Source organism: Staurois parvus, unplaced genomic scaffold (genome assembly GCF_062004578.1).
Source record: "Staurois parvus isolate SC_StPar_1 unplaced genomic scaffold, SC_StPar_1.0 ptg000362l, whole genome shotgun sequence".
In the NCBI taxonomy this organism is placed as follows: Eukaryota; Metazoa; Chordata; class Amphibia; order Anura; family Ranidae; genus Staurois; species Staurois parvus.
Genome location: NW_028318158.1, coordinates 10,028,087 through 10,316,444, shown reverse-complemented (window position 1 = coordinate 10,316,444; position 288,358 = coordinate 10,028,087). Strand labels below are relative to the sequence as shown.

General features: G+C 42.4%; 1 protein-coding gene and 1 long non-coding RNA gene across 2 annotated transcripts in view; both read left to right on the top strand.

The window, feature by feature from the left end:
* LOC149456432 (uncharacterized) overlaps positions 1-32,142 on the top strand; it is an 81,062-nt gene extending 48,920 nt beyond the window's left edge. The window contains exon 3 of the long non-coding RNA XR_016313889.1: positions 31,744-32,142. This is a non-coding gene — a long non-coding RNA (uncharacterized LOC149456432). The remainder of the gene's footprint in view (positions 1-31,743) is intronic.
* Positions 32,143-102,461: 70,319 nt separating this feature from the next.
* Positions 102,462-259,668, top strand: LOC149456431 (inositol-trisphosphate 3-kinase B-like). Its single transcript, XM_089685101.1, has 8 exons — positions 102,462-102,943; positions 122,181-123,507; positions 200,673-200,772; positions 203,319-203,532; positions 223,942-224,146; positions 236,034-236,135; positions 236,363-236,434; positions 252,434-259,668. Exons 2-8 carry the CDS (start codon positions 122,347-122,349, stop codon positions 252,647-252,649), a joined length of 2,070 nt encoding a protein of 689 aa, XP_089541227.1. The 5' UTR covers positions 102,462-102,943; positions 122,181-122,346; the 3' UTR covers positions 252,650-259,668.
* The last annotated feature ends 28,690 nt before the right edge of the window (positions 259,669-288,358 follow it).

Genomic DNA, 288,358 nt, shown 5'->3' with positions numbered 1-288,358 from the left:
TTGACCTGTTTACTGTTTGCACTAAGAGTGAAAGAAAATCCTAAATTTTGGGTTGTCACCAAAACTGAATCCTCATGCACACTTGATGTTTTTACAGCGGATGTTTTTGGCTTTTGACATTTTTTTTACAGCTAGTAAACTCCACAGCATGTTATCCTATGTGTCCATGCATAAACCCAGGACTAGTGGGTTTTCTAACACGGCAAAATGCGGTAACACGCCGCAAACCAGCGTTTTTGGACTTTTTTTGACCAAAAAGAAATATTTTGTTTGGTAAAACAAAATGCTAAAAAATGCAAACGCTGGAAAATGTCGCTAAACACCAATGCACAAACGCTAAAAAAAGCTGAAAAACTCACATTGTTAACGTGACTTTACAAATCTAATATTACCAGCATTCTCAAAATGTCTTATAGAGGGGAAATCTTCCAGTGGGGACATTAGTTCTGGTGGCTCGGTGACAGCCAGGGACTCCCTCACTTTGAAGGGATTTGCTTTAACTTCCTGTTTTGGCTATGGGACAAGGAGTGAGTGGAAATCTCCCCAATGGGACACAGATGGCAAAAAACATGACAAGGATTATAACCCTTACTTTATCCAAAATGGGAAAAAAATGTTTGCCTATAGTTTTACTTTAACCTCCTGTCACCCACAAGTGGTAATGATCATGAGCCAATGGGACTGGATCCTCATCATGTGACCACTGTGATAGCCAGTAACAGTAGTCACATGATCAGGCAGACCTACCGGCCTCCTGGTAATAGCCCAATTATAGAGATGCAGGGGGGGGGGGGGCTGTGAAGGAAGGAGTTAAATATAACGCTAACCATGAAAAGGAATACTGACAACGGATCCTGATTGTCATCATATGTCAACAATTCCATGGGTTTAACCAGTTCAATACCAGGCACTTTTACCCCCTTCCTGCCCAGGCCAATTTTCAGATTTCAGTGCTCTCACACTTTAAATGACAATTGCGCGGTCATGCAACACTGTACCCAAACTACATTTTTATAATTTTGTTCACACAACTAGAGTTTTCTTTTGGTGGTATTTAATCACTGCTGGGGTTTTTATTTTTTGCTAAATTAACAAAAAAAAACAAATTTTTTTTAAAAAACCCACAATTTTCTTTGTTTCTGTTATAAATGTTTGTAAATATATAATTGTTCTTCATAAATTTAGGCCGAGATGTATTCTGCTACATTTCTTTGGTGAAAATAACACAAATCAGTATTTATTATTTAGTTTGTAGGAAAGCTGTAGAGTTCACAAACTATGGGATATATCTGAAAATTGACCAATCACGAAGTACTGACGGCCAATCTAATTTCTTGAGGCCCAAAAATGTCAGAACAGTACATATATCCCCCAAATGACCCCTTTTTGCAAAGTAGACAGTCCAACGTATTTCATAAGAGGCATGGCGGGTTTTTTGAAGTTGTAATTTTTTTGTCATAATTTTTTGTAAAATTAAGAAATTAAAAAAATAAATTCACAATTTTTTTTTACATAATGTCACCAGTGCGGTACAGCACAGTGTCATCATATAACTGTTGTGGCGGTGATCAAGGACACTGACTGGTGACAATACGAAAAAAAAAAATACAATTTTTTTCAATTTTTTTTTATTCTTTTTTTTTTTTTTTTTTTATTACATTTTTTCTCTTTTTTTAATATTTTTTTCATATTTCACTATGACCATAGATAACATTGTACTACTTTGTGAAAGTGATCAGTGTTTTTTTTTTTTTTTACACAATTTGATTGATTATAGCAAAGAATTTCTTTGCTATAAGCAAGCATTTAACTGAATGATACCGATTCATTCAGGTTTTTTTTTTTGTGATTAGCTGTGATTGACCACGGCTAATCACATGACACAGATGGGCTGTGATTGGCCCAGCCTGTGCATGTGATAGCTGTGACCATTCACAGCTAGACACACTTGTATACAATAGATGGCATGAAAGGAAGCCATCCATTGTATACAATTGTCATGTGACCTGCTGTGATTGGTCACAGCAGGTCACATGGCACTGGCAACGGGGCCGGTACACAGATCTGTCATCGGCCATGTCCGAGGTACACGGCCGGGCATGTGCAATGCGCAATCCGGGAAGGATGCCATATGTGTTCGCCCGGCCGCCATCTGGCCATAGACCAGGCGGTAACTGGTTAATGTGGTAGTAAACCGCCACAAAAAACAAAATCTGGCTCCTGCAGGTTTAAGTCATAATGTACTAGTATGCATTGCATACTAGCACATCACTCCCGTGTAAGAGCCTTATCCTGGTACGGAGCTGTGAAGGCACGGGTATGCTGTCCTTTTAGAGCGCATACGACGGTGACATCACCGGTTGCGTGCTGTGTGAGTATCTCCTAAACAGTGCAAGTTTAGGAGATATTCACTGTACAAGATAAAAAGTGGACTTTACTTCCAATTGAAACTTTAGAAGAGTATCATGATATTAACTCTCTGGGCCAAAAGAAAGAGAATTTCTTTAACCACTTAGGGGGGGTATGCTAGTAGGGATGTGCCACTTTTTTTTTTCCTTGCTTTCCAAGGAAACAAAAATCAGCACATTCCTGCTGACAGGACAGAGCTCTGTATTTACATTGACAGAGCTCTGCCCTGTTTTCCTCCTCTCCAATCAACTGGTGCCAGCGGTCAATCATTGGCCAAAGCCCGCTGAACGGCTTGTGCTGTGATCAATCACAGCCCCCTACCTGGAAGTACTAGATTACATACTAGATACTGCTAGAGCTGCTCTGCCTCCATACTCCTACATGAGGTGGCAGGCAAACAGTTAAGATGAAACCATATAAGTCCTCTGGCACACAGAAGCCTAAAAACGCCATATTTAGACCTTTAGGTTTTTTTTTTTAAACGGATCTACTGTTAATGCAGCCCATTGTTTTAAAGGGTCTGTACACAAGGGCATGTAATTTTGGACTGCATATAAATCAGAAAAAAACCCTACAAAATTCTGCATTTGCTGGACAGTATTTTACACTTGTCCGACACATCCCAAGGAAAAAAAAAAAAAATGTTATGGGCATGTGTACATATGCGCAAAAACGTTCAAATATGTACATTTACTACTGTATACTGCCCTTTCTAGCGTTATAATGCAGAAAGTTTCTGCCAGGAATCTGATGTTCGTACATCAGTATCCTGTGCAAGTAGACATTTTCTTAATATTATGGTTGTTATTTGGAGTTTTATTTTTACTTATCTTCTCGACTATATATTGTCTTGTCACATATGTCCAACCTTGTGTATGATCAGCTGGGTAAAGTCCTGAGACTGGTGGTAATGTTCATACAAATAGTAGTAATTGTGTAACCTTTTACGATATATAAATAGAAAGAGTTCCATTCAAATGATCATTTGCCATGAAATGACTCTGTATACAGTGCTCAGTGTTCTTGCTTTTCTGGTTTCATTTTTTCCATTTTGACATATGTAGACTTTTATCCTATTGCCCAGCTTTGTGAGATGGGAAAAAGGGAAACACCACAGAACAAAGTATGCAGACAAAGGACATAATCCTGCCACCCTTCCAATAACCATAAAGGTTAATGAGAAAAAAATGACTGGTTTAAGTAAAAATGAATTTTTTACATCACTACTTTTCCTTTATTTTGGTTGGATAAGTTAAAATGGTTAAATAGCTATACAACAAGCCATAAAAAGGGACAACTGAAGAGTAAAGAGAAGCATTAGGATTTAGATCCAAAAGTAGGACAATCCCTCCTCATGAGGGCAGGGGTGTATTTGCCACGAGGCAAACAAGGCTTTTGCATTGGCTGGCATTTTTAAAGGGGGGCTCCGCCCCCCTGAAGAAGGGACTCAGGTGACAGATGATGGGGACCAGGTGAGGCACTGCCTGAGCTCCACCATGGGATCTGAGAGAGGCTGCAGGCTTCTGGAGGGTGTAGGTAGGAGCTGACTCTCGTTCCCACACAAGGGTGACACTGGAGATGGCTGCCTTCTTTCATTCCGGAGAGGAGCAGGTGAATGCTGGAAGAACATATTCCTCTATCTGTGGCTCAGAGGATGGCCGGCTGCTCTCTCCCCTCTTTTTTTTTTTTAATTATTTGGGGAGGGGGCCTGAGTTTTTTGTGCTAGGGCAGCACAAAAACAAAATACACCACTGCATGAAGGACAGGTGAGGGTCTGTTTTTTCTTAAAATTCAGCAGCTACAGCTTTGTAGATGCTGACTTTTTTTTTTAATTTTGACTGGACCTCTGCTTTAAGTGATTTCCAGCTTCCAGGGGTCAGGTATGGTATATCCATAGTTACTGTACATTGGACTAAGCTGACTAATGTAACTATGTATAAAAAATCCACACCTGGAATTCTTCTTTAATTATAATAAAGAGTGGCCAGATTGTACTGTTGTGCATTCAGATTCTAACATACATGACTGACTAAAGCTGGTCATAGACTGCTGAAATGTTGGCCGATTCTTGCTGGCTCAGCCGAAACTCAAGGAGTGTATGGCCCTGCCAGCAGCGCTCTTTAGTTGATCAAAGTGGTGCTTGCAGGGCCATACACAGCTTAAATTTTGGCTGAACCAACAGGAACGAAAGAAGTCTGTATGTGTATGCCCATTTTAAGGAAATGTTCCCAGGAATCTACAGAGATGAGCAAGCCAAAAACCTGTAGGAAGAAACTGCTATATGATTCATGCCAGCAGTATTGTCTATTCTTTTCTGTGGAGGAACATACACTATATTGCAAAAAGTTTTAGTCCATAGGGTTGGCCCACCCTTTGCAGCTATAACAGCTTCAACTCCTCCAGGAAGGCTGTCCACATGGTTTCGAAGTGTGTCTATGGGAATGTTTGACCATTCTTCCAGAAGGAACATGAAATTGTCCAAAATGTCTTGGTATGCTGACGCCTTAAGAGTTCCCTTCACTGGAACTAAGGGGCCAAGCCCAACCCCTGAAAAACAACCCCACACCATAATCCCCCCTCCACCAAACTTTACACTTGGCACAAAGCAGTCAGGCAAGTACCGTTCTCCTGGCAATTGCCAAACCCAGACATGTCCATCAGATTGCCAGACAAAGAAGCGTGATTCGTCACTCCAGAGAACACGTCTCCACTACTCTAGAGTCCAATGGTGGCGTGCTTTACACCACTGCATTCGATGCTTTGCATTGCACTTGGTGATGTAAGGTTTGGATGCAGCTGCTCGCCCATGGAAACTCATTCCATGAAGCTCTCTACGCACTGTTGTTGTGCTAATCTGAAGGCCACATGAAGTTTAGTGGTCTTTAGCTATGGACTCTACAGACAGTTGGCAATTTCTGTGCACTGTGCGCTTCAACATGAACTGACCCCACTCTGTCACTTTACGTGGCCTTCCACTTTGTGACTCAGTTGCTGTTGTTCCCAGTTGCTTCCACTTTGTTATAATACCACTAACAGTTGACCGTGGAATATTTAGTAGCAAGGAAATTTCACGGATGGACTTATTGCACAGGTGGCAACCTATCACAGTACCATGATTGAATTCACTGTTCTCCTGAGAGCGACCCATTCAAGTGGACTCACACGCTGATTGGGATGACCTGATTTATAGCAACTTCAATGTAGCTTGGTTACACAACATAAACAGAATTGGCACGTGCAGTCAGTTACTACTAGTATTAACTTTAAAAAAAGAAAGGAAACAACACTTATCACAGAGTCTCAGTTAGTGTTAGCAGGTCTGCTTTTCAGAAACTAACCCAATACCTTCAACCTGAGGTGGCTTTACAGCCCGAAGTGAGCAGCAAGAACTATCAAACAGGTAGACTAGCTCACTTTGGGCCCCCAAGACCTGATGGCAAAGAAGTAGCCTGAAATGAGGAAAAAGCTCTTTACCCCAAAACAACCAAAGACAGTGAAAAGTCTTTTACACGCGTGATGGGGCCCAGTTGGTGCACAGTGAGAAGAAATGTGAATTATGGTTCTCTGAGAAACAATGCAATAAAGGAAGGGAAGAACAGCTCTCCCTGGGAAACAGCAATTGACTGGTGTAATGTTCCTTTAAAGCACTAGTCACTAGTGAATCTAAAGCAACAAGTGGTTAAGCTGGAAGAAGTGATTGTTGGCACAGGGCAACTCCTCTCTGGACTGCAAGGCTATTGGCACAATAGGAAAAGGCCTCCTTAATAGAGTAAATTGATGATGGTGGTGACACAGCGGTGGTTCAGCCTGTGGACTGACTGTCCTGCTATCAGCACTGGTGATAAGGCTGTGTTAAGTGTGGACAAACGATACCGGCTGAAGGAACTAGGCTGCAACTTCTAATAATTATGTGCAATGTCCGCGTCTGTGTGCAGGAGAATAGCAAAGGTGAAGCAGGTGTCAGTGTTCCCTGTCCCTGGTAATGCTTGGGATTCTCTCACCTGAGGAATGGCATCTGTCAAATTCTGTGGTTTTACTCTTTCCTCTAATAAGGCCTTCACACACTCCCCGATCCTGCAGCGTTCCATCTGGTCACCTGCTGGCAGATTAGCTTTCTTTAAAATGCGGCAAGGTCAGCGATCAGCAGACTCTCCTTGCCTTCTTTCTCTCTCTCCTTCCACAGCCTGGTCCGATCCTCCTGCAGTCAGCTGAAGTGACACTTGGAAGTGATACAATGACACATGTATGCACCTAATGTAAAAAAAAATCTATTTGATGATGGGTCCACTTTAAGGTAACAAAATGAGCATTGGGAAGATATTTTGTAGACAGACACTGTCATCATATGGAACATTGGCAGTGATGTACTGAAGTGTTATCTGCTTGGCTGACATTTGGATGGCTCTATGTTATGTGACAGAAATGTATGTGGAATTTCATGCCATAAAGTAGTGTAGACAGGGTTTAATCTAAGGGGGATTCCAGGGGACTGCAGTTTACCTAGACTGACAACAACCCTAAGATGTCCATAGAATGGCAGATATTTCAATGAGATGATGGATGGGAATATATGGCCTGCCCTACCACTGCAACCCACTGCCATTCTTATATGGCAATGACCTCATCAAATTTGGTGATCTTTGACCATTCTCCATAGAAAGGAGAAGGAAAATCTCTCTGTGTGATAACAGACATCTACTGCTTGCGAAGCTCATTATTGCCCCCTCACACCTGTAAGTATGACACCACTGTGTCCTATAGTGATGTAGTGGCTGGTGAGTGAGTTGGTGGCCTTCTTCCCATTCCTCCCAGGACCCTTGACTGAGGCTGCATTCACACTATAGCATTTTGTGAATACGCGCAATATAATGAATCATGATTGTGGTGCCATCCATTGTAATTCATTGCCATGCAAAAATGCAGCAAACCATGTGACTTGAAGGTGGAAAACTGGAAGCTCAAAAAGGTTATTGAGCTACTTTGCCATGTTTGTTGCACATCAGGCAGTCTATTGAAATGAATCGGCTACCGTATGTGTGTGGTAATACAGTGCGCAAAAACATGTATATACACAGTGCATGTTCATGAAACACTATGTTGTGAATGCAGACTGAGAAGTCCGTCTTCAGGCCTGAATACTGTCAGATGGAACAGGGGCAGACATGTTAGGTGTAGGTCAGCGTAGGGTTCATTGTTAGGATCACTGGAAGAGTTAGAGATAAGTTGCAGTTCGTTTACTGTGCATCATTACCACTTACTTATTGATTGCTAGAGGTTACAGCACATCATTACAAATCACTGAAATACAATGTACAGAACTCCAAATCCTGTAGAAAGAACCACAGATGCAGCAAAAAGTCTGATTCCTAAGTTCTGGCGTAAAGTTGAGTCACCGAGGGAAGAGGATTGGATGAATAGAGTGGACCAGATTGCTAGACTGGAAAAACTTTATTATATACAGGAAGATAGGATGGTGACATATCATATGAAATGGGAGAAATGGGAGGAGTTCAAAGTTAAGGTAAAGGAAGGTACTGAGTAAGTAAGCATAAAGAAAAGAGAAAGAGAGGACAAGAAGAAAGGAGGGAAAAAGGGGAAGGGACAAGGAAAAAGAGAAAATATAGTAATTGGCCTTTCTTTCTTTCTTTCCTTTTCCAGGCCTCGGTATCCAGAGGATGTGAGATACAAGTAGATCAGATAGATGTCAGGGGTATATTGAAGCGGGGAGGGAGGTGGGAGGGTTAAAAGGAAGGGAGTCATGGGGAGAAAATGATATGAAATTAGTGTTTTATGAGATTTTGTAATGTTATATTTTACATTATGGAAATGTGTATTGTTTTACTTGAAAAATGAATAAATATTTAAATTAAAAAAAAAAGAACCACAGATGCAGATTGGATGAGCAGATTTTAGAATATTTGTTCATTTGCACTCTAAATTCATCTAAAGTAAATTTGTATAAACCACTTAAAGTGGAACTGCACTGCATCTGAGCACCACAAACCAAAAATGCAGCTTAATTCATTTTTAATATTCAAAGCAAGCTCGCCCACCCATCCATGTCTCCATGCTTTATTTTGCTGAGAAATCATTTTGAAAAGCCCTCCCCTGGCATTTCTGGCCATGGACATCTCAAGTAAGGGCAGATGATTCATGTATCATCTACTTCCTGGAATCCATCTGCCCTTAGTTTAGGCATAGGCAGAGCTGAGAGCCCTCCTTCCCCTCCTGAAAATTCCTGGGATGTATGACATCCTTTGCCTAGGCATGGAAACCAGGAAGCAATGGAAGAAATGTAAAAACAAGTTTAAAACAGTAAACATGATATACTTTCCTATCTATTTACTAATGCTAGCAGCATAAGGGTTAAAAACAGTCCATTTTGATTGAGAGAGTGAAGTTCCATTTTAAGCTTTGGAAGGTTTTACCCCCTTCAGGACCAGGGCATTTTTGTGCCATCCAGCATTGTGCTACTTTAACTGGCAATTGTGTGGTTACAGAAGTACATTTGTGAGGTCAGGCATTGATATTGGACAAGAAGACCTGGCTTGCAGTCTCTGCCCTAATTCATTCCAAAAGTGTTCTATGGAGTTGAGGCCAGGACTCTGTGCAGGCCAGTCAAGTTCCTCCATCCCAAACTCGCTCATCCATGTCTTTATGGACCTTGCTTTGTGCACTGGGGTATAGTCATGTTGAAACAGGAAGGGGCCATCCCCAAACTCTTCCAACAAAGTTGGGAGAATTAAATTGTCGAAAATGTCTAGGTATGCTGAGGACTTAGGAGTTCCTTCCACTGGAACTAGAAGGCCAAGCCAAACCCCTGAAAAAAACCCCGCACCATAATCCCCCCTCCACCAAACTTTACATTTGGCATAATGAAGTCAGGCAAGTACCATTCTCCTGGCAACCGCCAAACCTAGACATGTCCATTGGATTGCTAGACAGAGAAGCGTGATTGGTCACTCCAGAGAACACGTCTTTACACCACTGCATCCAACGCTTTGCATTGCACTTGGATGCAGCTGTTCAACTATGGAAACCCATTCCATGAAGCTCTCTATGTACTGCTGTTGTGCTAATCTAATGGACACATGAATTTTGGAGGTCTTTAGCTATGGACTCTGCAGACAGTTGGCGACTTCTGAGCACTGTGCGCTGCTTGCATTGACCCCGCTCTGTCATTTTACGTGGCCTACCACTTCATTGCTGAGTTTCTGTTGCACCCAGTTGCCTCCACTTTGTTATAATACCATTAACAGTTGACCGTGGAATATTTAGTAGCAAAGAAATTTCATGGATGGACTTATTGTACAGGTGGCAACCTATCACAGTACCACGCTTGGATTCACTGAGCTCCTGAGATGGCCCATTCTTTCACAAATGTTTGTAGAAGCAGTCTACATGCCTAGGTGCTTGATTTTATACACCTGTGGCCGTGGAAGTGTTTGGAACACCTGAATCCAATTATTTGGAGGGCTGTCCCAATATTTTTGACAATATAGTGTATATACATGATATGGCACATTGCACAGCCCGAGCGCAGTAAAATAGAGATTGGTTAAAACCCCTAGTTGGTATTTCTCACCATTTGTGTGCCATTGGGGAGATTTCACTTCACATCCTGTCTCAAAGACACAACAGGAAGTGAGAGGCAATCTCTGTAAAGTAAGAAAAATCACTATTGGATGATTTCCCCTCTATCCCTGTTCTGTTGACACCTGATAATTTGGGATTTTCCCTCAGTTTTTAATGCTGGTAATAATGGTTAATCAGAGAGATAGACAACCATAAAAACTTGAAAAAATATACTAACCTCTCCCTTGTTGCCTAGATCAATGGATCTCCAAAGTTTCTAAACAAAGGGCTGTCCTTCAAATTTTAGGGGAGCCAGATTGTGGGCAGTCGAAGTTGAAATGTCCTGGAATCAGTGGGAGTAAACAGTTGGGGGTTTATTTACTAAACCTGGTTGACTCAGAATCTTGGGCACCTGTGCATGGTAGCCAATCAGCTTCTAACTTTAGCATGTTCAGTTAAGCTTCAGCAATAAAACCTGGAAGCTGATTGGATTTTATGCAGAAGTGGACAAGATTCTGAGTCAACCAGGTTTAGTAAATAAACCCCTTGGTGTCAGTGGCAGCAATGATGTCTCATTGTTGGCGTCAGTGGGAGGAACAGTGCCCCATTGTTGGTGTCAGTGGGGGGACTAATGCCCCAGGGGCAAAATAAAGGCAAGCCAATACACAGATACAGCCTCAGGCCATAGTCTGGAGACCACTGGCCTAGATGCCAGGCCACATTTTGCAGTCCCAGTATATTTTGGTTAATAAAAATATGTTGGATACTAACATTTATAGATAAAGTTGATCCAGGGAATATCCAATTGCCTCTCGGGGGATCAAGAAGGAAATTTTTCTCTCACTGGAGCAAGTTGGGTCATGCTTTGCTGGGGTTTTTTTTGCCTTCCTCTGGATCTAGATGAGGGTATATGATTGTATGATTTTTTTTCCTTTTTATTGGTTGAACTGGATGGACTTGCGTGTTTTTCAACCAGACTAACTCTATAACTATATATGTATAAAAAATCTTATAAGCTGAAAAACTTGTAAAAATGTAAAAAAAAAAGAACTTTTTAATTAGTTTTTTTAAATAATGCAGCTGTATATTAAATAGATGGCCCATGCGGATGGACATTGCAGCAAGGAGGCAGCTGTGTTCATCTGCAGGGTGAAGGCCTTCATTTTCATCGAGCCTTTCATTATTATTATTATTTCAGGTACTTATATAGCGCCGTCAATTTACGCAGCGCCTTACATATATATTGTATGTTTATATCAGTCCCTAACCCTCAAGGGGTGTACAATCTAAGGTTTTCATAGAGTCTTCTGTCAGATCCAACATAATCAGGAAGCATTCTGTGGGGAAGCTATGTATTTTATATAGTTCCACTGCCACAAGCTGTATCCAGCAAAAATTAGATAACTTTTAGGGTCCGTTCACACTATATCCTTATCTGAATTGCACAGGAACGTGTTGCGCGTTCATGTGCGATTCATATGTGGATCTATACAGTGCAATTTCAAGCCCATTTGTTTGAATGGGCTGAAATCGCACCGCACCAAGCTAAAAGTAGTGCACACAAGACTTATTTTAGACTCATGGCAACCACATCACGTCGTACTTTGTACCATGGAGTTTGGTGCAGGCCTGTGCGGGCAAACCCAATGCGTTTGTGACCTACGTTCGAAGTGTCAACTGTAACTTACCCTTGCAGCAGTTTTCAAGGGCATTTCAACTTGAATGCGATGCAGGAAGCCGCACGGGATTGCAGCTCTCCCTAATCGCATTCTAGTGTGAATGAGCCCTCAAAGAATTTTTTTAGAGGTCCCTGTAAGATGATAGGAAACACCATGTGAAGCATCCAGGGAATGTCCCAGTTTGCTCCTATTAGTGATAGATAACAGATATTCTCTGACAGTTATCTAATCCTCTGTGTGTATCATGTCCTAGGACAAATCCCAAGGAGAATCTGCAGCAAGAATAGACTCTGTTAACAAAGACTGAGTTCTTTCAGCAGCCCCAGCCCTGTATATAATCTGTTATTTGGGATAATAAACCTTTCGGTGTGCATTTGCCCTGCCTCCACCCAGATAAGGAGACACCAACGGTCAGGTGGTCAGGTATTTAAAGTATAACTAAAACCTTTTTTTTTTTTTTTGGACGGAATGGATTAGAAGCCATGCCAGTTTTTATTGCTTCAGTGCCCTCTGTTTCCCACTGGAGATAATTACCTTCACTTCCTATCCTATAGACTCAACAGGAAGCGAGGAAAAATCTCTAAAGCATTTTTTTTAGAACATCAGAACAAGTGTCCCCATTGGAAGATTCTTCCTATATACTTGTTCCAGTGACAATTCGAAATGTAGGATTGTTCCTAACTTTTGGTCACCAGGGCAAATAGAAAGGGTGAATCTGACCATTGATGACACAGAGAGAACAAACTGACAATGGAAAATTGAATTAAAAAACTTACCATAATTTTCCTTTCCTGACGAACTCCACGGCAGCACAGCTGGATGAAGCCCCGCCCACCCCCTGCCTGATCAGGATGTAACTCAATAAATTTTTGACCCACCTCAGCCTAGGCGTTCCGTAACTCATACTACTAAGCTGGGTGGGATTTGTGCTGACATGGAGCTCGTCAGGAAAGGAAAATTACGGTAAATATTTGAATTCAATTTTCCGTTTTTCTGATGGCTCCATGTCAGCACAGCTGGGATTTAACTAGCTACACACGGGAGGGTTATGCAAAACCAATTTAATTTCGACTGGAAGCAGAGGCCAATATACCCCTGCCAAAATCAGCAGTAGTCAAAGCCGCAGGTTCTATACAATAATGAGTCATGAAGATATGAACAGAAGACCATGTAGCTGCTTTCCAGATTGTTTCCAGGAAACTCAGCCCACTGCTGCCCATGAGGTTGAAACCCCTCTAGTGGAATGCGCTTTGACCCCCTCAGGCACAGGCAACCCTCTCGTTCTGTAAGCTAAACAGATGGTCTTGAGCTATGTAGTGATTACTCTGCTAGAAGCTTTTGAGCCTTTCCGTGCACCGATAGGGATGGTGAAAAGATGATCTGACTTCATGAGCTGGGAAGTAGAATCCACATAGTCTCTCAATGAGTGCCCAAAATCCGATGGACTTGGGTCCTGGGAATTTTCCGAAACGAGCATCGGAAGTGTAATATCTTGTGTTATGTGAAACCTGGAGGCAACTTTGTGTACGAATCTTAGCATTGGTCTAAGCACGACCCTATCAAAGAATGAAAGAAAGGGTTCTTTAAACCCTAAGGCTGCTATTTCTGAAACTCTGCTGGCTGATGTTATCGTCACGAGAAACGCTGTTTTCAGAGTAAGATGCCATAGTGAAACAGGATGACTGAAGGTGTCTGATGAGAGGAAGTCCAACACCAGTGGCAAGTCCCATTTCACCATTTCAGGAAAATCAGAGGCTTGGGTGATCTTTGGCGGATAGCTGCCTTAAAGAACCGAACCACTAAAGAGTCTGATGCCCATAGAGTACCTGTAAAAGCCAAGAGGGCAGAAATCTGAGCCTTCAGAGTAATCACAGACAGACCCATATCCAGCCCCGCCTGGAAGAATTCCAATGAGTGGCAGATTCTCTGGGTATCTGGCGCAAAGCCATGCCTGTTTGCAAATTCCACAAACTTTCTTCATATCCTGCTATAGGCCGTGTTGGTGCTGCCCTTTTTGGCTCTCATCAAGGTATCTGTGACCTTAGTTGAGCATCCTAGATTGATCAGCCTTTGCCTTTCAAGGCCCAGGCCATCAGCCTGAGTTTCTCCAGAGCGGGGTGCCGAATGGGTCCCTGCATGAGCAGATCCGGTGTCACTGGCAGAGGGTATGGTTCTCTGATGTTCAATGAATGCAGTAGTGGGTACCAGGGTCTCTTTGGCCAATCTGGTATTACTGAGAGAACTGTCACCTCTCCTGGTGTATTCTGCGCATCAAGCTGAGATTCACTGGAATTGGAGGGAAGGCGTACAAAGTATTGAAATTCCATGCCATTGTCAAAGCCTCCACCCCCATAGCTTGTGGGTGACTGATCCTGGAGAAAAAACGAGGTAGTTTGGTATTCTCCACGGAGGCAAACAGGTCTTTCTCCGGCAGAAATGCCCATGCCACTAGACTCCAAAAAACTTGAGGTGAAAGGACCCACTCATTGTCCAAACTCATTCTGGATAGATAATCCACCTGGGTATTCAAGCAACTGGGCACATACAGTGGGGATCGAAAGTTTGGGCACCCCAGCTAAAAATTTGTATTAATGTGCATAGAGAAGCCAAGGAAAGATGGAAAAATCTCCAAAAGGCATCAAATTACAGATTAGACATTCTTATAATATGTCAACAAAAGTTAGATTTTATTTCCATCATTTACACTTTCAAAATAACAGAAAACAAAAAAATGGCGTCTGCAAAAGTTTGGGCACCCTGCAGAATTTATAGCATGCACTGCCCCCTTTGCCAAGCTGAGACCTGCCAGTGTCATGGATTGTTCTCAATCATTGTCTGGAAAGACCAGGTGATGTCAATCTCAAAGGTTTTAAATGCTCAGACTCATCTGACCTTGCCCCAACAATCAGCACTATGGGTTCTTCTAAGCAGTTGTCTAGAAAACTGAAACTGAAAATAGTTGACGCTCACAAAGCTGGAGAAGGCTATAAGAAGATAGCAAAGCGTTTTCAGATGTCAATATCCTCTGTTCGGAATGTAATTAAGAAATGGAAGTCATCAGGAACAGTGGAAGTTAAAGCAAGATCTGGAAGACCAAGAAAAATATCAGACAGAACATCTCGCAGGATTGTGAGAAAAACAATTCAAAACCCACCTTTGACTGCACGATCCCTCCAGAAAGATCTGGCAGACACTGGAGTTGTGGTACACTATTTCACTATAAAGAGATACTTGTACAAATATGGTCTTCATGGAAGAGTCATCAGAAGAAAACCTCTTCTATGTCCTCACCACAAAAATCATCGTTTGAACTTTGCAAATGAACATATAGACAAGCCTGATGCATTTTGGAAACAAGTTCTGTGGACCGATGAGGTTAAAATTGAACTTTTTGGCCAGAATGAGCAAGGGTACGTTTGGAGAAGAAGGGGCACAGAATTTAATGAAAAGAACCTCTGTCCAACTGTTAAGCATGGGGTTGGATCAATCATGCTTTGGGGTTGTGTTGCAGCCAGTGGCACAGGGAACATCTCACGAGTAGAAGGAAAAATGGATTCAATAAAATTTCAGCAAATTTTGGATGGTAACTTGATGCCATCTGTGAAAAAGCTGAAGTTAGGATGGCTTCTACAAATGGATAATGATCCTAAACACACCTCGAAATCCACAGGGGATTACATCAAGAGGCGTAAACTGAAGGTTTTGCCATGGCCTTCACAATCTCCTGACCTCAACATAATTGAAAATCTATGGATAGACCTTAAAAGAGCAGTGCGTGACAGACAGCCCAGAAATCTCAAAGAACTGGAAGACTTTTGTAAGGAAGAATGGGCAAAGATACCTCAAACAAGAATTGAAAGACTCTTGGCTGGCTACAAAAAGCGTTTACAAGCTGTGATACTTGCCAAAGGGGGCAGTACAAGATATTAACTCTGCAGAGTGCCCAAAACTTTTGCAGACGCCATTTTTTTGTTTTCTGTTATTTTGAAAGTGTAAATGATGGAAATAAAATCTAACTTTTGTTGACATATTATAAGAATGTCTAATCTGTAATTTGATGCCTTTTGGAGATTTTTCCATCTTTCCTTGGCTTCTTTATGCACATTAATACAAATTTTTAGCTGGGGTGCCCAAACTTTCGATCCCCACTGTACATTGCTGTTAGCAGTTGTAAGTTGGCTTGGGCCCATTCCATAATTGGAGTAACCTCCCTCACAGGAGGAGTATGCTGCGGGTGCCCCCCTGTCTGCGTATGTAGGCTACTGCCGTTGTATTGTCCAACTTCATCAGAATGGGTGCACCCTGAATGAGCCTTTTTGAAAGCTTGGAATGCTACCCTCAATTATAGAATGTTAGAAACCATATTGACAGCCCGGAATGACCACTGGCCCTGGGCCCAGTGAACTCCGCACAGGGATCCCCAGCCCGTTTCGCTGGCATCCGATTGGACCACCTGCCACTGTATCGCAAGTAAGGAATGGCATTGTAGGAGATTCTGCCGTCTCGACCACCATTCCAGACTCATTCTCATCTGGAAAGTGATTTGTATCTTCTGCCCAAGATCCTCCAATCTCCATTGTTCTAAGCCCCACCTGAAGGGGACATGAATTCCCCGAACTCTTAATACTTTCAGACTTGAAGGGGTATAGCTTTGCGAACCGATTCTTAAAAGGTATTCTCTTATCCGCTTGGTTCCACTCATCAGTAATTATGTCCTGAATTTCTTACATGAATGGGAAAATCAACCCCTCCTTTTTCATGTTTGTGAAAAACTTCCTCTGTTTCTTCTGCAGTTTTTCTCCAGGGTATTCCCAAAGCAGAGCCTGCCTAATCTCTTTCATGAAAAGCTGGACCAAGGCAAAATCAAACCATCATAACGGGCCGGAAACAGCGTATGATGCTAAAGGTTCCCGAGACTCTGGAATCACCTGACTAGCTGACGGCATCTGCGGAGACAAGGATCGCGGGGTGGACAGAACAGGGGTGGCTAAAGGCTGCGACTGCAATGCAAATGCCTTTAGCGTCTCCTCAAATGCCTGTTTCATTAGCGATACCATCTCCGCCTTATCAGGTTCTTGGTGTTTGGTTGCTTCTTAGAAGCAAGTATCACAAGCCATCTTGCGTGGCATGGCTCTTCTAGGGCATGCCCAGCATCCTCCTGGTCTGGGTTGGTCATGATACGAATGTCTGCCGTATTGTGATGGGGAGCACTGACCCCCAGAGGCTGAACGGGAACGCAAGGCCTTTATCCTTCTCGGTCCTACCTTGCAGATGACCGTCTCCTACTCCTTTCTGAGCTTCTTCTTTCTGATCATTGTGAAGGATCATGGCCAAGACCCAAGGAGCTAGGGCAGCACAGACAAAAAAAAGACAAAATTAGTAATTGCCTTGAAAAACAACAAAAAGAATATACGCATCTGGTGACGTCTCCCCTACCTTTTCTGAGAACGCTGGTATTTAGATGGGGTATGCATGTTATCACTGCTATAAAAAGACAAAACCAAGAGCATGAGGCAGAGCAATACAGCAGATAGAACCACAGGAGCACAGCCTTGCAGGTGCAATGCATACACTCTATAGCCGGCAGTACTTTACCATGGCCTGATGCCGCCCTGAGGACCACCAGCAGGGTTCCCTGGTTAAACTGCTGTTAGCAAAGGAGTACAGGGACCGCATCCAACCTTGAGAGCGATTCTGGACAGCCAGCAAGCCATTAGACCAGCTAGGAGGGGAGACACCACCTGTCCTGATTGCAGGAGGAAGAAAAAGGAATGGCTGAGGTGGGTCAAAAATTTATTGAGTTACATCCTGATCAGGTAGGGGGTGGGCAGGGCCTCCCCCAGCTGTGCTGGGCCTCCCCCAGCTGTGCTGACATGGAGCCATCAGGAAACAGGCTTTTCACCACTCTATAGAACACTAAAAGAAATGTTTCACACTTTATGGTGCCTCTTGAACTTAGTTTGGCCATTTCTGTTGTATGCTTATCAGACCTTTCAAAACATATGTGAATGTATGCTGGATACAATAAAACTCTTGCTATACAGTATGACAACCTTTTGTGGCCTAGAGAAGCTGTTCAGATCACTTAAACAGGAGACCAGTGGAAACATCATTTATTGGATATGAGCTGCCCAACAGCTTCCTCTAGTGACAGATTGTGGGTAAAGCATTATATTTATCCACTGATATATCTAAAGAATGTGTTGATACCTTTGGCAGTTAAAGTGAACCTAAACTCAAAAAGTGAAGATTTGCTTTGTTATAGGGAATATCTAGAAATGCTGAAGAGTCCAGGCGTGGGTTACATAGTTACACTGGTCCAGCTTGGACATACTAGGTTTTTGTGTATTTGTTTATTCATTTGGCCCTGACCACATTAGGATAGAATTTATATTAACAAAAAAAAATTTCTTTAAAAGAAATTGGTACTAATGTAGGCTGCCATTGCTGAACTCTTTGCATAGAATCCTAATTGATGGTTGTCATGCTGATCCATTGGCTTCCGTACTTTCTGAGACACAGAGCTGGAATAGGCAAGCTGATCCAGGATTCTGACTTCTTTTGGATATTCTAATTTCAATTCAGTGGCATCTGTATTTGTTTTACTACTGCTGAATTCTGAAAATCCTGTTTCCTTGACTGTCTCTTGCTTTAATACTCTGTGAGTGACTGACCAAACATCCATGTAGCAGAAATCAGGACTCCTGGACTGCATACTTTTTCAGGGTTAGTTAGATAGATTAAAGCCATGGGATCCACATGCCAGCCAGTCAATTAGTATGAAAGGAATATGGAGATTGCAATAGCCAAACTCTTTCTGGAAATGCTACTTGTCTGGCTGTCATGGTGCCAGTGTGACTTCAGTATCATGAATTGCTGAGCCCCAGAAAATATGAAGGACTTTTGACTTTTTTCAGCTTTCCTGGTTAGAATGACAGCCATGATTTGCTATATAAATACAGCAGCTGGCTGTAGTCAGCACTGTCAAAAACGGACCTTCTAGAACGTAATCCATGGGAGGCGTTACTACACAAGCCTGTAATAGCTCAATCTAAACACCAGCGGAAGAAGGTGGCTTTGTCTTCTGTTCGACACTGGCCAAGGCCTGATGCCAGCAATATCTCCATCTAATAGAAGTTAAACATCGACTCATGGGGACCATGGCCAAAAGAAGCTCGCCTTCATTTTGAATGACACACATGCTCAATAAGGTTTGGGTACCATGGGTCACCTATAATGAGAATTTGAACCTGGACCACTCATCGCTCTCAACCTGATAATGCTGCTATAGCTCTCCATTATGGATCTGTGTTTGTTTACTTCAGAATCCCCCTGCCTATTTCCCTCTTTCTCTTTCTTTTTTCCTTCCTATCAGTTTTTTATTTTTTTGATGGTTTTGTTTTGGCCCTTTATGAGCTCTTCACTTTTTGCTAGCTAAGTACACTAAGTAGTATTCCAGTGTTTCTCATCTTCCTCAATTTTTCTCCATCACTGAGCTAATGTGACCCCAGCACTGATGGAGAAGGACAGGGGAGGGTCATACTAGGATGCTGTGTGGACAGCTGACATCCTCCTTATCAACTGATGATGTCATTGGCTGTCAGGATGCCAGCGCCTAGAAGGTCATAATTGTGCACTATGAAAACCTGCAGCTTTGTGTAGTTAAAAGGCAGGCTTGATCCACCTGCTGGCTTGTATACAAGTTTATATGCAATTTTTAGACATTTTGCCAAGGCACCCCTGAAGAAACCTCAAGGCACCCTAGGGTGCCTGGGCACCCTGGTTGAGAAAGGCTGTTCTACACATTCATGTCCTGGTTGTGATGGTTGCATTGGCGGTAGTTGTTACATCGCCCGTTTACCTTTATACTGCCTTTGTAATTCTAGACTTATTGGCTCGTTTCTCTTCTCCCTTATTGTCTCATTGGCGCCTACTATTTTTTATGTCATTATCTTATGTCATCTGTAACTTTTTTGGAAAAAAAAATCAATAAACAAAAAAAAAGTGTTTGTAAACATTGTTGAGTAACATGAATAAAATGTACAACGTAACATTATCATTACCCTCCTCATCCTCTGCACCCACTCTGCCATAGAGACAGAGGGTACCTCTCTTATGTCCACCACTTGGTCACTCAGTAGTCTATCTAGGGGTCCATGGAACATAATCTGGGGACTGCAGAGAAGGATGAACTTACAAATGAGAAACCTGTTGTATTGTAAGTGTTACTATGTGAGAAACAAGGCGATTGTTTATCACGAAGAAGGGGAATATTCTGCAAAGCACGTAGGGTACAGATATTGTAGATTGTTAATATCAAATGTAAAGTACATATATCCCATATTTGAGGTTGGTGATATTAACTCATGTAAGTGAGATCTTTGTTGCTTTTGCAGTGTGTTTTGGATCATTGCCCATCTGTACTGTGAAGAGATGTCCAATCAACTTTGCTGCATTTGGCTGAATCTGGGCTGACAGTATATCTCTAAACACTGCAGAATTCATCCGGCTGCTTCTGTCTTCTGTCACATCATCAATAAACACCAATGACCCAGTGCCACTGGAAGCCATGCATGCCCATGCCATCACATTGCCTCCACCATGTTTTACAGATGACGTTGTGTTCTTTGATTCATGAGCTTTTCCAAGCCTTCTCCACACTTTTCTTCCCCTCATTCTGGTAGAGATTAATCTTAGTTTCATCCGTCCAAAGAATGCTTTTCCAGAACTGGTCTGGCTTTTTTAGATGTTTTTTGGCAAAGTATAATCTGGCTTTTCTATTCTTCAGGCTTATGAATGTTTTTTTTCCAACTGTTAAGCATGGGGTTGGATCAATCATGCTTTGGGGTTGTGTTGCAGCCAGTGGCACAGGGAACATCTCACGAGTAGAAGGAAAAATGGATTCAATAAAATTTCAGCAAATTTTGGATGGTAACTTGATGCCATCTGTGAAAAAGCTGAAGTTAAAGAGAGGATGGCTTCTACAAATGGATAATGATCCTAAACACACCTCGAAATCCACGGGGGATTACATCAAGAGGAGTAAACTGAAGGTTTTGCCATGGCCTTCACAATCTCCTGACTTCAACATAATTGAAAATCTATGGATAGACCTTAAAAGAGCAGTGCGTGACAGACAGCCCAGAAATCTCAAAGAACTGGAAGACGTAAGGAAGAATGGGCAAAGATACCTCAAACAAGAATTGAAAGACTCTTGGCTGGCTACAAAAAGCGTTTACAAGCTGTGATACTTGCCAAAGGGGGCAGTACAAGATATTAACTCTGCAGGGTGCCCAAACTTTTGCAGACGCCATTTTTTTGTTTTCTGTTATTTTGAAAGTGTAAATGATGGAAATAAAATCTAACTTTTGTTGACATATTATAAGAATGTCTAATCTGTAATTTGATGCCTTTTGGAGATTCTTCCATCTTTCCTTGGCTTCATTATGCACATTAATACAAATTTTTAGCTGGGGTGCCCAAACTTTCGATCCCCAGTGTATATGTATATAAAATTAAGTATGTAAGTATTACTTTATTATCACTGAATAAATAGGCCCTTAGCAGAAATGTTAATATTTCTGTGGTCTCTAATGGGTATATAGGTGTGAGAGCAGAATTGTTTAACAATTACAGATTTACTGCTGTCTGTACTTACTAATGTCTACTAATAAAAATGTTATTTTTGTAATAATCAATTCATTTTTTTTCACAGCACCTGTGCATTTCATTTATTTCCAGAGTAGGGACAATGCTTTTGTTCTAATCTAATATACAAGGACATACAGTAAACAAACCAATAATATTAAAATACATTGATAATCCACAAATGTTATCCCTTTCTCCCAATAAAAATGCATTTCATATTTCTTCCAGAAGGTGGCACCTTCCTGCCATACTGTCAAACAATAGATCTACCTTGTAAAGCTGATCTCCAGCTAAAAAAATAAAAATTGAACATGTACTGATGAAGTATACATTCAGCAGCAAAGGAAACACTTGTTTTTTGTTTTGTTTTTTATGCAGAAAGAATGTTTATTAGAAAACTCATTCCTGTATAAACATACATGAACAGCAGTAATAGACATATATGTACCATTCATACACCATCTTTTCATGGCAAACAATAGCATGAATACAACACAGAAAATGAGGAAAACAGAGTGTGGAGTGGATGCAAATTTATACATCATAGGACCATCAGCAGGATTAGTCGTAAAGCACCCCGAGTATCCCTCTGATGCATATCTGGTAGGGAAGTCTGAGAATAGGGAAGAACATTTGTTTAGTATCCTATTTACCCCCCTTAGACCCTGATAACAGCCTGAAACCTTTCCTCTCACTAGTCATGTGGCCACCCCTTCACCACCTTTATCATATATAATGCAAGACCATTGGTCCTGGATTGCATGTGAGGACTTCAAAGTCCTACCCACATTCCGAGACTGAAGGGAAAGCATAGAAGAGTGCTGGCCACAGCGGGAGTAAAAAATAAGGTAAGTACTGTATATCTCTTCCCTAGACTAAACAAGCATTAGGTCCTTACTATACTTGAAGGTTCTCAATAGAGAACAGCTAAGTACACAGATAAAATACATAAGAGAGATGTTTTCCCTTCCCAAGGAATTGCATTTCTGTTCATCCAGTCCTGAGATTTACAAAGCTCTGCCACACAGCAGGACAGGAGACCTGAAAATTCTCTGCTGCAGTTCAGTGACTCTTATAGGTCTTGTCCTTCCCTTCATCTGTGACTAGACAGTGAAAGGAGTTGCAACAGACTGATAAGCTCATCACCCTGTCACTTTGCTCTCTCCTCCTGTCAGCAGGGCTGCTGATAAGGGGGTACCCCTGGCTTTCCTGTAGGGGGCCTGGCCCCACCAGCTGCAGAGGGGGGACCTGGGCAGCTGACAAGACCATCTACAGGTACTAAATTCCATTGTTAGCCTCCTGTCATTCTATCACACAGTGGCTCAGTGTTGTTAATGTTAGTTGCGCTCCTGCTCTGCTCCACAGGTTTGACACTTTCAAGTTTCCTTCTGTTTATATTTGATTGCAACTTTGTTTCTCTCCTCTCCCCCTGACCAGGGGTGGACTGACAACTCATGGGGCCCCCAGGCAATAGGGGATCATGGGGCCCCTGTGTCCTTGCCCAAACTCAAAAAAGCCTATGAAAAAGGTACGAGGGGCATCTCATGGGGCCCCCTACTGACCCCCGGGCCCTCGGGCAGTGCCCGAGTTTCAAAATGGTCAGTCTGCCCCTGCCCCTGACTGATCCCTTTCTGTTCTCTGCTACAAACCTCTCTCCTTATACAACTTGACCCCCCCACTGTCATCACTTGTTCCCTCTGCAAATCTATATATCACCGCTCAACTCTTTTTATTTAACTATTTATTTACTGATCTAGTTAATATGTTTCATTTCCTATCACCTACAGCTCAGATCTAGCATTAATTTTAAGATTCCTAATTGAATGTCACCACTAGTCTGATTGCCTTCACAATTCCTGGTCAGTCCCATTCCCTTACCTATAATAACCTTTAGGGCCAGTTTACACTACATGCGTTTCAGTTGCTTTTTTTCTGCATCCAAAATGCACAAAAAGTAAGTTATATGGTTGTCAATGTCATAGTTCACACCAGTGCTTGCAGTTCCAGTGTGTTCCGGATGCAGAAAAAAAAGTAGAACAGGCTGCATTTTTCCTACGCAGAACTGTACTGGAACATGGTAAAGCACATTAAAAAAAAGCACAGGAACGCACCAAATTTGCACTGGAACGCACATATCCCTAATTAAATTGAAGAAAAAAAGAGGGGAGTAAATGAACTGGAATGTATAAAAAACACACTGGAACGTGTCAAAAACAGTACCATGAACACTTAAATGCACCTCCACACATCTAGTAAACACAGATGCATTCACAGCCATTAAAACGCATGGTACCACACTAATGTGTAGTTAGGTGCAACACACTTTTAAAATAATACAGTGAGGAACAGAAGTATTTGAACACCCTGCGATTTTGCAAGTTCTCCCACTTAGAAATCATGGAGGGGTCTGAAATTCACATTGTAGGTGCATTCCCACTCTAAGAGACAGAATTAAAAAAAAAAATTCAGGAAATCACATTGTATGATTTTTAAAGAATTTATTTGTCTTGCACTGCTGAACATAAGTATTTGAACACCTGAGAAAATCAGTGTTAATATTTGGTACAGAAGCCTTTGTTTGCAATTACAGAGGTCAAACGTTTCCTGTAGTTCTTGACCAGGTTTGCAAACACTGCAACAGGGATTTTGGCCCACTCCTCCGCACAGATCTCCTCTAGATCTGTCAGATTTTGGGGCTGTCGCTGAGCAACAAGGAGTTTCAGCTCCCTCCAAAGATGTTCTGTTGGATTTAGGTCTGGAGACTGGCTAGGCCACTCCAGAACTTTGATATGCTTCTTACGGAGCCACTCCTTGGTTATCCTGGCTGTGTGCTTCGGGTCGTTGTCATGTTGGAAGATCCAGCCACGACCCATCTTCAATGCTCTGACTGAGGGAAGGAGGTTGTTGCTCAAAATCTCACAATAAATGGCCCCATTCCTCCTCTCCTTAATACAGTGCAGTCGTCCTGTCCCCTACGCAGAAAAGCACCCCCAAAGCATGATGTTACCACCCCCATGCTTCACAGTAGGGATGGTGTTCTTGGGATGCAACTCATCCTTCTTTTTCCTCCAAACACGACGAGTGAAGTTTAGACCAAAAAGTTCTACTTTGGTCTCTTCTGACCACATGACTTTCTCCCATGCCTCCTCTGGATCATCCAGATGGTCATTGGCAAACTTCAGATGGGCCTGGACATGTGATGACTTGAGCAGGGGAACCTTTCGTGCAATGCATGATTTGAAACCATGACAGCGTAGTGTTCTACCGACAGTGACCTTTGAAACTGTGGTCCCAGCTCTCTTCATGTCATTGACCAGCTCCTCCCTTGTAGTTCTGGGCTGATTCCTCACCTTTCTTATCATCAGTGATACCCCACAAGGTGAGATCTTGCATGGAGCCCCAGTCCGAGGGAGACTGACAGTCGTCTTTAGCCTCTTCCATTTTCTAACAATTGCTCCAACAGTTGATCTATTTTCACCAAGCTGCTTGGCAATTGCCCCGTAGCCCTTTTTAGCCTTGTGGAGGTCCACAATTTTGTCTCTGGTGTCTTTTGACAGCTCTTTGGTCTTGCCCATGGTAGTAGTTGGTGTCTGACTGACTGTGGGGTGGACAGGTGTCTTTAAAGAGCTCAGACAGGTGCTACTAAGTTAGATTAATGAGTGGAGTAGAGATGGACTTTTTAAAGGCACAGTTACAGGTCTTTGAGAGCCAGAATTCTTGTTGTTTCTTAGGTGTTCAAATACTTATGTTCAGCAGTGCAAGACAAATAAATTCTTTAAAAATCATACAATGTGATTTCCTGAATTTTATTTTAAATTCTGTCTCTCAGAGTGGGAATGCACCTACAATGTGAATTGCAGACCCCTCCATGATTTCTAAGTGGGAGATCTTGCAAAATCGCAGGGTGTTCAAATACTTCTGTTCCTCACTGTATGCCTGCAGTATTTTTGCATGTACCCACATGTTAGGTAGCCCATTGAAATTAATGGGCTGAGGAAAAAAAATTGTCAAAAATTCTAAATGTCTCCTAGAGAAAGAGACACTGCAGCCCCAAAATATCAGTATTCTTTGACTTACGTGACACAGTCTTTACAATAAATTTCTTATACGTATTTACTTGATGGTAACTTCTCAAATCTGGCTTAGTGCCATCTGTTGCTATCACTTCAACCTCCCACCATTTAAAGGTCAAGCACTGTGAGGAGTGCAGCCTCAAATTGTGGACATTACTGTTATAAAAAATAGACAAGCTGACATTTGTACACATTTTATATACATTTGCGTTTGTTTATATGAGTGTTCCTCTAATAAAGCAATGCAAAGCTCAAGGCGGATGTGTGAATTACAGTAGCCTTTAGCAACCAGATTTCAATTTACTGAAGTCACACAAATAAAATATGATTTCTGGGTGGTTGCCATGGATTTCTGAACTTTGTATGCAGCCAGTAAATGGCATAAGCTGTTCTACTAACTTAGATCTCCTGTTCAATACATGGCCTAGATTGGACTAAAATAGACTACAATGACATTAGAACTGACCTAAACCGAAGGAAGGGGGGAGGAAGTTGTGATGACATCTCTCTACACAAGTGCAGGTTCGTTGATGACATCTCACTACACAAACATGTTATTTTTTTGTTTGATGTTTGAATTTAGCTTCAGTTTCCTTCTCCTTTTAAACATATCTCTTCAGAGGGCAAAACTTTGACGTCAGCTTCCCCTGCTGCTATCACTTCTGCTGCTGCTTCTAACATGGTATTTACAAAACATTTTTGTTCTCCCCAGAGATGCCTGGCAAAGACCTGAGTTAACAGCAAAAAAATAAAACTATAGAAAAATGTTATCAAGCTTAAAACAAAAAAACTGTACAGGAGAAAGCATTATTTTTTGCATTTTGAAAGCTCAATTTTAGCTTTATTTTACCCCGGAAATGACTAATTAGGAGGCATGGCCACAAAGCCCTGCACTCACAGTACAATGATGTCATTATGTCATGAATGCTTCCTGAATCATTGCATCCAAGAGAATGAACGTAGCCACCTTCCAACAGGAAATCAGATCACAGCAGAAAAAAAAGGAATTTGGAGGCTGAGAGCAAAAGAAGGTACTGTCCTGAGTAAAAAATACATACTTGAATAAAATTTGTTTTTTAAAACAGAGGTTAGTGTCACTTTAATAAAATGCAGGGAGTATCTGGATCAGAGATTAATTTTTTTCCCTCTTGATGCAAACTGGACTGTACTTTAGTTTTTTTTGCCTTCCTTTGGATCAAATGTGGGTTTTGAATCCTGAGGATGCAGTGAGTTTGATTTACTAGAACTGGAGACTGCCAAAATCTGATGCAGCTGTGCATGGAAGCCAGTCAGCTTCTAACTTCAGCTTGTTCATTTAAACTTTGTCAATAAAATCTGAAAGCTAATTGGTTTCTATGCAGAGCTGCACCAGATTTTAGAATCTCCAGTTTTAGTAAATCAATCCCAATGTGTTTCCGTTGTGTATGTTTGCTGTTTGTTTTAACTAGACAGACACGTGCCTTTTTTTCAACCAAACTATGTAAATATATAAAAATAACACAAGTTCCTAAATCCTTTCTCGTGTTTAAATGAAACTAAGCCCCCCCCCCAAAAAAAAATATAAAAAATCACTTGCATGAGCAGAAGAGTGAGGTGTGACATCATGCACTATATTGCCAAAAGTATTGGGCCAGCCCTCCAAAGCACTGGATTCAGGTGTTCCAATCCCCTCCATGGCCACAGGTGTTTAAAATCATCACCTAGGCATGCAGACTGCTTCTACAAACATTTGTGAAAGAATGGGTCGCTCTCAGGAGCTCAGTGGATTCAAGCGTGGTACTGTGATAGTTTTCCACCTGTGCAATAAGTCCATCCGTGACATTTCCTTGCTACTAAATATTCCACGGTCAACTGTTAGTGGTATTATAACAAAGTGGAAGCAACTGGGAACAACAGCAACTCAGCCACGAAGTGGTAGGCCACATAAAATGACAGAGCGGGGTCAGCGCATACTGAAGGGCACAGTGCACAGAAGTTTCCAACTGTCTGCAGAGTCAATAGCTAAAGACCTCTAAACTTTGTGTGGCATTCAGATTAGCACTACAACAGTGCGTAGAGAGCTTCATGGAATGGGTTTCCATGGCTGAGCAGCTGCATCCAAGGCTTACATCACCAAGTGCAATGCAAAGCGTTGGATGCCGTGGTGTAAAGCACAACACCACCAAACTCTAGAGCAGTGCAGACATGTTCTCTGGAGTGACAAATTATGCTTCTTTGTCTGGCAATCCGATGTCTGTGTTCAGCGGTTTCCAGAAGAACAGTACATGCCTGACTGCATTTTGCCAAGTGTAAAGTTTGGTGGAGGGGGGATTATGGTGTGGGGTTATTTTTCAGGGGTTGGGCTTGGCCCCTTAGTTCCAGTGAAGGGAACTCTTAAGGCATCAGCATACCAAGACATTCTGGACAATTTCATGCTCCCAACATTGTGGGAACAGTTTGGGGATGGCCCCTTTATGTTCCAACATGACTGCGTACCAGTGCACAAGGCAAGGTCCATGAAGACATGGCTGAGTGCGTTTAGAGTGGAGGAACTTGACTGGCCCAATAGAACACCTTTGGGATGAATTAGAATGGAGACTGCGAGCCAGGCCTTCTCGTCCGACATCAGTGCCTGACCTCACAAATGCGCTTCTGGAAGAATGGTCAAACATTCCCATAGACACACTCCTAAACCTTGTGGACAGCCTTCCCAGGAGAGTTGAAGCTGTTATAGCTGCAAAGGGTGGGCCAACTCAATATTGAACCCCACGGACTAGGACTGGGATGCCATTAAAATTCATGTGCGTGTAAAGGCAGGCGTCCCAATACTTTTGGCAATATAGTGTATGTCTGATCACGGTCTCCCAAGAAGGTTATATTAAAGTACAATACTGATCATAATTTACTAAAGCAAAAACATTCAGCATTATCATGCATTATTTCCTTTTTTCTTTTTTTTACAAATGATAGACGTGTTTGCAACTCTCACAAGGTTTTATTGCTGCATCAGCTCAATTTACTAAATAGACATCATGTTTAATAAGTATTAATTGCCACTGGGGAGATTACCCTTTATTTTCTGCCCTTTTGGCACAGCAAGAAAAGAGAGAAAATGTCTCTGACATAAAATAAATCACTTGTTAGATATTTGTTACCAATATGTTCCCGTTAGAAGATTTCTGTTCTATTCCTGTTCAAGAGACAACTGATAATTCAGGATTTCTCTCACATTCAGTCCCAAAGAATATGTTCATTAGGTTGAATGGGAGAGAGTGCATCTCCCTAAGAGTGACACAGTCAGCAATAAAAACCTAGCATATGTTTTATCACCACTCTAGCAAAAAAATAAAAAAACAGCAACAAAAAAAAAAGAGTTGACCAGATACATTTAACATATGGCTAACAATAATTTTGAGCTTTCCCTTATGACCAACTATAGACTTTCCTTTAATGCCTTAAACAACACACCATTAAAGAAGAACTGCAGGGAAAACAAATTACCTTTTAACTGATCTCATTAGATAAAGCCATGATTTATTTGCTTTAGACATGTAGAGCTACCCCAGAAGGAGGCGCTTGGTAATTTGGGTACTCTGTTCTGCTGCTCAACTCCAAGAACAACCTCAGCCCCTCTGACACACCTGGCTGAGTGAAAGATTTAAGCATAGATGTCCACACAGAAGGTAGGTGCAGACACAGTACACTAAGTGGTATAATCACTATGCCAAAGTGACTTAGAAAACGATTCTGTTTCACTAGACAGGAATAAATCAGAAAACTCAGTGAAACAGTCATATAAGCATTAACTCCAATGTGAATAATAATACTATAACTAGTCTAGAATGTACTCTAGGAGTATGGCGATATAATGCAATGTCCCCTGAAAGGATACGTTTTAACATATGCAATAGGTGAAGGTTTCAGTGTAGTAGCTGTAAACAAACAGTCTTTAGTCCTAACTCTTCAGCCAGCTAGCATTGGGGCCCATTCGTATAATTGGTGCACATAAGAATAGTCCCAGTCGATAATAAGGCTACTAGATGGCTGTATGGTCAGTTCTTAAAGGCCTCTGTCTCTCGAACAGTAAATAGTATATCCTCACAACAGCAGCAGCTCACCAGTCCCAGCGATATTGCAGCTCACCATAGGGTCACACACAGCGATTAGTCCACTCTATGCTCAACACGGCAAGTGACTCTGGCTGTTGGCACACATGGACTCAGCATTCCGAATCCTGCTCTGGCCACCATTATGCAGCAATGATGGTGCACAATAGACAGCAATGTGCACTCTCCAGACTCCCTCATGGTGGGAGGAAGCTGCGTTCTGTACAGCCTGAGAAAATGCAGCTCTTTCCTTTCTCCTGGCAATCGTCCTCTAGTAAATGCAGTTCAAAAGCTCTTGATTACACAAGTCTCACCTCAGGACTACAGTTCCCACAGTGCAGTGTTGCTTGACTCAGTCTGTTGAACTCTTCCTTCTCAGCAGCTCCCTCCTCTTGCTAATATAGCAGCTAACAAGTTCAGCATCGCAGAGTAGCAGCCACAGAGCGCAGCTGCAGCCAGTGATTCTCTCATTCTCCAACCTTAGCCAAGCACCTGGCTACAGACATTACAAAGTTGTATATTTTTAAAGCCATTTTATGTACATCATAATTTATTTTGGGGATGCTATTGCCATTTATCTGCCCTGTGATAACATGCATTTCCATTTCCATCTGCAAAGTCCTGTATTTATCTAACCAAAGGCCATAGCCATCCTTTTCACATTTTACACTGTAACACATTGCTGCTATATTATCATCTACCCCAAAAGAAAGGCTTTTATGGACCAGCATCCTTCTGTGAAGTCATATTCAAAATCTACACAATGTAAAATCATCTATAAGGGTGTCACACTGGTGGTCCTCCAGCTGTTGTGAAACTACAAGTCCCATCATGCCTCTACCTTTGGGAGTCATGCTTGTAACTGTCAATCTTGCAATGCTTCATAGGACTTTTAGTTTGGCAACAACTGGAGGACCACCAGTTTCACACCTGTGAGTATATTATTGTCCCTTTAGGGACATTTAACAACTAGAACAACTGTATTTCGCAAATGACAATAGCACAGTCACAAACTTGTCTACTATTGTCCTTAAAGAGATGGTGACGTTAGTGACCACAACATGTGCAAAGCACATATTTAAGAGCTGATTTGCCTGCCAAAGATTTTGTGTTTCTGCCTATGCAGTATTGAGATTTGCACAGCTGTGCCACACAGCACAGTCCATTCTGACAGGGAAAGGTACCCGATTGTTCTCCGCTGCAGTTTTACTTTCACTTTCAGGTCTCTGCCCCACCCAGTGACTGGACATTGAAGAGAAGCAGCAAAACTAATCTCCATGTCATTCTGCTATCTCCTTTTATCAGCACTTCTTGCAATGCATCACACCTCTCCATTCCCCACTGTGAACTCTGCTGTACAGTAAACTGCAAGGGGCTTTAGGTACTCACTCTACTGGCATTAATAAAATGTAATTATAAAGCTGCATTAATTTGTATCTTTTATATGTCAGCTTTAAAGTGGTTCTTAATGCATTCTCTGCATACAAAGAAACCTTCCAAAATCATCTCCCTCCTGCCCCCTTCCTAAATAATTACCTGGCTCTTTTTTAGCTCCAGCGCTATGCCTATCTGCAGCAGCACTGCACTCTCTCTTTCCTCACAGAGGCAGCATCTACAGTCATTGGCTCCTGCTGCTGTCAATCAAATCCTGTGGGGAGGGAACAGGGGGTGGGCCAATCCACACTATGTATGTCTATGGACACACACAGCCTGGCTCAGGACCAAATCGCATGTCTGTCCCCATACCAAGAAACTTGCTATGGGGGCATTCAAAGTAAATATGTCACCAGAACACCAAGGATTCTCCAACCAGGTCCAAAGCTTTATTTAGTGGTCACCAGCCTGATGAAGGGGCCCTGCGTGGTTCCCTAATGATGTGACCACTGAAAAAAGCTTTGGACCCATTAGGAGAATGCTAGGTGTGCTGATGACATATTTCCTACTTTGAATGTCTACGGTTTCCAGACAGTGGTTACTGCAGCACCCACTGACACATAACAACCATTTCCAGGAACAAGGAGCAGAGAGCGGCAGCGGGGGACCCCAGAAGAGGAGGTTTTGGGCCGCTCTGTGCAATACCATTACACAGAGCAGGTAAGTATAACATGTTTATTATTTTAAGAAAAAAAATGTGCGCCTTTACAACCACCATAAAGTATAGTACATATCTCTTGCAGTATTTTCCTGGACACCCCAGTAGTTGCAGTTACAAGCTTTCAAGCTTGAAAAAGATAAAATGACTTTCACCTGAATTTTTTTTTTTTCTGTACACAGGGCAGAAGCCAATTTGGATAAATCCTTTAACTAGGAATGGAAAAAAAGCAGCTACGTGGTGGAAACTAATTTGAATCGGCCCGGCCGCTTCACATGCCACATGTAAATCTACACTTCTGGATTTTGCATATGACATCCAGAGCTGCCGCAATGTCAATCTGCGTGCTTCCTGTGTTAAAAGGAACACTGTATCCATCTGTCCTGATATGGAAACATTTCGGAAGCACAATACATTTTTTTTACAGGTGATTCTAAAGGCAATGGAACGTGTTTCAGTAATAGCCAATTAAATTCAAGTTTGCTATTTTTCTAGAACAAGCTAGAAAATGAAAACTGGCATGTGATTGATAGTTATGAGCCATTGTTCACAAAGTTTCCCAAAGAATTATGGAATATAATAATTATATAAATCGTTTTGTAAAATATTATGCAAATAATGTAATACAATATACTACACTTGGCAACTTTCTGGCATTTTCATCCAGCTTTCAATCACAAGAATGACTGAAAAGATTAAAGCCAAACTCCGGGCTGGATGGAAAAAAACCCTTGCAACTGCTTCCCCTCCCCCAACCCCCTCATGCACTGCAAGGGTTAAATGTTTATTTGGTATAAGGGGTAGAGGCAGGCTCTAGCACTCTCCTCCTTTCCCACTGGTACTCTATGCTGTGGTTGATCCCTCTGTGTCATCAAGTACAATGCAGTGCTATTCACCCTGCATTGTATGTGAAGATGTGCGCTCATGGCCGGAAGTGCTTTAGAAAGGAGGCTTCAAGGGACTGGTCACACAGCTGGAGTGAGAAAGGGTAAATATTATTTCTTATTGCTTTACCCCTAGGAAAAAAAAAGAAATAAACTCTTGCAGTGTGGGGGGCCTCACTGCAGAGGTATTTTGTTTCTTGTGCCCAGAGCTGGGCTTTAAAGCAATCTACCACTGATAGATTATATTTTTTCATCTATATGGCAGGGATAGTGGGAGGTTGCTTTGATCATTTTTGAGTTTGAATGTTGGTGAAAAGTAGTTACGATTAGTAGAAAACTTAGTGGAAGGATTTTTTTTTATTACTATCAGCTTTAAAGGGCAGAATGGTAATACCCCTACTTTTTCTGTACCCTCTGCACCCTCCCTATATACTTACCTGGAACGTCTGCAGAAATAAATTCCTGAAATGCAGGAATGAGCCAATAAGCCAGGGTTCAGTTCCTGGAAGGATCAGTGAACACAGCGGACCGTGAACTTAGTGCTGAGCCCCATTGCGGCCTATAAGAAATAAATCTTTTCTGGCCATTTCAGGGGTAATATTTAAAGAATAAGTTCACAGTTCGTAAAATGTTACATGTTACACCCATATTCAGGGTGACGTTACTAAAGGACCCCCCCACAAACACACACACATAATCCCCCATTATTCAAAAGAAAAAACTATTTTTGTGCGGTGCTCCGCCCACCTGGCCTGGTCACTCATTCACAGTGTTCTGTGAACGGGAAAACTACAAGTGCCGACAGCCTTTGCGGCTGTAGTTCTCAATGAGCTATCCTAGTGCTACGGTGTTACTTTGTTTAGGGGGGAAAGTTTTCACTGGGGAAGATGTTTACTTGGTGGGCATACAGAGTTCAGTGATCAAGTTTATGCAATGCAGCAGTTAGGATTTTGTAGCGGGGGCATTTGGAGGAAAAGCCCTGTACTAGGGGGGAGGGTTTGCGGGAGGACATTTTTGGTTGTAAACTTGACTGTGAGATATGCACTCCTGAACCCTGGTACTCTGTGTGTGGCACACTTCTAAAACCTGCAATTTGTGCTTAGGGCACTCCTGAACTCTGCATTCTATGCTCAATGCACTCCTGAACCCTGCACCATGTGTGTATAGCACTTCCAAACCCTGGATCCTGTGTATAGAGGACTCCTGAACTCTGTGCGTAGAGCACTACTGAATATTGTACAGTGTGGATAGCACACTTCTCAGCCTTGCACTCTTTGCACAATGCACTCCTAAACCCTGCACTCTGTGCATAATGCAGTCCTGAAACCTGAACTATGTGTGTAGTGCACTCCTGAAACCTGCACTTTGTGCTTGGGGAACTCCTGAACCTGCATTTTGTGCTCAGGGCTCTCCTGAACCCAGCATTCTGTGCTCAATGCACTCCTGAACCCAGTACCATGTGTGTATAGAACTTTTAAACCCTGGATCCTGTGTGTAAAGCACTCCTGAACTCTGTGCATAGTGCACTACTGAATACTGTACAGTGTGCATAGCACACTTCTCAACCTTGCACTCTGTGTCTAGTGCACTCCTGAACCCTGCTCTCTGTGCATAATGCACTCCTGAAACTTCAACTATGTGTGTAGTGCACTCCTGAAACCTGCACTTTGTGTGTTACCCACTCCTCAACCCTGTACTCTGTGTGTTATGTACTCCTGAACCCTGCACTCTGTGTGTTATGCACTCTTGAATCCTGCACTCTGTGTCTTATGCACTCCTGAACCCTGCACTCTGTGTGTTATGCACTCCTGCACTACTGAATACTGTATGGTGTGCATAGCACACTTCTCAATCTTGCACTCTATGTCTAGTGCACTCCTGAACCCTGCACTGTGTGCATAATGCACTCCTGAAACTTCAACTATGTGTGTAGTGCACTGCTGAACCCTGCACTCTGTGTGTTATGCACTCCTGAACCCTGCACTCTGTGTTTTACCTATTCCTCAATCCTGCACTCTGTGTGTGGCACGCTTCTGAAACCTGCACTTTGTGCTTAGGACACTCCTGAACCCTGCATTCTGTTCTCAATGCACTCCTGAACCCTGCACCATGTGTGTATATCACTTTATAAATCCTGGATTCTGTGTTTAAAGCACTCCTGAACTCTGTTTGTAGTGCACTACTGAATACTGTATGGTGTGCATAGCACACTTCTCAATCTTGCACTTTATGTCTAGTGCACTCCTGAACCCTGCACTTTGTGCATAATGCACTCCTGAAACTTCAACTATGTGTGTAGTGCACTCCTGAAACCTGCACTTTGTGTGTTACCCACTCCTCAACCCTGTACTCTGTGTATTATGCACTCCTGAAACCTGCACTTTGTGTGTTACCCACTCCTCAACCCTGTAGTCTGTTGTTATGCACTCCTGAACCCTGCACTCTGTGTCTTATGCACTCCTGAACCCTGCACTCTGTGTGTTATGCACTCCTGAACCCTGCACTCTGTGTGTTATGCACTCCTGAACCCTGTACTCTGTGTCTTATGCACTCCTGAACCCTGCACTCTGTGTCTTATGCACTCCTGAACCCTGCACTCTGTGTCTTATGCACTCCTGAACCCTGCACTCTGTGTCTTATGCACTCCTGAACCCTGCACTTTGTGTCTTATGCACTCCTGAACCCTGTACTCTGTGTCTTATGCACTCCTGAACCCTGCACTTTGTGTCTTATGCACTCCTGAACCCTGCACTCTGTGTCTTATGCACTCCTGAACCCTGCACTCTGTGTCTTATGCACTCCTGAACCCTGCACTTTGTGTCTTATGCACTCCTGAACCCTGCACTCTGTGTCTTATGCACTCCTGAACCCTGCACTCTGTGTCTTATGCACTCCTGAACCCTGCACTCTGTGTCTTATGCACTCCTGAACCCTGCACTCTGTGTCTTATGCACTCCTGAACCCTGCACTCTGTGTCTTATGCACTCCTGAACCCTGTACTCTGTGTGTTATGCACTCCTGAACCCTGCACTCTGTGTCTTATGCACTCCTGAACCCTGCACTCTGTGTCTTATGCACTCCTGAGCCCTGCACTCTGTGTGTTATGCACTCCTGAACCCTGCACTCTGTGGTTTATGCAATTTCACCACACCCACCCTATGATGTAGCATGCGCAAACACATTACATTGCTACTCTTCCCCCACACAAATGGGGGGATTATGGTCGGTGGTGGGGGGCAGTTGGGGAGAGTGGTCAGTTCCTGCACCTATTCTCTGAAACAAAAAGCCCTGCAGCCCTGTCCTAAGGTCATTCTAGTGTATTGTCCTGTGTTGGCAGCCATGTATAATAATGTTACCTTAAGGTAGATGGCAGACAACATATTCCTCAATATTGAAAAAATATCTGTTCACATTCATGTGACTGTGAATGTTAGACTCACGATAGCCTTGCAAAACAACAAATACAATCTATGAGATATTACAGTGCTAAAACCACACATGACGTGGCTGGACTTGGGGTCTGAATGTACAGAACTAACTTTGCCGTGTAGTTATTTGCAGTTAGATGGAGAATTTTATCTTCATGATGCTCGTGATGTGTTTTGGGTGTGATAGACTCACTCTCCCCCACAGTTCAGGAAGTTTACGAGGTATCAGTGACTTTATTTGCGTGCAAGGAGAAATCAAAGGTGCATCTCAGGTCACATACACAGTCTAATTAAAATGATGTAAACCCTAACAATGAGTTTCTCTTATATTGGTATGTTAAATTTACCATTAAAAATGTTATGTTTTATCTGTTCAATAGGTGCAAAAAAAACCTGTGGAACTGCAAGAAATCTTGTGAGCTGATGACTTTTTGTGTTGTCTGCCTCTTCTGCATTTCTATCAGGTACATTCTTCCCAGTTATTTCTGAGGACTACAAAACACCTCCCTTTGTTATGGAGATGAGTAGGGGGGGGGGCATTCAGTAGTCCTGTACTAGGGAGATAATACTGCTCCTCTGTAGATACAATACAAAAAGTGAAAAAAAAAACAAATGCAGGTAGCAAATCTAAGGACTAGTAAGCTGCAATATTTTACATTTTAGTTTTTGGTTTTAGATATGTTTTAAACGGAAATTTGATGTCTCCATATTACATACAGCAAATCAGAAGGCATCATCAATAAACTACAGAAAAGTATCCTGTGACAAAGCAGCCCTGGGTCCAAGTTTGCAAAAGAATGGAATTATGAGAAAGAATGCACCAGAGGCAGCCAGTACAATTACAGCACCTTTATCATCTTATTGGATGTGCAGTATACAGTGCCTTGAAAAAGTATTCATACCCCTTGAAATTTTCCACATTTTGTCATGTTACAACTAAAAACTTAAATGTATTTTTTAGGATTTTATGTGATAGGCCAACACAAAGTGACAGATAATTGTGAAGTGGAAGGAAAATAATAAATGGTTTTCAAAATGTTTTACAAATAAATATCTGAAAAGTGTGGTGTGCATTTTTATTCAGCCCCCTTCACTCTGATACCCCTATCTAAAATCTAGTGGAACCAATTGCCTTCAGAAGTCACCTAATTAGTAAATAGAGTCTACCTGTGTGTAATTTAATCTCAGAATAAACACAGCTGTTCTGTGAAGCCCTCAAAGGTATGTTAGAGAACATTGGTGAACAAACAGTATCATGAAGGACAAGGAACACGCCAGACAGGTCAGGGATAAAGTTGTGGAGAAGTTTAAAGCAGGGTTAGGTTATTAAAAAAATCCCAAGCTTTGAACATGTCATGGAGCACTGTTCAATCCATCATCCAAAAATGGAAAGCGTATGGCACAACTGCAAACCTATCAAAACGTGGCTGTCCACCTAAACTGACAGGCGGAACAAGGAGATCATTAATCAGTGAAGTAGCCAAGAGGCCCATGGTAACTCTGGAGAAGCTGCAGAGATTCACAGCTCAGGTGGGAGAATCTGTCCACAGGACAACTATTAGTTGTGCACTCCCCAAATCTGACCTTTATGGAAGAGTGGCAAGAAGAAAGCCATTGTTGAAAGAAAGCCATAATAAATCCCATTTGCAGTTTGCAAGAAGCCATGTAGGGGACACAGCAAACATGAGGAAAAAGGTGCTCTGGTCAGATGAGACCAAAATTGAACTTTCTGGCCTAAAAGCAAAATGCTATGTGTGGTGGAAAACTAACAATGCACATCACCCTGAACACACCATCCCCACTGTGAAACATGGTGGTCGCATCATGTTGTAGGAATGCTTTTCTTCAGCAGGGACAGCGAAGCTGGTCAGAGTTGATGAGAAGATGGATGGAGCCAAATACAGGGCAATCTTAGAAGAAAACCTGTTAGAGTCTGCAAAAGACTTGAGACTGGGGGAGGGAGGTTCACCTTCCAGCAGGACAACGACCTGAAACATACAGCCAGAGCTACAATGGAATGGTTTAGATCAAAGCCTATTCATGTGTTAGAATGGCCCAGTCAAAGTCCAGACCTAAATCCAATTGAGAATCTGTGGTGAGACTTGAAAGAGTGTATATGCAGCGCACAAATAATACTCTAATATATTAGTGTTATAAGTAGATGTATACCATAAACATATATCATTGTGCGTAATAAACTGATATACTCCAATAAATACCAAACATACATACAAAAACGTGCAAATCCTTGTGTCATAAGTGACAAACGCATATGCCCAAACGTGTGTTGAAATTATCCAAAATTAAACATATGTCCATCAAAAAAATTTAGAACATATTAAGTTCCAAATACATCATAAATCACTCATACATCCACATGGTGAACTTGCTGTATGCTGTGTTTGAAATTCACCATACGCTATTAAACAAAAGTTTTTATAGTGAATTGTGCCTTTAATACTGCCGTGCTTCACGTGATATTTAAATCCAACCGAAGTGCAATAGTGTCCCTCTTCAGTGTCCATACTCCCCTGACACACTATTGTGCTCACCTTAACCACTTCAAGTCCAGACACTTTCACCCCCTTCCTGCCCAGGCCAATTTTCAGCTTTCAGCGCTATCACACTTTGAATGACAATTGCGCAGTCATGCAACACTGTACCCATATGAACTTTTTTAGTATTTGTTTGAGACAGATAAAGCTTTATTTTGGTGGTATTTATTCACCACTGGGATTTTTATTTTTTTTGCTATATAAATGAAAAAGTCCAAAAATTTTGAAAAAAAGTGTTTTTCTTATAAAATTTTGCAGATAAATAATATTTCATTATAAATCTTGGCCAAAATGTATTCAGTTATCTTTTTAGTAAAAAGAAATAACCTAAATTAGTTTATAATTAAAAGTTATAATTCTTTTAAAAATTTGTTTTACATTTTTATTTAATTTTTTTATATTATTATTTATGTTTTGTTTTTTGTTTTTTTACATACTGTCACCCTAGCAGTACAGTGTACTACTTGTGGGAAGTGATGAAGATTTTTTTTTTTTTTTACACTGATTGCTTTTACACCCATAAAGGCTGTAAAAGCAATAATTTCTCCTTCTCTCTGGCTGCTTTCTTGCAGCCATTGAGAAATACTGTGTGAGCTGTGTCACAACTTGTCACATGGTACAAGGCCGCTGTGAATAGCCTTGTACCATGTGACCTTTGTGATCATTCACAGATTTCACACGTAGTAAGCAATGATGTCAGAAGTGACATCTTGCTTACTACCAGGGGTGGACTGACAACTCATGGGGCTCCCGGGCAATAGGGGATCATGGGGCCCCTGTGTTCTTGCCCAAACTCAAAAAAGCCTATGAAAAAGGTACCAGGGGCATCTCATGGGGCCCCCTACTGACCCCGGGCCCTCGGGCAGTGCCCGAGTTTCCAAATGGTCAGTCCGCCCCTGCTTACTACTCTGCATGTGATCACTGATTGGCCAATCAGTGATCACATGATTGGGACCTCGCACAGAGGTCCCGTACGACGATCGATGTTCCACTGTGTTCGGAGGACACAGTGGGCACTGGATTGCGGTACTGTGCGCTCCCAGGGAGCGCGCACAAGCAGGGGGCGGGGAGGCCATTTATAAAGGGCCACCCTCCCCTGCACTGCCACCGTCCGGCCTTTTATATACAATGGCCGGACGGGAAGTGGTTAATGTCTTATAATAAACAAAATGGTGCAGCGCTATTTTGACACATACAAATAATTATAAAATCAATGGATACAGATCAGTAAACATAAACGCATATACAGTTATGAAACCTACAGGTGCGTAAGATCTGCCAGGATCTTTTTAGGTGGTAAAAGGTGCAGAAGAAAAACATGCAGTCCAATAGGACCCAAAAGCGTGACTTGAACCTGTCCCTCACTGGGACCAATCCCCAATATTCAAGTGTGATATGTGATATGTGCTCAGTGTAACATTTGCATTTGTTATAAATCAAATGTAAACATAAATGTCTATATTGAATCATCATACATGCTAATGGAATAGTAACACAATAATTTTCTCCTGATACGGGTGCTCCAGTGTTAATGCAAATGGTGAGTAAAATCCTAAATGGCCAGCATGCCCACTCACCTTCCTGCTACGACCCTAAAAGGGTCAAAACACTTTTCGGATCTCCGTGGATCCTGCACACAATCTCCAGGTAGGTTAGATATCACAGCCTTTTACTGGTCTTCCCTTCCAGCTCCTCTTCCATGTACAGGTGACCATAGGCTTACTAATACGTACAGACCATGTAGGAATCATATAAGGACAAAACAAAGATCCTCCATAGTGCAATATTGTATTTATTGGTAAAATGGAATAAAATCGCCAGGTAATCAACTCACATTTAAGTAGAAAATGTCAGGCACTTTACACCACTCCTGTGTCCTATTGGACCGCATGTTTTTCTTCTGCACCTTTTACCACCTAAAAAGATCCTGCAGATCTTACGCACCTGTAGGCTTTATAACTGTATATGCGTTTATGTTTACTGATCTGTATCCATTGATTTTATAATTATTTGTATGTGTCAAAATAGCGCAGCACCATTTTGTTTATTATATTGCATTGTCCTGATTTAGGTATAGGATTGGGTGTTGGCTGCTTATATCATTATTCCTTCACTCTCAGCAGCGCAGGAGGATCTCCACTTACTATTAGTGGTTAATGTCTGACCTGTATCCCAGGTCAAACTGCGCTTTCCCCTTTTGATTGGGTAGGTATGTAGATGTAACTGCTCTTCCACTGTCAGCTTACTAACTCCTCCAACTCCACTCCATACCAGGGGCGGACTGACCATTGGAGAACTTGGGCACTGCCCGAGGGCCCAGGGTTAGTAGGGGGCCCCATGAGATGTCCCTGGTACCTTTCATAGGCTTTTTTGGGTGTGGTTTGAGTGTGGGTGAGGACACAGGGGCCCCTTGATCCCCTATTGCCCGGGGGCCCCATGAGTTGTCAGTCCGCCCCTGCTCCATACATATGAAAAATATACTCCTCATAGTGTAGTATTGTAAATAAAACACCTTTATTAAAACACAAACATTTCCACTCACATTTGATAGTGTCCAACTGGGACATTGCAGGATAAACTCTTTGTGAACTTTAGCTTAAAAGTGTTACTAACCCCAGGACCCTGCATTCACTATATCTGGTCTCCTACAGTACACAGGACAGGAAAATGCTATTATTTTAGTAAATATAAACTGCTAAATACCTTTTCTCATCAGCAGTTAGAGCAGTCTTGTGACTTATATCAGTGCTCAGCAGAGCATCGGTTACAGCTTGTAGAAGTAGTTTTCTTTCTGCTCTAGGAGGATGCAGAACCCCTGACATCTATCTGGACAGTGCTGATTGGCCCTGTGCTGATCACATGCACTCTCCCAAGAGAAAAACAAACCTCTCTAGCAATACACACCAAACTGAGCAAGTGCAGAGTAAATCCACAAGATATGTCTTATCAGTAGATAAGAGGGGGACACTGGAAGAAGGGGAGGATCAGAGAAGACAGGATCAAACAGCATTTTCACACAATGCAGAAGATTAACCCCTTAGGTTCCACAGTGAGTATAACAAGCATGCTTTACTGCATATACAGACTGATTTTACTATTGTGGGTTTAGTAACACATTAAGCAACATTTTGCTAAAAATGTTCATACCTAGCGGAAGGACAGACAGCAATGAAACCTTGCCAGGGGTTCTAACCCTTCCACACACCATACAACAGTAAAAAAAATGGCTTTAGATACACTTTAATGAAAAGACAGGAGAGGAAAAGGATTTTCGGGGCACCTAGCTACAGCTCATTTGGAATACCCTGGGAAGAAGTCATTGTTGCTGCAGCAAAGGCGCTGTAGCCTACCCTATGGGGAGGTTGGGATCCTTGTACTCACTTAAATATATGTTTACACGGATAGACACGGATAGCCCAAACATTTCACGTTGTGAACAGGTTAACTTCACTCCCCCGGCCCTGGATCCTAACCGCAGTCTTCTTAAATGTAATTGTGTTCCAAGTAATTAAACGCACTGAAAATATTATAGCTTTGCTTAGCAACCATGATCTAATTCCAGACTGTATTTAGGGCTTGTAACTTTATCTTGTTAGATGTATTAATCATAAAAAAAAATCATTAAACCATAGCAACCAGCTTATGAAAAGATGTCGGCCCTGTAATCCAGGGATGGAGCTGCGGATCCCAAAATACATTTCTGGCCTCTTATCGGGTCAATTCATTTCTGGCTGCAACAGACAAAAAGATGAGTTTATATGATCACTGCAGAGAAAGTTTCCAATGTAGAGAATTCAAATGGGTTGCGTGAACAATATTTAAAAAATCCTGTTACAGGTAAGGACATACCGTCCACCTGACTATTTTTGCTAAGATTGGATGATGCCACTGTGTGTGTGTGTGTGGGGGGGGGCAATTTTAGACAATCCTGCACAAATCTCAGCAGAGAAAGCCATTGGACAGCTAAGAAACTTGATCTGATTGCTATAGTTTACCTTAACGCTGGCTAACAGGCTAAAAGAAAAAAACAAACAGATTCCCCTATCCACACATGTAAGGTGAATGAAGGAATCTTCCCCACTGTGCCATTGTATTCCGATGGTGGGAACTCCTCCGCTGTCAGAATACACGGATCAGTGGCTGCAGAAAAATTGGCTGCAAGCTGCTGATTGACAAGTTTTTCAACAGTTGTTAGATCGACTTCTGATGAGTGGGAACTTCTATAAATGGATCAGAATTGAATTTTTGAGTAGAACATAATTACCGCCTGGCAATGAAAATAAAATGTTGCCTGAGCCTTAGGTCGGCCATACATTATACAATTTTCTTTAGAAAATTGCTATAGATTTACCAAAAACCATATCATTGGAGGTCAAACCTAAACAACACTTTCAATTGTATCCAATTAAGCAAGTCCTTGCACTACATATTTGAAGGTAAATCTAAAGGAAATTGGGCAGAAATTAAACAGAAAATTGTATAGTGTATGGCCAGCCATAATCTGTCACAGCTTACACCAGGTGAATTGTGGGTGTTTCACATCATTAGAGACTGCAAGCCATCTGCTTTTTTCAATCAGACAATCCTATCAATGAGATATGTGTATCGGCAGGAAGCAAAGCAAACATGGCTGGCCCATTTACATAAATAAATACAAGCTATACATAGAAACATGAATTTGAAAATATTAACATATTTTGATAACATCATTTGCATTTAGCTGATGTTTTCATATCTAGACATAGCAATAGGCTAAAACTAGCTGTAATGTATAGATTTCTCTCATTCGGCCTCCAATAAAGAAATGTATTGGATTCCTCCATCCATTGTATACAGTGTAGATGGATGAATCTCCCCTGCTGGTCATTGTACTGTAACAGCTAGCAGAATACCTGCACAGTGATTGCATTTGACTGGATGCAGTCACTGTTTGGACAAAAATATTCCCTTGTTTTCCCTTGACTCCTTTGACAAAAGTTGAATAAAAAAATATCCACCTGTCGAGCCGAGTTGTGCCGATCTGGCCACCCACGGTTAATATTTCAGCTGATTTAGTAGGAATTAGCCAAAAATTCATGCAACTTTAACCCCCGGTTCACATACACGCGGCCGTGCAGGCCGCATTTTGCACGGGCATGAGAGCCCATTCATTTGAATGGATGCACGTGTCATGCAGGGAAGAAGTCCCTGCACTTCTTTTAAAAACGCAGCCTGCACGGGAACCTCGGTTCCCAGTACGGTTGCGTTTTCCAGTGCTGGCGGCGTGCCATTAGAACTAATGGAACCTGCCCGCGGGTCCGCATTTCTCTGTGTGGGTGGTGCGGCTGCACGGATTTTCGTGCGGATCCGCAGCGGCACCACCTGCACAGATGTGAACCTAGGGTTAGAGTTAACACTGTAACCAAAGATTTGTGTTTCACTCATCAGTGTTCTTTTTATTTTTTTTTTAACCTCCCTAGCAGTCTGATTATGTCCATTTATCTGTGCTCAAAGCGGTACATTTTTTTGCATGGAAATATGTATTTTATTAATTGTAGGCCTGTAATTTTTAGGAATAACTCACTGAAATCTGTCTGAACAAGAGTCTAGTAAACATCCCGGGTATGTTAAAATGTGAAACACGAAATCATAAATTTAAGAAATAATCATAAAAAATAATAATATAATAATAATAAATGTAATTCAATAATATAATCAAACCAAAAACACTGAAATTTGAAATATAGCGCCAAGTTCGCACATCACTGAGCAAAGTCGCAAAATCGTTTTCAGTGTCTGATGACGAATTTCTCCACAAATCATTATCACTCAATTCTGCAAGTAGTTCTAATTCACGATCGCTGTTCTCTAGCTGGTCTAAAACCGATTTTGACCTAAAGGGGCGCTTTTTGGACGCCATGGACATTTCTCAGTTTCCAGGTAGAAAGAACAGTAAAAATGCAGGCAGGGCGCAGGACAAAGCACTCGGGACAAAATGTATGTGAAATGGTTTGATACAGTAATGTTTTACTATGTGATTTTAGAGTATTTAGTGAATGTCACTTTTTGTCATTTTCCAATTTCTCGCCAGTTCCGTCCCCTGTACGTCCCGATGTCACAGGGGACGGAACCCAGAAGACAGATGCCGGCATCGGCCGGAGGACATTACAGGGGACACTGCGGGGGGAGACATCGCGGGAGCGCAGGACAAGGTAAGTGAAGAAGAGATCCCGGAGCAGCGCCGCATGGGAAGCCCGAGTGTAGCTCGAGGTTACCGCTTGTGGTACTGAAACTTTACCCCGAGCTACACTCGGGAATACCGCCAGGGAGGCTACTGTCTATCCATTGCTAGGTTCATATCCTTATATGTTAGCATTGCTGTGTGCAATTATTAATTATACAAGAAGGAAAAAGCTACAAGAAGATGCATATTCTATGGAGAATTGCAGGAAAGACAAATCTAGTATTAGATGACATACAGCCTGTTCATTCTGAGTATTTTTATTCGAATAAATTATAGGGTGTATAGATAAGCTAGAGGTGCCTTCATGTGGCAGTATGGTTTCATGTGTATTTGTAAGGTCTTTTGCACATTTGCACATTTTTGGGCAGAAAAAAGCCACTTTTAGAGGCAGTTTTCTTTTTTCTTTTTTTTTTACTCCTCTGAACACAGCTCTATTTCAGCCAATGGGGTTGAATAACTAAAACTGGAGAGTGCACAATCTTGCGCAGCTGTGCACAGAAACCAATCAGCTTCCAGGTTCTATTGCCAAAGCTTAAGGCTAGGTTCGCACCTATGAAGTATGCATTTGAACCATTTCTGCAGTGCTTTTTCGGTGCGATTTGCGTTTTGCTAAGTTTTAGATGCGTTTTGCGGTTTTCTTTTCTTGTTGCTAGGCAGATTAAAATGCAAAATGCAGCAAAAACACAACAAAAATGCACTACATGCTTTTCTGCAGCTTCTCCATTGAAGTCTATAGAACCAAAAAAAGCAACTTTTTGCATTTAAAAAAGTCCCTGACCCTTTCTAAAAAACGCACCAGATGAAAACATGGAGATGTGAACGTGTCCCATAGGAAATCATGTTAAACGGACTGCTGTGCGTTTTTGCAAAACGCTGCGGAAAACGCTTAGGTGTGAACCTATACTGCTTGAACAACCTGAAGTTAGTAGCTGATTGGCTACCATGCACTGCTGCACCAGATTCTGAGTGCTCTAGTTTTAGTAAATCTCCCCCAATGTGTCAAAGCACATTGTAGTGTTTAGATTCATATTTTAAAGCCGCATTCAGTGGCATAGAATACACCCCACAACTGTGTTCAAAGAGCAGCTTACTGGCACAATTCACACATACACAGGTAAATGCGCATAAATGCCTGTAAATGTGCGCATGTGCACATGAAAGCTATACATTCTAGTGACTAGAATAAATGTTAAATAAATAATATTCTAGCCAATAGGCTTTATGCTTATGGTGGGTTCGCCCATACAGTAGAAAATGCTTCATATTTTGGTGTCAGGGATGTCCCGGTGCTGCGTACAGCTGCCCATAGACATGAATGTCTGGCTGTATACTTCTATGTGTCACTACTTGGGTAAAGTTGCGCATACACACAGTTGTCATATCTGGAATGCACATTACCTGCGTTCAGGACATTATGTCTGTGAGCATGCGCTACTTTGCACAAGTAGTGGTGCAGAGCTGCATGGAGGCACCTTCACACATTTATGTCTATGGGTGGCTGTATGCAGAACCAGGACATTCCTAGGCACCAATATATGCAGTTCCTTTACACTGTATGGGTGGATGTGCCCATGTGCATGAAGCCATAGAATAGATTGTATGTTCATATGCTTCTAAACATCGTATGCCCATAAATGTGCATAAACACTCATAATTATGCACCAAAATCAGCATTTTTACACTGGATTTTTTTCCCAGCCCCTGACAGAAACATTCAGAGTGGATGGGAGTATTTTAATATGGTGCACATGCAGCCTTGTTGTATGCATCAAAAACAACCTAAGTCCTTATGCACACTTGATGTTTTTACAGCGGCTGTTTTTGGATTTTAACATTTTGTTCTACAGCTAGTAAACCCCCCAGCATATTATCCTATGTGTCCATGTACACATAGACTGTAATCAATGTTTTTTGGCTGGAAAAATGCTCTAATGCTGGAAAATGGTAAGAAATGCGGCAAATGCGGTAAAACGCCACAAGCTGGCGTTTCTGGACCTTTTTTACCCCCCAATTTTTGGGGATAAAAAAATGCTAAAAAACTCAGGAAAACGCCACTAAATGCTAATGCAAAAACGCTAAAAAAAGCTGAAAAATGTTTTTAATGGGACTTTACATAGCTAACATTACCAGCGTTATCAAAACGTCCCGTGTGCATGAGGACTTCATGTTAAAGTTGAAATTAACTTTGTGTGCTGAATACAAGCTGGATGGCGTGTTTGGGGATTTTTTTATTGTGTTGTGGCTTGCCCTGTCCATGTGTACCTTTCCTTTTGGTCATCTGAAATGTTGAATTTTTTTGCTTTCTGTAAATCTTATATTATCCTCATCTCTGATTATTTTTTTTATATGAGATGACTGGTACTTATGCAATTCTTTTCATATACTCAGTGTGAATTGCTCAGGTATGGCAGGTTTGTTTTAAATGTGACACTTACTATATGTGGTACTTTCTTCAATGATTCACTGAGGGAGGGCAATTGTATGGTAACTGCTCCCGCATTAGGCAAATGTTTTTCTATTGTGTAGAACTTCTGCAAAACAGGGATTATAGTCTTATTCCTATACAAACTCAGGCTTCTTGGCCACCATAAATATAGGGTATGAAAACCAGGGCTCTGTGAAGTATGAAATGGGGACATCAAGACCGTAAAGCAAGACTGGATATACAGTAATTGTTTTGGAATAATTGTGAAATATTGCTTGCTCTATTTGTACTGCAGACCACTGGTTGTGGATGCAGAAATGGCCGCATGGCCATAAAGGAAGGTTTGCATGGCTCTTCTAGTCTAATATGAGGAATAAAACATGTATTTTTGCAATCTGTAATGGAAGTGCGATATGTATATCAGTGAATATCCAATGTGTTTTAAGGGCTTCACTGGTTCCCCTTTATCAGGGATTATAAATATACAAAGAGGTAAAAAACTGGTCCAGAGCAAGTTATTTTGAAAATTAATTGTTGATACCCTGTAAATGTAGCTTCAGGTCACTGGTCTAAATTATTATTATTATACTGGTCTAAAGTTGCATCAGCGTCACATCAAATTAGTGCAGGAATCTTTATGTGTCCAAAGTCACATGTTAGGGTTAAGGGCTAGGGTTAGGGTTGAATGTTATGGTTAGGGCTAGGATAGGGTTAGCAGTAATTATTAGGGTTAGCAGTAATTATTAGGGTTAGGGTTAGCAGTAATTATTAGGGTTAGCAGTAATTATTAGGGTTAGGGTTAGCAGTAATCATTAGGGTTAGCAGTAATTATTAGGGTTAGCAGTAATTATTAGGGTTAGCAGTAATTATTAGGGTTAGCAGTAATTATTAGGGTTAGCAGTAATTATTAGGGTTAGCAGTAATCATTAGGGTTAGCAGTAATTATTAGGGTTAGCAGTAATCATTAGGGTTAGCAGTAATTATTAGGGTTAGCAGTAATTATTAGGGTTAGCAGTAATTATTAGGGTTAGGGTTAGCAGTAATCATTAAGGTTAGGGTTAGCAGTAATTATTAGGGTTAGCAGTAATCATTAGGGTTAGCAGTAATCATTAGGGTTAGCAGTAATCATTAGGGTTAGCAGTAATCATTAGGGTTAGCAGTAATTATTCGGGTTAGGGATAGCAGTAATCATTAAGGTTAGCAGTAACCCTAACAAATATCGATAACCCAAACTCTAACCCTAACATTTAGCCCAAGCCCTTAACCCTAATCCTATCATTTATTCCTAACCCTTAACCCTAACACCTAACCCTAGCCTTAACCCTAACCCTAACATGTGACTTTGGACACATAAAGGTTCCAGCACTACTTTGATGCTACTTGAGTGCCAGAGAGTGTAAAGTCGCATCAAAGTCGCACTACATGAACAGAACTGTCATACTTTCTTATTAGCCAAAAAAATGTGACTTTGGACAGACAGAGGTTCCTGCACTACTTTGATGCTACTTGAGTGGTAGAAAGTGCAAAGTCGCATCAAAGTCACACTACATGAATAGTACTGTCATATTTTCCTATTAGCCAAAACAAATACCCCAAAATGCATCCATTGAAGTTTATTACCTTGTAAAAAGCAATTTTCTACATAAAAAAATGCCCTGGCTCAAAACGAACAGATGTAAACTAGATCTATAGGAAACCATGTTAAATGGACAGTAGTGCATTTCTGCAAAACACAAAATGAACTAAAAAAACGCATCGGTGTGAATCAAGGCTTAATTGGGAACAGGAGTTTTGTTTTCAAGATGACCTGCTATTGTCGAGTTTTTTAATCCTTTGTATCCTTATAAACTTCCATCAAGAAGGACTGTTGAAGCCTGTTGAAGCACATTGCATACTTATTGAAAATATTGGGACTTAAAAAATGAACTAGACTTTTAACATTATTTGTGGCACTCCATCCAAGCCCATTGGTCTGCAGAGAACTGCTGCTGTTTTAAAACTGGAGGCATCTATACTGGAATTAAGCACTCCACCAACACTTTTTCAGCTCAACTGTACTTCACACTGGGTAGTGAGGGCTTTTTGGTTCCTTTTACCATTTTTAACATCAAATAACCTGAATGACTAAAGCATAATTTTTTTTAATTTCTGCAACACTTTTTGACTCCTACCTTAACCTTCTTCATGAGTTATGACTCTGTCTGAATGTCACCTGCCTGTCAAGAATCTCATACAACAAGTGCTTATTCCCATGCAGCAAGCAGGTGTTCATTCCCATTCCTGTGCAGCAACTGCAGGGTCATGAGCTTAGAAGCCTAACTAGATGTGAAAGTACAGGGTCTGCCTGTCCTCAGTGCTGGATTGTCTTCAGCTCTGGTTCCTGCTTACCTTGTTCCTGACCCAGCTATTCTTGACCTCTCTTGGGTCAGCACAGCTTGTAATGTCTGCTGCTCACTTGTTACTATCCTCGGCTTGGGCCACGATTCCGCCTCCTAACTTGGTACCTTGTTGCCAGCACATTCCTGACTTCTGCCTGTTCTTGGCCTTGAACTTGATCCTGACCCTGCACCTGTTTGACTGGCTGCTGCTGAACATAGCTTGTGACCAGACTCCATACTACCACTTGAAGGACTCCTGAGTTTCCAAGCTCCAGTTCAATACTCCAGCTTTCTGGCACCTGCACCCTTCCACTGCCCTAGCAGTCCCTGTCTCCACTATCTGTAGTGCTTGGATAGGAAGAGCGCAAGAGACCACTCTCTTCAATTTGGGCTCCACAAGATGCTTTATTTACCTTTACGCTGGTCAGCTGTCCCAAGGATGTCTGCCATCTGTTATATAGGCAGATCAAAACCTTCTTGTGGGAAGTCTCTGGGGAAGACCTAGCCCCAGGTGGCATACTTCATCCATGTCTACCTATGATGGCCTGCTCTAATCTACAACAGGATAATTCAGTTGACCAGAATCCACTCCAAACTTAAATATAATTGTTAAAAATAGCAAGAACTTTCCAATGACTTTAGAGAGAAGTTTAACCATTCAGAACAATATTCTTTGCATATGAGAACATTCAAACAGCTTCACATTGTTCTCTATTCAGCTGGTGGTTCCTTCTATAGCCATTGATTAGCCGTGTGGCCTAGCTGTAGGAGTTTGCCTTCAAAGTGCAGCCAGCAGGATCGAGAAGCACAGTTATCACTTTTGTCTCTGTCCTATTAAGTCTGAAATAGTTTCATCAGCTGTTATCTCCAGCCTAGCTGTGAATCGGGAGACAAAGGAGAGCAGAGGATACATTCTCATACAGAGGCAATTAGCCTATGTGAGAAGTACCTGACAAAGCGCCCTGCAGCCTGGAAGAATGTGGGACAGCAGGAATTAGCTTGTAAAATTTGATCTGACATTTAACGAATGCCTGACCTCAGAAGAAATGCATAAAACTTTATGAAATGATGAGAACTTTAAATAAAACTTAGGGAAAAGGAACATTTGACATTCCTATATGGATGGATTCAGGGACGGAACTAAAAGCAATAGAGGGTCTTTTATTATATCATACAAAAACTCTTCTATTTTAACTTTTTAACCACTACAGCCTGGCTACTTCTTGTGGATCAAAGCAAATGTTATATTTTTATGGACCTACCATTTGTCATCACTTTGGATACATTGGCAACATTTATATTGTTTTTAAAACAGGCTTCCTTTTGGAAACATTGGAAATATTGTTCACATTGTTCATCGCATGATAACATGTTTAGTGGTGTATTGTGGTGCCATTCATTTTAAGTGTCACCCCAGTGCACTTAGCAAATGCAACCCAATGCACCAGTGCATGTAAAAGTACACATTTAGTCTTAATTTCTTGTAGCGCATTGGCAGCCAATTCAAAATGATGTAAGGCAACCAGAAATTCTTTGGATCAACAAGTTAAAGGGAGATTATGTGTAAATGTTAGGGTCACAGATTAGGTTAGTGTCGGGATTACAGGGTGGGTTAGTGTACTGTAACGGTGGCCATAGATGGATCAAAATTCAACCCGTTCAGCAGGAACCGCAAGAATTTCGATCCATGTGTGGCCCCCTACAGTTGAACAGAAGTCGATCTACGGATCGACTTCTGTTCAACCAACCTATCATATAAAAGCCACTTGATCAGCGGCTGCAGAGTTGATTTGCATATTCTGACAACAGTGGAATCTTCCCATGTTAGAATGCAATAGCTCAGTGGGGAGGATTGATCTTGAATGTGTGGATGGGGGAGTCAGTTCAGTTTTTTTGTTCAACCAAAACAGACCCATGTATGGCCAACTTTGGGGTTACAGGAAGGTTTAGTGTTAAGATTACATGGAGAATTGCAGGTACTGTTAGTGTAGCCTTTCTCAGTCTTTTTAATATGGAGGAATTCATGAATTACCTTTCTGGTCTCAGGAAACCCCTGCTATTATTACGATATCTAAAGCTCACGGTACATTAGTGTGATATTCAAAAGGAAGAATGCTGCCCTTCTGGAAGACATGATCAAGACCATTAAACATCTGACATCAGTAGACTTAAGTGAGAACCCAGCTGCTTGTCTTACCCACCTGACAGAGAGACTCATCCGGAAGCACAAAGCCTGTCTTACAATTCATTTAGTAAATGCGGCAACAGCCTGTATTCCATCAATATGGAAGCAAACGTAATCATCAACTAGATCATTGTGGGCCACTAAACGTAACAACATTTATTGCATAGAGCAGGGGTGTCAAACTGGCAGCCCTCCAGCTGTTGCGAAACTACAAGTCCCATCATGCCTCTGCCTTTGGGAGTCATGCTTGTAACTGTCAATCTTGCAGTGCCTCATGGGACTTGTAGTTTGGCAACAGCTGGAGGGCCACCTGTTTGACGCCTGTGGCATAGAGGAACTGACAGCCATCTTGCACAACATTGAAGAGAGTTACAGAGAGAAATGGAGGCCCTGGAGGTACTTTGTCTACATGGACAGTTATCTACAGGTAATGTTCAATGCACAGTCTACTGACCCTTAGTCTATTGCAGAGTACCTGCCTGTCTACTATTTCATTCTGAGATGTAACCAAGGAGAGTCTCTATTTTTCCCTCTCTCTTACTCCTTTGTTTTTATTTATAACCCTATTATTATTTCTGTTTCCCTTCCCCATCTACCTAATTTTTTCTGGGGTCAAGGTAACTTCTCCAGGCCCTGGCCAAAGCAGCACTTCCTCACTCCTTTATCCCCTCCCCACAGCAATCTGATCCACACTGTACGTTGGTTTAAGACTTCTTACCTGGCCCAGGGGCAGACTGACCATTTGGAAACTCGGGCACTGCCCGAGGGACGGAGGTCAGTAGGGGCCCCATGAGATGCCCCTGGTACCTTTTTCATAGGCTTTTTTGAGTTTGTGCAAGGACACAGGGGCCCCATGATCCCCTATTGCCTGGGGGCCCCATGAGTTGTCAGTCCGCCCCTGACCTGGCCCCAGAAGATCACTGCTGTTGGAAGTTGAGTGAAAACAGTGCTCTCTCCAGGGGGCGTCTTACTCACACGGTTTTGATTATGTGGAGCCATGCTTAACCTTTTGCAATATATATGCCTCTGCATCTCTTTCTATGAGACTAACCAGTAGTAAAATGTTTCTGTTGGCTCTTGTTCATATGTCAGTTTGACCACAGTATGTGAAATGTGAAGGAGCGCTACATAGGACATGTTTAGTCCACTGATCAGTATCTACATGTCAGTATGTAATGTTTGTAAGACGTCCATGTTATAAATAAATAATTATTTTAACAAATTAAAAATTAAGAATGCTCCTTACATTTAGAATGAGTAGGAAGAATCCCCCTATACAGTTAGCTAAAATGATCTTTGGTATCAGTAGTTACTCATCTGAGAGGCAGGAGTTTCTCATTGACCTAGGAACCCCTAGCAACTCCTGGAACCCTGGTTGAGAAAGACTGCTGTAAGGGATTACATGGGGCAGACAATGTTAGATTTGCAGGGAGACCTACTGTTAGGGTAAGTGTTAGTGAGAGGGTTACAACATGGGTTAGTGTTAGGGTTATAGGGAGGGTTAATGTTTAAATTCCAGGTAGTGTTCATTTTTAAAGGTACAGGAAGGGTCAGTCTAAAGATTTGTGTTGGGCTTACTGGGATAGTCGGTGTGTAAGGGTTAGTGTTAGGGTTGATATTACAAGGATGTTTAATTTGATGGGGGTCTTGCTCTTTTTGCACTGAAAAAAACAGTGGTGATCTCCTGATGCTTCCTCAGAGCTTTGGAGCATTAAGAGAACACTGATCAGTAGATCACCTGAATGTGACACCCTTCTGATCTCCCTACATGGGCAATGTTAAAGCCAATGTAAAGATTTGCTGTTTACACATTACAAATAGGAACCCTCTTTAACATTTTGTTGTATAGTACTGTTTTTGAAAATAAAACTCAACCATCATCTGTGCATCTTTTTTGTATGTTTGAAGGTTTTGCATATAGACCTCAAGGGAATACAAATAAACATTCTGTCCTGCTCTAATATTTATTTTTCCAAGATGTAATACCTAAAAAGTTCTTCCACACTGCAGAAGTTGTTAGCGTAGACCGACAGAGCATGATTAAAATAACGGCACACAAAATGGCCATTTTGGGCATTTCTATTCACCGCTGAGCCGTTGACAAAAGATGTGGGTAACAGATCAATTTGTTGCCTCTCGTAAAGCATGGAATGCTGTGAACTCTTCGCATAAACAGCTGTACATGGATGTGGAAACAGGAAATTCTCTTGTTCTATGTGACTTCATGCCGAGCCGTGGCTCACGTAGTACCAGACTTTTTTTGTGAGCTATTTCTGGAGGTTTGTATTAAAATGATTTTTCAAACTGTGCTTGTGGAAGGGAAAAAAATAAATCATGCAGAGATATATTGTTGGATGTCAAGAGAGTACCTTCTGTTTAACTGCAGGATGTTCTAGTCTTTTGTATATATTTTTTAGATAATCACGTAAAATAGAACAGTTTGGTGTAAAGAAACTTTAAGTTTATCAGTTTCTTAAAAAAATATTTCTATGTATAATTTGTAATTAATGATGTACCCTCCTCATGTCGAATCCTAGATAAATTTAGTTTTTGGCTCCTTCTGCAATCATGATTGTTTGTTCTGGTTTGATCAGGATCTCATAGACTAGGGGTTTGATTGCTTCACTCTGCCTCTTGAAGAAATTTCCAGAGCTTAGGGTGGAAGATTCAGATCAGGCAGCCTGAATATTTATCGGGTTCCAGCCAATACCAGGAGAGGAGTGTTTAGCATGGAGCTGGAATGGAAATAAATAGTCTGAGAGTCTGAAGAGCAGGATTCCTTCTCCCCAGGAGGGTTCCAGAGGTGCAGGGCTGCTGCGGCCAATCAGTTCATACACCATGAAGCTGCTCTAGAAGGCCTCAGAAGCTCCAAGAGAAAATGAACTCTACTAAGAAATTGACCGCAGAAGCACACCACCAGGGATGTGGTCCTTAGAGGCACCATCTCACTCACTGTGTTGTGCCCGAAGGAATATGCAAGCTGGCAATTGTCCTGGGGACTTGTGAGTAGTGACCCTAAGTTGATCCATGCGACTGTGTGTTGGGGATCTGCACTGGATACCGATTACTGTGCTTGGCATAGACATCTAAAAGATTTGCCTCATGGCCTTCAGCTGCCCAATGTTCCACAAGTGCTAACAAAAGGCACTTATAGAAAGGAGATTTGCCTTATGGTCCCCAGCTGTGAGGCCCTAACCTGGTAAGGACTTAAGAACCCCTTAAGGACCCCTATTATTTTCCAAATAACTTTGTTTCATGGTCTTCAGTTGTGGGGGTTCTAGACTGTTCAACGATTGTGCTTGCTTAAAGAATCTCCCCCAACTGCTATGTGTTGCACATTCTGGAGTATCCCATGCCCTGCTCCCTATCCTGTCCCACATTCTGCCGGCAATAAATTACAAAAAAAGACAAACCCTAGACTGTTTATTGGAGCCTGTGTGAATGGACAGTTGCTTGGGTGGTTAGTGGCCTCTGTACTGTTTGTGAAAGAACCAATTAAAACCAGCGGCCCCTGCTAGTGTAGCTCTTTATATAAAAAACATGGTGGTGATCATATTTTCTTATTAAATAAAGAGACTCTCCTTCCTACTTTCTAGTGTTGCACAGTACTTGTACTCTACTGCTCCTTTTTACAATCGAAGTCTTTGAGTCAATCAGCTTATTAAAATAAATGCATGCCTTGTGTTGCTGTTATCTTATCTCAAGAAGGATTGTGTGTAGCTGGGGTCAGGAAACTCATACAGAGCTGGCAATGAGGTCCCCTCCTCCAAATGTAGGGCCCAGTAGGAAATCTCCTATGGTGCATATACGTAAGCAACATTTCCTAACCAATGTTCTGTGGAAACCTAGTGTTGTTCCAGAGGTTGCTAGGGGGTTCCTTCAGCAATTTCTGCCTCTCATATATGTAAGCACTGATCAATGATCTCTTTAGCTATCTGCATCTGGGGCCTTCTTTGCACTGACCACCAATATGAAAAGCATTCTACCTAATGACCACAACACTAATGTACCGTAAACTGTGGATATAGTAATTATTATCAAAGGTTCCCTAAGATCTGGCAGTTATTTCAAGGGTTCCTCCACACTAAAACATTGAAAAATGTTACACTAAAATATATGTGTAGCGCCCTCTAGTGTGCTACTAGTGTTCGTGTAGGTAAATTTATTGTTGCATGATTTATGGTAACTGTGTGTCTGTAATTAGGTCAGGCTACTGCCGCACCTGGTTCTGGAGGACCATGGAAGCCTCCAGAAGCCAATGGATGGTAGATGGAGACCTAAATCTGCATGTTTATGGGAGTCTAACCAATCCCAGGCTTGGAGGCCCTGGTAGTGTGGTGAGATCAGCCCATAAATAAGCCCATAAATATGGGACAGTCAGGATAGCATGGGAGTTGGGTGGAAGATGGAGTGCTGAGGAGGCTGTTGGTGAACTGGTAGGGGTTCCCTAGATCTAGGGGTCTGGCCTCCAGGCTGGGCTCAGACTGGCTCAGGAAGATCCATTCAGCTTTATGGTATGAACAGGTTCATTGCCTGGGAGCAGTGGGGACAAGGAGGACAAAGTGAGTACATCAGCATACCCAGGGATTCACAAGGGGAGAGACTGCCACATGTAGCAAGTTGTCAAAAGACAGCGTTGTGCTTAATCCTTTATCCTTGTCCTGGGAGATCTTCAGAGCAGCCAGGAGGGCTGGTAGTGTCTGCAGGCATGTGTAGCTTTTGCTACTCAGTCTTAGCTCTGTAAAGACTGACCGCATTCAAAGAGAAGAACAATCTAGGATCTGTTTCTGTAAATAGGAAGGAAGTTGTCCCCGTGCATTGATTCAGTCAAGTTGGGCATCCCATAATCCCTATTACCCTATCCAAGTTATATCCCCTAATAAAATAACAAAACCCAAGCTCATGGACCGTTCACTGACAGTGGATGCAAGTGTGGAAAATGCGTGTTGCCTGGCTGTGCAAAGCTTGAGTGGGGGGGGCTCCAGAAACACAGCGGCCCTTAAACACAATAATTAACCACTTTCGGGCCGCCCGCCCATAAAGTACTGCAGCTACAGGACCAGCAACATACCCATATGTCGCTGGTCTTTTGTCAACACGGGGGGGGGGGCGCCGCACACCCGAGTAGGCACTCAACCTACCCCTCCATGTCTGCTGTGTCCACCATGAGAATGTCCATGACCATGGACCCATGGACCATATCCATGAGAATCCCGGTAACCGGGACGTAGTGATCACATGATCACAATGATAACAAAGCTTTTAGGAATCAATCTGATTCCTTAAAGTTTTGCTTCTGTTGCTGGAGAGCTGTGATTGGTCCACAGCTTTCACATGACACATGGGGCCAATCACAGCACCCTGTACCATGTGACCAACTGGAGCCAAAAACAGATCACTATTACATTGAACTGTCATGAACTTAACACATTCATGACACTTCAAAGCAAGCTTTGTATTGCAGAGCAATGATCTTCATTGTTCATACAATGCAAAGTGTACAAAAAAAAAATCCCTGATCAACCCCCCCCCCACCCCAAGTAGTACAATGTTACTATGGTAACATTGCATTACTCTGATTAAAGTATTTTTTTTAATAGTAAAAAAAAGAAAAATAATGTTTAAAAAAATGTTTAAAAAAAAAATTGAGAGAAATTTTTTTTCCTTAACCAATTGCCACCCACCCGCCAACAATGTGCGGGCAAGTGGCGCCTCTGGGCAAAGCGGTGTATTCTTACATCACTTTCTATTTCCGTGTGTGTGTGCGCACATGTGTGTGCTCCCCCGCTGCCCCCTATGCCGTCCAGGGAAAGAAGAACGAACACGGCACCAAGTAAAAACACTACATTTTACAAGCACATGTTAGATTAGCACATTTAACTCTTTGATCGCCCCTGTTAACCCATTGATCCCCTCGTCACCCAGCTAGTGCAGTTAGTACAGTGTCAGTATATAGAATATTTCACTGATCACTGTATTACTGCCACTAGCAATATCACATAGTGTCAGAGTCAGTTAGCACCCCTCCCAGCCAGGGCCAGCTAGCGTTAGATTGCCCGCATACTATCGCACTCACGCTATGGGTTGCTCATCACCGCCCTTACTAGTATAGCATTTGTACAAATCAATATATTGATCACAAACAGAACTATCCTAGTGCCTCTTTTGTATTGTGTCCCCAAAAATGCAGTGTTAGCAGGATCGGCCCCCTTCACGGCCAGCACTAGCGTTTAGCCCTTCCACTGTTTTTCAAGGAAGATTTTTGTGAAATGATTGTGGGACAAGGCAATTGATATTCTATCAAATAGTTGGGCAATATATTGTGTTTTTGTGCATTAAAATTCTTAAAAGTGTATTTTTTCCAAACAATTTGCGTTTGAAAAATCGCTGCGCAAATACTGTATGACATAAACAATTCAACACCCACTGTTTTATTCTCTAGGGCCTCTGCTTTAAAAAATATAATGTTTGGTGTTTCAAAGTAATTTTGTAGCAAAATGTTGTTTTTCAAGTAAACAAAAAGTGTTACAAAAGGCTTGTTCTTCAAGTGGTTAGAAAAGTGAATGATGTGTGACATAAGCTTCTAATATTGGCCCTGAAATGTCAGGATAGTAGAAGCACCCCCAAATTACCCCTTTTTGAAAAGTAGACACTCCAAGGTATTTGCTAAGAGGCATGGTGAGTATTTTGCACATCTCATTTGTTGCCACAAGTTTTTGGAAAATGAAGAAAGAAAACGAAAATGTATTTTTTTCTTTTCTATTATTCTTTTTAAAACCCTGTGACAACAATTATATCTTCAAAATACTCACCATTCCTCTTATCATAATCCTTGGGGTGTCTACTTTCCAAACAGGGATCATTTGGGGGGGGGGGGTGTTTGTACTATCATGGCATTTTAGGTCCTCTGAAACGGTGATAGGTAGTGATATGAGGAAATATGCCCTTTGAAAGCTTGGTGGTCATTGGATTTTGGGGGCGTGTATGTGCCTAGGCTGCCAAAAAGTCTCTCACATGCGGTATCCCCATACTCAGGAGAAGTAGCACCTCAAGAAATGTGAAAGGCAGCCAGCAAGTAAAAGCTGCATAAATTCCAATTTATATACCATAGTTTGTAGATGCTATAACTTTTGCTACCGCTCTCAGGAGCTCAGTGAATTCAAGAGTGGTACGGTGATAGGTTGCCACCTGTGCAATAAGTCCATCTATGAAATGTTCTTGCTACTAAATGTTCCACGGTCAACTGTTAGTGGTATTATAACAAAGTGGAAGCAACTGGGAACAACAGCCACGAAAAATGACAGAGCAGGGTTAGCTCACGCTGAAGCGCAGTATGCAGAAGTCGCAGAGTGCAGAGTCAATAGACAAAGACCTCCAAACTTGGTGTGGCCTTCAGATTAGCACAACAACAGTGCATAGAGAGCTCCATGGAATGGGTTTCCATGGCCGAGCAGCTGCATCCAAGCCTTACATCACCAAGTGCAATGCAAAGTGTCAGATGCAGTGGTGTAAAGCACGCCGCCACCGGACTCTAGAACAGTGGAGACGTGTTCTCTGGAGTGACCAATCACACTTCTCTGTCTGACAATCTGGGACGTGTCTGGGTTTGGTGGTTGCCAGAAGAACGGTACTTGCCTGACTGCATTGTGCCAAGTGTAAAGTTTGGTGGAGGGGAGATTATGGTGTGGGGTTGTTGTTCAGGGATTGGACTTGACAAGAAGCACGCAGATAGGAGGAGAGAGCATGGTGACAGAGAGCTCAACACTGTGCTGCTTCTCCTTTCACTGTCCATTCAATGGCTGGGGAGGGTCCAGATGACTTGGGATCAGAGAAAGAGGGTTGAATGATGCTGGCCATCAGACTGAGGGCATCTAGTGGCAGAAAAAAAATTCTGCAGAGGAAATCTCTGGCATGAAGGTGAACATTGGCGCAAAAATTGTTTTTGGTATTTTATAATTTATTGGATGATTAATTTTTATTTTATTGTTTTTGGCTGGAATCCTTCTTCAATTTATTTTTTTTGGTTTGGCATCAGTTTCTTGTAGTGCTTGTACAGACTGTAGAAGCAACACAAGGAACCAATCTGGTGTGCTGCTTCTCCTTCACCATCCAGACATAGGATGGAGGTGGACAGGAAACCTGAAAGTGAAACTGCAGCAGAGAAATATCAGGTCCCCTCCTCTGCTAGGCATGGCAATTTACTGTGTAGATTTCAAGACTGGATGGACAGAAATACATACCCTTTGGCAGGTAACCAGTTCTCATAAATGTTTCTTGACTGCCAATATAAATTAAACAAACTAGGGTTTGTTAAACGTTCTTTTACACCCCAAAGTTGAATAATGTTTGTCAGTTTTACTATGAAAGATACTATTGTATGTTTGCAGAAGAGGAGAAGCATACGTTGTTCAGATATTTAGAATGAGTGCCGAGGGCTGGCATTAATGTATATAAGAAAAATACGGGCACTTCGGAAGGTTTACAGCATAGGAATAGGCTCATTTGTTAACAAGCCCACTTCAGTGTGTTTAACTTTCTATAAACACCACTATGGAGTACAGTGTAGAGATGGACTTACATGTCAACGACACAGCAAATAATCACTCTCCATAAGGACTTTATTCATGGGATGTAATCTCTTGGGATCTTAACCGCTTTCCCGCTGCCCTATAGCAGATATACTGCTACAGGGCGGCAGAGGTGTGCAAAATCACATATATATATATATATATATATATATATATATATATATATATATATATATATACACCTGATTTTGCATTTCTGGGTAGGGAGGATGTGCGCCCTACCTGCGCCACCATTCGCGGCCGCGGCTGTCAATCACTGGGTCCCAGCCAGTGATTACCCACCAGCGCCCGGTGATTACCAAGCATCTCTGATGGGGAGGAGGACTGTTTTGTTTACTAACAGTCCTCCTCCCTGTCAGCTTGGGCACTCTGCTCTGGATGGCTGTGCACAGCACAGCCATCCAAAGCAGTGTGATTACAGTGAAGCACCAACACACCATCCACCAGTAAAACATTTCCTGCACACAGTTAACCCTTTGATCACCCCTCATGTTAACCCCTCCCTACCCAGTGCCATTAGTACAGTATCAGTGCTTTTATTTAGTACTGATCACTGTATTGGTGTCACTGGGGATGTCAGTGACACCAAATCAGTTCCCCTCAGTGTCAGAATGTCTGTCGCAGTCCCGCAGTCCCGCTATAAGTCATTGATCACCGCTATTACTAGTAAAAAAAAAATTCCAGTATATATACCGCCATTTGTAAACGCTATTACTTTCACATAAACCAATTAATTTACACGTATTGGGATTTTTTTTCAGCAAAGACATGTAGCAGAATACATTTTGGACTAAATTTATGACAAAATTAAATTTTTTCTATTTTTTTTTACTGGACATGTTTAATAGCAAAAAGTCAAAAATATTGTTTTTTTTTCTCAAAATTGTCAGTCTTTTTTTTTTGTTTATAAAGAAAAAAATTAAAAATGCACAGATGATGAAATACCACCAAAATAAAGCTCAATTAGTGGGAAAAAAGGACGTAAATTTCATTTGGGTGCAGTGTTGCATGGCCATGCATTTGTCTGTTGAAGTAATGTAAAAAATGGCCTGGTCAGGAAGGGGGGTAAATCCTCAGGAGGGCAAATGGTTAAAGTGTATCTAACGACCAAACCTTTTTTTTAACTTTGAATGGAGTGGTGAGGGGTTAGAACATCTGTCAGGTTTTTATTGCTGATTGTGGCCCAAAGCCTGGAATAAATGTACTGTTGTACAGCAGTTAAAATCTGTTTACCTTTAATAAAAATTCCCATCATTCTTCATTCTATGGAAAGGAAACGGGTGCATCCTGGGAGCTCAGACACCATCCTAGGAATTGAGGAGAGGAAACCACCATTATACCTGTAGCACATGTTGTGGACCTAAACTTACATCCCCTACAGCCAACATCTCTGATGAGCATGGAATTATTGCCATCTGCAGCCTAGTTATTTCATTGTTTTTGTATGTTTCGTACATTGATTGTATGTATTTCTTATCTGCTTTTTTCCAATAGCTTCACCCACCCTATTTGTTAATAAGGCTTAGAGATTACATTCAGTCTGACCTTTTGCAGAATAGGAAGGTTTAGCTGCATGTCAAGCGTGCCCGTAGCGAAAAAAGAAAGAAAGAGAAAATAGCGTAGGGCAGACATGACTAGGTGAAGAGGGATAGGAAAGACAGGAAAGGGTTAAGTAAAAGGTGGGATGTAGTGGAACGTGTAGGTTACCTGATTGGCGATGGTGTATGAGGAGGGGTCTTCGACACCTTGGGGAGTGGTGGGGGAGTCGGACAATTCCAGTGGAGGACTGGCAGTGGTGGAGCAAGCTTCCCTCCCACCCTCCCTTGGGGTTTGTTTTGGTGTCTGGTCTGTTCTGGCTCTGGGGGTGGTTGTTGGTCTTTGGAGGCGGCATATACTTTTAATCTAAAGTGAATGGTTGGGACCCATCGGTGGTATGGTGAGCCCAGGTGCATTCCGGTTAACTGAGGTTTAATTGGAAGGTGGAGGTTCTGCAGTGCGGATGGTGTGTTTTGTCTCCAAGCCGGTGCGTTGCAGATGGAGGCCTAGTATTAATAATATGGTTAAGGTTCCGCAGGGGGATATCAGTTTTTGTTTGGTGCCTTCTAAGACCAACAACTTCTTGTGTATGTTTCTGTTTTCAGGAATGTACTTTGTGTTATTGAAGTTGAATTGTTAATAAAAGGCTGTGATGGCCATTTTACTCCAACTGTGTTTTTGGTCTTCCTTATTGACATGTATAAGGGGGGTATACCAAGGTGTAGGGGTCTTAACTAGCACCTCTCTTTTACACTAGTCAAGTTACAAACAGGGAAACGTGTAGCTAGGACAGAATAAATATATTGAGTTATTTTTCACTAAACGGTCTTGTGTCTATTTCCTGGTGCTAATTCACAGACAAGTTAAAGGTCACTATACTGGTGTTCTTATAAGAGCTCGTAGTAACTTTCATTCAACCAGGAGTGTCATAAGGGCTGAGATTGTTCTTGAAGTCCAGGTGCAGAACAGAGAACCTAAATTACCAAGAGGCTCCCTTGGGGGTAGCACTATAGTATCTAAACCCAAAACCAAAAATGTATTATATTCCAGATTACTAGTCTTTAGTGCGGTGGATGCATTTTTTCTTTTTTTTAATCTTTGTCAAAGTCCTTTTGCTTTATTTTACCTAGTGATCCTGCAAATAACACACTTCTTGCCCCTGGGTGGTTACGAACCTTCTCCACTGTATCTCTGGAAGAAGCCATGGTTGTCATCCTATGTGGCTCTTCTGGTTTAGACTCTGAATGTGTCCATGTCTCTTCATCTCCTTTACATTGGGCTGTTTACAGATAATAGCTAGGAAGGGACATATTCTTTGGTGCTGCTCACAGAACGTGACAAGGACACGGCATTTCTGATTAGACCAGTAAGTATTTTCTGCATTTGCTGACAATGTTCTTATCTTAACCCCTTCACGTTTACCATACGCAAATATGCTGCCCCACTGGGCTGGGCTTTTTTCCTGTGGGGCTGCTATTTTGCATACCTGTCTTTGTTCTGGGAGTGCGCCACATGGCGCGCTCCCACACACAGAGACTGGGGTCTCACTGACAGCCCAGGGTCCCATGGTATTAATCGGGACCCGGAACTCCTGATTCCGGGTCACTAGTTTGCTCTGATACCCTCTGATTGGCTATCACAGTGAGCAGTCACTGTGAAGCTCTCCCCCTGTGTGTTCGCTTTCTGAATGGAGGAGATACTTTGTATCTCTCTCTGTCCTTTGAGAGAAAGAAAAAGAATAAAATACTAATTAATTAAAAAAATAAATAATTAAAATAAATACTTAGATCAAGGTTTGATCTAGGTCAGTGCCAGGGTTAGTGTTTGGGTCAAGGTCAGGGTCAAAGGTCAGGGTCAAGGGTCAGGATTTTTAAAATTTTAAAATTAGTACCAGTGTCAGTTAGTGTCAGTGTATTTCAGGCAGGTTAGAAAAAAGCAAAATGTGGACTATTGTTTCTGAGCTGTACTATGGGTACAAACAACAACTAACATACACATACTATGTCATATCGCTGCAATTGTCAGGAGGAAGGAAATATATTTTAAGTAGTTCTTTGGTGGTAGGTTGTGGTAGTAGCAAAAAATATACAGCTAAATTTTTTTACTTCTTTTTGGGCCAGTTTTCCTTTGATAAGAATAAAAGAAAAGTCAGGAGATATCCATTACCATTCACCACCAAATGAAAGCCCAATTTGTTCTGAAAAAAAACCCAAAGTATAATCCACCTGGATGCTCAAACTAGTTGTGATGATATGTACGGTTTTTCTAACACGCGTCAAAGTTGCAAAATTGCGCTTAGACATTTAGATTTGTTTTACTTTTAGGCACGAAGGGGTTAAAAAACTAACAGAGCTCCCACATGTAAGGACTTTAAGCTACAATGGGGTCAGTTCACTAAAGGATTTTTTATGCAATATGAAGGTCATGTGACCCATTTTTCAAAAATATTGCATGAAATAATAAAAGAGTCAATTTATCAAAGTAAAATATTGAATGTGAGGTAAATACCGCACATTTTGTAAAAACGTGAGATAAATTCCACAAAAAAATGAGATAACTCATGAAAATCAGTTCACTAAAGAACACAACTATTCGTTATTTATCACCTGCCAGTAGACGGTCAGTATTTTAGCAATGTACAAAATAACAATCAGGGGAACTCTGCACTGGCCAGTAAGGCTTGGTTCACATCTGTGTGGGTGGTGCTGCTGCGGGATCCACACAAATTCCTGCAGCGGCACCACCCACACAGAGGAATGTGAGACCGGTGGATGGGTGCCATTAATTCTAATGACACTCTGCCCACACTGGAAATCACAACCGTACTGGGAACCTCCGTTCCTGTGCGAGCTGCGATTTCCGAAGAAGTACAGGGACTTTTTCCCTGCGTATCCCAGAGCTTGGGAGTCCATTCAAATGAATGGGCTCTGCACAAATCGCGACCCGCATGACCGCACATATGTGAACCAGGCCTCAATTACAAGTAAACAATGTACAGTCAGGTCCATAAATATTGGGACATCAACACAACTCTAACATTTTTGGCTCTATACACCACCACAATGGATTTGAAATGAAACGAAGATGTGCTTTAACTGCAGACTGTCAGCTTTAATTTGAGGGTATTTATATCCAAATCAGGTGAACGGTGTAGGAATTACAACAGTTTGCATATGTGCCTCCTACTTGTTAAGGGACCAAAAGTAACGGGACAGAATAATAATCATAAATCAAACTTTCACTTTTTAATACTTGGTTGCAAATCCTTTGCAGTCAATTACAGCCTGAAGTCTGGAACGCATAGACGTCACCAGACGCTGGGTTTCATCCCTGGTGATGCTCTGCCAGGCCTCTACTGCAATTGTCTTCAGTTCCTGCTTGTTCTTGGGGCATTTTCCCTTCTGTTTTGTCTTCAGCAAGTGAAATGCATGCTCAATCGGATTCAGGTCAGGTGATTGACTTGGCCATTGCATAACATTCCACTTCTTTCCCTTAAAAAACTCTTTGGTTGCTTTTCCAGTATGCTTTGGGTCATTGTCCATCTGCACTGTGAAGCGGCGTCCAATGAGTTCTGAAGCATTTGACTGAATATGAGCAGATAATATTGCCGGAAACACTCCAGAATTCATCCTGCTGCTTTTGTCAGCAGTCACATCATCAATAAATACAAGAGAACCAGTTCCATTGGCAGCCATACATGCCCACGCCATGACACTACCACCACCATGCTTCACTGATGAGGTGGTATGCTTAGGATCATGAGCAGTTCCTTTCCTTCTCCATACTCTTCTCTTCCCATCACTCTGGTACAAGTTGATCTTGGTCTCATCTGTCCATAGGATGTTGTTCCAGAACTGTGAAGGCTTTTTTAGATGTCGTTTGGCAAACTCTAATCTGGCCTTCCTGTTTTTGAGGCTCACCAATGGTTTACATCTTGTGGTGAACCCTCTGTATTCACTCTGGTGAAGTCTTCTCTTGATTATTGACTTTGACACATATACACCTACTTCCTGGAGAGTGTTCCTGATCTGACCAACTGTTGTGAAGGGTGTTTTCTTCACCAGGGAAAGAATTCTTCGGTCATCCACCACAGTTGTTTTCCGTGGTCTTCCGGGTCTCTTGGTGTTTCTGAGCTCATCGGTGCATTCCTTCTTTTTAAGAATGTTCCAAACAGTTGTTTTGGCCACGCCTAATGTTTTTGCTATCTCTCTGATGGGTTTGTTTTGTTTTTTCAGCCTAATGATGGCTTGCTTCACTGATAGTGACAGCTCTTTGGATCTCATCTTGAGAGTTGACAGCAACAGATTTCAAATGCAAATAGCACACTTGAAATGAACTCTGGATCTTTTATCTGCTCATTGTAATTGGGATAATGAGGGAATAACACACACCTGGCCATGGAACAGCTGAGAAGCCAATTGTCCCATTACTTTTGGTCCCTTAACAAGTGAGAGGCACATATGCAAACTGTTGTAATTCCTACACCGTTCACCTGATTTGGATGTAAATACCCTCAAATTAAAGCTGACAGTCTGCAGTTAAAGCACATCTTGCTCGTTTCATTTCAAATCCATTGTGGTGGTGTATAGAGTCAAAAATGTTAGAATTGTGTTGATGTCTCAATATTTATGGACCTGACTGTATATGTAATGCCCTGGAATGGAAATACATTGTAACATTTCACAAGAGGGAGATCGTTCTGTAAATGAAAGCACACTAGAATGTTATCACAGTTTCATATTATTTCTGTGTGAATTTATTTCTTCCTCTGGTGCAGTGTTAACATGTAAAGAAATGTGTGAAAAAACTCCAAAAATAACACTAAATTTAAGTGATAAATATTGCAAAACATAAATATATAACACGTTTGGTAAATACTGCATGAGTTATTTTAACTCAAAAATTCACACACTATCTCTTCATGAATTGACCCCAATATATTGCATTATGTCCTCGGGTTTACTTATCTTTTAACTTCTTAAAGCAAAGCTGAAACTAAACCTAAATGTTCTTGCAAAAGAAGATGAATACTCCCCTTTCCAGCAGGCAGTGTGTTGAATCTTTGCTGCCTTGCAGAGCTCCATGCAGATAATGAGTTCCCTGCTGGCACTATAGTTCCTCCCACCTACCCCTATGTCATTAAACAACACCAAAAAAATCCCCAAAAGGGATTTGTTCAACGTATGAAAATGTTGAAAAAAATGTTTATCAGAACATTCTTTTTTGCCTTCATTAAGTCAACTAATTTAGCTTAAAAACCTTTAAAATTGCATCCAGACCTGCAATTTGAATGGAATCCCAGATGTGTTAAACACTTTCATTACAATGTATAACCACATTAATAGTTACAATTTCATCCCTTTGAGAAGAATTTTCTATCCTGCTCCTTCATTTTTTCTCATCACTATAGTCAAAAAAGTGATGTTGATTTGATCACTCTAACCATTAGCAATTGAAAAAATGTTCCAAAAATGAACATTTTTACATGAAATGGGACTGGGGCACAAAAATGTGGACGGAAGAGGATGGGGTGGGACGGTTTCTTTGTGAAGATTGTGCCGCCTGCACAGTGAAGATTGTAGGATAAGGGAAGAAGGTGAGTATTCTACTAGTTCAGGGGTAGGCAACCTTAACCACTTTAAGTCCGGACACTTTTACCACCTTCCAGTCCAGGACAATTTTCAGCTTTCAGCGCTGTCACACTTTGAATGACAATTGCGCGGTCATGCAACTCTGTACCCATATGAATTTTTTAGCATTTTTTGGACAGATAAAACTTTATTTTGGTGGTATTTATTTAATTTTTTGCTATATAAATGAAAAAGTCCAAAACTTTTAATAAAAAGTGTTTTTCTTATAAAATTTTGCAAATAAATAATCTTTCTTCATAAATCTTGCCCAGAATGCATTCAGCTATCTATTTAGTAAAAAAATAACCCAAATTAGTTTATAACCAAAAATTATAATTTTTCAAAACATTTTTTACATTTTTATATTATTATTTATGTTTTTTTTAACATACTGTCACCCTAGCAGTACAGTGTCCTCATAGTGACACTGTACTACTTGTGGGGGGTGATAAAGATTTTTTTTTTTTTTTTTACACTGATTGCTTTTACACCCATAAAGGCTGTAAAGACAATCATTTCTACTTCTCTCTGACTGCATTTTTGCAGCCATTGATAAATACTCTGAGAGCTGTGATTGGTCACAGCTTGTCACATGGTACAACGCTGTTGTGAATAGCCTTGTACCATGTGATCTCTGTGATCATTCACAGATTTCACAAGTACTAAGCAATGATGTCAGGAAGTGACATCTTGTGTACTACTATTCATGTGATCACTGATTGGCCAATCAGTGATCACATGATCGGGACCTCACACAGAGGTCCCGAACAGCAATCGGTGTTCTGCTGTGTACGGAGGACACAGCGGGCACCGGATCGCGATGCTGCACGCTCCCGGGGAGCGCACACAGGCTAAAAAGGCGGGAGCTGTTTATGAACGGCAACCCGCTCCTGCACTATTCCCGTCCGGCCGTTTATATACATGGGCCGAATGGGAAGTGGTTAAAGAGGTGGAGATCTACCAGAACAACACGGAAGTCAAAGATCACCGGGCACAGTGTCAGCCAGTGTGCCCTCTTCACACCCTTTAGCTGCTGTACACATGCCTCAGCCGGTATTAAACCCCCTGTTGCTTTTGGTGGGTGCTACCACCTGCCAATTGCAAACCCATTCAAGTAAATGGGGCCACTCTGAAAGCGCACTGCAACTGCAAGCTTCTGCGGGGTCCAAAGGGTTCAAGCAGCTGGTGAGAAAGCAACAGAACCCTGCCTGCTTTAACCCCTTGTTTGCTGTACTGCACAAATTTTCAGGCCACTTACAGAGTGGCTTCATTCACTTGAATGGGTCATGCTTAGCAGGTGATACACCCACCAACTATGACAGGGTGTATAACTTATTCATAGATACAGTAAATAATTGTTGCCACCTTAGGACAGGAAGTATGTTATTGGCAGGATAGGAGAAAATATAAGGAAAAATAACCCAAAATACCCACATAAAGTATGGGTGCTAAGCTGAAATATATTTGTGCTCTTGGGTTATAATACCCTTTAAAGGCCATCTTCACTAACAGTGAATTAATACTTTGTACATTATTCTTCCGCAGAGTACAGTGCAGAGTGTACCCATAATGTACCAAGGACCCATAATGAAGGACGGATGATGATGAGTTTAATATAGATACCTCTGGAGCGTTCCAAAATTCTTTTCCCTGTAAAAGGAAATACTCAGTGATTTTGCACCTTGTATGCCAGAAGCAACAGGACCTGAACTCGCTGTCATTTCATTTCTCATGAGCCATAACATGTCCCTGCATATCCTTATGTTCCCATAAACCTTCCCAGCAAACTCCGCTACGGGGCAATGTCATTAGCGCCATGTACTCTGCACACGAATTCCTAATTTGGTTCCGCTAGAATTAAATTTGTCTTAATTTAGTTTTTCAGCTCAGCTGTGCTCATTAGGGTAATGTCTCCCCGGCCCGTGTGAAGGAATCATATCCAGCTTCACTAATTGAACCTGTATGATTTAATTACAGCTGAACTGCATGGCGGATGCTACATCGCCAATAGCGAGGGAAGGGGGAATGTATTACAGTCTTTTTACAAATGTATCTTTAAAAGATGTAATGTAATATAATGTATTGAAGTTTCCATTTTGGCAACCTTGTATTTAGGACAACGGGTTTAAAGAAGAACTTCAAGCATAGTTTGATGAAATAAATCATAAACTATCTTTACATTTGCCAATCTTTGTGGGGCTTCATCGGCTACGGCAGGGTTTTTATGAATGACATGGGTCCTGGTGTGTGTAGTGCAGCATGACGGAGAGGGAATAGTCATATCTGCTCTCTGTTATAAATGAGCCCCTTAAAGTGCTCCACTGAATAAAACATTCTTGACATATCACAGTATACAACTGTAATATCATATCACCTGATTTCCAATGCATGCAATAGAAAACTCTTGCATTTCAGTTGTGATGTTATGGAAAATATAAGTCCAGGGTTGGTGTTATGGGGATCAACGCCCCTCTGGTGTACAGGCAGGGCTAATCAATACGAATATTAGTTATCAAACCAAACTTAATCTTTCAAGCAAAAATTTACTTTTTTCTACAGAGCTCCACTCTGGATCATAACTTCAGGGACAGTGACCAACTTCTCCTGAGTACCATGAATGTCAGGAAATCGGGCCAGGCATCTGCTTCCAATTTACTTACAACTCCAGGACCTATGGAAGGGGGGAGTTGAAATTTTTTTTTTTGGTTGGCTGAATGCCCTGGAATTCCTCACACACACAAGTAATTGCTTTACAACACCAAATAGATCGATAGATAGATACTTGTACATAAATATGATGTAGATATAGAGATACATCTGATAGATGGATTAATATTATTTATACAATGTTCAAAAAAATTAAAGGAACAGTTTTTAATCAGAGTACAGCATCAAGTCAACTAAACTCCTAGGATATTGATCTGGTCAGTTAAGTAGCAGAGGGGGTTGTTAACCACCTGCCGACCGCAGATAGCCGAATGACGGGCTACACTGCGGCTGGCCAGTTCTGGGAGTGCGTCATATGACGTCCTCCCAGAACGCGCTCTCCTGCGTGCCCCCGGCGATCTCCGTGATTGCTGTGTCCTACAGACACAGCTGATCACGTGATGTGGTAAAAGGCCAATCACAGAGGCCTTTTACCACGTGATCAGCTGTGTCCAATGACACGCTGATCACCGGGAAATGCAATTGCTGGTTCTCGGCTGCACTTTCCTCACGCTGTCAAAGCGTGAGGAAAGTGCTACCGAGAACCGGCAGTTGTCAGAGCAGGGATCGGCACCGATCATCAAGGCACTGATGATCAGTGCCCTGATGATCGCTGCCCAGCAGTGCCACCTACCAGTTCCACCCACCTGTGCCCAGCAGTGCGCCCTTCTGTGCCCAGCAGTGCACCCTCCTGTGCCCAGCAGTGCACCCTCCTGTGCCACCCAGCAGTGCCACACACCTGTGCTCAGAAGTGCCACCTACCTGTGCCCAGCAGTTCCACCCACCAGTGCCACCCACCTGTGCCCACCAGTGTCACCCACCTGTGCCCATCAGTGCAGCCCAGTGGTTGTGCCAGTCAGTGCCCAGTGGTTGTGCCAGTCAGTGCCCAGCAGTGATGCCAGTCAGTGCCACCTATCAGTGCTGTCTATCAGTGCCACTTATCAATGCCACCTATCCGTGACACCTCATTAGTGCTGCCTATCAGTGCCGCCTATCCGTGCCACCTCATTAGTGCTGCCTATCAGTGCTGCCTATCAGTTCCCATCAGTCCTGCCTATTAGTGCCCATCAGTGCCGCCTATTAGTGCCCATCAGTGCTGCCTCATCAACGCACATCAGTGAAGTAGAAAAATTACCTGTTTGAAAATTTTTATAATAGAAACAAAGAAACTTTTTTTTTCACATTTTTTGCACTTTTTTTTGTTTATAGCGTAAAAAGTAAAGTGCCCAGCGGCGATTAAATACCACCAAAAGAAAGCTCTATTAGTGAGAAAAAAATGATGAAAACTTCATATGGGTACAATCTTGCATGACCGCACAATTGTCATTCAAAGTGCAACAGCGCTGAAAGCTGAAAATTGGCCTGGTAAAGAAGGGGGCATAAGTGCCCGGTAGGCAAGTGGTTAATCAGTTTCAGCTGCTTTGGTGTTAATGAAATTAACAACAGGTGCACTAGATGGGCAACAATGAGATGACCCCAAAAACAGAAATGGTTTTACAGGTGGAAGCCACTGATATTTCTTTCCCTACTCTTTTCTGACCGTTTTTCACTAGTTAGAAGGTCCTTAACCCATCAGCAAGATCAGTATCTGCTCCTTTGTGCAAAGAGGAATAGGATGAGCACTGCCAGAGCCCTACAAAATGGCCTCCAGCAGGCCACTGGTGTGAATGTCTCTGACCAAACAATCAGAAACAGACTTCAAGAGGGTGGTCTGAGGGCCTGACGTCCTCTGGTGGGCCCTGTGCTCACTGCCCGGCACCATAGAGCTTGATTGGCATTTGCCATTGAACACCAGAATTGGCAAGTCCACCACTGGCGCCCTGTGCTTTTCACAGATGAGAGCAGGTTCACCCTGAGCACATGTGACAAATGTGAAAGGGTCTGGAGAAGCCATGGAGAATATTATGCTGCCTGTAACATTGTTCAGCATGACCATTTTGGTGGTGGATCAATGATGGTCTGGGGAGGCATATCCATGGAGGGACGCACAGACCTCTACAGGCTAGACAATGGCACCCTGACTGCCATTAGGTATAGGGATGAAATCCTTGGACCCATTGTCAGACCCTACGCTAGTACAGTGGGTTCTGGGTTCCTCCTGGTGCATGACAATGCCAAAGCTGATGTTGCGAGACTATGCAGGCATTTACTGGAGGATGAAGGAATTGATACCATTGAATGGCCCCCACACTCACCTGACCTAAATTCAATAAAACACCTCTGGGATATCATGTTTCTGTCCATCCAATGCCGCCAGGTTGCACCTCAGAATGTCCAGGAGCTCAGTGATGCCCTGGTTCAGATCTGGGAGGAAATCCCCCAGGACACCATCCATTATCTCATTAGGAGCATACCCCGATGTTGTCAGGCATGCATACAAGCACGTGGGGGCCATACAAACTACTGAGTACCATTTTGAGTTGCTTCAATGAAATTTCAGCAAAATGGACTAGCCTGCTGCATCATTTTTTCACTTTGATTTTCAGGGTGTCTTTGAATTCAGTCCTCTGTAGGTTGATAATTTTAATTTCCATCAAACGATGGGGCATCCTTACGTTCCTAACACATTACCCAGTCCATATCAGTATAGATATCCAGCATGATATTTTTCCCCATTGAGATCTGATGTGTTTTCAAAGTGTTCCTTTAATTTTTTTGCAGTGTATATGCAGAGATAGACTGTAAATCTCTATGTAGCACTCACCTCCAAAAGGGGTCACTGGCAACAGACAGGCTCTCCCCAAGTACAACTTAGTACAGAGGCCACAGGACACCCAAGCATACTGACAATTAAAGCTCAGCCCAGGATGTGTCCTTTTAGGATTTATTGCTCAAGATATATAAGAGATGGGTTTGTGGGTAGGTACAGCATGGTGCCATGGAGTAATTACACAGAGTCTGGATGCAGAAACAAAAACTTGCATTAAAGAAAAGGCTTAACTTAACTGACAGCCCAGTGGGAGAGTGTCACTCCAAGAAACACTTACAGTTCCATGTGACTTGAGAATATCGCAGCTTCAGATGCACCGACAGCGTCTGTTTCAAAGGGCGGAATGTGACCTGGCCGGTCAGGTCCCAGCGGGGAGTCTTCCAAAGTAGGATAGCATGTCCCTGGCCTGTTCCTCCTTGTCAGGAAACTCTTCCTGCAGCTATCACTTTCCGTGGCAGATGGGTGCTCTTTCCCACTTCTTTCCACTTTGCAAAATGTGTGCCAAAACCTGGGGGCAGGGACTTAAAAAGACGCTGCTGACCCAAAATGGCCACCAGGGGTCACCTGAATGCAGCATAGCCAACTGCAACGCTGCCCCAGGGGACCAGGAAACCGTAGACTAACTAGGTTTCTCCTGACGTCCTCTTTGGCTGTGGTCAGGGGCGGACTGACCATTTGAAAACTCGGGCACTGCCCAAGGGCCTGGGATCAGTAGGGGGCCCCATGAGATGCCATTGGTACCTTTTTCATAGGCTTTTTTGAGTTTGGGCAAGGACACAGGGGCCCCATGATCCCCTATTGCCTGGGGGCCCATGAGTTGTCAGTCCACCCCTGGCTGTGGTACCACTCCTGTCAAGCGCCACCTACAGTGGAGAAAGGAGCCAGCACCTACCTACAAGTTTAGGATCACAGAATAATCCAACTGATCAGCAGCAATAACAAAAGAACAAGCTTCTCGCAAGGTAGCTGGGAATATCGAAATATCTAAGGCACCACAGCTGTTGACCACAGGGCAGTGGCTAGCAGCTGGTTCTCTCTCTCATCTGCACAATGGTTTGTCCCCAAGAAGATCCATACTCACAGTGTCCTAAGAGCTCTCTGACACCCAGCCTCCTCAGGTGGATCATCAAAAAGGGAAATTACAAAGTTCTCCTCCAGACCTGGGCTCTGAAACAGTGTTCTTTAGCAGGTATCCCCTTTTTAGCTGTTCTCCTTGGACCCTCAGCACAGCAAATGCTGAGGCCCAAATGGTGGTTTCTTGTTTTAGTGATCCTTCACTTAGGGGCAGCAGTCCCAAGAGTACTGGAACCCTCCTAGGAAAAGATAGAACCCCATGCTCAGGGCTCCTGCACATTTATCACCTCTTCTGCCACCTTCAGGATGCTCCCTTCCAGGGATTGGCCACGGCATGGTAAATATTTAGCTGATCATTTGAATCTCCCTTCCTATGCTCTGGAAGCTGCATCCAGAGGCAGGGTGTCAAGGTCCTACCTTTTCCCTGAGGTTATGTTACTCCATGTGCTGGTGTCCATCTTGGATTCTGCTGTGCATGATGGGAACCCTTTTATGCCTTCAGGTTTCTGTGGTCCATCCCCCAGAGGGGTGTGGCTGATGACATATAAGCCTGTGGGCCGCACATGCTCTTTGCACTTGTGTCTTGTGTCTTTGTGTTGCTATTACGCTGTTCTGACTCTTGTGACTCTCCTGGTATTCTGATTCGGCTTGTGACTTGACTATTCTTTGTATTCTCCTTTGATCTGACCCTCTGTTGCTGAACCCGGCTCGTGACTTGTGATTCTCGTCTGCTGTCCTGTACCGTTTTGTCCTGTTGTTGTTGACCCCGGCTTGTCTGACTACTCTTTTGTCTCTTCCACCAGTTACACGCCATTGGCGGCGGCCATTACCGCAGCTGAGGTGTCTCGGGGGCCGCGACCTGGTTCCTGGCTGCGTCAAGTCCATCCCCACCATCAGGGGCCCTGGTGAAGGGCAGCCTGGGACTTAGACTCCGCGCCCTGAGGGACTTCGGTCTGTGGGTGGTGGTTGTCGTCAGCCAGTGCGTTACATTGTTAGGCCTGCCTGTCCGTTCCTCAGCTCCTGCCCTGACATTGGGGAAGCAATCAAACTCTCAGCCTATGAATCCTGAGCAGACCAAACAATCGACCACAACTTCACTCCCTACAGTGGAGCCAGAAACTACATTTTCCTAACAGCCTAACTTGGAACAACCACTCCAGAGCAGTATTAAAACCAGAAGCAAACATTTATTATATTGCAGCTTACCAATTCTTAGATCTGCTGGCTACATTAGTTTCCTTTTTAGGTTTTCTATTTTCATCTGGCGATCCAGCCAGCAAATCAGTTGTTTTTCAAAAGCTCAAGCTCTCCAGCAGAATGTATCAGTTTACAGGGATGAAACAAATCACTTAACACTGGCAGAGCTGATTAAAATAATCAGCTTTTATTTATTCATGAAAAACCTGGAGCTGGAGTTTGGTTTCAATTTGTTATTGTATTTAAATCTGCTATTATTATATTATTATTACTATTATTATACAGGATTTATATAGCGCCAACAGTTTGCACAGCGCTTTACAATATAAGGGAGACAGTACAATTATAATACATTTCAGTACAGAAGGAATATGAGGGCCCTGTTCTTGGAGCTTACAATCTAAAGGAAGGGGGAGACATTTAACCCTCCCGTCCCCTCATACTGACAATGCTGCTCTGTGCACAGCATGTGTTCATTCATCCAAAGTGGTGTCTCACTAATACAGAAGGCGTTTTATTGGCCAGATCACCAGGTGAAAGCAAAAGTAAAAAGCCAACGAAAACCAGAGCCATAAAACTGATACATCCTCTACATCTAATGATTGGTAAGCTGCAATATATTACATTGAAGCGGAGTTCCACCTAAAAAAAAAATAAATAAAAGTCAACATCCACAAAAACTGTAGCTGCTGACTTTTAAAATACAGCCACTTACCTGTCCCTCGATCCAGCGGTGTCCTCACCACCGCTGGTTTCACTGGCCGTCTTCTCTCCCTGGCGCCGGGATCTTCAGTGTGGGCACCCGGCTGTGACAGCTTGCGGCTTCACAGCTGGGTGCCCACTGCACATGTGCGAGAAGCGCTGCACTTTGTGAATGGCCCCGTAGTCTTCTGAAACCTGTCACATGTCCCAGAAGACTACGGGGAGGGAGAGAGAACAACTTCCGCTTATGATTGCATAGGTGATCGCAGCGGACGTGGGAGCGGGTACCTGTCAAATTCGGGTACCCGCTCCCCCCCCCTACTTTCCAAAGGTGCCAATCCTTAATGGGGAGTGGGGGACAAAGACTTAAAGCGGAACTTCCCCTTTAGGGTGGAGCTCTGCTTTAAGAACGGGTTCACACTGATGTGGTGAGGAATTCACAGCGGTTTCTGTGCGACTTCCGCACTGCATCTTAATCACACCCCGTCCATGTGAACCACTGCGGGTGTGTATGTTACGTTAACAACACCCCGACATTGGTCCACAAAACGCAGTGTGATGTGTAGAATCAGATCGCATAGGTGTGAATACTCATACAATCCGATTCTAGTGCGGACCAAAAAATAAGGGTCCTGCATCTTTTTGGTGCGGTTGCGGTGCGATTTGAGCCATACAAAATGTATGACTCAAATCGCACTGCACAGAATTCACATGTGATTTGCACAGGGATGTGGTGCGGTTCCTGTGTGAATCACATGTGATATGCCGCACCGTAGAAGTGTGAACCTGGGCTGACTGTATGGTTTTGGTTTTAATACCACTTTACTATAGGGCAGCCAATAACTAAATTGACCGAACAGCCTACCTGGGAGGGCGCTACACCTGTTTATGTAAAGTAGTGTGTAAAATGTATGTGTGTTTATCTATGTGTCCTCTTTGTTTTGTTGTTATTTTTCCATTGCCGGCAGGGAACGCCAAGACTTTCCATGACAGTTATTTCTAACCAAACAAAACACAAGAAGTTGTGCACACAACAAGCTGTGTGTTTTTCCAGCCGCTGTTGTGCGGCACCCTCTGTCCATGTACAGCACACACTCCACAGGACAATGCCGGGCTGGCACTGCTGTCAGGCACAGAGAACAGATCGGGGCAGCTCAGTGTATACCAGAGTCACTCCGCTGTATGTGGAGAGCAGGCCTCGTGTTTAACACAGAAACAATAAAGAGGATAAAATGTGGACTATAATAGACCTTCACAAAAATAAACAAGCACATGTCAGTTCTCAAATACTTTCCGGTCATTAAAACTGCACTCTGGGCATATAAAAGACACAAATTAATGCCGCCTAAGATTTATTAATACTTCCATAAATGTATTTTTAAATGTAAGCAGTGCATGTAGCCTGTAACTGGCAGTGAGGGGAGAAACTGATCTCTTTGTCACTCTGCTCTCTTCTCCTGCCAGCATGCTCCTTGTATTGTAACACAACTGATTGGCTCCCTGTGCTTCATTTCCCGCCCCCTCTCTGAGCACTGCTATCAGGGCCACCAATAAGGGGGTAGTTCCGGACCTCCTGTAGGAGGCCTGGGCCCTTCGCTTTGACAGGAGGGCCCGACCAGCCCGCAGCTTATAGTCCATTAGTAGTATGGCTTTTTTTCTCAGCTGGAACCCCTTGCATTGCCGCTCACTACAGTCACTTAAAAACACAGAAGCGCGGCTTCAGTATTTTATAAGTGACAGCGTGGCACACTCAAAACCCTCCCTTCTCTCTGGATATACAACAGAGGAGGGGGCGGGGTGGAATAAGGAGGGGGTGGGGCGGAATGAGGAGGGGGCAGGATGGGACTGGACTGCTGTAGCCTCGCACCTACAGCATCAGACCTCCTCCTGTAAGTGACAGTGCATTGCTTGCTGTGGAGGAGAGGAGCGCTGCGTATTGACATGGAGATGAGGAAAGGTCTGGAAGAGGAGGAGAGGGGCACTCTGTACTGGGCAGGGAGGAGAGAATTGTGCCCTGGGGGAGGGGGGGGGGGCAGAAATTTGGGGGGAGAGCTCTGTGGGGGGGGGGGGGGGGGTTGTACACTGGCATGTGAGATGTCCACACCTGCACTCTGTACACAGAGCAGTCTTCAACCCTGCACTCTGAATGTACACACACCTTAACCCTGCACTCTGAATGTAGCACACGCCTTAACCCTGCACTCTGAATGTAGCACACGCCTTAACCCTGCACTCTGTACACAGCGCAGTCCTCAACCCTGCACTCTGAATGTACACACACCTTAACCCTGCACTCTGAATGTACACACACCTTAACCCTGCACTCTGAATGTACACACACCTTAACCCTGCACTCTGAATGTAACACACATCTTAACCCTGCACTCTGAATGTAACACACACCTTAACCCTGCACTCTGAATGTAACACACACCTTAACCCTGCACTCTGAATGTAACACACATCTTAACCCTGCAGTCTGTACCTAGTGCCCTCCTGAACCCTGCACTCTGAATGTAACCCACTGCTGAACTCTGCACTCTGTACACAGTGCAGTCCTCAACCCACTCCTGAATTCTGCACTGTGAACACACCGCACACCTGAACGCTGCACTATGTACATAGCACACTCCTGAACTCTGTACGTAGTGCACTCCTGAACTCTGTACGTAGTGCACTCCTGAACTCTGTACGTAGTGCACTCCTGAACTCTGCACTCTAAATGTAATGCAATGTAACACACTCCTGATCCCTGCACTCTGCATGTAGCACAATCCTGAACCCTGAACTATGTATGCAGCACACTCCTGGAACCTGCACTCTGTACACTGTGCACTCTTTGAACAGTGCTCTCCTGAACCCTGCATTCTGTACACTGCCCACTCTGTACATAGTGTACTCCTGGACCCTGGTCCCTGTATACTGCATACTCTATACGTAGCACAATCCTGTACCCTGCACTGTGTATGCAGCACACTCCTGAACCTTGCACTGTGTATGCAGCACACTCCTGAACCCTTAACTCTGTATACTGCGCACTCCTCAGTCCTGCAATCTGTTCGTAGCACACCATGGAATTTTGCACTTTGTGCATAGCACACTCCTGCAATCTGCACTCTGTTAACAGCGCACTGCTAAAACCTTGCACTCCAACTGTAACACACTTTTCAACTTTGCACTCTGTACATAGGGCACCGCTGAATTCTGCACTCTGTATGTCACGCACTCCTGAACTTTGCATTCTGTATGTAGCACACGTGAGGGTGTTGTTGATGATATTGATGGCGAGTGGTGCAATGGGGGCATGATAGAGTTTCTGCCCCTTTTTTCTGAGAAAAAAGCCCTGTAGCCTCATTTACACTTACAGTATATTTGTAACTGCTTTGCCTTCTACTGGATGCACTGGAAGACAAAGCTGCATTTTGTTTTGAGACGGGGAGGGACCAGGGGTGTGGTCATGGGCGGGGCCAGAGGGGGTCAAAGGGGGCCCCGTCAGGTAGTCTGTATGGGGCCCCGTGATTTTTAACAGTGTCCCTGACTGCTATACAGGTACTGCAAGGAACTGATTCTAAGTCAAAACTGCTTGTATAAAACAATACATTATTAAATTTCTTTTTTTTAATACAAGCAGTGTAAGGACCTGCATTTCCCTGTACAGCAGAACTCATAGAAGAGCCAATCAGTTTTGCTGCAATGTTGATAGGAGAAGAGAGCAGAGTGACAGAGGGGTGAGCTCATCAGTCTGCTACTTCACTTTTTTTTATCATTGAGTCACAGGCAAAGGGAGGGACAAGAAGACCAGTAATCATGGCCGTCAACAGTAGGGTATAGGCAATACTCCTGCACCAGACTCCATTGGGCCACCAGGGGGGCCTGGCAAGAGCTGCCTTAAGTTCTTTTCCCCAGTGTGCAGTGTGTCTCCTGTATATCTCCTCTCTAGTGCACCACAAAGAGCTTCTTGAGGCTGGCAGTTTTTGGGGACTCTCGCACATAGTAGTGGATTCTCCCAGAGCAGAGGTGGTTGGCAGGATGGGGGGTTTGGCCAACTTCTTCCTTCATTCACAGGTGGCTGCTATGACTGAGCCTGAGACTGAACTGCTGAAAATGGCAGGGTAGGGGGAGCAGAGATAGCAGCCCAGCAGATCTTGCAGTTTCAGCCATGTGGTAAGAGCTGCTGGGGAGAGGTTTTCCTCTGCAGAGTGACCCTCAATCTGTTCTGCTCTGAGCCCCTACCCTGGCTGCTACATTGCACACAAACAGTTGGGGAGCTGCTACTTGCTCAGTCACTACCTACTGCTCACTGACTGCCTCACCACTACATACTGCACACTGACTGCCCTATCACTGCATACTGCTCACTGACTGCCCTGCCACTACATACTGCTCACTGACTGCCTCACCACTACATTCTGCACACTGACTGCCCTATCACTGCATACTGCTCACTGTCTGCCCTGCCACTACATACTGCTCACTGACTGCCTCACCACTACATTCTGCACACTGACTGCCCTATCACTGCATACTGCTCACTGACTGCCCTGCCACTACATACTGCTCACTGACTGCCCTGCCCCTATATACTGTTCACTGCCTCTACATACTGCTCACTGACGTCCCTATCACTACACACTGCTTACTGACTGCTCTGCAAATATATACTCCAGTTTCCCACCAGAGTGCCTCTTTCCCCTTATTAGCCCAGGGGGTGCAGGTCTACTCACTCAGTTCTTCTTCTGTGCTGCAGCTGATGGGTCAGTGGCTGATACCAGGCCTTCTAGCTGGGCCGCTCCTTCCCTGCTGCACAGGTGGTCCTCGCTCTGGGGGCCAGTGAAGTCCCAATCTTTCCTCCTTCCCAGATCCTCCACCTGTAGGTGAACCCCTCTCCCATCTGGCCTCCCACCCAGGTTCCTACACTCCAGCCTCACTTCTTCATCTTCCACTTGAACTCTCCTCCAACTATCCTGCTGCTGAGGAGACTCAGTTACTTTTAAAGGTTGTCCTGACCCCTTGCCAAGACTCCTGTTGAGGATTGGCCAAGATCCTCTCAGAGTACAGTCCAGTCACTCCTCAGATCCACCCACTGCTTCTAGACTTTTCTCCAAAATTTTAGTGCAGGGGGAACTTCCAGAGGGCTGGTCTGCAGAGCCTCTCAGCTCTGACCCAATTTTGACCCCTGCTAGCTATCACAACCAGGCTGCTACTCATCCCTAGCTAACAACTGGAGTCTAGCTCCCCCTAACTAACTAGCATTTATAAAGTATCCATGGGAATGGGAGACTAGCACACATATTTAGTGTGTTCTCATAATGAGAAACAAGGATGTTTGGAATTCCTGCTGCACCATGTGTGTCTGCATCCAGTATGGCCGACTATCCGGCTTAAAGGTACACTCCATCAATGCTGAAAATAAGTGACTGAGATACATAGACCAGAGTCTGTGTGCTTGGTTCTTCAAGTACTCATTCAGTCATAATTTTGAGAACCAGTCTATCCCATTCTATAATCTGGGTTTCCAGTACTTGATGTATGAAAGGAATTCCAAAGCATTCCTACTGCACGTTCCTTGACACAAAAACCCTCCTGCATAAAATGTCTGTAAATCTGGACATGCAGGAGTGAATTTTGGCCTGTTCTTGATAAACAGATTGGATTTTTCTCAATGGGTGGCCCTGTAGCCCACTTCCAACCTGACATCCCTTGAATGAAGAAATTGAAAGAGCCAAGGAGAAAATGGTCAGCCAAACAGCTCCTGCATCCAATCAGATGCAGCAATTGTTTGGGTATTTTGAAAGCTGGTGGTGCTGGTTTTTTGAGAGTGCAATACCCGCAGTGGTAAATTCATCCATCTGCGCCGTGTGGTGTGAATGGAGGAATCTGTTAATCTGTTTTTTTCCATTCAGCCTCTTAGCAATTACAGAAAAGTACAGATTAATCTTATTTTAATTAACTAAATCTAAAATACATTTTCCTATATACGTCTGTACATGTAGCCGGGTGTTTGGCTGGGAATGGAGAGTGAGAGAAACACTGGCTGCAGCTGCTCTCTGTAACTTCTGCCCTGTGGTGCTGAACTGAATAACAGCTATATAAGCAGGAAGAGGGAGCTGCTGAGCAGGAACAGTTCAATAGTCTGAGTCAGGCAGCAATGCACTGTGGGAACTGTAGTCCAGAGTAGAGATACACTACTGTGATCAAGAGGAATTGCAGTGCATTTCCCAGAGAGAGATTGCTAGGAAGAAGGAAAAGAGCTGCATTTTCTCAGGCTTTACAGGACACAGCTTCCTCTTACCTTGAAGGAGTGCACATTACTGTCCAGCATGCACATTAATGCTGCATGTTGATGCAGGGATCTCTTCTGCTGACACATTGTAGTTTGACCGGGGGACTCCCCCTGCCAGAATACACTGATCAACGCTTGCAGCCATTGGCTGATTGAATGCTAGTTTTTCAGCATGCTCATTCAACAGAAGCCAGTCTTTAGACCGGCTTCTGTTAAACAAACAACTGTACACAGCCTGAAAGGCAGAAACTGGCCAATTTTTGGCCCATGTGTACATGGCTTTAGACTGATAGTGCTGTGCAATTTTTGGAGTTGTGCAGGCAATTATTTCAAGAGTATGGATAATATATCTGACTATAGGTAAAAATAAATATAATTTTGTTATGAACATATATAACTGAATTAAATCATTGTAATATATTTTCCCAGAGTTTAGAGTAGTTGTAAAGATAAAAAAAAAATCAAAAACTTCTCCCCCAGCCCGATCCCAATCCAGCTCTGTGCCCATCTGCACCAGCTCTTCTCCCTTTTCACTCTTCTCACAGGAGACACTACAGCACCGGGAACGATTGGCTCCTGAGGCTGTCAATCAAAGCCCATGAGGAGGGAGTAGGGGTGGGGCCAAGCTGCGTTGTGTGTGTTTACAGATGCACATAGCCCGGCTTGGGATCAAGCACATATGAGTTCCCCCATAGCAAGCGGCTTGCTATGAGGGCCACTCAGAGAAGAGGAGTAGCCAAAAGTGCCATTGGGGGATCCAAGAAGAAGGGTTGGGGGTGCTCTGTGCAAAACCATTACACAGAGTAGGTAATTATGACGTTTGTTATTTTAAAAAAGCCTTTGGCTGGACCAAAGACTTAAAAAAAAAAGTTATGTAAAACAGGCGGGTTTCATGGGGTTTCTACAGATTTTGCTACTCTCTGTCTCAGCCAGGGGCAGACTGACCATTTGGAAACTTGGGCACTGCTCGAGGGCCCGGGGTCAGTAGGGGGCCTCATGAGATGCCCCTGGTACCTTTTTCATAGGCTTTTTTTAGTTTGAGCAAGGACACAGGGGCCCCATGATCCCCTATTGCCCGGGGGCCCCATGAGTTGTCAGTCCGCCCCTGGTCTCAGCATAAAGCTACAAAATCAGAAAGTTCCGATTTGTACTTTTCTTCAAACTTTGAGATCTTTAGAACTGTGAAAAACTTCATCTTTGTCTTCCGTATATAATAATTACTTTCTTTCACAGGTTGTTAAATAGCAGAAATGAAGAGTAAGCAGAAAGCAGAGAGTAATTATCGGTACATAAAGGCTGTGATTACCTCAGAGGAAAACAAAGGTGTCTGAAAAAGAGATAGAAGAATTTTTCTAGTTTATTATAAGCTGGCGACATGTTACAACAGTGATCCCGGTCCTTGGCTGTGTCTGACATACTTGGCTTTGTAAGGAAATTGTTTCTATGTTCCTATTAATTATATAGTATCATCTCCCTCCATATGAAAAGCAAGCATTTTGCAGATATCTTGACAAAACAATAGCTTTAAAATGAACTATTCTCACAAATGAGAAGACCTTTTTAAGTTCATATTATAATGATTAATGATTTGGGGTTACGTTAATCATTTTTTAAGTGGAATAAATAAAAAGCCCAGCAAAAGCAGAAATAAAAAAACAGGTTTTGCTGTAATTCTTTCCTTTCTTCTAAAGTTTGGTACACATGGATCGAAAATCAACTGGTGCAGTAGGGACCAAGCTAATTACAATCTGCGTGTGACCCTTCCTGTTCGAAAGAAGCCAATCAGGACTATTGGAATGCTTTCATTTGATCAGCTGCTGCAGGCAATAGGCGGCAGCGTTGATCAGTGTATACTGACAATGGAGGAGTCCCCGATGTTATAATACAACAGCACACTGGGGAAGATTCCTGCATCCATCTCTATTGTAGGGAATCTGTATGGTTTTTTTCTTTCACTCTGCTGGCCAAACAAGAAATGAAGCATGTATGCCCAGCTTTAGGCTGTCACCTAAAGCAGGGCTTGAAATTTCCACTCGCCTGCTCACCAATGGCGAGTGGAAATTATGGTGGGAGCGAGTGTGTACCCCAGGGCCATCTTGCTGAGCAGGCTTGGAGCTCAGGCTGGATCTGTCATTGGCACTGGGAGCCGTCAGACTGCTCAATAGCTGAGCGGAGTGAAAGCAGAACAAGGAGTGTGCTGTGCTCTCTGCCACCCCCTAGAGTGCAGTACCCGCCTCTGTGAGTGAACAACGAAGTACTGCAACTTTTTATGGGGGTGTGTGTGTGCGTGTATGTGTGTGTTTGTGTGTGTCTGTGTATGCATGTACAATTGTACATGTGTCTGCGTGTATGTACATGTATGTGTGTGTGTGCATGTGTCTGTGTGCATGTACGTGTGTGTGTGTTTGTGTGTATGTACGTACATGTGTCTGTGTATGTATGTACAGTGGGGATTGAAAGTTTGGGCACCCCAGCTAAAAATTTGTATTAATGTGCATAAAGAAGCCAAGGAAAGATGGAAAAATCTCCAAAAGGCATCAAATCACAGATTAGACATTCTTATAATATGTCAACAAAAGTTAGATTTTATTTCCATCATTTACACTTTCAAAATAACAGAAAACAAAAAAAAGGCGTCTGCAAACGTTTGGGCACCCTGCAGAATTTATAGCATGCACTGCCCCCTTTGCCAAGCAGAGACCTGCCAGTGTCATGGATTGTTCTCAATCATCGTCTGGGAAGACCAGGTTATGTCACTCTCAAAGTTTTTAAATGCCCAGACTCATCTGACCTTGCCCCAACAATCAGCACCATGGGTTCTTCTAAGCAGTTGTCTAGAAAACTGAAACTGAAAATAGTTGATGCTCACAAAGCTGGAGAAGGCTATAAGAAGATAGCAAAGCATTTTCAGATGTCAATATCCTCTGTTCGGAATGTAATTAAGAAATGGCAGTCATCAGGAAGAGTGGAAGTTAAAGCAACATCTGGAAGACCAAGAAAAATATCAGACAGAATAGCTCGCAGGATTGTGAGAAAAACAATTCAAAACCCACGTCTGACTGCACGATCCCTCCAGAAAGATCTGGCAGACACTGGAGTTGTGGTACACTATTCCACTATAAAGAGATACTTGTACAAATATGGTCTTCATGGAAGAGTCATCAGAAGAAAACCTCTTCTATGTCCTCACCACAAAAATCATCGTTTGAACTTTGCAAATGAACATATAGACAAGCCTGATGCATTTTGGAAACAAGTTCTGTGGACCGATGAGGTTAAAATTGAACTTTTTGGCTGGAATGAGCAAAGGTACGTTTGGAGAAGAAGGGGCACAGAATTTAATGAAAAGAACCTCTGTCCAACTGTTAAGCATGGGGTTGGATCAATCATGCTTTGGGGTTGTGTTGCAGCCAGTGGCACAGGGAACATCTCACGAGTAGAAGGAAAAATGGATTCAATAAAATTTCAGCAAATTTTGGATGGTAACTTGATGTCATCTGTGAAAAAGCTGAAGTTAAAGAGAGGATGGCTTCTACAAATGGATAATGATCCTAAACACACCTCAAAATCCACGGGGGATTACATCAAGAGGCGTAAAGTGAAGGTTTTGCCATGGCCTTCACAATCTCCTGACCTCAACATAATTGAAAATCTATGGATAGACCTTAAAAGAGCAGTGCGTGACAGACAGCCCAGAAATCTCAAAGAACTGGAAGACTTTTGTAAGGAAGAATGGGCAAAGATACCTCAAACAAGAATTGAAAGACTCTTGGCTGGCTACAAAAAGCGTTTACAAGCTGTGATACTTGGCAAAGGGGGCAGTACAAGATATTAACTCTGCAGGGTGCCCAAACTTTTGCAGACGCCATTTTTTTGTTTTCTGTTATTTTGAAAGTGTAAATGATGGAAATAAAATCTAACTTTTGTTGACATATTATAAGAATGTCTAATCTGTAATTTGATGCCTTTTGGAGATTTTTCCATCTTTCCTTGGCTTCTTTATGCACATTAATACAAATTTTTAGCTGGGGTGTCCAAACTTTCGATCCCCACTGTACATGTATCTGTGTGTATGCATGTCTGTACGTGCCTGTGTGTGTATACATGTGTCTGTATGTGTGCGTGTGTGTACATGTGTCTCTGTGCGTGTGTGTACATGTTTCTATGTGTGTGTGTGAATGGACATGTCTGTGTGTGTGTACATGTGTCTCTGTGCGTGTGTGTACATGTTTCTGTTTGTGTGTGTGTGTATATGTATGTACATGTCTGTGTGTGTGTACAGGTGTCTCTGTTTGTGTGTGTTTGTTGGTGGCGAGTAACTCTAAGGCCTGGCTAGTAGCTTAGGACTTGAAATTTTAAGCCCTGACCTAAAGTAATCAATTCTAACAACTGCACTACAGTAGGTATTCTTCTTTTGCAAGGTTTACTAAATAAGAGCAGCTACCAAGACTCTGCATAAACAGTGCAACCATACAAATACAACTAAAAATTGGCAGCACTTAAAAAAATCAAAAGTGCATATCCAATCAAAACGTGCATAAATCTATATGGTAAATTATCTACATAAAGTGCAAAGTTAATAAACACCAAATTTCTATTGCAAAATAAATCCAATGTATCAATAAAGTGTACTCAGTGTTCCAATAAATGGCTTTGAATGCAATTTGTGTACATTCCAGTTTTTTAGATCTAATCTACATTTCTGGGCATAAAGTTCTCCAAGCAGTGCATATCAATGCCTATAAAGTGCTCCAACTCTTGTGGCTGTATACCAAAAGTGCTTCAGTGCTCCAGCCCCTGGGCCCAAATACTCACTGTGTGAATGTCCCCAATCTTCTGGGATGAATGACAGCCAGCAACATTTGAACCCCATCTTCTGAGAATGGGATGTCATGGAACTGCCCCTCTGGGAGGAAGCCATCACACTGAACTGGGCTCAGGGTATTACTGCACTAAATGGAGCTCACATGTGACTGAAGTGTCAATCATTGTAGAAGGGCTGTCTGCTCCTGAAGGAGAAGAGGAAGCATCTGTCTGTGACATTATTGGAGCAGCCATTAGACCCTTGGAAAAAAGTGTGGAGGTGGGGTCCTTGAGAAGGGTAGGGTGGGGTGGTGAGGGTGTGTGTTGAGGATGAGGCTGGAGTTCTACTTTGAGTTTGCAAGTTTTTAACCAGTTGTTTTATATCTGCTTTTCCACTATATATACAATAGTTTTACATTTGCAAATGAACATGTAATAAAAGACAAAGGCTTCCCAGAGTACACTGGGTTAGTTAAAGGGACAACACAGAAGAGGTAGCTTGTTTTGCAGCCCCTTTATGTTTGACTGAAACCTCATGCTGAGGGACTGAAGTTGCTCATCGAGTTTTGTATACAACAGGAGTCTTTCAGCTCACTTGATAAGTAATCATGACCAGGGCTTTTTTTCTCAAAGAATAAGTGCAGGAACTCCTCCTTCTGAATCACTTCTTGTCTCTGCCCCCCTACCCATCCCTGAGCATAGTCCCTTGTTTCCACCCCTTACCCACCTCCTAGTACCACACCTTATAGAGAATACAGAGCCAACTGTCATACTTTGTACGAACTATGTAATTTATATGAAATTTGTTCATGATAAAAAGAAAACAGTACAATAGATCCCCTGCAGGCAGCATCAATAGACCCCCCAAGCAACAAAATACCACCCCAGCAACAATAGACCCCCAGCAGCAACATCAGATCTCACAGCAGCAGCCAGCATCAATAGATTCTCCAGCAGCCAGCAACAATAGACTCATCATTCAACAGTAGATCCCTTCCAGCAACAATATATACCACACCAGCAACAATAGACCTCCCCAGCAACAATAGACCACCATGCAAAAACAGATCCCGTCCAGTGACAATAGATTCCCTAGCAGCCAGAATCAATAGACCTTCCAGCACATCCCAGCACCCCTTGTCATTACATACATTCAGTGCTTGGGGCACCGGAACTGCTAGTGCTAAGGCATTGGCCACACTGTCCACTGCAGGGAGTTGCGCAAGTTATGTTTAGCCAATGCTAGCCAGTGAGTTGCTTCTCCTGAAAAGTGATCCTCATCTTGGTCAGCAATTATGTGACCCATGAAACCCGTGGCATTGGATGGTTGAGGAATTTTCCTAAACACAGCGTAAAGATAATTATTTTCTGATCTTTCGCTACATTTTATTAAAGAGTAGCCTTAGTCTTTTTTAAAGTCAAACGTTCTAAAAACACCACTTGCCAGTGTCAACACTGGACAGTGATGGAAAGTTTGGGAAATGATGACCGGGTAGACAGTATATTGTGCACTAGTGTGTATTGTTAATTATCATAAAATATATTATTATTATTATACAGGATTTATATAGCGCCAACAGTTTGCTTAGCGCTTTACAATATAACAGGAGACAATACAGCAACAATACAGTTCAATACAAGAGGGTTAGAGGGCCCTGCTCCTTGGAGCTTACAATCTAGGAGGGAGGGGCTAGTGGTACAAAAGGTAATAACTGTGGGGGATGGACTGGTAGGAGGAGTAGAAGATTCCATTATTAGCTGAAGGCAGGATAGGCTTCCCTGAAGAGATAGGTTTTCAGAGATCGCCTAAAAGAGAGCAGAGTAGGCGATAGTCTGATAAATTGGGGTAGAGAGTTCCAGAGGATGGGGAAGCTCTGGAGAAGTCCTGGAGATGAATATGGGAGGAGGAGACAAGGGAGCTAGAGAGCAGGAGGTCGTGCGAGGAGCGGAGAGTATGGTTTAGGAGATATTTGGAAACAAGATTGGTGATGTCCTTAGGTAATACTGGTGCAAAGAGTTCCCTGTTGCCATATGCATTCAGTCTAGCTGAAAAGAGCTCAAACCAGGCCATATACATTTTGCTGCTTTTTTCTAGGTTCTTGCTGACGGCCCTGATGATGCACTGCCAGGTCCATCCTTCAGCTTCTGTATGTCCTTTGCAACATAATGGTGATATTCCAGGAGGCTGTTGGAGCAGGGACACATCTTTCTCACCTAGTCACTGGTGGCAAAGGGGTGTGCTAAAAGAAAAAAAAAATGTAAAAAAAGCTAAATAACAACACAAAAAATGTTGAATTTATACTATTGTGGTGAGGGGAGATTTGTAATAGTGAAGAGTCATTTTTTGTGTTAAGGTCTGTTTTAATAAGCTACTCCACTCAGGGTAGGTAAAGGTTAGGGGTGTTTTTTACATCCAGAATGTGGTTTGCTGATCCACTTTTTGCACTACAGGCAGTGCCAGATTTATAAGGGGGCAAAAGGAACAACTGCCCCAGGCCCCCTTGACAAAAAGGACCCCCTCAATGCAAAAATAATATAAGACAATATAAAAAAATTATATAAAATAATAAATAAAAAATAATAATATAAAATATATATGAATAAAAAAACTATTTTGGCAGCTCAAGTGAGCCACACAGTGCGTGTGCACACGTGACCTCGGAATGACATTGTGTCCTGCATTTTGAAAATGTGTGACTTTTATTGAGAATGTAAACCAACATCTTATATGAGGTCCCCCTGCAACCTGAAGTGCCCCGGGGCCCCCAAGGTCTAACTCTGGCCTTGATTACAGATATGGTCTGTGTGTCTGAATACAAAAGACTTGCAGTCTCTGCGGATGTGAAACATCCCCTATGTTCAACCATGTGATTTTTGCCTAGGCTTTTAGTGTGTGTGTGTGTTTTTGCATGACTAGAAAGAGGTACTTTTTATTTGACACATTGTAATATTGACGTGTCCCTGGAGATTTAAAAGAAGTTTTAATTTTAAAAAAAGGTATTTTTAGTTTAAGATAGTAACTGTGGGGGATGGACTGGTTGGAGGAGTAGAAGATTCCATTATTAGTTGAGGGTAGGATAGGCTTCCCTGAAGAGATAGGTTTTCAGAGATCGCCTAAAAGTGAGCAGAGTAGGCGATAGTCTGATAAATAGGGGTAGAGAGTTCCAGAGGATGGGAGAAGCTCTGGAAAAGTCCTGGAGATGAGCATGGGAGGAGGAGACAATGGAGCTAGAGAGCAGGAGGTCTTGCGAGGAGTGGATAGTACGGTTTGGGTGATATTTAGAGACAAGATCGGTGATATAATTTGGGGCAGAGTTATAAATGGCTTTATACGTTATTGTTAATGTTTTGAATTTTATCCGTTGGACAATGGGAAGCCAATGGAGGGATTGGCAGAGAGGGGTGGCAGATACAGAACGGTTAGTAAGGTGGATAAGTCTGGCAGCAGCATTCATGATAGACTGAAGAGGGGATAGGTTAAGAATGGGCGTATCTTGGAGATGTTGCAGAGGTGAAGTCTACAAGATTTGGACAGTGATTGGATTTGGGGATGAAAGGACAGATGGGAGTCTAGGATTACACCTAGTACCCTGGCATGAGGGGAGGGACTGATGATTGTGTTATTGATCTTGATGGAGAAGTCAGGGGAGGGGGCACGGGCTAGATTGTAAGCTCCAAGGAGCAGGGCCCTCCTTTCCCTCTTGTATTGAACTGTATTGTTGCTGTATTGTCTCCCGTTTTATTGTAAAGCGCTGAGCAAACTGTTGGCGCTATATAAATCCTGTATAATAATAATAATAATATAACCCCTCCATCTCCCACCTCCCACCCATTCCCGCCCATCCCCCATCATTATCTTATCTTTATCTGTATTCATTTCTCCATAACTTGTTATTCCGACCAATCTCTTTGTGATTTCTTAGGCTACCTCCTTTACTGTAATTAGTTCTGTATAAGATTCTGCAGTTTTAAACTGTAACCAAACACTCCATATTCTTTTAAATATTCCCATCTTATCCTCTTCTAAACTCCTCAGTTCTTCCATTCTGAAAATGCCTTCCACTCTATCTATCCAATCCACCACCCTCGGAACCTCTGCCACTAACCAAAAGTTTGGTATCAAACCCTTTGCTGCACTGATTAAATGGTACAATACTTTATTCCTATTTACTTCTGCCATGGGCTCAGAATAGTAGAATAAGCATTTCAGTGGGTCCCCTTGAATATCTACCCTACATATTTCCTTGATATAATACGCTATTTCCCTCCAATAAACCTGTATACTCGGGCAACTCCACCAGATGTGCTTCATATTGCCCTTTTCTCCACATCCTCTCCAGCACCATGGGGAGCTTTCCCCTTGCTGCTTATGGGTTATACTGGGTGTTAAATACCATCTCGCCAAGCATTTGTAGTTCATCTCTACTGTGTGCATGTTTATTACCTTGTGTGTTAGGTTAAAAATACCTTCCCTTTGCTGAGGGTTGATTTTTATTCCTAGTTCCATTTCCCATTTACTTAAATATCCAGGGGGCTCTACATCATCTAAGTCCACGAGGATTTTATATATCCTAGAGGTGATGTGTTTTGGGCTTAATTCAGCATTCATTCGTTTTTCAAACGGGTTAATTTTTCCTACATCCCTAAATGGTTGTGGTAAATTTGCAATGAACTCTGACAACTGGTTATACTTCCATTCATCTATTTTAACAAACAAATCCTTATTCTTTTTTAAATTCTGAAACGTGCATAATCTCCCCCCTTTTATAATACCTTTCAATTGTGCGTTTTTATTCTTTATCCATCTTCCACTTATTTTAACATTTCCTGGTGCAAAAAAATCTGTTCCCACTAGTGGTATCAATAGTGAATTAAATTCCCATTTTTCCTTATTGTGTAATCTGTCCCATGTATCCAACACTATCCTAGTCAATTTACTAATTTCTACATCTAATGTACGAAACCCGTGAGGTATCCAAATCATTTTATCTAATTGTGATTTACCTAATTCCCCTTCTATCTTTACCCAACTTTTCCCTTGTGAATTAAAAAACCAGTCTATCACCCGTGACAATATTACAGCTGTAGAATACTTCTTTATATTCGGTAACCCTAGTCCTCCATTTGCTTTTACTCTGCATAACACTTTATAACTACCGTATTTGCCGGCGTATAAGACGACTGGGCGTATAAGACGACCCCCCTACTTTTCCTGCTAAAATGTAGTGTTTGGGCTATACTCGCCGTATAAGACTACCCCTCTTCCAATGCACACCAGTGGGAGGAATAGTGCCCCATCATTGATGTCAGTGGGAGGAATAGTGCCCCATCATTGATGTCAGTGGGAGGAATAGTGCCCCATCATTGGTATCAGTGGGAGGAATAGTGCCCCATCATTGGTATTAGTGGCAGGAATAGTGCCCCATCATTGGCATTAGTGGCAGGAATAGTGCCCTATCATTAGTATCAGTGGAGGAATAGTGCTCCATCATTGGTGTCAGTGGGAGGAATAGCGCCCCATCATTGGTGTCAGTGGGAGGAATAGTGCCCCATCATTGGTATCAGTGGCAGGAATAGTGCCCCATCATTGGTATCAGTGGGAGGAATAGTGCCCCATCATTGGTATCAGTGGGGGGAATAGGTGCCCCATCATTGGTATCAGTGGCAGGAATGGTGCCCCATCATTGGTATCAGTGGCAGGAATAGTGTCATATCATTGGTGTCAGTGGGAGGAATAGTGCCCCATCATTGATGTCAGTGGGAGGAATGGTGTCCCATCATTGGTGTCAGTGAGGGGTGGAATAGTGCCCCATCATTGGTGTCAGTGGGGGGTGGAATAGTGCCCCATCGTTGGTGTCAGTGAGGGGTGGAATAGTGCCCCATCATTGGTGTCAGTGGGGGGTGGAATAGTGCCCCATCGTTGGTGTCAGTGGGGGGGGGAATAGTGCCCCATCATTGGTGTCAGTGACACCTATGATGGGGCACTATTCCTCCCACTGAGACTTGCTGACCCTGTTCTCGTATGGTGCTGCTGCAGCCAGCATATGTGGTTGCAGCAGCACCTCTACACAGAACACTTACCTGCTGCTCCGGCACTCAATTTTCGCGGGGCCGCTCGGCTCCGCCCCCTCACCGGTGATTGGCCGCCTGTGTGCCTTTCCTGAGCTACAGTTCTGGCGGCCAATCACCGGTGAGGAGGCGGAGCCGAGCAGCCGCACGAACATCCAGTGGCCGAACTGAAGGAGACGCCGCGCTTCCTGGACCGGATCGTCGTGGGACTGGATCCAGGTAAGAGACATCAGCCCCTGCAAACCCCTGTACTTAATGCCGCAGCCCCCCTAAACATGTGTACCGGCGTATAAGACGACCCCCGACTGTTGAGAAGATTTTCAAGGGTCAAAAAGTCGTCTTATACGCCGGCAAATACGGTACTCCTAGGCCTCTTATTTACCCATATGAACTTAGTAATCATATTTCTAATTATTACAAAGAAAGGTTCCGGTAAAGATATCGGGAACATCTGAAAGTTATACAGAATTTTTGGGAGTATCACCATCTTGACTAAATGAATTCTTCCAATCCACGAGGCCCCCCCTTTTACTAGTCTTTTCAGCTTGTCTTTTCTTTCATTTATCAGGGGAATATACAGTCAGGTCCATAAATATTGGGACATCGACACAATTCTAACATTTGTGGCTCTTTACACCACCACAATGGATTTGAAATGAAACAAACAAGATGTGCTTTAACTGAAGACTGTCAGCTTTAATTTGAGGGTATTTACATCCAAATTAGATGAACGGTGTAGGAATTACAACAGTTTGCATATGTGCCTCCCACTTTTTAAGGGACCAAAAGTAATGGGACAGAATAATAATCATAAATCAAACTTTCACTTTTTAATACTTGGTTGCAAATCCTTTGCAGTCAATTACAGTCTGAAGTATGGAACGCATAGACATCACCAGACGCTGGGTTTCATCCCTGGTGATGCTCTGCCAGGCCTCTACTGCAACTGTCTTCAGTTCCTGTTTGTTCTTGGGGCATTTTCCCTTCAGTTTTGTCTTCAGCAAGTGAAATGCATGCTCAATCGGATTCAGGTCAGGTGATTGACTTGGCCATTGCAGAACATTCCACTTCTTTCCCTTAAAAAACTCTTTGGTTGCTTTTGCAGTATGCTTTGGGTCATTGTCCATCTGCACTGTGAAGCGGCGTCCAATGAGTTGTGAAGCATTTAGCTGAATATGAGCAGATAATATTCCCGAAACACTTCAGAATTCATCCTGCTGCTTTTGTCAGCAGTCACATCATCAATAAATACAAGAGAAGCAGTTCCATTGGCAGCCATACATGCCCACGCCATGACACTACCACCACCATGCTTCACTGATGAGGTGGTATGCTTAGGATCATGAGCAGTTCCTTTCCTTCTCCATACTCTTCTCTTCCCATCACTCTGGTACAAGTTGATCTTGGTCTCATCTGTCCATAGGATGTTGTTCCAGAAGTGTGAAGGCTTTTTTACATGTCGTTTGGCAAACTCTAATCTGGCCTTCCTGTTTTTGAGGCTCACCAATGGTTTCCATCTTGTGGTGAACCCTCTGTATTCACTCTGGTGAAGTCTTCTCTTGATTGTTGACTTTGACACACATACACCTACCTCCTGGAGAGTGTTCTTGATCTGGCCAACTGTTGTGAAGGGTGTTTTCTTCACCAAGGAAAGAATTCTTCGATCATCCACCACAGTTGTTTTCCGTGGTCTTCCGGGTCTTTTGGTGTTGCTGAGCTCACCGGTGCGTTCAGTTGTTTTGGCCATGGCTATTGTTATTTCTATCTCTCGGATGGGTTTGTTTTGTTTTTTCAGCCTAATGATGGCTTGCTTCACTGATAGTGACAGCTCTTTGGATCTCATCTTGAGAGTTGACAGCAACAGATTCCAAATGCAAACAGCACACTTGAAATGAACTCTGGACCTTTTATCTGCTCATTGTAATTGGGATAATGAGGGAATAACACACACCTGGCCATGGAATAGCTGAGAAGCCAATTGTCCCATTACTTTTGGTCCCTTAAAAAGTGGGAGGCACATATGCAAACTGTTGTAATTCCTACACCGTTCACCTGATTTGGATGTAAATACCCTCAAATTAAAGCGGACAGTCTACAGTTAAAGCACATCTTGTTTGTTTCATTTCAAATCCATTGTGGTGGTGTATAGAGCCAAAAATGTTAGAATTGTGTCGATGTCCCAATATTTATGGACCTGACTGTAGTTCATTTGGTATATGCTTTTTACTAAAGTCATTAATTTTATTCCAAGATATCCTATTTCATTTTTCCTCCAGGAAAAAGGGAACACATTTTGTAATCTTTGCTTTTCTGTGACTGCAAGATTGATATTTAGGATTTCCAATTTTACTGGGTTTATCTTCAAGTTTGATACTCCTCCATATTGTTTTAGTTCTTTCATTAAGTTGGGCAAAGTTGTCCTAGGGTTAGCCACGTAGAACAGCATGTTGTCTGCATAAGCAGCGACTTTGTGTTTCCTTTCTCCTATTTTTAACCCTTTTGTGTCATTACTTTCCTGATCCTCTCCAACAGTGGTTCTAACGACAACACAAACAACATGGGGGAGAGGGGGCAACCTTGCCTAGTTCCTTTATTCATCCTGAAAAACTGAGATAAGGTTCCATTTACCTTTACTGCCTCTGATGGGTTCTTCTATAATCCTTTTATCCAATTCATCATTTTAGGTCCCAGCCCCAGTTTTTCAAGCGTGTCAAACATAAACGCCCAGTTGACCCTGTCAAATGCCTTTTCCGCATCGATTGACAATAAGATCGCAGATGTTTTTTCCTTTTTAGCTTTTTGTACCAACATCAAAGATCTCAGACCGTTGTCCCTCCCCTCTCTCCCTGGTATAAAACCCACCTGATCTAAATGCACCCATTCGGACATCAGATCCTTCAACCTTGCAGCCAGTACTTTTGCGTACAATTTGGTATCAACGTTTAGCAATTAAATCGGCCTATAGCTTGTGCACTGAGAACTATCCTTCCCCTCCTTCAAAATGAGGGTGATATAAGCCTTGAGGGATTCTTCCCTCATTTCTACTCCCTCTCCTGTCACATTCATATATTTACATATTTTGGGAACCAATATCTCTTTAAATTTTTTCAGGTATCTTACTGTATACCCATGTGGCCCAGGACTCTTACCCACTTTCGTATTTCTTAAAGCAACATTGATTTGTTTGGGGGTGATCGGGCTTTCGAGATTTTCTAGTTTTTCCTTTGCTATATTTGGGAGCTCCACCTCACTTAAATAGTCCTGTATTCTTTTCTCCTCCTCCTCCTCACTTCCCCCATACTTATCCTTTCTTACATTATAAAGTTCACTATAGTAATTATGAAACCTCTTAGCAATGTCAGATGTTTTAAACAAATTCTCTCCCTTCCCTAATTAACTAATTTTTTCAATACAATTCCTCGCCTGTTTATTCCTGAGTCGTCTCATTAAATATTTTCCTGGTTTATTTCCCCATTGATATCTTTCTTTAGCCATTCTATTAAATATCCTCCTTGAATCCTGTTCCATCAGTTCTTTCAACTCATCCCTTTTTTGTATTATCTTCTGATATTTATCCATCCCCTTTTCCTTTTTGTAAGTTTGCTCCAGTTTTTGCAGTTCTTTTATGGCCTGTTTTATTTTTTCCCCCCTTTCCTTCTTCTCTATGCCTATGGAAATCAATATTCCTCGGATGTAAGCTTTATGTCACTCCCACACTATTGCCTCTGACGTTCCCTCTGTCTCATTTATCTCAAAAAATTGTTCAATTTCCCTTTTTATCCTCTTTTCCACTTCAGGATCCTGTAAAAGCGAATCATTCAATTTCCAAGATAATGTTTTATCTTCTCCACTCCCCATTTGAAACCTCATCGTGACTGGGGCATGATCTGATAATAACAATCTTAGATCCTTTTACTATCTCCAACTGTCTATGCTCCACCATTATATAATCCAATCTTGAATATGTACCATGGGCATGTGAGAAGAAGGTGTAATATTTTTCCCTCGGATGGTTTATCCTCCACACATCAACCAACTGATATCTATATCAAAGATTTAAGACTCTTCTCTCCTTCTCTCCTCCCCCCAGATGACACATCCCATCTGGGATCCAAACACAGATTAAAATCCCCCGCCACGACCAGGTTCCCCTTTTTAAATTCCATGAGTTTCCTTAATGTCCCTTCCAAAAATCCCACTGGGTTTTTATTTGGGCAATATATGTTAGCGAGTGTATATTCCTTTCCTAATTATTTCCCCCTGATAAACAAGAATCGACCTTCCAAATATTCCATTCTATCCTCCAATTGGAAATCAACTTTTACTGAAAAACCAATTGCTACTCCTTTTGCCCCCTTTACAGGTGAATTTGCATATATCCATGTTTGGTAATGCTTCGAACATAATTTCACATTTATATTTCTAGTTAGGTGAGTCTCTTGGAAGAATATTATATCTATTAAGTATTTTTGGACCCCCCTCAATATCTTATGTCTTTTGCTGGGTGAGTTTAGCCCTCTCACAGTATAGGTCATAAACTTAATCTCATTCATACCCTCTATTCTTTTTTTGATCTGTTCCCTTTGATTCCTTTCCACTTGAATACAGATAATTACTACTAAACCCCTTCTCTACCCCATCTCCTTCCACCCCCATCCCCCCCAACCCCCACCTCCTCCCTCTCCTCTGGAAAATCCCGCAACCCTTTCCAAATCTGGTCCCAATCTCCAATATCCTGAAATCTGGCTATAACGTCTCTGGGTCTTTCTGCTGATATACCCTTTGGCCTTCTGACCTTATATACTCTGTCCATTTTTATACAATCTGTCTCCGATCTTCTCATAATTGGGTTGCAAATTCTTTTCATTTTCCCCAGCAAGTCTTCCTCTTGTCCTTTTTCTTACGGAATACCTCTAAACCTCAAAATAGTCCTTCTACTGCGGTTCTCCTGATCTTCCATTTTAAATAATACTTCTCTCATTTCTAATCGCCTCTCTTCTGTTTGCATTTCTAATCTCTCAATTTTTAGTGTGTGTTCCTCTACTCTTTTCTCCGACTTCTCCAAACGGGACAGTACATCACCCAGATCACCTCGGAGGTTCCCGATCTCCTTCTTGACAACCATCTCGAATTTCGTGAACATTTCTATCAAATCCTTTTTTGAAAGGGTATGTACTGAGGACCCTTCCTGTTCCACTTTTCTTTGTTCCCCTCTCCTCTTTTGGGCTTCCTTTATCTTGGACCTCCTCCATATTACTGAGTGACAGTCTTGATTGATCACCTCTCATGTTTATAAAGCACTCACCCTGGTTCTCTTGATTTTGCGATTCTGGATTTTATTCCCCTGTGCCGGCATATATTTTTTTATCGTAAGGGAGTTTGCACTTGCCTGGGGTGTTTTAGGGCCACCCCCTTTAGTTGGTTTACTTCTCATTTTCTTTAGAGGATTCCCGTTTAATGACTTATTTGTTATTTTGGACTGGGGTAGGCCTTCTATATATGTATATAATATAGGTCTACTATATAAGACTAACTTGGATCTTCTGTATAGAATTTGCGTAAATCTGCTATATACAGCTAATATGTGTCTGCTGTATAGTACTTGAATTACGTCAGCAATATATAACTTGATGCAGATCAGCTGTATACAATTTGATGTGCATCTACCAGGGGCAGACTGACAACTCATGGGGCCCCTGGGCAATAGGGGATCATGGGGCCCCTGTGTCCTTGCCCACACTCAAAAAAGCCTATAAAAAAGGTACCAGGGGAATTTCATGGGGCCCCCTACTGACCCCAGGCCCTCGGGCAGTGCCCGAGTGCTCGAATGGTCAGTCCGCCCCTGGCGTCTACTATTTGAAGTTTTGTGCAGATCTACTATGTAACACTAGATGGAATTCCACTGTATAGACCATGATGCAGGTCACTTGTTTGGACTTCCATATGAATCTGTTGTTTGGAGCTTAGTGCGGGTCTGCTGCGTTGTATTTAAAAAGAGCCGGCTATTTATGGCTTAGTACAGGTCTGCTGTATAAAATTTGGTGTGAGTCTGCTGTTTGGAGCTATGTGCGTGTCCGCTGTATAACGCTTGGCGTCAATCAGCTGTATAGAGCTTGTTACAGGTACGCTGTATATACTTTGGTATAGATCTACATTTAAAAGCTTGATGTGGGTCTGCTGTATGGTACTTGACAAGAATCAGCTGCAACTAAACATCAGTCACCAGACTTCCACCAACACCGTCAGACATTGGTAATACAGTTCTCAAACAAATGTACCCAGTGTGCTGGGAAATGTCTGAAGCAACCCTTAATCACCCTGCACCAGGAAATCTTTCCACACTTAGGGCACAGCACCTCATACTCATTCTAGCAGGCTGGCGCCCGTAGCCACCCAGCCATGCTGCTATGGCTCCTCCCCATTTCCCCCTCTCTAGTTTAAAGCAGATCTGATGTAATCAGCTCAATACTTGCATGTTACACTCCCCATCGTCTCCAGGCAATTTTCAGTGCTGCAATAGTTTGACTCACAATTACTTGGTCATGCAACCCTGCATCCAAATGAATTTTATATAATTGTAAATTATAGCACTGTTTTTTCTTTCGAAAAGAAAATAAATTGACATAAAAAACACCTTGTTATAAAACATATCAAATAAATATGTTACATTTCTTTGGAAAAATACAGCACATAAGTGCATATTATTTAGTCTGTGAAAGTTTTAAAGTCTTCAAACTGCAGTGTATATATTTGAAATTTGATCACCCTGACTGCTCATTGCATTTCTGGAGCCACTAAAATGCCGAGACGGTACAATCATCCCTAAATTACCCCTTTTAGGAGGATAGGAGGCATGGTGAGCAATATGGCAGATCTCATTTTTTGCCACAATTTTGGTAAGTTATTTTTTTTTCCTGCTTTTAACCAAATAATTTCTCATATACAACATGGGCATAATTACAATTACACCACAACACATTCTAAAACTCCTGAATATTGGGTTAGCCACATAGAGGGGCCAAAAATCCAAGGAGCATCTTCAGGTTTTCAAAGTACATAATTTCCACATCTGATTTCCTGACTACCTGTCAAAATTTCAGAGGCCCTAAAGTGCCAGGACAGTAGACACACGCAAAATAACCCTATTTTGGAAAGTAGATGCCCCAAACTATTTGTCTGATTCTTTTTGTAGGAAACTCTTCGTCCTCTGAATCAGGGATGGCCTGTAATGTACTACTAAGCTTCATACTCTGAATCTGAGTTCTCTCTGCTGCTCTCATGAGTCATGAATGTTAAATGCCTCTTCACTGATGTACATTTTTTGGACATTGGGGCAGCACATCAAAGCATGTGCACAAAAAGAAAATGCTGCTGTTTGCTTCAATCAGAAAACTGGTGATGGATGTGATCAGTAATACTGGCATGGCTGTGGTCAGAAAACTGGAAATGATGACTGACAGTAACCGCTCTGTGCTCAGAGCACTCCCGAGAACTGAGAGAACAGCAGTCTTTGATTGTTCAGTTCCTGGGCTTAGAGCCGGTATGGGGGCAGCATCAGATCCTTGCTGCAGCCATCTAGATGAGTATGTAGGTTTGTTATTTTTAATTCCTGCACTCCTCTTTTAAGTTTTGTAATGGTTGGGTGGATGTATGGTCTCAGACAACAAAACAATCAGGTGTGTCCCAAGGATGGGGGGGGGGGGGGCATTCTCCTCCAGAAAACCTAACCACATTTTTTTTTTCTTTAGCTGCCTGCCTCCAGGGGCACACAACTAGTTTTCCACTTCAGGAAGCATGTCATCACTAGCCAGTAGAGGGCATAACAGCAGCTGGGTATATTATAGGCCTGTCTTCCTCAACCATGGTTCCGCCAGGGGAGGTTTGGGGTTCCTCGAGAAAAGAGCAGTGGCAGATTGAACACTTAACACATGATGTCTGCATAGTTCTGGCACTAACATGACTTCAATAACAGGTGCGTGACCTATGAAGCCTATGACACTAGTGATCAGTTTAGCAGTGTGCAAGCGGCCCTTCTCCCACCGATCATGAATGTAAAGGGGTTCTTCTTTAACTGACCACCTTAAAAGTAGAAGGGGCCCGTTTAATTGGCCAGCAATATAAGGGAACATTAGACTATTGACTACCAATGTAAGGGGACCCTTTCCCCTCTGGCCATCAATGTAAGGGGTTGCTTCCCCACTAAACACCAATGTAAGGGGGAACATTTTCACTGACTACTAATTTGAAGGGGCTCTTTTATACTGACCACTAATGTAAGGGCGTCTTTCTCCAGTGACCACAAATGTAAGGAGTCCCTTCTTCCACTGACCGCCAATGTACGGGGGCAGTTTTCCACTGACCATTAATGCAGGAGGGGCACTTTTTAACTTGTTAGCCATATAAGGGAGCATTAGACCACTGACTACCAATGAAAGGGGGCACTTTTCTGAATAAACACAAATATAAGGGGCCCATCTCTAATTGGCCACTCATTTAAGTCCTTTTACACTAACCTCCAATATAATGGGGCCCTTCTTTCACTAGCCACAAATGTAAAGAAGCCCTTCTCCCACTGGCTACAATATAAGGAGGCCCTTTCTGGCTGAACCCCAATGTATGGGGGCACTTCTCTACTGTCCAGCAATGTAAGGAGGCCTTTCCACACTTATCACCAGTGTAAGAGGGCCCTTCCAAACTGTGTAAGGGGGCACTTTCACACTGACCACCATTATAAGGGGGCACTCCTCCACTGACCACCAATGTACGGCGACACTTCTCTGCTGACCACCATTGCAAGGAGCCATCATCCACTGACCACCAATGTAAGATGACACGTCTCCACTGATAACCAGCATAAAGGGGTCCTTTCACACTGACCACCAAAGTTAGGAAGCCCTTCTTCACTGACTATCAACATAAGGGGACACTTCTCCACTGACAACCAGTGTAAGGGGGTCCTTATCCCACTAATCACCAATGTAAAAACTCACTTTTTATTGACCAGCAATGTAAGGGGGCACTTTGTAACTGACCACAATTAAAGTGTTTCATGTAATGCGAGTGTCACCTCACATGCCATAAAAGATGAGAGACGGCCCACAGATAAGGTCTAAGTAAAAAATAAACAAAAAACATAAAACAAAAAACACAGAACACAACATGTGCTTATTATCACCCCCAAAGAGATGTGAAACAATATTGCAAACAATGCTTGTAATAAAAAAATAATAAAAAAGAATCTCCTCCTACTATTGGATAATTTCTGTCCAACTGAAGTATATATATATATCTATATATAGATATATATATTTGTGAAAAGCAAATATCTTCAGGCACGTAGCCCATGAAAACCTATACTGACTGGGGTCATCACCAAAGAAGCTTACAATCGAATGCGATTTAGCAACGCCCTTTCAATAATTTGCATCAGACGCATCTGTTGATGTCGCAGCTGTGTGACAATCAGCCATGCTTGGTCCCCATCCGTATGCTCGCCAGGCATCCCCAGGCAAGGAGGATTAAGCTTTTTCTCTTCTGATTCCAAATTGCGGAGCCTGCGTCCTGCCTCCTCCTGCTATTTAGTGATTGGACAGGAAATGAAGGCACAGCTCTCTCTCTTTTTCTCTCCCTCTCCCTCTCTGGCTCAGGCTCAGGCAGTGGAAAAAAGGCAGTTGTGTGAGCTGCAAGCACAGGGTGCAGCTTGCTGCCCTGACAATGGAAACTTTCTGAGTTCCCTCCTGACACAAACCCCAGTACAAGGAAGCCTGTTCGGCTGAGTTCAACCCCAGACAGACTTCACAACTTCCTTCCTGCATTCTTTGACATTGCACATTGAACAAACAAGGCACAGAAAAGAGCTGAGAGCCACACAGAGAGCGGGGGTCCGCAGAGCCAACGACCAGAGGACTGGGACTTTACTGGGGGGATCGCTGCCTGTGCTGGGCAGAAGTTTCAGCCAGAAGAAGAAGACCATGTAGAAGAGAACTGGCACCTATCTGCTGCCCAGGTAAGTGCTGTGCAAACCTGGCATTGTCTGCTTATCATACTTTCCAGGACATCATTCTAACCCCAGCCTGTTTTCCCATGCATACATCCCAATGTGGCAGACAATGGTACCAGCCTGGCATTGGGATCTCCCATCACGTAGCCACGCTCAGGACTGATTAAAATGTTATGTAACTTTACAGGCAGGAAGCAAGTCAGATGAAGAAAATGGATTCTGGAATACATAATAAAATCTTTTTTCATTGTGGATGCATTTCAAGGAAAATAGGTTTTTGCAAACTACCTTCCTTTGCAGGCTGAGCCACGATAAAGGGGCTTTTGTCACGCGTTCCCCCTCTGAAAGAGACATGGCATGCAAATTACAATTCTAGTTTCAAATATTACACTTTCATAGTGTAGAGAAATGCTACATTTATGGTGATGGGTCAAAGGTCTGTGCGTATTGGGAACAATTCTCAAAATAATTATTTGGCAAAAATGCAAAAAGTTAGTCCTATGACTGCTCTGCAAAAACAATTAACAAAACTGCGCTGTGTAGTGTTTGGTACATTTGAACAAGTTTTAAAATGAAAACTGGTATGTTTGTACCATATTTGGCATATTTAAAAAATGAGTGCCAAAAAATAAACCATGGAATCTCATTGGTTGTTGGCATCAAATCCAAACATGGTTCTGCCACGATTTTAATTGATCAGACCCTATGTAGGCTCAGGGTGACTACTTGTAGGTAGAATGAGAGTCAGACACATTCTTCAGCAAGTTGCTTGCGATCTTTTTAATGAGTCAGGCAAAGTTATGGTACATGCACACCAATTGCATTACAATGCATCGGCTGGTGTGCAGTGGAATGACAGCAGTGCCAATGCATTCATTGCAGTGCATCGCAGTGTTTCCTTTTTTTAAAATCAACTTTAATGAAATGTCACATAGTGTTGGCCGTCATGGAGTGGGTGGTGGTAAATTGCATAGCCCTGCACTGCACTGAAAAAAAGTACAGCATGCCATACTTTTTTCCAGCGCACGCCAGTGGTGTGAACCGGCCAGGTAGGAGACAATGCATTTTGCCTCCCTTGCAGTAAGAATGCAGTGGGAATGTGCTGGAATAGCCACCCAACAATGTCCTACAGCACCTGGTGTGCATGTACCCTAAAAACTTTGTTCTCTTCATTAATACAGTGAATGGAGCACATTTGGCTGTTGATCACATTCATTGTTACAAAATGTTTTGGAACAATAACTAATTTACCAAAAACAGCATCACCAAGCCAGGAAAGGAGGGAAAATCTCCTTCCACCTGGGACACAAACAGAATTAAACCTTGACAGATGTTCCTACACCTTCTTACTATACGTAAGGGCCCATTCACACTTGGGCATTCCTGTGCCTTGCTTTAATGTGTTGTGTCATGGGTCAATGTCAGTTGCATTAAGGCTGACATTTCATTTCAAATGGGCAGCCAATGCACCAGAATAGACAGAAAACATACAGCATTTTTTTTCCTACGCACGGCGTTACAACACGTGTTAGTGCATTACCTTGCATTGTGGTGTGCTGCATTGCCTCTCCATTGCTTTAGTGTGTTGGTCTGTCATTCAGAATGAATGGCACCTCAATGCTCTATTGCATGTAATGTGGGTTACGGCAAAGCGCCACAAAGCAAAAAGTGTTATTCACTCTCAAATGAAAGAAGACCGTGTTTACTATTACACCCTGTGTGTGTCACCTAATCTCAAGTATCCTTTACCTATTTTTAAAGAGACCCTGTCATGTTCTAAAATGCCTTCAGTATAGCATATTCCTGTAAAGAAGAAGATTAATACTGAAGTCAGCCATAGATGATGTGATTTTCTTACCTGCAACCACAGGTTGTGTCAGTGTTGATGGGGGATTCCCTCCCGTCGAGATTTTGCATTCTCCAGGCAATGATTATTGCTAGCAGCTATAGCCAATGGCAATAATCACATGAAAATCCAACAGACTGGTTGTACCCAATTGATCGATCAGTCAACTTGGGTACAATCACCCTCCCCAGATATGGTTCGAATCTCGTCTATGGCCGGCTTTACTTCTCCTGCTACCTGCGCTGCTCAACATCACTCTGTTGCAGAGAACCAATCCCGCAAAACCAGACGGGACACTTCCAGCAGTGTCGATCTCGGGGGTCTCCCACAACTCTCAATGCTCCCTCTGACCTCACATCTTTGTAGGATATAGTGGTCTTTTCCTGAAAGCATTTTAAACCATGACAGTGGGGTAGACTCACTAAAACTGGAGCACTCAGAATCTGGTGGAGCCGTGGATGGGAGCCAATCAGCTTCTAACTGCAGTTTGTTGAATTAAGCTTTGACAATAAAAAAATGGAAGTTGATTGGTTTCTATGCACAGCTGCACCAGATTTTGAACTCTCCCGTTTTAGTAAATCACCCCCAGTGTCTCTTTTTCAGCTAAAATATTTGCTGATGATATAGCATTGCTGAAGTTCTAAAGTTTTATGAAATGTACCCAATGAAGAGCAATAGAAGTATCCCTCCTTCCTTCTGGGGTACACCTACCATGCTGTAGTAGGGAAATGGTTAAGCCGTGGTTGTGGACGCCTGTGTATTTGTTTACTATTCTCCAGCTCAAGTGCTGTAGAGCAACACAACAGTGCGTAAGTTATGTGTCATGTTATAGTTAGTGCAATCACCTGAATGAAAAGCAGGGGAATTTATTGTTCAGGGGTGACAGAAGTGACAGCTAAATTACTCTGACATGTTGCTATGTTACGCAGATTGCACAACTGGGTGTAGAAGTTTGCTCATTGACAAGGAGAGGTCTGCCTAGCCCTAGTGGAAGGGAGAAAGCAAAGAAAATACAGGGCCTCTTTTAGAGCTCATTCACACAGGCAAAAAAAATATTGCATTTAGATGCGTACAGCAGATTGTTTTTTACGTATTTAAATGCAGCACTATAGTAACCAATCAGCACATACACACAGCTGCATCTACATACGAAAAGGTGCATGGCATTTAGCCATGCACAAAACAGTAGGACACTTCTGCAGACACATGTAGATCTGCAGATTTTACCTGCGTATTCGCATAAGTGCAGGTACTTTAGCTGCGTATATTATGCAGGATATTCTAGCTCTACCAGCAGGTACCTTTCTTTTATGGGCAGCACAGTGGCTAAATGGTTAGCACTTCCACCTGGCAGTACTAGGATTGTTGGTTCGAATCCCAACCATAGCACCCACCTGACTGGAGTTTGCATGTTCTCCCTGTGCCTGCATGGGTTTCCTCCAGGTACTCTGGTTTCCTCCCACATGCTGTTAGGTTAATTGGATCCTGTCTAAATTGTCCCTAGTATATGAATGTAGGTTAGGGACCTTAGATTGTACACCCCTTGAGGGTTGGGGACTGATGTGAATATACAATATATAATTGTAAAGCGCTGTGTAAACTGATGGCACTATATAAGTACCTTAAATAAATTATGTAGAACATTTGCATATGTCCAGGTGAATGAGCCCTTAATTGGCAGCAATAGCGCAGTGCTTACTGTCCCTCGTTGGTGAACTGAAGATTGCTTGCTCATGGACCCTGTGCAGTGACAAGGGTGGACTTATTGAATAGTCCGAGGGATGAAACTTTCCATGGGTGATTAGTAAACAGGTATTAAAAAAAAAGTAAATTGTTTATTGTACACAGTGATTTAGCAAACTAATTATCATTCAATAAAGCTGGCTATATACGTGTCAAATTCCAAGCAACCACAACTGTTTTCGATCTTTTTCCAGGAATCAAACATACAATCGAAAACAATCTACTGTCCACAAGTTTAATTGATCACCTGAATATGATGGATTAAACTGATTTACAAATTTAGCTTCAATACAGGGGATTAAAAAAAAAGATTAATCAAAGTCAGAAAACAAAAACAGCAATTCTGTCAAAATCAGTCAGATTTTTCCAGCAGGTTTAATGAAGACAATTTCAATCCCTTCTCTTTGCGATCGATCAAAGCCACTAATTTCAGCATTTGATTGTTGGGGATTTTAATTCCTGCTCCATCAAAAGTGGTTGGAATTGACTGAAAGTTGCCACGTTTATAGTCAGCTGTAGGGATTAAATGTACTAAATATGACATTATTTATTAGCTGACTGTAAACAATCAGCCCCTTTCAAACAGGAGTCATTAATTATCTTCAAAGAAATAACGGATTCAGTTTATATCAGTTTTTACATCAGTTTTGTTAAGTTCAGTTTATATCAGTTTATATCAGTTCAGTTTGCATCCGTGTACATCCATTTTTGCATCTGTTTTTTCTTAGCTGTTGCAGAGACCAATCAGAGGTGACAAAAGTATAAACACAAAATGTTTTTTGCTTAAAAACAGACATAATAGGAATGGATGTAAACATATAGCATCCATCCGTTTCATTTCAGTGGATCTGGACGTACCCATGTCTGTTTCAAAAATTGGACCTGAACGGACACGGATGTAAACATATGGTAAGTGGGTGATTATCCGTTCACATCCCTTGGTCCACGGAAATACATTGCTGTCTGTTTTGTATCCATCAACGGATGGATGAAAAACGGACAGATGGTCCGACTGTGTGTAAAGGGCTTAAGACCCCTTTCACAAGGGTGTTCCATATGTCCGTTTTTCATCCATCCATTGATGGATGAAGTACGGACGTTAATGCATCTCTATGGAAAAACAGATGTCAATGAATGAACAGCTATTTACATCCGCATCAATCAACATCTGTTTTTTCCAACGGATCAAAGCCCTATTTTTGTTCCGTTTAAAAAAGATGGAACGGACGGAAAACGGATTTAAATAGACATACATTTGCATTGGGAGTGGATGTAAATAACTGATGAAAAAACTGATAAAAAAGTGATCAAAGTTTTTCTTCGAAAAAAACGTGACTGAACTTATCAAAACAATGGAACACCAGTGTGAAAGGACCCTATTCCCCACAAGCAAAAAGAAACAAAATACCCAACATTACAATGATGCTAAAACATTGTCAATCTTCACTATGTGGTGGTACTTGTTGTGAAAAAGGGAAACGTAAAGACATCCAGAGAAGAAGGAGAAAAGGGAAGCTAGGAGAGCACTTATGGCAGACATTCTCAACCAGGTCTCAATGGAACCCTAGGGTTCCTCCAAGGGTTTCTAGGGGTTCCTTGAGCAATGAACAATGGTAGATTGATCTTTGACCTGATGGTGGCTGTAAAGGTTCTGGTGCCAACGCCACTTAGCAGAGCTATTATTATTGGACCAGTAGAGCTTCTCCTCTCTTAAGCCAGCAATAGATGGAGCGATTTTCTTTCCTGCAACCACGAACTGAGCCACTGTGTTCTCCCAGCAGGGGGGCAGGGGGGAGCCACCCCATCGAGAGAACACCGTGATTACTGCTAGTTGCTATAATAGTTCAACAGGCTGGTTGCACCCAAGTTGATTGACTGATCAACTTGGGTAAATTCAGCCTGCTCATACATGGTTCGATTCTCAGCCAGACCCTGCTGAACCAGCCAAGATTCGAACCATCTATGGCCGACTTTAGACTCCACTGACACGATTGATCATGTTAGCTCTCTTTAAGGTCGCACTGACCACCTTTGTAAGGACCATTCTTCCAGCTGCCCACCAATGCATTGGGCATTACCTTGGCCAACACTGTAATGGGCATTATTTTTGCTGATCACAAGTGTGAGGGAACCCTTCTATTATTAACCACCAATATGACTTGGCTGATGTAGTGATCCGCAGATATAATAATTTTAAGCAGGGCTTACCTGAGACCTGACTGGTGTTTCCTAAAAAGGCTAAGAAAGGCTGCCACATGGTGTAGAATTGGTCTGGTGCATACTGGGTAAAAAACAAACATTCAGTAGAAATAAGATAGTGTAACTTACATCTGGCGAGATTGTGAGTGACCATAGGATTATGGTATATAGAACCTTAAAATAGTACTTGATCAGGGGAAGCCTAGTCCTACATCCGCTCAGAGGACAAGATGGTAAGAATAACTTATTGCTGATGGAAAAAATATCAGACGTTTCCTGTACAGCAGAGGCACCCAGTGATGGATTCATTACATAATATTGGGAACAGCATAATATTAGGAAAGAAAAATAATAATAACTCCAAGCAGGTATTGCTGTGGTTGGGATTCTAACCAACGACCACAATGCTGCCAGGCAGATGTAGTATGGAGCACATCTGATGCTAGAAAGCTTTCACTTGAGATCTATTTAATAAAGGAGTTAAACATGTTCACTTTTTAGGGTGAATGTTATTAATAAAGTGCTAAATTTGTACGCTCAATCGTGTGTAAGGGAAATTCAGACTTTTAGCTTGCATGCCATTAGATGTTTGAAGTGAACACAACTTTACCTAAGATAAATATTCACCGTTAAAAGAGAACATTTCCCCCCTCATAGTAAATCAGACTCGGGAATGTGTGTTGTGTTAAGGCAGCCCATTCATTGTGGATTGGCTGGCAACCCACCACAGTGCAAATTGTCACAGCTATGCTCCGTTTTCTAACATGCAGCCTCCACAATGTGCAGACTGGTCAAACTGATTGTCACTGTAATGCACTATACTTCATTTTGTGTGTGTTACAATGTGGATTACAATAGTAATGAATTTAAACTAATCCAAAATAACGGAACAAAATTTGCAACCAAGATAACAAATTTTCCAAATTCAAAACAAATTTGAAAACAAAATCGAATTAAAAATGTGAACATATTACTGACTATTGCTGATTTCCTTCAACGAGACTGTGTATTATTAGTGTTCGAATATAGCCATCTTCCAAAATTCAAATAGAGGAGAATAAAACAGAATATAATAGAAAAGAATAGAATGAAATTGAAAAGAAAATAAAGGAATGGAATAGAAAATAAAATAAAGGAATGGAATTAAAAAGAAAGAACTAGAATATAAAACATAAGAATTGAATAGAAAAAAAATGGAATGAAATAGAATAGAATAAAATAGAAAGAATATAGCCCTCTTCACAGCTTTGAATAGAATAGAACCAGCTATTCTTCACAATGAATTTGGATTGATTCGATATTTTCGATCTGATTTTGATTTGAATACTTCCAAATCCGGTCAAAAATTAATAAACAGAATAAAGCAAAGCTAAACTAAATAAATTTCATTGCAAATCCAACTAAACTAAATTAGTAAATTAATGAATCGATCTGAAACTAAACTAAATTAATTTTTACATTCTGCACATGTCTAATCAGCAGGATAGCCAAGAAATTAGCATTTTCAGAAGTACAGGTAAGGCATGGCGACCTTCTTAGTACTTTCAGGTATTTATATATTGCCAACAATTTACTGCGCTCTTTATATATTGTATATTCATATCAGTCCCTGCCCGCAAGGAGCTCACAGTCTAAGGTCCCTATCACACATGTATACCTACAAGGTACACACATACTACTAGGGTCAGTTTAGATAGGAGCCAATTAACCTACCAGCATGTCATTGAAGAGTGAGAGGAAACCAGAGTACCCAGAGGAAACTCACACAAACACAGGGAGAGCATGCAAACTCCATGCAGATAGTGTCCTGGCCAGGATTCTAACCAAGGCAGAAATTTGTTTCAGAATTCATGAAATAAATAGTTGATTTTTCAATTATTTTACATCAATTTTAACTTTGGTGGACTGATCCTTTCAGCGGTGCAGGGGACAGAAGAATACAGCACAGTGAGAAAGGTCCTTTCTGCTCATTGGGCCCCATCTGCCTCGGGTGCCATCAGATCCACATTGACTGCTAAGACAAGAAAAATGTAATTGCCTGTCCAGACAGAACACAGGTTTTTTTAAAAGTGCTCCACAGCTTAGATCTGCACTCCAGGTGATCGGCTAAATATGCAGATTAAATACATACATAAGAGCTGTTTAACATGCCAAAAGAATTGTATATCTGTCTATCCAATCCTGAGATTTACAAAGCTCTGACACAGAGCTTACCCCTGTCTAGCAGGCAAGGAGACCTGATCTTCCTCTGCTGCAGTTTCATTTTCTGATCCCTTCCCTGCTCTAATCCTGTGAGTGACCAATGAAACAAGAAGGAGCACAAACAAGCTCATCTCCCTGTCACTCTGCTTTCTCCTCCTGTCAGCATGCTCCACGTGCTGCTTCTGCCTCCCCAAGTCTGAGCCTTGCTGTACAGAAACTGAAGGGGCTGACACCAAATTAAATTCAGGTGCTTATACTACTTGCATAAAATATTACAGGTAGTGATGTATGAGGGCCTATTAACACAATTCGTTTTGAATGGCACCCTAATGCACTAAGGCAAACACCGGCATTGGTGTGCGGACCATAACGATCAATGAACACCATTGTATGGTAGTGTGTTGTGGTGCATCGTATTATCAAAAAAAAAAAATTCAATATACTGCCTTAATAATATGCAGCACAATGCACCTGCAATAATGCACTACAACAAAGTAAATGGTCCCATAATGAATACAAAACTACATTAATTTGTAAAAAATATGTAAAAAACTTTGCGCGCTGCTACTAGAAAAGATGGGACTATTGGGACAGCAGCACACACCTGGCTATACCACTAGCAAAAATCAACAAACAGAAAATTGATGTTACGCTAATCACAATAATGCCACAGACATTCCAAAACAAATAATACGATGAGAAGACAATAGATAATACACCATAACATAATCAGTAATGGAAGGAATATGGGAGTGAAGGGAAAGGTGAAATAATAAAGGTCCAAAATGAGGACCAAAAGGTGTAACAGACAATAAATCGTGACGTTTTGCGTGCGTTTTGCCCATTTATTGTCTGTCCTCATTTTGGACCTTTATTATTTCACCTTTCCCTTCACTCCCATATTCCTTCCATTTACTGATTATGTTATGGTGTATTATATATTGTCTTCTCATCTTATTATTTGTTTTGGAATGTCTGTGGCATTATTGTGATTAGCGCAACATCAATTTTCTGTTTGTTACATTAATTTGTACTTTGTATACATAGTAACTCACAGAAAAGTCCAAGCTGCATATTTCTTGTGGATCAGTGGATTTTAAGCAGCGAGGCAAGGAAGAGAAGACCAGACCTGGAGCCTGAACCCACTTTTCTCGAATTGTCCCCTTTTATGAGAAAGAGAAGGATTATATGTTTGCAGCTGATTGGTAAATCCATGAAGGAACATTACCAAAGACAAATGTTCAATTTCAGGGATGACTGGCATCTACGGAGGGAAAGCAAACCTGTAAATATTGTGCTCTGGCACTGCCCGCTGTTACTCTGCTGTCCCGGGCACTGGCCTTGTGTTACATACAACCTTGGCTGCTTGGAAAAAAAGGGCAAAGTTTAGTGGTGTGGTGATATCTTGGGTTCCTCATAGTTACTGAATTAAAGCCAGATAGAAATACAAACTAAGTCAGGTATGTATTCAGTTAAAAATCCTTCAATGCATTCTTAAGAGCAGCTAGTGTAAGTACCTGAATTAGTCTTTATATAAGCACACCAAAGAAAGGGCCAGCACTAGATGGCAGGTAAAACATATATATATATATATATATATATATATATATATATATATATACACACACACACATCTACTTTTCAATCTGGCTTCAGCAGTCAAAATATTGCTGAAACCCATGAGTTTCGGGTTTCCCCGTCATATATATATATATATATATATATATATATATATATATATATATATGTAGCACTACCCCCTTAGGAGTTGCAAAGAGATTTCGGGTCTCCCTATAGTCCTGCACAGCCAGGTGACACACATTTCCATACAAACTTGCATCCAGAGTCAGAGATCAGTCCTTGAGCTTTGGGTTTGTTATTTTTATTTAGGGGATTTGAACTGGGATAGGGTTAGAGGTGTACAGGATGCCCAAGGGTACTGATGCACTGAGGACTTTTCCTGGAACTATTTACAAGCCTTCACTGCAACAGTCTCTGTTGGAGAGCTAGCCATCATCTTCTAATGTACCACCCCAGACCCTACATGAACTCCTCTTCCTTCACCCAGAAATCAGGAGGTATCCCTGAACAGGGGATCCGTTTCCTGTGGCTTTAAGAGATGGATAGTCCCAGGTAGGTGGTGAATGTGGTTTCCCACCAGAGTGCTCCTTCCCCTATCCACCAAGGCTGTGCAGGGGTACTCACTCAGATCCTCTACAGTACTGCTGATGGGTTAGTGGCTGCTACCAAGCCTTTTAGCTGGGCTGCTCTTTCCCTGCTGTGCAGGTGGTCCTCGCTCTGGGGCCAGTTAAGCTCTGAGCTTTTTTCCCTTTCCAGCTCCGCTTCCTCTCTCCATCTGGGCTCCCTCCCAAGCTCTTGCCTTCAGCCTCATCTTCCTCTCTGTCTTTCACCCCAAACTCTCCTCTCCTCCGCCTCTCCCTCCTCTGCTGAGGAGGCTCAAACACTTTTAAGGGTTGTCCTGGCCCCTTGCCAAGCCTCCTGTTGGGGATTGGCCATGATCCCTCAAAAGTACAAGCCAACCACTCCTCAGATCTTCCCACTGCCTCTAGACCTTCCTCCAAAGCTGTAGAGCAGGGGGAAATTCCAGAGGGGCTGGCCTGCAGAGCCTCTCAGCCCTGACCACAATTTGAGCTCCTGACTATTGCACTTAGGCTGCTACTCAGCCTTCCTCTCTAACAATCTGGACTATATATATATATATATATATATATATATACAGTTGTGTTCAAAATAATAGCAGTGTGTTGAAAAAAGTGAATAAAGCTCAAAATCCTTCTAATAGCTTTTATTTCCATACACACAAATGCATTGGGAACACTACACATTCTATTCCAAATCAAAACATGAAGAAAAATATATCAAATTTGTGTTGTTCCTCTAAAAAAATTGAAGAAAAGTGAATATTAGACTGTTCAAAAAAATAGCAGTGTTTGTATTCTTCTTTACAAACTCAAACATTCACTATATAAACTGAAAAATGTTTGAAGATTTTGCTTTCCTTTGAATCTCTTAATGAATATTTAGTTGTATAAGCACTGTTTCTGAGAACTGCTGTACATCTGTGTTGCATGGAGTCAACCAACTTCTGGCACCTGTGACCAGGCATTCCAGCCCAGGATGATTGGACTACATTCCACAGTTCTTCTCTATTTCTTGGTTTTGCCTCAGAAACTGCATTTTTGATGTCACCCCACAAGTTTTCTATTGGATTAAGATCCGGGGATTGGGCTGGCCACTCCATAACGTCAATCTTGTTGGTCTGGAACCAAGATGTTGCACGTTTCCTGGTGTGTTTTGGGTCGTTGTCTTGTTGGAACACCCATTTCAAGGGCATTTCCTCTTCAGCATAAGGCAGCATGACCTCTTCAAGTATTCTGATGTATTCAAACTGATCCATGATCCCTGGTATGCGATAAATAGGCCCAACACCGTAGTATGAGAAACATCCCCATATCATGATGCTTGCACCACCATGCTTCACTGTCTTCACAGTGTACTGTGGCTTGAATTCAGTGTTTGGGGGTCGTCTGACAAACTTTCTCCGGCCACTAGACCCAAAAAGAACAATCTTACTTTCATCAGTCCACAAAATGTTGCGCCATTTCTCTTTAGGCCAGTCAATGTGCTCTTTGGCAAATTGTAACCTCTTTAGCACATTTCTTTTTTTCAACAGTGGGACTTTGCGGGGGCTTCTTGCAGATAGCTTGGCTTCACATAGGCGTCTTCTAATTGTAACAGTACTCACAGGGAACTTTACACCTTCTTTGATCTTCCTGGAGCTGATTGTTGGCTGAGTCCTTGCCATTTTGGCTATTCTTCTATCCATTCGCATGGTAGTTTTTCGCTTTCTTCCACGTCTTCCAGGTTTTGGTTGCCATTTTAAAGCATTTGCAATCATTTTAGCTGAGCAGCCTATCATTTTCTGCACTTCTTTATATGTTTTCCCCTCTCCAATCAACTTTTTAATCAAGGTACGCTGTTCTGAACAATATCTGGAACGACCCATTTTCCTCAGAATTTCAGAGAGAAATGCACTGTAACCAGCATGTACAACATTTGCTGCCTTCCTTCCTTAAATAAGGGCAATAATTGCCACCTGTTTTTCAAAGAATGAATGACCTCACTAATAGAACTCCACACTGCTATTATTTTGAACATGCCCCTTTCAATGAGTGATTCAATTACACAGAATCAGCAGCATGCATGTCATGACAGTTGGGTCTGTTGGATTTCTATTACTCTACTACACCTGCTAGTAAATTATTTGCCATGTAGAAATATCATGTCTACCAAAAACAGTAATTGATCAGGTTAGTGATGTCTGACTGCTATTATTTTGAACACAACTGTATATATATATATATTTTATTTTTTTTTAGTTCATTATACTCAACCTAGCACCAGATATATTTAGAGTGTAAGTTCACCATTTCAGAAAAAAAATGAACTAACACCATACCACCTTCCCCTGGTCCCCGCTGCACGTAGCTCCGTGGGTGATAATGTTTTTGTCCTCGCAGCCTGGTGCAGCAGGGGTTTGAATACAACACTGTTCTTTTTCTTCTTTCCCTAAGGCCGCCAGGACAGACCAGAGCAGTTCTGATTGGTCAATGCAGTCACTTGCCAGCTCTGACCAATCTGAATCACTCTGATCCTGCATGAACAGTGAAACTGTATCGCCCATGGAGGTAAATGCAGCGGAGAATGGGAGTGAGGAGGATCTAGTTTACCTTTTTTTATTTTTCTGTAATGGTTTGTTCACAAGGGTTTGTGCAGCTGTAGGGATGTAAAACCAGGCAGCTGAGCCACGGTTTTGCCATCCCTCCGAACCACCTGCCTGAACACTAAACATACAGCCGCTCACATCTGTACACATACTGGGGCTTAAATGGTGTCCCTCACAGCCACAGCAAAATTTAAACAGCATGTTGCTTTTTGTGGGTGGTTCCAACTCCGAACACACCTAATGCAATTCTATAGGGCTGCACCACAACTAAGTGCAGTGCATGTATTTTGGGGTGGTAGTAGGTAGTTACAGGGTTAAATCAAGCATGTCAAACGTCTCTGAGACACAATCCAAGTGTGGATCGCTTTTCAGTGGAGCAGCAGTCATTTGTGAACAAGCCCAAAAGGTGAGGTAGCACTTTATTTTAGGTCAATGTACAGTTTGTATTTGTTACTTCTCACAGAGATCAGAGTCCTCCCCATCTGCCTTCATCTGCTTTGCTCTCCAGAAAAACAGCACCACCATTGTTCAAATATCATCTGGGGTCACCATCTATTGCCTGGGCCAAGATATCAGCTGACAGATGACAAAATCATCAAAATCATGGTGCCTGTGCAGTTCTTGTCGGTGTTCAAATGTGTCTGACACAGATCAGCCCCTGCTGCAGCCTCTCTGTATGTGACATCCTACAAAGTTACATTGATTCAGACTGATCACTGAGGGCGGGGAGACTGAGGAAATGCTTCCTTCTGCCTGCAGCAAACTGATGGCTGTATATGGTGACATGTCAGAAATGTATTCATGGAGATTTGTAAAAAGCTTCTGAAAAGTTCACTTTATTTTTCCTATATTTGTATACTTTAGTATTTGTGTTTAGCATCTTGCCCGGGGTTGAGCTGTAATCACTTGCCCTGTTGGGTGTTCTCTGGTCAGACTTCTTATCTAACATTTGCAGTCGTGTCCTCGCGGCTGAAAGTTTTCTATTTTAGTCAGCAGTCCATTGAAGGCTCCTCGTAGTATTTGAGGTTTGTGTTTATCAGTCCAATGCCAGCAGCAGGGGATTTCCCAGTGCTTCCCAGCTGTGGACGGCTCTCTGCAGCACAAACACAGATGCCACGCACAGAGGAATCACCTGTCACTGGAGCTGCGTCTGCATATCGCCAGGAGCTGGAGCCAAGTGGAAGGTTGGCACAGTGTAATGCCGCTACTGATCTGTCTTTTCAGTGCTTTTCTATATCAGCCAAATTGTTGTTTTTGTTATATTCTTTTAAAGATGAACTCCAGCCTTGCACAGTTGTACAGGCTCCTGTTTTGTATTGAAATTGATTTCCCTGCACATTGTGAGCTTCTCACAATGTGCATTAGAAGCTGCAGCAAGTCTGACATAACACCTCATTTCCAGCCTGGAGGATGTCCAGCATCATCTAGCCATTTTCTCCCCTGCCTGACTGTCCCTGGCCTTTCAGTAGTTTTGAAAATCTGCTGGGATACATCTCTGACATGTCACAATATACAGCAACAGTATCATTGCAGAAAAGCTCCACCTTTCATAATTTAAAAGCAGAACTCCAGTAAAAAAAATAATGATATAAAAATGTTATAGCCTGTTAAAAAACAGCTTTTGCTCCAATAGTCACCTTTAAACAAACCTCTCCCCTGCAATACTTCTTTTCTGCCACAAGATGCCCTCAGTCTGATGGTGAGCATTGTTAAATCACCTCCCAGACTGTTCTGGGCCCGCCCCAAGCCTGTGATTGGACAGGAAAAGGAGAAACCGCACAGTGAAAAATTAATGTCTGTGACTCTGCTCTCTCCCCCTATCAGCATGATTCTTGTTTTGTTTTGTCAACACATGAACTAACTGGCTCCTTCCCTTTTTCTTCCTGTCTTACTCCAGCTCTGCTGTACAGGAACTGTGAGAGGCTGAATCCAGCTTTAAATTCAGCTACTCACACTGCTTGCATTAAAATGATTTATTTAATGATGTATTAATGACAACAGAGCTGAATCTGCATTTTGCCATAACTGTACTGAGCTCCTGGACTTACTCGCAGAGATCGACATCTGTTATTAAAGGGAATCTGTCAAGGCTGAACTACTGTATGGGAGTTTCTGATGCTGATCTGGTTTTCTAAATGTATGTTCCTGGGCTGTGGTCCCGATCCGGGGTACACTGTAAGTGCCACTCCATGTATAAAAGTCCAGAATGATGTTTTGATTGTGATTGATAAGTGATTGTAAAGACATTTTCTTTAATTAACACACTGCAAGTTTATACCCCTGCTGGTGTTTTCCAATATTTATACTTACCTGTTCTGTAAAATGGTTTTGAAGAGTAGCCCCCAATCCTCCTCTTCTCTGGTTCCCCACCGGCGCTCCTAGCTCCTCCACTTCTTAGTGTGCCAGCATAGGAACCTGCTTCCTATGGTGACACATGTGCTGGCCCAATCCCAGTTCGCACTCTGTGTGTCCATTGACACACACAGTATGGCCCGGCCCCGCCCCTGCTCCAATGTCACTGGATTTGATTGACAGCAGCAGAAGCCAATGGCTTCCGCTGCTCTCACTGAGTCCAATGAGGAGAGAGAGCAGCTCCACTGGATTGAAATTGGGCTTTTGGAAACTTTTTTTATAGATAAACAGATATTAACCATTAGGGTTCATTCAGATGGCCACTGAAACCCATCTTTTGTACTGAGACGCTTTCTTCTGTGTCTGAATCCACCTCGCACACAGACAGCCTATAGAAGTGGACTGCATGGACACAGCCGCATGTCAAAATTTGACATGTGTGCAGGAGCAGGTGCACAGATTTGATTGCACACTGTCTGCATTTAGATCCATGCACTCACTCCTGCACGCATGTCTGTGCAGCCACTACATCTGCATCTACTTCTATAGGCAGCCTGCACACAGCTATGAAGTGGATGCAGGCACAGAAGACATCAGCTCAGCACGCAGGATGGGTCTTACCACCTGTCTGATTGAACCAATAACTGTTGTACAGCTTGGCTTTTCCTTGCTGATCCTAAACTATCATTCTGGACTTTTATATATGGAGTGGCACTTCTGTTCCTTATTGTGTAGTGATAAAAACCCGACAGGGGTACTGATCCTTTTACACATGAAAAAAACTTTGGAAGTTTTGGCCTCATGTACACATAAAATGTTTTTTTATAACTGAATGCATTCGGTTAAATCTGCCTGAAGAATAGCTTTAATTAGCCTGATCATTTTTCAGCCTGTCTGTGATCCCTGCAGTTTGGATGCTGGAGCGCCTCTCTGTGGAGTTTCGAATTCTAATAGATGCCTGTAACATTCCTTTCTACACTTGGTGCCATAAATACTGTTTTGCTTTTGCCTTTAAAGTGTTACTGAACCCACAACAGTAAAATCAGTCTGTATATGCAGTAAAGCATGCTTGCTATACTCACTGTGGAACCTAAGGGGTTAATCCTCAGCATTGTGTAAAAAAGACTGTTTGATCCTAACTTCTCTGATCTTCACCTTCTACTGTCCCCAATCCATCTGCTGATAGTACAGAGCTCTAGGGGTCACTCTGCACATGCTCAGTTTAGTGTGTATTGCTAGAGAGCCATTAACCCTACCCTTGCCCTTAACATTTTACTAAACCCACAACAGTAAATCAGTCTGTATATGCAGTAAAGAATGCTTGTTATACTCACTGTGGAACTTAAGAGGTTAATCCTCTGCATTGTGTGAAAAGACCCTTTCATCCTGTCTTCTCTGATCTTCACCTTCTTTTACTGTCCCCAATCCATCTGCTGATAGTACAGAGCTCTAGGGGGTCACTCTCCATATGCTCAGTTTAGTGTGTATTGCTAGAGAGCTATTAACCCTACCCTTGCCTTAACATTTTACTAAACCCACAACAGTGAAATCAGTCTGTATATGCAGTAAAGGACGCTTGTTATACTCACTGTGGAACCTAAGGGGTTAATTCTCTGCATTGTGTAAAAAGACTCATTGATCCTATCTTCTCTGATCTTCAGCTTCTTCTACTGTCCCCAATCCATCTGCTGATAGTACTGAGCTCTAGGGGTCACTCTGCACATGCACAGTTTAGTGTGTATTGCTAGAGAGGTTTTTTTTTCTTTGAGAGGGTGCATGTGATCAGCACAGGACCAATCAGCACTGTCCAGACAGAGGGTCAGGGGTCATGCAGCCTCATAGGACAGTCAGAGCAAAATAAAAACTCCTCCTATAAGTTTTAACCAGTGCTCTGCTGGATACTGATAGAAGTCACAAGATTGCTATATATTGCTGCTGAGAAAAGGTATTTAGCAGTTTATATTTACTGCAATAGTTAAATGTTCACGTTCCGTGTACTGTGGGAAACCAGATATAGTGAATGCAGGGTCCTGGGTTTAGTAACACTTTAAGTGAACTTTTTATTGTACATATTCAGAAAATGTATTTGTACGCACAAATGATATTTAACTTTTTATTTCTTCCATCACATTTATTCTGTTGCAGAGGGGGAAGTACAAAAGTTTGAGTTTCCTTTCTCACCCCTTACAAAACAGGAAGTAGACCAATGCCTGAAGTGGCATCGAAGGAGGTTTGTTTATAATGGTTTATAATGGTGAGATATTTAGGAAGAATAGCTAATCGGCAGTCCATACAAGTCAAACTAAAGGCCCCCTAGTCTTTAAAACTGCAGGCTTGAGAACTGTCACCATGATCCTTCCTTCAGGGAGTCACTACCCTGGAATAGGCATGCAGAAAGGGAGTTTGTACTTTCCATACGTCACTGGCTATTTACTTGATCCAGGTCCACAAAACCAGGATCAGAATCACAGTCCAAGAACAAGTCAGCGATGACAGGTCCATTTCTGCTGTCAGGTTCCCTGTAAAGGGCATTTATCATGATAAAAACACATGGGCTGCAATTGTTGCCTCCATCTGAAAATGCTAATTGCCTGGTGGGAGCTGGCTCTTTTTCACTTGTGTGCAGTCAGTGTAATCATAGTTAATTTCTGAACATTTGTTCATGGTCTTCAACAATTGAGTACTGACGTGATACTATTTTTATTTGCACTAACATACAATTTTGAGGACAAGCTTTCGGGGTATGTCCCCTTCTTCAAGGTCCAAGCACTGCTTGGACCTTGAAGAAGGGGACATACCCCGAAAGCTTGTCCTCAAAATTGTATGTTAGTGCAAATAAAAAAAGTATCATGTCAATACTCAATTGTTTCTGTCGCAAGTGCACTAATACGGCTACAATCACCTCAAGCATTCTTGGTCTTTAAAACAGAAAACATTAAATCCAGTAGATTAGCATGAGATCCCACCTAACTAGTATTTTCAGAAGGAGGCCGTCAATAGTAACCAATGGCAGGTTTACTTTACAAAAATGTGAAACAAGCTCATGTTGTTGTATAGCAAACTTGAGTAATGCAGAAAACAGTTTTTATTTTCTGAACTGGTCAGAGGTTTTGATTTCTTATGTTAAAAGTAGACCTGAACTGTGGAAGCTTTGCCCAACAAAATAGGCAGAGGGCATAATAACTTACCATGCCTTGTTCTGAATGGAGGAGGCCATCTTGGTAGAGGCAGGCCTTTACTTCCTCATGTCAGAGGTGCCCCTCCAAACTGGTGATCTGATAACTGGTGGAGTAATATTCAAGAAACAACAGGAGAGGTGGAGAAAGTACAGATCCACAGAATGGATGATGCAAAATCAGGGAGATCTTTGCATTATAGGCCCTTGGGTACCGCTTCCTGTACAGCAAAGAGAACATATTCAACATTCATAAAAATGACACATTGTGATCCTGCCATGAAGACCCTTGTTCAGGCACTTTCTGTTAAAGGGTGACAACAGTCTGTGCCCATCTTACAGTTGTGCTACCTGTGTTGTCATTCTGTCACATGAGCTCCTGGTAAAGATTATTACTGGCCATATCAACACACATTATGCAGGCATGGTCTATTCTTGTCCTCAAAAAAAAAACACCCTTAGAAATGCCAGGCAGCCATCACTGGGAGTGTATATAGACATGAAGTTACTGCAAAGAGGTTGCAGGGGAGCCACATCACATTGATGCAACAAAGGATAAGAAAGATGAAAAAAAGTCAATTGTTTATGAGTTAGGATAAATGTCACTGAGTTAGGGTTTATATCTACTTTAATTCTCCAGAACACAGCTAGGATAGAATAATTGTTCTCACCACTACAAATGTTTCAGAGAAGGTTACTACATGGAACAGAAAGCTTACATTCGTGGCATGCTTCTGCAAGTCTGTTCTCGTCCATCTGACATTGCATGTTGTTTACAGCACAGATATTAAACTCAAGGCAGGTCCATGCAAATGACAGGTCTCCCATCCAAGTGGATGACATCACATGAGCTCTTCTTGTCCTTGTCACTGCCAAATTGTAATGACCTCTCTCTTAGTCAAAGTAGATAGAACCCTGAGTGAGTACTCCGTCATTTACATGTGTCTCTTTCTCTCCCTCCCTCTTTTTTCATTTACAGATAATTTGTTTATGGAGGTCTGGGCTGGAGCCCAGCTCACTTCTCGTCTGCATACCTTCAAAAGCTATGTCGCTGTCCTGGAAGAGAAGAAGTCATTGGGATCACTGGTTGTGAGCTCCTGGTGCTCGGTGCCTCAGTCACCTCTAGCTCCTCTTATCACAGGACTATGGCTGTGTATTGCTATGCCTTGAATAGCTTGGTGATAATGAATAACAGCAATGTGAAGACGGGCAGTGTGACAAAGACGAGCCCAAGTTGCCAGAGACCTGTACTGCCTGTGCCAGACAGACGGAGCACTTGTTGTCCACTGTTGGTCAGTCCACCACTGCCACTCTACAGCCCAGGACCCTCTACTCCTGGAAACTCTCCTAGAAACAATGGTTCATCTTCTTCTTTTATTTTTCCTGAGCCAGGAGATCGGACTACATCAAGAAGCCGCAGTCCAAGTTGGAATGGCAGAGATGGACAGTCACCAAGATTGCCAAGAGTTGGAAGGTGCCCATCACCACTTCGAATTCAGGGTAGCCATGTTGGAGAAGCAGTTTCGGTGATAGATTCACGTTTGGGGATGTGGTTGGGGTCTGGACAGGGTAATGGCTCGGGGACTGCAAACACAGAATCCGAGGAGAAAAGGCGCATAGCGCGGATACAGCGTGAGCTTCAGAATGTTCAGGTGAATCAGGTGGTTGGACTTTTTGAAGCTCAAATTCAAGCACAAAATAGTCCAAATTCCCCAATACTTAGAAGCCCTCGACTGGGCAGCAGGTCACCTTCGCCTCTACTGCACACAAGGCGAGAAGAGACTGTGTTTACCTTTGGTCAGGACATGGGAAGAAAACCCTCTTGGCACAAAAAAGAAGGGCCACCATCATCTACAAGTCAGTCAGTGCTGTCAACAGCTCCAATGGTGGTTCCAACAACTTCTTCAATTGTGACCGCTGGTGAAAAGGACATTTGTAGAACTAACAATGTAACAAATACTTTACCACTATTCCACAGTTGCTCTTCAGTAGTTGCCCCCCCTAAGCTATTCAACACGTCTTCTTCTTTAGAGGACACCTGCAAGCCTAACTTACATGGTTTGACCTCTCCCATTCCTGCTGTCATAGTCACTGACCATGGGGAGGATGGTGATGGTAATGTGGACCTTAATAGCCCTGGCATCGACACCACAAATCTTCCCCGAAAACTGTCCTCTTCGTCTGCTTCTTCTACTGGATTTTCTTCCTCATGGGATGAATCTGAGGATGATGTCTCCAGCGATCCTGAAAGATCCCTAGAACAAAGCACTCCATTCCTTCAAACGATTGAGCAGAAGCCAAGAGTGGTAAGTGCACTAGAGATCTATTGTGTTATTTATTTGGCTTTATATCATACTTACTCCACCACGTTGTGGAAAAGTGACTTCATATATTCAAATCTGTTCCATATTATCTCTTCCCACTAATTACTACTGTGCTATTGTAATCGCAGAACATTACGTTTATTGATGTCCTGCTGTTGTGGACTGGAACACTGCACCTCATCATATAGTTACATAAGTAGCCAGGTAGAAAAAAAATGTCCTTCATATTAAACTTGTTAGAAGCCCCAACAGTTTTGCTCCAAAAACAACAGTTTTTGGTTCAAAACATAACCCGCTGGGCAACTGTGACCAATCTTACAAATTTGGTCTTTCCTAATTGTGCAAAGGCAAGCCAATCAAAATATTCTTATTCTAATCATTTACAACTGTATACCAGTAGTTTAAGAAAATCATGTTGTCCTTGATTTTAAAATATTTTAGAATTATTTAGAATATTTGTTACTGTACAGCGCTGAGCATACCCTATGGCGCTATATAAATACTGTATAATAATAATATATTTTGTGAGTTTGCTCAAAGTTTTATTCGTTAGTTTACACAGTAAAAGTTTTACAAACGTTTTACAAATTGTAAAGCAATCAATTCAATCTATTTACACATTCTCTATAGCTGTACATTTTGGGGCCCTTATGCCTATGTGCTAGTTATAACAAGAATTATTGCTTGTTCTTTTACATGTACCTATTCACATAACTGCACACTGATGCATGTTAATGTGCAGGAAAGTCTTTAAGGTGTAGTTGCAGGAAAACCCCATGTTATGAGCATTGCTGGAGTTTCCTGTAATACAAACTGGTCCTTGCTGCTCTCTCTCCTTGTGCAGGGTGACTGCTCTTGTCTCTGCCTCCTTTTAATTCTTGCTTTTTTTTGCTCTCTACATGTGCAGCACAATGATGATGTCACTGCCAGTTTTGCCAGGTTATATCTGGGTTTGCAAAGGAATTTCTTTACAAAGTATGTCATTTGGGTTACTTAGCAATATATTCATATGTCAGCAGTCAGTTTGAGTGGCAAGCCTGTAGTCTATGAGGGCCTGTTCACACCATCATGTTAGAAAGTAGACATCCTCAAAGTGCATAATGCATTTTTGGCATGAAGGCAAAACAAACCAGATGGTTGCACTCCTCAGATCTGATTAACAGCCAATATGCCTTTTAATTGGTGTGTTTTTCAAGTTACATGTACATATGCAAGAAAAAACATGTAAGATGCAAAAAAAAAAATGCATGTAAAACACGCCTTTTGCTGCGTTACATTTAAAAGCTGTGAAAACACATTGGGGGAACAGAGGCATTGTTTATTTGTTTTATTTGATTAGCGGGTACTCAGATCAGTAAGGTTATGAGTAAGTTATAAGCACAGAGTGAAACGCGTAAACCGTGCCTCTGTTCCCCCAATGGGATTTCACTGCTTTTAAATGTAACACAGAAAAAGGGATGTTTTTTGTTTGCATCTTACATGCTTTTCCTTGCATAAGAACATGTGACTTGAAAAACACACCAATTAAAATGAATATTGTGTTTTCAGTGTTTTCCATGCATTGCTATTGACTGTAATGGGATGCACATTTTTCATAAAAATTATAACACACTGATTTGAGTAGCATCCTAAATCATAATGGTGGCTAGTTTTCATGTGCTTTTAATGTGCTATGATCCTGCATTGTTGCGCACATAAAGTGCAATGGTGTGAATGGGCTGTTAGTCAGCCTGCCTGTCTTGCCCTCTACTCAGCTTGATTGACAGCAGCTACTAGCAGAAGACATGCCGTCACATTGGTATGGAGCGGTGGAGTTGTGTCCGGATCCAGACCATAAAACCACGCCCCCTGCACATGGAAAGAGCGATGTGAAGATTGCGCATGCGGCACATGGCAGCTGAATAAAACAACATTTTATAGTAAATATCAGCTTATATTCACACTTCTGGTAGCATTTGGCTCCTAGAAAGGTTTGAGGATTAGTATAGAGTGCTTGGTATTGCATGAGTTTACATAAGCTTTAACCCCGGACGGATACTCTGATCTGTTTAATTCCATGAAAACTTTATAAAAGTCATTTCTTAGTAGATGTAAAGTCTTAATTTTGGCAAGGACATTGTTTCTATTTTTTGCTTTTTTTTTTGAGCTTACGCAACTGTTCTCTGGGGTGAAGCAAACGCAGACGAAACAGAAAGTGTCCCAGGAATTCACGTCATACCATAACAAACTCACATCTGCAGTGTATTTACATATCCCAGCTTGGGGTGGAAGGGACAGTGTTAGAGGTGGCTGTGCAGGCGCGGCACTGGGTCATGTCAATGAGATAGTTAGCAGTCATCTCTATCCATTCCATGCATAACATCATCACGCTGTGAGCTGCACAGAGTCCTGAATGGCTGGCAACTCCTGGAATCCATATAAAGATCACAGCCTGTAAACATTATGGGATTAATACAACTCATAAAGAAAGCAGTGACACAGAACTGTCATTTAAAGGAAAAACACTTTAAACTGAGCACAAAATATCCTCCAAGTCTTTGCAAGTCTATCAAAGGAAAAAAATCTCCAACCTACTTCCCGACTCTGTCCTAAGTATTCTCTGGTGCCTATATTTACCTTTACTGTAAGTATGGGCACTTCTGCTCCCATGATATATTTTAAAGGGCAGCACAGTGGCTAAATGGTTAGCACTTCCGCCTGGCAGTACTGAGGTCGTTGGTTCATATCCCAACTACAGCACCACCTGCCTGGAGTTTGCATGTTCTCCCTGTGCCTGCGTGGGTTTCCTCCTGATACTCCGGTTTCCTCCCACACTCCAAAGACATGCTGGTAGGTTAATTGGATCCTGTCTAAATTGGCCCTAGTATGTGTATGTATGAATGTGAGTTAGGGACTTAGATTGTACACCCCTTGAGGGTTAGGGACTGATGTGAATGTATAATATATATATGTAAAGTGCTGCGTAAATTGACGGTGCTATATAAGTACCTGTACATAATAAAAAAATAAATAAAGAAGAACTCCATGATTTTTTTTTCTCCCATGCAGTGGGGCTGTGCCGGCACTACCTGAGTGAACTGCTCATTTTTGTCTGGCGGACGGGAAAGCCAGGATATACTCACCTAATCCGCCACTCCTCCCGATCCGTCCCTGCTCCTCCTGCCCACTCCCCAAGCAATCTTGCGGCCTTGTGCGGTAGAGTGTTCCTGATATCATCATGCCCATAGACCGGCTTTGGACATGAGGTCGGCAAGAACAGTCCACCACTGGATGTGGGGGAGCACCATTTTTTGGAGAATCAAAGGATTAGGTGAGTGTTCACCCCTAGACAAAACGAGCAGCTAACCCATGCAGTGGGGCACAGCCACACTGCAAAGGAAAAAAAAATTGCTCGGAGTTCTGCTTTAACCATGGCAGCTCTTGCACTTTTCTACAAAAAACTGGTCACCTACCCAGGTCTATAACTGGCTTTTTAAACAGTGAACATGAACTACTTGAAAAAGTAAAAAAGTAGGACCATCCAGTTCAACTTGCCAGCCTACCCCAGTCTAATAATGGCTATTGTCAGCAAGGAACATGGATAGGTATAACTTATCAACAAAGGGGGATAAGAAAAGCCAGTTCAATCTGCCAGCCAGTTAGCCAACTATCAAAAACCAAATTAACCTGTCTAAAAACATGCGTTTAAAAACAGGGGTTTAGTTAGCACTTTTATACCCACTATAGACCTGAACAATTTTTCACTATGGGCCTGTTTTTCAGTGATAGCGAAATTAACGAAGCAATACATATATTTTTCGAAAGCCAACTAGGCTTTCTTTTGCAATGCTTTCTTTTTTGCATTTTTCTATGCAACCTATAGACAAAAATACAAAATTAAAGAATTTTAAAACTGTTTTTTTTTTCTGTTAAATTGTGTTACTGTAAATATAAAGTATACATTTTATTCCATCATTTCTCCTATTTAAGGCTAGATTCACATCTATGCAGGTTGCAGTTGATGTGTTTTTCCAGCATGTTTTGAGTTTTTAAACATGCGTTTTTTCCGCAATTTTTTTTTTTTTGCTAATAGAACAGAATTATAGTTCTGTTCATGTAGCATGACTTTGATATGACTTTACACTCTCTGGCACTCAAGTAGCATCAAAGTTGCATCAAAGTAGTGCAGTTTATATGACCAAAGTCGCATGTTAGGGTTACAGTTAAGAGCTAAGGTTAAATGTTAGGGTAAAGGATAAGAGTTAGGTTTAGGGTTAGAGTTAGCGGTAATTGTTAGGGTGAACGTTGCAACCCTAACAATTACCTCTAACCCTAACGTTTAACCCTAAACCTAGTCATTAACCCTACCCTTGCCCTAAAAGTGTTACTAAACCTACAATGGTAAAATCAGTGTCTATATGCAGTAAAGCATGCTTGTTATACTCACTGTGGAACCTAAGGGGTTAATCCTCCGCATTGCATAAAAAGGATGTTTGATCCTGGCTTCTCTTATCCTCCCCTTCTTCTATTGTCCTCCACTCATCTCTTGATAGAACAGAGCCTTGGGGGCTAGCTGCATATGCTCAGTTTGGTGTGCATTGCTAGATTTTTTTTTTTCTCTTGGGAGAGTGCATGCGATCAGCACAGGGCCAATCAGCGCTGTCCAGACAGAGGGTCAGGGGTCCTGCAGCCTCATAGGACAATCAGGGGAGAATGAAAACTTCTACAAGCGTTAACTAGTGCTCTGTTGGAGACTGCTAGAAGTCACAAGACCGCTCTAACTGCTGATGAGAAAAGGTATTTAGCAGTTTATATTTACTAAAATAATTGCATTTCCATGTTCTATGTGCTGTGGAAGACCAGATATAGTGAATACAGGGTCCTGGCTTTAGTAATACTTTAACCCTGACCCAAGTTATTAACCCTAACATGTGACTTTGGTCACATAAAGGTTCCTGCACTACTTTGATGCAACTTTAATGCTACTTTGATGGTACTTGAGTGCTAGAGAGTTGCATCAAAGTCGCATCAAAGTTGCACTGCATGAACAGAACTGTCATACTTTTCTATTAGCAAAAAAAAAAAACAACACAAAATGCATCAAAAACTTGTACAAAACACAACATTTGCATTTTTGGTGCAGGTCCATTGAAGTAAATTACACGCAAAATGCAATTTGCTGTGGGGAAAAAAGTCCCTGACCCTTTCCAAAGAACGCACCAGCGCAAAACGCTCAGATGTGAACTAGATCCATAGGAAATCATGTTAAATAGACTGTGGTGCATTTCTGCAAACTGGAAAAAACACTGAAATCCACATTAGCCCTGGTTCACACTGGATTCGTTTTTGGAATTGTGCTACTTCACTTGAAGTAGTGCGATTTCAAAGCTGCTGGTCAGTATAATTTCATGTGTGGCTTGCCTGATATCTGTGCATGCACAGATGTCTATGCAAGTCGCACATGAAATCGCCAAAAATAGTGCAGGAACCTTTTTCAAAATCGGTGCCACACCCCAAAGCCGGAGTTCAGGGGCGGACTGACCATTTGGAAACTCAGGCACTGCCCGAGGGCCTGGAGTCAGTAGAGGGCCCCAAGAGATGCCCCTGGTACCTTTTTCATAGGCTTTTTTGAGTTTGGGCAAGGACACAGGGGCCCCATGATCCCCTATTGCCCGGGGGCCCCATGAGTTGTCAGTCCACCCTTGCCGGAGTTGCACCAATTTGAATGGTTCCATAGGCACAAACAGGGTGCGACTTGTTTGGAACTGTCAAATCACATTACAAATCGCACCAGTGTGAACCAAGGCTAACTGTAATCCCAGGGTAAAATAGTGCTAAAATTATGTTTTTGGTACCAAGCATGGCAAAGTTATTTGCAAAAGAAAAAAGTGTGTTTTTCAAAGTTTGCTCATTCAAAAATGTTAATCAAAATTTTGAATAAAAGGAAAAAAAGTTTAAATATTAAAGGTAAAAAAATAGAAATAAAAAAAATAAGTAGAAAAATATTAGCTGAGGGAGAAGGGTGAAGTAGTTTATTAGGGATGGGAATTAAAGCGGAGCTCCACCCAAAAGGGTGGTCTTTTGGGACACGTGAGAGGTCCCATTCAAGAAGCGCAGCGCTTCTCGCGCGTGCGAAGTGGGTACCCAGCTGTGAAGCCGAAGCTGCACAGCCGGGTGCCCACACTGAAGATGCCGGCCTCCTGGTGAAACGGGCTGCAGGGGACACACCACGGGACCGAGGCACAGGTAAGTGGCTGTTTTTTAAAAGTCAGCAGCTAGTTTTTGTAGCTGCTGACTTTTATTTTTTGACAGGGTGAGTGGAACTCCGCTTTAAATAGAAATACATTTATTTCAGCTCTGCTTTCTGCACAGGCTATGTAGAGCCCGGTGATGATGTCACTGCTACTTTTACAAAGAAATAACTGAGTTTGCAAAGGCATTTGGTGAACACAAAGTGAATCTGCATCCTTTGTACTTATTAAGGAATATATTTAAATGAAAGTTTTCATGCTTGGAGTTCAGCATTAAATATTCCTTATCCTATCCAAAGCTAAAAAAAAAAAAAGTTCTGGCTTTAGATACACTGAAGCTGGTTTTAAAATAGAATGAACAGAGATACAGATGTGTGTGGTCAGTACAACTCCAGGCATGGTGTTACTGAAAGGGTCTCAGAAAAATCTGATATCTTTGAGAGAAGAGAAAAAACCCCTACGTACCTAGATTGTACTTTTTTAGGAATTGGTATTTCCTTTCAAGGAGATGTGTGTGGAGGTGCTTGGCATTTGCATCCTTCTGTGTTCTGTGCCTTTTCCAATCTGCATGTAATCACACTAACCTGTTCTCACACAACGGAAAGTCTGAGAAGTGGCCATCCCTTTCTGAGGCACATCAGTCCCTGGATCCCATCAATGCTTTGTGTTTAGTATGGGAAGTACAATATGTTCAGTACATGTAGAGTACAAGATTCAGCTGGCCACTCCAATGCTCTTCGTTGTGATCACTTTCTTACAGGGAACTTTTTCATGGTTATCCTTTAAAGTGAACTTGTGCCCAGACTATGCACAATAAGGCTAGGTTCACATCTGTGCGGGTGGTGCCGCTGTGGATCTGCTCAAAAATCCGTGCAGCTGCACCAACCGCACAGAAGAATGCAGACCCGCAGGAGAACAGAATATTAGCAGCCTTTAGGCAGGTTGCCTACTGTCAGCTAGATATCTGGCTGCCCTAGTTGGGAGGGAAGAGGTAATGCATGTTCCCGTACTTTTCTGAGCTGCCTCTCTCCCTGTTCTGTTAATAAAAGGGGGGAGGGCTCTGCCCAGACAGAGTTTGCTGCATGGGAAGAGGACGCAAACAGACCTCCAAGATGCAATCTACAACTGCTTACAGAGAGCTGTTTCTGCCAGGGCGCTCTCCCTCTGGGACACCTTCTGCTGAACAATGCAACTACCCAGGGCCGGTGCTTCTACTAGGCAAACTAGGCAGCCACCTATGGCGCAATGCCACCTAGGGGCGCCTGGACACAGCACGGGCCAGCACTCTTCCTGTGGGGGACGCCGCCACGTCATGATTGATCCTTCAGCTGAGAGGAGGGGCGCAGAGGGGAGGAAGAAAGGACATATGATGATGGTGTCTGCGGCCAGTGTAGCAGCTGAGCTGCTGCTCCTTCCAGTGTTTCTCTCAGACTCAGTCTCTTACTGTAAGCCGGCTGGTGGCTGCTGATCACTGTTGAGTTCCTGCCCTTCTCTTCTCATTCATCAGCGAAGGCGGAGCTGTTCCTGCGGAGGAAGGTAATACTGGACTCTGATGTCTCAGGTGTGAGTGTGACCCAGCCGACCATTCATCACATGTGCAATGTGTCAGTGAGTTATGATATCATCGCGATCCCACAACCTGCTCTTCTAGTGCCTGCTGGGCCTGCTGATCTGTGTCAGTGTTGGTGGTAGTGTATTGTGTTGGATCTGTCACTGTGTGGGATTGCTCAGTTCAGGTGTTCTCTGTGTGTGTGGGGGCTGGGCTACCTGCTACCAGAAAATTTTATCTCCCCCCATTTCCTCGGCAATTCCAGCCTGAGAACTGTCAGAGTGTGGATCTATCATCCTCCACTCACTGCAACTGTCACCCTGCCACTGCCAGCCACAGATACAGTCCATCCATGATACTGATTTTGTCTTTATTATTGATGCTGGTGGCATCTTATGGAACTTATTTTTGCAAATTAAAAGATTTATGGCAGTTTCATGTTTTGTTGATTTAATATTTTCTGCTGTTTTAATTTTTTTTTTTTGCACAAGTACTGTAGCTGGTCTTACCTAGGACACAAATTAGCCCTGCAACCACCACCATGTAGGAGGACTGCTGGGACCTGTAGTCTGCCCTGAAGACACCAGCATTAAAGACTTTGTTATGTATGGACTCTTTCTATGCAGGTATGCTGGGGCAGCCAAAGTCGTAGGGTGTTAGAGAGGGAAAGACTGTTTGCCTGTTGTGCTGAAGTTTCCTAAGTAAAGCATTGAAACTTTGCCATGTCTGGTCCAAAGTTATTCAAAGAGATGTATGAAAGTATCAGGCACACTACATACACGTAGTCTGCAGTCTGTAGTAAAGCACATTTGGGTATGAAGAGTCAGCATGGTATAGGGTACAAGCAAGCAGATGGTTACCAGAGGTAACGGAAGTCAAGCAACCAGAACAACCTGTTTTGAAGAGTGTATCTCAGACAGGTGGGATATCCTCTAGCAGTGAAGGAGTTGTTGTCTGCACTCTCTAGTGGTTGGTCTCCCATAGTAACCTCAGAGGCTCTCAGCCTGGCCACTAGGTACAGGAAGAGGAAGAGTTAATAAAGTGCAAACAGGAAGTCTGCTCTAGGTGTATGGCGGGACCCCATTCTGTTGATGGGAGAGAGAAAACAGGGAGTTAAAGTGTTACTAAACCTATAACAGTAAAATCAGTCTGTATGTGCAGTAAAGCATGCTTGTTGAACTCACTGTGGAACCTAAGGGGTTAATCCTCTGCATTATGTAAACATGTTGCTTGATCCTGACTTCTCTGATCCTCCCCTTCATCTGCTGTCTCCAATCCATCTTCTGATAGCTCTAGGAGTCACTCTGCACATGCTCAGTTTAGTCTGTATGGCTAGAGACTTTTTTTTTCTTTGGGAGGGTGCATATGATCAGCACAGGGCCAATCAGCGCTGTCCAGACAAAGGGTCAGGGGTTATGCAGTCTCATAGGACAATCAGAGGAGAATGAAAACTCTTCCTACAAGCTTTGACCAATGCTCTGCTGGACACTGATAGAAGTCAGAAGACTGCTATATACTGCTGATGAGAAAAGATATTTAGCAGTTTATATTTACTACAATAATTGCACTTCCATTTTGTGTCTACTGTGGGAGACCAGATATAGTGAATGCAGGGTCCTGGGTTTAGTAACTGGAGTCCAGTGTATTTGGTCAAGTGTACATGGTGTATGGCCTTCGCTAAGCCGGAGGTCTGACTTTAAGTGGTTATAAAGCCTCAAGGTTCTATGTATGAAGGTAAAAATTTTTTTTGTGTAGCCCCCCCCAATACTTATATAAGCCCCTTCTCGATCCAGCGATGTGCACTGGAGTCTCAGCTATCCCGGGACTCTCTCTCCTCAATGGCTGAGAAAACAGTGGGAGCCATTGGCTCCCACTGCTCTCAGTCACAGCCAGGGAGCCAATGAGAAGAGAGAGGGGGTGGAGCCAAGCTGTTGCAGCGTGTGTGAATGGACACATGGAGCAGCAGCCTGGGAATGAGCCTGATTGGGTGCCCCCATAGCAAGCTGCTTGCTGTGGGGGCACCCTACAGGAGGGAGGGGCCAAGAGCACTGGCAGGGGACCAGAGAAAATAAGAATCCGGGCTGCTCTGTGCAAAATCATTACACAGAGCAGGTAAGTATAGGCATGTTTGTTTTTTTGCTTTAATTTAAGCCTTTAGTATAACTTTAAGGTTGAGTTGTCCCTGAAAGCAGTCCCAGCTTTGTCCCGGGTCAATGATGAGCATGGCACAGTAAAGGCACCTCATGTGCAGCCGAGTGACTTAGTCTACTGTGCTAGCATATCCTAGAAGATTCCACCCTCTTATGCTACCACAAGCCCTTCAGCGTAAACACACAGCAGGTGTTTCTGAGCTGTTACAAACTGACTTTGTTAGGATCCTTGAGAATGAATTACGTCACAGCACATGCAGCTATAGAGGTCAGTGACAGCTTGTTTTAAAGCCATTTTACCGCTTGTCAAGTATATATTTATATAGTTTATTGTTAATAATCTCGGCAAAGGTGGACTTTATAGTAGAACTATGGTCAAAACAAAAAACACATACATGCTTCAGTCAGTGCAAAACAGTAATTGAGCATGTGGTCTACCAGATTTCCCCTGATTAGATAGGTTCAATATTTGGTAATCCTCCTGTGAATTAGTTTAATTTCCCCTTCATTTTTGAGGGTTACAATGCTGTTTCTTCTGCAGCACAATCACTGCTGTGTTGTCACCTTTTGCTGCCTCTGCACCACTCAACCTACAGCAATGTGTGAGGATTTTGGGAGTAGGGGGCTATAAGATCTTTCACTAATGCTTTTCTTCCTCCTTTCTGTGTGCTGATCAGGTATTCTGACCTGGTTTCAGGTACTGCATGCATGCCTCAGGTCAGTGATGCAGAAAGTACTAAAGCCAAGATCAGCCAGGCAGCAAGCATTTTGAGATTGATGTCAGCGCTAGTGCTACCTTGATGGCAGGTTTTTTTTCTTCAGTTCATGAGCTTATGACTCCCTAAATCCCAGTTCCAGCTTGGGCAAAGAATAAGAAATCTCATGGGCCAGCAGGAGTTACAAAAAAACAGCTCTGGATGCTTTACTCACCCAATTTCCAGTGTTGTCCCATGTATTTACTGATCCAGTGCTAGTTCTCTTTTGGGTTGTGACATCCTGAATCAGTCGACCAATTTCCTGTGAGATCTGGGTGTCATGACTCCGCCTACCTACCTGGACTTACAGGAGAGTGCTGCATTTTTACATGTCATCACTTTCTGCAGCAATTAGGATCTGCTCACTGCCAGATGATGAAGAAGACCTGTGATGTCACAGGACCAAAGCTGGAAAACAAGTATTTACTGCACACAACTTTTTTTATTTATTTATGTTTTTTATTGATGTTTTTCTTGAGGAGGAGGAGCCAGGAGCAACTATAGTGGCATATCTTGTTGATGGGTGGTCACCGGTGGACCTGATCACGAGTCATTTTGGGTTGGATTCAATGCAGTATGGACTACTGACCAATTGTAGGTTGTTATTTCGTTCATTGACCCAATTATTGGGCTGAAAATAACCGTCACTTATGCTAGTGTGATAGCTTTGTGAATTAAGTTTATAGTCGGATTGCTGTCTGTAGCTTTCTGTCCTAGTTGCTGCAGTTGTCACAGGGACAGAAAGGTGCAGACAGCAACCAGATAATCAATTCTCAAAGCTATCACAACAGCATAAGTATCCTTAGGTTCCAAAGAGTGACAGTTATTTTCAGTTCAGTTCAATGAGATTTACAAATGACAGTCACATGGTGGCTAAAATATCCCTTTTCTCGTATAAAGTTTTTTTACTTACGTAGGAAAAGTCAAACCATAAACCTATTAGATTGTAAGCTCCCATGAACAAGGTCTTCCTAACCCTCTTGTATCATATTGTAACTGTACTGTCTTCTTTTAGATTGTAAAGCGCTGCGAAAATTGTTGGCACATTATAAATTCTGTATATTAATGACTTTAAAATGTTGCATCCACATTGCCCCACGTGTATTTTAGTGTAAATTGCAATGTAATACCTTTTTATTTCAAGTTTACCCGTGTGAACACAAAGCTTCAGCTCCTCTGTGTAAATGCGCAGCTTCTACTGCTGGTGGGCGGGAAGTGCTGACTGTGATTTAGCCCTGTTGTTGGCTGGAGATTTGTGGTCACTTGACTGTACAGAAAATTTAGAAAAAATGGTGGAATCAATGGGGTGGCAACTTTTTGTCCTCATGCACACAACATTTTTACAGCTGCTGCTTTGGATTTTGACATTTTTTCTACAGCCAGTAAACTGCCCAGCATGTTATCCTATGTGTCCATACACACATACACTGTAATCAACATTTTTTGGTAGAGGCATTTTTTGGCTGGAAAAAAAACCCCAGAACTAGTGGGTTTCTAGAGGAGTTTTTTTGATATAAAAACGCTGTAACGCTGGAAAACGCTGAACAACATGGAAAAACATGGTAAAACACTGCAAACCGGCGTTTTTGGACTTTATTTGAGCAAAAAAAATATTTTGGTAAAAAAACACTTAAAACCGCAAACGTTGAAAAATGCGGGAAAACACCGATAAACGTGGCAAAACGCAATGAAACGCTAATGCAAAAATGCTAAAAAAAAGCTGAAAAACTCACATTTTTAACGTGACTTTACACAGCTAATGTTACCAGCGTCCAGTGTGCATGAGGGCTTAGGAGTATTTTATGCTCTCAAAGTGGGTTTATTATTATTATACAGTATTTATATAGCGCCAAAGGGTATGCTCAGCGCTGTGTATAACTAAAAAACTCCTCTAGAAACCCACTAGTCCTCGGGATTTTTTATTGTGTCTTTTCTTCTACTTTAAGGCCATTGTCCTAACGCAACTAAAATATGTTTTAGATTTGGTCTCTGTTGGATAGATTTCCATCACCATACAAAAAAAAAAAAAAAACACACACTGAGACTCTAACCCGTGCCAGCTGTATAAAAACTAAATAAAAAGATCTGGCTGAAGTTGGGCTTGAAAGGGTTAACGTGGTGCACTGTGCGCTTTGTTAAGTCATACAGTGTAGTGCAAGCGCCGGGGTTTGGTGGGCAGGGCGTGGGCGAGGTAGACCTACAGTGGAGTGGAAACTTCACCTTGTGGTTAGCAGCTCTGCAGAATGTCATCATGCAATGTGCGAATATTAAAGGGGTGCTTGATGACACCCAATCACAGGAGACGGCTTACTGAACGCTGTGAACGGATCCACTGTTCAGCCGAATTCTCAGTCCAGTTCAGATGGACCTGCAAATCCTACTGAGGCTTGTCAGCCCCTGACCAATCAGAATAATTAGTTTCTACCAAATCACACTTATACAAAGCACAGCTGTGTTTTTAATTTTATGTAGCATTTTAAGTTATGTAAAAACACAGCAACCATTTGCAAAACATATTGTAACAATAACGCATCAGCAATACGAACAGAATTGTGCTTTGGTTGTTACTACATAGAATTTTTTTTAGTTTTTATAAAACACAAGAAACTTGTTTTTTTGTTTTAATTTCTTTAGCAAATGATACTTCATATATAAGGATTCATTCACACCTGTGCGTTGCCAGAACATGTACAAAATCATGCGCTTTCCTACAATGCGCAAAAGCGTGCTGTCCTTTTGCAGACATGCAGTGGTGCCATTAATTCTTTATGGCTGACAGTGTAATGTTAAAGCGGAGTTCCACACAAAAGAAGAAGTTCCGCTTTAATGCTTTGTCCCCCACTCCCCATTTAGGATTGGCACCTTTGGGGAGCGGGTACCTTGAATTTGACAGGTACCCACTCCAACTTCCGCTGCGATCGCCTAGGCGATCGGAAGCAGAATTTGTTCTCCCCCCTCCCTCCCCATGGTCTTCTGGGACATGTGACAGGTCCCAGAAGACTACGGCACCATTCACAAAGTGCAGCGCTTCTCGCGCATGCGCAGTGGGCACCCAGCTGTGAAGCCGCAAACTGTCACAGCCGGGTTCCCACACTGAAGATACCAGAGCCAGGGAGAGAAGACGGAAGGTGAAACCAGCGGTGGTGAGGACACCGCTGGACCAAGGGACAGGTAAGTGGCTGTATTTTAAAAGTCAGCAGCTACAGTTTTTGTAGCTGCAGATATTTTTTTTTCAGCTGGAACTCTGCTTTAAGTGCTGCGCTACCTAAAAAATATTTACTTAAAGTGTTACTATACCCATGGCAATAAAATCAGTCTGTATATGAAGTAAAGCATGCTTGTTATAATCACTGTGGAACCAAAGGGGTTAATCCACCGCATGTAAAAAAGATGTTTGATCCTGTCTTCTCTGATCTTCCCCTTCTTCTATTGTCCCCAGTCCATCTGCTGATAGAACAGAGCCTTGGGGGCAAGCTGCACATGCTCAGTTTGGTGTGTATTGCTAGAGGTTTTTCTTTCTTGAGAGAGCACATGTGATCAGCCCAGGGCCAAGCTGCACTGTCCAGAGGGTCAGGGGTTATGCAGCCTCATAGGACAGTGAGAGGAGAATGAAAACTCCTCCTACAAGATTAACCAGTTCTAGGCTGGACACTGATATACATCATATACTGCTGATGAGAAAAGGTATTTAGCAATTTATATCAACTAAACAAATTGCATTTCCATGTTCTGTGTACTGTGTGAGAACAGATATAGTGAATGCAGGGTCCTGGGTTTAGTAACACATTAAACCTTCTGCGATATATCAATCAATAAAAGTGTAATCATTGTGCAAATAATAACATAAATACTCACATATTCAGACAAACAAAGTTATTGTACGCAAAAATATTCCATGCCTATTTATAGTGATGCTTAATAATGTCAGTTCAATCCAATTCACTGCATTGCAGCACACGTTAACCTGCATTGTCATCTGTTGAAATGCATTTTAATGTTCTTTCAATGATTTCAATGGAGAACACATCAGGTGGAAAAATGCAGAGCTGTGAATTGGCCCTTAGTGATGAGATAAGCGTTTAATAATGACAAGATTTGCTCTGGGAACGATATCACCACTTTCTTCAGCTAAACCAGGAGTGATACGGGTGCAATGGGGCCACCTCTGCTGTGGTAGACGCAGGCTGTGAATCATGTGAGAGTGTGGGTGAGATCAGATCAAAGCAATGGAAATTAAAACTTTTTTGTGTGTCATTTAAATAAATGTTGCTGCATTTTCTGAGAGTCACAGAAAAGCTGCACATAGTAGAACTAGATTCTGTTCCAGAGGTCCTTACTCAATGTGACTGCACCCATAGTGAGCGTTGCCAATCATTGTAAGAGGAAAGGGACACAGCACATCAGTCCAGAGCTGCAGGTATGTATCCACACATTGCTGTAGTGCCCCAGTCCACCCCATTCCATTTTGTCACTAAGGTGGTGATCTGAGAACCTCTGTTGGTGAGGGAGGAGAGAAATTCCCAAGCCGCCCCATGCAGACCCCTCTTGTCTCCAACATACAGAAAGCTTCATGTATCAATAAGTCAGTACTGAGAATTTTCGTATAGCTACCAGTGAGATTTAAAGCTGAGAAACAGGTGGGCAGCACAGTGGCTAAGTGGTTAGCACTTCCACTTGGCAGCACTAGGGTCATTGGTTTAAATCCCAACCATAGCACTACCTGACTGGAGTTTGCATGTTCTCCCTGTGCCTGTGTGGGTTTCCTCTGGGTACTTCCAGTTTCCTCCCACACTCCAAAGACATGCTGGTAGGTTAATTGGCTCCTGTCTAAATTGGCCCTAGTATGTGTATGTATGAATGTGAGTTAGGGACCTTAGATTGTACATGGATGTGAATGTACAATATATACATAAAGCACTGCGTAAATTGACAGCGCTATATAAGTTCCTGAAATAAATAATAAAATAAAGAGATGTATAAATACAAGAGTCATGTGTATTCTTCCTTGAATCTTGGAGTGCTTTGTGTATGACTTCCAGTTCTGTGCTGTAATCCAGTGTGACACTTTTCCTCTGTGCAGGAGCTTCCTGTAATACAGACCTGACACTGCTGCTCTCTCTCCTAGTGTAGAGTGGCTGGTCTTGTCTCCTCCCCCTCCTGTTGATTCCTGCAAGCAGCCTGTAGTGGGTGGAGCTGCTCTGTCCCTCCCACAGTACAGTGCTTATGTTATTGCTACTTTTACATGGTAATAACTGAGTTTGCACAGTCATTTAGTACACAAGAAGTGGATTTAAATGCTTTGTGGCTATTGAGGAACACATTTAAATGAAATTGTTTGTGCTTTAGAGCTTAACTCCAGGCAAACAACTGAATGCACATATGTGAACTGACGTATAAGCCAATGTTAGTCATATACCTATGCCAGACTGCACAGTCAGGAGAGTGACATCTCTGGTTGATTTAAAGTGTTACTAAACCCACAACAGTAAAATCAGTCTGTATATACAGTAAAGCATGCTTGTTATACTCACTGTGCAACCTAAGGGGTTAATCCTCTGCATTGTGTAAAAAGGCTGTTTGATCCTGATTCCTCTGTTGCTTCCTTTGTTTAAGCGACCACCTCTTATCTCCTGATTAGACAGACTGAATTGTAGGCATTTTGCTCAGTTTGGTGTGTATGGCTAGGGAGAGTGCATGTGATCAGGACAGGGCCAATCAGTACTGCCCAGACAGAGGTCAGGGGTTCTGCATCCTCCTAGAGCCGAAAGAAAACTCCTCCTACAAGCTTTAACCAGTGATTGGCTGAACACTGATAGAAGTCACAAAACTGCTCTAACTGCTGATGAGAAAAGGTATTTAGCAGTTTATATTTACTAAAATAATTGCATTTCCATGTTGTGTGTACTGTGAGAGACCAGATATAGTGAATGCAGGGTCCGGGGTTTAGTAACACTTTAAGGAAAACTGTCACCTCCCTACCAGCAGCCTTCTTAGTGAACAATAAGGAAGCTGCAATATTGCAACTTAGCCCTGTTCACACAGAATACAGCTTTGATATCATGATACTTCAGCACGATTTTAAAGCCGCTGATTATTGCAACCTTGTGTGGCTTGCCAGCATCTGTGCGACTTCATGCACAGATGTTAATGCAATTTGCACATGAAATTGCAAAAAATAGTGCAGGAACCTTTTACAAAGTCGGTGTGACTTACAGTCGCATCAATTTAAATGGTTCTCTAGCTGCAAATAGTCATGCGACTTTGATCTGTCAAGTCACATGACAAGTCGCACCGGTGTGAACCGGGGCTTAAGGTGCTTGTAAACCCTCACCTTGTAAAGCAACACATTCAGTTTAAATTAGTAATGAAAGGTAGAACAGTTGTTTAGAGATATAAAAAAACAATATAAATACATTTTCTCCCCCCTGTTTTATAAGGGCTAACATACACGGGGCGTTTGGAAACTTCTTCTGAACGATGTTTATGTGCGTTTGTGTTTAGAAGCTTTTTTAAAAGATAACCTCAGGAGACCTTCCAAAATGCCCAGAATGCACTGAAAAATAGTAAAAAAATTAACTATTTCAGACATTTTGAGAGGAATAGAGAGCAGAAGCAGAGAGAGCAGAATGTGTTGAGATGACCTGTCTTTTCTGGTTGTATTCACTGTGGATCCCATCATGAGCATAATGCGGCACCTTCTACCATTTGTTCTTTCACGTGAAACCTGGAACTGACTGCGCTGGTGTACCGGGCCCATTTGAATACATGGAAAACGCTTTGCATGCATTTCTGATGATGAAAAAAGGCTCTGGACAGCATCTGGACATGGAACAGTAAAAAAGGCTTCTAAACACAAACGCTTATAAATGCGTTTACACGCGTTTATGAGCGTTTGTCGTTTGAAACGCCAGTAAAATCTACTCCTGAATGCAAGTTTGGTGCATTCAAAAAAACAACTGTAAACTCAACTGCCTGTAAACGACAGTGTACATGGACACATAGGAACACATAAGGGAGAGTTCAGGGGCTGCTGAACAAACCGCTGAACAGCTCCTGAACGTCAGCTTAGCAGCTGCAGTGTACATGAGCCCTTAGTGAGCACATACCCTCTGTTCTCAGCTGCATAATTGCTGGGGAGGAGAAACAGCAGTACACTAAACTTTGCAGTGAATGCCAGTGCTTGGGGGGGGAAGCGTGTCAGCACAAGTCTGATCATTGAAGGAGAGTAGGCTGAGTTCCCAGCACAGCTAGGGAACTGACCATGCTGAGCTGTCATTCCTTGTGTGGTCAGTTTTTAATAGGAACGCAGAGGGACTGACACCAGGGATTTCACACAAAGGAAGCAAGAGAAGCAGAGAACAGGATACGTTTTTATACAAGGACATGGTACACAGGCGCAGATCAGGAATATGAAATGTTGGGTTTACATATTCTTTAACTGGCAGCTCCACTCTCTCCCCCCCCCCCCCCTCTCTCTCTCTCTCTCTGTACATGTGCATGTAGCAGAAGCTGATTGGCTTCAGGCACTGCCATGCCATTAAAAATGGCCAGTATAAAGAGAGAATGACGTACTTGTGTTATCTGTATGAAAAAATGACTGCTGTGGACATTTGAATCTAAGAGATGAAACAGAAAGAGACGGGAAGTCACACAGCAAAGAATCAGGAAGCAAACCCACCCACTCCATACATGAGGAACACTCCGGCACCAGAAAACTCAGTTTAAAGCGGACACGGGGGGCAGTGAGGAGAGGCTGTATGGTGTTAGTTCACCTTCTCATTTTTTCTGAAAATGTGATAAAATTAATTTTTCTGCCAGCTTCTGGCAGAAAGATCCAACGTAGAAAGGAGCATGCACACCACACACCAAAAGCCCAGAGATTGTCTTTTCAAGTCTTCCAGTGTGTGCCTGCGCCAGATCCAACCGAAATTGATTTTGCTTGTCTGGTTCTGCTTTTTCATTCAGAAACCGATGGACTTCACAGAAGCACTTCACTTCATTTAAACAGTGAACTGCTGCCTGTGCAAGTTTGAGTGAGCAAAACTGAGAGTTGTTATTTCTCAGAAATCTCTGTAAAAATCGGGAGATTTCAGTATTTTTGCATTGCAGTCAATAGGGAAGGTGAAATGAAAGTGATTGTTGGCCATATGCAAGGGTGTAGTGGGTTTTAAACCACTTCAGAAGCCTCATTATTTTTTCCTCAAATTAAAAAAAATAAATAGTGTAAAAAAAAGTAAGTGCAAGTATACATATAATCCAATACACAAAGGGAAAAAACACAAAGAACATTAAGAGCACATTTACTTTTTTTTTTTGCAGTAAGATCACAAATGTTAGGTTACACGTTACATTGGCTGTAAACCCTTCCATATACCTAGTGAAGTGACTGGCCTCAGGTGATACACAGAGATTAAATAAATCCTCCTACATAAGTTATGTTGTACCTGTCCATCTGCAGTCTTCTTTCCTCTACATCCATTCAAGGTGCTGAGTGTTAAAGCTTGTCTGAGCTGTCAGGAAAAAAGGGGAGGGGGGGGAGAGCTGACAATATACACTGCAGAGCTTAGTTAGGAGAACTGTGAGAGATGATTGGACAGAAGAGACACCCCCCACCCTCCACAGAGCTCACAGGAACAGAGCTGAGGCTGTCAATCTGCTGGAGTTCCCTCCCCTGTCACCATTTTTCTCTTGGTGTCAGCAAATATTGTCAGTAGTGACACATTCTGATAGCAGATGAATGAGGCAGCAGGCATAAATGACACTTAGTGCTCTTAATTGAGTGCACAGTATAGAGGGATATGTTTTGTTCATATTTAACTTTAATGTGCCAAAAATTGGACATGATGATTCAAGGAGATTGGTAAAAGTTGGATCCTGGCTGGCTTATAAGTGTTACTTTAGTTATATGTTGCTCTATGCCTTAAAGAGTATGCTACTAACCATATTTCTGATATGTGTGTGTTGTACCATAGAAATTATTCTGTTTTCTTTGTATTGCTTCCTTTGTGTGAAATAACTGGTGATTCTTTCATTCCTGCTTTCCTTTTTCAAACTGACTACACTAAGCATGAGATCTCATCCCTCCCAGTGTGGTCGGTTTTCTGGCTTTGCTGGGAGAACAGCCTGCGTGTCCTCCAATGATCAGACTTGTGCTGACACAAGTCTGCTCCTCCCCCCCGGCACAGCGATTCACTGGGAAGATCAGTGTACTGCTGTTTCTCCAACCCCACCTCTCTAAGCCCCTTATGCAGCTGAAAACTTATGATTATGTGATCACTTATAATGAGATTTTTAACCTCTTGTATTTTAACCTCTTCACGCCAGCCGCACAGAAATGTGCGGCCTCCCGGCGTCTGGGCCTTGACGCCGAGTGGACACACATTTGTATGCAATTAAGAAAAACATATGTGCTGAGAGCGCGTGCCCTGCGCGCTCCCAGCACACATATCCGCTACTCACGGAAAGGTCCTGATCTCCTCTTTCGATCGGGACCTTTCCCGATCATGTGACGGCGAATCACGGCGGTCACATGACCCTAAAACCCCGCCCCGCCTCCCGGCTTCTGAAACCCTTAAAGGGCCAGGAGGTGCCGGCGCCAAGGGGTTAAAGTGGTAGCAAACCACAGGGAAAAAAAAAGTCCCCTGCAAGGTAATGTCATAATGTGCTAGTATGCATCGCTTACTAGGACATTGTGTGAAACATACCTTAAAACAAAGCTCTCCAGCGGTGCGCTGTCACTGCTTACAGGGCTTCTATCTTCACCCAGTCCTTCTTCCAGTTCACGGGCTCCAGCGGTCTGACAGGCCGGGCCTCAATGACTTCACTCCTGTGCATCCGCGGGGGAGTCCTGGGCCACAGCACCGTGTATGCCGTTTCTTCAGAGCACATGCACCGGCTTTAACCAGTTCCCTACTGTGCTATAGCCAAAAGACGGCTACAACGTCCATGGACGTCCTCCCAGAACCCAGAACCAATTAATTTACACGTATTGGGGTTTTTTTTTAGCAAAGGCATGTCGCAGAATGCATTTTGGCCGAAATTTATGATGAAATTTGATTTTTACATTTTTTTTACTGGACATGTTTTATAGCAAAAAGTCCAAAATATTGTTTTTTTCTCAAAATTGTCAGCTTTTTTTTTTTATAGCGCAAAAAATAAAAAACGTACAGGCGATCAAATACCACCGAAAGAAAGCTCTATTTGTGTGAAAAAAAGGACATAAATTTCATTTATGTACCGTATTGCATGACCGCACAATTGTCCATTAAACTAGCGCAGCGCTGTATAGCAAAAAAATGGCGTAAATTGCTGTATCTATACCATAGTTTGTAGACGCTATAACTTTCACACAAAGCAATCAATATACACTTATTGTTTTTCTTCAAAATTTTTGGTCTTTTTCTGTTTATAGCGTGAAAAATAAAAAGCGCACAGGTGATCAAATACCACCAAAAGAAAGCTCTATTTGTGTGAAAAAAAGGATGTAAATTTTGTTTGGGTGCAGCATTGCATGACCGCGCAATTATCAGTTGAATTAGTGCAGCGCCGAGTAGCAAAAAGAGGCCTGGTCATTAAGGGGGGTAAATCCTCTGGAGGTCAAGTGGTTAATATAAGATGACAACCAATAGACTTTCCTACGTATAGAAGAGACTGCTAGAGGGTGTAACTCCGGAATCTGCCAAAACCCAAGAGCTCATTTTTGGTTGGATGCCCCTTTAAATGATCTAATGCCTTTAACAAGATCTTATTCAGCATTACCTGCTCTAAAATCCGTTCACGCGACATAATAAAGAGATTAATGTATTTATATTTCCGCCGGTGAAGATTTTCCGTTCTGCAGCTATCAAGGGTTTAGTGGGAAGGGATCAGTTTTCTAGTATTGGAAATACAGGAACAGTGTCTCTTTTATAGAATAGCTCAGGCAGTTCCCTGAAATCCACAAATGAGGTCCTGTGTTTGCTTTTAGCCCTCAGGTAAATGGGTTCCCGAACCCCTTAATGACCAAGAGGCAAAGATCAGTGCCTTCATCTGGAGTGCAGTCCTGCACCCAGGGGTGGAAACATTTGCCCATATTAAAGTGGACCTGTCAACTATTTGAAAAATCTGAATGAATAAAATCCTGGCATGTCACGATGTATAGCTGTAATAACATACCTCCCAACTTTCTAAGGTGAGAAGAAGGGACATCTTCTAGTACAAAGTATATAGGCAAAAGACACACGGCCAAGGATTACCACCTTGCTTATACCTACTGTTGGCCCTTTAAGTGGATCTTAATGCCACAAAGTGGAGGCAAAGTTCTCGATCATGTGTCCACTGTGATAGGCTGTCACAGTGGTCACATGTTTGGCATCCTGTCCCAACAGCTCCCAAATGTAAATGGTGACCGAGAGCTTTTGGTGTCAGCTTGGTCAGTGTGCTGGAAGGGCACTCAGCCAACAATAGCGGCCCATATACATGGCAGCCAAGTATTAAAGTGATTGTAAACCTCTGACATGAAACATGAACAAAGCATATCTTTCTACAGTGTGTGCTTGTCTCAATGCAAAGTACTAAGGAGTTGATTTACTAAAGACAAATAGACTGTGCACTTTGCAGTTGCTCCAGATCTCAGTAAATGAGGTAAAGCTTCACTTTGGAAAAAATACCCAATCACGTGCTCATTTACTAAGCTCTGGAGCAACTGCACTTTTCAAAGTGCCCAGTCTATTTGCCTTTAGTAAATCATCCCCTAAGTCCCATTTCATTCTGCTGCCTCATTCCTCTGCTATAAGAATGAATCACCTTCTGACAAGCTTTCCTGACACCAAGAGAAAAATGGTGACAGGGACAGGCGCAAGCTGTGATTGACATTGAATGGATGTAGGGGAAAGACGGCTATAGATTAACAGGTACAACGTATGTAGGAGGATTTGTTTCATCTCTGTGTATCTCCTGAGGCCAGTCCCTTCACTGGGTATATGTAAGGGTTTACAACCACTTTAAGGCCCACCAGTGAAGGTGCCACATATATGCGTTACGCTGGCACAAACATGTTACTATGCAAAATGTGACTGGTTAAAACTACAAGTGCTTACTTTTACCAATCCTCATCCCTGAGCTCCAATACTGTGGGTTTGACTAGACTGAGATGATGTTCTCACTATGCTGCAGGCAAGATGAAGCATTTCCTCAGTCTCTTCTCCCTCAGTGATCAGAATGTACGTTGTGACACTGCAGCTCCTAGCATGGAAAATACGTGTTTTTGGCCACATCCTGTGGCCTGATCCCGGATCACTAACTAAAGACCTGCAGGATACAAAATCTTGTGCATTGTAAAAAAGATGGAAAGGCATTATGAACACAGCATATTTATATGTACTTCATAATTCTCTGCTGTCTAGCAATGGAGTGAGTGAGAAGTGGAGAATTGTTTTCAATAATGAGGTCATACTACAGCTCAGTCTCATTAATATGTGGCACATGCAAGGAAAAGTAAAGGCTGCTAATGTTGAGAGAGTGACACAGTGTGGCTTGTGGGTCCTGACAATGTAATGGGGGGAAGCCATTGTTTTGTGGCTTTGTACTGTTGTCGAGGGAGAGATGGAAATAGCATCAGTACCATGAAAATGGCAGGATCACCCAGTACTTTAGTGAGATTACAGAATGATCATAAAAAAGCGTATTTTTAGCGGTCGTACTTTGTGGTGACCTTTCAAAACTTAGTTTTAAGTTTTTGGCTGAGACACTTTAAAGCTGCACTATTGAGAAACTTGAAAATTCTTCCTTGCAGTGCTGCTGTGGCCTCAGGGCAATTATTAACTGTTTATCTACGGGGCATAGAAAAGTAGATTTACTAACAGCCACTACTAGACTGGTCCCCGCAGTGTTTTCTCCAATATACTCCAGCTCCTTGCATCATAAAGATCAATGCAGGGTTCATGATCCTGCATGGATGTGAGGCTGCTGAGGAACAGTCCACTACCGGAGCATGGTGGAACGCCATCTGCTGGGGTAGCAAATGAGCAGGTAAGTAATACTGCTTTTATTCTCCATTAGACCTAATCGAGCAGTTAAGTATTGCAGAGCGAATGCCGATTTTCAGGAGTTGGGTTTTAAATCTATTTTTCAGTTTGTTTGAAGTCATATCTCACCATGTCTATCTATCTATCTATCTATCTATCTATCTATCGATACAGTGCTTAGCATAAATGAGTACACCCCTTTTGAAAGGTAAGATTTTAATCAATATCTCAATGAACACAAGAACAATTTCAAACATTTTGACAAAAGCCAGTTTTATAGAATATATGTTTAGCTCATTACATGAAAGTAAAGTTAATAATATAACTTAGAATACAAAATCTTCAATTGTACTCAAATTAGTTGATGCAAAAATGAATACACCCAACAACAAAAACTACTACATCTAGTATTTTGTATGACCTCCATGATTTGGAAGGACAGCACCAAGTCTTCTAGGCATAGAATGAACAAGTAGGAGACATATTGCAACATCTATCTTTTTCTTTTCTTCAAGAACGACCTCTTTTAGATGCTGGATGGAGAGTGATGCTCAACTTGTATCTTCAGATCAGGAGACATACTTGGCCACTGAATCACTTTCACCCTGTTCTTCTTCAGAAATGCAACAGTGGCCTTAGATGTATGTTTTGGATCATTGTCATGTTGGAAAATTGCACGATGACCAAGGGCACGGAGTGATGGTAGCATCTTCTCTTTCAATATAGAGCAGTACATCTGTGAATTCATGATACCATCAATGAAATGCAGCTCCCCAACACCAGCAGAACTCATGCAGCCCCACAGAAGGACACTGCCATCACCATGTTTCACTGCATTTTTCTTTGTACTCCTCACCTTTGAGACATCATACAGTTTTGAAGCCATCAGTTCCAAAAACATTTTTCTTGGTCTCATCTCTCCAGAGTACAGAGTCCCAGTAGCCTTCTTTGGCAGCATGGGCCCTGGCAAATTTTAGGTGGGCTTTTTAGTGCGTGGGATTTAGGAGAGGCTTCCTTCGTGGACGACACCCATGCATGCCATTCCTCTGCAGAGTACACTGTATTGTGTCATGGGAAACCATCAACCCATTTTGGCTTTCTACTTCTTTAGCTAACTGTAGAGAGCATGCATGGTGATTTTCTTCAACCCTTCTCAGCAGAAGACGCTCCCTTCAAGGTGTTAACTTCCGTGGATGGCCTGGGCATCTCTATGAAATGGTTGCAGTTCCATCTTTGTTAAATGTTTGTGTTACTTTTGCTTCAGTATTCTGACTGATAAGTAAAGCTTTGTTGATCTTCTTGTAGCCTTCACCTTTCTTGTGTAAAGAAATTATTTTCTTTCTAAGGCCATGTGGCATTTCTCTTCCATGTGGTGCCATTACTATCATGAAATGGAAAGGGGTTTTCTTTGTTAAGTAACACCCTTTTATAATCAACTGTCTGCTGGACACCTGTTTAATGAATAATTAGTAATTACTCACCTGTAGTTGAATTATTGTTAATTATGATTTTGAGGTCTAAAATTTAGCTTAGCTCCTAAGACTTTCAATGAATTTGTTAGGAAAAATACTTTTTTGTATGTGCAAATTAAGAAATCTTCTTTGCAATCAATGGCCCGCATTTGTGGGAGTATTTTGTAGTATCCCATAGAAAATGCTGATTCTGAAAGGAAAGTAAAATTAACCCCAACTATTATACCTATATTATAAATATATTTTGGGAGATTCCTATGGTATACCCTTTACACTGTACTGCACAGTGGTGAAATGGCCCTAAAAGTGGCCAAGAAAGCATTTGAAATCCTGGCCCTGTAGAAATGTGATGCTCAAGCATATATAATGCTATATAATACTCATGTTTACAGAAATCACTGTGCATGGCTGACTTTTCTGCAATTTGTGCTTAAAATGGAAACTTTCTCTGCACAAGACACGCACACACATATGCGGTGACCTCACAGAATTTCCCACTCTGGTAATAATAAAATGGAAAGCAAAATTTCAGCTGAAACAGTCCCAAACCTTTAGAGGCGCCAGGATGGAGTGCGTCTGTGGAAACTTTGAACTGGTTGCTATGAGGAGGTTAACTCTTTCACCCGATTCAGTGACTTTGGAGCCCAATCCCTCTTTCCTTGTTTTCAGGTAGGTCTGCATATGGTTGGGTCCACCTCGCCCATGCACATGGGAGTACCTTTTCTCGTGCACGTGCACAGTCATTGATTAGAGTTTCTCTGTAAAACATGTTGTCCTATGTCACTACACACTTTAAGTTGCATTTAGGAGAGACACCACAGACCCCATGCCCTCTCCACCCATCCAGTGTAACTCCGTCACCTCATTCCCATTGACAGAAGGGGTCCTGCGCATACAGTAGGGTGGACCTCATGCGTGCACTCTTTAACTCCTTTTCTCTCCCGTACCATGTGGCCAGGTATCTAAGGTCTCAGTACCGCGTGTTTTGTCCCAGCTTCAGTTCAGGGGAACCGACCACAAGGGAGGGAGGCAAAACATCAACCCCCGCGCTATCAGGAGGACAACCTGTCATTTGCACCAGGTATTGCTGCTGACTGGCTGTTTTACCTTCCCAACAGTTCATGGTCACTCGTTGCAACTACATTCCTCCGTCCATCCTGAGTTAACCCTTTGTGATGTACTTCCACTTCTACCCCATGTGTGCTTTAACAGGCCCTGTTCTTCCACACAACAGGTAACATCATGCACCCCTTTGGAGTAACTTCAGACCAGGCTTTTGAACAGTTTCACAAACTTTACTGAACACTTCTTCAACACTTCCAGAATAAAATCCAGTCCCCCTAATTATAGCAGAGTTTCAGTCACAATGTGAAAAAATAAACATCAGAAACAGTCCCTTGATCCTGCAGCATTCTCCCCGCAGCCCATTTCACTGGCCATCCGGTGTTCCCGGCACTGGCATCTTCAGTGTGGGCACCCGGCTGTGACAGCTTGCGGCTTCACAGCTGGGTGCCCACTGCGCTGTGTTTTCTGTATGGTCCCATAGTCCTCTGGGACCTGACACGTGTCCCAGAAGACTACGGGGTGGGGGGGGTGGACAACTTCCAATTCTGATCACCTTGGCGATAGCAGTGGAAGTGGAAACGGGTACCTGTCAATTTTTGGGTAACCGCTCCCAAAAGATGCCAATCTTTATTGAGGAGTGGGGGACCAGTCTTTAAAGCAGAACGTCCCCTTTTGGGTGGAGCTCCACTTTAACTACACTGTGTTTGCTCAAGTGTACCTGTATAGGTGTCAGTCTATATAAGTTAGTGTCCATTGCTGGTAGTTCCTCAAACGGGTGTACACTGGTAACAAGGGCTACATCCTGGTGGTGCTGACCAGAAGCTGGTTCCTATGTGGTCCTCTGCGGAACTTCAGGCTCTCTCGGGTCCAGCCTTCCCTCTATTTATGAGTACCACAGGGAGGAGGGCAGGCCCAGCAAAAGTCCAGGAAACTGGCAGACCTAGCATTTAGCTTTTCCCCCACCTGGGCAGTACCCCTAGCTAACAGCAGACTATCTACAGGTACCTGCCTATGCACATAAATACCCATAAAAAATATTTGTATGTTCGAGCCTTTGCAGTCAGTTATTTATCACTCCAGTATGTACTACCAGGGTTATTTCACTTCCCACCTTGTAGACGCAACAAGAAGTCAGTGGAAATCTCTTCAAAGTAAGGGAAATCCCCTCTTAGACAGTTGTGCCCTTTGGGAGATTTCTTCTCTATCACTGCTCTGGTGACAACTCAAAATGTTGAATTTTCCCTCACCTTCTGTCCTAGTGACAATGGTCACAAGGACAAATACAAAGAACTTCCCAAATAGGGATACAGTCAGCAATAAAAAGCTACAAATGAGTAGAGGTCCATTGCTCTCAAGTGGATGGCTCCAGACAAGGGCTCATCCTTACCTTGAATTGGCTACATTCAGAGAGAAGCAACCAGCAGCACACTGTAAAGTCCAATCCTTTATTAAGCTCCCTGAGACATCCTCCACTGATGCATTTCACCCATCACTTGGCTTAACTTAGTATGAAATGCTCTACATTTTAAAAGGTATTGCTTTTTAAGCAAGCATTGAAATGTACAACATATTTTCTTTAAAAGTGTGCCCGAATACATACATACATTTCTATTCATTGCCACCATCTCCAGATCCCTAAGCTCAGCTTCCCTGAACTTCCTATCAAGGAGTATGTGCTCTGTATACCAAGTCACATTGGACAGCAGCTGTACATCTGTTAGCTATGAGGAAGTGAGAGCAGGGCAGTGGCTTGCCGTCCTAATGCTTCAGGGCTGAGTGTTTGTGTGCCTTCACAGTTTGTAGCCCAGACTGAGCACACAAAGGTGGCTCCAAAGGATCGTATAAGAAAAAGGGAGTCACCCTGAAAGGGAGGCCTTAGTTAGCGCTTAGTGGTACATCAAAATTCAGAGGATGGGATGATTGCAATCATTTAAAAAATGGCAATAAATGTAATTCATCACCTCAACAGTAGGAATTAATAAATACAGTTTATGCTTTAATAATGCTTTAATTGTTGAAATTAAGTCCAGTGTTGAGTGAAATGCGTCAGCAGAGGGGATTCCAGGTGGGGCTCTGTGCAGTTTGTCTTGGAATAAGAACGTCTTTCAAATGTCGGATTTTATGATGTACTGCCAGCTGTTTTTTTTTCAGGAATAACATTTGACTGAAATTCTAGCCCCTTTCCAAAAGCTTTACCTTTAGGCTCCTTTCACATGGTTCATGTCCATTCTGCTCAGCAGGGCATCTAGGAACAGATCTCCTGCTGATTCAGAGAAATACACAACGGATGTCAGTCTTGTGACCTTCACATCCATTGATTTTTTTGTTATGCATTTGGAAACTGAAGCTTCCCAGACCTATATTACTTCTGGTCCATTACTCTTAGGTCCAAAAGACTGAAAAGGGTGCAAACCTTTTCCATTTTTTTGGACCTGGAGGGAATGTAATTGGATATACATGGAAGCAAGTCTGTTTACATCGGACCACCCATAGACTAACATGAAACTTCTGAGCAGGTCCACTGAAAATCTGATACCTGATAGGACCGCGCGTGTGAAAGGGGCCTTAGATATACTTTATAGATTTAATTTTGAGGTCCAGGCACAAGGGTAAAATTGTTACAAGACCCTTTCAACCTCCAGGCTTTTAAAACATTTCATTATTAAAGTGGTGACTCAGAGAACCCAGTTTGATTTTTGTGTTAGGACTGAAATTTTTTTATTGCAATTTTATATTGTTTTATATTATTATTTTCATTCCCTAGTGTGTTGAACTTCCTCTAGGAAGTCCTTTACGTGACATTTCTCCATTGCTGGCTGCAGACAAGGAAGTTCTGCGTATCTTTTCCTGTTCACAGGATTTCGATTGTACTGTTTGGACCTCAGAGACAGAAGCTGGGTCCCACAGAGTTGCTTTGAGATGGCTTTGTATATCAAAAAGTTAATAAAAGGGAATTGGTTCTGCTTACAGTATTATAGATTCCCTGTTTAAATCACCAAATAATTATCCAGACGTTTCATTCAGAATGTTTTCTCACAAGTATCCTAATTATTGTAGAACAGAGAGCAATGAGATGCTAAAGATTTGTCATTTTCACCTTTTTTTTTTTCTTTCTGATTCACATTTCTGATGACAGCTAAGCGAACTGCTGATTGCTGACTTTACTCTAAACACGGCCTGAACAGCCTGTAATTATTTTCTCGAGGGTAATGCATTCACGCTAATGTTTCTGCATAGTCTGTATAGAAAGGAAAGATTGGACAACAAAAGAACACCTGGTCCATTTTATATTCTGTTTTTTTAGGGTCAGTGTTCAGCTGGAAGCTTTGTTTTAATGCAACAGTTTTCTGAATAGACAGCTAATAACAAGTAATGTTGCAGACGGTGCTATTTCTTGGAGATGTCTGGCAAAAGTTTGAATGACTTAGCTTCTTTTAGCAACAAGGAAAATCAGTTGCTGACCAGAGAGTGTTGCAGCTGTGCTAAAGTTACAAAGGCTTTTCACAATGGTTACAGATGGGACTACAACCTTATCACATGACTCTCCTGTAAGGGAAGACATCAGTACCTGGAAATTTTTGGCATCTAAATTTCGCTCCCAATTGACAATCTGTCAGCATTTGCTCCTGCTGTAGTTGCCAGCTGTCTGACATTCTCCAATCCTGTCACCTTTTTCTGGCACCAACGTGGCAGTATACATATAGGCAGGTGTAGTCTGTTTTCTCCACTGTAGGTGGCACTCATCTGGAGTGGCATTGCAGCTGGAGGGGAAGTCAAGAGAAACTTAGCTTCTCTATGGTTCCTTTGGTCCTCTGGAGCAAAGTTAGCTACGTCCGGTTGCTAAGCTGTATTCAGGTGACCCTGGTGGCCATCTTGGGTCATGCAGATTATTTTTAAGTCCCTGCCCCCAGGTTTTGGTGCGCATTTGCGAAGTGGCTAGTGTAGGGAAAGTGTGCCTGCCTGTCAGAGACAACACTAGTGGTAGGGAGAGCTTCCAGAGAAGAAGGGAAAGTTCAGGGCCTATGTCTGCACTTCCAGAAGCTCCCTCTTGGGTTGGACCAGCCAGGCCACATTCCACCTCCCTTGGCAAGCTTTGTCTTTGGTTCAGGCCTACTACCGCTGACTCTCCACTACACTGACTGTAAGTCCCCGGTTAGGTGAGCTCCCTGCCAGGCTGTTGTACTGTTTGCAAGTTCTTCAATACATCTGTTACTGCACTCCAGGCCTTAGTGTGGTCACTGCTGCTGCTGCACAATGCTACACCTACCCAACATACTGTAGATGTGGTGATTTATAAAGAAAAAGCAGTGAATACTGTATACATACAGTGCATGCCAGTAACTGAGAAAGTATAAACAATTATTTTATTAATCATTAATTGCAATAATTAAGTCAACAGTGTTAAATACAGGATTATAAGCCAAGCAGACTTTGCTGCATTGTATGGCGTTAAAATGCTGTCAGGCATTGGGAGCTGGAAGGGGATATGTTTAACCAACATACCAAGTGGTAGAGCGCACCACTGTTAAAACTACTTTAACATTTTATAAACTTTTACTGAACTACAGCTACAGTGAATAGGGTCTCGATGTCTTAAGAATAATCAAGAATAAGAAAAATTTCAGAGAAACTTGTGGCTGTTCCTCTTCCAGAGTGCAACATAGCTGTCAATGATGGTGGTGAGCACAGACACAGCATACCTACCACTGGTTCAGGGTAATCATACAGTAAACCCATGGAGTTAAAAAGGTATAAAGACTTACAGTACTTACATTTGTTGGTGCCTTCATGCCAGCTCTGGTCCCTTGTAAAATTCCCTGATACCTCAAAAACAGACCACTTAATAGCTTCCATGCTTGCTGCTATGGCCCACCACATCTCACCTCAAGAACACTATGGCTGGTCCAACTATGGCAGGTCTAACATGCCTATAGTCTTGAGGTGCTGTTGGGGAAAAGCATTGATCTTTAATTACATCCCAGAGGGCTTCATGCTCAGTCACTCTACAGGTGCACAAGTATTTTCTTTTAAAGGTTAATCTAGCCGTACACCAGTGGAATTTACTTGCAACATTTGTACAGAAATTCCAAAAAATCATTTATCAGAGCATTTCATCTTGCCATCATTGAGTCGAGTCATTTTGTTTTAAAACCCTTAAAAATATCGCCTAGACCCGCTATATTTTAATGGAATCCCAGATGTATTAAACCAGCTTCTTTGTTCCTAGAAGATGTGAATTACAATATGTACGAATTTTTCCAAACAAAAACTAAATTCACAGTTAAAATATTGTTTGAGAAATCGTACACATGCTCCTTTAAATTTTCTCATCACTACAATCAAAAACGATCATCGATTTGACCCAAATAACCATTAGAAAATTAATAAAACGTTCTGGAAACAATTTTCTACTGGAATTCTAATGGAAAATGGCCAGCTGAAGGAAGGATCTATAACTCTTTCTTCCCCAACAGGTTCACTTTAAGTCAGGATAGATACAGACATAAAATAATAAGTGTTTGGATTTCGTACATTGTGTAATTTATTTTTTTGCAGCCCTCCTGGCTTCCGAAAGTGAGACAAAATTGTTAGTGGGTTTTATTTAGAGATCTGAAGAGCTCTGCCATCAGAAAGTGTAGAATAAAAACTTTGTGTTTAGACTCGCTGTCTTCTTCAACTTATATAAAAGTTAGTTCCAGCTAATAAATTCAAGTGAACAACCTCTGCTCCAAGAGGCCAACATGTGCTTCACTTTGTAACTAGTTACTGTTGTCAAATTTTTATTTCATATACTATAGAATATATCTGGATATGTTGCAGTGTGTCATTGGATTCATATAACAGGATGAGATTTAGTGTGGATGTAGCTTGAATGGGAGCCTGAAGGTCCCAATGAGGTTACTATAATGTTGTCTATACACTAGTAGATTTTGGAAGAACCTTCGTACAAAAATGATTTGTACATTCAACGGCTGAACAGATGTTGTTTGAAAATACTTCAAGTTGCTTTTAACATTTGATTTTTGGAATATACTTTGAAATTAGATTATTGGAATGAAGGAATCTCCCAAACAATAACCACATTCACTGTTAGAAATTTGAAAATTCGAGAAAAACTTTCCATTCTGATTCTTTGAGTTTTCTCAGTACTGCAGTTTAAAAAATGTCAATTCGACCCCACTAACAATTAGTAAATGAAACAAACATTCTTAAAATAATTTTTTTCAAACAAAATCCAACTATTGTAAGCCATTCTTAGGCTTCATGTACACTGGCAGCTCCTAAACTTGAGCTTAGGAGCTTTTAGCATTTTTTTGACAAAGCTACTAAACTCAGCTCCATAAAAGCCTATGGGGTTGATTTACTAAAGGCAAATAGACTGTGCACCATACAAGGTGCAGTTGCAAGGAATATGCAGTCATGTGCAAGGAAAATTGAAAAAAAGCAGTTTTGCTTGCACATGATTGGATAATGGAAGTTAGCAGAGCTTCTGCTCATTTATTAAGCTCTGGAGCAACTGCACTTTGCAAAATGCACAGTCTATTTGCCTTTAGTAAATCAACCCCTATGTCTCCATGTGCGCATAAGCTTTTAACAGAGTTTAGAAGTTGCCACGTTTAAGTGAGGTTAAACCGGCATCTCCTGAACGTGGAAGAATCTCATTCAGGATAGGAATGTTTTGATGGCCAGCAGTGAGAAAATGCAAAACGCGGCAAAAACACTGGTACTGCATTCTGCAGTTAGGGTAGGCTAGTGTACATGAAGCCTAAAGTGGAATTTAAATGTATCTGAGAACAACAAACTCAAAATTATTATCTCATTCATTTTTAATATTCAAAGCAAACTCACCATCATCCATCCATGTCTCTATAATTTATTTTGTTGAGAAATCACATTGAAAAACACCCCCTAGCACAGGGGTATCCAACCCATGCCCACGGCTATGAATGTGACCCAAGACAAAGTCATAAACTCAATTAAAAATGTTGATTTTTAAAAAAATGTTTTGTAAAAATGTGTTTGCACTTAGTGAACATTTGCAGTCGAAGAAAAGTTTGACAGTGTCTCTTTAGTGGACTGTTATAAGTTTTATCTTCCCACTTTTCATAATCATGCCTTATTCATGTCATTGGTTTTCAGCAGCCACTATATTTGTGAACAATTATTTTCAAGGATGATTTACAGGAAGGGCAAAATTAGGATCAAAATATCTGATGAGTGTTAGTGTCAAATATCTCATTAGTTTTGTGTTGCCCTCTTTTACTTATATTAGTATAAATTATATTATATTATATTATTATAAAGAAATACTACAAAAAATGAAGTTTTATTACTCAGATAGGTACATTATCTATATCAGTGATCGTTAACTTGTGATCTGCCTGAATTTTTCTGTTCATCAGCTATCCTTATTGTTAATGTATTTTATGTTTGACCCAAGACAATTCCTCTTCTTCCAATGTGGCCCAGGAAAGTCAAAAGGTTGGACACTCCTGCCCTAGCTTTTATGGCCGTGGCCATCTTGAGTAAGGGCAGATGATTCATGCAGCACTTACTTTCAGGAATCCATCTGCCCCTATCTCAGGCATGAAGGCTGGAGGGTGGGCTTAGCTGAGAAGCCCCTCCGTCACTCCTCCAGATGAAGGAAAAAAAAACCTCCCTAGCATTTCTGACCATGACCATCTTGAGAAAGGGCAGATGATTCATGTAGAATTGAATTCCTAGAATTCTTCTGCCCATAGTTCAGGCATGCAGGCAGGAGGGTGTGCTTAGCTGAGAAAGCATCACCTCCCCTCCAGAAGACTCCTGGGATGCATGGCATCATTTGCCTAAGCAAGAAACCAGCAAGTACCTGAAGGAAGGTAAAACAAATAGTTTAAAACAAGTAAATATAATATACCTTCCTATGTATTTCCAAATGCTAGCAACATAAGGATTAAAAATAGTCAATGTTGATTGTGAGAATGAAGTTCCGCTTTACATATAGTTCATGTTGATTGAGAGTTTAGTTCTACATTAAGGGGCATCCCCTATAAGCCTAGTCCGTTTACATGTGTTCAGATGTGTGCTCAGCTTCAGGCTGCTCCATGTAAAGCTTTGATCTTTTATCTGTATGTATAAATGAAGCAATAACATATGTAAACTATGAAGGTTCAACATCTACTTAAATATTTTGATGATTATACTTAATGAAGGGTCAGATTCAACCTAAATTGATCTTTTGGTATTTGATTGGTAGTTTTAAATCTGCTGTTTTCATTATAATACATATTAGATCACTCATTCCTGTGTCCCAGCTGTGCGCATGTGTTGTCATCCTGTCTTATGGCTTCTAATGAAGACTACATGTGCCCGCTTCATCATGCAATGAACAGGCCTGGACCACTGATGACTAGCCTTCAGAAAACTTGCCTTGAGAAACGCCATTCAACCAATGCCGGGGTGCATGTAGACAAGAAGTGGCTGCAGACAGGTAGCAAAAAGATCAGCAGCACTAAGGCCCCTTTCAGACGGGGGGGGGGGACCCATCAGCAGATCTGCCTGCTCAGTGGGGGATCTCTCAGCTGATCCCCACTGAGCAGGCGGATGACAAGTCTGTGTCCACTCTGCTGCTGCAGAGCAGACACAAATACAGACCACTGTCTTCTATGCGGCGGTCGGATGGAAATGGACCGCTTGTCCATTTCCATCTGACTGCCATCCTATCCGATGTACCAGACGGATGTGGAACGGATCCCCATCTGTCTGTTTTTGGCGTACAGGATCGAATCGAATGCCGGTGGGTCCGCTGACACCTGCTGGTTCATAGAGACCTATGGATGGTCCATATCGGGTCTGCCTGAAAAACTGACAGGCGGGCCCCATCAGACCGTCAGTGTGAAAGGGGCCTAATACTAACAGCACTGATTTATTTTGCAATTTAAATGTTATCCAAGCAGGAATTACGTCTACTTTAACACAGTTCCAATACTTCCTGGGATGTATTAGCTATTATATGAAATATTGTCAATTGTACCGAGAAGGCATTTTAGCCATACGGATCTACGTAATAAGCTGTCATTGTTATTTTGTTCCCATCCCATAGTGTCTGTCCTTGTACAAGCACAGCAAGTGATGGAGATGAATCTATACATCCTCCTATACAGACACTGACATGGACAATGGAGTGTTTGTCATTTGCTGTCATTGCTAATGAATGAGCCTACTTCTTTCCTGTTGAATGTTCCCCCTGACAGCTCGACACTGAGCAGCCTCTGCCTGGGACAATACGAAGCCCTGTGACAGAGACAGCCCCTGGTAATTATTATCATTACTGGCTGCATGGTCAATATCAGCCGTCACACCTCACTCAGTGGGGAGGCGGCAGGCACTCAGGTTCATAACTAACTTGGTAAATCTAGGAAAGTCTAAAATCAAATAGTTACATCAAGGGATGTTGGTCGCCTTGATCAAGTTACCATACTGGTTCTACAAGTACAGTCAGGCTGACCTTCAAAGAACTGTGAAATATCTGTCTTTTTTAAAGCTGAATTAACCTTTTGTACCTATATATAGTAAACCAAAGTGACGGATGATGAATGTCTTGTCATCTCAATGGAAGAATGCTCTATTGCCGCTTATCCATCCTGTGCCCTAGTGCTAGTCTGCAACATAAGACCACTGTTGTCACTCTGGTCTCATTGCAGTGACATGCCCCCTGCTGAGTCAGACCAATAACTCTGCAATCAACAATGCTCATGCCTTCTGCTGATGGGAGAGCTCTATCTCTAATTCCTCAGGGGGCATGTCTGACCTCAGCAGAGAGACCACTGCTTCCACATAGACAGCAAGGACCCTCCTCTATAGCATACTAGCAGGATACAGGTTTTTCTACTCAGACTGTGGCTGCTTTCTAAGCTAAAGGAACTGTAAGGCAAGCCATACATTATGCAATTTTCATTCCTTCAATTACAGGTTGAAGAAAAGAAAATTGATTGATTCCCCCATCAACACTGACTGTGTTGATGGGGGAATCAAGCAATTTTCTTTTCTTAACCTCCCTGGCGGTATTCCCGAGTGTAGCTCAGGGTTAACTTTCAGCACCAAAAGCGGTAACCCCGAGCTACACTCGGGAATACCCTGCAGCGTTGCTCCGGGATCCCTTCTTCATTTACCTTGTCCTGCGCTCCCGCGATGTCCCCCCTGCAGCATCCCCGGCAATGTCCTCCGGCCGATGCCGGCATCCGTCTTCCGAGTTCCGTTCCCTGCGAGCGTCGGGACATACGGAGGACGGAACGGCGGGAGATTCAAAAATGTTAAAAAGAGACATTCACTAAATACACTAAAATCACACAGTAAAACATTACTGCATCAAACCATTTCACATACATTTTGTCACTAATGCTTTGTCCTGTGCCCTGCCTGCATTTTTACTGTTCTTTCTGCCTGGAAACTGAGAAACGTCCATGGCGTCCAAAAAGCGTCCCTTTAGGTCAAAAGCGGTTTTAGACCGGCTAGAGAACAGCGATAGTAAATCAGAACCACTTGCAGAATTGAGTGATAATGATTCGTGGGGAAATTCGTCATCAGACACTGAAAACAATTTTGCGACTTTGCTCAGTGATACGAACTTGGTGCTCTATTTCAAATTTCAGTGTTTTTGGTTTGACTATATTATTGAATTAAATTTATTATTATATTATTGTTTTTTCTGATTATTTATTATATTATAATTTATGATTTCGTGTTTGAAATGTTATCATACCCGGGAAGTTTACTAGACTCTTGTTCGGGCAGATTTCAGTGAGTTATTTCTAAACATTCCTAAAAAACAACATATTTTCATGCAAAAAAATTTACCGCTTTGAGCATGTAAATATTGACATAATCAGACCACAAGGGAGGTTAAATCCCTCTTGCAGTGCTATTTATGTTCTGCCCTTGGGGAGCACAGGGAGCCTTCCTTACTGGCAGAATACAATGGTCACTTTGGTGGCTATAGCCACCTACAGTGATCTGGCGGAAAAAACCTGACAGGCTGGTTGTAGTGAAGTCGATTGACTTAGTGAAGGATTGACTTCAGTACAACCAGTTTGCCCACAGATGTATTGAAATTCAGCCGGTGACTGCAGAACCAGCTGAATTTCGATTTGTCCATGGCCAACTTAAGACTTCGAACATCTTTTATTTTGATTAATCTTTTAATACTTTCCATCAACTATACTGAAAGTTACACCACTCCCCTTTCTTAACAGATATTTGACAAAAAGAATTGGTTTAAAACAGCGCATGACTTGCTTGGGTAGAGAACCCAATAACAGAACTGTAGCTATGAATGATTCTCCAGAAATCATTTTTAATCACAAAATTTTGCTTTACATGGTATTTTGTTGTAATTAGTCTTAACATTTTGCCATGTGGCTTGCTTAGGCAATATTGCTCATTTGTCCTAATTTATGACTTGCAGGTGTACCTCCGTTTATGAATTTAATTCATTCTGCGGGACTTTTCGTATTGTGAAAAATTTGTAAACCGAAACGCGGTTTCCCATAGAAATGCATTGAAAACCAATTAATCTTTTCCAGAGGTCAGAAAAAAGTTAAAAAAAGTCTTTTATCTGTTCAAAACTCTTTATAAAGTGCACTTTAAAGGCACATGATTTAAAAATTTCCAAATGCATTGAAAACCAATTAATCCATTCCAGAGGTCAGAAAAAAGTCAAAAAAAGTTTTATCTGTTCAAAACTCTTTATAAAGTGCACTTTAAAAGCATAAAGGGACATGATTAAAAAAAAAATTCGTAAATGCATTGAAAACCAATTAATCCCTGTTCATATTGTGAAAAAAAATTGTAAACCGAGGCATTATTTTCAATGGATTTTCATTCGGAAACTGAAAATTACGTTAACCGAGGCGTTCGTAAACTGAGGTAAGCCTGTATATTTGTTGGCGAACAAACTACTCTAGGAATTCTAGTTGAGGGGCTGTTTTTTTGGCCATTTTGTTTGGCAAATGAACAGGTCCAGAACAGGGACAGACTGACAACTCATGGGGCCCTCGGGCAATAGGGGATCATGGGGCCCCTGTGTCCTTGCCCAAACTCAAAAAAGCCTATGAAAAAGGTACCAGGGGCATCTCATGGGGCCCCCTACTGACCCCGGGTCCTCGGTCAGTGCCTGAGTTTCCAAATGGTCAGTCCGCCCCTGGTCCAGAATAGCTGAAATGAGTTCTCCTAATCGTCAGTAGGTATTGAAAGCCCATAAAAGCCACCTTCATTTTGCCCTCCAAAAGATTTATCCAAAATAACACATTTTGCCAAAATTCTGGCAAAGTGAAGACAGTTCCTACTGAACAGATAAGAATTGTTTCCAGTATGCATTTTGGGGTTGCACTTTCCATTGTGACTGGCATGTAAGTGTAAATTAATTTCTTGACCTGACCTTTGATGACATGTAAGAGTTTCCAGTTTTTATTTATTCATTTTTACTTTTCCAGTCCAGTACATTGGGCAACAATTGTATAAAAAGAGAACCAAACAATGACATTGGGTCTGGAGGGACCTCTGTAGTCCAGCTGAATATTTTTTAGCTGGATATTGGTCCTTGTTCACCAATACCTCCGAGTTCTGCATCCATTGAATCCAGCTGACAAGGAAGCTATTTTATTTTTGGAACTGGAAACCGCATTACACAATGTCTGCAAGCTCAAAGAATCTGAGCTGCGGGAGATGTTTACACACCGGCAGAAATATTTAACTTTTTCATCTTTAGTCCAGTGAATGCCAAAGGGTCGTATTTAAAGAAAAATATAAGACTTTCAGGTCAATGTTTATTTCAGTTTCATATATTTTTGTTTATATATATATATATATATATATATATAAAAATTATATATATATATACAGTATGTGTATATATATATATATGTGTGTGTATATACCTCTCTCGCTCTCTCTCTCTCCCTCTCTATATACAACACAACCCCTGCCTTCTCCCCCATGGAGAGAGCCTGACATTGACCAACAAAACCCCTGCCCCCTCACCCGAGAGAGCCTTCCACTAACATACAACCCCCCACCCCCCACCTTCACACTCACCTTCACAGCTCTGGACAAACCTGGGAACAAGAGTCAGGTTGTGCATATGCCAGCAGTCTGCAGGCTCTCTCGGATCCCACCTGGTCCCCGTGACGCATGTGCCCCTTCTTCCGTGGGGGCGGTGCTGCTCCCCTGAAAAATGCCGCCCTAGGCAAATGCCTTGTTTGCCTTGTGGTAAATATGCCCCGGGTTGTGTGAACAAAATGATAAAATTTTAGTTTGGGTACAGAGTTGCATGACTGCGTAATTGCCATTTAAAGTGTGAGAGCGCTGACAGCTGAACATGTGCCTGGGCAGGAAGGGGGTAAAAGTGCCTGGTATTGAAGTGATTAACAAGGAAGCAAATTTAAATCTTTCACAAGCAGATTTACAATAATGCACAGTTACAATAATGCATTATAATTGAATTTGATTGCATCTCCATTGTTGTGACTGTTGTTCATAATAAATACACCGTTGTAGCCTGGCTTGTTATATGCTCACTGTGGCAGGTCGGTCTTTTTTCATGCTTTGCTGCACTTACTACTGTCTTTTCCGGCTTGATGTACTAAGTCAGCGTACAGTGTCTGCTCTGTCTGTGCTTCATTAATGGCTTGTGTGTGCACACCGCTACGATGGAAAATTAAGGGTTCCATTTTCCTGTGTCAAGCTAGCGTTTCCCCTTGGGGTCAGAAACCACTTCCCCCTCCCCCCCTTCACCAAGCAGTACAACAAACAGAAAGTACACAGTGCGTGTTCCCCTCCGTAACATCACACCGTGCACTATTACTGCCAGAGCATTGTCAGTGGAAAATTCTCTTCTAAAAAAAAACATATTGTTGCACAAATTAGGTTAACATACAAATTGTGCTTACTAAAACTATTCACTGTTTTAGTTACTTACAGAAGTAGGGGTGCAAGCAAAGCCCAACTGAACTTCTCTTGTGTGAAGACAAAAGGTATTCAAAGACTTAGGCTAAGTTCACACTAGCTTTGTCAGCAGGCGTCAGACAGGCGTTTGGGAAGCGTTTTTAACGGTTATCAAACGCCTATGAAAATTCTGCACATGGCAGCACACAGTGCTGTTCACACTGAAACGTTAGTGTTGTGTCGCGTTGCATCCCAGCAAAACTGACACCTCATGTCGAGTCAGGAGGAGTTGAACCCTCCCATTCAAGTCTATGGTGCCACTCCTCAAATGCCTGGCAGGTGTTTGCAACGTGATTGCGAGGCGTTTGCGGAGTGTTAATACCATTTAACTTCATTCTGGGGCAGCACAGTGGCTAAGTGGTTAGCACTTCTGCCTGGCAGTACTAGGGTCATTTGTTCGAAATCCCAACCACGGCACCACCTGCCTGGAGTTTGCATGTTCTCCCTGTGTCTGCGTGGGTTTCCTCCGGTTGCTCTGGTTTCCTCCCACACTCCAGACATGCTTGTATGTTAATTGGCTCCTGTCTAAATTGTCCCTAGCACAGTGAGGAACAGAAGTATTTGAACACCCTGCAATTTTGCAAGTTCTTCCACTTAGAAATCATGGAGAGGTCTGAAATTCACATTGTAGGTACATTCCCACTCTGAGAGACAGAATTAAAAAAAAAAATTCAGGAAATCACATTGTATGATTCGTAAAGAATTTATTTGTCTTGCACTGCTGAACATAAGTATTTGAACACCTAAGAAACAGCAAGAATTCTGTCTCTCAAAGACTTGTTACTCTGCCTTTAAAAAGTCCATCTCTACTCCACTCATTAATCTAACTTAGTAGCACCTGTCTGAGCTCTTTAAAGACATCTGTCCACCCCACAGTCAGTCAGACGCCAACTACTACCATAGGCAAGACTAAAGAGCTGTCAAAAGACACCAGAGACAAAATTGTGGACCTCCACAAGGCTGGAAAGGGCTACGGGGCAATTGCCAAGCAGCTTGGTGAAAATAGATCAACTGTTGGAGCAATTGTTAGAAAATGGAAGAGGCTAAAGACGACTGTCAGTCTCCCTCGGACTGGGGCTCCATGCAAGATCTCACCTCGTGGGGTATCACTGATGATAAGAAAGGTGAGGAATCAGCCCAGAACTACAAGGGAGGAGCTGGTCAATGACATGAATAGAGCTGGGACCACAGTTTCAAAGATCACTGTAGAACACTACCCCGTCATGGTTTCAAATCATGCATTGCACGACAGGTTCCCCTGCTCAAGTCATCACATGCCCAGGCCCATCTGAAGTTTGCCAATGACCATCTGGATGATCCAGAGGAGGCATGGGAGAAAGTCATGTGGTCAGATGAGACCAAAGTAGAACTTTTTGGTCTAAACTTCACTCATCGTGTTTGGAGGAAAAAGAAGGATGAGTTGCATCCCAAGAACACCATCTCTACTGTGAAGCATGGGGGTGGTAACATCATGCTTTGGGGGTGCTTTTCTGCGAAGGGGACGGGACGACTGCACTGTATTAAGGAGAGGATGAATGGGGCCATTTATTGTGAGATTTTGAGCAACAACCTCCTTCCCTCAGTCAGAGCATTGAAGGTGGGTCGTGGCATGACAACAACCAGAAGCACACAGCCAGGATAACCAAGGAGTGGCTCCGTAAGAAGCATATCAAGGTTCTGGAGTGGCCTAGCCAGTCTCCAGACCTAAATCCAACAGAACATCTTTGGAGGGAGCTGAAACTCCGTGTTGCTCAGTGACAGCCCTGAAACCTGACAGATCTAGAGGAGATCTGTGTGGAGGAGTGGGCCAAAATCCCTGTTACAGTGTGTGCAAACCTGGTGAAGAACTACAGGAAACGTTTGACCTCTGTAATTGCAAACAAAGGCTTCTGTACCAAATGTTAACACTGATTTTCTCAGGTGTTCAAATACTTATGTTCAGCAGTGCAAGACAAATAAATTCTTTACAAATCATACAATGTGATTTCCTGAATTTTTTTTAAATTCTGTCTCTCAGAGTGGGAATGCACCTACAATGTGAATTTCAGACCCCTCCATGATTTCTAAGTGGGAAAACGTGCAAAATCGCAGGGTGTTCAAATACTTCTGTTCCTCACTGTATGTGTATGTATGAATGTAAGTTAGGGACCTTAGATTGTACGCCCCTTAGATTGAGGGTTAGGGACTGATGTGAATGTATAATATATATGTAAAGTGCTGCGTAAATTGATGGCGCTATATAAGTATCTGTAATAAATAAATAAATTATAGGCGTTTGTGATGCGGTTTTAACGCTTGTCAAATGCCTATCAAACGCCTCAAAACCGTGCATAGGGCGTTTGGGAAGCGTTTGAAGTAGCCACAGCCCGAGAACAGCTTGGTTCCTGCCAGCATGCTGTAGAAGAGGATCTTTGTCCCTGTGGGGAAGCAGTAGTCTCTCTGCAGAGGTTCAGTGGGCAGTGGTTGTGACATTTTAGACCCAATAGCCACTCAGGTAAGGTTACACTGGTAAAGCTAAACTCCAAAAAAAATTAAATAAAAGTCCTCCGTTGCACTGGGGACATGCTTGCAATGTAAGGTTCCATGTACATGGGGCGATTGGAAAACACTTCTGAACAATGGAAACTGACTGCTGGAAAACATAGGTTAAAAAAACGTCTGTTTAGACTCGTTTGCATACTGCGTTTATGAGCATTTGTGTTTAGAAGTGTTTTTTAAAGATAGCCTTCCAAAATGCCCAGAATGCACTGAAAAACAGTAAAAAATGAACTATTTCAGACATTTTGAGAGAAATAGAGACAGCAGAAGCAGAGAGAGCAGTATGTGTTGAGATTAGCTGTCTTTTTTTTTTCTTTTTTTTCTTTTTTTTTGTGGTGTTTGAATGTGTTCCAGCTCATTTCTGTGCAGAAATTATTGCAGCAGTGTCTAACATGTTTTCTTTCATGTGAAACCTCAAAGTATGGTGTACCAGGTCCATTTGAGTACCGGGAAAACACTTTGCATGCATTTTTCATGATGAAAAAAGGCTCTGGACAGCATCTGGAAATGGAAGAGTTAAAAACATTTTCCAAACACAAACGCATCTAAACGCTTCTAAGCGTTTAGCCGTGTTTACACGCATTTGCAAGTGTTTGGTGTTTGAAACGCTGATAAAATCTATTCCTGAACGCAAGTTTGGTGCGTTCAAAAAAACGACTGTGAACTCAACTGCCTGTAAATTACTGTAAACAACGTAGTGTACATAGACACATAGGAAAACATTAGGGTGAGTTCAGGGGCTGCTGTAAAAAAACGCAGAAAAGCTCCTAAACGTGAGTTTATCAGATGCAGTGTACATGGAGCCTGAGGGTTAAGTGCCATTTTATGTCTAGGGGGCCAAATAAAGCAGATTTACTTACCTGATCCACCGCTCCCACAGCTCCTCCATGCTGCTAGACCAGTCCCTGCAATCTCTCCTTTCCTGCGCTCCGGTGGGTGGATGCTCCTGACATCATCCAAACCATAGCCCTGCATTGGAAGTGAAGATGCAGAGGGACAGTCCACTGCTGGAGCGTAGGGGAGAATGGTGAAGTTTAGATTTTTTTTTTTGTAGCTACACTCTGGTAAAGAATTTGTTGACACTGTCATTTAAAAAGAAAAATTATAATTATATTGCTTGTAAAAGGTGAGCTATGTTCATCTTTAGGGCATTAAAGAGACCCTGTCACCAACCTAAAGCTGACGTTTAGCTTTAGCTTTTTTTTTTGGGGGGGGGGGTTCTATAGCTTTAGTGAGATAACTTGCCTGTAATGAATTATGTCCCATGTTGTGCAGGCTGCTGGATCCTGAAGAAATCTTCACTGCTGAGTTGGCCTGTCCTCTTCCCGTAGCTGAACTTCTGGTGCACGGGGGACGGGCTGCTAGCTTCAGGATCTGGGCTGAGCTGCTGTAAAAAAAAACTCCTGGCGTGGACCCGTCCCCTCCTCCCTTCTCCATTGATTGCTTTGATTGCTTTCACTGCCTGAAACATGATCTGTGAATGGGAGAGAGAATCCTGTGACTCGTCAGGCTCTCCCCCATTCACAGATTGTGTTACAGGCAGTGAAAGCAATCAAAGAACTGTTCTCAATGGAGGAGGAGGGAGCTGTTGCTCGTTGGGAGCTTTTTGCACAGCAGCTAGGACTGGAGTCTAAAGCTATTAATTCGCTGCACACTGGAAGTTCAGCCACAGGAAGAGGACAGGGCATCCCTGCAGTGAAGATTTCAACAGGATCCAGCTACCTACAGGTCACAGGACATACGTCATTACAGGTAAGTTGGCCAACTAAAGCTATAGAGCCAGAAAAGCTTGCACGCTATAGCCCACTAGAGCTAAACTTCGGCTTTTGGTTGGTGACAGTGTCTCTTTAATACCCCAAAGATCAACATAAAAATTCACAGCTGACCTTTTGCAAGCAAATAATTATAATTCTGCTTTTTAAATGAATATGTTAACATAACCTTTACCAGCGTGTAGCGTGTAGCTCCTATTATGCACTTAAAGGGCTTCATTTACAAAAAGAAAAAAAAAAGGCTCAGAAGCTCTGTTTATCAATGTAGATACCATCCGGGCCACTACCTTTCCCGTCAGTTGATGTAAAATAGGTTTAAATAACATTCATGGATGAATATGTGAAGGTTTCTGGGGATTATCGAGATATAAGATTTTTAACCAAAACATTCCGTATGGGGAAATGTTCCTGTCCATTGATCTGGAGGAAAAACACCTCCAGCCTTTTGGTTGCCTCCTTTGACCTCCAGCGGCTGCTCACACAGAGCAAAGGAACGCAACATCAGAGCTTCAAAAAAATGTCAGATATCTAACTTTCCATCCAGATGTGGGCAGGTTTACAGAAATAGCCGTGAAGTTTATTCCTAGCTCTTCAAAGTCACTTTTTCATTTCTTGGGTATGGCGGCAGAATACTCTATTCATCAGTTGTGTCATTTTTTTTGGTTGATGCGTAGAGTTTACATTAAAATTTCGCCATACCTAAGAATGAAAAAGTGACTTTGAACCGCTACAAAAAAATGTCACACCTCTCATAATGGAGGCTGAGAACGCCATCTGAAAATGCCAGTTGCCTGTCTTTCATGGTGACGCTTGGGTTGCTGGATTTTCTCATTGACCTGTAACAAAATTATGGACAAGAAATTGTGACATTTCTCCAGCTTACATTTTTTGAATTGGAAGCTTGTTCTGCATCTGTAGCTCAGAAGTACTGAAGCCAGGCGCAGCAAAGCAGGCAGCATTTTCAGAAGGAAACCGGCAATGGCAGCCTGAGTATTTCTCTGATGAGAGGTATGTTATAAAATGCACTTCAAGATATAAACTGTCGGTTTGTTTTCCTGAGTTGGCATTAAGGAGATTTCCCATCTTGGTCTGATCTGGAAAAACAACAGGAATTGAGGGGAAATCTCACCAAAGGAGGGGGGGAACCCTCTTTTAGTTTGGTGCTACTGGAACAGGTGTCTCCATTGGAAGACTTCCCCTTACCTCCTGTCCCTGTGACAACTGCAAAAGCTTGGATATTTTTACACATTACTTTACCTACGTGTTGAATTGCGTTGATCTGCCTTTCAGCGCAGTTGTAAAATGCAGGTCAACACATAGACACATAAAAAACTATTTTTTTAAAGTGTCCTTTTCACACTACAATGCTGTGTTGACCTGCATTGCGTTAAATTGCATACATGTTACATTTTTAATCTCCAAACCCGGAAAGGTTTCTTCACAGTACGAGCTGTGAAAATGTGGAATTATGATATTATTATTATTATACAGGATTTATATAGCACCAACAATTTGATGAGCACTTTACAGTAGAACAGGAGACAATACAGCAACAATACAGTTCAATACAAGAGGGAGAGGAGGGCCCTGCTCCTTGGAGTTTACAATCTAGGAATAGACTTCTTCAAGAGTTGGTTCTGGCCAGCTCAGTGGATTGCTTTAAAAAGGCCTGAATTGTTTTTTGGATACACAGAATATAACTGGATACTAACATTTATATTAATATTATTTATTACTATACAAGATTTATATAGCGCCAACAGTTTGCTCAGCACTTTACAATATAACAGGAGACAATACAGCAACAATATAGTTCAGTACAAGAGGGTTAGGAGGGCCCTGATCCTTGGAGCTTACAATCTAAGAGGGAGGGTCTAGTGGTACAAAAGGTAAGAACTGTGGGGGATGGACTGGGAAGAAGGAATGGATAGGCTTCCCTGAAGAGAGAGGTTTTCAGAGATCGCCTAAAAGTATATTATATATAGTATTTATAGGTAAAGTTGATCCAGGGAATATCCAATTGCTTCTCGGGGGATCAGGAAGGGATTTTTTCCCTGCTGGAGAAAATTGAATCATGCTTTGCTGGGTTTTTTTTCCTTCCTCTGGATCAACTGTGGGTGTAGGATTATAACTTTTTTTTTTGTTCATGGTTGAACTGGATGGACTTTTGTCTTTTTTCAGCCAGACTAACTATGTAACACAATGCAGATCAATGCAGCATTGTAGTGTGAACAGGACACATAAACAAGACTATTGTTTTTATGTGTCTGTGCATTGACCCGCATTTTACAGGTGTGCTAAAACACAGATCAACACAAGGTGCATACATAAATGGATGGAAATGTACATCCATTTTCACTGCATTTTAGTGCAACACAGTGTGAATTCAGCCTTAGGCCGAATTCACACTGACCTGCAGGGAAAATGGAAGTACATTTCCATTAATTGTATGCGCATTTTGTGGTCACCAGGATAAACAGAGAGGGTGAATCTTCCCAGCAGGGATACAGACAGCATTAAAGGCTTTAAAGTATTTCAAACCTTCCCATGCTGCACCCACAACTAAAATTAATTTTTTCTTTAGATATACTTTACTTTTGTTTTTCAGTATAGTTGTCATCATGTCTCACTGCATTTAGTTTCTAAAACAATCATCAATCATTTTTTCTTAAACATCGTTTTCTGTAAATCTGCAGCAATGTCTCTAATCTGGAAATCTTGTCAGTAACAGCAGAATAGCGACCAACAGAAAAGTACAAAATCAAAATGTGTTCAATAACATCCAACAGAGAAGTCCCAAGAAGTCTCAATAAATTCCCATATAAACTGATGATACCTTCATACTTCCCAACAACTTCCAATCTTTCCATGGGACTTTTCTGTTGCATGTTATTGAACACATTTTGATTTTGGACCTCCTGGGTGGAAGTATTATTGTGGTGGCCAAGAGTACATTGTTGCTACTGATAATTTGTCATTATTATTTATTTATTTATTTTAGGTACTTATATAGCACCGTCAATTTACACAGCACTTTACGTATATGTATATTGTACATTCACATCAGTCCCTAACCCTCAAGGGGTGTACAATCTAAGGTCCCTAACTCACATTCATACATACATATACTAGGGCCAATTTAGACAGGTTCCAATGAACCTACCTGCATGTCATAGGAGGGTGTGGTCTATTCACATAGTAACAGCAGGCTGACAACACTAAACATTGCTTCACAATTAGCCGCTGTTGTTGGCTTTCCATTTACCTGGCTTTAGATGTTTGTTGGACTGCCTGTTAGTTCTGTACATGCCTCCTGCAGACCAGATAGGCAGCTCAGCATGGCAGGCTGACAGCACTGCAAACCCACAACAAAAAAGATTGGGGGTATCGCTCCAGGGGACATACTTACTGTGATCCTCCATGACTAAGCCCTGTGGGCAAGGCGAAACGCGTCAACAGCATGGCCTGGACGGAGCTGAACTGAGGCTGTCTTTACTCTAGTGACTGCCGGGCTTTGTTCGTGTGCAGTACCCAGGGATTCCCTATCACAGGCTGACAATGCTGTTGGTCACTGCAAGGCAGCCCCTTAGTGTTGTTAGCCTGAAACAGGAAGTGTTGTCAGATTTCCTGGTTTGAAACTTTGCAACAGCTACACAAAAAATAATTTGCTTAAACTATCTGTAAGCATCAACATTATGGCAATGCTTACTTTTTTAGTAAAATTATAGGCAAAACTTTTTTTTTCTTTTCATATATTGTAAGGGAGGGTTGTAACTCATCAGTTATATTTTGCCATCTGTGTCCCATTGGGGAGCTGTACCCTCACTTTCTGTCCCATAACCAAAACAGGAAGTGAGAGGAAATCCTTTGTAAGGGAAACCCTTTGGACCTCCCAGGTCACAGAACTAGTGTCTTCATTGGAAATTTATATTTTTATTGCTGTTCTGGGGACAACCCAAAATTTAGGATTTTCTTTTACTTTCAATTATAATGGTAAACAGGACAAATAGAGGGGGCGAATTTCCCTAACAGGGGCAGAAGTGGCTAGAAAACCTGACCGATGTTCTAATCCCCCTCTACTCTGTCTAGCTCTAGCCTTTAGCTATACTTTAAGTATTCTGTGTGCCTAAAAAGCTTCAATTAAAAGTGACTGTAAAGTAAAAAGTTTTTTTTTTTAAATAACAAACTATTATTTATTTCAGGTACTTATATAATGACATCATTTTACATAGTGCTTTACATATATATATTGTACATTCACATCAGTCCCTAACCCTCAAGGGGTGTACAATCTAAGGTCTCTAACTTCCATTCATACATACACATACTAGGGCCAATTTAGACAGGATCCAATTAACTTACCAGCATGTCTTTGGAGTGTGGGAGGAAACTCATACAGGCACAGGGAGAACATGCAAACTCCAGGCAGGTGGTGCCGTGGCTGGGATTTGAACCAATGACCCTAGTATTGCCAAGCTGAAGTGTTAACCATTTAGCCACTGTGCTGCTCACTATGCTCTCTCTCTCTCTACGTACCTGCTCTGTGCAATGGAACTGCACATAGTGACCCCAAACCTCCTCTTCTCAGGTCCCCTGACCCACCCCCTGCTCCCTCGTCACTGGCTTTAATTGACAGCACTGGGAGCCAATGGTTCCCGATGCCCCAGCAAAGCCAGTGAGATGCAAAAGTGAGAGGGGAGAGAAAAGCTGAAGACGTGCGCAGAGCTAGATAGAATGAGGGCTCAGGGGGGCCATAGAAGGGACGATAGGGGCCAAAGTCGATGCAAGGAATGCATTAACGTAAAAAATGTTTAGGATTTAGAACCACTTTCAGTTCAGTACTATTTTTTTCTTTATATTCTTAGTTGTCACGTGACCTCCTGTGTCCTCTCTTCTCCCTAGCTTAGGGGCTTATGGGAGGATCCTCAAATTTATGGAAGCCAATGACACACATCCCAGGAGCACTTTAATTTTATGGAAACAGTCAGAACTGTCCTCAGGATGTTGAGAAATAAACAGTTGATATTTCTTGACACTACGGGTTTATTTACTAAAACTGGAGAGTGCAAAATCTGTTGCAGCTCTGCACAGAAACCAGTCAGCTTCCAGGTTTTATTGCCAAAGCTTACTTGATCAAGTTGAAGTTAGAAGCTGACTGGCTACCATGCACAACTGCATCAGATTCGGAGGGCTCTAGTTTTAGTAAATCTTCCCTTACCTGTCTACAGTGGGGTGGGGCCGAGCTTCATTTCACAGGAAAGTCTAGGAGGCATTTCACACACCTACAAATAATACATTTTGGGGGAATGCACGTTAACTTCTTAATACTGTCTCCCGGCAGCCCTTTAACCAATTCGGCTCCAGAGCAATTTTTTTTATTTTTCGCATACATATAAAAATCTTCATTTCTGGTAATAAAATTACATAAACCCCTCATTTTGCTTGAGGAGATTGTAGCCATATTAGTGCATTTGTGACAGAATCAATTGAGTACTGTCCGTGATACTTTTTTTATTTGCACTAACATACAATTTTGAGGACAAGCTTTCGGGGTATGTCCCCTTCTTCAAAGTCCAAACAGTACTCAACAGTACTCAACAGTACTGTTTGGACTTTGAAGAAGGGGACATACCCCAAAAGCTTGTCCTCAAAATTGTATGTTAGTGCAAATAAAAAAAGTATCTCGGACAGTACTCAATTGTTTCTATAAACCCCTCAGAATGCTATATATTTTCTGAAAGCAGAGGCCCTGTAGAATAAAAAGGTGATGGTTAAAATTTTTTATGTCACATGATATTTGCGCAACTGTTAAGTAAATGCACCTTTTTAGCAAAAAATATAATAATAAAATGCATTTTAGTATAAAATCACACAATAGAACACCCATTTTTAGCTACAATATAAAAGATTAGGTTGTAACGAGTAAATAGATAACAAACATTCCATGTCTTAAAATTGTGTGCCCCCGCGATATCGTCAAAACCTACAGTGCCCAATTATCACCATAGGTGATGCTTTGAAAGCCTTCACAGCTTATCGATTTAGAGTTAACTAGGATCTCTTGTGCTACCGTTATTGTTCTCATTCTGACGTTTGCGGCGATATGTCACACGTGTCGTACAACAACGGTTTACATGTGTTTGCACACCCTGGGCTTCCGTTTGTGCAGGTGTGCTGGTTCACGGCAATTTAAAAATTTTTTTTTTTAAATATTATTATAATTTTATTTTTTAAAACTTTTTTCTTTTGTTTTTTATTTATTTTTACTTGATTGCTATCACAAGGGGTTATTGAACCCTATGTGATAGCATTGGGCAGGTGACAAGTACTCTTTATGGAGACATTACGGGTCTAATAGACCCCAATGTCTCCCCCGCCCTTCACACCATCTAACTAAGCACAGTTCGGCTTGATTAGATGTGTCCTCTGGCTGTAATCTGAAACTTGAAGTGACGTCACTTCTGGCTTTAGTGTTGGCATGTGAGATTGAGGCATGGATTTGCCTCAGTCTTATAGCGCTCTCCCTCCCCTAGCTGGCGCTTGTGTTCCTGGGCTCAAGTAAGAGCAGGAGATCCTGAGAGCCACGGGAGGAAGGGGGGGGGGGGGTGCTGGCAGGAGTAGGTGGGCCCCATGCTGCCGGCTCTGTGAAAGTGATCAGCAGCCATAGAGCTGCCGCATCATTTTCATTTTCAAGCCAGGAGTCGGCTGAACAAAAAACACACAAGCTGATGGCTGCTACTGCTTGTGATGAAAGGTTTACTCTTTGGATGTACATGGTACTGCCAAAGAGCTGAGCTGGTTAAAGCAGAACTAGATGGTGAATACTTACCTGTCCAATGGTTTTGCTGGGGCTGGCATTTTCTTCTGAGTGTCGGTCTTCGGACCTCTTCATTGGCCAGTGGGGGGATGATGAGACCACACAGCGGTCACATGACTGGGAGCTTGTCCTGCTGGTTCCTGATTAGAAGCCTTGACTGAGCTCTCAGTAAACAACCTCAGGCTGCCCAGGGGCACATATGTGTAGTGGCAGGGCATTAAAGCCCACCTTTCTTGATGCTGCATAAATGTATCAGCCAGTGTCAGTTAGTGCCAGATTGACCTCCACACTATCACAGTCACACTATAAGTTGTTGATCACCGCCATTACTGGCATCTATAGTTGCGTAAATTTCAGTATATATACAATAGTTTGTGGGCACCAAAGTTTTCTTACAAACCAATTAATATATACTTAGTGGGGGGGGGTTTATTTAAAGACATGTAGCAGAATCCTTTTTGATGTTTTTGAAGAAATCTAATCTTATTGAATATGTTTTATAACAGAAAGTAAAAATATTCGGGTTTTTTTTTTAAATTTTTATATATAAAAAATAAAAACGCAGTGGTGATCCAGAAGAAAGCTCTATTTGTGTGAAAAAAATTATATCAATTTAATTTGGGTACAGTGTTGCATGAGTGAGCAATTACCAGTTAAAGTAGTGCAGTGCTGAATAGCAAAAATGCCCTGGTCATGAAGGGGGTAATTCCTTCCGGGGGTCAAGTGGTTAAGGAAAACCCCCATGAAAAACAAAGCTACCATTGTTGATTTATTCCTCTGAAAATTTTACCTGCTATCTTATCTCCACATTACTACAAGATCTTGTTGGTACAGGGCAAAATTGAATCAATATATGTATCCCTTGGTAATCCCTTGGGGGAATTTGTCCGTTTTCCTATGGTTAAAGCTGACCTTTCTTATATTTACCTAGAATGTGTATGCTTGTTACATGTGGATGACCAATACCTCTATTCATGGCTACGTTCCCATGACAGGAGATGTAGCATTGTCAACACTGCCGTGTTTCCACTTCACCTGGATGTGGGATAACGTGTGCGCAAACAAAAGTGCAGGAATGAATGGCAGTCATCTTTGCACTTCCACTGATTCCTGCTGAATCAGACAAAATTCGAGCCATGAGTGGCCCTGCAATTACCACTTGGCTTGACAAAGGTCAATTTAAAGAAAACATTTTTTGGTATGAGAATGCAGTGGACAGTGAAGGTGACTGCAACATTTGACCAATAAACCAAAGCATAAATAAAAGTTTTTTTTATGATATTGTTTAAAATTGAACTGGTGATACTGGGTCTAATGGTAAAGACTAAGCAGGGTGTGTTATCTGGCAATTGGAGGAAGGGGAGAAAACCTCCGTTAATAGAATATGGAATATAATTTATGTGGGAGGTGGAAGATCAATTGCGGCTAATAGTTTGGTTTGATATCATTGAGTGTATTGAAAACATTGCACTATGGCTTGCTGGTGGTCAGCAGGCAAAGTTTGAATGAAAGATTCCCAAATATCAAAAAAATTGTAGCCTAGCGTTTCCATACGTAGGGAGGTCTTCATCCATCCCATGCAGAAAACACAAGACAGTTTATATTCAAACAATGAGATTGTAAATATAAAAATCAACTGATCTGTGTGGAAAATTATCGGTTGAACAGTGACTGTAACCTATCAATGCAGTCATTGTTCAGCCGTACCACTGTAATTAAGCATACACAGGAGCCCCAGTTGCTGAATTCAGTAGTTGGCACTGGGTGGGGGAATACACTGATTTTCTCTTGAGCAATCAAGCTGCGTATGGCCATAAAACCTGTAAGGGAGACTTTGCAGAGAGCTGCTCCCCAGAAGTCTACATGGAAACCAACATCTGGGTCCACTGCAGGTCACAGTGGTTCCTCCTGCTGACCTCCATTTGACTGCAGGTAAAAGTAAGGATGTGGAGGTCAGTAGGAGTCACCATTGAGAACTGCAGATAACCATGGAAATGGTTGGTTTCCTAACAGAATTTGGGGAAACGTTCTCTGCAACAGAGCAGCGTTCAGCTGCACAGGTGGCAGGAAAGTATGTTGTATATTCAGTCTCTATCCGTTTGTTCCCGGTGGGGAGGTTCACCCTCTGTTTGATCTGGTGGTCCTTTTCAATGAGACAGCAAGTGATGGAAATCCAAAATTTTACAGTTGTCACCAGTATACAAGGTGAGGGTAAATCTTCCAGTGATGTTCCAGTGACAACAGCCTTATTCTCATTTTGGAGAGAATTACCCTTACTTCTAGTTGCATCTCTGAGGCAGGAGGTGAAGACAAATCCACCCCACAGCATGCTGACAAGGGTTTTAACCCTTTAACTAGACTGGACAATAATCATCTCAAGTCTATAGGTAGACAGAGTTCTTCACACTAGCAGGTGGGCTTTTATGTATTCTGCAGCACAGTCAAAACACATGTATCTGAGAACAACTATCGAGTGGGATATCCTTCCACCAGTGGGAAGGTATCCCCTTATTGTCTATGTGGCCTCTGACCTCGGAGTCAGAGACTGGAAATAGTTGGAGGAAGTGAACATTATTATTTCATCTTTCTTGTACTCGCTCCAGTAGACTGTTGACATGAAATCTGGACAGAGATTAAAATAAAGGAAATGTTGGCTTTATACTTTGTGCTGATCTGAGGTTATTATGTGTAGAAGAAAACTTTTTTTTCCATTTTTTGTATGTTTAATCTTCAATTATATGGTGTTGCTTTAAAGGTGAATTCTAAGTATATATAAAAGACTCAAATTATTGCAGTGCTGTAATCATTAATACATCATTTAATGTGTTTTTAAATGCAAGCAGTGAAAGGTTGGCCATAAATGTATAATTTTTTTCGATCAACCAGCGGGCTGATTGAAAAACTGAACAAATTCCTCCATCCGCACAAGCAAGGTGGATAGAAGAATCCTACCCGCTGTATTATTGTATTCTGACAGTGGAGACTCCTCCACTGTCAGAATACACTGATTGGCTGCAGCTAATGATCACATAAAAATTTCCCAACATGCCAGTTTGACAAAAGCTGTCAAACAGGAACAGCTATAGATAAGTCAAATTTTCCCATATACTTACCTGAGCCTGATCTTGATCTTGCACTGTGCTCAAGAACAGCAGCTCTCCTGCTCTCTCCTGCCTCACAGGGCAGATTGATAGCAGCCCTTGGATCCCGCTGCTGTCAGTCAAATTATGTGTCAAGGGAGTGGGGGGTGGGGCCTAGACATACTGTCTTTATCAATAGACACTGGCAGCATGGCTCAGAATCGAGCCTGCATGATTGCCCCCATAGCAAGCAGCTTTCTATGGGGGCACTTGTCAATGAGGAGGAGCCAGAAGTTCCTGCTGGGGACCCTGAAGTAGAGGATCAGGGATGCTCTGTGCAAAGCCATTGCACAGGGCAGGTAAGGATGACATGTTTATTATTTTAGGGTAAAATTGTAAGCTTTACAATCACTTTAAGTGTGAGAGGAGGAAGAAGTGCTAGGACCAGTCAGTTCATGTGCCGACAAGAAGCATAGGAAAAGAAAAGAGGATTTCAATATAGGGCCCCCCTTTTCTTATGGGACTCTGGTAGGGGAAAAGGTTTCAAGTATCCCCACTGTATAATTTGAGTGGAAAAACTTCTAGACGTTCAGCAGGTTTTGAGTCTCCCCTTTTGGTATGAGGTTGAAGAAAGGCCGTTGAAGTTTCTAGCCCCCCCCAAAGCTATTCATAAAATGGGGAAGTTTCTAGAAAATGGGAGTTTTAAGCCCCCCCCTGCACCTGGGGTGCATGGGGGACACCTGGAAGGCAACCTAGCCAATCAGAAGAGGACTAGGAGAAGTGAGAGGGCTATAAAAGGGGGGTTTCCGATCATAGGGGAGCAGACACCTGGGAGACATCTCTGTGGTGCTCCCCTCCCGCCCACTCCTTTTGTTGTCGCGGCCAATTATTATTGGTGAGGTCACCTTTATTTAAAGGAGGACGAGTCAGTAAGTATTTTTAATCTAAGTGAGATTGGATCAATAGATAGTATGATTAATAAGTCGTTGTTTTTAATATGCACAGCTTGAGTCGTAGTGACTAAGCTTGGGTTGTGAAGTAATACGTTAAGGAAAACGTAAAAAACAATTTGTATTAATTTAATTTGTGCAAATAAAGAGTTATTACAATAACTATATACTTATATTTATACCAAGAATAAAAAGTCTGTGGCCAAGATATTACCAAAAAATAAAGTTGTATGTCTTTTTTATTGGTAAGAGTTAAAGCATACTGCCTACTGTCCCATACTGATAGGAGGGGAGAGCAGAGTGACAGATGAGCTCATCTCAGTGCTGCTTCTCCTTTCACTGTCCAGTGGTTCAGGATCACTAGGCTCAGATGAAGTGGTTGAATGATGCAGACCATAAGGCTCAGCATCAGTCAGCAGAAAAAGAACTGTGGAGGAAATTTCCGGATTGAAGGTGAATATTGCAACAAAGCCTATGCTTTAAACATATGAGAAAAGTCTTGCTTCAATGGTGCATGTAGTCCACCCTGGTGGACTCAGGGTGAACTACATGCACCGTTCAAGGAAGAATTTTCTCATACGTTTAAATCATTAGACATTGCAGCAAACTCTGGTTTTATTTAATTTTTTAATGGGCTATTTATTTATTGCATGTTTTGGCTGAAGTGATTTATTCTGATTTAATGTTTTTTATTTTACTTCAATTCTATCTTTTTATTTCTTTTTTATGAAAAAACAAAACAAAATGAGGCCTTTTTTTTGGAATAGTGTCCCAATGCCCAACTACAGTTGGTGCCAATGCACATACGATGCAGCACACTCAGGGGCGGACTGACAACTCATGGGGCCCCCGGGCAATAGGGGATCATGGGGCCCCTGTGTCCTCACCCACATCCAAAAAAGCCTATGAAAAAGGTACCAGGGGCATATCAGGGGGCCCCCTACTGACCAAGGGCCCTCGGGCAGTGCCCGAGTTCCCAAATGGTCAGTCCACCCCTGAGAGCACTACAAAACACATGCCATGAATTGTAGTGTGATAGGTTAAAAAGAATGTACAAGGACATTTTTTTCTTCCTTGCTATATGCTGGCAGCCCTTTCCAAATGAATAGGCTGCCTTAATGCCACACATGTTATTACATCAAGTACTGCACATTAATGCATTGAAGCAGCAAAACTTTAGTAATTAAAGAACCCCTAACTGTTACAGGTATATTACACACACCTTCCGTTCCTTTGCCTGTTGCATCCAGAAAATTAGCAGATTCTTTACAGTTCAGTTTGCAAGATACCTACCATAAGTTCTTTTTATAGAAACTTATTTTCAGTGTTTCATCATTTTATCACATTATTATCAAGCCTGTTTGAAGTTTGTGGAAAGTCAGCGATAAGATAAATATTAGCAGGTTCTTTCAAGTAACTGGAAATTCCATTGCTGTGGTTAGTAAACTTGTCACTTATGGCTTTGAAAAAAAAAAATTGTGAAAATATGCAGAATGAAAAGAAAACAGCTTGAGATCAAACACAGAGGTTTCTCTTTTTCCTTGCCAGGTAATTGGACATTGACATTAAGTAAAATATGTCAGTTTGAGTGAAAATCAACACTTTTCCCTGCTTGCTGTACTAGAAGGCTAGACACATTGAGGTGCCGATTAGGACAGGTATCAGCAAATCATAACATGACTGTTGGTTTAATAAATGTTAGTATCATTTAGCCCAAGTGTACTTTTTAAAATAAATGTTAAAGTTTATCTGAAGTCCAATTTTTTGGGGAGAAGTTAAAGCTGAACTCCAGCCTTCCCTTTAGTCTTATACAGTTGTACAGGCTCCTCTCCAGTATTGCAATTCCTTACTCTAATTTCACTGAACACTGTTAACTTCTCACAGCATGCATTAGAAGCTGCAGCAAGTCAGATAGAGCCCACCTTATTTTTTAGCTGAAGGACACCCAGCATCATGAAGCCATTTCCTCATCGTAATGACTGTCCCTGCCCCCCACCCCCTTTATTAACTGAATAATGGAATAGGGAAATCTGAGGCTGCAATCATTCCAAATATTGCTTATAGACAAAGAAATAATACCCTCCAGAAATGGGGACTTTAATGTAGCAGAATGTCCAGAAAAAGCCCCAGTGTATATAATAAAAAGTACGTTCATTTAAAGTGGTATAAAAAAAAATCATACAAAGCTAAAAACTGCACAAATAGACAGGCAATCAAAGTAATGGAAGACACATAACAGTACTATACAGATAAATAGAACCTAAACGTGAAGAGCATATAGCAACACCGAACGCATTTTGAGGCTGAATATATCTTCTTCAGGGATGTAAGCTTTCAGCTTCAAGATTTTTTCTAGCTCAATGCATCCAAAGAGTACAAGGATGAAAAAAGATAAAAGACACATATACATATGGATTATGCTGCCGCCAACAGATGTCACAGCGGAGGCCTGCCTCCAGGTCCAGGGTACCCAAAGCCACTGGGGTCACTGAAAGGGGAGGTGGGGGGCATGGCCGGTGGTTGTGGGGGTCTTCAGGCAGGGGCCTAACGGTATCTGGAAGCCCTCTTTATCAAAGGGCCCCCCAGATCCCAGCCCCCCCCCTATGTGAATGAGTATGGGGTACATAGTACCCCTATTCATTCAGCAAAAAAGTGTAAAAAGTAAATGAAAACACAACACAAGTTTCTGACAAGTCCTTTATTAAAAAAAAAATGTCCCCCGCTGTAGATCCATCAACAATCACAAAGCCCGCCACAACCGCTGACCCAAAAAAAGAAAAAAAAACAGTCCCAACTAAGGCTCCTGGCACCTCCACCATCTGACAGCTCTTAAATAACTAAGGGGCAGGGCCATCCGGTGATGTCATGGGGAGACCACCACCCTGTGACTTCACTAGCCCAGCATGCCTCGTGTCAATGACGTGTCAATGACGTGAACAGAACAAAATCCTGAACTGAACATGTGCTGAACCTGTTGTAAACCTGACCTGAACCATTGAACAACTGTGTCAATTAGCTGTGAAGCCTGAGCTTCAATCCGCACTGCACATGTGTGAATCAGCTTTGACTGTGGTGTTGGGGAAATCAAGCAATTTTCTGTCCTTCCACCCATGGGCAGCACAGTTAGCACTTGGTTAAATGGTTAGCACTTCCGCCTGTCAGTACTCGGGTCATTGGTTCGAATCCCAGCCATGGCACCACCTGCCTAGAGTTTTCATGTTCTCCCTGTGCCTGCGTGGGCTTCCTCCGGGTACTCCGGTTTCCTCCCACACTCCAAAGACATGCTGGTATTGGGTGAAGTGTATCCTGTCTAAATTGTCCCTAGTATGTGTATGTATGGATGAATGTAAGTTAGGGACCTTAGATTGTACGCACCTTGAGGGTTAGGGACTGATGTGAATGTACAATATATATGTAAAAGCGCTGCGTAAATTGATGGCGCTATATAAGTACCTGAAATAAATAAATAATGTATGGCCTGCCTGTGTTCTCTGTATTTGCATGTTTTCCTTTCTTTACATTCACTTATTGTTTGTGTGCTGTCATTGTAAATTTCTTATTTGGTCTTTTTTTTAATCCTTCCAGAGCCTAGAGCGGCTATAAAGCCTGCTGTCAGCTGATTTTGGGTCACAGGAGTGCAAAAATAAGTGCATTCCTGTGACCTACAAGAGAATTATGACCAAAAAAGTTTTGCCCATATTTCTCCTTTAACTTGCAAATCTTGCAGTCACATTATCACTATGCAGTATATAGTGTCAGGAATGGATTCACCACTGGTGGTGGGACTCACCTGCCGTGTGGGCTGCAGTACCAGGGCTGGCCAGCGGGTGCTCTCAGCAGCCAGAAGCTGACTCCTGCAATCAAGCCATCACCTGAGGCTGATTGCAGGAGGTGTATTTAAGGAATGGCCAGGCCTGCAGTCAATGCCTTGGTGTATTGTTCCCATGAGCCCCTATACCTGCATCCTGTCTGCTACCTGCCTGATCCTGACTTTGCGTTGATCCTGACTCTGCACGAACTCTGCCTGTACCGACCTTGGCTATTCCTGACCACTCTTCCGCCTGCTCCTTGTACCTTGTCTGCCCGTTTGCTACCGACCCGGCCCGCCTGACTACGTTTGGTGCTGTACATATTATTATCTGTTGGAGGTTTGGTTTGGTTGCACTGTGTTTATGTTTAGCCTTGCACTGCATTTATGTATTGTTTAGCCTTTAATAAATTGTATTGTTTTATACTATACCTGAAGTCTGCGTTTCCCTGTGTCGGTCCACACATCTCTGGTCATACCCAAATCCTTGACATATAGCCTGTACAGAGAGTAAAGCTGTGGGAAGGACCCAGTAGGCTCCACCCAGTACAGGTTACCTGCAGAAAACTACAGTAGGGGGCGGAGACAAGACCAGTCAGCCTGCACAAGTAGAGAGAGCAAAAATGACCGGTCTTTATTACAGGAAGCTCCTACACAGAGGTACCGTTTCACACTGGATCACTGCACAGATCTGGAAGAAATACACAAAACACTTCAAGATTCAAATAGAAATATACATGGCTTTTGTTTTTATCCTGGAGCTCAGCTTTAATTTTCTCTTCTCCGTTGACTCCATTGTATTTCGCCAAAATCGAGAAATTGCACTAACGTCTCTCACCATTTTACCCGAAATTTCAGAAACAATGAAAACTCGCACAATTCTGCTCATCCCTAGTGTTTGCAGTTCTTACAGTAAAGCTGTGAGTTGTTTTTTTCTAGGGCAGTTTTGCTTTAAAAATAAACCTATGCAGAAATACTGGTTTTCTTTTCTCTTGAAATGAAGTCAGCTCTCCGCTCTTTATTGTCGATTGAATGGCGTTTCCCCAGCCAGCATCCCATTTTCTAAGCAAATTTGCTCGAGCTATACCCCCAGCAGACTCGAGAGCCTCGTGAAATACGATGTGTTGACAGATGCAGCATGGGATGGAAAAGTAAACGAAGGCTGAGTTGAACAAGTGTGCTTTGTAGCAGGCTGGCAAACATCGCAGCTATTTATAAAATCAGGACTTTCACACAGAGCCAGCGCTGTTGGTGTGCGTTCCCTGACCAATGGGAGTCCCGTACAACAATGCCGATTCTTCTCGCCAAGTGTGATGACATAACTCCCTGACAATAGTGTTCGGCAGAGGGTATCGGCCTCCGTCATCATGGAAAAAGGTTTTGCATCTCATATGCGTAGATCTTTCTTAATTCTGTATGTGCTGTGTTAGCATTTAAAGAGGAACTGTCACTGGCAAAATAAATATTGGAAATGTCACAGCTCACCAAATAAAAATTAAAGTATGCTTCAAGCCTAAGCTTTTTTTCATTTTGAATGGGACTGCCCGCATGCAGATGCATGGAACACCTGTGCATCCTAACCAGGCGAACATGGCCCTTGCACGGGCATACTCTTAAGTAGGCTCATGTGAACAAGGCCTTAGCGGAAAGCCCATAGTTACTCAGTAAGTAGGATGGGGGGGGGGGGTAAGGAAAAAGATAGATGTGCCTAAACACTTAGAGTAGATGGGGAATGGGGAGTCTGGCAAAGAAAGGCATACAAATAGAATAGATGTGTCCAACATATATGATCCCTTTTAAAGAACAGGCCCTCGCACAGATGTACTCTTAAGTAGGCCCACGTGAACAAGGCCTTAGCAGAAAGCCCATAGTTACTCAGTAAGTAGAATGGGGGGGGGGGTGGATAAGGGAAAAGATAGATGTGCCTAAACACTTAGAGTCAGGGGCGGACTGACCATTTGGAAACTCAGGCACTGCCCGAGGGCCCGGGGTCAGTAGGGGACACAATGAGATGCCCCTGGTACCTTTTTCATAGGCTTTTTTGAGTTTGTGCAAGGACACAGGGGTCCCATGATCCCCTATTGCCCAGGGGCCCCATGAGTTGTCAGTCCGCCCCTGCTTAGAGTAGATGGGGAATGGAGAGTCTGGCAAAGAAATGCATAAAAATAGAATAGATGTGTCCAACGTATAAGATCCCTCTTAAAGCACAAAGAGATCATGGTCAATTTGGAATTCAGAAGAGACTGGGAGCTCTAGGATTGCCAGATGGACAGGCACTTTCCCACTATGTTGGTCGATTTAGCTTAATTCTTGTGTAGCATGACTAAGTTGACTTTGCTCTTTTTTTATGGCCATCTGTGTCTCATTAGAGAGAGTTTCCTTCACTTTCTGTCCTGTAGACTCAACAGTAAGTGGGAGGATATCAATACAATGTGAGGATAATTCTCTCTTAGTTTTCACAAAAGCAAGTTTCCCCATTGGAAGATTGCGACTCTCTTTCTGTTCTGGTGGCAACTCAAAACTTTGGAATTTTTGTTCTGTAGACTGTCAGGGCCCTTCAGTTTTCAGGTGGACCTGATTGGATGGCCCATGCATTCCTATGGACCCGCGGGTGTAAACATACTTGTGTTCATTTACAACCGCCTACTGGTGAGGCCTTCTAAAAAAAATAGAAGAGGACTGCATCCTCTTCAGTTTTGGTGGACTGGATTGGAGGTAGCAGGTTGTAAATGGACAGCAGAGTCCATTTACTCCTAGCCACCTATAAAGCAAAGCATTCTCTCTGTGTTCGCTCTGCAGAGAATGAGCAAACTCAGACCTGTCATCCTTCCCACTCTGCTCTGATCAACAGGGGATCAGCAGAAAGATCCATTGCTGATCAGAACAAAAGGCATCAATGTGAAAGGGCCCTTATTGTGCTAGAATGTGACTCTTTTTCAGCAGTTGGTACAGACCTGGAAACTAATTGTACTTTGCCTATATATGCATAGTATTCAATTCTATTGTTAGCACTTCAATGTTCTTTAATTAAAACTAATTGAAAGTGTTAGAAATTCTGTATATAGACCTACAGGACAGACAGTGCACAGTCCACATGTGTTTTTCTGCTTCACTGCAACAAGGAAACAGGAAGCTTTATTCAGAGAAAAGACATAGAGTATACCATAGATGCAGCTACAAACTTATAAACACTGCCATCTACTGGTTGAAGAATATATCTCCACAAAATACATGAACACTGTTTTCCAACAGAAAGTAAAAAATTACATTTTGTTTTTCTTTTAATTTTCACCCTCACTTTCATTACCAGCGACTCTGGTAATCAAGACATTTAGAGAAAGTGAATCTCTTCAACAGGCACACAAACAGCCATAAAATCCTGACAGGGTTCTAACCCCTCACCACTCTATCCAAACAACAAAAATGTATGCTTTAAATATACTTTAAACGCCTTGTTGGAATTTTTATTTGCTATTTGTGTCTCATTTGAGGAGATTTCCCTTTAGTTCTTGTCCTGTAGACACAACAGGAAGTCACCGAAACAAGTGTTCCCATTGAAAGAGCACCTCTCTGTTCCTTCTAGTACTTTCTGTCTTGGTGGTAATGTCCACCAGGACAAATATAGAGGGTCAATTTTGTTAGAAAAACTATTTTATTAGAAAAACCATGGCAATTATTTATATAACACAGTTTTTTGACAAATCAGGTTTTACATTTACTTAAAAAAACTGAAAAATGTATTGCCATGTGACCAGCTACAGGTCTACCCTTGTGGAATGCTCCATGGAGTTAAAACATGGAATCACCTGTATAGATGAGGATGGACACCACTCAAACCGAACCCCAGGAGTCAGGGAAGAACGGGATATGGTAGGATGGCCTAGGCCGTCACTCTGGCCATGCCCTCTGATGTGTTTTACCCCATCCATAAGGGTGCTTGGTCACAGAGCCCCTATGGGTGGGGTGAAACACATCAGGGGGCATGTCCAGAGTAACGGCTGAGGCTATCCTACCATATCCCATTCTTCTCTGACTCCTGGGGTTCGGTTTGAGCAGCGTCCATCCTCATCTATACCGCTAAGTGTCTGGAGTTACTTGGGACGTTGCTCCTATATTTTCTTCTGGGTAATCTTGTTCTCTGTCAGTCTTGAGTGGTGCCGGAAGCACATTTATGGAACCACCTGTGCAGAGTTCCTGGAAGGGGCCTATGAGCTGCCTGTCAAGGCTTGCATTCACATTATAATAACTCATAATGCCAGTTCGTACGCCTGTCGAACAAAAAGCGAGGAAAACCAAAACAAAGTGATGCTTATCGTCTTCTATTCTTCACCTGCGGACAACAGCAAGTATAGTCTCTCAGGGAAACCCTTTCAGAGATTAGCAGGCTATGGAAAATTCAACAGTGATTTGCTGTACTATTTAAAGGCCAGGGTAAACAGAAAGAGGCAAATAGACTGTGTCTTCAGGGCTGCTCTCGGTTACATTGGGTGAAGCCTTCATTTCGTGTACGCCGTGCAAAGCCATGTGTGATTGTAGAGCTAGGATTACGTCCTTTTCTTGTCACCAGGCTGTGGTTTGCTGGGTTTGTAAAAAAAAAAAAGGAATTTTAAGCAATGAGTTACAAATGATAGCTGTAACCAGCAAAGAGACACTAGGGGGGTTATTTATAGAGCAATAAATGGGACTTGCACCAAACAAATAATTACTGGTGATGAATCAACCCCTGTCATTTAAAACGCATGATGCACCTAGAAGCAGGGCTTTTTTTCAGCGGGAACGTGGTTCCAGCACCTTTAGCATTGAATGTTTGCAATGGCAAGAGTTGTTGGGGTGTGCTGGAGGGTCTATTGATGCTAGCTGAGGGGGTGACCTATTGTAGCTGGAGGGGGCTCTATTGTTGAGGAGGGTCTATTGTTGGTGTTGGGGGATCTGTTGTTCTGAGGGCTTATGTTGCTGGGAGGGATCTACTGTTGAGGGAGCGGTCTACTGATGTTGGCTTCTGGAAGGTCTATTGTTGTTGGTGGGAGTCTATTGTTGCAGAGGTGGTCTATTGTTGCTGGGGGGATCTATTGTTGCTGGCTTCAGGGGATCTATCTTACCAACTTTTTTATTATCATTAATGAATTACATAAAAATTACTTAGCACCACAAAATTATACTTGGTTCTGTATTGTCTGAAAGGAGCAGTATTGAAAGGTGGGTAGGGGGTGGAACCAAGGCACCGTGTTCGGAGGTGGGTAGGGGGTGGAACCAAGGGACAGTGTTTGGAGGTGGGTAGGGGGTGGAACCAAGGCACAGTGTTTGGAGGTGGGTAGGGGGTGGAACCAAGGGACAGTGTTCGGAGGTGAGTAGGGGGTGGAACCAAGGCACAGTGTTTGGAGGTGGGTAGGGGGTGGAACCAAGGGACAGTGTTCGGAGGTGGGTAGGGGGTGGAACCAAGGCACAGTGTTTGGAGGTGGGTAGGGGGTGGAACCAAGGGACAGTGTTCGGAGGTGGAGACAAGGGGTGATTCAGAAGGGGGAGTACCTGTACCTATTCTCTGAGAAACCAAGCCCTGCTTAGAAGATTCTCTTGCGTTGAATGTTTGGTAAATATCAGATTTGCTGCGTTATAAATATGCCCTAGGAGTTCAGAAATAGAAATTTGTTGCCAACTATTGAACCACAAATATGGGAACCGTTTACCTGTTTGACATTCAGTGTAGTCAGTCTGTTGATGCGGGTGCCCATCTAGGCTGGAAAGTCACACCCTGGAACACTTTGCCTACTACACTGCAGGTAAGCAATACAGTCTGGTCTAGAGCAAATTTTGGATGGTTCCTGGTGGACAGGCCAAAACTCAAGCCATGGGTGGGCTTGGTGACACGCTTCCGACATCGTTTGATATGAAAATCGAATGAGTCTGGCAGGAATTCATACAATCAGATGCAAGCACTTTTCAGGCATTGCTAAATAGATAGAAGGGTATATTATTTTTACTTGTTTTAAACGTTTTTTTTTACATTTCTTCAGTTGCTTCCTGGTTTCTGGCCTAGGTCAAAATTATATCATTTATCCCAGGAGTCTTCATGGCCATTTTTTTCTTTCATCTGGAGGAGGGGGCTTTCTCAGCTAAGCCCGCCCTCCTGTCAATGCCTGAGCTATGGGGAGGTGGATTCCAAGAAGTAAATGCTACGCAAATCCTCTGTCCTTTCTCAAGATGGCTGCTGCTAGAAAAAAAATAAAGCTTAAAGACATGGATAATTTGGTGAGTTTGCTTTGAATATTAAAAATGAATTAAATAGCGTTTTCAGTTTGTGGTGTTCACTGCAGGAAGACATACAGAGAGTCGGACTTCTGAACCACCATGAGGAACTAGAGCTGCCATCTTTAGAACTGTGCAAGCAGTGATTCAACAACAAAGGAGCAGACGCTTGCTGATAAGAACGTTAGTTTTATACAGTATCTCCTACTATGGGCATGTTTTGCTGGATTGACAGCACCGAGCAAAGCAATAGAGTCCAGTTAGCTCCAAATGTCGCCTTGCCCTCTTCCAGGTTGCTGTGTAACAGGAAGCCTATATTGGAAAAGATATATGTATAAGATATATGTATGCATAGTGGAGCTCCATAACTACAGTAGTTATTCCCTAGACCAGCGATACTGCAGCAGGGTTCCATGGAACCCTAAGGTTCCTCCAGATGATGATTGAGCTGTGGCTGATTGACCTTCTATTTAATGGTGCCTGCATAGTTCTGGGGCCAACACGACTTGGCAGAGCCAGCTACGTGACACCATTTATGCTTTTAGCTGTCTGTAAAGGTGGCATTCTAACCTCCACTGTAAGGTGGGCATTTCTTCCACCGACCACCAATGCAGTGGTTCCTGGAGACCTGAAAATTATTTCAAGGGCTCCTCTGGGATAACAAGAGGCTGTCCTAACCACCTGAGGATCATTTGTATACAGTACATGTAAATAACTACATTCAAATGTAAAAGTTTCTATTTATTTTTTTTTTACAGCCCTGAATGCATCTCCACATTGTGGATCTTTATGCAGCTCTGTGAATTGCCCCATAGCTAACAATGCACCTGTGTTCAGATCTATATAAAAAGAAAAAAAAAGCTATACAGCTACAAACATTGTGTACATTTCACCCATTTGCAAGAAGCCTTAAAGCTGAACCCTGGGTTAGGTAAATGTTGTCTAATGACAAGAGGCATATGTATTCGTACTTGAATCTTGTTGTACTTTGTGTAATTCTTTCAGATCTCTGTTGTAATAATCAGACATGCAACTTTCCTTCTGTGTGAAAACTTCCAGTGATAAAGACCTGTTACTGCTACTTTCTCTCCATGTGCAGGGTGGCTGGTCTTGTCTCCGCCCCCTTCTGTAGTTTTCTGCAGACAGCATATAGTGGGTTTGGCCTTATGTGTCCCTCTATGTGTCCCTTCCAAAGCTCTGCTCTGTGTATACGCCTTGTACTGTATAAAGAGTAAAGAGGTGGCGCACACACCTAGTGCATTATCCAAGGTTTGTTCAAAGGTATAAAAGACAAAAACATACTCACAGACGAAGCTTGTATAAAAAGCTTTTGCATTAAGAAGATGGCCACAACGGCAAGCAAGGTGTTCCAACTGTCAGTGCGGTCAAATGGTTGACGCGTTTCGGGGACGAGTCCCTTTCCTCGGGGTTGCTGACCAGCCTCTCGGACTGGTTCAGATGTGATGTGAGTGAGGTAGACCGATGGTTAGAACAAATCGGTGGTGCTGCTAATACCGTTGTGGCTTCTTCTTAATGCAAAAGCTTTTTATACATGCTTCGTCTGTGAGTATGTTTTTGTCTTTTATACCTTTGAATAAACCTTGGAAAATGCACTAGGTGTGTGCGTCACCTGTTTACTCTTTATCTATTGGTTGATCTCCCCGTCTGAGGAGGCTGCACCCCTGAAGCATCTTCTTTTGGTTGCCTCTGTCCTGGTCCCCTTGGCTTTCTTTTGGCTGTTCATTTCCTGCAGCGCTGGAGAGTACATACGATATACGCCTTGTACTGTGCAGTGATAATGTCAGTGCTTCCATTACAAGGTAATATCTTGGTTTGCCAAGGCATTTGGTGCACACAAAGTAGATTTATGTCCTTTTGTGGTTATTGAGTAATTTATTTGAAGAAGTGTTTTGGGCCTGGAGTTCAGCTTTAATACAGCCTTTTCCAATATGTTTATACTATTTTTATACTTGTAACATATGGGATGTTGTTCCATAATGTCAACTGAGTCTGTTCCAGGGATTGATACAGAGCCAGTACAATGCAGAAGACATACTGTATGACTGTATTATCATTCAACGCCTTTTTTTTCAATCATTTCAAGAATAAAATTATGCTAAATGTTCTCTCTACCGGGTTTCACAAAAACATAAAACCTTTTGGCATTTATTTGGCAAGCGACACTTTGTATCTAGTTTATGGCAAGCTGCTGTTCCTGGACAAGAGATTAATGTTAATACATAGCAAATTGTGTTCCAGAGCTAGTCTTGTGTAAGAATGACATAATGTGAGTGGGCACAGTGTTTCTATATGCAAATTGACACATTTAAACATTTTGAACTTACACCCTAAACCCTGTTCACACTGAATACGACTTTGAAATTGTGCTACTTCACTTTAGGTAGCATAATTTCAAAGCCACAGGCCAGTGCGATTTCAGGTGCAACTTGCCTGACATCTGTGCGACTTCATGCACCTCAAATCACAAAAAATAGTGCAGGGATTGGGTGGCACCACAAAGTCGGAGTCGCACTGATTTGAACAGTTCCATTGCTGACAATAGGGCGCGACTTGTCATGGAATTTGTAACAGTCAAATCAAATGACAAGTCACACCGGTGTGAAATAGGGCTTAAAGATAATAAATAATTACAAATGTCATTCTCGCAATGGATGAAAGACCCAGTGCTTGGGTATGGGATAATATAGAGTGATTGCTGACCTTAACCACATAAACTCTGGAAGGTTTGCCCTCTTCATTGCCAGTTTTTTTTTTTTGCTATTCAGAACTGCAGTATTTTAACTGGCAATTGCACGGTCATGCAACACTATTTTCTACTTCCTGTTATAAAACATATCCAAAAAAATCAAATTTCTTCATAAACTTAGGCCAAATGTATTCTGCTGCATGTCTTTGATAAAAAAAATCTCAATAAGTGTATATTAATTGGTTTGTGTGAAAGTTATAGCTTTTACAAAATATGGTATACATATGTACTGGAATTTAGGCAGCTATGACTACATAGAATTACAGGTAATTACGGTGATCATCAGCTTATAGTGGGACTGTGATAGCGTGGTGTGCAATCTGGCGCTAACTGGCGCTGGCTGGGAAGTACACTTACTGACCAACTGACACTGATCACTAATACAGTGATCAGTGCTAATACTGTACACTGTCACTGTACTAATGGCACTGGCTGGGAAGGGGTTAACATCTAGGGGCAATCAAGGGGCTAATCGTTTGCTTAACAAAGTGTAATGTGCTTAATATGTGCTGCTTTTACTTGCAGATCTTGCTGTTTTTTCTCCCTGCTTTTCAGGGAGACAAAACAGCAAGATCACTCTCCTGTTTACACAGAGTCTTGTGTGTTTGTCAACATAGGACTCTGGGCTGTAATTGGACACAAACATTGGTTGAAACCTGTTGACAAAATCACGCTCTGTCCAATCACAGTGTGGGTCAACAGGGGATATACATGTACACACCCACCTCCCTGGAAGAAACCAGTCACGTATATACATGTGACTGAGCCTGCCCGTGCTGCACCACTGCAGTAAATATACAGCGGCGGGGTTGCTGGAGTTTAATCCACGGCCCCACAATTTCCCTCTCCACCAGTTTTGGTAGTGATGAAGAAGCTGCTCTTCTTATCGGTCTCTCACCAGTCTTGTCTTAGCCCCTCGCACTGATACACAAAGCTGCCCATAGATGGATCAAAATTCGGTCGGTTCAGCACTAACCAGCCGAATTCTGATGAGTCTGTGGCCGCCCCCCCTGCTCAACAGAAGCTGATTGTTTGGGAAATGTTGGAAAATTTTTCTTGATCAGTGGCTGCAGACGCCGATCAGGATATTCTGACAGCAGCAGGTGCCGCTGTCAGAATACAATGTCCCCAAATGGTATATTGTTCCATCCACCTTGTTTGTGTGTCGTTTTTCATTCAGCCAAACAGTGTATTACCAGTTTTAGGCTTTCATGCCTTGCTAGAGGAGGTCTAGCATAGCAGGTTACAGTCCATACTGAGTGACATTGACTGCGAAATGTTCTGCAGTAGTAACAAAGGTGCACATTCATAAAGTGCCACATAATACGTCTAACTATTCTTTGTTTGTTATACTTTTCAGGGACATTATCAGAACTTTTTCTATAGTTGTGAATTACAGAACATGTTTTAGACTGAGGCACATTCTTCTGTCCGAAAGCCAAGGGGCATATATTTTTTAAGCAGTGAAAGTGCTTCCATCTAACATTTATTGGTGATGAATCAATTACTGTCATTTAAAATATATAAACCAGGAAAATTCACCTGCAGTGAATGTTTGGTGAAAGTCAGATTAACTGCCTTATAAATATTCCCCCGTGTCTCAGTAACATTCGTTGTATTTATAACAAATTCAACACACTATTTGCAAATAGCAAATTGTTCATATTAGCAACAACTTTAAAAAAAATGTGCTGCATATTCAGCGTCTTGCAAATAAAGAGTTATAGACACAAAGGGGTATCTTATTATTAAAATAATTTATTTATTGGTTATTAAAATATTACACGTGGTATTGCACAAAGCAGTCCATAACCTCCTCATCATGGGTCTCCTTGCTGTGCTTTTGGCCCTTCCTCTTCTGTGTGTGCCACTATAGGAAATGCTTCCTGTGGTGGCACACATGCAGGATCGCTCCGAAGCCAGGCTGTGTGTGTCTATTGAAACACAGAGCATGACTCAGCTCCATCCCGTTCTCCCTCTTCATGGAATATGATTGAGAGTAGCAGGAGCCAATGACTCTGAGCCTGTGAGGAGAGAGAGGGGGCAGGGTGGGTCTAAGCCATAGATGTGAGATGTTCATCACCTGATTTTAGCCAGATTAGGGATGATTTATGGCTCACTGCCTTTGGTGGAAGAGTCCATTGATTGGATCTGAAACCAACAGCCAGTTTTTTATTATATATATATATTTTTTTTAAATATATAATAATACATTATTGATATGACTTGGTTAGCCAAGTGTGTTTATGTGACATATGACCACTGAATTTTCCTTTGGAACATCAGACTGTGCTTACAAGATTGAATTATCTTATAAATAAATAATAAATAATATGTACGTGTGACCAATAGGGCATATACACTATATTGCCAAAAGTATTGGGACACCTGCCTTTTCACACACATGTACTTTAATGGCATCCTAGTCTTAGTCCATAGGGTTCAATACTGAGTTGGCCCACCCTTTGCAGCTATAACAGCTTCAACTCTGGGAAGGCTGTCCACAAGGTTTAGAGGAGTGTGACTATGGGAATGTTTGACCATTCTTCCAGAAGTGCATTTGTGAGGTCAGGCACTGATGTCGGACAAGAAGGCCTGGCTCGCAGTCTCCACTATAATTCATCCCAAAGGTGTTCTATGGGGTTGAAGTCAGGACTCTATGCAGGCCAGTCAAGTTTCTCCACCCCAAACTCGCTCATTGATGTCTTTATGGACCTTGCTTTGTGCACTGGTGTGCAGTCATGTAGGAACAGGAAGGGGCCATCCCCAAACTGTTCCCACAAAGTTGGGAGCATGAAATTGTCCAAAATGTCTTGGTATGCTGACGCCTTAAGAGTTCCCTTCACTGGAACTAAGGGGCCAAGCCCAACCCCTGCAAAAACAACCCCACACCATAATCCCCCCCTCCACCAAACTTTACACTTGGCACAATGCAGTCAGGCAAGTACCGTTCTCCTGGCAATCGCCAACCCAGACATGTCCATCAGATTGCCAGACACAGAAGCATGATTAGTCACTCCAGAGAACACGTCTCCACTGCTCTAGAGTCCAGTGGCGGAGTGCTTTATGACACGGCATCTGATGCTTTGCATTGCACTTAGTGATGTAAGGCTTGGATGCAGCTACTCAGCCATTGAAACCCATTCCATGAAGCTCTCTACACACTGTTGTTGTGCTAATCTGAAGGTCACAGCAAGTTTGGAGCTCTTTAGCTATTGACTCTGCAGACAGTTGGCGACTTCACACTGTGCGCTTCAGCATATGCTGACCCCACGCTGTCTTTTTACATGGCCTACCACTTCATGACTGAGTTGCTGCTGTTCTCAGTTGCTTTCACTTTGTTATAATACAGTGACCGTGGAATATTTAGTAGCACAGGTGGCAACCTATCACGGTACCACGCTTGAGCTCCTGAGAGGATCCCATTCTTTCACAAATGTTTGTAGAAGCAGTCTACATGCCTAGGTGCTTGATTTTTTACACCTGTGGCCATGGAGGTGATAGGGACACCTGAATCCAATGATTTGGAGGGGTGGCAATATAGTGTATATGACAGTTGCCTGATTACGTTGGTATAGGTGGATCACATAGTCATCTCATGTCTATGAACAGCAGCAATCAATCCTGGCTAAAGATCACAAGATGACTTGTACCTTATTGGTCACAGGCATATATAAGGGAATTTAATGTGGCTGTGGCTTTGTTCCCATTTCTATCCAATATGTGCAGTTGAGGTGAGCTTAGCCAATAGAACTCTTCATTTAATTTAGCTAAATACGTTCTAGGTTCATCAAAACAAACTATGTGGAAAGTTTTACAGTTCATGTTCTTTAAAAATCTCGACACAGCCTGAATAGAAAAGGCAATCCCATGTCAGAATGCTGCAGTAGGGCTCTTTGTCTCTGTGGGGAAGCAGTGATTTCTTTGCAGAGGTCTCACACGGCCCCTGTCAGAGCCAGAGCTGTCCAATCAACTAGGATCATAGGCTGCTTGCAGTTGCATAGGTCTGACTAGAGGGCATCAGACCTCTTCATTGAGACCACCTCTTTCACACAGAGAACAAGGGTCCCACTCTGCAGCTGCTGGCAGGCAACAGGCTTTTCTACTCAGGCTGTGGGTGCTTTAGAAACAAAATGTACTGTAAGACATTGCTTCAATAGACTTTCAATGTATTTAGCTGCCTTAAATTGAAGATTCAGTTGGGCTTCAAGGCTAACCAGTGACATTAGAGGGTGGTAGAACATGAAAGCACAATTCAACCACCCTCTAGGCTGCAAGTTCTCCTTGTGCTTCAAAAACTTACAATTTGGCTCTGTGACTGAAGAGAGTGGGTGGAGGAGGTGAAGGAAGACATTGGCAGCACCAGGGGGGAAAGCTAATGCCAGTTAATTTGCCCAGTTGATTGCCCCACCAGATGATGCATAGTGGAAGAGCCATAGATATTGTTGATGACCTGATATGGCCAATAAGAGATGGATTACACTGTCATGGATAGCCCTGCACATCTAATAGTATAAGCATTTATGGGGTCAGCTGTACACGCACAACCTGGCCACCAAACAACCTTTGTCATTCGCACGTTCAAATCAGGTGAAGGGGTATATCTGAGGCAATGGAGGGGACATAGAAGCAACACCATCCGTGAAGGTTCTCTCATTTCTGTAAGCACCTTTAAGCTGAACATGAGATTGCATCCGGGAAATTCTAGGTCCTGTAAATCCAATCAGTGACATTTTCCATACGGAGATACAGATCTTCCAGGAATCTCTCAGCCCTGGAAACAGAAGGTGTGGCAGAAAACAGCATGTTTAAACAACACCCAGAGACAACAATGGCTTCAAATGTCACCAGATTGCAATCGTTTTGGCTGCAGCGCTGGAATATTATATACAGTGTGTCTCTTCTGAATACAGTTTTTTTTACAATAATGTCAAGACTTAAGGTGGCCGCACACAGAGGGATTCCACTGCTTGAAAACAAATCAAGGCACAGGAGGTGTAAGATTCAAGTGTTAGAATCAGGCCTTTTAGGGGTTAACAACAGGACAATAACCTCTCATTTTCTCACTTCCAGATTTTCCATGACTGATTCTTGCCTTTTTGTTTCCATATACAAGAAACTGAGCTTTTTCCCCACATCCCAACCTGTCATTGACTCAGTCAGGGAGAAAGATAACGAAGGGCTCCACTAGCACAGAATTTGAGAGCGAGAAGGAGGACCTCCTTAAAGGAGAAGTATACCTTTAAAACATACCAGCTCTTTAACATATCCAGAAACACCAAACAACTTTGCAAATACAAATTCACCTTTTATTTCTCTGTGCTTTGAAGGCTGTCATCACAGGCCAAGGCCATTGAAAAGTTGTTCATTGTTTATATTCAGCTTGTCGACACTCTTCACTGTAACTGCAGACAAGTAGAATGAAAAAGGAAAGCATGCGGTCCACATATATGCTATTTTGCCTTGAGATATACATTAATATTTCGGTGTTGCACCGCACTCATGTCATCACTCAAGATCACAAACACCTAGAAGAAGGCAGGTGCTTTTTGCTACAGCATAGATAGTCCATGTTTCCAGACCAGGAATCAGAGATTCCCTAAGATGTGTGCTCTGCTTACCAAAGTTGGTTGTCTGATACCTCAGGAATGGAGGTGTTGGATTTACAGGGCTTAGTTAAAATGAATGCAGGTCACTTGAGTTCCTCCACATCAGACTCATCAATCCATGCTTTTATGGAACTTGCTTCCTGTACAGGGGCACAGCCATGCTATTCCAGAAAAGGGATTTCCACAAAATATTACTACAAGGTTGGAAGTGTACAATTCAAGCATCTGCCAAGTGCCTGGAGGAGTTACCTCTCCTATGCATGCCTGGGAGTTACATCATCCTGCACTGGCCAATCAAGATTGTCAATGACTCCACATCCAGAAGATGCCAGAGAGGGAACTCCCAGATGTCTCATCTCTGTAGCGGAGATGTGTATTTGCAGACTTTAGCACCCCTTATATACAAAATGTAGGATACAGAAGAGGAATAGTTAAATCCCATGCCAAGCTACAGTGAGCATTAAATCTTTGAATTACAAGGGTAGGTTTAAAGTGTATCTAAAACGAAAGCCAAAACTTTTATATATTACAGCTTACCAGTCTTTCAATATAGCAACATCATTGCTTTGCTTTTTTCAGTCATTCTACCCCTTTATTTTCACGGGATGATCCTGTGAATAATACAATTCATGTCCTTTTGGGGTTGAGTTACTAAAACTGTAGAGTGCAAAATCTGGTGCAGCTCTGCATAGAAACCAATCAGCTTCCAGATTTTGTTTGCTCAAAACGTAAAGGGGAACTTCACTCTCACAATCAACACTAACTATTTGTAATCCTTATACTGCCAGCATTGGTAAATAGATTGGAAAGTATATAATATTTACCAGTTTTAAACTTCTTTTTACATTTCTCCAGTCACTTCCTGGTTTCTTGCCTAGGCAAATTATGTCATACATCCCATAAGTCTTCAGGAGGGGAAGAAGGGTTCTCAGCTCAGCCAATACCTGAGCTAAGGGTAGATGGATTCCAAAAAGTAAATGCTACATCAATCATCTACCCTTACTAAAGATGGCCACTGCCAGAAATGCTAGGAGGTGTTTTTCAAAATTATTTCTCAGCAAAAAAAAGCATGGAGACATGGATGGATGGATGGTTGGGGGGGGGGGTGCTTTGAATATTAACAGTGAACTAAATAGCATTTTTGGTTTGTGGTGCTCAGCTGCAGTGCAGTTCCACTTTAAGCAAACAAAGTGATGTTAGAAGCTGATTGGCTACCATGCACAGCTCCGGTTTTAGTAAATCTACTCCTATTTGTATAAGATAATTTCTCCATTATCTATGGAAGAAGCCACAGTTGTCACCCAAGCTGGACTTCAAACTCGTCTGCCTTTGTTCATCTCCATTGCATGGTGGATTGATGGGATTATTATTTTACATAATGAATATGAGGTTTTTTGTGCTTTATTTTAAGCTCCTGGGGAATGACAAGGACATTGTATTTCTGGCAAGATAAACAGGTATTTTCTGTGCTTGCTGGAAATTTGTCTTAGCCTGAAAAGTTAAAACTAATGTAGCCAGCACATCTAAGGATTGGCAAGCAGCAAAATGTTAATATGTTGGTTTTGTATTTGGATATGCTTTAAGCAAAATAAACTTTGTGAAGTTATGGTTTAGGTCTACCTTTAATTATGCAAAGCACCATACTGTGTTAAAATTGTGCACTGAAAACGGCACTTATCACATAATTCCTATTTGTTGGTGTTTTGTGGAACAGAATGGGGGGACAGTATGCACAAGACGTAAAGCTGTGCGTGAGAGGCCTGGGAATGCATCATTTCACATGGAGTCACTTCCTACAGGCAGGAGATCCGCATTCCACATTGTGAGTGTCTGAGCACGCTTCCTCTACACATGTTCACTGCCTGCAGTCACACCGTAACATCCGTTTATGAGAATACTGGAGTTCATTGATGTCATTTTGATACATTCCATATTGTGACTACGAATAATGTGGAATAGTGTTCATTATGAGTGAAGAGTAACCAATTTTTGTTTGTGCATCTGCATTGGGCTTTAAGTCATATTCTGAATTTAATAATACTAATAGTAGCAGTAGAGAGAATTATTAGTTGGAAAAAGTACAGCCTGCATTAAAAACGGACAAATATGGCTGCTCTCCTGTAGACTGACACCTGTCCATCATACCTGTATGAGCTGTGGGGCATCCAATTCCAAAATCATGGCCATTAATTTGCTGCCCACCTTGGCTCCTCTGGAAAGTCTTTCCACGTGATTTTGGAGTGCGTGTTGGAATTTGCCAAAAGAGTATTTGTGGAGTCATGTAATGATGGTGGATGAGAAGACCGTTCATCCCATAGATGTTCAGTAGAGTTGAGGTCAGGACTCTGTGCAGGACACTCAAGTTCCTCCATAAAAACTGGTCAACCATGTGTTTAGAGAGCTGAATTTGTACACCTGAACTCAATAATGGGGAAGGGTGTCCACCTACTTTAGTTTCCAGGACAGGAAAGCGAGGGAAAATTCTCTAATTTAGCTATTTTCTTTTTTGTCCAATTTTTATACACATTAAAGCAGTACTAATGTCTGCAGATATTCACTTCCACCCTAGAGATGGGATCTTGGAGTTCCCTTGCTGGTGTCTTCCTGGTTTGAGTCTTCAGCTGTCTTGATTGGCTGGTGGAGGATGATGTAACTCCCTCGCATGCGCACGGGAGGTAATTCGTCTAGGCACCCAGCAGATGCAAAATAGTACACTGAGCTGTTCGTGTGCAGCTCAGTGTACAGTGTGTTTCCAGATGCACACCAGTGTAGTGCAACCTAGCATTTTTAGCTCGTTCCTGCACATCACGAGTAGGGCATCCTATTCATTTCAGAGAAATAAGTCCCCAATCCTTTTGTAAAATCGCACCGTGCCGAACTGCATTAGTTAAGAATTAGTGGCACCCCTGAGCATCTGTTGAAGAGCAGAACGTTGCTGTGCATGTCGGGAAAGCACGCAATTTTGCACCAATGTGAGCCAAGCCTAAGAAGATTGCAAAGAGCAAGGTAAGAAAAATTCCAGGTTAGATATCACGTCTCTTCTTTAACAAAATACCTTCCTGTTTGCATTTTTGTGTCTAAAGGCCACAGTTCTATATCAGGTCAGAAATTTAGAGAGGGTGCTTTCGGTTCTGTTTTGGAGGATGAGGTTGTAATTTGGGTCACCTGCAGGAATATGGAGTATATGGATATGGATATTTGGGTCTTTTTGAATATGTCAAAATTATGATTAATTACGTCAAGTGAACCTATTTACTTTTCTCTATGATGCAGTATTGTCCATTGCCTTTCTAAATAAAACTGTATATTAGTCACACAGAACACAATAGCTGACTTCTTTGGTTATCCTTTACAGAGCAAGTCATGGAGGAAGATCAAGAATATGGTGCACTGGTCGCCCTTTGTCATGTCTTTCAAGAAGAAGTATCCCTGGATTCAGCTGGCAGGACATGCAGGTACATAGAAAACCATATTAGATGAAAGCTCTGAACCTCATCGAGATTTTTCTCACTGGCTCGCAGTTAAGGAGATATAACCTTACTTCCTGTCATGATGACCACACGGGAAGTGGGTGAAAATATCCCTAATGGGGGCACAGAGGGTAATAGAGACCTGTGAAAATGAATGGGCAGCACTCCAACGATGTTATCCAGGATTGACTTGAAGCTGAATTTTAATCTGCTCATATTTTGCCTTCCCTAGTTGCTCTCTTCCCATGCAGCATATGTATACTGTATATATGTCCTGGACTGGAAGTGGCTATATCAGAATCATGGCTGCAGATGTAATCTTGATACTGGTTTAATTTTTTAGAGCTGGCGATGGGTTTACTGTAAAAGAGATCCAAGCAGCTGTACCACCATCCAATCACTTTTACAAGGCTCAAAAGGGGGACCGGGAACCACTGTAAGTGGTTTGGCCAGCAAATGAAGCCAAAAGCAATGAGGAATTTGTCACTTTTGGTTCTTTGTTTACCTGGCTCATACGACCAGGGGCGGACTGACCATTTGGAAACTCGGGCACTGTCCGAGGGCCCGGGGTCAGTAGGGGGTCCCATGATCCCCTATTGCCAGGGGGCCCCATGAGTTGTCAGTCCGCCCCTGCATGTGACCAGAGAGGCAACCATTCAAACCAACCTGTGTTTAATTGGCTGCCTTGGAGGGCAGAGAAGGGATTAGGGGTCTAAAGACCAGTACACACGGGCTGAAAATCGGTTGGTACAGCAGGAACCAGCCAACTTTCCGCCCATGTGTAGAGTTTTCTGTTCAACAGAAGCCAGTGTAGCGACTGACTTCTGTTGAAGGGGCATGCTGGAAAACCAGCTTTCAATCAGCGCTTTAAGCACTTTTCGAACGACTTATGTATTTTTTTATGTCATCGGACGGGAATGGTGATTGTGCTCATCACGCGAGATATCATTTTTTTAGTGTCAGAGTTTCTCTACAAAGTAAAAGTGGTCCTAGTGGCTAGAGATCCACTGGATCACATTTTCAGGAGGCAGAAGGGGGTCCCCCCCTTTCGCTGCTGCTGCTGCCTTTTCTGGGCTCGCCTGTCCCATCAGGGAGCCCAGTAAGGAAGCAAATGGCTGCATCTGATGCTGTACACAGAGTGAAAGTTACTGACATTGTTCCTTTCCCTCTGTGATGTCAGAAACCGGAAGCAACGATGATTATGTCACTTCTGTTTTTGATGTGCTGTAAACAAGCCATTGCCAGCTTGTAACAGCATCTGATCAAAGCCATCACAGTTCAGATGCTTTGAAGTGCAGAGAAGAGATATGGGGTCTAATAGACCCCAGAGCTCTCCGTAAAGAGAACCTGTCACATCCCCTGCTATCACAATAGCAAGGGATAGCAATAAAAGTAATAAAAAAACTTAAAGGCACAGTGTAAATTAAAAGTAAATAAACTGAAAACATTTTAAAACACCCCCATTCCCCTGTGTTCACACACACATGCAAACGGTCATGTAGGTCCCACACACAGGGACATGGATAAGGGGGTACCACCAGTCCTCCTGTACAGGGCCCAGGCCAGCACGGGGGCCCAGGCAGCTGGGTGAATCAGATGTGGGCAGGGAGGATGATCGGCACAGCAGGGGCAATTACTGGAACCAATCCCTGTATGGCTTTCTCTGCAGCAGCTGGAAGCTGGCTTCTTCTCCTCACCGTCCTGTTGGCTTTCAGCTGCTGCAGAGGGAGCTATGCAGGGGATCAGTTCCAGGAATTGCCCCCCCCCCACCCATCACCCTCCCTGTGCACCCTACATTTCCACCTGCTGCTCAGGCTCCCCTCTATGTCCCCACCCCTGCAGTACTGCCGGATTCTCTCCTCTCCTTCCCTCCTCTCCTTCCCACCTGCAGCTTCAAGCACACAATATGAACCCTCAGGATGGAAATTGGAAGAAGGGTCCAGTAAAAATGTCATATTTTCCAGCCCTCCCTTTCCTGAATGAACACAATGAGTGATCATTACCAATCGCTCCCCGTGTTCATTCATAACTGAAGCATAGAAAACTATGGGGTTTTTTTGGTTGGGAGGGGGGCCTGTCAGGTTGGCTGTATGGGGCCCCATGGTTTCTAACAGCAGCCCTGCCCACTTGCATATGTAAACAGTGATTGCACCACACATGTGAGATATTGCGGCGAGCGAAAGCAATAATTCTGGTGCCAGGCCTCCCATGTAACTCTCACTTTCCATTGACTTTATTGATTTGCACACCTTTTTGATGACAGCTTTATTCCTAATGGACATCTGTATATATTTGGGCCATATAGCAGAAGGCACAGTTTGAGAAGGCTTTGAAGTTAATGAAAATATATCAGCTTTATGGGACTGGCTTGGGCTGAGAGTTTCTATAACTATCATCAGACCCTCCATCCCGATCTGGGCCAAACAGCCACATACAATGTACACATGTAACAGACACGTTATCAAAAGATAACTACCAAGTTAAAGTTCAAAATGTATTCCAGCAAACCTGTTACTTTCTTGTCTTTGCAGGTAGTTTTAAAGCTGCCGCCAATGGTAAGATCCTAAAGAAGCATTGTGACTGCGAGCAACGATGTCTCAGCCAGCTTATGAATGACGTGCTGAAGCCGTATGTCCCCATGTATCACGGTGATGTGCTGAAAGATGGTGAGAAGTACAACCAGATGGAGGACCTGCTGTCTGAGTTCGACAGTCCCTGTGTCATGGACTGCAAGATGGGGGTCCGGTGAGTACTGTTTTTTATTACTTGGTTTACTTGTATATGAAATGAGGGAAGGGTGTCAGAGGGCATCCTATGGGGCCTCCTCTCTCTTCCAGCTCATTGGCCAGAATTTTAGAGGCCATAGCAATAAAGAGACCTTGTCCTATCAGGAGACGCCAACTTTCCTGCCTTAAAGTAAACCCCTATAGATTACTTGCTTGATGCTCACTTTATCCCTTACAGACATTAAATTAACAGCTCTAAATTGCCAACTCCTTGCTCATACAGTATTTGTAAAGAAAAGGTCACATGGCTTTGACAAAAAGTACAACCCTGGCAAATTTTTCTCCCTAGTTTTGGTGAGGTTCAATGTTATGTACTTGTTGGGGTCATTGTATTCATATTTAATTAAAGCGGACCTATCATCAGTTATATTTTTCAATAACTGCAAGTATTTATTACCTCTCACAGAGGTCACAGTACTACCCTGACAATGCCCAGAAGGATAGAGCTATTTTTGTTCAGGCATATTCCAGGGTCATCCTCTGTTTTTTGTACACCATCATGCTTGTGTAGTTCTTGGCTGTGTTCACCAATGTTTGACACAGATCAGCCCCTGCTGCAGCCTCTCCCCTTGGGACTTGCTACTTGCTACTTGTTGAAGTCTGATCACTGGGGGAGAGGAGACTGAGGAAGTGCTTCCTCCTGCCTGCAGCAGACTGATGACTTAAATTTAATCTAGGCAAAGGGTAGGACTGAAGCTTAAAAGTGGATTTCCCATCAAATTCTAACTAAGCCTAAACCTGCTCCCACCCCCACTCTAAGACTATTCTATCTACCCTGTAATAAAAAAAAATGTGTATATTTACCTATTCTGAGGCCAATCCAATCACATGATCTGCTCACAGCACCGGCTTCAGTGTAGAGGAGAGGTAGCGACAATAACTGCAGAGCCTGGGTGACGGCATCAGCTATAGGTTTACTATGGGGCCTCCGTTGTCGGCTGTTCCTCCTCTACACTGAAGCCGGTGTTGGAACCCAATCATGTGACAAGACTGGGAGTTCAGATTTTTAAAATAGCCGCCTTCCGACAATCCCCTTTATTGTCCTCTTGGAGCAGCTGAAAGCTATCATCTCCTCCTCACCCTCCCACTAGCGTACAGCTGCTGCAGGAGGAAAATCCAGGGGAATCAGTTCTAGTTAAAGCCTCTCCCGCTGCCCCTCTCGTCCTTGTTCCTTCTTTTTTCTGCTGCCTGGCCCTTCCCACAAGTGCTCCCCTTTCAACAGAGCTCCTAAAAAAAAATTGTGAAAAATATAAAAAAATTAAAAGGCAAAAATAAAAATTACTGACAGCATCCACTGTCCCACTGACACCAACCTCTGCCCTTCTGACACCGTCCACTGCTCTACTGACACCATCCACTGTACAGGATAGATAAAATACAGGAGTACCTCAGTTTGCGAATTTAATGCGTTTTCTGGGACGTTTCGTATTGTGAAAAATTTGTAAACCGAAACACGGTTTCCCATAGGAATGCACTGAAAACCAATTAATCCGTTACGGAGGTCAGAAAAAAGTTTTTAAAAAAGTCGCTGTCACTATAGGTCAGTGCCAGTTTTTAAATATACAGTCAGGTCCATAAATATTGGGACATGGACACAATTCTAACATTTTTGTCTCTTCACCACCACAATGGATTTGAAATGAAATGAACAAGATGTGCTTTAACTGCAGGTTGTCAGCTTTAATTTGAGGGTATTTACATCCAAATCAGGTGAACGGTGTAGGAATTAAAACAGTTTGCATATGTGCCTCCCACTTGTTAAGGGACCAAAAGTAATGGGACAGAATAATAATCATAAATCAAACTTTCACTTTTTAATACTTGGTTGCAAATCCTTTGCAGTCAATTACAGCCTGCAGTCTGGAACGCATAGACATCACCAGACGCTGGGTTTCATCCCTGGTGATGCTCGGCCAGGCCTCTACTGCAACTGCCTTCATTTCCAGCTTGTTCTTGGGGCATTTTCCTTTCAGTTTTGTCTTCAGCAAGTGAAATGCATGCTCAATCCGATTCAGGTCAGGTGATTGACTTGGCCATTGCATAACATTCCACTTCTTTCCCTTAAAAAACTCTTTGGTTGCTTTTGCAGTATGCTTTGGGTCATTGTCCATCTCTACTGTGAAGCAGCGTCCAATGAGTTCTGAAGCATTTGGCGGAATATGAGCAGATAATATTGCCCGAAACACTTCAGAATTCATCCTGCTGCTTCTGTCAGCAGTCACATCATCAATAAATACAAGAGAAGCAGTTCCATTGGCAGCCATACATGCCCATGCCATGACACTACCACCACCATGCTTCACTGATGAGGTGGTATGCTTAGGATCATGAGCAGTTCCTTTCCTTCTCCATACTCTTCTCTTCCCATCACTCTGGTACAAGTTGATCTTGGTCTCATCTGTCCATAGGATGTTGTTCCAGAACTGTGAAGGCTTTTTTAGATGTCGTTTGGCAAACTCTAATCTGGCCTTCCTGTTTTTGAGGCTCACCAATGGTTTACATCTTGTGGTGAACCCTCTGTATTCACTCTGGTGAAGTCTTCTCTTGATTGTTGACTTTGACACACATACACCTACCTCCTGGAGAGTGTTCTTGATCTGGCCAACTGTTGTGAAGGGTGTTTTCTTCACCAGGGAAAGAATTCTTCGCTCATCCACCACAGTTGTTTTCCGTGGTCTTCCGGGTCTTTTGGTGTTGGTGAGCTCACCGGTGCGTTCCTTCTTTTTAAGAATGTTCCAAACAGTTGTTTTGGCCACGCCTAATGTTTTTGCTATCTCTCTGATGGGTTTGTTTTGTTTTTTCAGCCTAATGATGGCTTGCTTCACTGATACTGACAGCTCTTTGGATCTCATCTTGAGAGTTGACAGCAACAGATTCCAAATGCAAATAGCACACTTGAAATGAACTCTGGACCTTTTATCTGCTCATTGTAATTGGGATAATGAGGGAATAACACACACCTGGCCATGGAACAGCTGAGAAGCCAATTGTCCCATTACTTTTGGTCACTTAACAAGTGGGAGGCACATATGCAAACTGTTGTAATTCCTACACCGTTCACCTGATTTGGATGTAAATACCCTCAAATTAAAGCTGACAGTCTGCAGTTAAAGCACATCTTATTCATTTCATTTCAAATCCATTGGGTTGGTATATATAGCCAAAAATGTTAGAATTGTGTAGATGTCCCAATATTTATGGACCTGACTGTAATTACCGGCTTTTTTTTTTCATCACTATAGCTCACAGAATCAGCTGTCACTTTCCCCCCCGAGTTAAAAGACACAATGTTTCGTTTTAGTTTGTCTCCGGGGAAAGTGACAGCTAATTCTGTGAGCTATAGTGAAAAAAAAAAAAAGCCGGCAATGCATTTAAATATTGGCACTGACATACATTTCATATTGTGAAAAAAATTTGTAAAAACTTAGTAAACCGAGGCATTATTTTCAATGGAATTTCATTCGTAAACCGAAAATTATGCTAACCGAGGCGTTGGTAAACCGAGGTACACCTGTAGTCTTGGTAGAATGGGGTGGGAGTAGGTTAAGGTACAGGTGCGGACTGACCATTCGAGCACTCGGGCACTGCCCGAGGGCCCGGGGTCAGTAGGGGGCCCCATGAAATGCCCCTATTACCTTTTTATAGGCTTTTTTGGGTATGCTTTGAGTGTGGGCAAGGACACAAGGGCCCCATGATCCCCTATTGCATAAACTGGGTACACACGGTTCCTGCTGAACCATCCGACATTTGGATCATGGGTACAACTGTCCTTCTGACAGACGTCGTTCTAGGAACATGCTGGAAAACCAGCATCCAATCACCTCTCACAGCCGATGGCTGCGAGCGCTGATTAATGTGTTCGAGTCATTTCATGACTTGATGGCTCTGTTGGATAGCAAGCAACTGTGACAGTTATCATTCACAGCAAGCCTTGAATGTACCTGTTTTGTGAAAATGTTGAATCAATGGGTTTGGTTCCATATTAAGAACAGCTTTTTAATGATAAATATTTGAGCAATGCGTGATACTGTTGCTGAATACTGTGACACGTCAGAAATTGATTTATGCAGACTTGTGCAGAGAGATCCACTTTAGTCCAGGCAGATGATAATTCTTGGAAAAAACAGGGCATCGGTCAAACAATCCAGTTTGATGAAGCTCGGGGCGGTTCAGGTAATGCGATGGAAAGTGCCGGGCCTCATCTAATTATAACCTCATTCAGAGTTCTTAATCGTCTTTATTCAAAACCGCTGAAGTGGAAGTAAGCAAATCATGCAAACGTGCAACTTACATCTCCTTTGTACACATGCCATTATTCATCAGTGTGGATAATTGAAAAATATGTCATCTAGATATTATTTTGCTGTACTCCAATAAAAGACAATTAGACCCAGCTGCAGAACTCAAGTATGTGATTTAAAAAAATTAAAAACTTAAAGGCAACCATTACTGAAATATCAGGGGTGGTGTTGTCAGCTTGTTTTTGCTGATGCATGCTGTTTTCTTGTCTTTACTTCATTACTGTTTCAAACAAGAACCCAGGACAAGCTTGTGCATATCAGGTGTTAGGAGGCTTCAGTGGATGCATGCTTGTTCCAGTTCAGTGGATTATTAGTAAAATCTGTGTAACACCCCAGTCACATCAAGCCCGACTTTGAAATTGTGCGACTTACAGTGAAGTCGCACGATTTCAAAGTCAGGGTACATGCCGATTTCAAGTGCGATTTACAAGACATCTGATACAGATGTCTATGCAAATCGCACAAAAAGTAGTGTATGTACTACTTTAGAAATTGGTGCAGCACCGATTTGACCACTGTAATTGCGAACAATAGCGTGCGACTTGGCATACGATTTGAAAGTTGCATGGCATGCAAATCACATGCCACGTCACACTCAGTGCGCCCGGGGTGTAACAGCCCTGGAGGCTGCACCTGCATGACTTAGTTGTCAGCTCACTCATTTCGATCCTTACAGTTTCTCTTTAACCTCTTGCCGACCGCGCATAGCCGAATGACGGCTTCACCGCGGCCGGCCAGTTCTGGGTGGACGTCATATGACGTCCTCCCAGAACGCGCTCTCCTGCGCGCCCCAGGGGGCGCGCACCCGGCGATCTCCGTGATCGCTGTGTCCTACGGACACAGCTGATCACGTGATGTGGTAAAAGGCCAATCACAGCGGCCTTTTACCACCTGATCAGCGGTGTCCAATGACACGCTGATCAGAGGGAAATGCAAGTGCCGGTTCTCGGCTGCACTTTCCTCACACTGTCAGATCGTGAGGAAAGTACTGCCGAGAACCGGCAGTTGTCAGAGCGGGGATCGGCACCGATCATCAGGGCACTGATGATCAGTGCCCTGATGATCGGTGTCCAGCAGTGCCACCCGCAAGTTCCGCCCAGCAGTGCGCCCACTAGCTCCGCCCACCCGTGCCCAGCAGTGCACCCACCTGTGCCCAGCAGTGCCCCCACCTGTGCCCAGCAGTGCCGCCACCTATGCCCAGCAGTGCACCCACCTCTGCCACTCTGCAGTGCCACCTACCTGTGCCCAGAAGTGCCACCTACATGTGCCCAGCAGTGCCACCCACCTGTGCCCACCCACCTGTGCCCACCAGTGCCACCCACCTGTGCCCACCCACCAGTGCTGCCCACCAGTGCCACCCACCAGTGCAGCCCAGCAGTGCTGCCAGTCAGTGCCCAGGGGTTGTGCCAGTCAGTGCCGCCAGTCAGTGCCCAGCAGTGATGCCAGTCAGTGCTGTCTATCAGTACCCATCATCAGTGTCACCTATCAGTGCCGCCTATCAGTGCTGCATATTAGTGCCGCCTATCCGTGACACCTCATTAGTGCTGTCTATCAGTGCTGCCTATCCGTGACACCTCATTAGTACTGCCCATCAGTGCCCTTTAGTGCTGCCTATCAGTGCCCATCAGTGCCGCCTATCAGTGCCCATCAGTGCTGCCTCATCAACGCACATCAGTGAAGGAGAAAAAATGCTTGTTTGAAAAATTTTATAATAGAAACAAAGAAACTTTTTTTTTTTCAAATTTTTTGCACTTTTTTATTTATAGCGCAAAAAGTAAAGCGCCCAGCAGGGAGTAAATACCACCAAAAGAAAGCTCTATTTGTGAGGAAAAAATGATCAAAATTTCATATGGGTACAATGTTGCATGACCGCGCAATTGTCAATCAAAATGCGGCAGCGCTGAAAGCTGAAAATTGGCCTGGTAAGGAAGGGGGTATAAGTGCCCGGTAGGCAAGTGGTTAAATCAGAAAATACTTCTGATCGAATATAATTTTTTGCCTTAGGCTGCTTTCACAGTCATCCGTTTTTCTTCCGCTTTTGCATTAGAAAAAGCAGAGGAAAAATGTCTGACCATGTATTCCTATGGAACTCTTCACACTGATCCACTGTGGGTCTGGTACATTTTTTACAATTCTGCTTGCTGCATTTTTGGTGCAAGTTTGGTGTGGTGAAAAAACGCACCAAAAATGCATCCGCCCATTGAAATCAATGGAAAACACAGCAAAATGCATAAAAAATGCACCCACATTGCATTTTTGGTGTTGTTTTTGAGTCACATATCCAGTAAAAAATGCACCGCAAACAAAGTAAAAAAATTGACCTGGTATCAGCCTCTTGCAGTCTCTGTACATCAAGGCTGACAAGTAAAATTATGAACTGTTTTTTCTTTTTTTTTAATATTTCTTTTTGCTTTTCATGTATGTGAAAAAGTTTGCAATAAATACTTATAGTAAAAATAAAAAATAAAAGGAAGGAGTTCATGTGCTGACAAGAAACATACTACTAGAAGGAGAAAACAAAGTGAAAGAGGTGAGCTCATAACTGTGCTGCTTCTCTTCTCTGTCCAGTCACAGGCTGGAGCAGGTCCAGGATAACCTGGACTCAGAGGAAGTGGGTTGAAAGAAGCTGGGAATCAGATAGAGGACATCTAGGGGCACAAAAGTGTGCGGCATGGTTAAAGCTGAATGTTTCAGCAAAAGCAGAATAGAAGGAGACAAGGGTGCAGAATCACAGGTTAAAAGGTAAGTACATTTATTAGAATAAAAGCAATTCCACTGGAGAAGCTAGTTTCCATCACAGATGACATCCACAGAGCAATGATGTTATACCAGCCAAAGATAGTCTGCAGCACAAGAAAGCTCTTGGAAGTAGCTGCAGAGATCTGGCTAGGCTCGTTAGACCCGCTGTGTAAGCTGTCAAATCTCGACCACTCTGGTAGCTAATGGAAAAGTGACAATACATTGAGTCAGGAGCCTGACCACATGTATTGCTTCTTCCCCACAAACTCACAAAGCAGCCGCAGACACTGAGAGATTTACTTGTCTTTCATTGGGACAACTTCCATATACTTCCTGTCTTGGAGACACAACAGAAAGTGAGAGGAAATCCTTCAAAAGTGAGAAGAAATCCCCTCTTATTTGTCACCGGAACCGATTTCCCCCAACCTCTTGTTGTGGTTCCAATTGTAAAATTTTACATCACTTTCTGTTCCATTGACAATGATCATTGGGCAGCACAGTGGCTAAATGGTTAGCACTTCCACCTGGCAGTGTAGTGCTGTTGGTCTGAATACCAATCATGGCACCACCTGCCTGGAGTTTGCATGTTCTCTCTGTGCCTGTGTGGGTTTCCTCCAGGTACTCCGGTCTCCTCCCACATTCCAAAGACATGCTTTTAGGTTAATTGGATCCTGTCTAAATTGGCCCTAGTACATGTATGTATGAATGTGAGTTAGGGACCTTAGATTGTACACCCCTTGAGGGTTAGGGACTGATGTGAATGTACAATATACTGTATATATAAAGCACTGCATAAATTGATGGCGCTATATAAGTACCTGAAATAAATAATAGAACATATATGGAGGGTGACTGTATCAGGACAAAAATATCCAACACGTTTCAATTTTTTCTTTCTTCTTCTGGGCTAAAACTTAGAGTCGCTGGTGCATGCACAGTTAGAGTAGGTGTGCTTTGGATATAGTAGGGAATGGTGAAAGATGCCTGTAAGGTTTTATTTGTTGTCTGTGTCCCATTGTGTAGCACCCCTCTAGTTAGACAAGGGGAGCAAGACAGGTTTTCAGCCAGATCCTGGATAGAAGTGTGAGTCAGCCTGGGATGAGTCAGCCAGGTTCACTTTAGGTCAGGACTGAGGGCTCTGCAGGTCAGTTCCCTGATACCTCTCCCTGCTTTAGAAGCTTCTAGAAGGCAGTGGGAGGGGGTGAGGAAGGGCTGATCTGCTTAGGGGACTCTGACCAATCCCCATGCAGGAGGCCTGGCATGGGGTCAGAACAGCCATTAAGTATGAGAGAGCCTGCCCATCAAGTGTTCAGTTTCTGGTGGAAGATAGAGTGAGAAGGCTGGAGTGTGGAGCCTGGAAGGGGGCCCAGGGAGTGGCCTACCTGCAGGTAGGATCTGGAAAGGAGGATCTCTCAGCCACAAGTGTCCCCTGAGAAAGGATAGCCTGATTAGTAGAGAAGGAGCCAGCCCAGCATAAGGCCTGAAGGCAACCACCAACCCAACAAGCTTACAGGAGAGGACTGAGTGAGTAATCCCACACCCTCTGGGCTGGATAAGGGAGAGGGCAGTCAGATGGTTAACGCAACTAGCTCCTCCTCTGGAGCTGCTCCACTACAGTGGCAGTTTCTGGGTCCCCTTGCTCAGGGATCCCCTCAGGCAGCTGGGTGAGGAGGAGGATTCATCTGGGGTCTGAGAAGGTACACCAGAAGGACTGGAGAGCTCTTCAAGGAGATACTGTTTGTCTGTGGAATTGTACAGAGTTGCTGAGGAGCTTTGTCCTCATGTTCACAGTTGCTTTGGCATCTCATAAACTTCTCAACCCCATCCAAGTTCAATACCCCTGATAAACCTGCAAAAGACAATCTCAAGGAATGTTTACTGTCTCCAGGGTGCAAGTGTGGAAGAAAACGCATGTTGCCTGTCTGTGCAGAACTATAGGGGAACCCAATACTCAGCAACTCCTAAGGGGGTAGTGCTACAATTGCATAAATTTGTATTTGCTTCCTTGCTAGGAGACACAACAGGAAATGAGAAATAATCTCACAAAGGTATGAGAAATCCCCCCTTAGTTGTCAATGGACCAGGTGTTCTTCTTGGAAGACTCTTGTTCTGGATTTCCTTTCACTTTCTGTCCTGGCGACAATGGTCATCAAGACAGAGGGTGAATCTTAAGCCAGTCATAAATGGATTAAATCCCATCCAGTTCCGCACTGACTGGCTGAGATTTGATTCATATATGGGTAGGTTGGTTGTACATAAGTCGATCCATCAATCAACTTCAGTACAACCAGCCTGTCAGATTTTTTCATGTGATCACTGTCGTCTGTTGGTATGGAGGATCCCCACTGGCAGAACACAATTAGGCTGCAGGAGGGATTTCCCCATCAACACTGAATGTGTTGATGAGGGAATGGATAGGTGTTGTCACCCCTTAGACAAACATCAATGCTAACAAAGCATGTAAAGATAAGCCATCTGGATTTCAATGTTCCAATCTTTCATCAACTTTGATTGCTGAATAAAACAAAGAAAAAGATTTTTTAAAAGATTGATTTGGTCAAATCCAGCTGGATTGTCCAGGAAAACAGATCAGTCATTTAAAAAGAAAACTAAATGATAAGTCTTTTAGTCAGAACAGTGGCAGCATCAAACTATCATATTGTAATGTATATGACCAGCAATAGGAACTTTGGTCCAATTCGTCAAGATTGAGTTGTGTGGAATTTCCTGATTTCTAATAACATGAGTCTCAGGCTCGGTAGTAAACAAGCTTGACCCCCAATCGGTACTTTTTCAAAGGATAAAAGCTGATGAGGCGCGCAAACACCACATTTGCCCAACAGTCAGAGTGGATATCCAGGTCCTGGCAGCATAGTGATGAATTAGAGGACAGGCAGATGTCTCACCAGTCAACCTTTTTGGTGAGACGTGTGTGTCTGTGATCAAATCTAACAGATATGTATGGAAATTGTAATTAATCTGCATCAGTTCATCTCATCTGTCTCATTGTGCACTGTGATCTTCCAAGTTAAAAACAACTAATACATTCATTGCAAGGCTTCTGCAGCTATCATCTTCCAAATTCAAAACCTAAAAATGCCATTAGCAGTTGCAGTAATGATGAGTAGGTCACCCAGGGTCATGGCTAATGGTCGATATCTTAGAAGGAGATGTGGCGGTCTCTGGATGCTGGGACAGTGGCAGCAGCACAGAAGGGGTTAAAGGGATTGTCAGAAGCTTGACAGTGCGTGGGTGTGCGTTGTACAAAGCTGGAAGGAAACTAGTGTACATGTGTTCTCACTGAGAGTGATATCTGAAGCTCTGCGCAGAATCCAGCCACCAAAACACTGCCTTGGTTTACCGTCATGGACCAAGACTGGACTTCAAAATTTTATCTCTTAAAGTGTTGGTGACAGGCTGAATATAGAATTTTATAACAGAATTCTGTCTATTTTATTTCTAAAAAAAATCACTCTCTTGTTCCAGTTCCAGCACTGCCCTCCAAGTCCTTCTCTTCTTGGTCTTTCATTGGTGGTCCTCTTCTGGCATCTATCTGGTGTCATTCAACCCACTTCTTGTGAGCCCTGGAGGTGTGTCCTCATGGAGTCCAGGCTCACAATGGAACCCCCCATAGACCAGTACCACATTTTTAGTCTTTTAGATTTACAGATTTCATTTAGGCCCTCTTTATGCTGTGCTGTTCCATTGTGCAATATCACGCCCATGTTAATGTACAGTATTTAGATTAATGCATCGCATTAAAGTAGGGGACCCCAAACTATGGCCTGGGGGTTCTATCTGACCCACTACAACAGGGGTTTCAAACTGGCAGCCCTCCAGCTGTTGCCAAACTACAAGTCCCATCATGCCTCTACCTTTGGGAGTCGTGCTTGTAACTGTCAATCTTGCAATGCTTCGTGGGACTTGTAATTTGGCAACAGCTGAAGGGCCGCCAGTATGACACCTGCGCACTACAAGATGTTATTCAGCCTACAGCTAGGGTTAGTGGCATGGACTGCATGGGCACTGATTGAGGATTATGGTCAGCAGAGGTGCCTATGATCTCTGCTTCTTCTGTGAGGAGACTCTGATGGAGACCCTGATGGAAGGGAGGAATCCTAAGGCAGACCCTGATGTAAGGGTGGCTGTGATGGGGACCCTAATGTATGGAATTCTGATGAGGATCCTGATGTAAGGGGGACTTTGATGGGGACATTGATGTAAGGAGGACTTTGAAGGGGACACTGATGTAAGAGGGGACTCTACTGGGGACCCTGATGTAAGGGTATTCTAATGTGGACCCCGATGGAAGGGAAGAATCCTAAGGCAGACTTAGATGTAAGGGGGGCTATGATGGGGATCCTAATTTAAGGAGGAACTCTGATGAGGATCCTGATGTAGGAGGGGATTTAATTGGGGACCCTGATGTAAGGGGGACTCTAATGGGGATCCTGGTGTAAGAGGGGTCTCTAATAGGGACCGTGATGCAAGGGATGAATCCTAAGGCAGACTCTGATGTAAGGGTAGCTGTGATGGGGACCCTAATGTAAGGAGGAACTCTGATAAGGATCCTGATGTAAGGGGGTATTCTGATGGTGGCTCTGATGTAAAAGGGTACTCTGATGGGGACTCTGAAGTAAGGGGGAACTTGACTATTTGTACATTTTACATTGTGGCCTTCATGCTGAAATGTTAGGAGACCCCTTCATTAAAGCTTTGACCTTATTTAGAATTGCCTGGTAACCCAGTCCTAATACTGGACCTGTCTTACGTTTTTTGCAGTAAATGCATTCTTGTGCACTGCAGTGTGCCACCATTGGGACCAACTTTCCAAATGAATGTCACTCCAATGAACTGCTCACAGTGCCACACGTCACATGTGGAATGGTAGCCTAGAGGATGGCGATCATGCTGTTAATGTCTTAGTTCAGGCATCTCCTGCTTATTTCCAGTAGTGCTGCTGTGTTGTCACCCTGTCACATGTGCACCTGGTGGAGAGTAGAAGTGGCCATGGCAGCACACTTTGCGCAGGAATGCTTCACCATTGTCACTATCAGAATGCCAGTATAGAGAATGATGTGCAAGTGATGCCGAAGTGGCTGCACCTAGGCAGAAAGTAGCTGAAAGAGGCCATAGTAGATCAGCGGTGCCGAGACAGGAAAAAAGGTGAAAACAGGATTTTATGGAAAACAAAAACATGGTGACTGTTTATGATACACAGTGGTTTGTAGTAAACTATGTGACATTAGAAGGATGACAATGCCACAAACCTTGATTCGGTCCAGTAATAATTTTATTGTTCACCAAATGATAATTAAAAAATCCACCATGTTTCAGGGGCTCAAAACTACTCCTTCATCAGGGCTTACACGCAGGGAGTTCTGGACATCAGTTGTAAAATAATATGGATAATATGAGATCCAGACTAGCAGATAAGATATGACATTCAGTTGACGTTTAGCTCCAAGGGCCGATTTCTACTCTGGTCCCCAGCATAAACGCAGGGAACACCAATGTGACTGGCCAAGAAGAATAATATATTTACAGCAGTAACCATTGCAACTGCTTGGAAAGCAATTTTTATTTCCATTTTTTGGGATTGAACATCCTCTAACAATACGAGGTTGAAGTTGCCCATTGCGCCCTGCAGACATCTGCATTCCGCTGAGTGTGGCCAGGTGTCAGGTGGTCCAGAAGGCCTTGAGCGGTTACATTGTATCGCCCTCGGCTGTCACTCCCGCAGAGCCGCTTATCATCTCCAGCTTTTCCTGTTTCTCCCTGGAAAATCTCTCCTCATTCGTATAATTATACTCGGCTTATTGTTGTGTGCTTAATGCATCAATGGACTTTTTATTTCCATTGTCAGCAGACCCTTGTAGAATACAAATGAAACTTATCCAAAATACATGGGCCATAATAAAAAAACACACCCTTCCCTTCCGTACACTACCACAATTGCCCTTGACCGGGCAAGCTGACCGGACCTTAACCTGCACAGAAAGGCCTTGGCTTCAATAAACCTGTCATGAAAGAAAGAAATAACTCCTGAAAGCTGGTTTATTGGCCCTATGTGGCTTCAATGCGTTCAGTGCTGACATGTCAAGCATGGAGAAAGTGAAGTCAAAGGAGATGAAGTATAGGGTTATGAAAAAATAAAGATACTCACCTCTATAATGCAGCATTGATGTGATGCTGAAGTTGTCCCATATAGGATCTAAGACTGAGAACTGAGTGATCACATGACCAGTGATCATTCAGTTCTTGGTTTGCTTGGTGGAGAGAGCGGTGACTGTCAGCTGGGGAGGGGGTGGGCGCAGTTGCCTTCGGCTCTCACCCACATGCTGGGAGCAAAGCTAGCTGTCAATGAGGCAGCTGGGCGAATCCCAACAATATTGTCGGGATCCTACCAGAGCCTGGACCACCTATGCCCCATTAGTTACAGGAGGGTTGCAGAAGTGCAAAAATAAGTGTACTTCTATTACCCCATAAGAGAAGAATGGCCGTTAGATATGTGAGTTTCATTTTATGACTAATCAATTTTCGTACGAAAATGTGATTTTTAGAGATTCTGATGTATATGAATCTCTGGATGGACATAGTAATGAATGTCAACGAATCCAGAAAAAATTGTAATGAAATTAAGAGATGCATTTGTTTCATTTGTTTCATTCAGATGATGTGATAGTAGTTTGGGCACACTGGGAAATGAATTACATTTTCAAATGTGTTTGATAATTCGGATTCGGATAACAAATTAATCTGAATTTCAAAATCTGGGTGTGCTGCCTGTGGAGTGCCTGATAGGCCATAGTGCTTGTGCAGTAAAGTAAATTTGTGATTTAAATTGAATTTATTATTATCACAGTCAGTTCAGTTCCACAGTCTAATGCAATTTTTTGGTTTGAGAAATTTGGGCCGCCAAATTTTCCAGTATTTATTCTGTTGTGAAAATATTGAATCCTTTCAAATATATCAAATAGTTTCGATATACCGAAAACTAATACATAACAATCTTCTGAAAAAAACTACAACTTTTTTTGAATCCACCTGGACCAACAAATAGATACAAATGCCGAATATAATGAAACAAATTCCAAAATCGGTTTAACATAACGAATCTGACAAAACAAAAGAGATCAAGGAGGGCAGCCCCTAGAGATGAATATGCAAAGACATTTGTATGAACAAAAAATATTTTTCTTTCTTCAGAGGGTGTGTTTTTTGGATGTATTTACAATTGTTTAATTATTTTCCTTTACTTGCTCATTTTAAAGAAGAGACAATATTGCTACACTTTGCAGCCCATCCCTTTCATAACAATCAGGCCACAGCGTGGTGCCATGGGAGCACCATGGAGTTCTCTCCACTTTACGGAGCTGATTGGAGGAGAGCAGTTAATGAGACTTTGACAGGTCACATGGCCTTGTTGCTTGTTTTTTCTCTTAAAGCTTAACTCAGAGTGTGAAAGGTTTTATTTAAATATTTTATTCAATAGCCACACAGGATATAAGTCCACTATGTGCACAGAAGATGCTTTTAAAAACCCAGATATAACCTTGTAAAAGTAGCAGTGACATCATCTCTGTGCTATACATAGCCTGTGCTGTGAGTAGAGCTGTGGGAGGGACCCAGCTGGCCCCACCCACTACAGGCTGCTTGCAGAAAACTACAGGAGGGGTGGAGACAAGACCAGTCAGCCTGCACAAAGAGAGAGAGCAGCAGTGACTGGTCTTTATTACAGGAAGATCCTGCACAGAGGATTTCTGGATTTCACCTAAATTGAGAAAGGTTGCGGAGTAAAGAACTCTCACTAAATTCCTCTTAAAAAGGTTGCTGTTAGGATAGAATCCTGGGTGCTGCTGTCATACTTTTTCCTGGCAGGTCACCTTTAAAACTGAGAGGTTTGCTGGTCCTTGTTGCTGATATATTCTGTGTTTAATGTAGCAGATTACGCATGCATGTAGAGCAGGGGCGGACTGACCATTTGAGCACTCGGGCACTACCCGAGGGCCCGGGGTCAGTAGGGGGCCCCATGAAATGCCCCTGGTACCTTTTTTATAGGCTGTTTTGAGTGTGGGCTAGGACATAGGGGCCCCATGATCCCCTATTGCCCGGGGGCCCAATGAGTTGTCATTCCGCCCCTGATGTAGAGTATGGAACAAACATAAACGAACACAAGAAACTGCATGTTTATTCCTCTAGAATATCATGAGAAATGTTGCAGAATAATCTGTCATCTTCTATGTTGTTCACACATTTTAAGTAATTTTCCATCTGCCACTCGCCTGCCTTGTGCTGCAGAGCTGAAGTTTCATGTAATAAATATTTCTGCAGCTTTTTCTCCATAGCTCTAACGTGGAGTTTGGTGATTGGAGAGGATGGCAGTGCCCATAATCCTGCCCCGACGTCTGCCAACATACTAGGATTGGGTCATTTAGGGGACTACCCCAGAATGTATATTGGTTTTCGCACCCAGTTCTCCGCACAGAGCTAAAGCATTTCCATACATATAACTGACCCCTAATCTGTAAGGGATAACCAAACCCAAGAACAAAAATTTAATACCCTTACCCATCCTTAAATGTGTTGGCTGCATTTGTTTTCTTTTTTGGGCTTTTTTTTTCCTTTTATTTTCACCAGGTGCTCTATCCGTTGATGCACCTTCTGTCCTAGGGTGGCTCTACTCTATGGAGGAGCAATGGAGCAACCTGACAAGGGTTGAAACCTTCACACTGAAACATAGCAAACTGCATCAAAACTGCACCGGACCTGCGTTTGGTGTGAACCGTAAGCAAAACGTATCCGGAATGCGTTTTTGTGGGGAAAACTGGCCCTTAGGGCTAGTCCACACTAGATGCAGTCCAGTGCGGTTTTTTTTTCTGCATCAAAAATGCATGCACAGTGTTTTCCATGTATTCCAGTCATCCGAGTTCACACCAGTGCAGTCAGTTCCAGTCAGTTTCCAGTGCAGAAAAAAAAAGTAGAACATGCTGCACAGAACCATACTGGAACATAGCAAACTGCATCAAAACTGCACCGGACCTGCGTGTGGTGTGAATTGTAAGCAAAAACGTATACAAAATGCATCCGCAGTGCGTTTTTGTAGTGTGAATGGGCCCTTAAGGGTATTTCCTATCTAGATGCACTCTAGAAATGGCTGCATGTGAATTTAACACTAAAATTAAACCTCATAAGCCAGCAGGGAAACATTAAAGAGTTTGTAAACCTAATACTACTTGTATGGAAAAGTTTCTTGTTCTCTTTGTATTGCTTCCTTTGTGTGAAATCCCTGGTGTTCCTGCCATTCCCTCTGCTTTCCTATTTCAAACTGACCACACTAGGCATGAGAGCACACCGTGGTCAGTTCTGTAGCTATGCTGGGAACTCAGCCTGCTCTCCTCCAATGATCAGACTTCTCCTAACACCCCTTCCCCCCACACAGCCTTTTACTGGGAAGATCAGTGTACTACTGTTTCTTTGGCCCCAGCAGAGAACAGAGGGAATGCTATTCACTTATAAAAAAAAAAGGGGGGAAAAGTGTTTATAATATATTTTTTATATCTATACACAAATGTTTTGCCTTTCATTTCTGTTTTAATTTGAATGGGTTCTTTTACAAATTGAGGCTTTACATATACTTTAGTTCCCACTAGATGCTGTTCAGTGTACTTTTTTCTGCATCAAAAATGCATGCACAGTGTTTTCCATATATTCCAATGGCCCTGGTTCACACCAGTGCAGTCAGTTCCAGTCAGTTTCCAGTGCAGAAAAAAAAGTAGAACATGCTGCATTTTTTCTGCACAGAACCATACTGGAACATGGCAAACTGCATCAAAACTGCAAACGGAACTGTGTGTGGTGTGAACTGTAAGGAAAAATGTATCCGGAATGCATCAGAAGTGCGATTTTTGTAGTGTGAACTGGCCATTAATTGATGCTTTTGGGGATGCCTACTACCTCTAAATGGAGAAAAGACTTCTGGGTAAGAATTACATGTCAGGCTGTAAGTAACTGACCCATCCACTAGGTGTTTAACCCCTTCACGCCGGATCGTCCCGGAGTGAAGAGGAGTTCCTGCGCCGGAAGGTGGGCGGGACGGGGCGGATGGGTCAGTTACTTACAGCCTGACATGTAATTCTTACCCAGAAGTCTTTTCTCCATTTAGAGGTACTTACTAAGCCCCGCCCCATCTAAGCCCTGCCCCATCCCGCCCACCTCCCGGCGCAGGAACTCCTCTGCACTCCGGGACGATCCGGCATCACGTCATGGCCGGTCACATGATCGGGAAAGGTCCCGATCGAAAGAGCGGACTGAGACCTTTCCGTGAGTACCGCACATGTGTGCTGGGAGTGCGCAGGGCGCGCACTCTCAGCACATATGTTTTATGTTACATGAGCGCAAATGTGCCGGGAGGCACATTTGCGTGCAGCCGGCGTGAAGGGGTTAAAGCAATCACACTTTAAAATGTTTTTTCACTTTTGCAGCCTTTATATTTGTTACATTCCCATTCACCTAGCATTACTAAAATGATTACAAATTACTGCTTACTATATTAGGGTCTATGCCCACCATGCTTTAAAAAACACCAGTTCCTTTGGAAGAAAAAATACATTCATGTAGAGTGTTTTTGTATGCTCTTTTTAGGCGCGTTTAGTGTTTTTTTTTCCGCCAGAGAACTCTCGAAAACGCAAACCAGACGGGTGTTTTTTCTGCCCCTAAAAGCTGAGCTGCAAATATTCCTCTGAATGTCCTAATGTTCATGGACACATTGGTTATCATTGAGCCACTTCTTCAAGCAAAACACAAAACTCCTGTAGAAGCAGCATTTTGGAAGCCCAGCATTTATGGACCCTTAACTGCTTTTACTTGCTTAAAAATCAGACCTAGTTTTATCTTTCTGCACAATGTTAAGGAGGGGGGTTGGCAATCTTTACCATGATTACCCCCAGGGTTTTTTCAGCAGAAACATGGGGTAATGCAGTTCCAGCACCTCCAGCCCCTACAGCACTGAAAGTATGTAATAAGGGGTGCTGGAGGGTCTATTGTTGCTGGCTGTTGTGGGTTCTATTGTTGCTGGAGGGAATCTATTGTTGCTGGGGTCTATTGTTGATGGCAGGGGATCTATTTTTGCTAGTGGGTCTTATGTTTCTGGGGGTCATTTGTTGCTGGGAAGGAGCTATTGTTAAGGTAGGGGTCTAATATTGCTGACTGATTGAAGATCTGTTGTTGCTGCCGCAGGTCTATTGTTGCTGGAGTGGATATATTGTTGCTGGAGGGTCTATTGTTGTTGTTGTTCCTGGCTGCAGGGAATCTATTTTACTGCTTTTCTTGCTAGCATTAATAATTTCCATACAAATGACAAAAGCACTATAAAATTATACTTGGTTCTATACCAGCAATGGGCAAACTACGGCCCGCGGGCCGTATACGGCCCGGCGGACCTTTTAATCCGGCCCGCGGAGCTAGGCTCCTCTCACAGTCCGCCCTGAAGACCGGTGTAGCATGAAAATCTGTCTCCTATGAGGATCTGTCCCCCTCGACGTATCTGCGCATGTGCCGGAGATCGCCGATCGGCTGCTAATGCCTGAAACTGGCACATGCGCAGATACGTCGAGGGGGACAGATCCTCATAGGAGACAGATTTTCATGCTACACCGGAACGGCGCGGGAACACGGCGAGAGGAACGCGCGGAGCAAAGGTAAGTGAATTGACACAGCGGGGACTTGGGGACTTAATATGGGGGATGAATTAATATGGGGAATGAATTACTATATGGGGGATGAATTACTATATGGGGGATGAATTACTATGGGGGATGAATTACTATGGGGGATGAATTACTATAGGGGGGATGAATTACTATGGGGGATGAATTACTATGGGGGGATGAATTACTATATGGGGGATTAATTACTATGGGGGATGAATTACTATATGGGGGATGAATTACTATGGGGGTGAATTACTATATGGGGGATGAATTACTATATGGGGGATGAATTAATATGGGGAATGAATTACTATATGGGGGATGAATTACTATAGGGGGGATTAATTACTATATGGGGGATGAATTACTATGGGGGATGAATTACTATATGGGGTATGAATTACTATGGGGGATGAATTACTATATGGGGGATGAATTACTATGGGGAATGAATTACTATGGGGGATGAATTACTATATGGGGGATGTATTACTATGGGGGATGAATTACTATGGGGGATGAATTACTATATGGGGGATGAATTACTATATGGGGGATGAATTACTATATGGGGGATGAATTACTATATGGGGGATTAATTACTATGGGGGATGAATTACTATGGGGGATGAATTACTATGGGGGATGAATTACTATGGGGGATGAATTACTATATGGGAGATGATTTACTATATGGGGGATGAATTACTATGGGGGATGAATTACTATGTGGGATGAATTACTATATGGGGGATGAATTACTATATGGGGGATGAATTACTATGGGGGATGAATTACTATATGGGGGATGAATTACTATAGGGGGGATGAATTACTATGGGGATGAATTACTATGGGGGATGAATTACTATATGGGGGATTAATTACTATGCTTACTATGGGGGAATATTACTATACTTACTATGGATGACACATACACATCATTCATCTACTCTTGGTCCGGCCCCCGGGTCCAATATATGAACCCATTGCGACCCTCAAGTCAAAAAGTTTGCCCACCCCTGTTCTATACTGTATTAAAGCGGGAATACTGGGTGGTGGGTAGAGTGTGGAACCAAGGGACAGTGCTCATAGGTGGGTAGGAGGGGGCAGAGACAAGGGTGACTGAGAAGGGAGTTCCTGCACCAATTCTCTGCCAAAAAGCCCTGATTATCCCTGTCTGTACTGTGCTGGCAAATCTCATTATTAGTTATAAACTAGATGTTCACACTGTATGCCCTAACAGAGGGTTCAAGATCTCAAGGCTTGGGTATTACATTGTATGTTAATGCACACTGCAAGCTATTCTGAACCAATCAAGCTACCTATAGTATAAACCTGCTATAAAGAAGCAACTAAAAATATACAATTTTTTTCAATTGACTGCAAAGGTGGAAATACACTTAAACATGCAGTGTGCATTCTATTCAATTACAGACCTGCCATATAAAGTTAGGCTTTACTCAGAAGTCCTTTCTGATATCAGATGGGTCATTTGCAGCCATAACCAAGGAAGCATTGGATTAATAGTCTGCTTACTGACATTGTGTAGTTGATATTGCTAAGGCTAAAATATAACATCTTGTTTCTGAATTTTTCCTGTGTTGGTGAATTCAGGACCTACTTAGAGGAAGAGCTGACAAAAGCCCGGAAGAAGCCCAGTCTGAGAAAAGACATGTACGTCAAGATGATTGAAGTGGATCCCAATGCCCCAACTGAAGAGGAAAATTCGCAGCGAGCTGTCACCAAACCACGCTACATGACATGGAGAGAGACGATCAGTTCAACGGCCACACTTGGCTTCAGGATTGAAGGCATCAAGGTACAGAATAATTTATAATTAAATATTTAGCTAAATTCCAGACACACCACTAAATATGCGCATCAGAACTGTCGTACCTGTCAGGGGACTTTCTGTTCTCTTCAACCGGTCTTATGGTCCCTGCACTCCTGCCAGGCAGTACAGCCAGGCCATTGACCTTACTTTTCTTTACAGTTTGGTCAATGGCCTGCTGCTAGTCTGCTCATTGGTCAATAAAGGAGCATCACCTCACTGAAGAGGTTAATGTTCTTCTCCCTCTCTTCTCTTTTTCTCAACAAGCAGTGCTCTAATAGCACTGTGCAGTGTAGTCTGATCATAGTTGAATGGTCTTTAATTATTATGTAACTGATTATTACTGGATCACTTGGTGTTTTATAACTACTGTACCTAGCATTAAAACAAACAGCAGAATGCACTAACGTATCAGACTATTGAAATTCATCTTTTATTAATATGCCTTATCCAAGGATCCAAATTTGAACTCTTGTTATTAGTTAATGAATTGGTCATTCTAATATAATGCACACCAATGGATCTAAAAATGGGCAAGGGTAGAGTTTAGAATTTTAGAGAAGTGACAGGTTTGCTTTAAAGCATATCAAAACCCAGGAATAAAAAAATGCATATATTTCAGGTTATTAGCCCTTGGATGTAGTGCCTGCATTAGTTTTCTTTTTGCAAGCTTTCTTCCCTTTTTTTCATTTGTTGATCTTGCTTGTAACACAATTCCTTTTCTAGAGTAACAGCACAGTGTATTATAGCATAGAGCATATAGCATATAGAGGCGCAGTGTTTCATCCTAGCATAGGAAGTGTGTTAGGACTGTAGAACCCCCCCCCCCCCACCTCCACCACCACCAACACTACCACCTCACTTCCATTACATAGAGGGGTGGGATTCCGTGATCCTCAAAAGGATAGGAGTGTAGCACAGACAGAGAGCACAGGAAGTTATCAGCTCACAAGATTTCTGGCAGGATCAAAAGTATTTTTTATTGCACTGATCAGATATACCAAAACATTTTCAATCAAAGAACATGTTGGTGGAATGTTTGATAAAAACTAGTCCAGTTCTTAGAGTTAGCTCTCTCTCAGCCAGGGTATCTCTGAGAGTCCCCAGAGTGATGACAAGAGCATGCAAAGGATGAGAGCTCTACAAGTTTGTACAAAATCCAGTAGATTTTGTCATGACAACCAAAGGATAAAGCCAACATGTTTCAAGGACTCACAACTCCACCCTTCATCAGGGCTTGAGTGCTGGAAATGATTGGAGTAGACCGGACATCCCTTATACAAGAAGATTAGGACAGCTGACAGCTGTCAGACTGGCAATCCACAGCAATTCCAATCTTCATTTTTTACAATTGTTATCCAGTATACTCCAATAGATAAAATTATTTCTTTATTATAGCATATTTATTTGGTGAGTGCACACCCGAAAGGGGGGACATTTCATTTTGTACACCTGGTGAACTTTTTTGGAGAACTTGAAGGATTTTGTGGGTTTATCAAGAACTTTATTTAGGACTTTTTCACATCACAAGTCATATGTTGACATTTAGGTGTCCGTTTATGAACCAGCGGTAAATGATCGCTGCTCAGTTCTCCGGCATTCTCGGAGAACACAGTTCTCCTGCGAATGCCTTTTATGATGCAGTGTAGATCAATTCTCCAAACAAAGGGAGAACGATCTGCAAACGCTGGAAAACGGCTGATTTTACTATAATCTCGCGAGATTACAGTAAAAGATCAGTTTACTAAGCAGAGGTAAATTATCTCTGCTTAGTTTGCAGTTTCTCCGATTCTCCAGCTCTGGGCTGGAGAATCTGGAGGGAGAACACAGATCTCCAGTGAAGGGCTGAACATGTTCTCCGCTGATCTCCTGAGTGTCATAAACTGTGAATGACCAGAAAGTAGCTGCGATCCTCTGAATCGCAGCTATTCTCTGTGTCATAAACAGACACCTTAATTTTTCTGTTTCATTCACTATATGTTATTTTGCTCTACTGAACCGCTGTAAGTTGTTCCTTTTTGGTCACATTGATTTATTAGAAGTGGCAGAAATGATTTGAGCACCAATTGTATTTTTTTGGCATGTTACTTTAAGCGCAGTTTTGTTTGTTTTTGTATATGCTAATTATTCACTATTCCATAGGAGTTTATTGTTTAGGGCTTCCATACCCTTTAAGCTGAACATGTTTCCTTGTACAGTAGTCCTGTTCATGAACACAGTTCTTCATTCCAAAAGACAGGATCCAGTTGTGACTTGCAGAATGACAGTAAATAGTCACTACTTAGTAAGGTTCCATGCAAAGCTGAGTCTTCCTATTTATTACATGCTCTTATTTCAATATATTTAGTTTGTTTTATGCTTTACTTTCCCTCTCCGTATGTGAAAAGCAAATACTAGGAAAATAGAATCCCTTTATTGCTCATGTTAGGCCTTGGTATTCAAACCAGGTAATATCGTCCATTTGTTTTTCCTATTACTATTCTTATATCACAAAGGTCGTCTGGGATATTGTTATGTAATAGCACTAAGCTGTCCTATACATGACCAGGTGCCGAGGAAGGATGTATGCGGCAATAGAATTGTTAATGCAGGATGTGCATCGCCTCTACATTGTCATCCTTCTTCCTCCTGACAAGCTTTTGGGTTGGATATATATTTTGTGTCATAAACAGTGTTAGGCCTCATGCACATAGGACATTTTTTTCCTGACCCTGGACACTTTTGCTCCAGAGGAGGAAAACAAAGCTTAAAAAATGTGGCTAAAGCCGTGTTTTGCACGCACGTTCATGCATTTGGAGTTAATTAAGTCTGACCATTAGAATGCATTAACAAGCAAATGTGCGTATATATGTCTAGCGTTATGCGCTTTAATACGCGTTTGGTCTTTTTTTTCTGCCCAAACACTCCTCTCCTGAAAGTGCAAGTAACGTTTTTTTTTCTGTCTCTAAACGCCTATGTGTGCAAGAGAAAAAAAAAAGAGCAAGCAAGGATAAGTTCACCTTTTGGGAAAAAATATTAAATGCATATATTTTTGCATTTATTATTTTTTCCCTAAGGAGCCTGGAAAGCATTGTACCCGTGATCAGTGGATCAGGGGTGCAATGTCATACTCCTGCTGACAAGCCATGCCACTTTCAGTCTGCACCTTTAACCTAGGCTCACACTTCTGCAGTGCGGCATATCGCATGTGATTTGCACAGGAACCCCACCGCATTCCTCTGCAAGTCACATGCGAATTCTGTGCAGTGCAATTTGAGCCATACATCTTGTATGGCTCAAATCGCACCGCATCCGCACCAAAAAGGTGCAGGACCCTTTTTTTGGTCCGCACTAGAATTGGATTGCTTGGGAATTCACACCTATGCGATCGGATTCTGCACATCGCACCGCATTTTGCAAATCGATTTCGGGGTGTTGTTAACATACACACCTGCAGCAGTTCGCATGAACGGGGTGCGATTGTGATGCGATGCGGAATTTGCACAGAAACCGGAGCAAATTTAGCACCGCATCAGTGTGAACCCAGGTTTTTACAGGTTGAATGTTTACAAGCTGCAGGGCTTTTGCATGAACCACGAGACTGCTCATCAACAACCTCACAGTCCATTCAGTATGTGTAGTTCAAGTCATTCACAGGAAAGTGTGAATGAATGACGCGGCCTTGTGGGCGGAGCACCGCACGGCCATGTTTTTTTTTTTTTCAAATATTGACAGCGGGCGCCAGGGAGAAGATCCCACCGCTCGCTGTCACGGGCGGGGTGTTTGAGAGGCTGCTGGAATATATTACATGTCACACTCTAAATACGAGTGGAGTATATAACATGTTATCCCTTAAAAGTGGCTTTTTTAAAATAAGGTTTTATTCAGTTTTCAAGTTCACAAATACATATACAAGAAAAGAATAAGGAGAATGACTACAACATGGTGGTCCTAAAAAAAGGTCTCTATAACATAAGTCCGAGAAAAAGAAAAACAATAACATCCTTCCACAAAGATATAAGGCAGTAGAAAAAAAATAATATATAATGATGAACATCTGTGGATTGTGAAAAAAGTTACATTTTTGAGGCCAAGTGAGCATAAGGCCTTATTGTCAAACCTATTTACAAGGCTGAAGACTAGATCTTCATGCACACTGTACACTGTATGCTGTTGATGCTTTTTTTCTTCTACAGGCATTTAGCAGCAGCAAAAACACAGTAAAAAGCCATGTTTTGCATGTACATTAATGCGCAGTCCCTTGTCTGGCAATAATACATTCTACCGGACAGAATTCTGGGTATTATAATGCATCAGTGCGGGAGCAGTGGGAATGTGCCTAGTGTTAACATGCGTTAGGGAGCTTTCAAGCATTTTATGTTCAAAAGTTCCTCTATTGAACACACAAGTGATGTTTTTTTTTCAGCCAATAAACTCCTGAAAATGCCTATAGTGTACATGGACACATAGACTAACTTGGAGGGGAGTTTATAGGCAAAGAAAAAAAATAGGTCAGACACCTGTAGAAGCAGCTTTTTTGAGCTGCAGTGTGCATGGGGCCTAATACTTAAAGCAGAGTTCCACCCAAAAGGGGAAGTTCCGGTTTAAAGATTGGTCCCCCACTTTCCATTAAGGATTGGCACCTTTGGGGAGCGGGTACCCAAATTTGACAGGTACCCACTCCCACTTCCGCTGCGATTGCCTAGGCGATCGGAAATGGAAGTTGTCCTCCTACCCTCCCTCCTGAAGTCTTGTGGGACACATGACAGGTCTCAGAAGACTACAGGACCATTCATGAAGCGCAGCGCTAATTGCACATGTGCAGTGGGTACCTGGCTGTGAAGCCTCAAGCGGTCACAGCCGGGTGCCCACACTGAAGATGCGGGTGCCTGGAATACAGGACGGCCGGTGAAACGGGCTGTGGTGGGGGCAACGCAGGATCGTGGGACAGTTGAGTGGCTGTTTTTTAAAAGTCAGCAGCTACAGTTTTTGTAGCTGCTGACTTTTATTATTTTACAGAGTAAGAGGAACTCGGCTTTAACTGTGCCTTTCTGCACATAAAGGAAAACTAACATGGTCAGTCAATTTTTAATGTATCAGCTTCTTTCTCCCCTGCCCTCCACTGCAGCTGATCAAACACAGGACTGTTTTTCATTGGCTGTTTACTTGGCATTTCAATTGGGACTTTGACAGCAATGAACCTGGAAATGTTCAGAGTTGAGCACTTCCATGTTCATTAAGGGCAGAGAAGCTTCGGGAACATCGGCACCCAAGCCTCAGACAGTTAATAGTGGTCCAGCACTTCCCTGAGGAATGGGAGATCCTGCAAGCCATGGCAAGTGTCATTGGTGGGGTACTGGTACCTTCACAGTGAAAGTGATTGGGCGGCTATAGATCAGTTTTAAATGGAAGCTACAAGCCAGCTGAAAAAAAAATGATACAAAGGTCATGGCTGCCACTTGTTTTGATGCATTGAATACAAGGACGTTTATAAACGTACCTTGGCGGATAAAGGCTCCTGGTGAATGCCACACACCAAACAGATCTGAATGTTTAGGAGATGGAAAGGAGCCTTAGCCCCGCTCTTCCTGATAGACCAGCCCCTTGATGCATTTCTCTCTCATACCTCTATGACTAAGCCCCAGGGGTAGAGTGAAACGCGTTAGTAGCATGACCTATCAGGAGGAGCTGGGGCTGTGGCCGCTTTCCATCTCTTAAACACTCACAACTGTTTGGTGTGTGACATTCACAAAGGATTTGTTACACTGCACTGGATTAGTATACACGACTACACCCTATCTGCATGTGGGATTTCAGAGTCATACCACCAGCTCTTGCAGCGGCACTCCGCAAAGCATGTACCAGTTCTTGGTGGACAAAGGGTTAAGGTTCTATGTTTCACCAGTGAGAAGATCTGCAAGTACTGAATTTTTTTTTTTAAATACATCTTACACTGCCACTCATAAAGTAATGCACAGGCCTGCAAGGAAGATTCATGCATTTATTGGACAGGAAGAAGCTACTGACCACAAAACCATCAACAGTGACCTTTAAAATGTGTTATGCCAGCATAAGGAAGTGCCATAAGATAAACAGAATACATTTCCCTTTAGTATGTGTTCCACTTATTAAACTAATGTTTTTGAGCTCGTTTTATTTTCTCTTTTTTTAGCTCTACTCCAAAGGAATGTGGTGCAGGAAACAGGGAATGGAAAGGGAGCTGGAATTTAATTCTGTGTTAAATTCTTTATTTTACAAACATACACTTTAAAGAGACCCTAATTACAGCTTAAAAATGCAGGTAACACCTGTATAACTTAGGTATTAGTATACTACCACACCAGGGGCGGACTGACCATTTGGAAACTTGGGCACTGTCCGATGGCCCAGGGTCAGTAGGGGGCTATATTATAATACAGGAAATAGGCCACATGCTACTTGATTGTAGATAAGGTGAGTATATTGTTGCAAGGCAGGATAAATACAATGCAAAAACAATAAAAAGGTCAAAGAATTCGTTAAATTGCAGTAAAGTAACTGACATGAATACTAGCCTCGGGTATGGCAGTTAACCTAAACCACAATATTACTTAGACAAAGTTAACCTGATACACAGCATTAATAGTGAACAGCAGAGCAGCGAAAAACATAAACAGCAATAAAAGAAGGCTTACATTCACTCAAAACATCAAATAAAGGAAAAAAGTATCCCTGAGGGCACTCTGCACATACACCCTGTAAAGTGGGTGGGTGCACACATTTCTGAAAGGGGTACCCCAGAGATGTCTGTAAAGTATCTGATGCCCAATTGATAATCTTCAGACAGCTAGTGGTGGGGCCTAATCTGTATGGTGGTGAATGCGTTACTGTCCGTTTAGACTGTATGCAGTGCAACTTTGGGGAGGCTAGACAAAGGACTGCTATGTAAATAGGACAGTCTCTTACTGGCAATAAACTGCTGAGAGTGATGGGATAACCTCGGGGTCCTGACCCTTGATTGCTCAGTCTTCAGTAAATCCAGTCATCAGTGGCTTGCCTCTGGTCTCTGTACCCCAGAACAAGTCTCTCCAGTTCCTTTCCTCTCTGACACTGGCCTCTGCTTCCAGCACAGGTCTCTCCAGCTTCTGTCCTCAGTGCCTCTGTCTCTGGTCTCTGCTCCCCTACACAGGTCTCTCCAGCTCCAGTTTAGGCACAGACAGGTACAGCTGCAGGTCTATCCTGTTCCAGGTACCCCCCACACAAGAGGCTGTCCATGGCTCAGTCCTCTGTCTCAGAGTACACAGAGCACAGCAACAGGTCTGCACTCACTCTGGTTCCCTGCATACAAATTGGTTTATTTGAATTACCTGGAAAGGGTCTCTCTCTTCTCCTCCAGGTGCAGAGGATCTCTGGGTGTTGATTGGCTGTCCTTGCACAAACTCAGGAGGGATGGGCGGAAGATCACACACAGCCTGCTCTGTCCAGCAGCAGAGTGGGGGGGGAGGGGGGAGGAGAGCAGCGGGATCTAGCATTGCCTGCTCTGTACAACCTCTCTGCCACTGCTCACAGCATCAGGGGGTGAGTGGGTGGAGGACCACACTGCTGGCAGGGCACCTGGCTACACACATTAATATCAAGAATATTGCATAGTTGCAGTGTTTTTTCCTTTCAATTGATCATTTTGTATTGACTTGCAATTTGCCAGTACTGGCCCAGCTCCTCTGCTCTTGTGGCAGACCATTCATTTCAACAACCACCTTCCCGTATAAATTATATTATATTTATTGCCTTTTATGCATGTTATTTACATGTAAAATCCACCCTTGTGTAGATATCCAAAATCCCTGAGACTGCTGCAGGATGCCACCATCTTGGATGTGATGTCATTGGCTCCAGCAGACTCAGAGCTGTCACTCAAGTGACCCTCTATGGTATTCCCTTTCATCCCTCCCCTGGAAACTACATAAAAGGTTATGAAAGGGAAGTGAGGGACAGAGAAGGGCAAATTGATGGTGTCTGCAAAGGCACCAGCATTGCAAAGACAGCAAGGGAGCTTGGTTGGGAGAAGGTATTGGGCCAGGTGCAGGTGCAATCCTGAATGGACAAAGGGACAATATCTCGTCAACATTTTTGTGGCACACTAAACTTTACTATATTCATTATCTAAGCTCGCCAGTGTGGTGCACACATACAAAGCTGACACCAGGTGCAATTACAAAGTGAGCATTCAAAATGTGAAACACACAAAAAGGTGCACAGGGTGTAACACACTGACCTCCTCCAAAGAGAAAGGACCCTGGCGCTGAATCCCTGGGGCACAGGGCTCCAGACGGGGACTGGGTACACATGGTCCACTCGGCCTAAACCAGGCGGACCACATTGTGACAGACCCAACCAGGACAGGGGCTTTTGGTGGGGACTAGGGGTAGCCTTCTACCTACTGATTATGGCCCATGGAGAGAGCAAATCATTCTCTAATGATGGACAACAACTTGATGAACGCTGAGAGTGAGGCTTGGACTAGTTCTCTGAGTAAAGACAATACAGCTTCCCTTCTGGAGTGGATGAAAAGGTGTAATATTAATCTTATACAGTGTAATGGTCAGGGTAAATATGGGGCCTTCCTTCAGACTGAGGTGGAGAAGCTCCTTCCCTTGGAATAGAATAATTTACTAACAATCTCTCTCAAGAAATCTATGAAGATAGATGAATTCTACTTTTTCAGATTGTTGGAATATTGTATGAGTTTTGTTGTATGATAGACAGATTATACAAGTGAAAGCAAACACCTGAAAGATAGCATGTGTAATGGACTTTGTGTATTCAGGGTTGGATGTGTCGGGCTGTCCATGGTGGGCTTCCTGGCTTGTCTGGGTGCTTGACTGTTGATTAGTTTACTGTTAATTAAATCACTGTTAGCTGTTGGATGTACTTTTTACAGTTTGCATTGTTTAGGATAAAGTGATCAAGTTCTTACCAAATCAGTGTGGAATGTTTATCCCAATGTGTAATATTTGTTTTTATTGTTCATATGGGGACTGTCCCTATTTCTGAAGTGTATAGAAATCTGTATTTCTCTTCAATAAAGTAGTTCCAGTTTTGCACCTAAGCTAGTGTCACCTAGTCTTGGGTGCTATGCCCAGCTATAATACCTTGGTCCTGTATCCCAGCAGAGAGGAAGCAGTTCTCTGACTAAATCACCCAATCGGGGTGACAGGCAGTCCGTCACACCTATTTTTTGAGAGACTTGCTGAGACTAGGTCTACTCAAGTACTAGGTGAGGCTCCACAGAAGGGAGACCCCATGGGAGGGGAGACCTTGACCAAAAGGTCAGGTGCCCTTCCCCCAAGACTTTTGGGGCAAGTCTGAGGACCTACACCCTATTAATCAGGCATGAGCAATGTGCTACATGCCTGTGTAAAAAGTGCAAAATAAAAAGAAATACTTTAAGGTGCCAAATTGCAAGACAAAGGCTTCCATCCAATTTTATTTTTTTTTTTAGATTAGATTTAAAAATACTGTCAGGCTTTAATTTGTATATATGACCCCATTGGGAAGATATCTCACTTCCTGTCCCTATGATGGCAGTTCAAGAAATGGGGGAACACTGGGACAGGAGAGCACAAACAGAAAAAAAGAGTAAAAAAATTCTAACCCGCTGGTATGAGGTATGAGGCTGCAGCATCTGTTCTCTCTGCTGTCACAGTTAAAGCAGAAAAAAAACAATGCTTTCTTACACTTTCCATTGTTTACTATGTGATTGCTGTGACTGGACACAGCAATCACATAGTAAAGTATAATGTGATCCGCTGTGTCCGGGTGACATGCAGATCGCCGGACTCCCGGGTACTCGCTGTGTGAGCTGTGCAGGAGTGCCCCTTGTAGATTCAATCAGAAAGAGACAGTCTGAAAGCAGCTTTTCTTATGTGCTCTCAAAACAATCATGTTTTGTGAATTTCGTGTCACGGCTGTACTCTGTATTTCTAAAATAAAAATGTTATATAGATAATAAAAAGCATATAAAGCATCAATTTAAAAATGTATTAAGAATAAAATACAACTGACCCCAGACCATTATAAAGGAGGGACAGTTGTAGAGGAAAAGGACAGGAGGATCTTGGCCCAGCGTTTTCCTTGTGTCATGCAGAAACTGTTATGATGGCCTCTGATACCTGTGTGTCTGCACCCAGAAAGTTAGATCTGAACTCAATGGAAATATTCCTTTTTTCACCTGATTGATGTAACCAAAAAAAGTCACAATTTACGCGTTCTGTCCCCTTTTTTCAAAAGCATGGATTACTCCTAGTTTAGGTTTACAGGCCAAGAAAAGTGATTCAAAGTTGATCATTGTTTGTTAACCATTGTGGTCCAACTTCATGATGTCTAGGGTGGAGCTGAAGAGGCTTGTGGTTTTTATGTGGAATTAGTTTATTAGTGGAGGGTGGGGATGGTGAACTGGCATGATGATGGAATTCTACATTTATTGATATAAAAGGGTAATTTGATTCAGACCTCTAACCACAAGTGCTGTAGGTGTTGTTTATCCAGTCGGTTAACCACTCCTGCAAATGTTTGCAAATGATACTACTATTAACAGTATCAATACTACAGTAATACTACAGCACTCATTCTGATTATCTAGTTTGCTACTACTCCTGTAAAATGCACTAACTGCTACGAGTTAAGGAGGGAAGAAGGGAAGAGAGAGTGAAGGAGTGTGGGAAGGAAAAGAAAGGATAGAGATCAGGAAAGAAGGAAAATGAAGAAATGAGGGAACAAAGGAAGAAGATTAAGAAGGGAAAAGAGTTGTGAAAGAGAAAGGAAAGAAAATGAAGAAAAGAAGGAGGAATGTGAAGGACGTACGGGGTTGAAAAATCTTTACAAATGCACCTTAGCAATCTGGATTCCTTAAAATTTCATCAGAAAGGTGCACTCAACAGAACTGTCTGACCACCTTGTGGTAGGAAGGAAGGAAGGAAGGAAGATGAGACAGAGAAAAAGGAAGGAAGGGAGGAAAGAAAGAATTAAAAGGAAGGAACTGTCTGACCACCTTGCAGTAAGTAGGAAGGAAGGGAGGGACACAAGAAAGAATGAGGAAGCATGAGGAGGGATAGGAAGGAAGGGAGGAAGGAAAAAAAGGAAAAGAAAGGAACTGTTTGACTACCCTGTTGTAAGTACAAGGGAAGTAAGAAAGAATGGAGGAATAGGATAAAAGAGGGAATGAAGGAAGTGTGGCAGGAGGGATAGGAGGAGGGGAAGAGGATGGAAGGAAGGAAAAGGAAGTAATGGAGAAGGAAGAAAAACAGGGAAGAGAAAGGAAGGATAGAAGAAAGGAAGAGAGGAAGAGAGAGAAATGAAGGAAATAAGGGAGGAAGACAGGGAAAAGAAGAAAGGGAAATGAAGGAAGTAAGGGAAGAGGAAATGGAAATAAAGGACCGGAAATGAAGGAAGAAAGGTGGAGGAGGAAAATTAAGGAAGTAAGGGAGGAAGAAAGGGAAATGAAGAAAGGAACATGAAGGAAATAAGGGAGGAAGAAAGGGAAATAAAGGAATAGAAATGAATGACGTAAGGGAAGAAGAAAGGGAAATAAAGGAAGAAAGGGAAATGAAGGAAGTAAGGGAAGAAGAAAAGGAAATATGAGAAGGGAAATGAATGAAATAAAGGAGGAAGAAAGGAAAATAAAAGAAGTAAGGGAGGAAGAAAGGGAAATTAAGGAAGTAAGGGAGGAAAAAAAGAAATAAAGGAAGGGAAATGAAAGAAGGAAGGGAGGAAGAAAGGGAAATGAGGGAAGGGAGGAAGGAAAGGGAAATGAAGAAAAGGAATGGAAATACCATATCTGTCTTGCTTTTACAACTCTTTTTGATGCACTGAAATGTGTCAATTGGCAGTCTGATCTCCTGAAATTAATGTTTTTTAGAAAGAAGATGGCACAGTGAATAGAGATTTTAAGAAAACAAAGAGCCCGGAGCAGATTAAGGAGGCCTTCCGGGACTTCACACAGGGGAACGCCACGATCTTAGTAAGTGTTACAGCTTCCTAACCTTTGCGTGCAGCCGTTGTGGAATGATCCCATACCACACATATAGACTAATAAGTATTTCTCCTTCAAGAAAGGGTTGTCATTTCCTGACATTGTGCTGGGAATATGTGATACAAATGGTGCTAAGCTGAGTTATTTTGTTTTAATACTGAACCAATATCATTCTTCAAAGTCATATTTCACACTCTTCTTATTTTACCCTACAGAGGTTGTACCTGGGTCGCTTGGAGGATATAAGGACCACACTAGAGCAGTCCCCTTTCTTCAAGAGCCATGAGGTGAGCTGTGTATGAAGTTATCATTTCTTCCCCTATTTGTATGACCCTGACATATTCCATAGCACATAGCATATGGAAACATTTAGATCACCCACAACCCAAAGGAGCTTATAAAGTGATATTCCCAAGAAAGTCACTCGGTGCCATTGGGTTGTCAAATGAAAGTGAAGCAGCTGGAGAAAACCATGATTCTTCTAACACGGGTTTTGGTGTTCCACCCTCCTGTGTAGTCTTGCACAGTTGTACAGGTTCCTCTCCTGTACTGAAATTGATTATTATAATTTCTCTGCAAACTGTGAGCTTCTCATAGTGTGCATTGAAAGCTGCAGCAAGTCATTTCCTGGCTGGAGGATACCCAGCATCCCCTTTTTCCTCTCCAACCCTGGACTGTTTTACATTCAGTAGGTTTTTGGTCTTCCAATCATGGAGGCTCAACATTCCATGTAGGCATTTCCTAGAGCAGCCTGCATGCAAATTTAGGCTGCCTTGGAAGGCCCACTCCTCCAGACTGAAACCTGTCCATGTAGGCACTTTGATATTTGTATAACTTCTTCTAAGAACCAGCCTTCTGCTTGCATCAGGGCTGAGGACCTTTGAGAGGAGTACTGAGGCAGGGTGCTGTGATGTTTTCAGTTTTCAGTGTATAGCACCCTGCTGGCCCCTCCCACCAGCCCGCCATTCATAGAGAACCACATAGACCCAGTGGTAATATCGCTCAATCTAAAATAAGGCATGCAATGAAAACAGAAAGACCTTATTTAAACATGGTATAAGCATGGTGTTGAAGGGGGAAAAGTAGGAACCAGAAAAGACAAACTATAAGCTTTAATGCAAATATTTTCTGATTCTACAGCTTCCAATAGCTTCAAAGCTTCTTAGCGCTCTGTAATTATTGCAACAACCTAATGTGACTAAATAACTCCATAAAATTGACTTTTTAGCTTTATAAGTCTACATGAATAATTACATTTTGACAAGACAACAGCAACAGTATATTGCTGTAGTTTGCGTAGACCAATATGATGTCATCAGTCTGCTGCAGGAAGCATTTCCTTTGCCTCCACAAGTGATCAGACCGCAACATTGTAACTTTGTAGCAAGCATCAATCCCTGAACCCCATGGGACACAAGGCTGCTGACAGGGGCAAGGCAGGCAGCACAGTGGCAAAGTGATTAGCACTTCAGCCTGTCAGCACTAGGGTCGTTGGCTCAAATCCCACCCATGACACTACCTGCCTGGAGTTTGCATGTTCTCCTTGTGCCTGTGTGGGTCTCCTCCCACAAAGATATGCCGATACGTTAATTGGCTCCTGTCTAAATTGGCCCTAGTATGTAAATTAGGGACCTCAGATTGTAAGCTCATTGGGGGCAGAGAATGATGTGAATGTATAATACATAGGTAAAGCACTGTGTAAGTTGACGGTGCTATATACAGGTGAAACTCAAAAAATTAGAATATCGTGCAAAAGTTCATTTATTTCAGTAATGCAACTTAAAAGGTGAAACTAACATATGAGATAGACTCATTACATGCAAAGCAAGATAGTTCAAGCTGTGATTTGTCATAATTGTGATGATTATGGCTTACAGCTCATGAAAACCCCAAATCCACAATCTCAGAAAATTAGAATATTACATGCAATCAATAAAACAAGGTTTGTACATAGAACAATATCGGACCTCTGAAAAGTAGAAGCATGCATATGTACTCAGTACTTGGTTTGGGCCCCTTTTGCAGCAATTACTGCCTCAATGCGGCGTGGCATGGAAGCTATCAGCCTGTGGCACTGCCAAGGTTTTTTTGGAAGACCAGGATGCTTCAATAGCGGCCTTCAGCTCTTCTGCATTGTTCGGTCTCATGTCTCTCATCTTTCTCTTGGCAATGCCCCATAGATTCTCTATGGGGTTCAGGTCAGGCGAGTTTGCTGGCCAATCAAGCACAGTAATCCCACGGTCATTGAACCAGGTTTTGGTGCTTTTGGCAGTGTGGTCAGGTGCCAAGTCCTGCTAGAAAATTAAGTCAACATCCCCATAAAGCTCGTCTGAGGAAGGAAGCATGAAGTGCTCCAAAATCTCCTGGTAGACGGCTGCGTTGACCCTGGACTTAATGAAGCACAGTGGACCAACACCAGCAGATGACATGGCTCCCCAAATCAACACAGACTGTGGAAACTTCACACTGGACTTCAAGCATCTTGCAGTGTGTGCCTCTCCATTCTTCCTCCATACTCGGGGTCCTTGGTTTCCAAATGAGATGCTAAAGTTGCTCTCATCAGAAAAGAGGACTTTGGACCACTGAGCAACAGACCAGGTCTGTTTTTCTTTAGCACAGGTAAGACACTTCTGATGTTGTTTGTTGTTCAGGAGCGGCTTGACAAGAGGAATACGACATTTGAAGCCCATGTCCAGGATCCGTCTGTGTGTGGTGGCACTTGATGCACTGACTCCAGCCTCAGTCCACTCCTTGTGAAAGTCCCCAACACTTTTGATTGGCCTTTTCCTGACAATCCTCTCCAGGCTGCGGTCATCCCAGCTGCTTGTGCACCTCTTTCTTCTACACTTTTCCCTTCCACATAACGTTCTATTAATGTGCTTTGATACAGCACTTTGGGAACATCCAACTTCTTTTTCAATTACCTTTTGAGGCTTTCCCTCCTTATGGAGGGTGTCAATGATGGTTTTCTGCACAACTGTCAGGTCAGCAGTCTTTCCCATGATTGTGAGTCCTACTGAACCAGACTGAGAGACCATTTAAAGGCTCAGGAACTCTTTGCAGGTGTTCTGGCTTAATTAGCTGATTAGAGTGGGACACTTTGAGCCGAGAATATTGCACCTTTTCACAATATTCTAGATTTCTGAGATTGTGGATTTGGGGTTTTCATGAGCTGTAAGCCATAATCATCACAATTATGACAAATCACGGCTTGAACTATCTTGCTTTGCATGTAATGAGTCTCATATGTTAGTTTCACCTTTTAAGTTGCATTACTGAAATAAATGAACTTTTGCACAATATTCTAATTTTTTGGGTTTCACCTGTAAGTGCCTGAAATAAATAAATAATAAATAGTTCTCAGTCCAGGAAGTAGAGGGTGACCCTGGATGATGCCTGAACAAAGATTGCTTTATCCTTCAGGAGAGAAAAGCAGTTGGAGGCATTGTCAGGGGAAGTACTGTGATCTCTCTGAGAGATAATAAAAACATGGAAGTCCATGCAGATAGTGCTCTGCCCAGAATTCAAACCAAGGACTCCAGTGCTAACCACTAAGCCAATGTGCTGCCCTCACAGAGACACAAAGTGGAACGTAGATGGATCTGGGCACTATAAACTGAAAACACTATTTCATTCATCTACAATATTCCAAGCAAACTCACCTATTCCTCCATGTCTCTATGCTTTATTTTGTTGAGAAATCACTTTGAAAAACACCCCCATAGCATTTATAGCCATGGCCATCTTGAGTAAGGGCAGATGATTCATGTAGTATTAACTTCCTGGAATCCATCTGCCCTTAGCTCAGGCATGCGGGTGTCCGTAGCTGAGAATTTGCTCCTTCCCCTCCTCCAGATGAAAGCAAAAAAAATGCTCATGAAGACTCCTGGGATGTATGACATCATTTTGGCCTAGGCTGGAAACCAGGAAGCAGCTGAAGAAGTGTAAAAAAAAAAAAGAAGTTTTAAACAAGTAAATGTAATATACCTTCCTATCTGTTTACTAATGCTAGCAGCATAAGGATAGAAAATAGGTCATTTTAGGTGATTGAGAGAGTTTAGTTCCACTTTAGGGTCCATTGTTGTGATCGGGTTAATGGAATTCACTGACAAATATCTTTTTTTTTGTGTCTGTTGTGGAATGCGGTGACATTCCTCCTAAAATACAGCGACTACTAATCTTGAAAAGCTTTGCGTGCTGACATAGCAACCGGACCATAACAAATATGGTCTAAGCTGATGAAAATGAGAGTTCTCCCCCGGCTCTGTGTTTGTTTACATGCACGAGAAGATGAATGTTCCCCGGTCAGCAGAGACGTGGGAAGGTTTCTCAGACTTATGCCAGGACACTCGTCCCTTCAGAGAACTCTGGAGAGGGTCATCAAATGTCACCGTCTCCCATAGTTCAGAATCTGCGCAGCTTGACTGGAATGTTCCACCAACACAGCCCCATAGAGCTGAACGTTTGTTGCATGCGTTTATATACATCCAGAGCGCTTCGACCCGAATGACATCCAAAACTTTCCTTTAGTGTTGGATGAAACGGGGAAGGAGTAGAACCTCTGTCAGATTTTTATAGCGGGGGGGGGGGAGATTTCCCCTCACTTCCTATCCTGGTGACACAATAAAAGTAGGAGGGAGGGGTGGGCGCTGGATCTTTTATTGTGGCGGGTACTTTCATCGAAATTCACAATCAAATTAAAGGGAACCATTCCTCAACAGGCAGCTGAGCCGTGGTTTGCCCCCCAACTGCCAACCTAAAGCCTAGCAATGGCAAATTTAGCAAGCCTGTCAAGCTTGCCACTTTAGATGGGGCCATACCGCGAGCATGGGGTGGACTGACTATTTGGAAACTCGGGCACCGCCCGAGAGCCCGGGGTCAGTAGGGGGCCCCATGAGATGCCTCTGGTACCTTTTTCATAGGCTTTTTTGAGTTTGGGCAAGAACACAGGGGTCCCATGATCCCCTATTGCCCGGGGGCTCCATGAGTTGTCAGTCCGCCCCTGACCGTGAGCCAAATACTTAGTCTTCAGTTGTGGTTTGCTGCTTACATTTTAAATCACTGTTCGGCAAAAAAAAAATAAAACGGCATTCAGGAGGCATCAGGATCTCTTCCCGAATGCCTGAAAGCTGGTGCTTAACTGTCCTCTGAAAAGCAATCCACTACAGATTACTTTTCAGAGGTGACTGCAGTGTGAACTTAAAGGAGACTTCCGGGATAACCCTAACTACTCTTAAAAGTGTTCTCTCCCCCCTCTCAACACCTATGCTGACTAATCTGTGTAAGAGAGATGTATATACTTACCTGTGTACTTACCTATGTTCAGCAGGCACCCCCGTGTCAGGGGAGGGAAAAGGGGGTAGTAAGGCTCAACCTATGTGCAGTACTGCTGATTTCTTGTTGGTTGCTGGAAATGTTTGCACCAATCCATTCTTGGAAGGATTAATCCTAAATAATTTTGCATTTAAGTGGTTCTGTAGGCTGAAGATTTTTTTTATTTTAATGCATTCTATGTATGAAAATAAAAAAACCTTCTCTATGCAGCATCCCCCCCATTACTTACCTAAGCCTGATTGGGATCCAGCTTTGTGGCTTTCTCTGCTCTCTCCCTCCTCATTGACTCAACAGTGGAAACCATTGGCTTCCACTGATGCTAATCAAAGCCAATAAGGAGGGAGTGGGGGGTGGGGCTGAGCTGCGCTCTGTGTGCTCTCAACTTGGGAGCGAGCACGCACGGCTGCCCCCATAGCAAGCTGCTATGGCATTTAGCTGGGGGAAGGAGCCAGGAGCACCAGCGAAGGAGGATCGGGGCTGCTCTGTGTAAAACCATTGCTTCTTAGCAGGTAAGTATGACATGTTTGTTATAAAAAAAAATTTACACTTTTGTGTTCATATCAGTCCTAGAGGGAAATACTCTTTACTTGTTTTGTTGTTTTGTCATGAGAAAACATTCTCTGTTCTCTTTATACTCCCTTTCTAGGCACTTTTCTGCAGCACATTGACTGTTAGTGCTCATTAATGAATGGCTGCAGGGGGAGAATTCTCATCCAGAGATGCCAACAGCTGAACAAGGCTCTCTGGCACACAAAATCATTTTCCTATTTGCTTTATTTAATGTCACTCGTGTTCAATCTGTTTGCTTATTTTACATGCACCTAAAAAATAAATAATTCACGGAGTGCAATGAACAATCCTGAAATCAAGGCCATGCTGCAAGACAGCCGGATCTTTAATTATTATTTATTTAATAATTATTATTACTATTATACAGAATTTATATAGCGCCAACAGTTTGCGCAGCGCTTTACAAAATGAAGGTAGAGAGTACAGTTACAATACAATTTGGTACAAGAGGAAACAGAGGGCCCTGCTCCTTAGAGCTTACAATCTAAGAGGAAGGGAGTGATACAAAAGGTAATAGCTGTGGGGGATGAGCTGATGGAATAAATAAATGGCAGTTTACTAAGTAGAAGCAGGATAGGCTTCTTTAAAGAGAGAGGTTTTCAGGGATCGTCTAAAGGTGGATAGATTAGGAGATAGCTGGACAGATTTGGGGTAGGGAGTTCCATAGAATGGGAGAAGCTCAGGAGAAGTCCTGGAGGCAAGCATGGGAGGAGGTGATACAGGAACTTGAGAGCAGAAGGTCTTGGGAAGATCAAAGAGAGTGGTTTGGTTGATATTTTGAAACCAGCTGGGTGATGTAGCTGGGTGCAGAGTTGTAGATGGCTTTGTAAGTTGTTAGTATTTTATTCGTTGGATGAGTGGAAGCCAGTGGAGGGATTGGCAGAGAATAACGAGAAACTCCAGTGAAAAAAAAAAGGTTACATTTTATAGTGGCAATGACCTAACTCTGAAGTCTTGTCTTTTCCGTACGGCCAGTGTTGGTGTCTATATTATACGTCTGCATGTGTAAATTCTCAACATGTCACAATGTACAGCAACAGTATCCTTTTTTAAAAGAGTTCGACCTTTCATCATTAACAATCCATCCTTGAGTTTCAGTCCAGTGACTAAGATGATTTTTTAGATTGTGAGGAAGAATAGTACACATGGGATAAGGAATAGAAGTGCCACTCCAAATTTAAAAATTCCAGAATTATATTTTATTTGAAATCACCAAGAAAAATCCAGTGCATTTTGGGGGGCTTCAAGCAACCCACTATGTCAGGTCTATAAATATATAAAACTGCAAAAATAATTATCGTATTTAACCACTTGCTCTCCGGAGGATTTACCCCCCTTCCTGACCAGGAATTTTTTTGCGATACGGCGCTACATTACTTTAACTGACAATTGCGCAGTCATGCAAAACTGTACATAAATGAAATTTATGTCATTTTTTCCCCACAAAAGAGCCTTCTTTCAGTGGCATTTGATCACCTGTGCATTTTTTTGTTTTTTAGTGCTGTAAAACATATCCAGTAAAAAAAGTTTAAAAAATCTAATTTCGTGATAAATTTAGGCCAAATTGTATTCTGCTACATATCTTTGGTAAAAAAAAATCCCTATACATGTAAATTAATTGGTTTATGTGAAAATTATAGCATTTGCAAATGATGGTATATATAATGCAATTTTTATTTGTATCTTTTTTACACTAGTAATGGCGGCGATCAGCGACTCATAGCATGACTGAGGCAGGCATTCTGACACTGGGTGGGAACTAACTGCCACTGGCATCCTAATGACACTAATACAGTGATCAGTGTTAATAAAAAGCACTGACACTGTACTAATGACACTGGGCAGGAAGGGTTAACATCTGGGGTGATCAAAGGATTAACTGTGTGCTTTGTGCTGTTTTACATTATGTGCTGTGTGTGTTTTACTATGGAGACATGCTGCTTTGTATTTCTCTGCTGTGCAGAGAAATACACAGCAGCATGTTCTTCCTGGCAGGAGAGAGACCTGGGAGGTTTACACACAGGTCTCTTCTGTCAATGTTACTCTCCGATCTCCAGGTGCCGGCGGGGAATTCTACTATAGGGCGGCGGGCAAGCGGTTAAACAATGCTAAAAAAATTTTTTTTCAAATACACAAAGATGAATATACTAAAATGATTATTATTAGAAACTCAATAATAATAATAATCCATTAAAAATTACAAATGAATTATAAACCTGCATTCACACTACGGCATTTTGAATTGCGAGCAGAATCGCCATGATTCTGCCCCTGATTTCAAAACACTCTGCTAAAATAGCTAATTGCAGAATCATGCTGCAATCATGGCATCCACATCACACAAAACAGTTCACCCAAAAAGAAGTTCCTGAACGTCTTTTGGGCGACACGTGTCACACGATGCGGTTTGCCACGATTGCAGAATGATTTATCGTGCGACAACCATAGCAGAACCGCACTCAGGTGCCTGAACTATCTTTTCCAGTCTCTTCATTACCACCGTGCCAAACAATATATATATTTGTGTATGCAGTGAGAGCCCTTCAGGACCAAATCGCTAAGTGACGTCATATAGTGCTTGTGTCCCTTTATTTAGGGCTCATATATGCATTCCCAACCAGGTCAGATGACTCCTTGCTCCTCTGTCTCCTTCTTCTCTCAATTGTACTCCTCAGCCATACATAGGTAAAGAGAGATCACCATACAAGGTGCTTTATCCTTAAAATATTTATTAGCCGTAAAAACAATTCCAAATACACACTCACCGGAGTTGGTTTGGAGTCACTATTAACCACTTCAAGTCTGGACACTTCCACCCCCTTCCTTTCCAGGATAATTTTCAGCTTACAGTGCTATTACACTTTGAATGACAATTGCATGCAACTCTGTACCCATATGAATTTTTTTAGCATTTTTTTGAGACAGATAAAACTTTATTTTGGTGGTATTTATTCACCACTGGGATTTTTTTTTTTTGCTATATAAATGAAAAAGTCCAAAAATTTTGAAAAAAAGTGTTTTTTTTCAAAATAAATAATCTTTCTTCATAAATCTTGGCCAAAATGTATTCAGTTATCATTTTAGTAAAACAAAAAAAAAAAACATAAATTAGTTTATAACCAAACATTATAATTTTTCAAAACATTTTTTTACATTTTTATTTTATTTTTTTATATTATTATTTATTTTTTTAATTTTCTTTAACATACTGTCACCCTAGCAGTACAGTGTCACCATAGTGAAACTGTACTACTTGTGGGGAGTGATGAAAATTTTTTTTTTTTACACTGATTGCTTTTCCACCCATAAAGGCTGTAAAAGCAATAATTTCTCTTTCTCTCTGGCTGCATTCTGTGAGAGCTGTGATTGGTCACAGCTTGTCACATGGTACAAGGCTGTTGTGAATAGCCTTGTACCATGCAAGCTCTGTGATCATTCACAGATTTCACACGTAGTAAGCAATGATGTCAGGAAGTGACATCTTGCTTACTACTATTCATGGGATTGGTACAGTGATCAGTGTTCAAGGGAGCATGCACAGGCTGTAAATGCAGGCCTGTTTATGAACAGCAACCCGCTCCTGCACTGCTCCCGTCAGCCATTTATGTACATGAGCCGGACGGAAAGTGGTTAAGGCTTGGTTCACACTGGATTTAAAATTGCGCGTCTTGCTTGCGATTTCACCACGTTTTCTGAAGATTTGTTTGCAACTTATGAAGATTTCCCAACGATTTCTTGCGTTTTCCATTGCGTTTTGCAATGCAATTTCTATTGTAGTCTATGTATGTGAAATTGCAACAATCTGCAGAAAAAGTAATACAAGAACTACTTTTGAAATCACTCTGCAGCAAATCGCGTATATTAAGACACTCACACTCACATTCATTAGATCCGATTTCAGGGACGATTTCAATTCCCAAATCGCACCTGAAATCGCGGCAGTGTGAACCAGGGCTAACAGGGATGCACAGTTGATGTCGGGACTGGAATACACATTATTGGCATTGGACTGTTGGATATCAGTTGCACAATGTTTATATAAGTTTGCTTTATATGTTATTTTTTGCACTGGTACCTATAGTGTACAATTTCTAATTCATTTCTTTTATTTGCTGTGAAGCGTGACACTTATTTAGGTATATACAGTATTCGTTAAGTCTGTTTATTCACTGAAGTCGCTCCTACAGGGAAGCAATGATTATTATCTCTCTAGCATGCGTTTCTCGCACATTTGGTGGGTTGATGTTCTATGGTTTGGCCGATGCGCTCCTTTCATGTAAAATACATGCGGTTATGGGGCGCTGTATTCCAGAGGTTTGCCGTCTGTTCACTACAGCGTGTTGCTCTTTGTTAAAACAAAATATATTTTATTCCTCCTTCATGACTCATCTACTTTACAACAAAAGGTCTTATTATCTATTTATGAGTGTTAATTGTTTTCTGCCTGCTGCTCACAGAAGCGGGGTGAGTGCCAAGTACATTCGCTCAGGGGATACAAAAATTTGGAGAATAATTGCCTATAGAGGCTTATAGAATGTCAGAAACATGAGGATGAATTTACTTAATTAGGTTCTCACTGGAGCAGATGTGTCTTCTACTTGTTCAAAGGGATTGTATCCTGAAACCCGACTAAAACGTTGCCTTGAGCTTCCAAGTTGCACTCAGGTGGAAGTTTAATGGAAGTTAAGTCACTCATGCACAGGTTTGGTGTATTGAGAAAATACGAAAGCTGCCATTGCTGAAGCCTGCCTTTGAAAATGCAAATTGCTTGGCTGTTTTACCCAGGAGAAAGAAAATCCAGGTGGCTCACTCCAAGCAATGAGATCCAAAAGCCTTTATTGAAAAAACCATAAAAGTACATTAAAAAAACCCTCCTGGATGCATTTACCAGGTATATACAGTATGTGTGTTGGCCGATCTGACAGCTTGGTTATGATAAAGCACAATGTACATGTGAAACACGTTAACCCTGAAGGTGGAGAAGGATCTGGGGGAATCAATGGTGGAGAAGGATCTGGGAGTTCTGGTAGATCACAAGCTTAATAATGGTATGCAATGCCAAGCTGCGGTTTCTAAAGCGAGCAAAACCCTCTCTTGTATTAAAAGAGGTATAGACTCCAGAGAGAGAGATATCATATTACCCCGGTACAAATCATTAGTAATACCTCATCTGGAATATGCAGTTCAATTCACAAAAAGAACATTGGGGAACTGGAGAAAGTACAGAGAAGGGCAACCAAACTGATAAGAGGCATGGAGGAGCTCAGCTATGAGGAAAGATTAGAGGAACTGAATTTATTCTCTCTTGAGAAGAGGAGATTAAGGGGGGATATCATCTCCATGTATAAATACATCAGTGGTTCATATAGTGAACTCCGTGTAGAGCTATTCACCCTGAGCTCATCACAGAGGACAAGGGGACACTCTTTATGTCTGGAGGAAAAGAAATGTAATCTCCAAACACGGAAAGGTTTCTTCACAGTAAGAGCTGTGAAAATGTGGAATAGACTCCCTCAAGAGTTGGTTCTGACCAGCTCAGTGGATTGCTTCAAAAAAGTCCTGCATTCTTTCTTGGATACACAGAATATAACTGGATACTAACATTTATAGGTAAAGTTGATCCAGGGAATATCCGATTGCCTCTTGGGGGATCAGAAAGGAATTTTTTTTCCCAGCAGGCGCAAATTGGATCGTGCTTTGCTGGGTTTCTTTGCCTTCCTCTGGATCAACTGTGGGTATATATCATACATTGACATATAATCGATTATTGCAGCGCTAGACATATAATGAAAATAGCATATATATAAAACACTAGTCACAGTAAAATGTCACACATCTAATCATGCAAAAAAAGTGACCAAACAATGTGATTATGTAGAGGAATAGATCTCAATAATAAACGTGTCCCCCAGTGCCACTCACTGATGTGAATGTGAGTAAAGTAAGTATCACAAAAAGTTCATAACACTATGCCGTGGTGTTCAACTCCAAGCAATATGATGCAATGCAAGTGATTACACAATAACTTCAGGTTACGCGGTGACGCAGCATCCGGTTTGGCGGTGACGTACTTCCGGTACGGCCACCATCTTAGAACACCTTAGTGTACCTGGAAACCCATGCAGTACACCCATACATCCCTATGGACTGTGGATTGTTACCTTAGCATATTCTTCCTATGCTTACAGTGGGGATCGAAAGTTTGGGCACCCCAGCTAAAAATTTGTATTAATGTGCATAAAGAAGCCAAGGAAAGATGGAAAAATCTCCAAAAGGCATCAAATTACAGATTAGGCATTCTTATAATATGTCAACAAAAGTTAGATTTTATTTCCATCATTTACACTTTCAAAATAACAGAAAACAAAAAAATGGCGTCTGCAAAAGTTTGGGCACCCTGCAGAATTTATAGCATGCACTGCCCCCTTTGCAAAGCTGAGACATGCCAGTGTCATGGATTGTTCTCAATCATCGTCTGGGCAGACCAGGTGATGTCAATCTCAAAGGTTTTAAATGCCCAGACTCATCTGACCTTGCCCCAACAATCAGCACCATGGGTTCTTCTAAGCAGTTGTCTAGAAAACTGAAACTGAAAATAGTTGACGCTCACAAAGCTGGAGAAGGCTATAAGAAGATAGCAAAGCGTTTTCAGATGTCAATATCCTCTGTTTGGAATGTAATTAAGAAATGGCAGTCATCAGGAACAGTGGAAGTCAAAGCAAGATCTGGAAGACCAAGAAAAATATCAGACAGAACAGCTCGCAGGATTGTGAGAAAAACAATTCAAAACCCACGTTTGACTGCACGATCCATCCAGAAAGATCTGGCAGACACTGGAGTTGTGGTACACTATTCCACTATAAAGAGATACTTGTACAAATATGGTCTTCATGGAAGAGTCATCAGAAGAAAACCTCTTCTACGTCCTCACCACAAAAATCATCGTTTGAACTTTGCAAATGAACATATAGACAAGCCTGATGCATTTTGGAAACAAGTTCTGTGGACCAATGAGGTTAAAATTGAACTTTTTGGCTGGAATGAGCAAAGGTACGTTTGGAGAAGAAGGGGCGCAGAATTTAATGAAAAGAACCTCTGTCCAACTGTTAAGCATGGGGTTGGATCAATCATGCTTTGGGGTTGTGTTGCAGCCAGTGGCACAGGGAACATCTCACGAGTAGAAGGAAAAATGGATTCAATAAAATGTCAGCAAATTTTGGATGATAACTTGATGCCATCTGTGAAAAAGCTGGAGTTAAAGAGAGGATGGCTTCTACAAATGGATAATGATCCTAAACACACCTCTAAATCCACGGGGGATTACATCAAGAGGCGTAAACTGAAGGTTTTGCCATGGCCATCACAATCTCCTGATCTCAACATAATTGAAAATCTATGGATAGACCTTAAAAGAGCAGTGCGTGACAGACAGCCCAGAAATCTCAAAGAACTGGAAGACTTTTGTAAGGAAGAATGGGCAAAGATACCTCAAACAAAAATTGAAAGACTCTTGGCTGGCTACAAAAAGCATTTACAAGCTGTGATACTTGCCAAAGGGGGCAGTACAAGATATTAACTCTGCAGGGTGCCCAAACTTTTGCAGATGCCATTTTTTTGTTTTCTGTTATTTTGAAAGTGTAAATGATGGAAATAAAATCTAACTTTTGTTGACATATTATAAGAATGTCTAATCTGTAATTTGATGCCTTTTGGAGATTTTTCCATCTTTCCTTGGCTTCTTTATGCACATTAATACAAATTTTTAGCTGGGGTGCCCAAACTTTCGATCCCCACTGTATGTCATCCGGATGAGAGGTATATCGTGCTGAGACCAGGAGCCAGTGTATCCTGAATACCTACCAGATGGGAAGCCTATGGGAGATTTGATGGTAATTTCTATCTATGGTGGATCAAGATCCTGAGTGATCTTAAAGGCATATAGGCCCTTTGGGCCGTAGAGTGGAGGTGAGGGGGCAATTTTACCACAGGAGGAGAGTCACTTACCATCACCTGAAGTTATTGTGTGATCACTTGCATTGCATCATATTGCTTGGAGTTGAGCACCACGGCATAGTGTTATGAACTTTTTGTGATACTTACTTTACTCACATTCACATCAGTGAGTGGCACTGGGGGACACGTTTATTATTGAGATCTATTCCTCTACATAATCACATTGTTTAGTCACTTTTTTTGCATGATTAGATGTGTGACATTTTACTGTGACTAGTTTTTTATATATATGTTATTTACATTATATGTCTAGCGCTGCACTAATCGATTATATGTCATTGTAATATTGCTGTTGGGTACCAGTTTGAGTGCTAGCGGCTTCCAATTGTTATAGGGACTCCATTGAGCGCAGGAGGATTACATATTTTTAATATATCATACATTATTTTTTATGGTTGAACTGGATGGACTTTTTTCAGCCAGACTAACTATGTAACCCTTCCCGCCCCTGTGTGTACATCTGTGTGCTGTTTACGGATTTATTGAATTAAGGCTTTTGGATCTAATTGCTGGGAGTGTAGGGATTTTCTTTCTCCTGGGTACTGCAGCTGCAACTGGGCAAGCACTTCAGATTACACAGAAATCACACTGCCTGCCGCCAGCTTACCTTTGAGCATGCATTTGCCTGGCTGTTATGTTGAGGGCCCAGGGCTTTCATATTTTTAATATTTTCTGAGTCACTGACCTGGAATAAATAGGTAGCCTACTTATCTCCACCTCATCCAGTTGTAGATGCTTGGCAGCAGCTCTTCTCTCTCTCTCTCCTAACTAGACATTGAGGCGGAAGCAGAAGCCATTGGTTCCTACTGCTGTCAATCGCAGCCTGTGAGGATCACGTTTAGCTTTAATTATAAGTCACATGTAGGCCCTGACTCATCAAACTGCAGTATCACTGGAAATGATAATTACTAGACCTAAGCGGTTTGTTTCATTCCAAATTTAGATGACATTTTTGTTATTCTGAGATTCAGATATATCCAAATTTCTAAATTACAACAGTAATTAATTTAAACAAATCCAAACTAATGAAACAAAATTTCATCCAAAATTTGAATCAAATTCAAATCAAATTTGAAATATAAATATATTGCTGACTATTGATGATTTCCTTTAGAGACTATGTGTATTAGTTTATAATATAGCTGTCTTCTGAGATTCGATTTACAAAAAGAATAGAATAAAATATAAAAAAATATAATAGAAAATGAAGGAATAGAATATAAAAGAATAGAATAGAAAGAAAAAGAATAGATTTTAATAGAATAGTGTTGAATAGAATATAGCTGTCTTCCGAAATTTGAATTTAAAAAAAGAAAAGAAGAGAGTAAAACAGAATAGAATCAAATAGAAAAAAAATAGAATAGAAAATAAAAGAATAGAATAGAAAAAAATATAAATTTGATTAGAATAGAGCAACATAGAATATAGCCATCTTCCGAAATTCAAATAAAAAAAACAAAATAGAATAAAAAAGGATAGAATAGAAAAATAAAAGAATAGAATAAAATAGAATAGAAAATAAAAGAATATAATAGAATATTAAAAAATAGAATAGAAAAAAAAGGCATAGAGTATAAAAGAGTAGAATAGAAAAGAAAGGAATAGATTCGAATTGAATAGTGTAGAATAAAATAAAACACAATATAGCTGTCCTCCGAAATCTGAATTTTGAAAACAATAGAGTAAAACAGAACAGAATAGAATCAACAGGAAAATATTATAATAGAATATAAAATAAAAGAATAGAATAGAAAAAATATCATAAATTTGAATAGATCAGGATAAAATAGAATATAGCCATCTTCTGAAATTCAAATTTCAAAAAGAACAGAATAGAATAAAAAAGAATAGAATAGAAAAATAAAAGAATAGATTAAAATAGAATAGAAAATTAAGGAAAATAATATAGTATAAAAGCATAGAATAGAAAACATAAATAGATTAGAATAGAATAGAATTAATAAAATAGAAAGAATATAGCCATCTTCTGAAATTCAATTTTTAATTACAATAGAACCAGCTATTCTTCACAGTGAATTTGAATTGATTCGATATTATCCGGTCCAAAACAAATAAATGAAACAAAACAAAAATAACCTTGTTATGAATGCAGCTAAATGAAATTAGTAACTTAACGAATAGATCTGAAACGAAACAAAACACATTTTTTCATTCTGCACGTCTAATAATTCGTTTTTAAGGCCTGCTAAAATTACACAATAATATTGGTTGAGATGCACTTTAGCATGCCTAGAGAATGTTATTGCATCTTGAAAAATCAGAGCCATAAAGTAAATTGTTTTCAACAGCCAGTATGTTTGCAGAAGCTGTAAATTCTGGAAATTTCTCATGATTTGTCTCCCTCTCAGGTGATCGGGAGCTCCCTGTTGTTTGTCCATGACAAGAAGGAGCAGGCTAAAGTATGGATGATTGACTTTGGCAAGACCACCCCACTGCTGGAGGGCCAAGTTCTGGACCACAGAATAGCCTGGCTGGAAGGAAACCGTGAAGATGGATACCTGTTTGGGCTGGACAACTTGATCAATATCCTCAGAGACATGGCAAGTGAGGAAGACAACCATTAAAGGGGACTTCCGACCCCTCACTGACACTCCAGGAATGCACTACAAAACACTTTTAACTCTTCCCCCTGCCCGAGTTGGGACGCTGCAGTCTGGAGAGGCTCAGTCTCCTGCTGTTAAAGGGTCAAAAAAAACTTGTTTTAAAATGGAATCTGTAATTTTAGGTCTTGTAAATAGGTACTCCGCAGAACAAAAAAGACAGTTTTTTTTTCTATTCTAATTAAGAAAACAGAAACAAAACTGCATGTAGAAGTGCAGCAGGCTTATATTTGTTTCATCTGCTTTTTACTCCCCTTCCTAATTATCTCTCTTTTTTAATAAGTCCGTTATTATAGTTGTTGGGTTCTTTGGACAAAGTATCTTGGCCCTTTCAGAATATGGAGGTGACCAATTTGTAACGCGACCACATTGGGTGACCTTCCTACCAGTTATGTCAGTGAGGAGCTGCACTGCAAATATCCTCAAGGCTGCCATTCATTGGAAATTCCTATATGTAAAATATTTGTAAAAGTGTAAGATGTGGACTGGGGGAGTTTCCCTGGCAGAGTTTTCCATAGTGACCAATCAGATATTAGATCAGCTTTTTTCATGTTTCATGTTAGAGAGTTTAATGAGAAGAATCTAATTACCTACTACAAATGGCAAACATTTTCAGAGCATTGGGGTTATTTACTTAAACTGGAGAATGTAGAATCTGGTGCAGTTCTGCATAGAAACCAATCAGCTTCCAGGTTTGATTGTCAAAGCTTAAAGTAGCTGTAAATCCTTACATATACCCAGTGAACTGACCGGCCTCAGGTGATACACAGAGAGGAAACAAATCCTCCTACATAAGTTGTACCTCTTTGTCTGCAGTCTTCTCTTCTCTACATCCGTTGAAAGTGCTGACTTTATAAAGCTTGTAGAGCTGTCAAAAAGAAGAGGGCGGAGAGCTGAAGTTACACCCCCCTCCACACAGCTCACAGGAACAGAGATGAGGCTGTCCATTAGATGGAGCTCCCTGCCTTGTCACCATTTTTCTCTTGGTGTCAGGAAAACATGTCAGAAGTGACTCATGCAGAGGAATGAAGCAGTAGACAGAAATGACACTTAGTGCTCTTAATTGAGACAATTACACACTAAAGAGGGATGTGTTTGTTCATATTTCATGTCTGGTGTTTACAACCAAGCTGAAGTTAGCAGCTGATTGGCTACCATGCACAGCTGAAGCAGATTCTGAGTGATCCAGTTTTAGTAAATCCCTCCTATTATGCCTAATGCTTCAATCACAAAAAGCCCATATGCACTCACCGACCACTTTATTAGGTACATCTGTTGAATTGCTTGGTAATTCAAATTGCTGATCAGCCAATCACATGGAAGCAACTCAATGCATTTAGGCATCTAGACAAGGTGAAGATGACTTTCTGAAATTCAAACTGAGCATCAAAATGGGAAGAAAGGGGATTTAAGTGTCTTAGAATGTGGCATGGTTGTTGGTGCCAGATGGACTGGTGTGAGTATTTTACAAACTGCTGATCAACTGGGATTTTCAAGCACAACCATCTCTAGGGTTTTCAGAGAATGGTCCGAAAAAGAGAAAATATCCAGTGAGCGGCAGTTATGTAGACGAAATTGCTTTGTGGATGTCAGAGGTCAGAGGAAAATGGGGACACTGGTTTGAGATGATAGAAAGGTAACATTGTGATTCGGGAAGGCAAAAGTTTGCTTATATCTGATGTTCTACTGAAGATACAGTATATGTCAGTGGTGGACTCCTAAACAGTAGGGAGGACTTTCTACATTCCTTAACATTCCACACGGCCATGTGTTTCTCATATCAAACACAACAACAGGTCATTATATTTTATCATTACCAAAATGATACTAGGAGCATTCCTCTTCCAGATATTAAGCTATGATGTCACGTTGGGCAGCGCAGTACTGTTACTACAATAGGACAGTTCTATTTTGGGCTGTTCATGGACTCAAAAATACATCTGATTTTAGCATTACTCCCAAGAGAGGAGATCAAGGCAGGCAGAAGAAGGTATGTGAAGAACAGAGGAGAGAATAGATATTGCTCAGACCCAACAATTACAGAAAAGTCTTTGGTTGTTGTACTTATCTAGAAAGGGAAACAGACATTTTGTTTCCTGTTCCTAAAGGACCATGTTTATTGGCTTCGGATTTGTGTCGATGGGCAAATGCAGTTTGCTTTGAAATCAATAGGAAGCACTTCTGAGATCATTTATAGTTCATATGTTTGAACCAACATTACTACCTTTATCCACTCCTGTGAGCTCCCTCCCCCTTCCTCCTATATAATACATGGTGAAGGTAACAAATGGCTCTTTATTTTATGGAAAAGTGAAACGCACGTGAATGTACAATATATATAATTATCCAGTATATACACAGGTGTGTACAGCCTATAGGATTAGGGTGCACACCAAAGCTTATATATATATATATATATATATATATATATATATATATATATACACACACACACACAATCTTCCTTGTGGCATTCTGCCCTGCTGGCACATTATCTCTCTACCTGCAGATTCAGAGTGAGAGAGCCATGCTGCCACACTTCTATTATGAGCAGAGCCGCTGAATAGGAGTTCTTTCCCATCTCCATATGGGTACAGGGTGATAATACGAACGGGGGGATTACGGTGTGCCCAGGCACATCCAGCATACCCTGTATGCATGCCTATGAATATATATACATTATGTAAATGTAGACTAATCATCAAGATCCCAACTTTCCAGTTATAGGCTTCTAGGAGTTCCATAATTTGTATTTGTGATTGAGTAGGGAAGGGGTAGCGCTACTGTCAAGTCTTTAAATGATATCTGCATCCCCATCCAAGATATTTTTCTTCTCTTCCTATTCTGTCTGACACCTGTCATCTGGACTGGAATGGAGGGGAAATCTCCCTTATGGGAACACATGTGGCAATAAAAGCTAACAAGGTCTAAACCTCCCCACTTTACTAGAAAATGTATGCAAATTGTTCTACTTAAAATAATGAACAGGAATCCATTAGAATGCTTCCAAATGGGAGCACATATAGCAATATGGAGTGTTCTAAGGGTTCTAACCATTCCACTTATCCCAAAACTTAAAGAAAAATTGACTGGTTTGAATTTGGCATTTTGTTGCCAAAGCTTAAGTAATGTTACACGTACTGTATGCAGGATGAGGGAGTCTAGAATTGCAACATCACACCATAATATTTATGTCTGGATACAAGTTTATTCCAAAGGCAATTTATTTACAAATCCAACGCGTTTCAGGGTCTGTGCTCCACTCCTTCATCAGGGCTTAAATGTAACCAAAAAAATTACAAGTAATAGTAATAAATATATTTTATAAACATTGATACCAACGAGCTGAATGAAAAAAAAAACAGATTGCTGCATCCTGCTGGGACCCCGCAGGCACCCGCCGCTGTCAGAATACACTGATCGGTGGCTCCAGCTGCAAATAGAGGAAAAATGGTCATCATGTCGCTTTGACAGAAGTCAACCAAAAAACATCTATTTAGTATTGATAGCCAGACACTGATTAAAATTCTGAGCTGTCCAAATTTCTATCAGTGATGGCCAGCTTCACTCATTCTCATCACAACCCAAGGTGATCGCGGAAATCCTTCAGTGAGTAAAAGCTGCCAGCCCAATATACCAGATTCTCCATACTTATACCACCATGATATCACTGGCTGATAACAACAGTACAAAATGATTATCTAATAAAACTCCAGGGTTCCAGCACCTTTACCCATCTTTCCTATTTACATTTGTACGGGATGGCAGTCCTTTGTCTGCTCCTAGCAGCTAAGTGAAGCTGAATGTTTATAAAGAGGCCACAGATGTAGTTTCCTTGTGTCAAGACTGAATGGCTGCTCTTTACAGCTTCCTGACCTTGTGCACGTTCAGGATATCCTCAGCTCAGCATGGTGGTCATTATATTGATCCATCGTCACTCATTCGAGGATTTCCGGGTGACCCCGCCTCATAGAACAGCTGGGGGATCACTGGCCCTGTTTATGATTAATTTTAGAAGAACAATGCCAAGGAATTCCAATGAGCTTCCCTTCATTTTCCACGGCACATTCTTCAGCCTGCTGTCATAGAGTCTGTGGGTTTCTAATAAAGTGAATCTGTCACATATGTACCAAAACTATTGTTTTACAGCAGGCTGAAGCTTCTTATAAAATCATATGATGATGGCAGTGTAATCAGCAGCAGAAAATCATCCATTTTCCTAGCTTTGTAAAGCAGAACTCCAGCCAAATACATATAGACACTGTGCGACATACCTCATAGGGTTTCAGTTGACCATACACATTCAGCCGTACGGACTGAGCAAGAAAAATCACTTGATTTCCCCATCCACGCTAAACAATGTGAATAGATGAATCTGCAGAGCAGGCTATTGTATTCTGACAGCCAGCACCAGTGGCTGTCAGGATGCCCAATCAGTGCCTGCACCCATCTGATTGGTACCAATCAGTGCCTACATCCACCCAATTGGTACCAATCAGTGACTATATCCACCTGATTGGTAGCAGTCAGTGCCTGCATCCACCCGATTCGTACCAGTCAGTGCCTGCATCCACCCTATTGGTACCAGTCAGTGCCTGCATCCACCCGATTGGTACCAGTCAGTGCCTGCATCCACCCAATTTGTACCAGTCAGTGCCTGCATCCACCCGATTGGTACCAGTCAGTGCCTGCATCCACCCGATTGGTACCAGTCAGTGCCTGCATCCACCCGATTGGTACCATGTTAGTGCCTGCATCCACCCGATTGGTACCAGTCAGTGCCTGCATCCACCCGATTGGTACCATGTTAGTGCCTGCATCCTTCCACCTGACACGTTCAACAAAAGATGATTAAAAATATCAACTTTTGTTGAGCCAGTTGGTATATTTGTTCTGTATGGCAAGACCAATTTCAGCGGCTGAAATTCAATTTGTGTATGCCAGGTTTATCCTTGTGATTTACACCTTCCCACCACTCTGCCTAGGTAGAAATGCTACACCTCTATTTACAAATTCAGATTGCAAAGTTCCTGTGTCACCTGCCTTCTGATTGGGCAATGACTAATGAAGACCATAGTGTGCTCTCCTACCACTCCAAGTTACCTTTACCCCATAGCTTACAGCTCTGATTGGTAGCACATCCAGAAGACCCTGATTGGCTCACAGTTCAGAACCCTCCACTCTCAGTCTGATGTCTGCTGTGCACTGGAAAAATAAAATGAATACAGATTTCAGACAGTTTCAGAGAAATATTTAAAGTGCATTTAATGTATAGCTGGATTGCCATGTTTGAAATCTTATTTTAAGTTCATTTTCCTTGCAACCCTATCCTTTTTGTTAAAAGAAAAGTATGGCCAAAGCTTTTTTAGCCATCCTTCCCTTCTGAGTCACAGAAGTGCACCCAGATTCAGCCAACAGATGGCTAAAGTCTGCTGTTGGCTGACATCACAGAGCCGGTAAAGACTCTAGCAGGATCCTGACTAAGGGATCCCACCCCCTCAACAGCCTGGTGCTCCAGTGAGCGCTGGAGGGGCAGAGCAGAGAGCCAGTGACTGACAGTCACCGCTCCATGCCGAGTGAAGACCAAAAACTGAATGATCATCGGTCATGTGATCACTTGGTTCTCAGTCTGAGGTCACATTCATCCTCATACTAACACACTGGGTTGGTGAGTGGTGCCCCTTCATTCCATCGAATATGTTTCTGCACCCCTGAATTGTGCATGGCTCCTGCTCCCTTCAATGCAACCGGGTGGAGAGCTCCATCTCAGCTTAGAGTTAGGATCACTGATTTTTTATTTCCCACACTCCTCCTTTAAAGCTGATCCCACGAATTACAATCAGATTGCTCAATATTTCCTTGGACCTACCAACAACTGTTGTGATGGGCAAACCAAAGTTGTTGAACTACACATTCACCCCCCCCCTTACATCAGGGTCCTCTTCAGAGTCCCATTTACATCAGATGAAAGCAGAGACCATAGCAGCCTCTGCTGACCTGAATCCTCAATCTACGCACACTGGGGATATGCCACTGACCATAGCTGCGGGCTGGAGAAAATCTTGTAGTGGGCCACATCTGGCCCATGGGCCGTAGTTTGGAGACCACTGATCTCAAGGGAAGAGGGAGGTTTGGGGTTGGAAATGTGGGTCATGCCTGGACATACACTGAGTTTGCACTTGCTTTTTTAAAGTATCCTTTGTTTTCACAGCAGATTGTAGCTGAGCCTATGGCATGTTCTGTTTGTATCTGTATTCCATGGACAAAGCTGTGCCTGTAGCCTTATATGGCTGCAATAATTATCTGAACAATTCCCACATTGCATAAAAAATACTTCAAAAGTCAGACATAATGGAACAAGATAGATAGATAAGTTAATAAATAATATTCATGTGTAATTATATCACTTTTCTGCCTTAAAATACGTAATATTTACCAGCGGTGGTGTGATGCTTAGGGTGTTGTCTGCAGCACGGTTTTTGTGGATTATGCATTTGTTGTTTTATTATCTCTTTATTGGTCTCCCACTATCTAGCTTTTTTTCCAAGTTTACATTATCACATGGAGAATAGCCTAGGTGTCTGTATACTGTATATACATCTATACATTAAGAAGTGCCTTACCAACTTGCTTTTTTTTTTCCTCTGTGTAATGTTTTTAAATAATATTTATTTCATTTTTTTTATTGCACAGGACACTACAACTAACTGCATGGCATATGATATTGTGTTTTATATTAATGCTTTAGTTGTGAGTTTACAGCATGGCATGCCATTGTCGCTTGTTTTGTTACATATACACCTTGCTGCCTGTACATATAGGTTATGCTGGTCCCCTCAGAGGGCTGATGGGTTTACTGCGTGTTTATTTGCTGTGACTGTTACCTGGTACATGCTTCTGTGTGACCACATTGTACACTCCTACAAGGGGACGCCCATGCGGTGCCTCCTGCCTGGTTTCTTAAATAAAGGCATACAACATCATTTTCTTGTTTGTGGTCCTGTTTTTATTTGTTAGATTTTCTATTTATTTTGATTGTTAGCAATAAATAAATAAATCAAAGAATGACATAGCAACTCTTGTTTAACCACTTGCCCTCCAGAGGATTCACCCCCCTTCCTGACCAGGCCATTTTTTGCGTTAAGGCGCTGTGTTATTTTAACTGGCAATTGCGCGGTCATGCAATGCTGCACCCAAACTAAATTTACATCCTTTTTTCCCACAAATAGAGCTTTCTTTCGGTAGTATTTGATCACCTGTGTGTTTATTTTTTGCACTATGAAAAAAAGCGACCATTTTCAGAAAAAAACAATATTTTTTACTTTTTGCTATTTAACATGTCCAGTAAAAAAATTTTACAAATCAAATTTCATCATAAATTTAGGCCAAAATGTATTCTGCTATATGTTTTTGCTAAAAAAAAAATCCCAATACATGTAAATTAATTGTTTATGTGAAAGTTATACTGTTTACAAATGGTAGTGTATATATACTGGGCTTTTGTTTTTGTTTCTAATTTTTACTAGTATTGGTGGTGATCAGCGACTTACAGCTGGACTGCAGCAGGCATTCTGATACTGGGGGGAACTGACTTGGTGTCACTGACATCCCCAGTGACACCAATACAGCGATCAGTGCTATTAAAAAGCACTGACATTGTACTAACGGCTCTGGACATGAACGGGTTAACATCTGGGGTGATCAAAGGGTTAATTGTGTGCTGTGTGTCGTATTACATAATGTTCTGTGTGTGTGCTTCACTGTAAGCACGCTGCTTTGCATGGCTGTGCTGTGCACAGCCATACAAAGCAGTGTGCAGGAGCTAACAAGGAGGATAACTGTTTTGTTTACTAACAGTTCTCCTCCCCCCCATTAGAGATCCTTGGCAATCACCGGGTGATTGACAGCCGTGGCTGCGAATGGCAGCGTGGGTAGGGCTTGCACGCGCCTCGCACGCCTCCTACCCAGAAGTGTAAATTCACGTATATATAGACATGCTGGTAGGTTAATTGGATCCTGTCTAAATTGCCCCTAGTATGTATGAATATAGGTTAGGGACCTTAGATTGTACACCCCTTGAGGGTTAGGGACTGATGTGAATGTACAATATATATGTAAAGCGCTGCATAAATTGACAGCGCTATAAGTACCTAAAATAAATAAATTTTGCGCACAGCTGCCGCCCTGTAGCAGTATTTCTGCTATGGGGTGGAGCTAAAGCAGTTAAAGATAAACTGCAGGCAAATACAGAGATGAATTACACATAAGGGAGCAATTTTACCTGTCATAGGATTTGTACTTCCGTCCATCCAGTCTTGCAATTTACACAGCTCCACTACACAGCACAGTCCTGTCTGGCAGGGCAGAAAATAATTTTTTTCTACTGCAGTTCAGTTACAGGTCTTGTCCCTCCCCAGCCTGAGACTGGACAGTGAAATGAGAAGCAACAGAGAGCAGACTGATGAGCTCATCTCCGTCACTATACTCCTATTAACAATATTCTTATTACAAGAAGCTGATACAAAGTCACAATCTGGTAATTACACTGCTTGCATTCAAAAATGAATTTGAACAAACTAAATAATTTGAAACAAAGTGTATGTAAAACCGGACAATTAACTTCTTTTTCTGCTACATTTTGGTCTGTTAAATATACCACCCAAAGTGTTTTGTTATATTTGTTTAAAAAAAAAATGAATGTCTAGCACTCATCACACAGGGAAAATTAAAATAAAAACCATTGAATAATTGACATACAATAACTAGAGCAGAGAAACTGCTCCTGAGAGTTGCTGTGTAGCTGCTGGCTGGAAACAAAGTATCTGTTCACACATAGGAAACAAATACAAATAATGAAACAAAATACAATTGATAACTATACAAATGACAGCTTGTAAAAGGATTCATCTGGAGGCTGTGAGCAGCTTCTAATTAGTGTTACTACAAGCTGAGCTAGGCTGCCTCCTCTGTAAGCCCGGGTTCACACTCATGTGGTGCGGTACATCGCATGCGATTCACACAGGAACCGCACCACATTCCTGTGCAAATCACATGCGAAATTTGTGTGGTGCGATTGGAGCAATACATTATGTATGGCTCAAATCACATTGCATCTGCACCAAAAAGGTGCAGGACCCTTTTTTGGGTCCGCACTAGAATCGGATCGCATGGGTATTCACATCTATGCAATCCAATTCTGCATATCGCACCGCGTTTTGCGGACCAATTTCGTGGTGTTGATAACTTAACATACACGCCGCAGCGGTTCCCATGAACGAGGTGCGATTGTGAGGCAGTGCGGAATTCACACAGAAAACGCTGCGAATTCCAAACCGCATCAATGTGAACCCAGGCTCAGGCTGGGAAACCGAATCTGTGACCAGAAAAGAAAAGAGAGAGAGGGTGCGCCAAAGCTGACCATAGTATAGTAAGCAAGTTTATTGTGGAGATAAAAAAAAAGGTAAAAGTTGCACTAACAAACAAATGTAGATGTAAACAGATGAAAACAGAAGTAAACTGATGAAAAATGGATGTAAGCAGATGAAAATCAGATTTAAACAGATGTAAACGGATGTAAACAGATGTGAAACTGATGTAAACAGATGAAAAATGGATGTAAGCGGATGAAAAACAGATGTAAGCAGATGTAATGGAAGTAAACGGATGGGAAACAGATGTAAACAGATGAAAAATGGATGAAAAACACATGTAAACGGATGTAAAATGGATGTAAACTGATGAAAAACCAGATGTAAATGGATGTAAAATGGATGTAAACTGATGAAAAAACAGATGTAAACTGATCGTTCTTGCTTGGAAAAAACATGACTGAACTGATGAAAAAAACAGAACGCCCGTATGAAAGAAGCCTAATTTTGCACTGCCCCTGTTGCCCAACCCACCTGACACCGACTACAATACACCTCCCTCCATGTTTTGGAGATAAAGAGGGGGGTGGGGTTCTGTAATCACTCCCTACCATCATTGTGAGAACACCACTCCTCCATAGATACTGTACAATGAGTCAGAGTTGTCACCCTAGAACAGGTAGTGTGTTACTTGTGGGATCATCAGATAAAACTCAAGGGAAAAAAAACCCTTAAAAAAAAAACGAATGCAGCCACCACATCTAAAGACTCGTAATTTATTCAATTTTTTCCGGAGCTTATATACACTTTAAATCCAAAAAGTTCACATGAGTTTTGTAATGTTTACTGCAGGCAGATTCCAGAGAGCTCCTCACATGAGTGATGGGTGTGCCTGCCTCCTGCACTCTTTGCTGCATAACATTCTGTTGACTTGGTTTATCGCCAACCTTTCCAAGGCAGGCTGATGGCTGAGCAGGGGCGGACTGACAACTCATGGGGCCCCTGGGCAATAGGGGATCATGGGGCCCCTGTGTCCTTGCCCAAACTCAAAAAAGCCTATGAAAAAGGTACCAGGGGCATCTCATGGGGACCCCTACTGACCCCGGGTCCTCAGGCAGTGCCCGAGTTTCCAAATGGTCAGTCCGCCCCTGTGGGTGAGAGAGGAGTTCCAATACCCTGATTCAGCATTCTGTAGAGGTGGGATTTCTGTGGATTCCTCTTCTCCAGCCCAGTCAGGGGGTCCCAGATTATGGACAACAGGGGGTGCTATAGACTGGAGCACTGCAGCAATGCCTGGGTGAGAGATGAAGAATCTCGGGGGGTTTACTGCAGGATGGCTGTAGTAGAAGATGTTCAAGTATTTGGCCAAAGGGGAAGGAGCAGCGATTGCTCAGCAGCTGACAGTAAACCCAGGAAGAGTTCCATAGACTTGATATCAGATGAAACAAGCACAGCACAAGGTGTGTTCTACTGACATCAAAGGCAGGAAGCTGCACATCTGACACCATTGTATGAAAGAGACAGGCCCAACCGCCAGCAAAAGGAAACTTACAGCTAATCAAAGATAATGAACTTCAGAAGAAAAATACAGAAAAAGACCTTTCAAGTTTCCTACGAATCCATCAAAAGTCATGAAATCATTTTTCAGTTTCCTAAAAGTGGTTACCTGCCTTCACTCTTTTTTACTGAGTTGGCCCACATCAACGGCAGGTGGAAATCAGGCTTGCATTTGCAGTGTCTGCTATGTAAGCTGATGGGCACAGTGGTGATGTGTTAGGGCTTACTTACACTACAGTCATCCTCTGAAGAGCAATCCACGGGGGATCGTTTTTCAGAGGCCACCTGACAGGCGTTGAGGAGGAGTTATGTTGTCTGCTCATTGCCTGTTTTCACCTTTAAAGGGGCCGCACCACTACTTAATGCACGCGGTTGAACTGGAAGGGGGGTGCTGGGGTGGGCTATGCCCCCCCAGATTTTAGTTGTGCCCCCAAGACCTCTGAGAGTGCATCCACAAATCCATGAGACCTGATGGGGACAGTTGATGTAAGGGGGCACTCTGAGTGGGGGCAATTGATGTAAGGGGACACTCTGATGAGGACAGTTGATGTAAGAGGGCATTCTGAGGGGGGCAATTGATGTAAGGGGACACTCTGATGGGCACAGTTGTTGTAAGGGGGAACTCTGATGGGGACAGTTTATGTAAGGGGGTGCTCTGATGGGGACTGTTGATGCAAGGGGGGACTCTGATGGGAAAGTTGATGCAAGGGGGAACTCTGATGGAGACAGTTGATGTAAGGGGGTACTCTGATGGGGAGAGTTGATGTAAGGGGGCACACTGAAGGGGACTGTTGATGTAAGGGGGAACTGTGATTGGGGACAGTTGATGTAAGGGGGCACTCTGATGGGGACAGTTGATGTAAGGGGGAACTGTGATTGGGGACAGTTTATGTAAGGGGGCACTCTGATGGGGACAGTTGATGTAAGGGGGAACTCTGATGGGGACAGTTGATGTAAGGGGGAACTCTGATGGGGACAGTTGATGTAAGGGGGCACTCTGATGGGGACAGTTGATGTAAGGGGGCACTCTGATGGTATTGTAAACATGCAACATCCAAAATGAAATCCTCCAAAAATTAACCTGAATGCTGGAAATTAAATACACCTATTTAAAAACAAAATTTAAAACAAAATATCCTGCATGCTGGAAATGAAAGTGTTACTAAACCTACAACAGTAAAATCAGTATGTATATACAGTAGAGCATGCTTGTTATGCTCACTGTGGAACCTACGGGGTTAACTCTCTACATTGTGTAAAAAGGTTGTTTGATCCTGTCTTCTCTGATCCTCTCCTTCTTCCAGTATCCCCTTATCTCTTGATAAATCATGTTGTGTGGAGTCACTCCCTCACATGCTCAGTTTGGCGTGAATTGCTAGAGGTTTTTTTTTCTTGGGAAAGTGCATGTGAGCAACACAGGGCCAATCAGCACTGTCCAAACAGAGGTCAGGGGTCCTGCATCCTACTAGAGCAAAATGAAAACTCCTCCTACAAACTTTAATCAGTGCTCAGCTGCACACTGATAGAAGTCACAAGACTGCTCTAACTGCTGATGAGAAAAGGTATTTAGCAGTTTATATTTACTACAATAATTGCATTTCCATGTTGTTTGTACTGTAGGAGACCAGATAGAGTGAATGCAGGGTCCTGGGTTTAGTAACACTTTAATCACCATAATACAATAAAAATTCATGCAATCTCCCCAAGGATGAAAGCTGTTTTTATACTCATCAATAATTCATCCAAATAAAGTCATAAATAATTGTTAATATTTTTATGTGCAAAAAGAGTGTTAATCATCGAGTCCAACTCTAGTGTTCAAGACGTTAAAGTTCAACTATAGGCAAAACTTTTTTTTCATTTTGGATAGAGTAAGGGAGGTTTATAACATCTGTCAGGTTTTTTTCGCCATCTGTGACTGATTGGGCATATTTACCGTCACTTCCTGTCCCACAGCCAAACAGGAAGTGATAAAAAATCCCTGCAAATGAAGGTAAGTCCTTGGGGACCCCCAGGTCACGAGAACTAGTGTCTCCATTGGAAGATGTCCCCTCTATTACTTTTCTGGGGACAGCCCAAAATTTGGGATTTTCTTTTAGTTTCACTTTCAATGATAATAAGAAGCAGAACAAATACAGAGGGGGAATGTCCTTACTGGGGGCACAGACAGCAATAAAAACACAATAGGTGGTCTACATCCTCTCTACTCTATCCAAAATGAAAAAAAGTTGCCTAAAGTTATATGCAGTGGAGTCCCGAGGCAGCTGCGGGGGGTGCGGCCCACAACGGGTGACACCTCCACAAAGAGGTAAGTTATAAAGCAAGCCGACGATCCCTGCAGGATGGATCCGATTCTTCTTGCAAGGATCGTCTGCTTTCTTTACAACTTACCTTTTTGTGGAGCGGGTCCGGTGTCACCCCGTATAGGTTGTATACCGACAATCCCCGCAGGATGGATCGGATCTGCGGATTGGGGAACATAATGGATTGGAGTCTGATCCATTATGCTCAATCCTCAGATCTGATCCATCCTGCAGGGATTGCCGGAGGGGGTGTCACCAAGTGTTACCGCACCGGGTGACACCAACCCTAGGAACGCCTCTGGTTATATGTTAAGGCTAGGTTTACACTCATATGTTGCGGTATATTGCATGTGATTCGCACGGGAACCGCACCGCATTCCTGTGCAAATCACATGCGAATTGTGTGCCGTACGATTTGAGCCATACATTATGGCTCAAATTGGACCACATCCGCACCGAAAAGGTGCAGGACCCTTTTTTAGGTCCACACTAGAATTGGAATGGGTATTCACACCTATGCGATCAGATTCTGCACATTGCACCACGTTTTGCGGACCGATTTTGGGGTGTCGTTAACATACACACCTGCAGCGATTTGCATGAACGGGGTGCGATTCTGATGCGGTGTGGAATTCGCACAGATGCGAATTCCGGACCGCATTAGTGTGAACCCAGGTTTAAAGTGCTCTTGTGCTGTAAACATAAATTCATCCACGTGCGTCTTCCTCTGTGCTCATAGTACACTCACCTTTGGATTTTACTGACGCGTTTCATCACAGTCCTTTGAGAAAGTAGCGTGGGTTGTGACGAAATGTATCAGACAGGGCCTGTGACATCATCACGCCAATGCCGAGAATGAGCAGCCACCAGTAGTGCTGCACATGACCCTTCTGAGTCTGAAGGGGATACACATGCTATTTTACTGCAGTGCACAGGAATAGTGCACTAATACAAGTGAGTGTATTTTATTCATTGTAACATAGGAGAGTTACATACAGAAAGCGCCATGATCGCTATGTCTTTACTTCGGAACTGAGTTTGGATCTTTATCCGGTGAATGTGAGAGCTGCTACTATTGAAAGAGGGAAAAGAGTGCAATTACTAAACAAAGAGGAAAAGAGCAAAAGGAGAATCTTGTTGGTTATGTGTTAGAGAAGACACTGGTAGCTTGTGATGAGGCAGGACACTGTTTTACTTGTGTGGCTTAAGTTGCAAACATACAGAACACATTTCAGCAATCTGTAACAGCAGATATCTTGGTTTTTGAAGAGAGGAAGAGAGGAAAGAGAGAGAACCAACAAGTTTTACACATATGCACAACTAGTAACCTTAGTGTACAGTGCCATCTACTGGTCAAGTGATATTAACACACAATACTATATAGTACATGCTGTTGCATTCCCAACAGATCTGAGTGAGAAACCAACATGGTGGAGACTCCATAAAGGGGAAGGCACACAGCAAACCTATAAAAGAGATTGTATGGGTCAAATCCAGAGCGCATTATGAGCACATACATACATTTATGTTTACAGCACAAGAGCATTTGTAGCATCAGGAGCTAAAAGTTATTTTTTTACACATAAAACTATTATCATTTATTTATTTCAGGTACTTATATAGCGCCGTTAATTTACACAGCGCTTTACATATATATATATTATACATTCACATCAGTCCCTAACCCTCAAGGGGTGTACAATCTAAGGTCCCTAACTCACATTCATACATACACATACCAGGGCCAATTTAGACAGGAGCCAATCTACCAGCATGTCTTTGAAGTGTGGGAGGACACCGGAATACCTGGAGGAAACCCACGCAGACACAGGGAGAACATGCAAATTCCAGGCAGGTGGTGCCATGGTTGGGATTTGAACCAATGACCCAAGTGCTGCCAGGTGGAAGTGCTAACCATTTAGCCACTGTGCTGCTATTAATTATTATATATGAATTTATTTGGATGAATTATTGATGAATATAATCACAGCTTACATCCTTAGGGAAATTGTATGAACTTTTTATTGTATTAGTTTGGTTAATTTCCAGCATGCAGGATAGTTTTTATATTGTTTTACATAAGCATAATTAATTTCCAGCGCACAGGATAATTTTCGGAGGATTTTATTTTGGGTTTTGTATGTTTACAGTAGTGCAGCATCTTATGAAATACAATAATAAACATTTTATCACACACAGAATCATGCAAAAATGCCTAGCAGTCCCTAGGCAGCATATTTTATATGCCTGAAAATACAGGGATATCTGACTACTACAGATATATGAGCTTGTATGACATCCTGTCTGGAGGAAAAGAAATGTAGTCTTCAAACATGGAAAGGTTTCTTCACAGTAAGAGCTGTGAAAATGTGGAATAGACTCCCTCAAGAGTTGGTTCTGGCCAGCTCAGTGGATTGCTTTAAAAATGTCCTGGATTGTTTCTTAGATACACAGAAAATAACTGGATACTAACATTTATAGGTAAAGTTGATCCAGGGAATATCCAATTGCCTCTCGGGGGATCAGGAGGGATATTTTTCCCCTGCAGGAGCAAACTGGATCATGCTTTGCTGGGGTTTTTGCCTTCCTCTGGATCAACTGTGGGTAGGGGCGGACTGACCATTTGGAAACTCGGGCACTGCCCGAGGGCCCGGGGTCAGTAGGGGGCCCCGTGAGATGCCCCTGGTACCTTTTTCATAGGCTTTTCTGAGTTTGGGCAAGGACACAGGGGCCCCATGATCCCCTATTGCCCGGGGGCCCCATGAGTTGTCAGTCCACCCCTGACTGTGGGTATAGGATTATAACTTTTTTTTTTTTTTAATGGTTGAACTGGATGGACTTTCGTCTTTTTTCAGCCAGACTAACTATGTAACTATATCCCATTCCAAGACTATGGATCTTTAGTGGCTATTACAGCCCCCACTTTTCTGCAATGGCTTTACAGCAGATTTTGGAGGCTGTTTGTTGGAATTTGTACTAATCCAGCTAAAAGCAAATCTGTGAGGTCAGATACTGATGTTAGATTAGAAGATCTGGTCAACAATCAGTGTTCCAATTTATCCCAAAGATGTTCAGTAGGGTTGGGGTTCTGTGTAGGCCAATCGAGTTCCTCCATATCAGGCTGGTCCCAGCACGTCTATAGAGATCTATATTTCTACACAGGGCTGCAGTCATACTGGAACAGAAAGAAGGGCCTTCCCGAAACTGTGACCACAAGGTTGGAGGCACATGATCATCTACAATGCCCTTGTATCTTGTATTCTGTAGAATTAACAGCACCCTTCACCAGGAACAGCTGAACCCAATAAACTGGAGGGGTGTCCACATACCTATGACCGTATAAACGATGTCATGGTCAGATGTTCACAAACTTTTGGACATATAGTATCATGTACTGTACATACATTTTATGTTATAACATAGTGTATGCAAACACCCCTACAACACAGTGCAATACAAATAAGTACCTAAAAGAAAGACACACATGTGCTTATAAACATAACTTTCCTTTCAGAAATTCTACAAGTCCTTTTGACTAAAATATTACAAAAAAAAATATTGATTAAATATTGATCAGTTCTCCCTAGCTTCAATAAGATGAGCTTTGTCTCCATCTAGTGGTCAATATTGTAAATTCAGGCTCAAGATTTATAATTTGGGAGGTTTTGTTCTGGCTTGCCATGTATGCACTCTATGATAACTGACATCTAAATAATCCAATTATCCCAGCACAGCCAATGTTGAGTAGATGTTCTCTGCATTGTGCTATGGTCAATATGCATACATTTTCATCTTGCACACATACCTATGCAGCCTGTAGGTTTAGGCCAATAGCTAGTGGTAGCACAGTAGAGACAATGAGGCCTGTACTGCAAGGTACAATAAAACAATCTTCTTTACTAAAGTGGATAGCTAGCAAAAACTTATTTTTTTTTGCTTTGGATAGAAACGGAATTTATAAAACTCTTATCAATTATATGTTTGCTGCCGGAGCCCCCTTGCCACCTTTACAGTAACAAAAAAAAATCCGGCCACAGCAGGTATAGCTTACTTTAAACAGGTATGGCCTTAACAGGATTTTTCTAAACATAAATATAGTGCACTATGATGAATGGTTTCTGTGACCACATTGCAATGAGCAGTGGCCGTGGTCTTATAAAGGCGTGGTTAACCCAAAAGTGAGCCTATTCACTACACACTTATGCCACAGTCCATCCACCCACAAAATATACTTTAATTACTGTTCCATTGATGAGACTCTCAAAGACAGACATAAACTTCAGGACAAAGGGTCATTCATTTTTAACCGTTTCAGGATTTAGAACATTAGAGATACAGGTATGTCCTAAATAAAACTTCAGCAAGATTTTAGGACACAGTTCTAACATGTCAAAAAACAACAAACAAAAATTCCCAGCTCGCTTACCAGCCAGCCTGCAATAAACCAAATTACTCCGTCTAACAGTTCACAGTAAAACAAGGAGTTTAGTTTGCACACATTTGCAAATACAAGCTTCAGAGGCCACTTCATGGCACCCCAGCATACACTATATTGCCAAAAGTATTGGTATGCCTGCCTTTACACACACATGAACTTTAATGGCATCCCAATCTTAGTCTGTAGGGTTCAATATTGAGTTGGTCCACCCTTTGCAGCTATAACAGCTTCTGGGAAAGTATAGGAGTGTGTCTATGGGAATGTTTAACCATTCTTCCAGAAGCGCATTTGTGAGATCAGACACTGATGTGGGACGAGAAGGCCTGGCTCGCAGTCTCCACTCTAATTCATCCCAAAGGTGTTCTATCAGGTTGAGGTCAGGACTCTTCAGGCCAGTCAGGTTCCTCCACCCCAAACTCGTTCATCCATGTCTTTATGGACCTTGCTTTGTTATGTTGGAACAAGAAGGGGCCATCCCCAAACTGTTCCAACAAAGTTGGGAGCATGAAATTGTCCAAAATGTCTTGGTATGCTGACACCTTAAGAGTTCCCTTCATCAGAACAAAGGGGCCAAACCCAACCCTTGAAAAACAACCCCACACCATAATCCCCCCTCCACCAAACTTTACACTTGGCAAAATGCAGTCAGGCAAGTACCGCATTGCACTTGGTGATGTAAGGCTTGGATGCAGCTGCTCAGCCATTGAAACCTATTCCACGAAGCTCTCTACACATCGTTGTTGTTTTAATCTGAAGGCCACACGAAGTTTGGAGGTCTTTAGCTATTGACTCTGCAGACAGAACTTCTGTTCACGCTGACCCCACGCTGTCATTTTACGTGGCCTACCACTTCATGGCTGAGTTGCTGTTGTCCCCAGCTGCTTCCACTTTGTTATAATACCACTAACAGTTGATCGTGGAATACTTAGTAGCAAGGAAATTTCACTGATGGACTTGTTGCACAGGTAGTAACCTATCATGGTACCACGCTTGCATTCACTGAGCTCCTGAGAGCGACCCATTCTTTCACAAATGTTTGTAGAAGCAGTCTACAGGCATAGGTGTTTGATTTTATACACCTGTGGCCATGGAGGTGATTGGAACACCCAAATCCAATGATTTGGAGGGCTGGCCCAATACTTTTGGCAATCCAGTATATCTGCAGTTCTAACTCTATAAATTTTGAGAGCCTCCAAAGTTGGAGCACATATGTAATAATGGAGAGATATGTGCTCCAACTTTGGAGGTTCTCAAAATGTATAGAGTTAGGACCACAGATATACTGGGGTCCCATGAAGTAGCTTCTACAGCTTACGCATGTATTTGCAAATGTGTGCAAACTAAACCCCTTGTTTTAACGTGAACTGTTAGGGTAATTCGGTTTGTTGAAAGCTGGCTTGTAAGTGACCTACCAATTTTTCATTTTTTGACATGTGTCGCCCTTCAATGTGCCCCTTGCTGCAAAGTCCAGTTACAGATTAGGGTGGTTACCATTTGTTTGTACTCATTTCTAACAACCAGCTCCTTGCCCCCTGCTGCTAATCCCCTGCTACCACTAGTGGCAATTAGCAGGGGTCAAAATGAAGCTGTTATTTGCTTTGTAATGCACAGCAAGACTGGCTGTCAAAATGCAGCTGCATCTGCACAAAATGACATTTGCAGATCATCAGCAACTGTCATTGAATAAATACAATGAATCAGTCTATTGTTTCATTCTATTTACTTTTTTATTTGTGTGTAAATCAAAGGTAAAGAAAAGTTAAAGCGGTAGTTAACTCTGTATGTGAAGTGGAGCTTACAAGCAGGCTTGTCTGTAGGTACAATGCATATCTCCTAAATGGGCACCGTTTAGGTGATATTCACATTGGTAATAACCAAGGACATCACCTGCGCAAATGCAGAGTGCAGTGCTGCAATCGTGACTCCTGCATGATGTTGTCGTGCAGCCCGCAAACCTGGAAGGAACATGGGTGAATATGGAAGCCCCAGCAGCAATGACAGCTCGCGGCTGGAGGGCTTCCTTTGAGAGGTGAGTTTTTCACAATGTGTTAGTATGTGGTGCATCTTTGCAGATAATCTATTCCTCCATTCAGCAGATGCTCCCCCACTATGCTGCTGCTGTGCAGTTGAGTGAAGTGTTTGTCCGTGGGCTAAACTAGCAAAACGCACAACTTTGAGCTATATTGGTCAGACAGGCTAGCCTATCAGAGACAACCTACAGACTATATCCATTTTTAACCACACCTATAAAGTGATGCTCCCATTTGTAGCCACACCCACAAAATCACAGCCCCATTTTTAACACATCCTCAAACAACAGATCAAAAATTTTTGGAACAGGAAGAGGCCATTCAAGGTAAAAAAAACAAAATAAACAGATTTCAATTAAGAGGCACAAAGAGATGCATGTATGGTAGGAAAACACCTGGAGGAATGGTCAATAAAGTAGATATCCATTCACAATTAATGGCTTGTAGTGTGAGAGTGAAATGACCCCCCAGCATGGCTACCCCGCTGTCATTTCTAGAGTCAGCTAACATCTATAAAATACTATATATATATATATATATATATATATATATATATATATATATATATAGTATTTCCCCTACGGCCATGACATATATGTATATATATACAGTATAGTACATGTATTTAGTATATATATACTAAATACATACACTATACTGTATGTATATGCATATATCCCATGGCCAGATCTAGGGGAGTGCTGGGTGGACAGCACCCCCAGATTTTACTTGTGCCCCCCCAAAGCCCTAAGCTCTCCCCTCCCGCCTGAGCATGTATTAAAATACATCCCAGACTGACTTCAAAGTAGGTTGGCAGGAGGGAGGGACTTAAAAGATGATTCCACCCATTGGCTGAGGAGAGAGCAGGAGGCAGACTGCACCACCTCCCACTGCCTGCTCAGCAATGGGTAGACAAGGTGCAATGTCCATCACTGCAAAGCCGGGGGGCCTCCTTTGCTCATGCTGGATGGAGCAGGTGAGGACGGAGCAGGTGAGGGCGGAGCAGGTGATGGCGGAGCAGGTGAGGACGGAGCAGGTGAGGACGGTAGTTTCCGCTATAACATTTTGTAAATAAGTGATTTTTCTCATTCACTGATGTGCGCTAATGAGACTGCAGTGATGGGCACTGATAGGCTGCAATGATGGGCACTGATAGGCGGCACTCATATATGGCACTGATAGGTGGCACTAATAGGCTGCACTGACTGGCACTGATAGGTGGCACTGACTGGCACTGTTAGGTTGCACTGACTGGCACTGTTAGGCGGCACTGATAGGTGGCACTGATGCACACTGATAGGCGGCACTGACTGGCACTGATAGGTGGCACTGATTGGCAGCAATGATAGGCATCACTGACTGGCACTGATAGGTGACACTGACTGGCACTGATAGGTGGCATTGAAAGGCAGCTCAGATGGGCACTGATATGTGGCATTGATGTGCACTGATAGGCACTGTTATGTGGCATTGATGTGGCACTGATGGGCACTGGCAGGTGGCATTGACGGGCACTAACAGGTGGCATTGATGGACACTGACAGGTGGCACTGATGGAGCTACACTGATCATCAGGGCACACTGATCATCAGGGCAATGATGATCTAATGTTTACCATTATCACTGAAAGTGAAAGTAAAAGAAAATCTAAAATTTTGGGTTCTCCCCAGAAAAGTAATGGATGGGAAATCTTCCAAAGGGGACACTAGTTCTGGTGGCCGGGGTGGTTCCCAAAATATTCCCTTAATTTCAGGTATTTCCTCTCACTTCCACTTTGGGTATGGGACAGAATGTGAAGGGAAATCTCTGCAATGGGACAATGGGATGGTGAAAAAAATCTGACAGGGGTTATAACCCTCCCATGCCCTATCAAAAAAAAAAAAAGTTTTGCTGTAGTTCTACTTTAACAAAAGGTAGGAGGTCAGTAATGGGTGGAATGCAGAGGCTGAGGAAGCTTTTCAGAAGCGTAAGGCATACTGGTGCCAGTATCCAGTGCTTGTGGCTCCTGATTTTTTTCAAGGAATTTGTGGTGCAGACACATGCCTCAAGTGAGAGCTTAGGAGTGGTCCTGTCTCAAGTCATCAAAGGGGAAGAGCACCCAGTAGGAAACTGGCAGCAGCTGGGAAAAACTACATTGTGGTAGAGCGAGAGTGCCTCACCATAAAATGGGCTCTGGACTCTCTGCAGTATTTTTTGCTAGGAAGGAAATTTCCTGTGTTGTGACCATGCTTCATTGACCTGGATGAGACAAACCAAGCAGGCCAATGCCAGAGTGATGAGATGGCTCCTTTCTCTCCAGTTCAACTTTGTAATGGAACACAGACCCGGGAGACAGTTAAAAAATGCTGATGCCCTCTCCGAGGTACATTGTATGGTCTCATATTGTGCCTACAACACCTCCGTTTTGATGTGGGGGGGGGGGATATGTACAGGATGCTGGGGATGGGTCTTAGATGAGTGCTATATGTCACCCATATTTGGGTTCTGGTCCCTTTAAGGGAAATGGTTTGTGCACTCAGCTATACTCCTGAACTTTACTATATAAATATTTTTATTTATTTATTTTTTGGTCTTGTACAAGTTAATATTATTATTATCTATGCGATAACACAAAACAAATAAAATGGAAAAAAAAATAATGGTTAGAAATTAGAAATAAAAAAAAATCAGCAGAAAAGTAAAATTTAAGAGGAGAGAGGGAAGAAGGAGTTAATCAGGGCTGATTAGGATTACTCCTGATATCTCTTAGATTGTAAACTCCAAGGAGCAAGGCCCTCCTAACCAGGGGCGGACTGACTATTTGGAAACTCGGGCACTGCCCGAGGGCCCGGGGTCAGTAGGGGGCCCCATGAGATGCCCCTGGTACCTTTTTCATAGGCTTTTTTGAGTTTGGGCAAGGACACAGGGGCCCCATGATCCCCTATTGCCCGGGGGCCCCATGAGTTGATGAGTTGTCAGTCCGGCCCTGCTCCTAACCCTCTTTTATTGAACTGTATTGTCTCCCGTTATATTGTAAAGTGCTGTGCAAACTGTTGGCGCTATATAAATCCTGTATAATAATAAACTTCAAAGAAAGGGAAAAAAAACTTTTAAAAATCTTTTATAAAAAACTTGTTTCATGTTGGAGTACTCTAACTGGCATCATATGCAGATCAAAGCTCGCAACTTTGGTTTGCAGATACAAATGTAACAATGTATCTTTCTTCTTGGCATCTGAGCAGTGCTTATATTATGTTCCAGCGGCTCTGTTTTCTGACAGCATCAACTATTATATTTACACAGCAAGCAAACCTTGGCTGTCATTTTCACAGCTGAGAATTGCTGGCAAGTGTGATGGAGGTAGCAGTGTTGCAGAAATCCAGGGCACTGTTAGAGAGTATTTTTCTCTCCTATTGATATTTATTTCACAAGACATGTAGGAAGGAAAAATCTGCAACTGGGCAAAGACAGCAATAAAAATATGACAGGGGTCCAACAGAGCTGTCTCCTGCTTTTACAAGAAAAAAAATTGTGGTTTTATTTACATTTTTGCTTTGGCTCAAGAGCAGGGGCCCTCAAACTTTTTAAACAGGGGGCCAGTTCACTGTCCCTCAGACCGTTGGAGGGCCGGACTATATTTTAAAAAAAATTGCTATTAGTAAAATACCTATATATATATATATATATATATATATATATATATATATATGTATATATATATATATACAGCGCTACAAAAACAATATACCAGCAATAACTTTGCCCACACAGAGACATACAGACTGCACTGCGCATCAATGCAGTCTGATCAGTGCCCATCAATGCAGCCTCACCAGTGCATCAATGCAGCCTCACCAGTGCCCATCAATGCAGTCTGATCAGTGTCCATCAATGCAGTCTGATCAGTGCCCATCAATGCAGACTCACCAGTGCCCATCAATGCAGCCTCACCAGTGCCCATCAATGCAGTCTGATCAGTGTCCATTAATGCAGCCTCACCAATGCCCATCAATGCAGTCTGATCAGTGTCCATTAATGCAGCCTCACCAGTGCCCATCAATGCAGTCTGATCAGTGCCCATCAATGCAGTCTGATCAGTGCACATCAATGCAGCCTCACCAGTGCCCATCAATGCAGCCTCACCAGTGCCCATCAATGCAGTCTGATCAGTGTCCATTAATGCAGCCTCACCAATGCCCATCAATGCAGTCTGATCAGTGTCCATTAATGCAGCCTCACCAGTGCCCATCAATGCAGTATGATCAGTGTCCATTAATGCAGCCTCACCAGTGCCCATCAATGCAGTCTGATCAGTGCACATCAATGCAGCCTCACCAGTGCCCATCAATGCAGTCTGATCAGTGCACATCAATGCAGCCTCACCAGTGCCCATCAATGCAGTCTGATCAGTGTCCATTAATGCAGCCTCACCAATGCCCATCAATGCAGTCTGATCAGTGTCCATTAATGCAGCCTCACCAATGCCCATCAATGCAGTCTGATCAGTGTCCATTAATGCAGCCTCACCAATGCCCATCAATGCAGTCTGATCAGTGTCCATTAATGCAGTCTCACCAATGCCCATCAATTCAATGCAGTCTGATCAGTGTCCTTCTCCTCGGCTGTCTGTCACTGCCCAGCGCGGGAGAACTGCAGGCAGCCCCTCCAGAGATCACAGACTCCACCCCTCTATCATTTACTCACTTTGTAAAGGGGCACACTGATGGACACTTTGTTAAGGGGAACACTGATGGACACTTTTAAAGGGGCACACTGATGGACACTTTGTTAAGGGGAACACTTGTGGACACTTTGTAAAGGGGCACACTGATGGACACTTTGTTAAGGGGAACACTGATGGACACTTTGTAAAGGGGCACACTGATGGACACTTTGTTAAGGGGAACACTTGTGGACACTTTGTAAAGGGGCACACTGATGGACACTTTGTTAAGGGGAACACTGATGGACACTTTGTAAAGGGGCACACTGATGGACACTTTGTTAAGGGGCACACTGATGGACACTTTGTTAAGGGGAACACTGATGGACACTTTGTTAAGGGACACGTTGATGGACACTTTGTTAAGGGGAACACTGATGGACACTTTGTTAAGGGACACGTTGATGGACACTTTGTTAAGGGGCACACTGATGGACACTTTGTTAAGGGGCACACTGATAGACACTTTGTTAAGGGGCACACTGATGGACACTTTGTTAAGGGGCACACTGATGGACACTTTGTAAAGGGGCACACTGATGGACACTTTGTAAAGGGGAACACTGATGGACACTTTGTAAAGGGGCACACTGATGGACACTTTGTAAAGGGGAACACTGATGGACACTTTGTAAAGGGGCACACTGATGGACACTTTGTTAAGGGGCACACTGATGGACACTTTGTAAAGGGGCACACTGATGGACACTTTGTAAAGGGGAACACTGATGGACACTTTGTAAAGGGGCACACTGATGGACACTTTGTTAAGGGGCACACTGATGGACACTTTGTAAAGGGGAACACTGATGGACACTTTGTAAAGGGGAACACTGATGGACACTTTGTTAAGGGGCACACTGATGGACACTTTGTTAAGGGGCACACTGATGGACACTTTGTAAAGGGGAACACTGATGGACACTTTGTTAAGGGGCACACTGATGGACACTTTGTTAAGGGGCACACTGATGGACACTTTGTAAAGGGGAACACTGATGGACACTTTGTAAAGGGGAACACTGATGGACACTTTGTTAAGGGGCACACTCGTGGACACTTAATGTTAAGGGGCACACTCGTGGACACTTAATGTTAAGGGGCACTCTGATGGACACTTCATGTTAAGGGGCACACTGATGGACACATTTTATGCCCACACATTTTACAAAATGTGCCCATCAGCATGCCCCTTAACATTAAATGTGTCCATCAGCGTGCCCCCTAACATAAAGTTTCCATTAGCATGCCCCTTAGCATAAAATAGGGGGACACACTGATGAGTATTTTAGTTTAAGGGGGCACGCTTATGGGCGCATATTGTAGAAAGGGGCACTTTGATGGGCACAACTGATATAAATGGGACACTCTGATGAGGAAAATTGATGTGATGAGGATACCTGATGTAAGTGGGCACTCTGATGGAGACACCTGATGTAAGTGGGCACTCTGATGGAGACACCTGATGTAAGTGGGCACTCTGATGGGAATACCTGATATAAGGTGGCACTGTGATGGGAACATCTGAAGTAAAGGAGCACTCTGATGGCAACAACTAATGTAAGGGGGCACTCTGATGGGAACACCCTATGTAAGGGGTCACTGTGATTGGGGAACTTTATATAATGGGGCACTCTGATAGGGACAAATGATGTAAGGGGGCATACTGACGGGTGACACCAGAGATTAGGTGGTGCTCTGACAGGTATACCTGATGTAAGGTTGCACTCTGATAGGAACCCATTACCTAATGGGACACTCTGATGGGGAAACCCAATATAAGTTGTTACAAATTGTACATTTCTCATTTTGTGAAAGGCATACAGTGACTAAAATCTTTCTGAGTCATAGCACAAACGTGAGATTCAGACCTTTAGTTACCGGACCTCCTTGAATTTTAATTCAATACCCCTGGTATATACCATAGTTTTTAAATGCTATAACGTTCACGCAAACCAATTAATATACAATTTTTGGGATTTTTTTTTAACCAAAGACATGTAGCAGAATACATTTTGACCTTAATTTATGAAGAAATGTTAATTAATTTCTGAAGATATATTTTATAGCAGAAAGTAAAAAATACAGTTTTTTGTTTTTCGAAATGTTTTGTCTTTTTTCGTTTATATAATAAAAATAAAAAACACAGTGGTGATCAAATACCACCAAAAGAAATCTCTATTTATGGGGGAAATTATATAAATATTAATTTCATTTGGGTACAGCATTGCATGGCCATGCAATTGCCAGTTAAAGTAGCACAGTGCTGAATAGAAAAAAAATGACCTTGTCATGAAGGGGGTAAATCAGCAGCAATGAAATGCAAAACAGGGTTTAAAAACAAAAAAAAAGTGAAAACAAGTATTTTATTTTAAAAAATGGCAGTTGGTAATAATGCGCAGTGCTCTAGCACCTAATTGGTATTTGGTTAGGAGTTATTTCTGCCTATTTTAATCCACTCTACAAGAACCGGATTGTATTGTCCAATAGCAAATATGTACATGCATTACCAATTAGGGCCACTAGATGCCAGAGTTATCCAGCTTAAATCTTGTCTTTCACTTTCAACAGAGCTAATTCATAAATCCATGTAAGGGAGATCCAATCTGGAGATGGGGCTGAAACATATAATTGTTGATACACCAGTAGATCAATGCAATCCTGTCCACCATATCCCTTATTCAAATTTTAAAGTGTATGTGCAGCCAAATATTATATTCTGACTTTTGGATAGGGTGTGGAAGGGTTTGAGCCCCTGATTTCACAGTTATCCTGCTATCCTACCTTCCCTGCTATCCTGCTGACAATGTTTCACCAGACAGGATGGGAGGAATTCACTACAGCAACACAGTCAGAATTATAAATGCTTTTCATCAGCAGAGTATGGAAAGGCTGGAACACCTGTCAGATTTCTTCAAATACAATAAAGAATAAAAGTGCCATTTATAATGTTCAGAATACGATTTAAACAAACGCACCATAAAAAAAACCCAACAAGTTTCAGGGGCCTAAACCCCAGAGGTTTGGGTGGTTATACTGAAAAGAAGTAATCCCAAGGATTGTGCCAGAGTCCTCTCTGCTATATGCAATATACCAGCCCTGATGATGGGGGCATGATCTGGGCTGGTATATTGCATATAGCAGAGAGGACTCTGGCACAATCATTGGGATTACTTCTTTTCAGTATAACCACCCAAACCTCTGCTGCCTCCTCAGCCATAGAATATTATAGGGATGACACAGCAATGAAGTCATTCCTGTGAGCGGCTCTTCTCAGCTATCTGCAATATAGAAGCCCTAATAAAGAGGTAGTGTTCTGAGCCCCCAAAATGCTTTGTAAGTTTTCTAGAGAACTTTATTAAAATCCTATTCTGGACGTTATAAGTGGTGGGTCTATTATCGTTTGCATGGGCGTAAAGGTCCACTTTAACCACTTGCCCATCAGAGAATTTATCCTCCTTCCTGACCAGGCCATTTTTTGCATTATGGCGCTGTGTTACTTTAACTGACAATTGTGTGGTCATGCAATGCTGTACCCTAATGACGTTTGCGTCCCTTTTTTTCCACAAATAGAGCTTTCTTTCGATGGTATTTGATCGCTTGTGCAGTTTTTAGTTTTTGCACTGGAAGTAAAAAAAAAGACCAACAATTTTGAGAAAAAAAACAATTTTTTACTATTTATTTCAGGTACTTATATAGCGCCGTCAATGTACGCAGTGCTTTACATATATATTGTACATTCACATCAGTCCCTAACCCTCAAGGGGTGCACAATCTAAGGTCCCTAACTCACAGTCATACATACACATACTAGAGACAATATAGACAGGAGCCAATTAACCTACCAGCATGTCTTTGGAGTGTTGGAGGAAACCAGAGTACCCAGAGGAAATCCACACAGGCACAGGGAGAACATGCAAACTCCAGGCAGGAGGTGCCGTGGCTGGGATTTGAACCAACGACCCTAGTACTGCCAGGCTGAAGTGCTAACCATTTAGCCACTGTGCTGCTATTAAACATGTCCAGTAAAAAAATATAAAAATCAAATTTCGTCATAAATTTAGGCCAAAATGTATTCTGCTACATGTCTTTGCTAAAAAAAAAAAAAATACAAATACATGTAAATTATTTGGTTTACATGAAAGTTATAGCGTTTACAAATGACGGTATATATACTGGGATTTTTTAAACTTTTTTTACTAGTAATGGCGGCAATCAGTGACTTATAGCAGGACTGCGGCGGGCATTCTGACACTGGGGGGAACTGACTTCCAATACAGTGATCAGGGCTAATTAAAAGCACTGACACTGTACTAATGGCACTAAGCAGGAAGGGGTTAACACAAGGGGCAATCAAGGGGTTAAATGTGTGCGGTGTGCTGTTTTACTGTGTGCTGTGTTAGTGCTTTCAACTGTAAACACACTGCTTTGTATGGCTCTGCTATGCATGGCTTTGTATGACTCTGCTGGAGCTGATGGGGAGAGATCTGTATTGTTTACATACATTTCTCTCTCTGTCGGTAATGCTTGGCAATCAACGGGTGCCAGCGAGTAATCACCGGCCGAGACCCAACGATTGACAGCCGAGGCCGCGAATAGCGGTATGAGTAGGGTGCGCACGGCTCCCACGCGCCCCCTACCCGGAAATGCAAAATCACGTGTGTATAGATACGTGATTTTGCGCACCCCTGCTGCCCTGTAGCAGTATATATGCTATAGGGTGGCAGGAAAGCGATTAATGCCTGAAAATGAGGTCCGGCTAGATCAGTTCAGGCAGCCCCATTTGCAGATATAGCTATGTAAAACATTAAAATGATTGCAAAGCCTAAACATTTTTTACCTTAATGTATTCCTTGCATTAATATAAAAACTGTTTAAATAGCTGTATGCCTCCTCACCCACCCTGTATTCTTTCATACTAGAGGAGGAGCCAGGAGCTCCTAGAACCCAAGAAAAGGAGGTTTGAGGCCATTCTGTGCAATTGAATTAGTAAATATAAACCGTTTCGTTACTTTAAAAAAATAAAGTTTGAAATCACTTTAAAAATAAGCGCCTATAGTGTGTAAAACTCAGTAATTTAGTCTCGCCCTGCTCTGCACATGCTCAGTTGCTCTTTATTCTCGGCACTGTGCCTAAAATCAAAGCCACTAGATGCTGAACTGAGGACAAATTTAAGATTTATTGTTGCTGAAGGGAGAAGAAAGCAACAGGAATTACACAAACTTGTAAGGTTTGTGTAAGGCTGGCTGGGGTAGGTGGGTTGTACTTCCTCCATGTTTCCCCTCCTTGTTGGGTACCAAGCAGGGGCGGACTGACCATTTGGCACCTCTGGCACTGCCCGGTCAGTAGGGGGCCCCATGAGATGCCCCTGGTACCTTTTTCATAGGCTTTTTTGAGTTTGGGCAAGGACACAGGGGCCCTATGATCCCCTATTGCCCGGGGGCCCCATGAGTTGTCAGTCCGCCCCTGGTACCAAGTCTAGGTCACATTATTATTATACAGGATTTATATAGCGCCAACAGTTTGCTCAGCATTTTACAATATAAAGGGAGACAATACAGCGACAATACAGCTCAATGCAAGAAGGTTAGGAGGGCCCTGCTCCTTGGAGCTTACAATCTAAGAGGGAGGGGCTGGTGGTACAAAAGGTAATAACTGTGGGGGATGGACTGGTAGGAGGAATAGAAGATTATGTTATTAGCTGAAGGCAGGATAGGCTTCCCTAAAGAGAGAGGGCAGAGTAGGCAATAGTCTGATAGATTGGGCTAGAGAGTTCCAGAGGATGGGGGAGGCTCTGGAGAAGTCCTGGAGACAAGAATGGAAGGAGGAGACAAGGGAGCTAGAGAACAGGAGGTGTGGGAGGAGTGGAGAGGACAGTTTGGATGATATTTGGAGACAAGATTGGTGATGTAATTTTGGGCAGAGTTATAAATGGTTTTATATGTTATTGTTAGAGGACATTAGAGGACTACCCCCAGGGTGGGCTCTTCTGGGCTATGCTAGGCACCTTGAATAGGGTCACTCTATTGAACATTGGATACCTTTACTTGTGCCATATCCATCACTGCCCCAGGCAAGGCAAAGCCGCTTTTAGGGATACCTCAAACTTAAGGCAGACCTCCATTTTTAAAGATGGCCGAACACCATGTACACTTGAACAGTAAGTTAACTCTCTCCATTCCTTTGTCAATGTACACCTTCACTGTTACAGTTGCATTTAGAAAGGACACGCTGAGTCTATGCCCACTCCATCTGTACAGTGTATCTCTGCTACCTCACTGCAAGTAGCAAAATGGAGCCCTGCTGAGCATTTATTCTAGTCATGCTCTGCATGAACTCTTCCTCTTCTGTACCTAGTACACAGGCTGGGATCCCTGAGCGCTGATCGGCTCCCATTGCCATGGAAGATGGACCACCAGGGGAGATAATGGCGACAACACTTCCTCGCTGCAGGATATCCCACCTATCACAAGTACAGGCTGCTTGTTAAACCTGCATTACCCTTGTTAACCACCTGCTGTCTTCATACCTATTGACCCAAGCTGAAAGCCATATGCATGCCAGTTACTTGCATACACCTCTTTAGTAACTTCAGACCAAAGTTTGAACACTTTACTGAAAATTCTGGTCAAAAATATTCCAAAGTGCAGTCTCTTCCTAGCCTAGCCCCTTACTCAGGCTTGTGACTGCCCCAGTGTACCTGCACAGGTGAGAGTCCATGCTTGGCAATGAGTCCATGATCAGAAAAGTCCTTTAGGGTGGTGCTCCAGCACATTGGTAGCTTCAGGGAGGACTGCAGGTCCCAGTAATCACCCTACATTGCGGAAGTCTCCCAGGCACAGGTGAACAACTGGAAACAAGACAGGACCTCACCAACAGGCACCCTTGAGACTCTCTGGACTCAAACCTATGTCCCTTTTATAGCCACACAGATCTAGTAGGTTAGTCCCTGAAAAAAAGCGATAACCCAGGAAAGGCAGAACAGTCTGTTAACGCTATTCCTCCCGACAGGGTCAGCACTTAACTAAAATATAGGCAACCTGCCTACAAATTGTGCAGAGGGAACACAGATTAAGGAGGGAGAAAACAAAAGCAGGAGAGGTAACAGTACAAACTATTCTGTCAGGGAGACAAAAAAGAATTAAACTTGCAAAGATAATGTGTTATCTTATCTCCTTGATATTCTCTTCTTTTGTCATCAGCAGCCTGTGCACTTCAGCACTGTAAAACTTCTGTTAGCCTTCCTCTCTATCTGAGCCAAGACATACAATCAAGGAAATATACAATATATACATATAAAGAAAATGCAGCGCTGTGTGATGTTACTATATTGCGGGCAGATATAAATAATAAAAGAAACCAAAGCAAATGAATAAATAAATCAATAAATAAATAAATCACAGTCCAGTAATGGTGCTCGCTGATTCCCAGTGCAAAGGTGAGAAATGCGCACTAACCAGAAACGTATTAATAATACGCATGTGTATATGATATCATGGAGATTCCCCTCTCTTTTCTGGTCTGGTAATGGGTAGGAGCTGAAGATAGTAGAGATGAAGCGCCCTCGTGTGGCGAAATGGAGGTCCAGCAGGTCACAGAAATCCTTACAGAAGTCTGTGAAGTGGAAAATTCCTCCTCTCAAAGGCTGGTGCAGGGATCAGTCTGGGTCTGTAGAAGCTGAAAAGGCTCATCGCAGAAGACACAGGAAAGAACCCATAGTGTAGTAGGTTGATGAAAATGATTTTATTCAAGAAAAACAGGAGTGTTCAGGAAAAACTCACAATGGTGCCAGGTTTAATCAAATGACTGACCCTTTAAGATTAAAGATGGCCTCCGGGCCTCCACGTTGCACCGGCGGCGTAGTGTCAATGGCGTCCTGGGCTCCACCTGACGCGTTTCGTGTGCACGCACTTCTTCAGAGGTAGAGCTGAGGATCCTGGATGGATCAGATGGTCAGATGGAGCCCAGGACGCCATTGACACTACGCCGCCGGTGCCACGTGGAGGCCCGGCGGCCATCTTTAATCTTAAAGGGTCAGTCATTTGATTAAACCTGGCACCATTGTGAGTTTTTCCTGAACACTCCTGTTTTTCTTGAATAAAATCATTTTCATCAACCTACTACACTATGGGTTCTTTCCTGTGTCTTCTGCGATGAGCCTTTTCAGCTTCTGCAGACCCAGATTGATCCCTGCACCAGCCTTTGAGAGGAGGAATTTTCCACTTCACACACTTCTGTAAGGATTTCTGTGACCTGCTGGACCTCCATTTCGCCACACGAGGGCGCTTCATCTCTACTATCTTCAGCTCCTACCCATTACCAGACCAGAAAAGAGAGGGGAATCTCCATGATATCATATACACATGCGTATTATTAATACGTTTCTGGTTAGTGCGCATTGCTAACTTTTGCACTGGGAATCAGCGAGCACCATTACTGGACTGTGATTTATTTATTTATTGATTTATTTATTCATTTGCTTTGGTTTCATTTATTATTTATATCTGCCCGCAATATAGTAACATCACACAGTGCTGCATTTTCTTTATATATATATTTTTGGGACTTTTATGTGTTTTCCTTGAATGTTCAGCTGCTGACCATTGGAGCGCTCACTGTATTTTTTATACTCTCATATACAATATATACAGACATACAATATATGAAAATGTACATATTTTAACCGAAGAAAATGGCATAGTTTTTGAGACTAATTAAAAGGGGAGAGTTTCTGATAAGGAACTTAATATTCTGGGCTTAAACAAAATGGCGGCTTTTAAAAAGAATAAACAGGCGCAATGCTGGAGGCAAATTACAGCACACACTAAATTTGCTAGCATAATTATTAATGTGGAATGTGTGTTCTTTTGCTAAAGAACATTAATTGTTATCACACAGTTATAGGTAAAGTTCTGCTTTAAATTAATTGCTTTTACACATACATATCTTAAAACACTTTTAATTGACTATAATTCTTCTTTAAATTCCAGGACGCCTCATACATCATGATGTCAGCCATGGAAAAGCCAGGGAGTTTTCCCTTCCAAGGTCTCTATTTGGATGTGAATTCATTAGTGGGCATGGTTTATTAATACTACCCGTGTTTGATCTTGTTCTGGGCTGGATCCTGCGGGCAAGAGCCTGGAAACCGTGTAGCTCCACGGGGAAGCAGAATTTGGTGGTTTTATTTTCTTGCATTTTAAAGGCCAGAGGTGGGAGGAAACACTAGGACTGCCATGGCCATTATAAAATGATTCATTCTTTCCATCTATTTGTCCTTTTCTTTCATGCATCCTAGAAGTTATTTCTAAATATTATACTCTGCTTAATCCCAAGTGCTGTGTGTCAGATAAACAATATATAAACAAAAAAGTCACAAGACCATCTTTGTGGATTTAAAAATCAGGGTAACCTGTCATAGGAAAAACGTGGAAGCTGCCATCACAGAGATTTAAATGCTAATTGCCTGGCTGTCATGGGAGTGGAAAGTTCCAGGCAGGGTTATGTCCTTAATATCTGGATCAATAAATCTGTTTGAAAATGCTGGATGTTGGTGGTTCTCCTTGGATCACATGTGATCTGGTGCTATGTCATAGAAATTCAAAGCAAAACTCTTGAAGCAGTGGTGGTAGCAAAGGTGGATTCCCAAATAAAGATTCTGCAAATGGAAAGGGAAGAAGCTGCTGCCCTAGCAAGGCTGAAGGTCCTTGAACAAGCCATGGGAGAAAGTTCTAATTTGGACTGTTCTATTCCAGCAGAACTGGAAGATTCAGTTGAACCCACCGGTGAATACAGTATGTGCTAATGCAAAATGTTTGCAGAATCATCTCCTGTACCTTTTACTAACAATACTGTTCAGACTGTCAATACAGAGACCTCCAACCTGCAAAAGCCTGAGCCTCTTCAAGTCCACAACGCAAGTGCATCTACACAGCAAACCATATTAACCAACAACAAGGTAAATCCCAGTGACAAGCCACAGTTCAAGCAACAGCCAGCAGAAGCCTTAGAGAGTAAATCACAGCTAAATGCTTTTGCAACATAATTTTTATACTGGTAAACCTCACCCTTACTTACCAGATAACCTTTATGCCCAAGGGGTCCCACAAGTTACTTTGGCACCAAAGAGTAAGAGATCAGACCTGTCTGGCTTTACCAGATATATGATTTGTTACAAGTTTGTTAACATTCACCTCTCAGATTTTGACAAATGTCCAGAGAACAATGAGGCTTGGAGATCAACCTTCAAGGCTGCTATTGTTGTCCTTAACCTTACTGCCAAGTAGGAACTTGATTTGCTCATAAAGTGGCTGGGGCCAGAATCTGCAGATCATGTTAAAAGACTTAGCGCAATACATGTTGACCATCCATATGCAGGTCTTGCTGCTGCATGGGCAATACTTGAGCAAAACTATGGTATGGTAGCTCTGAAAACCATAGAAAGCACTCTATTCAAGAGACTGCAAAACTTTCCAAAAATAAGTAACAAAGATTATCGCACACTTCAAGAACTTCAAGAACTATGAAACCTTTTCATGGAGCTAGAGTTGGAAAAGACAGACCCTTGTCTATCAGGACTAAGCTATCTGGATACTGCATGAACCCAGTGGTGTCTAAATTGCCATACAACCTGCAAGAGCATCGGGCACAGCAAGGCTCACAATTAAGAGACTATAACGTATCGATTCCTCCATTCTCATATATATCGGGCACAGCAAGGCTCACAATTAAGAGACTATAACGTATCGATTCCTCCATTCTCATATATATCGGGCACAGCAAGGCTCAAAATTAAGAGACTTTAACATAACCTGTCTGCTTCATCATCATCAAGGTATGACAGCAAAGCAGCTAAACATAGAGATGTAAATAGAGCAGTATCTGCTAGACAGACATCTCACCTCCCGTATCCTCTCCTGCTAACCAGAGTGATTCAGGTGATAGGATAAAGATCCTTATTGTCAGTGCCCTATTCACAAAAAATCTCACCCTCTTAAGAATTGTCATGGGCTTAGGACAATGACTGTAATAGATGTAGGGAGATTCTCCAGAAACTTGGTATATGCTACAGGTGCTGTGCTTCCTATGACCATTTTGCTAAAAATTGTAAAGTTGTCATCAAGTGTACAGAATGCAGTAGTAACAAACACATTACAGCTATGCATCCTACTCTACTTCCAGACAATCCACAGCAGCCATCTACATCTAGCCTTGCTTCAAATCATGGTGGGGAGCAACAAAGCCATGATCCAGCCACAGCAAATGTTTCTTCTTT

What these genes read in the sequence shown, in the direction of transcription:
- LOC149456431 (XM_089685101.1), top strand. Translation starts at nt 122,347, where the DNA reads ATGGCTGTGTATTGCTATGCCTTGAATAGCTTGGTGATAATGAATAAC. An exon ending in GACTGCAAGATGGGGGTCCG is followed by an intron (nt 203,533 to 223,941) that starts GTGAGTACTGTT and finishes TGGTGAATTCAG; the next exon opens with GACCTACTTAGAGGAAGAGC. An exon ending in CTTTCTTCAAGAGCCATGAG is followed by an intron (nt 236,435 to 252,433) that starts GTGAGCTGTGTA and finishes TCTCCCTCTCAG; the next exon opens with GTGATCGGGAGCTCCCTGTT.